Raw genomic sequence first — 287275 nt, forward strand, 5'->3', positions numbered from 1 at the left:
CGTTTCAAGAATTAAACCATTCATGGCCTGCGTAATTTCATTGTGGATAAAATTAGAATTAACGACATAACATAATCATATATTCGCAAATTGTGATCATGCAAAAGAGTTGATTTGAATTATACTTCATGCTTCGTCCTCGAGATTGGTACCTAGGATAAAGTAAGAATATTCACACATGTAGTAACGCCTAGTTTCTACCACTCTGATGCACTTAGTTGAGAGGGTGGAATGTTGTTTACATTTCCACATTTTTATAATTTGTTTGAGGGTATTTCTCTCTCCATGCCGCTGGCTCGATCGTCGCGTCGGGCGGTCGTCATTCGCTTTCTAGTGCTCGACCACTCGTGATACTACGTAATACTTACTTAACAAAAGTAATAAAAACGTTAAAGTTTTACGCGTTTAGTATTCTAGTGTATACCAAGTGACATTAATAGTGTATTTTGTGATTCCGCATAAAAAATGCCGAAAAGAAAAAGTACTAAATCCCCCGATTTGGATTGTATTTACAAAAAAATTAAACTACTAGAAAAACAAGTTCGTGAACATCGTAGTACCAGTAAACGGCGACATCGGGTCATCGAGTCTTCATCATCATCATCGTCGAGGGAATCTTCACCTGAACGAGTTCAAGAAATACAAGGTAACGACGTAATAAGTAAAATTGCATTAAACGGACAGGGAAGCCTGCGAGGCTATCTCGCCACGTTTTTTAATATCGGTTCGAGTTTTATTCTGTGTGAGTTCTACCTTACCGATAAAATACAAGGAATTTACTTGTAATTTTGCAATACCCACTTATTACATCAACCGGGTTGTGGTTAATTCTTTGCGAATTCTACTTCACCGAACAGAGCTATAAAGTCGGCTTGCGTCTTATTCTCTGGGAATATTATCTTGCCGCCTACGCTCCAAGTCACCACAAATACCTAACTACTCCCTACTCCTTTCAGGAGAGCTCTCGTCGTCAGACGATCAGGCCGAGATGACTAATAATGACCTTCGGAATATCCTCGACGCCGCCTGGGTCGGCTGCAACCCCCCGGACAGGGAGGTTCCTACTGCTGCAGCGTTGCCGGACACCGCCACCGGTACCGCCGGCGCCGCCTTGAGCTGCGAGCAGCCGCCCGCCGCGGCACACGAGGAAACCACCTCGGCTACTCAAGCTGAGCCTCTTGATCTTATGGACTGTCTGGATAGCGCCACAATGGAAATCCTAGGCGAAGATCCCACAGCCAAAATTGAATATGGTCCTTCAATCCACAAAGAAATCGCAAATCGATTAGAACATTTCGCCGTCTCAGGTATAGACAGAGAGCTTCGTAAAGAATTGAATAAGAAGTACCTGACCCCGGACAATTGTGTCCGGACGGGAGCACCCATGCTTAACGACGAAATTCGAGCTGCCTTGCCGGAGAGTGTCATCAAAAGAGACAAAATACTCCAAGCTAAGCAACAACAACTTGCAACGATAATATCGTGTTTATCTAGCACCATCACTGAACAAATAAATCAAAAAGAAAAAAATCACGACCTTCTTCAGAAATTGATGGATATGGGACGTCTTCTATGCGATGTGCAACACGCAGAGTCAATAGCTAGACGAAACTTCGCCATATATTCCGTTAAAAAGGAAATGAAGGACCACTTGGCACATACCAGCATAGACAAATATTTGTTCGGCGAAAATCTTTCAGAAGCATTAAAAGCTGCAAAAGCAGTCAATAAATCCGGTTCAGACCTTAAAATTCCAACTAAAACTCCCAAGAAAAACCAACCTCAAGCGTCAAAGCCGCAGACGTCAAAAAACTGGAAACAGCCGGCGCAAAGTCGCCGGCAGCAAACGCAGCAGAGGAGCCGAGAGACGACCTCTCAGCGCGGGCAGCACACCGCCTCGTCGAAGAGATCGCCGCCTCCGTCGAAGACGACCCGCCGCCGGTAGACACGGTAAGATACGCCGGTCAACTAGCTCTATTTTCTAAACAATGGGCTCGTATTACAAACGACCGAACAATCATTGATTGGATAAATGGATACAAAATAAGGTTTTCAAAACCAGTTGTCCAAAACCATGTACCTGATCCACCTACGTATAATAAATCTGAAATACAACATTTCGAGATCGCCATACGCGATTTACTTAATATTGGCGCTATTTCTGAATGTGAAGCGCACGAAGACCAGTTTTTATCTGGTATATTTTTGCGGCCTAAACCCAATGGCAAGTTTCGGTTCATATTGAACTTAAAAAATCTGAACAAATTTATTGAAACAGATCACTTCAAGCTTGAAGATCTCCGCACAGCGATCAAACTATTAACTAGAGATTGCTTCATGTGTACAATGGATTTAAAAGACGCCTACTTTTTAGTTAAAATACATGAAGATTCGAAAAAATACTTAAGGTTCCGTTGGGCTGGGAAGATTTTTGAATTTAATGTCTTGCCATTCGGTTTAAACACCGCGCCGTATGTCTTCACTAAAATTATGAAGCCAGTGTCCAAATTATTGCGACTTTGCGGCTATTTGTCCACAATTTATCTTGATGACTTATTTTTACTAGGCCAGTCCTATGATGAATGTCTTGACAACATAACCACTTCAGAGAAGTTATTATTAGCACTGGGTTTTAAAATAAATCTTGAGAAAAGCATTTTAACCCCTGCCACGACATGTAAGTTTCTAGGCTACATAATTAATTCTCATTCCATGACTATCAGCTTACCAGCGGACAAGCAGATGAACATAACAAAGGAGGTTGAGGAGTTTACACGTATCAGACGTTGCAAGATTAGGCGCTTTGCTCGCCTGCTCGGACTACTGATTTCAGCGTGTCCAGCAGTAGAGTACGGGCTGCTATACACAAAGGAACTGGAACGGTGCAAGTTCCTCAATCTCAAAGCCGATGACGACTATGAGAGGTTGATGAATATTCCTAGTTCGCTGCTGCCAGACCTTCAATGGTGGCTGCGAGCATTGGCGAGACCGTCACACAGAATTAGAGACGACTCTTATGCTCTAGAAATCTATTCTGACGCCTCAACGACGGGATGGGGCGCAGCCTGTAACGGACAGACGGCTAGTGGCCAGTGGTCGCAGGCCGAACGACAGCAGCACATCAATGTCTTAGAACTCTTGGCTGCTTTCTTCGCGATAAAAGTTTTTGCCAAAACTTACTCCAATTGCCAAATATTACTACGGATTGACAATTCGACCGCCATCGCATACATCAATCGAATGGGTGGGATTCAGTTTCCACACCTCACCAATATCAGTAGAAGTATTTGGCAATGGTGCGAGTTTAGAAAAATATTCATATTCGCTTGCTATATAAAATCAAGCGACAATCAAATTGCAGATGCCGAGTCTAGACGGAATCACCCTGACATCGAATGGGAGCTCTCGGACTCCGCATACAACACCATTGTTGAAAGGTTCGGTGAACCCAATATTGACCTATTTGCCAGCAGGTTAAATAAGAAATGTAATACATACGTGTCGTGGCATAGGGATCCCGATGCATACACAGTCAATGCATTCACCATAACGTGGACAAGTTATTTTTTCTATGCCTTTCCTCCCTTCGCTATTATTTTGAAAACTCTTAGAAAAATAATACTGGACAAAGCGACAGGTATCGTGGTTGTGCCCGCTTGGCCGACACAACCATGGTATCCTGTCTTTAGGAAACTATTAATATCAGACTGCGTAACCTTCGCCCCCAATGACCATGCGTTAATTTCTCATTCCAGCCACGAGAACATCCATCGCAACCTTACCCTGGTGGCAGGGATATTATCAGGGCAGCGCTGCTGCAACGAAAGGTTCCGCAATCTTCAATAGAAATAATGTTGGCCTCTATTTCGCGTACGTCATTTAAACAGTACGATACTTATTTTAGGAAATGGTACGATTATTGTACTCAGAATTGTATTAATGTGTACGAGGCGCCACTTCCTAAAATTATTGAGTTTTTGACAACAATTTTTCACAGCGGCGCACAGTACGGTTCGTTAAATAGCTGTAGATCAGCTTTAGCATTAATATTAGGTTGTGCAATCGCGGAAGATGACCGCGTTAAAAGATTTTTTAAAGGAGCATTTAGGCTCCGGCCACCGGCGCCAAAATATGACGTTACTTGGGACTGTAATCAAGTCCTTACAATGCTAGCCTCCTGGTACGCTAACGAAGAACTTCCGCTAGAAAAACTTTCTAGGAAGTGTTGTACCTTACTTGCCCTTGTTACAGCACATAGAGTGCAAACTTTATCCATGATTGACATAAAGAATATCGAAATCTTACCCACGCAAATTAGAATTAAAATTCCAGAATTAATAAAAACTTCCCGGATTGGAACCAAGCAACCAGTTTTGCATTTACCCTTCTTTCAGGAAAAAATTGAGATTTGCCCCGCAAACACTATAATTTCTTACTTGAATAAAACATCACCCATACGTAAATCTAGTAGACTTTTTGTAAGCTTCAAAAAGCCCCATAAAGCAGTAACAACTCAAACATTGAGTCGGTGGATTAAGACCACACTCAAAGATGCAGGAATTGACGTCTCTATCTTCACAGCTCATAGCACCCGCCACGCCTCAACGTCCCGCGCTCTACAACAAGGGGTAAGCGTTGACCAGATACGACAGACTGCTGGCTGGAGTAACAACTCCGCCACGTTCGCAAGGTTTTACAACCGGCACATTGTGAGCACGGACGATGGGGCGCTGGCGAGGGCTATTGTTAATCTATGAAACTTTTTTTTTCATAATGTCATCATTTAATAACGAATTGCATAATTATATAGGAAAATTCTTGTACTTGTAAACGTATAAGTTGCTAAGTAATTGCCGAAATAAACAATAAGTTGATTCAGATACAAAAAAGGTTTATTTTATTAAACTTATTTTCTTAACAACAAAATGTGATGTTCCCAAAACACTCTCAAGGTCTACATGTGTGAATATTCTTACTTTATCCTAGGTACCAATCTCGAGGACGAAGCATGAAGTATAATTAATGATTAAACGAACTTACCTAAGTGAAGTTCTATCACAATTATACGAATGCTTCGTCCGAAGAGATTGGTACCACCCACCCTCCCTGGATACCCAGCCGGAAGGTTTGGAAACATCAAATCTCAGGGAAATCACTCCAAACGAATGACGACCGCCCGACGCGACGATCGAGCCAGCGGCATGGAGAGAGAAATACCCTCAAACAAATTATAAAAATGTGGAAATGTAAACAACATTCCACCCTCTCAACTAAGTGCATCAGAGTGGTAGAAACTAGGCGTTACTACATGTGTGAATATTCTTACTTTATCCTAGGTACCAATCTCTTCGGACGAAGCATTCGTATAATTGTGATAGAACTTCACTTAGGTAAGTTCGTTTAATCATTAATTATAACATACCTAATTATTATTAAACTATTACAACTTTCCTTATGATAATAATGTACTTAAGAGTATTTGATAATAGCAAAGAGTATTGCTTTCTTTTTTTAATAAAAAATATCTTTCACAGAACAAATTAAAGAGCAGGCGAACATTGTGTCTTATAAGGAAGTCAAAGAAACGGCCTTTGATAGTCAAGAACGGGGAATGCTACAACGACAAGACTGTGGATCTCAAATCATGATGATTATGATTCAAACCTCACTATAATAAAGATATCGAAAAAACATTAACATTGATAATGCGTCTCAACTCCACTAATGTCCTTTATAATGTATCGTCACATTAATTGATAGCCAATTGATTTACATTCGCGCAATTGATGCAACATGCGGCCATCATTGTATGCACGTGTTAATATAGGACGGTGTAATTGCTGTCAACACTTTCGAGGATTGATCGTCTATTAGGGGGTCTGATCAATTTCCCATATGGGCCAAAAATTCCTTAACGACATTGTTCTAAAACTCTTAGACGGCTTATCTTGGTTTGGTTTTGAGTTATGTATTTGTCTTATCTGTGCCCAGAAAATAGGTAATACTTACTATTAAATTAACTATAGAATCATCATCATCATTTTCAATATGTTAAAGATAGGCTTCTTTTAATTGTTTTCTCAATACTTGTTTGATTCTTTCATTGGATCGAACAAGTATTTGGAACTCCTTACCTGCTTCCATCAGAGTCTTTAACTCTCTTCAGAGCTTCAAAAACCAGTTGCGAGCTCATTTTAAATCCTTATGTGGATATTCTTAGGATATTACTATTATGTATGATGTATTTTATTTATTTCAATACCTGTCTTGTATGTGTGTGTATAGTCTATTATTTATTATTATAGTTTTCTTTAGATTATGGTTAGGTATATTTTTAGTATATGGATTATATTAAATTGAGTATTTATTAATATATGTACGTATAGTATAGAATATTTATTATATTAACTTTAGTTTTACTTTTAGGTATTTATTTATTTATTTTTTGTTGCACCATCCCGCATCCAAGTTGTAAATGTTTGTCTCCTTTTGTTGGTTGCCTGGAAGAAATTGCTCTAGAGCAATAAGGCCGCCCAAATTGTACTGTATTCATGTGTTATGTCTGATTGTTGAAATTTTAGTTCTGTGCAATAAAGTATATTTGATTTGATTTGATTTGAACACAGAATCTTCTGAGCGAGATTTTCTATTGGTTAGAATCGCCCCGTAAACGGTTTCTATGTGAACGAACATGAAACAACTTGAAAATCATAAACATTTCTGTCTCTGGGACTCTAGTCAGTAATATTATATCTCTCTGTACGTTAATCTTTCTTTTTTTATCGTGACTTTTCCGAATAAATGAGGAATACTGAGGGCACTCACCCAGTACAAATTAAGTGTACTTACTTACTTACTTTAAAATTGACTCATTCATATCATCCTTCATACTACTGTTAGAACGTTTAGATTCCGTTGAAGTCCCTGTATGAAAATTAGAATTTAATGCATTTAGAAACAATGTTTCTGCCCGCTATATCTTATTACTTGATACCAATACCTACCTGTGTGTTGACGCCCACCGCTAAGCCACCTCTTTGGTAGTTAAGGGAGAATGTCTTCTTCAAGGTAACTTAATACTAGGCTCATTCTGTCTTTATGTTACGGCCCCTGTTCGGTGTAGGTTGCTTATTGTCTATTTGGGACTTGTTTTCGTTTCGGCTTTCCTTCGTGGTGGCAACTTTGTGTAGCAAAGTTTTGCATTATTCGGTTTGGAAGTAATGGATTTTGACAAAGAAGGTTTTCTGGAAAATGAGATCGAGCTTTAGAATAACTAGGAATGTACTGTTGGGAATAATGTTAAGAATAGCGATGTATTATTATTTGATCGATACGTAGGTATAGATGCCTTACATAACGTGAAGAATTCTGTAAGTATTTTTTTACATTTTACGAAAGCCATCTTGTGATATTTGTATGCTGGACTAGAGGCTAATAAATTTGGTAAACTTTCATCTTCCCTAGAATTTCGTCAAAAACCTGATTGAGAGAGATTGTATCCTTTCTTATATGACGGACTGTTATGTGAACCGGTCACCAGTTTCGTTACCATACGGGTCTTCTGACGACGTCATATCGAAAATAGCTGCCAGTTGTCGTCTCTATATTTACAGTTTAAATCGAAAAAGTCTGCATGGGACGAGCGTGTTAACCATTACATCACCGGGCCCTGAACCTGTCCATGCGATTTTTTTTCGATCAATACTGTCATTACATGTACCTATGCCGTTGACGATCACTTCACAACTCACCACTTTTATGAAAAGTTTATTCGTTACTTTTAAAGTCTGATTATTTGTTGCTCTACTCTAATATGTGATAAATTCTTCCGATTTCGTATATTTACTTGTCGCCAAACCACCAAACCTAAAGATTCGTTTATTTATTATCCTTATTGTTTGATAAGGCATTTAAATCACATTTCATAATCATCAGTTTGTATGTGACGACCATCCTGATAATCCGATCGATGAGAAAGCCAGGACTGGTACCATAAACCATCGGTAATGTGTCGTAGAAATACATAACATCCATCGCTGACGTATTCGAGAAAAAAAAAACAACCAGCTTCCTCGGATCCAAAATTGAATCGAACTCGTTTCCAACAACATGAAATCCGATGCGATATCCATTACCACTTCCAAGTACTTGATCACGGAATAGGAAATTGAATTAGCTACAAAAAGAAGTATTGGTAATGTAAATTGACATGCAAATACTTAACTTGTTCAGTCAACAAATAAAAGGCATGAGAAAGGAAAGTTAAAAGCGCAAAGCGTGTCATGTAAAAAAGGTTTCTGATATACATAAAGAAGGAATTTATCAAGACGTTTAGTTTTGAGTATAGATCATGAAGTCTTCTTCTTCTTTCGTGTGGGTCGCGAGATGATCCACCTCATCAACACTAGTGTTAGGGTTATTATTGAGCCGCCATTGGCCCCTGACATGATTGATGTAATGACCACATACTTACTTAAGTAAATAGTAACTGAGACCAACAGGTTAACGTGCGTTCTGGAGGATGTAAAACAATGAAATGATTGGTGACTACTCTGTTGCAAGTTAAGTCAAACTTAAGATAAAACCCACTACAGGATAAATAATTTCTCTCTAACAAAATAACTTGATCGAATAAATCCATCGACTGTAATTATGAGCGACCGCTGGTAACCTGTCAATACAAGGTGTTAGTGACATCGTAACGAATACCGAAGGGGATTCTCAATTAACAGGAAGTGAAGTTTTCCGTCGCAAAATTCATGTTTTTTTTTCGTTTTCGTTTAATTATTTTCAATTATTTACCTTTGCAATGGAAAACTCCACTTGATATTAAGTAAAAATTATGAGCTGAATCATCCACCTAAGTATTCGTAACGATACGATGTCACTTACACCCCATACACGATCGAGCTAAACGAATCCATAATGGGGATATACCTCCCCTCGATCAATCGGAAGAAGTATGGAGCATACTCCACCACACTTGTTAACGCCGGTACGTTAACGTTAAGCTAAGCTGATAGAAGTTTAGTATAGAGCTAAGGGGTAGCTAGCTAAGGGGTGGTGACTCCGAAGAGAGCTAAATAAAACCGAACCCGTCGAGTGCTGATCGTACACTGATTTATTGTTTCCACCAATTGAACCCACTGCAACGTATAACGTATGACAAAGTGCACGCTATGCTAAATTAAATTAAGTACAATGAATTCTAATTTGTAAAGTAATAAAAAATATGAATGTGCGTGCGTTAGCTCGTACAACACTACTCCACTACGGGTCTGAGAACCTTTACGACTTCAATATCAAACATGGCTGCAAATTATCTTCTGGTGAATTTATTTCTGACTCTCTGTAGAAATTCTCGTCGCTTGAGCGTCTCCCCTTAGACCACAATAATGCGATTTGTAAGGTTTTAAAAGCAGCACTTTACAATCGCAACGGTACAGAACATTTATCGCATTGACTTAGCTGCGTTGCCTTGAATGTAGCTTAGCTTTGTTGTTTCCGAGGATTAGTGAGCAAATTACTGGCTTTACCAAGTATTTATTGCACGTTAAATATGGAAGTTTATTTGGCAATTCTTGCCTCGGAGAGAGATATTTCTATTCATACGTTGTTGTTACTGTTGGAAAGGCCTGGAAAGCCTCCCGTTACCTCTTTAGCAAAGGTATCTATGCCTTTGTGAAGATTATTGTCCTCTTTTGCATGATGACTTAACTTTGCGGCTGATCTGCCTCTCTATATATGAAATATTTCGCTTCTACCGTTAGTTTTTCTTATATACATACGTACGTTACACATGCTTGCATGCGCTGGGAGAAAAAACATAGAACACGGTCAGCTGCTTGTTTTTTCGGGCATGTCGTAAAATCAGTCGGACTTCGGGTGTCGGAAAAAGTAAGATGATTCCGTGCTTCGGAGGGCACGTTAAGCCGTTGGTCCCGGCTATTAGCCGTAAAGACACCTCCACCAACCCGCAGTGGAGCAGCGTGGTAGAGTATGCTCCATTCCCCCTCCGGTTAATTGAGGGGCCTGGCCTGTGCCCAGCAGTGGGACGTATATAAGCAGTTTATTATTATTATTTATTATTTATTTATTTATAAAGGTACATACAACATTACAGTGTAATCCAATGCGCTGTATGACGAGAAAAAAAGACAATATAAAAACTAATATAACACAAAATAAACAATGAATGAAAAAAAAAACAAAAAGAAAAATAAGACTATGAACATGAAAAACAATAAAAAATAAAAAATTACAATTTCAAAATTAAAAGGTAAACTATCACACAAAAAAAAAAAAATAATATACTTATGTAACCAATATAATAATATGTGTATGTATGTATGTATATGTGTATGTGTGTGTATGTATGTATGTATGTGTGTATGTGTATGTATGTATGTATGTGTGTAATAGTATATATGTGTATGTGTGTATGTATGTGTGTGTTGGACGTATATAGGCAGTTTATGTTTATGTTATGTCGTAAAATCTGACAGAAGAATTGTATCCTTTCTAACATGACAGACAATTGTTTGAGCGATAGGCTGATCCCTTGTCATCATACGGTTCATCATATCCATCTTATGCGTTCGCATCAAGAGTGGCCGCAAGTTTTCTTTGATTACTTGTTGCTCTACCTACCCGATTAGGGATTGCGGGTGTGAGGTTATGTATGTACATATACTCTACTACTACAAAATTTCATTTACTATTAATTTCAACCGCGCAAGTAATCAAAACGGGTCTTCACTCCTAGAACAAGACACCTTTTAAACTTTTTTCCTTAAAACCTGTCAACAAGCTTTTTGCATCATTTTATACTTCCATTGACTTTTAAACAGGCATTTTATATGCAATCAATAAAATACAGTCTCTCGGTATGGGCCGAGTTTAATCGATCTTTCTTGTAAATCTTATTTTACATGTATATCGCGTAATGGATTTGTCAAGATACAGATTTATCTTCGCAATTTGCATGTGTGACCGTAAATAACATGACTTTATCATTCTTGTGTCTAGTTTTCATCGTCTACATGTTTCTTGTTTATATCTAGTTGATTGGTTTCTTCATTTAAATGTAAGAGCCTTTTAATTTTACTTTAAAATCCATTAACATTTGTATATTGGTCAGTAGCGTCTTGAACTTGAATTTATTGAAAACATCCTATACCTATCTACCTAATACCATGGTATACCTATCTAAATAAATAAAAAAAAAAAAAAAAAAAAAACAACATCTTAGAATGGAAGCTACAAGGAAAGAGAGGATTCGAAGGGGAAGACCAAGAAGAGCTTAAATGGAACAGATTAAAGAGAAGGTGAATGTCGTATCTTATAAGGAAGTGAAAGAATTGGCCTTTGATAGACAGGAATGGAGAATGCTACACCTACAAGGACGTGGCTCTTAAATGATTGATTCTTCTTCTATCGTGTGGGTTGTGAGGTGGATGACGAACCTCATCAACCCTGGTGTTAGGGTTATTATTGAGCCGCCAAAGGCTCTTGACGTGACTCGAGTAACGACTACGTACTTCCATCAGTAAATAGTAACCGGGACCAACGGCTTACCGTGCCTTCCGAAGCACGGATCATCTTACTTCTGGTTAATCAGGTGATCAGCCTGCAATGTCCTAACCAAACTAGGGATCACGAAGTGATTTGTCCCCCCAGGATTCGAACCCAGGACCTCCGGGTCGGGGGCAGAACGCTCAACCACTGGACCACGGAGGCCGTTATTATTGATTGTTTTTTTTATTTATTTTCATTATATCCTTAATCTAAATAATACATGGTTTGAATGATGCCGTTAAACCACAGAGGTTTGTCTCGGCACCCATTCGTCGCATTAAAACAGAAAAAAAAATGATGACGAGTAGCTGCTTACGATTTAATCCGTTGCTCCTTCTGCTGCTGTTGTTTCTTCGTTTATGAATCGTGATACTAAAACATAGAACGTATTCTGCTGCTTATCATCTCGGGCATGTCGTATAAATGTCGGTCTTTACGACATGTTTCCGTCGTGAGGAATTGATTCGCTTTTAACTTGATGAATCATTTTAATATATTATGAACGATGGGCTGACCATCTATCACATACTGTTCGTTATATCCATGTTAAAACTTCGCATCAACAGTGGCTGCCAGTTGCATCTTTTGAATACTTGGGACTCTGTTCAACGTAATTAAAGGTGCTGTGCGTAGATATATGTGATATTATTTCCGATTTCTCGAGCAAAATTATCACTTAGTCCTTAATACAAATTTATAACGCTCTTAAATCACATTTCATGTCCATTAGTTGAGACAGCAATATTTCATAATTGTAATATTATAATGTATTATTATTTACATGACCCGAACTACGTAATAAAGTAATCATAACATTTAGAACAAGCACTATAAGATATCGATAATCGATATACCGCAGATAAGACTATGAATTTTATCATGAACCTAAAATTACATTCAACCACATTCCGCTCTGATCGAATGGCACACTATAAAATGTTTAATCAATTCGCAAATAACACTGGTTGAAGTAAGCACCTCTGCAGACGGAAATATTGGAGATATAGATAAGTTTAATTGCATTAGTGGTACAGATTCCATGAAGCGATAAACTATGACATTATACTGTTTACCAGCTGAGTGGCAGCTTGGTTGAGAATTGGCTCAATTCTAAAACCAAATGCCTCGTGTATCAATTTTAATTTTGACAATAATTGACAACATTGAAGTCGTAATCCCGAAAGTCTTTTTAAAATCCAAATCTTTTTGCTTAACTATTGTGTCTGGAAATCTCGGTCGCAAGAGGTAATTACACCTTTAAAACCTGAACTCTTCGCCAGCTATTCTTATGTCTATCTTTTGGGGTAAACGAAGATCATGGAATTCCAGTTACTGCACTTCTGATTCACCACATTCGCTTATTCCACTTTCATCAAAATCTTCATGCATTCTCGCCGGTTTAGAGAACTGATAACGAGTAACTAGTATTAATCCTTATTCTATGCTAATAGCACACCCCGGAAATCATCATCAGCTTAAGAGCCACGCTCTTGTCGGTGTAGCATTTTCCATTTTAGTCTATCAAAGGCCAATTCCTTGACTTCCCTATAAGACACGACGTTAACCTTTTCTTTAATTTGTTCCATGTAAGCTCTTCTTGTTTTCCCCTTCCTCTCTTTCCTTCTATGATGTTTTTAATAAATTCGTCGTGTCTTATTAGGTGTCCAATCATCTTGCCTCTTCTGTCCTCAATAATTCTCAGTATTTGTCTTTTTTCCCTTACTCTTACTACACCTCGGACACTTCATACAAAACACGTCGTTTTACACATACACTACACATTGACGTATTATGACATACACGCGTATCTGTGTGTGTGACATCTGATGCCCTTTACGATTGGAGACTAAAGTAAGATCGGAGGGGTTGCTGGTGAGGAGCGGAAAGTTGCCGATCTATATCATAGAATAAGAAATAATACGGCAACTCTCTGCTCCCCACCAGCATCAGAGCTAGGTTTATCTCACCCCTTCGAACATAGTTTTGTCTTGAATTGTATGGCGTCAGACGTCATACACCCAGGTGCGCGTGGTCGATAATGTTAATGGTGTCTGTGTAAAACGAGGTTTTTTGTATGGAGTGTCCGGGGTGTGTCTACGTTTTATTATTCCTTACTCTATGTTAATAATATTTTTCACAGGTACTTAAATAAATCTGTAATAATCACTCACCTCACTTGCGTTAAGACCTAAAGTAGCAACATTATTAATTCCCGGAATGTAACCAAGTGCAGAAACTACTAGTAAATCGTTGGCTAACTTTAAATTATCTTTTGAAACTTATAGCCTTTGCTTTGTATTAAATTTATCGAAAGAGCAATGGTTTGGTATGAGACACACGAGTGTAGCGGTTTTAAGGGTATTTATTGTGTAGGATGTTCCAAAAAATATCAGATTACTCCTAACATTATCCAAAAAATCATCTTTTCCTGTATATTGGGGGAAGCCCGTGCTTTAGTTTAAGCCTTCCGTTGTCAGTACAACATTTAATTATTTTTTTGACGTGACTTATTGTACAGTTATTATATTCTATTCTAATGGCATTACTACTTGGCCGGACAAATGAAGAGCACTGATGGCTCTTATCTGATACAATATTTAAGAGAACTAGGCCTGAGAGTGTTCAGTGGGGTGCTAACCTCGGCTGAGAGGATTATATTTGAAAAGATTAATCGTCACTAGTGGTCTAATAGCAATAAGCGCTGAATGAGGGAAATCGTTTGCCACTCTGATGGGGTCGGTAGCGGTGTCCTGAAGTGTGCTTAGATGCCGAATCTTTTCTTGCATAACATTACATATATTAATATATATATATAATATAATATAGCCTTGACCCATAAGCCATGTTAGGGGCCCTTGGCGACTCAATAACCCTGACACCAGGGTTGATAAGGTAATACATCTCACAACCCACAGGATAGAAGAAAAGAAGATATAATAATATTCTTCTTCTTTTTCTAATCCTTTTATGCCCTGTTGGGATGTAGGGCTCGAATAACAGATTTTCACTCCTCGTGATATTTGTTTTATATATATAAACTAAAGAGGAAATGTATAAATATTAAATTGATCAAATTCGCTGGATGAGGGTAGGCCTATGCCAAGCTATACCTAAATCCGACTGATAAAAAACAAAAGTTATTTGACCCATGAGACATGGTTTGGCGCGACTCTCACAAGTCGTCCTTTCTTACAGTTGCAATTAATGGTAACCTAACCTTACCTACCTAGATAAAATAAATGTATTATTACAGCTATGAGTTGTACCAATCCCCAATTGTTCCGCATTTGCCTCGCCTAGTTTCGCCTCGATTGAAAATTCCGCTTATGCCCCACATTTTATTCCTCTTTCGCCTCGAAAGTCATTTTTGTAAGTAAATTATTATTTTTTTCCTGTTTTGCCTCATTTTATGTACCTGTTTCGTCTCGCTTTTTTGTTTAAGCATTTTACTTCGACATTAGTACAGACAACCAAAAAAAATGTATCACGAATATTTGAAAAAAAGAAACTTAGTAGTACTATTGTAGTAATCGATCTGTGATTCTGATTGTTATTTAATAATAAACACTTTTCTAAATATTGAAATAGTTTTATTTGTCTATAATTACTAAAAATAATTTTCTCTAATTCAAGAAAACAATTGTATACTTGTAAATAATACTCAACGCAATACATAAAAAGAATCACATCCAATTTAGTTTTGCTAACTGTACATTAAGTGATGTAGGAATGTGGGACGAAACAGGAAACAAATTAAAAAAGGGGCAAATGTGGAAGTTTTTAGAATGTGGGTCGAAAAAGCGGGGCAAATGCGGAACGAGAGCCAATCCCACCTCAAGCGGCGAGGCGATAATTTTATACAGCAAAGTGACATTACCTAGCCACTGTATTGCTTGTTGTAGGTTTTTATAAACACTGATAACTAGTGGAATAATAATGTGTAGTCTGGTTTTTGCTTTTAATATAAATGGTAGTTAATACAGCTTAGCCAATAATATCGATTAAAGTGTTTCAAGTCAAATACGAGTAAGAGTTTTAGACATTAATGCATGTACTAACAAAGACTAATCTTCTTCTATCGTGTGGGTTGTGAGGTGGAGTACCAACCTCATCAACCCCGGTGTCAGGGTTACTATTGAGCCGCCAAAGGCCCCTGAAATGGCTCATGTAATGACTACTTACTTACATCAGTAAGAAGTAACCGGGGCCAACGGCTTACCGTGGCTTCCGAACCACGGATCATCTTACTTTCGGACAATCAGATAATCAGCCTGTAATGTCCTAACCAAACTAGTGATCATAAAGTGATTTTTGTGATGTCCCCACCGGACCCAGGACCTCTGGATCGTGAGCCCAAAGCTCAACCACTAGACCACAGAGATCGTTACGTAGGTTAATAAAAATAATTCATAATCATAACCCATTGGCAATAAAGCCTTCTTTGAAAGTATCTCAGTCGGCAAACAGATTACAGATAAATAGTTGTGTATGACAAAACAGGATACTGGGCCCAGCTTTATCACTAGGTGGGGTAAGACGATCGTGGCGCTATGTAGACAGACGAGTTTATTAATTAATATTTATACTAAACAGCCTCTGTGGTTTAGTGGTTAGAGCGTTAGGCTCACGATCTGGTGGTCCGGAAATGTGAGACTGTCCTTTGTTTGGTATGGACTTTGCAAGCTTAAATCACATGATTGTCCGATAATTGAGATGATTTTGTAAATCGGAGGGTACGTTAAGCCGTTGTTCCTGGCTATTAGCCGTAATAAAAACTCCTCCACCAACCCGCAGTGGAGCAGCGTGGCGGAGCATGTTCCATACCCCCTCCGGTTGATTGACGGGAGGCCTGTGCCCAGCAGAGGAACGTATATAGGCTGTTTATATTAAACTTCGTCATCTATCTACTCAGCCTGTATCCACCTAGTGCTGGGTATAGGCCTTCTATCTTTCACGTCATCCTTTTCGGTTCCGTGCAAGTCTCATCCATTACTTTCCGGCGTACCTCATAATTTCTCCCGACTATTGGACTGGTGGTCTGCCTCGATATCGCGTACCATGGCTTGGGCAACATTCAGTAACACCTTTAGTTCGTCTGTTGTCTTCCCGTCTTGCCAAGTGTCCTGCCCATGTCCACTTAAGCCTAGCGATTCGTACACCTGCATGTTTGACTTTAGTGCGTTGCCGAATTTCGACGTTTGGTATATGATCTACCAGGTGGATGCTTAACATGGCCCTTTATGCATCTCTAATTTCACCAATTCTTCGTTTTTTTTTTTCAGAAAAGTTACTTTTTAATGTCCGAATTATTAGGTACCCAAAGAATTTCTGAAAACTAATACTTCTCACAAAACGGTTGCCTAAACTCACATTTAACTGAAAACCCCAATAAATCTAAATTAACTACCACAAAAACATAATTACCATTACAATCGACGCGTTTTATCGTTTTAATTACGTTCGCGTGAATAGCCCCCTTGTAATTCGCTGTAATATAACTAGTAAGAGCGTAATCTTTGTAATCGTCTGTAATCGTCGTAATTAACGCAACTAAATCACCGACTATCTTGCATGGGTAATTTGTTGTTGGCGCCTTTTGAAATGATATGAGAATATTAATAGGAACGCAGATTATAGTATTAGGAGGTATTTTTACACCGCTTTTAGTCTAGTATTATTTTGCCAGTAATCAGAATCATTTATCCAACGTAATCATCATGGGTATCATGGGTCAATTTTACATTATTTGAATACGTTCTTCATTTCGCAAGATATTATGGCTAAGGAGAAGAAACGGGAAAAGGCTTTATAGTTATGAACTGTTTTTTTTTCGCTTCCTCTCCATGATGTAGGTAGAATAATTATAATGTTGATTCGAAGTCGAGAACTATTAGTTCTTTGGCTTTTAGGAAGGACTAGATGAACAAACCGCGCTAGATTCTGAATGTATTAAATAGAGTCAGATCAAGAGTACTCCAAACCGGATATATTCGATAAGCATTTCGTTTGGTTTGGTTTAGTTTGGTTATACACGGCGATACGGCTCACCATCATGTTGGTCTAACAGAAAATCTTGAGATGGACGTCTCTCTGACTGTCCTTATAATATTATCGTCGTAAGTTTAAATGATGTTATTATGAATAAATGTATCGTCCTGTCGACGAATAGTCCAATAGCAAATCGGTCGTAGGAGAACGGTTGCGGAATCTATATTATGGTATGTTATTTAGCTATTCAATAGAATCACTCTTCGGCGCAACTCTAGTTCTGACCAATAATGCTAAGGAAAAGACTATCTATAAAGACTAAACGATGACAAGGCCACTATTTCTCCCATAAACGTCCCATTCACAGCTCAGCAGTAAATCCCGCATGGTATATTTCGTAGCTATTCAATATTCAACTGGTAACGAGGTACAGGTAAGAGGCGGGACTCGGTATTCAATTTACTTGGAGACGCTGTGCGCGACTCTGCTCCTAAGAGTCGACCCTTTTCTAATTTATAGGTTATCTTTTGTTTGGAGGGTGCTTTGGAGTACAGGTCAGCGGACTGCGGATCGATGGGATGTGGGTTACTGTGAAATATTTAGGGTTAAGCAAATTAAAGATCTACCCGAATTTACTGGTCCAGATAGTAATGCTTGAGAAGTGTATGGGTCTGCAAAGAATCCAGATGGGCGGCCTTATTGCTCTAAAGCAATTTCTTCCAGGCAACCACTACCAGGGATCAGCCATAGAAAGAACTTGGATGCGGGACGGTGCAACAACGGTTAATATAATAACACATATACAGGTTTTATCAAATATACTTGACATAATAATTACATACTGAATATAGGTAATAAAATGCATATTATTAACCTAATAACACCTAACCGAACTATTAAGAAAAAAAGCTATACACACACACACAATAGAGTTAGGGAAATATAGCAGAATACATCATAATATATATGGCACTGACGATCACCTTAATAAGGTTATGTCAACCCCATGAAAGGGTATTTGACTGGGTCGAAGATAAAATATAAAATGGTAATTTAGAAATAGAAGCCAATCAAAGATTTATCAAAAGTCAATAACGGTTTACATTTCGTCCTATTTTCGAATTTTATTAATAAATTAACTAATTATGAGTACGACGTTTTACCACTTTTATTGATGACGTAACAGGACAGTAAATCCATACAAACAGAGAAAACTTATCATAATCAGAACACACGTCAATTTTAGGCAGGAATTTTGGCCAAGGATATTGGCCAATAATCCGACTCCGAGAATTAAGTTGATAGCACACTTCAAACGGTTTGCATAACAGCGAGATGCCTGTATAATTCGCCCGAGTTATTAATTCATTTTAAAATTAACAGTTGTCAATCACCCGTGCCTTTCCTTTTTGGTGGATAAGAAAATGATGGGTATAACTTAAAATAAAATTAGGAGGTGTCTCCAGGAATCGGAGCCAATATCACTGATGCTGTCGTTTTCAAAATCGTTTGCAATTTGACTAAACCCAGGCTCAACATGAAAGATCTAATATGAATACGACCCACAGCTACGCACTGTAACCGCCTACCAATATAAAGACAACATAAAGTGTAATATTAATGATAAGCTTCGCCCTTTCTATGTCTTGTGAGTGATGATGATAGGTACTTATGTATTGAATGTAATGATGGTATGTGTTTAAGTGGATAATACTAAAAAAGAACACAGAGAAAAAAAGAGAGAACCGTAGTAGCCTAGTAGGTAGATCGCTTGCCTCTCACTTTAAGGTCGCAGGTTTGAATCCAGCACAGCCCTAAACCAATGATTGTCGAATTTGTTATCGAATTCATGTTTGGATCATAAACGATCATGATGTTATCGTATCAGGTTTGAAGGTCAGACAGGCAGACACTTCTGTAAAAAACCGGACTTGTCAAATCTTCAGGTTAGGTAAGCGGACCCTGTGAAAAACGGGATAATGCTAATTAGATGATGACTAAAAGAGAACGCAGGTTATGAACATTGAATATGCTATCAAATGTGCATCATACCTCACAAAATCAAATAAAAATGAAATCAAAAATATACTTTACTACAGAATAACGGAAACATACAAACATACATAACACATGAATAAAGTACAATTGGCTTAACCAATTTCTTTCAGGCACCCCCAAGCCACGAGTGATTATAATTAAAATATAACTGAAAATTCTGACAACGCGTCTGATGATATAGTACTTATTAAACTTAAAAATACTATACATTATTTTCCAGCGAAGTAAAAAATTTAATACACAAACATAAACTCACGCCTAGTTCTCACCGAGGTAAGCAGAGACTATGTAATTCCATTTGCTTCGATCGTGACACACGTCTCTTGCTTCCTCTACATTCATCACACGTTTCAAAGAAAAATAAAGCAAATAAAAAAAAAATCAATAATTCAAAAATATTTATTTTTCAATATTGGCTTACAAAGTTAGCGCTTTTTGAACGTCAAAAAATTAAATTACATATTATGTAACTAGCTGTAAAACTACTACCACATCGAAGACTACTACCACATAAAAGAAAAGAATAATGCATTCCGGTGATAATTTCCAATAAGTCACTGCAAAAAAGGAACGCATAATTTATTTTATAAATAGCTGTTTATTGCCAACAGTTACAGTCAACGTATTTATTACATTTGTAGTCCTAAATGTCAAACGAAGTCAGCCGACAATATTTAAAAATCTAATTTCCAAAAAAATAAATAGTTGGAAGGAAAATGTACACGTTTTAAAACTCAAACCGTTTAAGAATTCTGGAAACTTGGAACTCCGACCCCACAATGGACAGGGGAAGGAAAACCAAACGCCAACCAAAGGCTACTTGGATGGGTGTGAATTTTTTATGGTATAGGGTGCTCCCCCCTTAGGAAAACACCACCTCGTGGGGAAAAGACTAATAAACGGCCATGGTAGTTGCCAGTGATGATGACGAAACTGGAATTGGATGCGGCATCGGAAGTGAACATAAATGATATTTAATAGACAACAAAAATTAAAACTTACTATCGAAGTTTTTAACATGTTTACCTTTAATAATGACAAGAAAACTATTCAAAATCATGTAATAACATTAACGTAACAACCTAAAAAAGCATTTGACACAGATTGTTCAGTTAATCAATCAATAATTCTTTATTGGACAAAAACATAAGTAAAGGCCATGTACAAACGAATAAAATAAGCACAATAGGCGGCCTTATTGCTAAACAGAAATTTCTGCCAGCAACCATAGTTGAACGATGTTTTAGATAAATTAGAATTAAAAAAAAACATTGTTTAATACCAACACTACTAAAGATATCACATCATTTTGAGTGTTCTACTGTTTCGCTATGAAATTCTTGCACTCTTTACCTTATCCAATGTTCCAGTTGCCTTCTGCCTTCCCGGGGGTTACACTAGGACCATCTGGTGGTTCTCAGGGGCCAGTGGGTAAACTTGGGAGCTGCATTTCTACTAGACCGGTAAGCCAGAAAACACCCGCAGGCCTCCAATTGTATGCCACGATGTTTTCATTATGGATGGAAATTTTGCCCGTAGCACCTTCTATGGGGATTTCGGATACTTAAGTTTCATTGGGGAAAGTTTCATATTTGTTTGATATGTGTATTGTTGGTTTTGAGACCTATCTGGCATATTTATGGCTTACATTTTATGTAGCCATGTCATGTCCGTTAGAATTTTTAATAATCTGCCTGAGTCTTTAAAATCACTCCAATTTAACAATTTTAAACGCGCACTGTCCTCGTGGCTAACGGAAAAGTGTTTCTACTCAGTGCAAGAATATCTAAGTAAGAAAAATAATTGAGAGTTTGCTACCCGCATCGTGTTTGCACTTTGTTTTATTGTTTTATTATTTGAACTTTGACTTAACATTGTTGAATGAAAAATAATTTTGTTATACTTCTATTTTTATTGTATTACTTTTCTATAATTTTATTGACTTTTATTAATTTGAATTTGGTGAATGTGAATTAATTAAATGACATTTATTTAAATCTGTACAACAGCTAATTTCATAATAGGAGCTTTGTATTGACATTTTTATATTTTATAAATTTTGCATGATTTATGTAATCTAAATGCACGGTAAACTATATTTTTTTGTAACATCTGTCACACTGCATTTATGGCAAATAAAGAATCTTATCTTATCTTATCTTAATTTTTTGAAACGTGAAAATCATGTTAAATACTTATTTTCTTCGTAAGTAATAATTATGAAGCGTATAATTAATTCGTTGAATTATTTAGCGTTTTACAATTGATTCTACCAGAAAGATATAAAACAAAAACAGATTCAATCTCATTGTTTCATTGTTGTCCCTAATATTATTACCACAAAAAAAAAAAAACAAAATCGTTGTTTTAAATTCTCAGAAATCGGGCCAATTATAATTATACTTACTTACACGATTTTAATGTAAGGTATATTACAAAAGTCCAAACATATTGAAAGTCATCACCGATACATTAGTGTCATTGAAACCCACCATAAATTAAACACATTACACATTGCCCTTACTTGTTTTATTTCAATCAACATGATATCTGGCAAAAAATCTGCAGTTTTACCACTTTACATCGACCTATGCATCTTAAGCTTATCATTGTAAGAAATCCGCGTCTGCAGTTCAATTTATAATGGTCTCAATAATATCTTGTATGGATTGTGGTTGATCATCAATCATGGGTCTTGGCACATCAATAGCAAGAGCAAATACTCCGTGTAACTCGTTCTAAGTTACAAATCGATTTTAATCCCAGATAGATTTATAGGTCGTATAATTTATCGTTTAACGGCTAAGGATTGGCGGGCAATTTTAAACTGAGTGTTTGCTCTATTTGTGATTCGATCTAGAGTCGTTTCATGCATTTGATCTAGTATTATGTTGTCTCTACATTCTAACGGTAACATATTTCTGTTGCAACCGTCCAGGCAAGATTCCAGTTATTTATATCGTTCAAATCTTTTATTGAATCAACCAAAATTACGAGAATTATATTTTTGATGTAGCTTGACTCTGTAACATCCACAGTCCTCATGTTTTAATTTTAAAGACAACGACGGATATAAATACTAGCACTGTCACTTCTGTAACAGAAAGTTCATCTTAACCTTTTAACAATGAAATGTTAGCATTAAAATTATACCTGTCTCACACCAAAGGACACTGATTTATAATATACTTTACTGCAATATCAAAATCTAGGCCAATCTCAACATGATAATCCCAAATAATTTCGTCTTTATAACATTACCTACACCCAATATCCATCAGTGTTTCTGCTGACATCATTGTCTTAGCAGATAAGGTCCCCGTTCAATCTTCTTTAGCAGCCTTTAATTTCGTAAGTAGACCAGCGTCATCGCCGTAATGGGCTACATCAAAACCGATACACTTATTGATATCTGCATCCCTTTCTGTCGCATCGGCAACTTCCTTAAGTGCAAAAGAGAGAGGTGCAAACACGTGCGGTGTTCCCAGATTAAAATTGATTGTACGGACGTTGCCTTTATCTGAAGGCGATTGATTCCACATCAATCTTTATTCGCGGTATTAACAACTGTTTTCGTATTTCGGTACGTTAAATGCGCGTCACGTTTTTAAGGCTTTTTATTTTTGTTAGCCTTTATGGGCCTTTAAGAAAGCCATTTGGAGTTTGATGAAACCAGTGAAAGCTGTAAGGGGACGAAATATTAAAGGAGTCTTAGACGTAAAGAAAACTTTTTATTGAAGCAATCAGGGCTTTGAAAACATTTCTATTTGAAGCCAGTTAGTAGAATAGTACGTTACAGAACAGGATATTTTTAATGGTTTTAAGACACTGTTAGTTTTTCTGATAAGGAAAATCTTTTTGAGTTAGTTTGGTCGTTTAAACATCTACATTATATTTGAAGCCAGTTAGTAGACTATTGTCATACAGACCAGGATCTTTTAAATAAAGCCTTATGACACAGCGTTTCAGATGCGGTTTGGTCGTTTAGTGCTGTAAATATTTACATTTGGACAAAGTGGTGGTCTAAAAGAAATCGCTTTAAGCGATAAGGCCGCGATTTTTCATATACCTAGTTAGTTAGTAGTTAGTAGGTCTCTTTTATCCCTATTTTGTTTAAGTTTTGGTGCAATAAAGTACGTTTGATTTGGAATGTGACAATATTATTTGCAGTGTGTATTTCCTTAACAAATACATAACTCATACAAAATACATACACACGTTTTGTAACAGAATAGTAACTAGGCGTTCTAAAACTGCAGCCAGCCAGTGCTTAACACAATCTCCTGTCTCCGAGTAAGTTGAAGTAACGGAATTCCTAAACTTCAACATGTGACTTGAAGACGAGCTCAATTTACATTTGAACACCGGGACTTGTAAGACTGGTATTCTTTACATTATGCGATGTGATAACTACACCTAACCTCCCCGCACTGTAGCAGCGTGGTGGAGTATCCTTCATACCCCTTTTACTTGATTCAAGGAAGGCCTGTGCCTGTTTATGTATTTTAGTGCCTTTTGGAAAAACCTCATTGTCATGTGAACCGTCATTTCATTCAATTAATTTCACTCCGGTTAAAAACTGGGACCACAATTTTGTACCTGAATTGAAACTAGTGTCTCTATTGCGACGTTTTGACAACAAACATCACATGCGAACGTGTTGTCACAACCAACCCGCACTGGAGCAGCGTATGCTCGATACCCCCTTCGGTTGATCGAGGGTGGCCTGTGTCCAACAGTAGTATAATATAAAAATATAACAAAATTGCATCGATTCACCGCTATATGAACGAAGACCCACGCCTAACCGAACTTTCAGTTAGACCAACGTGATAGTTGGTGACCCGTATCGCCGTCTCTTTGATTTGTAGTATGTTTATTATTTAGAAATTATCGTTGTTCAATAACGACATTGAATCGGATACTGTGAAAGTGCTCGAAAGCCACTCTTGACTTCAGAACAGATAAAGTATCTTCAACATCTTTATTACCCCAAGACGTTTCAAATCACGGTAGAACTATGTAATGCCCAATTTGTCTTCAGCAGTACTAAAGTGGTTGTAAACCTTGACAATGTAGGTTTAAGAGTGTAATAAATTGAAGAAGACTTTGTAGCTCATCTGAGAGAGAATTTGTATAGATACGACATTAAAGAAAGTTACAAGTGTTTTCAAGTAATTGCTAGCGATGTTGGTTTATTGAATCGAATATGACAAGTCTGGAATGGAATAACAATCAAGTACGTAAACTTTGTAATCTAGAACTATTAATTCCAAAATTGTTAACCGTCGTAGGGGGACTCTAGAACGTTCGATTTCATAAGTTACTAGTAGTAATTGCCTACCAGTATTTCACAATTAAAAATTTCGGAAAAATCTTTCTCGAACCGGTCTTGAACCCGCAGTTCTGGTCAAGCCGGGATGAGCGTGTTAACCATTATACCTTAGCCAGTAATGATATCGTTCGAAAATTTCGCGGGTAATTTTGTTGGTTTAATCACGGGTAATTACTAGAGGTATTAACACAAAAATCACTTCCACAATTTTCCTAACAGTGGTTGTGTAACTGCCTTCCACGTCTATGACTTATCTCTTCACATCACTGATCTCAAAGTTCAGGTACGAACTATAAATGGTTACTTACAATTTTATAGATTCATAAAATTGAAAATTAAAGGTTTTGTAACGGCGATGCAGTTAGTCTAACCTGTATTTTTATTAGTCAAGAATTTATACCTGCTTTACATTGTTGTAATCTATGAAAACAATCAAAGTTATGTAAGTAATCTTTATAAAACTTTCTAACATCATCTCCCTAGCATTATCCCGTTTTTCACAGGGTCCGCTTACCTAACCTGAAGCTTTGACAGGTCCGGTTTGTTTTACAGAAGCAACTACCTGTCTGACCTTCCAACTCGCGAAGAGAAAACCAGCGCGCAATACAGGTTAGGTCACACACCTCCGAAAATGCATTTCATAGGAATGTTTCCTCACGATGTTTTCCATGACCGCTGAGCACGTGATAATCATTTATGATCCAAACATGAATTGGAAAATTCATTGGTTTAGGCCTGTGCTGGATTCGAATCTGCGACCTCAAAGTAAAGCAAGAATGCTTGCCTGAGCTGAGCTGGGCTACCACGGCTCAGCACGGCGTTTTATAGAACCTTCTAACAATAATTAAAAATAAACAAAGTCTTATTAAAAATAAGTATATACATACACACATAAACTCATGCCTATTTTCCACCGGAGTAAGCACTAAACCTAAAAAAGCCAAAAAAAGTAAAAATACGCATCTTTATTTCAGAGCCGTCGCTAAGTTGCTAAGTAATATTTACGAACACGACTAATTATTGACAAATAATAATTCAATTACACGAAACAAGACAAGAAACCGACACAATTATGGACACCACACCACAAAACGATAGAACATAAAACGCCAGAATTACTTGCAATAATAAAACCGTAAAATAGTCTCTAAATGTGTGGCGTTACTTTCGTTTTATTCTCATTTAATTGCAAGCTTGGTCACCTGCTGTGTATAGAATTACAAGTCGTAATAATAATTTTATATAGTCGGCTGTTAATTTAATGAAATTAAACTTTATTTATTGCCATTGCCTTGTGTTTGTATGCAAAATAAGCACTGCTGTTGGTTTTAACACAGCAGGGTTGGTTTAAACGATTAACAGTGATAAAAATATTATTGACATGATATAATTATCAATCCCATACATTTTTATATCACTGTGACCATCGATTACGGCCTCCGTGGTCCAGTGGTTGAGCGTTGTGCTCACGATCCGGAGGTCCCGGGTTCGAATCCTGGTGGGGACAAATCACAACAATCACTTTATTATCCCTAATTTGTTTAGGATATTACAGGCTGATCACTTGATTGTCCAAAAAGTACGATGATTCATGCTTCAGAAGGCACGTTAAGCCGTTGGTCCCGGTTATTACTTACTGATGTAATGTAATGTAATATTTTATGATACGCCACGCGGACGAAGTCGCGGGCAAAAGCTAGTTGTATTAAAATTACTTAACTAGGGACCATAAAGTGATATTTCTTCATTTGCATACTACCATCGGTATTTGAACCTCCGGATCGTAAGCCCAACGCTCAACTACTGGGTCACGGAGGCCATGCATGCTGAATCATTATTTTAGGTGAAGAGCTCGTCACCTGTCACCAATCTTAGGACCAACTTAGGACTTCGTATTTTTTTTTATGTATTTTTTTACCTTAGATGGGTTTGCGCTTGGCCCCAGACTTTGAAGAAGGCATTGACGAGGCCTAAGATGGAGCGAGCTCTGTGCCTGTTCACTCTGGCCTTGAAAGCACCCGGGTGATATGCATTCGGAAATACAGCAGACGGCAGAGAATTCTACTCAAAGCGGTTACCAGTTTATTCTGATTCCTGTGCGCGATGCAAATTTTGATTGCTGTGCCGCGGGGGCGGATATAAGTAGTATAACAAAATACAGTTACACTAACCAAAAGACCCTAAAAATTCTTCCGTTGCCATTTCCAAAGTTTTACTTTAAATAAATACTTAATTAGCAATAAAACCAACGCACAGAATTTCAGTCGAATTTCATTAAATTTTACTGTGTCGTATTCTAAACTTATAGCATCAATAATTTAGCTTAATCAGGTGGCTTGATAACTATAATATTGTCTTGCTATAAAGCTTTTTATTATATGTATAACATTCATCGCATTTTAATGAACAAAATAATTTCGATCTTATCTGTTCTGTTACAGTGATGATATCATATAAAATGAAAATTCTGACAGCGCGTACGATGCGGAAGAATTAAAGTCTATTTTCGGATTTAGGAACCTATAACAAGGGGGTTAAAAGGCCACATTGAAGCAATTGATCTACAAAAAGCAATATTGCTATTTGATATTTGTTGACGGCCTCGATTCCTGCAGACACTTCCCAAGTTTACCTTATATTATACCTGTCATTTTCTTATCCGCCAAAAAGGAAAGGGCGGATGATTGACAGTTGTTAATTTTAGGAAGAATGAGTAAATAACCCGGGTAAATTAAATAGGTATTTCGCTGCTATGCATACCGTTTGACGCATCTGTCAACTTAATTCTGTCGGATTATTGGCCAATGTAAATTTTGTATACGGTTGTTTTATATTTGTGCTTAAAATTGACATGCGTTCCATAAATTGTATGCTTGCCGATTACCCGTCCCTTTCCTTTTCGGCAGATAAGAAAATGACAGGTATAATTTAAAATAAAATGAGATGTAGTTTACAGGAATTAGCACCAATTTTATATGCGCAAATGTCAAATTGCAATATTGCTTTTTAGATCCATTGCGTCAACGCGGTCTTTTTAACGCCCAGGTGTAGATTGGTTATGGTCCTAATATGGATTTAAGTAATAACAATTGGTGATTGGCTTACCAGTTATATAACTCCTATTTAGTATATTGATTAATGGAGAACATTTGCAGTCACACTTGAGATTGTTAAGACGAAGTATCCCGCGGCCGTGGTGCCAGTTTCGCAGATTCTACATAGAATTATTATGATTTCTTAATTACTTCCACTGTAACGGCCTCCGTCGTTCAATGGTTAAGCGTTAGGCTCATGATCCGGAGGTCCCAGGTTCGAACCCCAGTGGAGAAATATCACAAAAATTACTTTGTGATCTCTAGTGTGGTTAGGACGTTACGGGCTGATCACCTGATTGTCCGAAAGTAAGATGATCCGTGCTTTGGAAGGCACGTTAAGCCGTTAGTCCCGGTTACTACTTACTGATGAAAGTAAGTAGTGATTACATGAGTCACGTCAGGGGCCTTTGGCGACTCTATAGTAACCCTGACACCAGGGTTGATGAGGTTGGTAATCCACCGCTCAACCCACTCAAGAGAAGAAGAAGTTCCACTGTAATCCGTAGACTACTTTCGTGGCGCGGATTATATTTTTAGCCTGGCAAGAATTATCTTTTGGAATAAGGCTACACGAATGGAACGCTATTCTAAATTCCCAAGTAGCAGTAAAACTTTAAACACACAATTTCAGTCAGATTTCGTAAAACCGAGTTATGGTGCATTCAAAACTTATGGCAACAATAATTTACCTTAATCAGGTGCTTCAATGACTATAACTTTGTGCCTCTATAAAGCTGTTCACTCATTAACGACTTCGGAAAGTCGTCAACGTGTCATCTTGTGTCGTAAACATTAAACTGTTTTAATTTGTCGATTTATTTGTTGCCGTCGTTAAGTTTAGGACTGATTAAACTGATATAGAGTGGTCACGTGATTAAAGATGGGAGTTGAGATTCAGTAAAATGTGACTTAAAAGTGCATTTTCTTTTTGAAGATGTGACTTTTGTTGTCAAAACCTTGCAATACAGACGCTAGTTTAAATTCAAGTACAAAATTGTGGTCCCAATTTTTACCTGGACTTGTTCTCTTCATATCGTGTGGGTTATGAAGTGGTACTCCACTTCGCCGGCCAACCTCATAAACCCTGATGTCAGGGTTATTATTGAGCCGCCAAAGGCCCCTGACATGTCTTATGTAACGACTGCATACTTACATCAGTAAGTAGTAACCGGGACCAACAGCTTAACGTGCCTTCCGAAGCACGGATCATCTTACTGTCGGACAATCAGGTGATCTGCCTGTAATGTCCTGACCAAACTAGGGATCATGAAGTGATTTTTGTAATATGTCCCCACCGGGATTCGAACCCGGGGCCTCCGTATCGCCGCTGGTCACTGGACCACAGAGGCCGTTTACCCGGTCTGAAATTAACTGAATAAAATGAAGGTTATGGTGAAGAAAATTTCAAAAAGGCACTCAAGGCGATGATATATTATATTACTTTGTCAAGTAAAAAAGTAAAAACATGGAACCAATACATGACAATGTAAGCTCATCAATGACATCACCCAACTAAATCACTGTCGCCATACAATACGTCTCTGGACGCTTGATTGACATTCTTAATTAACAAATACTTATTTTACTCCATTTTATTTACAGACAGTACTTAAAATTCTTTTAAGAGATGTCACAAACTCGACAACCGATTTATCGATAGTCCCTAACTGGTTCACGCCTACCTATCGCACGAGATCAATGTTGTCGATAGTATCAACTAACGATAAATAGTAAACAGATAGTATCGATCATTCCGATTGATAGTGTGATTGCGTGTTTACACGTCAATTATCGATAAATCACCAAGTGTGATTTATTATAAGTAATGTTTCTTTCGGACTGTATTTCAGTTGCTATGAACGCGATAGTTTTGTGACAATATCTCTCATGGTTTACTTCTACTTCGTCTATCATATAGGTCGTAAGGTCGACGATCACAGTGGCTTTATGTGCCTGGTACTTAGTATTAAAATTAAATTACAGAAGAATTACAGAGGTCGGTTAGTTACCAGTATTTTGCTGAATATAGTCGATTATGTCAGAGGACTTAATCCTGTATTCGAGTTTTACAACAAACACAGTATGAATGGAACCATTATTATCGATACAATCGACAATGAGCAGCACTATTGTCCAACGTTCGATCCTCACTCAGCAACGTTTTGGCAATTTAAGCCCAATTTTGAACACGACATGTGTTATAAATTACCAAAGGTTCTTGGAAATTCGAAGCCAGTATTTTATAAAATCGGTAAAGCAATTTTGGAATTAATGGGTGTACAAAATATAATAATTATGTAAGTGAACTTTTTCTATTTATAAGTGGGTTGTGCGGTAGATTACCAACCTCAGCAACCTTGGCGTCAAACATGGCTCATGTATCGACAACTTACTAACATCAGTACTAACAAGTACTTACAGAAAAATCAATCACGACGAAATTGCCCTGATTTTATCACTAACATTACAAATCGTCGACTGCTTCTTTGTGAGAATCATTCAAATCAATCTTAGCGCACTATTGTTCAATATCATCACTTCAACATTTTTCTTCAAAAAAAGTTACACTGAACTAAAGCAACAAATAACGCCACCAAACGAAGTATGCTAATAGACGTATGGCCAGGAAGGTCAGACCTTGTATATTCAAATAGGCCAAGTAACCCATATCTCACAAGTTACCTTCCACTTGTATTATTTTAATTCCCTCATACATATTTAGAACTTTCGTAACGTGACTCACGAATGATGGTATGAAGTATCTTTTACAATTATTTTTATTTAGTTGTGGTACTGTGATTGTTGATAGTGCGAGGTTCTTTACACGGGACGATTTTTATTTTATCATCAATTATATTTGGAGACTCTCGAGTCCTTTACATTTGACCTCCGATGTCGACCCTGCTGACATGGTCTATGATTTCCCTCATTCGACGCTTGTCGCTTTCGACCCACTAGGGCCGATTAATTATGTCAATATAGACTCAATAATCGCGCGCAATTGGCCTGTTGTCTTAAGTTTTGTATCGAATGAGAGTTCTCAGCGCTCCCCATTTTTCCATCTAAGTAATTAATACCATATGTGGCAAATATACAATATGTTACGTCAAAAAAAGTTTTATCCATTCTCATCAAAGTCTTGCTTATAGTTTTCGTAATTATTTTTCATTCCATGCCTCAGTAGTGGTGACAAAATTAGCAAATAAGTGTGATATTTCGTAGGAAAAAACGCTCAAGGCACAGGTGATCTGGAACAAACGCAGATGTTAGATAAATGTTGTGACAATATCCAGGATAGAGTAAGGTGGAGGAAGAACAGCAGGAAAGTGAACTCCGGTCACAGATTACTGTCTAGAAGAAAAAGAAATCCTCATCTCCGTAGCAGCATTATTCCGTTTGCCCAGGGTCCGCTTACCTAACCTGTAGATTTGACAGGTTCGGTTTTTACAGAAGCGATTGCCTATCTAACCTCCTAACCTGCGAAGAGAAAACCTGGCCAATACAGGTTAGATCAAATACCTACAAAACGCTTTCCTCAACAAATTATAAAAATATTGGTTTAAGCCTGTGCTCGCAGTGGAGCAGCGTGGTAGAGTATGCTCCATACCCCCTCCGGTTGATTGAGGGGAGGCCTGTGCCCAGCAGTGGGACATATATAGGCTGTTTACTTTATGTATGTTATGTTAAGCCTGTGCTGGGATTCAAACTTGCGATCTCATAGTGAGAGTCAAGCGTTCTTTCAACTGGGCCATCACAGCTTTAAAGAAGAAGAATACTGCCACGAATAATAATTTCGCTGCTCCCTATCCTGGGCATGTCGTAAACTCATAAATCGTCGTATACTAAAACGCAAGCAGTATAAAATCAATTTTATAAATTGGAAAATTGCATCGGTCGCGTCGCGTGACTCTCAAACAGTCTCACTTAATGTCCTATTCATTTAAAATAATGCCGTGCATAATATTCTTATTCCAACCCACGACTTAAGAATGTAAGCCCTAATATTACTTTATCATTTTAAACTCCTTTATTGGTCAATATATTAGATTTTACTCCAGCAAAGAGAGACATTTTAATCCTTTCATTTGTAAATTTAATAAAGTTGTTACCTACATTATTGTGCATGTAAAATATTTTATTATTAAACTAGTGGTTGGTAATAAAGTACTTATAGAGTAAGTCGGATAAAGTAAAATTAAATATGAAAGGAACTTAAAAGAGAATGTATTCTAAACTTGAAATTTTGAAAATGATTCGAATGCCGGGTCTTGTTCAAAAACACTGAATTAGATTTTATTAGTTTGAATTCATGTTTGGAACATAGATAACTGACATCACGTGGTTTTCTGGATTTGTACCCGGTTAATGGAACAGTAACAGCCTCCGTGGTCTAGTGGTTAGAGCGTTAGGCTCACGATCTGGAGGTCCGGGTTCGATTTCCGATGGGGACATTGTCGAAATCACTTTGTGAGACTGTCCTTTGTTTGGTAAGGACTTTTCAGGCTTGAATCACCTGATTGTCCGAAAAAGCAAGATGATTCCGTGCTTCGGAGGGCTCGTTAAGCCATTGGTCCCGGCTATTAGACGTAAAAACACCTCCACCAGCCCGCAGTGGAGCAGCGTGGTGGAGTATGCTCCATACCCCCTCCGGTTGACTGAGGGGAGGCCTGTCCCCAGCAGTGGGACGTATATAGGCTGTTTATGTAATGGTACATTAGCAATAAGCTCGCTATTACATGGGACTTGAATATAACTGGCGAAGAGATTTTCAGGCTTGTTGCTCATGTTATAAAGGCTATGATACTTCATGAAGTAAAACCAAGTTATAAATTAAATACAGATAGCTCACGTGCGTAATACCTGTTGGGGTTGCCAAGTAGACTTCCTACTGCTAGACTGGATCAATCCAGAGAAAAATCCGGTAGCCTAAAGCTGCTATGCAAGAAAGGCAATTAGGGACGCCTTATAATTTTACACTGTAACACCCAAAGTTAAATGAAGTGGAACTAACCTTTTTATTTTTTTCAAAACCCTCAAAGAGCCACATCAAAGAAACCGATGACTTATGAATTGCAATTTAAATTTTTGCCTTTCTTTTTTTAAAACCACACCCCGATGTTACGTCTATTGTGCTTGTATGTCGGCAGGGCTTGTGTTTTTGCTGTCATTTTGAATAAATTATCAACCAACTTAAGTTATGTTAGGCCCACCCAGATAAAGTAGTGCCATTAGCAATTTCTTTTCCGTGTCTTAGATAAGTATTCAAAAGTGTTTGTTGGGTATTATTTGTGAAAAATTGAGATTGATTTCTGAGAAACTATGGAGCAACAGGATAGCATGGTATGGGCATGAAAAGAAAAAGTTTTTTTTTACGTGACTTATTGTAGATTTGCCGCAGATGGCATTAACTACTTGGCCGGACAAATGAGGAGCGCTGAAGGCTCTCACCCGGTACAACGTTTAAAAGAACAGGCCTGAGGGTGCCCAGTTGGGCGCGAACCTCGGCTCAGGGCGTCGTCTGAGAGGAAAAATATTTGAAGGAATTAATCGACTCTAGTGGGCCGATAGCGATAAGCGCTGATTGAGGGAAGTGGTCGGCGGGGTCGGTATCGGGGTCCTGAAGTGTTTGGTGTCGCGAGCTGATTGGCTGCCTCTATGGCTAGAGTAATCGGTTCTAAAATTCATAAATAAACTAAATAGAAAAAAAGAAAATGTTTCATGTTAGTTTTAAGTCTGTCTTTATTTATTAATCAGAATTTCATAATTTATCTTAAACCTAGTACACGACCAAATTGCATTTTACTTGACTTGTGTTGACTTGTGACCACATCAATAAAAAGGCATTTTTAGACCATCCGAAGACAAATCTGCAGGTTAATGAAATATTCCTGTTTTAAAATTAAAATTTCCTAAAAATGTTTATTTAATTAATTATCCTTACACAAACACCGAAGATTCGCAATTCGCAGTTCGCAATCCTAATCTTTAACAACTAACCAAACACAAAGTTTAGGACAAGCACCAAACAATTATGGGACCCAAGTCTTAACTCATTAATACATTAAACACACATTAAGATGTGATTCTGGGATGTTTTGGGACAAAAGGTAGTATTTGCGAACCCCACCGTCCTACGTAAACAGGGGATAAATTTGATTCTATGGGGCCGTATCGTCCCCTTGGATAACTGTACCTACATTGTTATAGACTAGTAGAGTGAACGGATTATTGGACTTAGCATAACAATATCAGGAAAATTCTAATCGTAATTTACATCAATTGGACTGGGAGGAATGAAATAAATAAGTCATGCAATTATGATTAACGTAACATAAATAGCCTATATACGTCCTACTGCTGGGCCTCCCCTCAATCAACCGGAGGGGGTATGGAGCATACTCCACCACGCTGCTTCAATGCGGGTTGGTGGAGGTGATTTTACAGCTAATACCCGGGACCAACGGCTTACCCTCCGAAGCACGGAATCATCTTACTTTTTCGGACAATCAGGACAATTCAGTTCAATTAAAAATTGAATTTTTTATTCAATTTTTTTCGGGACAATTATGATTATGGAATGAAAAAGTGCTGGAGAGTTGAAGAAAAAATAATCATAATAGAGACTTTAGAGAATCGGAGAGAAGATTCAAACCTGTAATAGGCTATAAATTGCCATTATGCAGGTCATCATATAACAGTGACCTGAGGCTTTCCCGAAAAAGATTACCGAAAGGGGACAATATTGTCCTATTAATAATGCAGACCAATTTTCTCCCCTCTTTCCTAGCTCCGTGAAAGTTCTACATTCACATACATAGGCTGTGTCACAGGGGATTTGCAAAACGCAAGCATTTATGAAAATGCAAAGTGTGTATTATAATATTTTATACTTGCTAACCACACATCTTTATGTAGACGACGTTTTTTATATGTGTTTTGCTCGTTATATTCGTTTAAGAATTGCAAATGTTCTTCGGATGCAATGTAAAATGTTCTTGCAACGATCGTTTTTGTTAAAAGTTATTGAATATGTTTAGTTAAATTGGCTTCTAGCTATGCAAATTTAAGTACTTTGTAACCAGATATTACATCAACTCGTATTTTTAGTATTGGGTGCTACCTACTTTCTAGTAGTAGGTAAATGCCATCAACAAAAAGCACGTTGAAGCTACGTTCTTTTTTTATCATCTGGGTTATGTGTGGAGTGAATGACCAACCGGAGCAACCCTGGTATCAGGATTATTATTGAGCCACCCTAGGTTCCTGACATGGCTCATGTAACGATTTACATCAGTAAGTAGTAACCAGGATCAACGGGTCCACGTGCCTTCCGAACCATGAATAATCTTACTTTCGTACAATCGGATGATCAGCCTGTAATGTCCTAACAAAATTAAGGATTGCTACTTAGCAATAAGGCCGCCTATTGTACTCATTATATTTCTCTTTTGTTTTGTATTTTGTTTTTTTCCTATTTGTGCAATAAAGTGTTTACTTTATTGAGGTTATGTTATGTTATGATTCAAAAGTATTTTTTGTGATATGTCCCGACTGGGTTTCGGACCAAGGACGTCGTTATACACTTCACTTATCAGTACTTATCACCAATAAGAAAAATAAAGGTAGTGAACAAACTCCAACCCGAATTAGGACAGCTACTTATTCAAACAAGCATCACACTAAACCCCGTTAAAGCCACGTTTACTTCAAATTCAAACAAGCTCATTGTATTCGAAAAGCGAACACGTTTTGAACACACTCGAAATTCAAATAATAATCAAGAAGCGCACGCGCCGACGAGATCAAACGGACCGGCGTTATGCATCGACGGCGATATGGTGGCAATGACATAGAGAATGACGAAGAAATGATACGCACTACATGTGGATTGGAAACGACTTCCTGCCTTTTGCGGTTACCGCTTCGAGATGAGAAAGTAACTTTAATTTGTTTTATTTCAGGTAATGATGATAGTTTAAGGAGTTGTCTTCGGAGTGGAACTAAAGGCCTTCTATGGTATGTTCTCTCTAAGGTGAGTCTCTATAATAATACCTAATTCGGAAGGTAATTTTGGAAGTCTTGTCAAAAAGTAATAGATTTTAGAACGTTAGTTAATGCAGCGTCTAATGGTATTCACGATTTGGTCGAACAATGAAATCGTCGAACGCTGAGAACAAATTTTCAGATTCAAGGATAGCTACATGTAGTAGAAATGAAATGACGATAGATGAATAGTTACCTCTTGACTTTTATGCGTTTTTATAAAGTGTGAATGAATTGTTTGAATAAGGACATGTATGCCAAAACTGAGAGAGATGGATGGAAAGGAAATACATGTTGTGCCGACAGCACATGGAGTAGGATAAGGGCAGTAGGATGATGACGTAACCGTGCCTATTATCTATATGCTTTGCTATTTATTTGACCAACCGTTCCAGGATAAACCACCTGTCTTCATGTCCACATCTCCACCAGTGTCACCTATCACGTCTATTGTCTCCTTAATCTATGCGAATGGCCACCGTAGTCGTGACAATCGTGACGGAAACGCCGTCTGCGATTCAAACGCGTTGCTTTGTGGAAACGACACCCAGTAATATCTGAGACGTATTAAATCAAACACAGAGACGCGGGTCGTGTAGGTAATGATTGTGTCGCCTCTGGTGTTAGCATTAATTTGTAATTCTTTGACAGTTTTGGGAAGTAGATTCTTTTTTCAAATAGATTGTCAGTTGATGGGCTTAAGAAAATTAATTTTATTTGCTTATGGACTGGCTAGTTTAGAAGCTTCTTATTTTCCCAGCCAGTCGTAAAAATTGTGTCCTTTTGGAAGATTTTCGTTCACCTGTCGCCTGTCTCTTTAAGACGTATCATCATCATCATAGGTATCAGTCTTCTAACAGACTTCGTATAAGTGGCTTCTAATCGTCTTGTAATTCCGTGCGGGTCTGCCTACCATTAAAAATAACATTTTATGTAGGTACAGTCATGAGCAATATAATGTACCCACTTTAGGACTCTGTCGCACTGACATATTTGACATTTTGTGAGACTTACAGTTCAATTTGTCAAAAAAGTTAATGTGACATGGTACCAAAGTGTATACATAATATTAATGCTCGTGACCGTACCTATGGATGTATATTAAAATATCTTCATTCATTATCATCTGCGTATAAAATCTCGATCTCGATCTCTCGATCTGGAGGTCCCGGGTTGGAATCTCGGTGGAGACATATCTCAAATATCACGTTATGATCCCTAGTTTGGTTACGACATTTCTGGCTGATCACTTCCCAAGAAAAAGAAAAGTGAAAGTAACAAGATCTAAGCTTTAGAGGATATGTTAGGCAGTCCTGGTCCCTATTTACTTAAGTAGGAAATATGCAGTCGTTACTCACGTATGAGCTGTGTCAGGGGCCTTTGGCCTTTGGCGGCTCAATAACAACCCTGACACCACGGTTGATGAAGTTAGTAATCGACCTCATAACCTACACGACAGAAGAAAAGGACTTTGGCGGCTAAATAGTAACCTTAACACCATGACATCGGTCCTCACAACCCTTACGAAAAAAAAGGTTATTATAAAGTTAGTGATTATTTAGAAGATATGAATGCATGGGATTAACTGTCTTAGTACTGATATTAGGCAGCTAAATTACTCAATTGTATACCAATATTTTATGTTTATTTTAATTTTGTTAAAGATCGTCTAGGGCCTCGTGCCGAGGTTTTTCTTGCAGCTTCTTTTCCCCGGCTATACAGGTTGTGAGAAGCTGCAGTAGTTTTGGGCGGATGAAGCGTTCGTTATGTAAAAATTGACGATTCAAAGTGTAACTATGTTACCTACTGAATTTAGATATTTTTGAATTTGAATTTGAAGAATCTCCGTGTCAATGGCTCTTGTCAACAGTAGTTAACATTTTAAACGTTTTGCCTTTCAAACTCCTTACTTCTCCAATTATTAACCGTCGCTCTACATATCCCATCGTTGGATTAGTTAATTTTTCCCACCAAAGTAGAAACATCACGCCCCTTGTAAATTGGGCAACTTCATTTGTCTAATTGTCAAGTCTAATAGTCGATGACAATGGTAATCGTTTGAAATAGTACGCCTTCATGCGGGCTAATTCAGTGTTGCTACACTTATTATAGCATTATTTTTACCCGACTGCGGCGAAACAAAAAGGAGGGGGGTGTTTGCACGCTATGTTTGTATGATGTGTGTATGCACGTATCTTCCAACCTAACCTCTAAATCACCTGTCTAAATTTAACAAATGAGGTGTCACTAGAAGCCTGATGATTGTCCGGTAGTTATAAGGTGTATGAACGTCACGCAAAATTTAATGTGGCTTGAATTGTTAGTCATATTATGTTTCTTCCTAATGACCTGAGATTCTGTCCATCCTAATAGGGCTGAATTGTAGCTGTCTGTACATATATTTTATCTTTAAATTTAATCACCATTCCCTTTCCTTTTTGGCGGATAAGAAAAGGTACTTATAACTTAAATGAATATTAGGAAGTGTCTGCAGGAATCAGTGTCATCGAATTGGTGCGGAACGGAAAGTTACTTTTTTTAGTCACATTTATAAATTGCGAAATTATATCAAATCAATCTTACCATTTCAAAAAATTAAATTTTATATTTCATTGTTGTCATAAACAGCCTATATACGTCCCACTGCTGGGTACAGGCCTCCCCTCAATCAACCGGAGGGGGTATGGAGCATACTCCACCACGCAGCTCCACTGCGGGTTGGTGAAGGTGTTTTTACGGCTTAACGTGCCCTCCGAAGCACGGAATCATCTTATTTTTTCAGACAATCAGATGATTCAAGCCTGAACAGTCCTTACCAAACAAAGGACAGTCTCACAAAGTGATTTCGACCATGTCCCCATCGGGAATCGAACCCGGACCTCCAGATCGTGAGCCTGACGCTCTAACCACTAGACCACGGAGGCTGTTTCATTCTTATATTTTTGTTTAAAAAAATGATTGTCATTCTAGGTTCATTCGCAACTTTAGTTATAATTTTATCCCTGGCAACACAGCAAGAACTGTCATAATCGAAACAAGTTCATCTTATTATAACAGAACGCTGGGTGGTTATCTATCATTACCACAATACAGCTACTCAATTACTGTCACATTGTCATTTTAACATGTTTTTTTTATCTGTGCTCTTTATTTATTGGACAAAGGAGTGATTGATTGATCCTTTAATGTTAAAGCTATGAGGTATTGTTACGGTTATCGAATTTATCTTTTATATATTGGCGTGTAATCGAATTGTATGTTAAGGGTTAAATTGTTTTGTTTTCATTCCACAAAATGGTACATAACATAAGCATACGACTAGGGTAGTCAGAGGTACATCCATTGTAAGATGAACTAAGTACCAACACCCCACCTAGGTTTCTGTTAGACCATCTGTTTGCCGCAGATGGCATTAACTACTTGGCCGGACAATTGGGGAGCGCTGAAGGCTCTCACCCGGTATAACGTTTAAGACAACAGGCCTGAGAGTGCCCAGTTGGGCGCGAACCTCGGCTCAGGGCGTCGTCTGAGAGAGAAAATATTTGAAAGAATTAATCGACCCTAGTGGGTCGATAGCGATAAACGCTAATTGAGGGGAATACAAAAATCTCACTATTAATAACAACAATGCAATACAAAAACTGTTTATTGCGTAAGCACATAAAGAAACACAGATAGTTCAAAAGAAGTACAAGGCGGCCATATTGCTAAACAGCAGTTTCTAATATTAGTATGGATTTTCTCAAAAGACAATAGATCTTATAGTTCGATTTCAATGAAACCGGACCGACTTTCCAACGCTCGATCGAACTCGTTTTACAAAATAAATCTTGATCGGAATCAATAACCATTGACAGTCCAATTACAATTCGACAGTACAAGATGTAAAGTAACGCCGCAATGCAACTCAAAAGTCTGTTTAATTGTAACATTCTGATTTATTATGCGTTGGGAATCGGTTATCTTGTGTCGGCTTTAAAGCGATTTGTTTTGGTCAAGGTACAATATATCGTCTGTTTTTAGTGAAAAATATAATATAAGCGCCATTTTGAAAAATCGCATTCGAATGTGATTTCTGTAAACAAAACCTCTACTTATAAATGTTTACTGCCTCTGTGGTCCAGTGGTTGAACGTTTTACTTACGATCCGGAGGTCCCGGGTTGGCTTCCCGGTGGGGACATATCACAAAAAATAATTTGTAATCCCTAGGGATTTTGGTTAGGACATTACAGGCTAATAACCAGATTATCTGAAAGTAAGATGATCCGTGCTTCGAAAGGCACGTTAAGACTTTGGTCCCGGCTACTACTTACTGATGTAAGTAAGTAGTGGTTATATGAGCCGTGTCATGCCTTTGGCGGCTCAATAGTAACCCTGACACCAGGGTTGATAGGGCTGGTGCTCCTCACAATTATATATCTTCCGATTACTCCACCCTTTCTTATTCAGCGGATAAGAAAATGACAGGTGTAACTTAAAATTAAATAAGATGGTGTAGGTATACAGGAATCAGCATATTTACCAGGTGTAAAATATGGTAGCACATAAGAATTGTTTAACTTTGAACACTTGATGGAGCTTGTTGAAATTGCTACTTACGTTAATACAAGTGGCGTTTAAATCCTTAACGTCACCCAAACCCACATTATATTTCCTATTATTTTTTTACAAGTGAGAACATTATACTTTACATTCGATTACACGGTTTGCGGTGAATAACTCGCGCGCACAAAAAGTGCTATAATAGCATTTTTTATCTGTGGCTCTGGCCAGACAACTACTTTTACTCGTAACTTTTTCTGCTCATTTACAAAAGGTTTCCCTGTTGTGTGTTGTGAAGGGCTTGGTTTTTGTCAATCGTTTTGTAAGCAGAGAAAATGGAACAGACATGAAATATTTACTTACTTAAAAGTACCGTTTTCAATATCAAGTAACGCTTTCTATTACATCTGCAAAAAACATTTGATTGAATGTCGTGAATGAGAGACTTTCCAAGCCAAGTTCCAAAAAAAAAGTTTAGATGGCGCTGTACAGTCATGAGCAATAAGAAACCAATATAGGATGCTGTCGCACTAACATAATTGACATTTAGTGAGACTTACAGTTCAATTTGTCAAAAAAGTTAATGTGACATGGTACCAAGTCTATACATATTAATGCTCGTGACCGTACCTGACAATTACCTATTTTGTCATTGGTCGCGTACGGTCACGAGTACTAATATGTGTACATGAAACCATTTTATATTAACTTTTTTGACAAATTAGACCGTAAGTCTCATTAAATGTCAAATATGATAGTGCGACAGGGTTCTAAAGTAAGTACATGATATTGCTTATGACGTACATAATTATTCAAAACTATTATTTAATTTCAGAGGCATACTTATATAAAAATAATTGGTGTTTGATATTTGTATCAGGTGGGTTAAAATGGACACATCGAAACAATTTATCTAAGAAAGTAATAAAAGTAAGTGCGCAATGCAAACAAATGTCAAATAGCAATATTGCTTTCTTAGATGAAATCCTTCGATGTGGCAATTTTAAGCCCCCAGATTTGAACTCAGAATTCAATAATTATGTTGCCACCTATATTGCTTCTCTTTATTTTGACCAGAATAATAATGGGTGGAAGATGTGTTGTGCCTGGGTGTAATAACAAGATTCGTCATTTATGTCCAAAAGCAAAGATAAAATATGCATATTTCTGTTATCCATGACATTATAAGGTTTATCGAAGGTAATATTGTACAGCGCCAATCTATGTGCAATCTATCTTCTACTTTTTTTTTGAGGAACTTGGCCTGGGATGTTCCCCGTTGATGCAATGGATATCCAGTCACTCTGTGGATCTTAACAGTAATTTCACGCCATTTCAAGTGTATTATTGTGTGATACTCTGTCGCAAGGCCACCACCTCCAATTATTTTGAAGAAGATATAGTTTAATGTACGTAATAAGTGAAATGCATTTCGGAGGAATGTGAGCTAACCTACATTGGGATGGTTTTCCTAATGCGAATTTGCAGGTTTTCCTTTAGATTTACATTCTCTAAGAAGATATTTGACGCAGATGGCATTAACTACTTGGCCGGACAAATGGGGAGCGCTGAAGGCTCTCACCTGATAAGACATTTAAGACAAGAGGGTGCCCAGTTGGACGCGAACCTCGGCTTAGGGCGTCGTCTGAGAGGAAAAATATTTGAAAGAATTAATCGAACCTAGTGGGTTGGTAGCGATAAGCGCTGATTTAGGAAATCGTCGACCACGCCGGCGGGGTCGGTATCGGGGTTCATTTTAACCAACCCAAGGAATAAAATGAAAAATAAAAAACTTAACGATAAATATATTTTTTTTTATACGAAATTTCAAATGTAGAACAACAATACAAAGGTGTTTTGTTGTTCTACAAGATACAAGGGTATCTTTCCAGAATTTTCCAACGATTATAATGAAGAATTCTGGGAATAATTAAGCGACCAAAACACTCAGGCATGCTTCGATTTTCCACCCTTTCGTCTTTCACTTTTAACTTTTCCATTTGCCAGGTTTTCCCACCTTTTCTATCTATTACCGTGCCCAGCAAGCGTGAGAGGGATAGATTATGCGCTCCGCCCTGCTTTTGCTACATAAATGGCATGCTGAAGTTCCAGTCTCTTTCAAGAGCGACGGAGCATTAAATAACTGCTTTAAGGACTCCTATTCACTGCACGACTCACTGTAAAGCGTTCTGTTAAAACTGTGCGTTTTTGTCGAGCTCGATTAGTCGTGAATAAGTTTAAGTAGAGAGATAACGTATTTATGGGAGACATTGAAAAGAAGTAGAAGTAAATTATCTACGTATAACAGACGCAATAGATGGTTAGTACGATTTTTCCGAAATGTAACAACTAAATTCTGTTTTTTTATTCAATTTCCAAGTAAATTTTACTTTCCTATCTCTTTATCTATCTTTTTTATTTTTTATTTTTTTTTACTTTTTTTTTTTCATTACTTTTATTCTACCGACGAGAGCGCAGCTCTTAAATAAAGAGAGAGAAGTAAATTTTAGGCCATACAAAAACTTTAAGGAAGAATCTGTTCGACAGCACAGAATTTTGATATTTTTAAGGTTTATAAGGATAGCTTATTTAGGTAATGTAAGAACTCGAGTTATAAAACTTCCATTAGACAATATACTTCATCATCATTATTTCCTTAGGATTACCCCGTTTTTCACAGGGTCCGCTTACCTAACCTGAAGCTTTGACAGGTCCGGTTTTTTACAAAAGCGACTGCCTGTCTGACCTTCCAACCCGCGATGGGAAAATCAGCCAATACAGGTTAGGTACAGGTAAAAAGCAAAGTAAAGTTAATATCCTTATCAAATCAAAACTGTACAAAGTCAGGTCTTAATTTTTTATACCGGGGTTGTGAACCCTCAGCACTTTCCATTTGTCCGACCAAGTAGGTATTTTTGTACTTCGTTATTGTTTATTATTAGGTATTTATTTTTTCTATGGACGTTATTATGGTCTGAAAATAAATTATTTGAATTTGAATTTGAATTAGACCACGTCAAAAAAAAACAAAAACCAAGCAAATCCTAAAACCAAAAAGCAAATTAAAAAAGTCATAGTTGTTTATTTGGCTACTTTCATTAGGTACAGTTTAGTGAGAAGGATCTTTAAACACAATTCATCAACGTTTACGATTGACCAGTCCAATGTACTTGCTATCGTAGTGACGGCATCTGTGGTCCAGTGGTTACGATTTATGCTCACGATCTAGAGGTCCCGGGTTCGAATCCCGGTGGGGATAAATCACAAAAATCACTTTGTGATCTCTAGTTCGGTTAGGACATTACTCCAAAAAGTAAGATGATCCGTGCTTCGGAACGCACGTTAAGCCGTTGGTCGCGGTTACTACTTACTGATGTAAGTATGTAGCCGTTAGAAGAGTCATGTCAGGAATCTTTGGCGGCTCAATAGTAACCCTGACACCAGGGTTGATGCGGTTGGTAATCCACTATATAACCAATATATAACCCACACGATAGAAGAAAATATTATATTTTAAAAAAAGTGTAACAATATCATCCGTCACAACTCACAAGCAACACCACAGGGCAACATTGATTGTATCTTCAAAGAACCCAGAGGTTGTATTTTTCACCCCTTTCTTATGCCTAATAAAATACAAAAAGCGCATGCGTGGAGGGCAAAAACAATGCGGGTATGGATGGACAGCTTGGTTTCAATTATGGCCACTATATACATAACTACACGCTTGTAATCCGTGATGGGGTGCGCAGAGATACAAGTAATCGGAAGACAACTTGCGGCCTCGTTAAGACCTGAGACATGATAAATAGTATAGTTCGTCTTCTCTTGTGTAGGTTGTGAGACCGACAACCTATCGCATCAACCCAGCAGGGCTAAAATGCGCAACGTAATAAAATTGTCGATCGATTCCATAAATTTTGTCGAAATCAATAAGTTTGTTTTTTTTCGTGATTGTACGTGTGATTTTGTACGTATTTTGATACAACGACATGACTTGGGTTCAGTTATTAGCACCAATCGACAAAACGACATAATTATATCGTCAGAATCTATACAATGACCGCGACAAAATTTTATCACGTTGCGCTCTTTAGCCCTGCTGGGTTGATGCGCTAGGTTGTTCATCTCACAACCTATACAAGAGAAGAAGAACTATACAATTTATCATGTCTCAGGTCTTAACGAGGCCGCAAGTTAAATTCCGATTACCTGTATCTCTGTCCATCCCATTAGATACCATTGACTGGTGTCAGGGTTACTACTGAGTCGCCATAGGCCCCTGACATGGCTCAGGTAATTAGCAACCGCTTCCTCGGTTACAGTGCCTTCCGAAAAACGGATCATCTAACTTTCGGACGATCAGGTGATCAACCTGCAATGTCCTAATCAAACTAGAGATCACATTTTTTTTGTGATTATTTCCCCACCGGGATTCGAACCCGGGACCTCCGAATCGTAAGCCCAACGCTCAACTACTGGACTACGGATGCCGTTGATAAGCAGCTGAATTCGTTCTATGTATTTATTCACTCGTACTAATGCATAGAAACACCAAATCAAATACACTTTACTATAGAACTTAATTTTAACAATCAGTCAAGACATTTACGTGTATAGGTAGGTACCTACCTAAACATTCAAAATGTAACTATGTTACTCACTAAATAAATATATTTTTGTGTTTTAAGTAGTGTTCCCTAACTTGACCAACCTCTTCGACCGTTATTGTATTTGCAAAAAAACAAAATAGAATTAACTCGGACTCTATATAGACCCATATTTACAACCAATATCAAACTTACACTCGCCAACCAAACGCAGTTGCTTATAACCTGTTGTCGGTAATACTCGCTCCTTTAACTCCCGGTTTACATACGTTTTCGTATTTCGTAATACATTTTTTATCAGTGTTTGGTGTTAAATATTGCGTCTTTTGTGGCTGTTTCGATTGGATTTTTTGTGACTTAGGCTGAGGTTTCTGTTGTGGTGAGTTGTTTGATTTCTTGTTTGTTCGAATGGCGCTTATTATTATTGTGGGTATTACATAAAAGTTTGTAACTATTATTCTTAGGATATTGTTGTGAGTTTTAATACAGGTACTTAAGGTGTGATATGCAAAAATAAAATGTACCAAACTACAATCGGTTGGTAAACAAACATTATTATTGAAACGTGTTCTCTTTAGTAAACATTGTTTTTAAAATCTCATCATCACCAACGTAAGTCTCGTTCCGTCGTCACGTCACTATAAAGAAAGAAAGAAACGTTTATTATTTAGGACACCACAGACACGGATTACATATATACATTACAATGACATCACATCAAAAGACAGAAGAGGCGAGGCGGCAATTCGCGCCAGCCGCGTCGATTCGCGGCGCCTTGAGAGAATCGCCTTAAATACCTATACTTTTAAGGTGAATGATAAGGAGCTAAACACATTTCATAAGGTGCATATTATGTTATCCATAAAATTAAAAAGTTAAATGAAGGAAAATCCGTACAGCGCCATCTATATTTTTTTGGGGAACGTAAAATACCTCATATTACTATCCTTATAATACTTTCTTCACTGGTCACCTGGAAGAAATTACTGCCTATTGCACTCCTTCTTGTGTCATCATCACTAATTTAAAAGCCACGCTCTTGTCGGTGTAATATTCTCCATGCTACTTTTTAGGGAAAAATAGGACAGTGGTTTCCCTCTTGCCTTCCACCCCACAGTAGTGTGTCTGCCGCGAGTGTGACGGCGCCCAGATTAGTCCCTTCTTACTATTTGAAAGCCGTACTAGGACTCCTGTCCTCCGCCTCTAAATACTACTACTGACAGTTACTGCTGCCCTCTGTGAGATTCCAGGTTACAGTCCCTGTGACTCGCCTCTTCCATCCTGCATTGCCGTACCGATGGCTCCCATCCCCGCCTCTGCAACCTTGAAGTCGTCACCCGTATCCCTGGGCAAGGGTTCTACGTTATACTCCGTAGGTCCCTATCTGAACTTACCCACCATATCACTCCGGCCTACTGAAGTAAGAGGCGCCCACCCCCGGCAAGGACGCGCCGATCAGGAATGACCCCAGTGGAGGGCAGTGAAAATGACTCTGTCCCCCTGTGGTCGGGGTAATGGTCATGTATGAAACCAAAACCAAAGTAATTTTTGTGTACCTACCTATGTTTAAATTGATTTGCAATAGACACAATCTGTCTGTCGGTTTTAACGAAATTTCTGGGAAGACAAGCAGATGGACCTTCTTCTATAGATAGATAGATAGATAAAATACTTTATTGAGCACAATGGACACAAAATACAGAGATAAGGACAACATATATAAAAAAGCCCAACAGGCGGCCTTATTGCTCATACAGCAATTTCTTTCAAGCAACCTATGGGTACAGGAAAATTTATTCTCCGTTGCGTTGCGTTACGTTCTTCTTCTGTGGTAGTCGTTTGCTACCAGCCCAGAGATAAATTTCGTATGGAATTTCCACTCAACCATTTTCCACAATTCTGGATTATGAAATTAAATCCACTCTGAAATTCATTCGAGGATTACATTCTGCATTAGTCGGAGATCCAGTTGTACTAATTGCTGAAATTCTAACTTCAGCTGTGGTATCTAATAAACGGTGGAAGTTAATTATGGCTCATTGTGTAACTTGCTTTAGATGCAGCTTTGATTTTGACAAGAGGGAAATTTCGTTTTATTATTATATGCAGAATTTACATAACGTATCTTAGCATCACGCTTGCATCTCCAATGGGGTAGGCAGAGGCGCAGTACACGTAGTAGAGGTATATAGAGGTGTACCTATAGACCTACTCGCCAGCAATTTTAAGTCCGATGTAATAGGGAGCAAGTCTCTTGCAATTATCCGCGCACAAATTCTGGAAATCACGTGATAACAATTATCTATGTTCCAAAAATGAATTCAAACTCATAAATTCGAATTAGCGATTCGGAATTCGAAACCGTCACGCGTTCTACAAACTTTAGATGTAGATTTTTTGGTAGAAAAAGGAAGATAGAAACTTGCATGTTCTTTATGTACATACTCTATAGTATGATTTACCGTTAGGTATTATTAGGTTAATATGTATCATTTATTATTGAGTAGGTATGTATTAGGTATTATCTATAGTGTAGTAGTGTGTAGTGTATTTGTAGGTATAAATATTAACTGTGGCCTTTATACTTGTTGTTATTGGACCGTCCCGCAACCAAATTTTTTTTATAGCTGATTCGTAATTGTCGCTTGAAAGAAATTGCTTCAGAGCACTAAGGCCGCCGCCCATTTGTACTGTTGGTAAATGTATATTTGATTTGATTTGATATAATTTACATAATAAATACTTATACTCACGCTAGCCCTCGCGTCATACGTCGTTTTTTCTACATAGATAAACATTTTGTTGTATTCCGCGGCATCTGCCTACCCCAATGGTAGAAGTTCTTCTACACATCATATAAATCTATCTCAGCCTCCGTGGTATAGTGACTGAGCGCTGGACTCTCGATTCGGAGGTCCCGGTGAGGACATAATCAAAAATCACTTTGTGCCCAGTTTGGTTAGGACATTGCAGGCTGATCCGAACCGATCGCCCAAAAAGTAGATGATCCGTCTTTTGTAGGACACGTCAAGCAGTCGGTCTAATTACGGCCTTCGGCGGCTCAATAGTAACTCTTACACCAGGGTTGATGAGATTGTCACCATCTCGCAACCCACACGCGAGAAGAGAAGATAATATCTCCCTCTAGATTTCATGTGTTTACAAAGGACATGTAAATAGTTTTCTTACCTCAACTTCTGCAAACAAAGTTAGCCCAACCACAACAGCAGGCAATAGGCGTGATGCATACGTGGTGTAACAAATTAGCACCAGATCGCCCTACTGCCCACAATGGTTCATTGTTCTAACTGCGTTAATTACTGAGCCTAGCGTCGGTATGGGATATTTATGTACGGTACATTCTTGGCAGGAAGTCTAAGGACTCTAGGCTGAACGTATATAGCTCAGGATGTAAATTTGCACGAACAAAGTGCTAGGGAATCTTTACATAATTACATAAAATCACCCCTTCATTCCACCAATCCGCATTGGAGCAGCGTGGTGGAGTATGCTCCATACCCGCTCCGGTTGATTGAGGGGAGGCCTGTGCCCAGCAGTGGGACGTATATAGGCTGTTTATGTACCCCTTCATTCATGAGGTGGTCAGAGCCAGAAGTAATCAAAGTCAACATGCAACCACTGTTGATACAAAGTCCTAAGATGGATATGATGGACCGGTCGACGATTTCCCTCATTCAGTGTTTATCGCTATCGACCCACTAGCGCCGATTAAATCTTTCAAATATAATCCTCGCAGACGACGGAGCAGCGGGTCGCGCCCAGCTGGGCTTTTTTTGACGTGACTGACGTGACGTGGCCACAGATGGCATTAACTACTTGGCCGGAGCCCAACTGGGCACCCTGAGGCCCGTTGTCTTAAATTCTGTACCAGGTGAGAGTCCTCAGCGCTCCCCATTTGTTCGGACAAGTATTTAATGCATCTTGATATTTTTTTTCTAAGATTGAAATGATGCACTGAATGATAGATTCAGGTGGTCAACCCATTGTCTCGTCAAATTGCCCAATTTAAAACAAAATGAAAGCGAAATACAGCGTTCAGTTCAAAAAATAAAAACCTGTTCCTAAAAGGGAAATAGATGATCCCAAAATGATTAATTCAAACCTCTGCTAAACAATAAAACATAGTCACAGTTTTTGTCTAGTCACAAATCTGCCTTTAGGCAAAACTATTATAAATCTAGACTAGACCATCCCATGAATCATCAAGATATAAGATTATATTAATACTACACTTAATAAAAAACCGATCAGATAAACTTATAACAATCGACAGAATGTACTTTTAATAACTCTATAATCGATATTGACGATTTAAAAAGGCCTCTGGCTGTCTACGAAGACAGACCAATGCTTAGGAGAAAAAAAGAAACAAAAGAACAGCCATTAGCATGCATGCCGCATTGTTAGGAGGATGCCAATTCACGTAACGATTTACATAAAGCCTTTGATTTACAACTTTACTCTTCATTGAGGATTTCTTGATGATTCAGATGTTCAATTTATCATCATTGTTTGCCTTTGTCTGATACATAAATGATTATTATATTTTTATTCGTTTATTAATTTGATAAAGACATTAGGGTAAATGACTACATCAAAGATAAATTATAAAATGGGTATTCAAAAATAGAAGCTAGTCTAAGATACCCAAAATTCAACCTAATGTTTCATTATTACTTATTTACGAATTTTAAATATGAATCATTTTAACAGTACGTCGTTTGCCCACGTTTATTGATGACGTCACCATTTTGTGTTTCACATACAAACGCCATATAAATAAAGCGTTTTGACGTTTCAATAAAAGTATCCCATTCGACTTGGTATTCATCTAGCCTATTCACACCCACACCAGATTATTAGAGTACTAAGATGGATATTATACACTGATGGATATTTTCTCGTCGCCTTATTCACGTAAGCTCCTTTTTGAAAATCACATTATGGTGTGAGTTTCTTCAATAAAACTAGTTTCTCTCAATTAATTTCAATCCGGGTAAATATTGAGACTACAAACTATTTCCAGGATTAAAACTAGTTTTATTTCGAAGTTTTATGAACAAAAATTACATTTGAATGTTTTTTTCAAAAAGGCGCGTGGTTTTCACTGTTATATAAAGAGACAATTTTTTGATAGCTGATAGTAAAGACATAATCCAAACAAGCCCAGAAACATAAAAATGGAGAAGATTGATTTAAAACAGAAACAAATATATTCTAGAAACACAAAGAGGATTCAAGAAGCAATGTACAGGATACCACCAAAAAACGCCGAAGCACCAATATCTGAATTAGCAGCTGCCATCGAACCCGATCAAGAAGCAATGCTCTAACGATTCTAAATGAACCGAAGGAATGAACGCGATAATTACAATTAACGTCTAAAGGCTAACTGTCGTGAAACTGGAACAAAACGTGACTGTAGGAATTTACTGGCCGATGTTACAATTAGAGTTCAGTTTAAAACAAAAGGTTCGATTGGAAGAGCTTCATAGATATTAGCGATAGACTTCTAGACAGTTCTTTAATAAAAAATGTGAAAGCCGTTGCACAAATACCTAAGCAGCTTAGGTTTAGCGTCTTAAGTTAGCAGTGTTGAGAGTTCCAATCAAGAACTTTAGAACGTGGGGTTTGAAATTCAAAATTTTGTAACAGAATACTTACAAAGAAAAATGTTTTTACTTCATTATCCTAGATAACAAAGGATCGGGAACTTTATAAGCGTTGCCTAAACGCTTCGCGTGTAACATGTATTTGTTACCTTTGCTAGAAATAAATTAAATCTTTATTGAAAAGTGCTAAGATATAAAATGCCTTTAAAGTATCAAAATTATATTTAAAACAAATCAACTGTATCGCTCTCAACTTTATACACGGCGATACTGGAAGTCCATAACTCATAGCAAAACTAATCGACAAAACGGATTATAACAAACCAAAACATAAGATTGAAGACGCAAATACATCAAGGAGTAGTAATTTCCTTCTTGTCACACATCCAAGCATAAACATTGAAATAGAAAATATAATTAATGATGGCATTCATACAATAAATGAATAGAGCATTGAATATAGCACAATTTATATCGAACGCTTTTACTCTGCCGCTTTCTATGAAGTTTATTAGGAAATTGTATTATGCTGGAGCTAATTTATAAGAGAAATGTACTAGTGTCGGCAAGGAATGTAGGATGATGGTGGAGTCGAAATAGTCGAATAGACCCGATGTGTACATTTTTTGTATTTTTTTTTAGTATTTTGTAGTCGAATAGACCTGATGTGTATATTTCTTGTGCAAAACCTTCATAATTCCAATCCAATCTATTAAAAAGACGAAACACTTGTATACAATTTAAAATATTTTAACAAAAGCAAAGTTTGTACTTTGCAATATCACATTGCAAAATATGATATCCGTTCACAAACTTCGATACCTGACAATCTTCGTTTCTTGAAAAACAACGATGTTTATCTAAAATCATAACATAAGCAGCTCACGACTAAAGCTCCATCGGGCAGTCAGAGATACATCCATTGCCAGATGAACTAAGTATCCACACATTAGCGAACTTTCTGTAAGACCGACGTGATAGGTTGTGAACCATATCACCGTATCTTTAAAAATCGTTTGTAAGATACCTAATTATAAAACTAGGTTCTTAATTCCTAAAAGTTTCAGGGAATCTTTTCCTATTTCATCGTTAACTTACTTCTCTTTCTTTATTTTTCCCTTGTGTTTTGAGTAATTTTATTTCTTTAGGCATAAGATGAGAGTTGTTTTCTTTAGTTCTTTTTATTTCCATCAGTAATTTGAACTCCCATTTGCATAGATTATTACAGTTGTCGAGGTTCCAACAAAGGCTGTCACTTTTATATTTCTTTGTCAACAATCTGATTCACCCGGATGCATGAATCAACACAAATGAAGACACAAAGTCCCTTCATTGGCATACTTTATATTCTTGAATCATGAGACTTCATGTATTAACTAGTATAGTAAATGTTACTATAAAAGCTGCCATATCAGTGATATCACGGCCAACACAATCAGAGGGCACTGACCTTAACGACGTGCGTTTAATAACTATGCACAGCACAAACTAAGCAGCGATGTATTAACCATTGAAAGCAACCATGACCAACTAACATAGACCCTTGAACACCTATAAGGATCCTTATAATAAAGCCAAGTCTTTAAAACTAAAGGAGAACGAGAAGGGTCTTAGTTGACTGGATATCTGTAATGGCCATAGACGACCATTCGATTTATAACATTTCTTAGAAAGTAAACAGACTTCCAGAGTTGCCTGCATTCTTTTGGGTTTTGAAACGATGTATCATGATACATCGCGGTGGCTTGGCACCATTGATATTATTATAGTGCGCGTCTCTTACAAATTGAATATGAATAATCTACATAAAAAAAACACATGTACTTAAATATAAACTTACGATGACCAAATTGGAGATGTCCTTAGAAAAGGTTTAATACGATCTACTCTGAACCGGCGTGCGTGTATGAAGCGATTGACCAATGTGGGGGAAGCAAAAGAAGTGTGTCAGGATCGAAGCAAATGGAATTCTATAGTCTCTGCTTACCCCGGTGGGAAATAGGCGTGAGTTTATGTATGTATGTAAATATAAACTTCTTTGGCCTTTTATTATATTTCTAATGAGATTTTACTCTTTTTGCCTTTAGCACAATATACGCAAAAGCTTTTATGCTGGGCTGAAAGCGATTTAAAAATAACACGGTTAGTTGCTTACTTTCCCGGGCATCATAAAATCACACAGAACTATTGTGTCGTAACATGATGGGAACTGTTCTAGATGATAGGCTGACCCTTGTTACCATAAGGTAACGACCTCTGTGGTCCAGTGGTTGAGCGTTAGACTCGCGATCCGGAGGTCCCGGGTTCGAATCCCGGTGGGGAAATATCACAAAAAATACTTTGTGATCCCTAGTTTGGTAACATTACAGGCTGATCACCTGATTGTTCGAAAGTGAGATGATCCGTGTTCCGGAAGGCACTTTAAGCCGTTGGTCCCGGTTACTTCTTACTGGTGTAAGTTAGTAGTCGTTATATGAGCCATGTCAGGGGCCTTTGGCGGTTCAATAGTAAGTAACCTTGACACCAGGGTTGATGGGTTGGTAATCCACCCACAAGAGAGAAGAAGATTTTCATGTTAGGACCTTGTATCAACAGTGGCTGCATACATACATACATAAACTCACGCCTATTTCCCACCGGGGTAAGCAGAGACTATAGAATTCCAAAGCAAATTGCCCTTTATTACTTTTCGCTTCACCCGCAAGGGTTTACCAACATGAGTTTATGTACGGTCACGAGTATTAATATGTATACACTTTGGTACCATCTCACATTAACTTTTTTGACAAATTGAACTGTAAGTGTCACTAAATGTCAAATATGTTAGTGCGACAGGGTTCTAAAGTGGGTACAAGATATTACTCATGACTGTACAGTGCAAGTAGCTTTAAGTCGAACTCGTTCCTTATAAAGGCATTATCAAGCTGTTTCACAAGCCACGCTCCACGATTATGATTTGATTCGCCATAAAGTATTTACCGCTTTTCATTTTATATTTTAAGTACGCCTATTTATGTAAAATATACAAACTGGTTGTTGAGCGTAATAGGAAATTTATCGTTATAATAATATTTATTGCTATAGTAATTCTTACCTCGTTTTCTTGGTATAATAATAATTTTAATAAAGTGAACTGTTTAGGTTATTTGGTTGTGCCTATTTTGCGGAAGATGTAGATCATGCCATAATTATATTCATACCATAATTGGAACAATCTCATTAAGGTACCGCCACAGTCGCGCCTCCAACCACTGAAAGGGTCCTCTTCTATCGTGTGGGTTGTGAGGTGGATTACCAACCCCATCAACCTTGGTTTCAGGGTTACTATTGAACCGCTAAAGGCCACTGACATGGCTCATGTAACGACTACTAACTTGCACGAGTAAGCAGAAACCGCGACACTCAATCATCACGCAACCGTATGTGTGACAGCGAGGGTTGCCAATTACAATACCTAATTTAACCGTTATTACTTACTTAGGTAGGTAGGACTACGTATGAAAGAAGCTTTTATAATGATCAGTTAATATTTATTTATTTATTTACCACACACATCACAAACAAGAAATTTTGAACAAGAAGATTCAAGTCTAAACTATGTTCGAGGAGGTGAGGTAAACCTAGCTCAGATGTTGGCGGGGAACGGAGAGTTGCCGTACTGTACGTAGTATTATTCCTTATTGTATGCCACGAGCCCATGTTGGAAACGAAAAACAACTCTAAAAGCATTTTGTTTTAGGTACGGAAGTCTAGATTAGCATCCACTTTGATTTTATCGAAATCACTCTGGTTTATTTCTACACACTGCCCGGCCCACCGGTAATAACTTTTACGCTTGAACTATGTGTAAAATATAGCTTACAAGCACACTAATAGCATCGAAATATCGCCTATAATCCTGAGTAAATGTTTGCAGGTTTTGCTAATAGCAAGTAGTAAGTGTAAAATGTAATCATAACCAGTTTTATAAGTAGTTGTTGATGTTGGTGACTAAATGTTAACAGCTTAGGCTTTCACGCTGCTGTAATACGATACTTAAGTATGCTCCATACCCCCTCCAGTTGAGCCTGGGAATTAAAAAGGGTCACATCAAAGCAATTCACCCAAAAAAGCCATATTGCTTTCAAATTGCAATATCACTTTTTTGATGACAGCTTCAATGTGGCCTTTTTAATTCCTTGTGCTCATCTGTGGGACGTATAAAGGCTACTTATGTTCATTATTATATTAATCAATTAAAGAGCCACGCTCTTCCCGGTGTAGCATTCTCTATTTATGACTTTCAAAGGCCAATTCTTTGACTTCTTTATAAGATACGACGTTCGCCTTCTCGTTGATTTGTTCCATGTAAGCTTTTTTGTTCTCACCTTTCTCTCTTATCTTCGATCTTTCTTAGCATGATGTTTTGATTCCTCGTAATTTATCAAATGTTAAGAATTATGTAGGACAGAAGTCTTTCATCTGCTGCTGCTGCTATCTCAATAATTCTGATTAGACACAAGGAATTTAAATATGTATTTCAATTATAAATAATTTCTTCGCTTTCGACTCGATTATTGCAAATACTGCAATCGTTATGCGTGTCCATGCACCGGACAAAGACATCAACTGTATCTTGACACGCCATTTGACCCTTGATATCAGTTCCGAAGTGTTATACAAGATGTTACTATAATTATGTGTTATCTGAAGGTGCTTTTATATCATCCTACCGTACCGTTTCGAAAAATCAATTTTAGCCCTGTTCTATGTTTAAAGTCTCATGTAATAGAAAGCGAACGTACTGCCAGGCACAAACCCTGGAAACCAAGAGATGTATATTATATATATCCAAACATGAATTGAAACCTATAAAATCAGATTCAGTGGTTTACTTAGAGGGAAAAGCATGGTGTACCTATAAAATTTGCTTAAGGTCGTTATTCAAAGTTACTGTGAGAATACTGCACTATAATCCCAGGGCACTACTTCACTAGGACCCCATAATTGCGCCACCCGCGAGTGATTCGGCTGTCAGCAACCAAATAGTTGTGTAACTGAGCTGATACCAGGTGAGGTACCTTTTATACAACTGCATATTTTTTTTGGTGGTTAACTGTGGTGGTGTTACCATGGTGTCCTAGTGATGTAATTATCGCATCACCACGTGTTGTTGTCACTTACAGTGTAAAATATTTCTTCAGAGAAATGACTCTTACCTACTTTCTGTTCATACTTATAAATACCTCGCTATCCATACAATATTTTTATTGTCCTCAATAAAATAATAACGTCTTCATTATTCTTATAACACTGTAACTTCTTTCATTTAACATATCTCACTTACTTCTTGATATACGGAATTGCAAGTGGTTGTTCACTAAACATGATAGGTATTCTCTTACCTTGAAGTACGATAACTTCAATGTGTAGTGTCTGTGTAAAACGAGGTGTTTTGTATGAAGTGTCCAGAGTGTGGTAATAGTTCAGAATGATGACATAAAAGCGGAATAGCCAACAGCAATCATATCTCACTCTATTATCGTCTGACCTTCCTTATCTTTTGAATCAATGTCGTGTATACTAGGTTCTACTAAGCGTTTCACTATCTCCTACAAACGTTGCACAACATTGCCATTTATTTCACCTACAACTACATACATAACGTTATATTTGACATGATTAATTCCTGCTCCGTTTGTGTCATTGCTAATTTAATTGTTAATATAAATCACTATAGTTACGATTATTGCTTTCCGATTTATCTAAACTATGTTATTGTTTCTTAATGACTACAATTCTTGGTTGGATGTTACTTATCGATCACTATTTACAAGGAAAGGAAATTGTAGTAATTGTTGTAGACCTTTGACACTTTATTGTAGACAAAGGTATTATGTATTGTACTTCAGTATTGGCTAGGTACTGGTAAATGTGGAAATTTCCGCACGTCAATTTAAATTTACTAACACAGTTAGCGCTACCATCTTCTTCTTCTATCGTGTGGGTTGTGAGGTGGAGTACCAACCTCATCAACCCCGGTGTCAAGGTTACTATTGAGCCGCCAAAGGCCCCTGACATGACATGACATGAGCTCGACCATTATAGACGGCGATACAACTCACCACCTATCACGCTAATGAACGTTGGTCTAACAGAAAGCTCGGTGAGATGTGGGTTAGTTCATCTTATGATGGATGTGCCACTGAGGAACAATCGTACCCCTAATCGACCAGACATGATAGGAAGCGTATTTCACCATATATGCTCCACTACGTGTTGGTGGATTGATGAACACCCAAACCCGAGCCAAATCAGAAGTCTTCGTATTAGACCGAGAATTGAAATCAGAACCATCGGTCAAGATGTATGTTATCATTTTAGGATGGTTAACATAAACATAAACTGCCTATATACGTCCCACTGCTGGGCACAGGCCTCCCCTCAATCAACCGGAGGGGGTATGGAGCATACTCCACCACGCTGCTCCACTGCGGGTTGGTGGAGGTGTTTTTACGGCTGCTGTGGCTGGTGTTTTTTGCTTTTAGGATGGTTATTCTATCATAATTGCATTGCAGATCTATGATAGGTTGATAAATTCACATTAAATTTAAAAAAATACTCTGCATATTCAAAGGAATAATTTGTCCTACACTTATTTAAATCAAATTGAAAGAAAAAAATAGTCAAAATAAAATTTAAGGTCTTACCCCAAACGAGAATACAAAACTTCTTCACCAATTAAAACTTGTTCCCAATAACAAAACTCTCGAAACGTTTGACGTGGAATTGTTGAGCCATTAAACTGTTAAATTGTCAAGTGACAGAAACTTTGGTAACTAAGCAACTTGCAGGCTGAAACTTAGCGATATGAACTTTGATAAGTTGATCGTTTAGCTGGTCGGAATATCGATTTGCTTGCTTTGAGAAACCCTCAAACGTTCTTTGGATATTTGATGTTGTTTACAGACTTGAAGTTTACGACGAACTAGATATAAAATCATAATTGCATACATTCTTGTTAGGTTCTAATTAGTTCTATGTTCTATTATCTTGTTATTAAATTTTTAGGTTAGTAGATACTTTATATTATTATTGACTGTACTTTTTATTGATCATTAAAATCATTGTTAACAGAAAATTTACTGATGATTAACAGAATAAAAAAAACATTAAAAATATAGCACCACGCCTAATTAGCCTGTTAGTAAAGCAGACGTGTACCCACTTCTCGCCAGCTATGTTTAACTCCCATAAATAAGGAGGCTAGCCTATTGCCACTGTTCGAGCACAAATTCTGGAAATCATGTGATAACAATTATCTATGATCAAACATGAACTCATTAAGTCGAATTCAGTGGTTTAAAGCCAACCACGGGATTTGACGTGCCACATTTTTAGTCTCTTCTTATTATATATTTTTTTGAATTTTATTTCAATAAACTAGGTCCTTTGGTTTTATTAAGTATATTTCGATGATTCATATTTGATGTACAACTCCACAGTATCTACACCAAAATCATATCGACCGCATTTCCGATTAAAACCAGACTTCGCTATAAATACATCTTGCATAAAACAGATGCTCCCTTTACGATTGGTAACACAAGAGGAATTTCCGACAATATCAGCCAAATGGATAAACCATCACCAGATTACAAACTAAGCAAACATTTTGACACAAACAAAACTTTATTCGCAAACACGAACACCGAAACCCGAAACGTAAATGACCAAAAACAATCCAGACACGCAACACGACGCTAATACCACTTAAACCAAACGCCGTAAATGCAAACCAAACACCTCATTATTCGAACTAGAACAAAGGAGTGAGAAATCCTTACTTTTAGACAATGCTAGTTTGTTAGTTAAGGCGCCAAGGGGGCACGTTAATCTGACAAGTAACGAAGCACAATGCCTGCGGCCTCCAGCGGGCTTATTAACGGCCTCTGTCACTCTGCCGGGTAACTTTCAATTAGAAGGCCAGGAATTAGCGGCAGGGATGGCTGCGACCGAGTCGCTAAGAAACATCAGAGGATTTTGTAGTTTAAGATGTTGCATTGAATTGTCCTTTTAGACTGTTTTGTATTTGTCACTTTTTGTTCGAAAGTTACGATCTGTATGTTTTATTAATATTTCATTTCATTTGTATGTTTTTTAGACTATTGACCGGACTACTTGGTCGGATAAGTAAGAAGCCTTAAGTTAGACGTTTGTTTTAATGCCTGATTGCACAAACAAAGCTTATTGATACAAACAATAAATGCGTATTTTTAAATCTAATTGGTATAAAGCATAAGGCTGCTGGCAACCCTAAGAACTTTATCGAAACTACAAGATCAGACATCTTGGTATTTACTAACTTACAAAGTTTAATGAAAAAATAATGGTAAAGAGCCAGTCTATATCAAAATAAAAAAGTAAAAGCTAAAGTTAGTTAAACCTTGTAGTCTTGGAAACTCTACGGCGTGATAATTTGCGAGATTTAAAGCAGAGTTCTAATTTAAAATGTATCCTAAAGTCCAGAAGTGTATGACGGAATTTACGGAAAACAGCTAGGTAGGCACAAGCCAATCAGCCAATCTAAACATACCAGAGCTTAGACCAAGAGGACGACCAAAAACAAGATGGGCGGATGTGGTTAAAAAGGACATGTGTATGTGCAATGTCTCCGAAAACGACACGTCTGATAGAGCGAAGTGGAAGAGAAGTACGAAGAAGGCAGACCCCACCATCAGATGGGAATAATAAATGCCAAGGAGAGAGAGAGAGCTAGGTAGGCACAAGCTACATAAAATCTCATATATACAAAGTACCGCAACTGCGGAAACCAAATTGTAATAACAACAAACTGATCTGTTAAACAAATTTACAGTACCTATTCTAACAAAAACGTTACTTCCAAGATATCGAACGTACAATCGAATATCACACGAAGATCGTCGATCGATAACAAATCGATTCTAGTAACAGTATTCGAATATTTATTCAAATCACATCCTTGTCGAGTGTAGCGATCGGGACGCTTTAAATCGATTTTTTTCAACTGTTCAAATATTGGTCTTAGGCAAAGAAACTTATTTGATCTTCACTCGATCGGTCGGAAGTGAAGTTCTTAGAAAGGTACTAGTGACGAAAAACAAATACAAGAACTAAGGAATTTTGTCTACTTACGAAAATGTATTTGAACAGTAAAAAACACGGTTCAATTAAATAATTGTTTTATTTTGTATTACTCATCTTTCGGGATCTTAACATACTTAATAAAAAGTAGAGCTCGATTTTAGTGAAAGTCAGGACCGCCTGTGTAGTATCACATATTGTGAAAATAATTCGTACAATCTTTCTGCATTTTTTTTTATTAAGATATGTGATACTACATAGGCGATCCTTACGTTCACTCCATATTATGTGCTACGGAAAAGAACGGCCTCTGTGGTCCAGTGGTTGAGCATTGGGCTCACGATCCGGAGGTCCAGGGTTCAAATCCCGATGGGGACATATCACAAAAATCACTTTGTAATCCCTAGTTTGGTTAGGACATTACAGGCTGATCACCTGATTGTCCGATAGTAAGATGATTTGGAAGGCGCAATAAGCCGATGGTCCCGGTTACTACTTTCTGATGTAAGTGAGTAATCGTTACATGAGCCATGTCAGGGGCCTTTGGCGGCTCAATAATAACCCTGACACCAGGTTTGCTGAGGTTGGTAATCCACCTCACAGCCCACACGATAGAAGAAGAAGCTACGGAAACATTCATTCTTATTAAAAAAAATCACATCGTCTTATCCAACTTTAACACAATAAGAAACACCACATTCACAACTTTAACACATCTTGGTCATCTTCATTATAACTAACCGAGTGACACTGAAGTGCAACGCATCACAACGTAACAATGATGATTTCTAACAACCTCAAAATAAATCAAATACCACATAAGACTATTAAAAAACAAACAAATCCTCCATCCATCCGCATTCACCAGAAACCACAAATATAATAACATAAAATATTCTCGACACGTCCACTGCAGCGACGCCCGCCAATCACAAGAACACATCAAAGTCCATATCATTGTAACCTCGATACAAATTTTAATATCACAAAGCATCGGATATTTCATCATATAGCTGTGATAAACAAATTCGGGATTGTTTACGTTCGAAATACGATCAAAGCGCAGGTGGCAGGTTTTCCTGTGTATCTTTTTTAACTTCCGAGCTTCATACGACTTTGAGGAAAATAAATAATGTAACGGATTTTGGCGAATCAGGGAGATATTCTTTTCATTGTCTTGTTTTTGTTGGGATCAGATAGTGTCCTGTGGGTCAACAACTTGCTTTCAGACGGGGAGAGCCGGTTCTAACCCGACTACCGGACTTGCACCAATGAGTTATTAATTTATCTTAAGTGCAGTTTTCATTAACACAGTTCGACCACTATATACGGCGATACGGCTCACCACCTATCACGTTGGTCTAACAGAAACCTCGGTGAGGCGTGGGTACTTAGTTCATCTTGTGATGGATGTGCCTGTGACTACCTTAATAGAGATATAGTCGTGAGCTTATGTTGTTATATTATGTTAGATAGTGTCACATTATCATTATTAACACTTTCAAGGACAGAACGTCTACGGACGTTCCGATCCCAAGGTGAAGACCCCATGGGTCATTGATGGTGCATAATAGGTAAAATGTCACCTTGGGATCGGAACGTCATTAGACGTTCTGACCTTGAAAGTGTTAACTCGACTTTTATATCTAGTGATGAAATTATTACCAGACGTTATTATTACAACTATGATAATTATATTTCTATTATTACAGTAGGTATAAAATTTTGTCTACCTTACACCTTCACGGAAGGCAAGAGGGAAACCACTGCCCTATTTGTCCCTAAAAAAGTAGCATGGAGAATGCTCTTAAATAAGTGATGTGACACCTTCACATCATATCGTAGACAAATCTGATATAAATGCCAATTTCACCAACTTTAGATTATAAATATTCAATTTCAAACTCTGCTCTTAGTACTCGTGTTGTTTTATGTCTTACGCAAGACGTATCATTTACAATATTAAATTTAAATTGAGGAACCGAGGCTGGTGCCGGTTAAAACGTACCTCATAATGAATTTAGATGACCTAAGTCAGACGAAGTCTTTGTCTGCTCCAGTACTGAATTACTTATTATTTCATTTCCTCAATCTGTTGGATAATCCTTCAAGACAGGGTGTTCCTCTGAATATTCTCAAGTCATACATTTTAAGTTTCTGATTTAGAATTCATTTCCAAAGGCACTTTGGAGATCTTTGGGTGAATTGAATAGGTACTTACTTTATTGTTTGAGTTCAGTTCTGAGTAAACTATCAAACGTTCATCATTAGCTTTGACTAAGTGAAGTGAGCCTTATCGTCGATGACCGGTTTCGCTTTATTGATTACCTACTTCTATATAGTTTATAGAATCAAAACTTAACAAAAAATATCATATTATGAAAGAGTGAAACTAGTGTGTCAGAAACGTAGTAAGTGAAATTCTGTTGTTTATGCGTACCCTTATTAGACAAATGCATAATTTGTTCTGGCTTTGTGGGTTTCACAAGTACCTATATGTACAGAAATGAATTAGAAATGTTTTATTGCGACCATGTGTTCGTACAAAATGTGGTGTTATAAAAATACAAAAATAAGTATTTTAGTATCAACATGGACCCGGTAAGGGCACTGCAACTGGTGGAGAAAAAATATTATGCTGGTTCATTCAGAACTTTCACACGTTTTCACATCTGATAGCCAGTTGATTTTTTAATTTCTTAAAACATGATTGTTTCTTAATCGTATAACAACTATCGTAGCGGGCTGCTATACAGTATCATAACTATTCTGTTTGATAAGTATTGCCTCCTTCACAAAAACTTGCTATTCCATTAACCTTCATACTTCTGTGACCCCAATCCTCCAATATCGTTTTGTTTATTTATTATTTAAATTAATGAAACACTCGCCTCCAATCATGTTGTAGAAGCTAGTGAGACAGCCAAAATTGAAGTAACGTTATAAAGGAGAAGCTATTAACGTCTAAAGTTTTTTTACTAATAGATATTGTTTGTCTAACTTACGGTTGTAAGGGTACGTAACGGTTATGGTTATCGGTTATTACTTTTCTGTTACGACGTCATTAAAGGAAGTGATTATCACAAATCAATTCTTCTTCAAACAGGTTCCCATCAAAAAGAGTACCTTCGATGTTGTTAATAGAGCAATCACGAGTGTCTTCCTGTAAATCAATTTTATAGTTATTTTATATAATAGTTTTTAGTGATGTATTGACGAAATAATTATGTTCATCAGTCATTGTCTCGAGAAAATTGTAAGTCCAACAGTAGGTGGTCTTGTATTTACTTTTAAACTTAAAATGTAAATAATTTTCCTAATAGTTTCATTGAGCTAATTTTTAAATTATTGTTTTTTATTTAAAATGTACAATGGCCCCGATTCCTGCAGACATCTAATTTTATTTTAAGTTATACTTGTCATTTTCTTATCCACCGAAAAGGTAAGGGACGGATGATTGATAACTGTTAATTTTAAAATGAATAAATAACCCGGGCGAATAAAATGGGGACTTCACTGATATGCAGGCCGTTTGACGTGTGCTGTCAACTTAATTCTGTCGGGTTATTAGCCAATATAAAATTGTGGTAGGATTTTTTTTAATTTCTGTATAAAATTGACGTGTATTTTATAAATGTCATGCCTGTCGATTATCCGTCCCGTTAATTTTCGGCGGATAAGAAAATGACAGGTGTTACTTAAAATTAGATAAGTGTGTACTGGAGTCAGCCCAAATACATCTTTTAGTTTAGTTAGTTATCATCTTTTATTAAAACTTATCTGTGTTTCTTGCATTAACAAAATTTCGACTAGACCAATTCTAACATACGATATGAAAAAGTAGTCAACTTCCCCTTAAAACCGACGAACACAAGACAAATGATAACTGACATGACGGAATTAACTCGACGAGTTTATTTAGAGTTCAAGCAATTGTTAATTTCCTCCAATGAGCTAATGGGCCAAATCCTCTTTGTGAGTTTTGTAATTGGTTGATTGGGCCTCCTGGTGAAAGCTAAATTGTTTGGTCAGCGGACGAGATCTATCTGTCGGTACAACAGCACTATTTAGATCATAAGTATATTCATAATATACGCTACGAAGTACAAAAATAGGTATGTATTTATTTATGGCATATTATTTTCGCGGCGACTAAAAACTTAAAGGGCGACTAATTGTTTTGTTACAAATAATTACTTGGCAGCGATTAAATATTATTGCGACAATTATATTAGATGAGCTTCGAAATGCAAGGATTTATAAAAACTCAATAATGGCTGCTACTTTAAGGTAGCAAAAATATTTAACAGGGCCAATGAAATTATAGGTGAGGTATTATAAATAATGACTTGGCGACTAATATTAAGACAGGAGAATTAAAAATATTTTATTGGCAAATATAGGCTTCCATATAAAAATACACTTTCGGGCTGCGATTTGCAAGCACCTAAAAAAATAAAACGGGTACTGTAATTAAGTATTAGGATTCTAATATTTTTGTTTGGGAATCAAAATTTAATGAAAACGGCGCCAAGCGCGCACGCTTAGCAGAGTGCGGGCCGCGGTGCGGGGGGTGGTGTAGGGCGTTATTAGCCAATGGCAAGCGGCGGGCGGTTATCACGGGATGATACGATTGCCTGTTATTGTTTACTTGTAATATTTTCACAATTTTTACTATTAGCCGAAGTCTCTTTTGAAGTTTTTTCATTCCCTATATGATCTATTTGACATATTTTGGTTAGTTGTGACCATCGAGGCCCGAAGGGCCGAGAGGCGGCGGTGAAGATTTGTTTCGTAACGACAGCAGTCACGGGTGCGAGCGAAGCGAGCACGGAAATTCGCGGCACCCCGACACTGTAGATATAGGTTACGAAGGCTGTATGGCAGGGGGCGAGCAAAGCGAGCCCCTGCCATATAGCCGAGTGGGTTAGGTTACTTGTGACCATCGAGGCCCGAAGGGCCGAGAGGCGGCGGTGAAGACCTTTTAAGGTCACAGATTTTGAAGGTTTATTAACAGTAGTGTAATGAATGTTCGGCATCATGATATTTGGGACAAAATGTATTTCGGCCAACCCTAACTTCGGAAAATAGTTTTTCCCACAAATGAAACGTCGGAGTAACGAAAAGAACGAATTGTTATTAAGTCAAACGAAACTTAGGCAAACGTGATTTCAGCGAAGTGAAAAAAACCGAAACGAAAATAGTCGAAAAGTTTTCTGTTTAATTAAATTCGGCAGAAAAAACCATCAAACTTAAGATACAAGTATTATCAAGTATTATTATAAACCAATAATATTTTTTGCATGCCAATATTTGCTTTATTTAGAGCTCATAAAATGTCGCTCAAAGTATATTTTTTATAACCTTGTTCATATTTTTTTCTCACCTAGGTTAACTATATTTACAACCCCAATGTATAATTTAAGAGAGCCTATTTTCTATTTTTTAGTCGCCGTCAAGGCGTTAACTTAACAATAAATTCAGTTGCCATAACAATAAATCGATGCCAGTTTAAATTAAAACAAAGCTTATAACTGATTTTTTAGCCGCCACTTTCTACTAAAAATTACTCTTCACCGTTGCTGCCAACCTATTATTTTTGCTACCTGCTTTCATTATTTTTACATCCCTAAATCCAATTAATTTGTCGCCTCGTTAAATACATGCCTTTATTTATTTCCAGAGCTATAGATTTATTTCAACAAGCGATCGATTAGATCGCATCGGAATTACTCGCTGCATTTTTTTAAACTCAGACACTGTTATTTTATTTGACAGTACTTGTATTTACTTAGTGATATTTAATTCTGTCAATATCTTTATCATTGGACACGCTATCGAACAGTATATCAACAGTGATCATATTAAATTTAATTCCATAAAAATGCTATTGTTATTATACGTAGCACTTTCTTACATAATGTACGCTACTATCGCGGTGCCCTTACAGGATATCTCATTTTCGTGCACATTTTTTTAAGAACTGTAGTTGTATATCAATGACTGTAATACTTACCATGTAATAGCCCAACCGTGGTAACCCAGTTGAAATAACGTTTGACTCTCACTGTAAGGTCGCAGGCCTAAACCTAAGATCTTCGAAATCGTTTCTCGAATTCATGTTAACGTTTGGAAGGAAAACATCGTGAGGAAACCCACATACTCGAGAAATGAGTTTCGGAGGTATGTGACCTAATTGGTACCTAGTTTTGCGAACTGCATCTTCGTATAACATCACCAATATATTTCAATAAATATTAATTGGGGTAGGCAGCACCGTGTGGATAATTTCCACCCTCAGCATACAAAGATCAAGCCTTCACATTTGTTTTGTTTCACATATCCAACCTTTTAAATACCCTCATATTTCCGTCCTTTGACGTTGAGCCAGCTAAATAACAACAAAAGGTTATACGTTTCCCAGTAATAATTTTCCTATAGAAATCATTAAACCATTGAGCACAGAATAAGACCGCCCACGTAGCTTTTGCATAGATTTGTAATTACTATAGGTACACTACGGCAAATGAATTATATGCTCACTGAGCAAGGAAATCAGGCAATGAATCAAGCGTGTTAAAATCAGACTTAGCTTGTTATATTAGATTTACGATGGAGAAGAAATTGTGACTGAAATTGATACTAACGCGGTATGGGCTGACATTTTGAATCTAATGAGAGGTAAACCAGATAAATTCAAAAGAAAAACCAAATAAAAATAAACAGAATTTAAAAAAGTTTATCATTCTTGAGAGTCCCATCTTTAATTTCATTTGCAAAAAATACAACATATATGTTTATTTTTTTAAAAGTTTATTTTATTTATTATTTACCCTCGCTAATACTATCTTTATTTTAAAAACATAACACGTTTCATTTGAATTTGAATCAAAGCGTAAAACGTATTACAACAGACTGATATCTTTTCAAACAGAATCTCTTTTGTTATGACGTTTAATTTCTCATGTTTAGTATACTGCCTCGATCTGTGATTTGAAACTGTTTTGTAAAAGGATACCTTAATCTGTTACCAAGGTTGTATTGGGTAAGTAAATGTTGATTGCAAGCGTAACGAAGAAGATTTAAATTAAAGAGATAGAGTTACTTTATACAATAGTCAAATTTACTGCTTGGTACAGTCCTCTCGTTGATCGGAAGAGGTAAAGAGTATCCCTCTGCATTGATCTAGTACAGGTAATTAAAGATTAAATCAATGACAGCTCAGGAAATTTTAATTTGTAATGAAAGAGAGAGTAAGAAAGAGGTGAGTTTGGAAGTGACGTATAAAGATAAATAGAGAAGGAAAACATTCTACGCTGACCTCTAAATATAGATAAGCGCAAAAATATTCAATAATAATAAAATACATAATATTGAGATGGTGCCATTCAAACAAGAGATTCCTAGAAAGTCTAATCAACTAGAATAACGCAATAGAGAAAACTGCTTCTACCAGAATTTCCTATAATGTGAGACCCCACTTCGATCATCAAAGTATAAAAATACCACGGCAGTCAATACAGGGCTATGAATACTAATTTTACTATCTAAATCTTGACGATCAACGTACTTAAGAAACAAGACCCTCCATATAGTCTCTGGGAATAGTTTTTGCAAGTGCCGCTTCATAAGCATAATTTACCACTAATTCTCGCACAGGAAAATAAAGTGGGGACTTATTTCCATGCAAATCGGTAGCTGGATAATTCTCCCGAGTAGTAGGCAATGTCAAAACCCTTCAAGCCCCGGGCTCATATGCCGCAATTGCGCCGCCGAAGATACAGAAAATGTTCTGGAAGGATTAGTCGAAACAGATGATTTGGAAATGCAACAGTGTTATTTGTCGGTCGGCTCTGTTAAATAAAATGAATACTTTTTCAATCATTATTATGAATGTTTTATTAATCTTTATAAATATTTTGAGAAAATAAATCAACTGCATAATTGTGAAGACCAATTATATTTTTTTAAAAGATCGGTGAGGTGTGGTTGCTTATTTCATCTTGTCGTCTTTCTTGCTACCTCTGACTGCCCCAATCGGGATATAGTCGTGAGTTTATTTAACGTTGATGTTGTTTTTATTAACAAACTAGATTTTTCTGAATAAACTTATAAATATAGCTTTAAAAATGCTGCCTTTATTGTGAACGTCACTTTCCAATTCTTGCTCAAACTACAAAACACTAGCCGACTTCAACAATATAATATAGCATCATACCGGTTACTCCGAAAGGGTAGACAGAAATGTATAGTATATACACCCACTTCTCACCAGCTATATTTAAGTACCATGTAATAGGAGAAACTCAAAACACAGGGATAAACATGAGCTGCTGCAAAAATAATAGTGGCAAAAGCGCTGTCACATCCAGTCTAAACCTAGTTCTTCGCTTCTCACATATTCAGCGACCGGCATGATCGTAAGGTCACATGTATTATGCATTCAACTCGACCTGCGGATCTGAATCAATCCGGAATGTTTGGTATAATGCGATCGGGGCAAAACAAAAAGTATACATAATGAGCCCGGGATAAACCCTGCTTGTTTCCTTTTTAATGCCGTTTAGATCTTTGGGATCAGTTACACCTTGTTGTTTAGTTAGTAGTTTTATTATATTTTGAACGTTTACTTCTGCTGCTAGTCGATTTTGCCTTCCATATACATCCCGCTTGGGGACGGTACTGAAAAGTACCGGCGTCCGAAGGACGTAATATACGATACCAACGACTTGATTACTCTAGCCATAGGTGGCCAATCAGCTCGCGACAACAAACACTTCTGAACCTCGATACCAACTCCGCCGGCGTGGTCAACAATTTCCCTCATTCAGCGCTTATCTACTTCCTACCATTCTAGCTTGTATTATGGAATCTTAGTCGATCAGTTAATTTTCTTCCTTACGTTCCTTATTATCTTACCCATTCCTTATACAAACTCGTAAGCCTCTCAACAGCATATTATTTATTCCATTATAAACAAGCCAGTATTAAAAGTTCAACGTCAGAGACATAAGGTTTCAACAACTTATGAGTCAGTCAACAAACTGCTAGTCACTACTGTTTATCCTCACTGTAATAGGATTTGCATTAAGCAATGTACAAGAGACAATTCCTTATGAAGCCAGTATTTCCATATTCATACTTCTATTGTCGACCAGTTTGGAAAATAATGATGTTGCATCAATGGTAAAGTTGAAATCCTTATGAATAAGGGTTTTGATATTCATAATTTCAACTGATGTTAATTCGGTTAAATATAAGACATTTAAAGCTAAGTTAGATTTTTTTACTTACCAGGTTTACTTTTTCAAATAGGCTGGGACAGTGTTAAAAGGGCTGACGAACTGTCACAACATTTATATCTAACATAATTATGAATTTCGCATTAGAACTTGGTATCAAAAGTAGGTATTTAATATTAAACGGCGTACCGAAAAAATCCAACTAAATCTATTAAAATATCGACTCATTTTGCGAAAATGCGAAATTTCAATCATTGTCACTTTGGAATAAGATCTACTGTTCATGACGGATTACGTATATGACTTTATGTACATACGTAATATTGCAGATTCTAATTTAACACTTTGTTAAAGTGTACAATGAATAAAAGACCTAATCATAGAGCACTAAACCACTACAATGTTCCACCCTTTACCTATTAACATTCCGCCAAACCGCACTTAGCGCTTCGCTTCATCATTCATCATGCTGACAGCAACGGTGTAGAATTCCTGTCTAAATTCCCAGTTGGAACTTGCAACCTCTCAAACAAACTTGTAGTGGTTTTTGCTAGCAGTAAGCACCTTAATCACATCGTCAATTTGATAAGTTGTAATTTTAAAATTGCCGTCTAACGCGTTACCTATTTCTGATAAACAACATCTTTATTATTCACATGTAAAATATGTTTAAATATATTATACAGGTGTTAATGACATCGTAACGAATACTAAGGGGAATGATTCAGCTCATGATTGTAAGTTAATGTCAAGTCGAAATTTCCCACGAAAAACTCATGATGTTTTTTGCAATTCTATACTTTTGCAATGTGAAACTCCTCATTTTCCTCAGTGTTCGTTACGATGTCACCAACACCCATACGTACGCGTATGGCTACCTGTTCTTACTTGTACGGGTGTATGGGATATCAACTCAGAACCATGGTCTGAACCATTCCTCAAGGCTTTCGTAACGATGTCACTAACACCCTTCAATAGTGTGTTTCAATAGATTGCCTATGTCATTATAAGCAAGTATCTACTAAGGTACATAAACAGACTCACTCCCTCACTCCCTAATGGAGTAAGGAGTACTACAAGTAATCAGCAGAAAACTTGCAGCCGCTTTGCTGCAAAGTCATTTATTAAAAATTATTTATAATGTACTCATAAGTCCATCATTATTATTAGGAACAAAGGTTCTGACATGATAATACCCTGAAATACAAGCAGCTGGACGCGTTCTATACTTTTATTCGCCCCCCATCCAGCGTAGAAGTTACTACTTGCTAAAAGCTTTTGCTCTAACCAGACGCAATAAATTATTCCAGAAAATTATGTTAACAACTCGCGAAGCTACGAGTAACCTACAGAAACACAATACTACCTAAACCTATCCATTTCAGCAGTATAATTTCCTAGCAAATTACCAGCCCCACAAAATATCCGATCTATGACTACGGAACCAGGACTGGCTTCCAACTTATCAGCCTCGACAAAGCAATAAAACTAGGCAAATAATTCGCGATAGCATTTACATTTTGCCAACACGCGATCCGACCATCGCGGGAAGTCGTTGCAACGATTCTTCGCGTACGGAAGTCCATTAATGTTTTTCCTCGCTTACATGCAACACTTATCTTAGATGAAACAGCAATGAACATTGTTCAGGGCGTTTCGATCGCTAGGCTGTTGGCGTGGTAGTGTGCTATGGGATAGTAAGCATCTGCATTAGGTGTTATCAGAGCCTTATCTCACTCTTATACGGTCTGTGGAGTACATTCGCTAATCGTTGCATCGGTTCTACCCCTTAGTACTGCAGATAGGACGATAAAGTTTACTTTCGTCCTGTAGAGCAAGTTATATGTGTATCAAACAACAATGTTGTATGATCTTTAACATCTATCTTTTATTTATGCTTTTATAATGTGTGTCTTTTTCATAAAGTTGTTATGAAAATAGTCGCTTTAAAGATTCACTCACTTAGTGCAAAGTAAACACTGTAGTACCAGTATTGTTTTGAAAATATTATTATATTTTTTATTTATTTAAAGTCTCTTTCATTCATATTACATTAAATATGATTTTAATATGAATTAAAATTATTAAAAGCGAGTAACATTAATTTAGTAAATAATTAGGCCTACAGATAAAGCAAACCTTAAGCTAACGTATTAAGTCTACTCGGAACTAATATTTATTATATACACAAGCAGATAAACATGAAAACCAATCATATGATCCAACCTCACTAATAAACGAAAAAATAATTGAACGTTTGGATGTAAACGATAAAACACGCCCTGCAGATAGCAACAGCGATAATAGCATAAGGGTTTTATGCCCGGATTTGAAGGGAGACCAATCCAGATTAAGAACAATTTGCCATGAACTGCCAAAATAAGATACAGTCTCTGAGGGGACTGGTTTAATAGGGTCCTATCGATTTTGGATTGTTGTGTTCATCAAGTGGACATTTATGGAGTCTTAAATAGAAAAAGCTTTTGTGCACGTAGAAGTAGTAGATGGTTGTGTTGCGTTCCACCATGAAGTTTTATAGGTATCTAACCTTTTCACAATCACGAATCGTATATGATATTGAAGTATTAACATGAGTAGGTAACAAGGAACTGTATGGTGATAGGTTAGATGTCATAATCCCTTAATTGACTTTTATGATATGTTTGGGATGGTAAGTAGCATAATGTATAATTCCCTATTCTGCAGCAGAGCAATGACCCAAAACAAATACATATAATCAAATGCTTTGTCCAATCCGGAAATCTTTGTCTATTCCCAAAATTTAAGTAGGTCTTTATAATATTTGTCCATTTCAAATATACGTACTCAACTGTTTTCTTTGTATGTTGTTAAAACCATGAAACTTAATGCTTGATAAAATATTTGAGGTTTCTTTATTGTTAGTATTCTTCTTGTTTATGTAAGGTAAAGATGTTTGTCGCGATTTCCTCTGTTTACTTGTTTCGAAATATTTATGTCTTCACACTTTAACAGCAATTTGTTAAAATGGTATTGAGTTAAAAAAGGTTCGAAGTCTAAATTAAAATTTTTGTTATGTGTTGCGCTTTACATACAAGTATGAATTCTCTTTTACGGATGCGATGGCGCCACTTTTTTATGAATGAAGGACTAAGAAAACTAAACCAATTTAAAGTAATACTCTTAAGTGGAACTTAATATAAAATATAATAATACGGCAGCCATTGACGAAAGGATCAATAAAGTATATTCTATAAAAAAAAAATAAGCACAGGAAACGAATTCATACAGCCTAGATTTTTTGGTGTAGAACCGAAAGTGGTGAGTCAGGATCGTAGTAGGTAAGTAAAATTCCGTGTTCTATACCTACCCCAGCAGGAAATAGGCTTGATTTTATATATGTTGTCTTAATCAAACTTTTGTAGTTATCTGACACTGTTAGTTAAATTTCGTACTGCAATTATGACTTTGTTGCACCAGATGATGATTGTGGTTTACACCCGTTGTTGTTGCACTGCCCCGCTTCCAAGCTTTTATATTGCTGATTCCTGGTAGTCTTCTTCTATCTTCTATCGTGTGGGTTGTGAGGTGGATTCCCAACCTCAGCAACCCTGGTGTCAGGGTTATTATTGAGCCGCCAAAGGCTCGCGACATAGCTTATGTGACGGTTACTCACTTATATCAGTAAGTAGTAACCAATCCAACACGGATCGGACCAACGGCAGCACGGATCATCTTACTTTCAGACAATCAACATGTAAAGCTTGGTGATTCCTGGTAATGGTTGCCTGGAAGAAATTGCTTCAGAACAATAAGACCGCCTATTTGTACTGTTGCTAAATGTTTGTAAGTTTTGTTTGTGTGCAAAAAAGTATACCTATCTGATTTGATTTGATGAGCAAATTACACAAACTCAGTATTAACATTATGGTGAGATTCATTTATTAGACAATACATTCCATTCAACTTTCATTCGTTATCGTTACCGGTTAGTCCATTCAATGCGTATTAAACAATAGTGAGTACTTATAAATAATCAGTGCTATTCTGTTTTTATTTTATGCACGGGACTAAGAGCATTGTTATGGCGATTTTCGATGCTGGCGATTGGTACAATTTAAAAGAAAATGCTAATTGACCTAATATGTTCACTGTAACTGAAGCTTTTTAAATATGAGAGTAGGCAGACATAACTGAAGACAACTTATAGATACTTTTGTTATTATAATCGTAAGTCCAGATGCCTTTTAAAATCCGTATCTTTTAGTTTATTGTTTAACTCTTAGGTTTAGACCTTTATAGACGGCGATATGGCTCACCGCCTATCACGTTGGTCTAACAGAAAGCTCGGTGAACTGTCCAATTAGGATAATATAGTCGTGAGCTGAGCTTATGTTATATTTAGTTTTGATTCTATAATTACCAAGAATATCTTTTTCATTTTTTAAACTCCGTCTCCAAATTTCTCATAAACTGTACCACTCCCGGTGTATTCTTTGTTATAGCGATCTTCATTGTTAGCGACTCAATGAACGTAGTTTTTTTGAATCGATTCGTTTCAAAGTGTTGAATGTTTTCAATGATTTATTTCTGAATACAACACCGTTTCGAGTGCGTGATTTTGTTGACTACCGCTTTAAAAAGGCTCAGTTTTGTCAAAATGTTTCCCATATTGATTGATGGTTATGTTTTATGGGAACCTTTTATCAGTGTTAACAATAGTGACATTTTTGCCATGATCATCATCATTGATTTCTTTTTTTTACAAATAAAAAATATGAATTATAATGTAAGATGTTTTTCTCATTGAATAAACTTGATTAATTGTTTACGCTATTCATCTTAGAAACATGATCATGTGCTATGACACTCGTTTGAATCTAAGCAACGGTAAAGTGGTTGAAGCAGATTTCTTTTTAATGTCACTCTAGTCTTCTTCTTCTCCTATCGAGTAGGTTGTAAGGTAGATTACCAACCAACCCTGGTATCTGGTATATTATCGAGTTGCCAAAACCCCCTGACCTTGCTCATATAACGACTATGTCGTTTTATCAGTGAGTAATAACCGGGACCGACGGCTTAATGTGCCTTCCAAAGCAGGGATTATGTTACTTTTCGGACAGACGGATCGGGTGATCATCAGGCTGATGCCTGTAATATTCTTAGGAAACCAGGACTTACAATGTGATTTTTGTGGTATTCGAAACCCGGGACCTCCGCATTGTGAGCCCCACGCTCAACCACTGGACTACGGAGGCCGTTGACACTATAGTAAAATACATGCTACTAAATAAGCTTCACTGAGTCATAAGTATGTATAGTTAAAAAATATTCTAAAATACCAAATTAACCCCTCATTCATTTACTTGAAAGGGTTTAACATGAGTACTTATCGTGTGATCATATGGGGGTAACAATTTTATATAGGAGTAGTAACACCATCAAATTTGATTGTCAAGAAAATAATTTTGATATAGAATTAAGTTTTAAATATCTAGGAAGTCATTTGAAAATGGTTATAAAGAATAATGAAATAGGATTTCAATTACTAATTTGAAATACTGTTAAAATGGTCACATCATTCACTGAAGACAAGAAGCTAGAAACAAATTTGAAGTAGGTACTGATTTTAATTATTGAAAAATAATTCCTAATTATGTTTTTCTGTCTTTTCAGATCACTCACAACACAAATATCTGCTACAAACAACAGAATTTAAGGTAACCAAACACGAAGAGAACCCCAGGAATATCCCTTTTGTATTCCAAATTTGAATTCACTCTACTCTAAACCCATTATCACACTACTAATCGATTCGAACCCCGATGCTTGAACAGGATCGAACCATTCAACCATTTTATTTTATTGTACTAACCTCTGCTTTGACCCCACTTTCAACCAAAGACTATCACGCATACACATTGCTCTGTGTATCGCCGTTAAATTCTGAGCAATAAGATACTATTTTATATATTCCGTCAGTAAAAGCTAAAGTGGTACCACAACAATGATATTCATAGTTAAAAAGGGCTATTTTGGCAAGTGATTATAGTAAATGTTAATTTAGAAATATATATAGTCATCATTATGAATTGCGTTTGGAAATTTATAGGTTTAGTTCCCATGAATTATGGTTTACGGTTAAAATATTGAAGGGAATTGGTTCCGATTACGTAACGCATCCGTTTGGTTACAATAAAAGCAATTGTGATGTAAATTAATTGGGCTTGTTGATTTTTGTAACATTTGTACAATATTGTTTTCTTTTGATTGAAGAGCCGATAAGTAGGTAGCCGACAGTAAAAAGCCGATGAATATTAAACAATCGAATAAATTGGTCATGTTCCCACAAAGAGAGAGAGAGAAGATAGGTTTTCTCAAAATATTGTGACGTTCTCAGTGTCATTTTTAGAAATATAGGTACAAATAAGAATCGTTTTAGAACTTCAATGATTATTGAAAAGAAACGCATAACTCATCGACCAATAATTCACCACAGACCCTAAACACATCGAACCAAAATCAGCAATTAAACGCACTCATCAAAAAAATATAATGAACACGAAGGATCCCATTAAACATTGGACCCCCGCTAGGAGGTTTCAACGCGAAACTAGCGCTATTATTTTTATTTGAATAAAGCGACGTCATCGGCAGAGAGGAGAAAAAAAATAAAAATCCACCAATAATAAAATTATCGGGGAACCGCCGGGCTATTAAATGCAGACCGTCCGTGAAATATACGGACGGCCCCTAGCGCCAGTGTCGGAGATTCAGAGGCTGGTATAGTTGCGGGAGACGCGAGATCCTAGTCAATTGCTACTGAGAATTCAGAAGTTTTACAAAATATTGTTTCATGTTTCACATTTCCACCTGTAATGTTGAACGTCTAACAGAAAGCTCTGTGAGGCATGGGTACTAACTTAGTTCATTTTGCGATTGATGCACCTTTGACTACCAATTGGGTTATAGTCGTGAGCTTAAGTTATAATTCTTTATCTATCAGTTTTTTTTCTATCGAATGAATTTCGTCAATATCTGATACGTCAGCAATGTGAAATATGTAGGCATTTAGACATGCTTCTTTAAGTGGTATCGCTTTCTTGCCCTTTTTCTAAGGGACCAATTTATTTTCTAGGTTATTGTATCGCCATTGTTTTGTATTTACCAAATTAAAGTGAATAACAAACATTAACACAATAAACAAGTTTGTCAAATTCATGTGCGCTATTCTATGAAACCAGTATTTTGACTATGTTTTTTGTGTAATAATTTCTTTGTGATCATTAAATCCAACATTAATAATTATATACCATACCATCATTCAATGTAAAAAACGTTAGTAAAATCGCTTCTTCTGTACCAAAGCTCACACCCGTGTCGATAGAAAGCGAGATATTTATGCTTACTTTATGCAGGAATATTCTCAGCTATGGAATTTACTGGGCTTAATTCATTTAGCGGCTCAGAAACTAGTCGGGCTTCTACTGCCGTTCCTATGTGAAATTTTAGTCCGTATAAAATTTAATGTTTATGCGGAAAATGGTTTTGGAATACGAAATCTGGATCAGAGTTTTATGTACGGAGAGCGAATGTGATATCTGGCTTTGTTGGTTCGTTGGCCTTATAGGGTTTTGTTGGAACGTGTCTGGAAAATGTTTTGTGTTTTAATATCTGTATTATTTAATTTTGCAGAAATGGCCGAACGAATTTTCTTTGTGTTCTTGTTTTAATTGATTCATTGTAAATCAGATCTTTAAATTATTTTTTTTTGTATTTTCAAACTCTACCATACTTTGTTATACACTTTATTCTTAGTTCAACGAAGTTATTACTAATCCACAGAGCATTTTATTTAAACAATTAACGAAATATAATATTCATTGTGACCACAAAGTAATGTAGTTAAGTCCCATTGGGAATATCAGTTGCAGATAAAGGAGTGCATTGATATAATATTAAGTTGGTAGTAATACAGACACATTCAGGCACTGTTAGGGGCTGCTTATAGTGCTTATGTTAGGACACTGATGGCATCATTTCTTACTCTTTCAATGTTCCCTTACTTTGTTAGATCGAAAACCTTAGAACTTGGAACTAACCCTCTGACATCGCCATTCATAACTGTATCACTCACAAACACTTCCAATAATTCATCGTTAGTACACGCAGTAGCGAGTCGTTCTCCGGAAGCAAATGACTCAGTTGGATCGACTTTAAATCTGACTAGCTTAGAGTTGCTCATCCATCGATTTATCGCCTATCGACATTTTCAACTCAATAAGTGTTTAAGATATTATTTCTATCGATTGTAAAAACTAGTGATACCATCAATGATACAAAAGCATTGATAGCATTGATAGTATCTATGAAGAATGAACTATTGGATTTTGCAATAATATCAATAATATCAGTTGTAAAATTATCGACAGCACTAGCAATCGATTAACACATTCCGGCCAAGTAGTTAATATGCGGCAAAACACAATAAGTATTACAATAATTACATCAGCACATTTATCAATAGTATCAATTACTTATGGACCGTAATCAATACAATCGATATTATTACTGAAAAATGGCGATATTATCGGTAGACTAGTGACAATATTGGTAATGCCATAACTAGAAACAGAATATCGATGGTCAGTAAACAATCTAGTGCAACACTAGACTTGCTGGAAGACTGGTTGGTAGACTGGTGGACCATCAGTTTGTCATGTTACGATTAGATAAATAAAATAGATGACTTCTGGATGCACTACAACTTTTGCATTGGACGCGATAGGTTCTAATAATATGATTTTGTTTATTGATTTAATTTTATTTCTTGAATTTAATCTTTCTCCTGTATCATCATCTCCATAGCGTTATCTCGTTTTAACAGGGTGCGGACCCTTTCTAATCTGAAGATTTCACAGATCCGGATTTTTACAGAAAAAAAATCTTCCTTAAGTATATGGAACAAAAACATTACAATTGTGAACAAATAGGCTACGTATTTCTAGACCAAAATGTAAATAGAAACTAGGACAGGTAGACGGAAAATCGATGGTTAAGTTACTAAAAGCGCAGGTCACAGTAGATCCAATACTAGGTCAGACGAAACTGCCGACTGTCTGTAAATGGCGGGCTTTAGTTCTATAGAAATAAACCTACTGAGAATCACAATTTTGAATACTGATAATGATGATTGTCTGTTATTTACAAAAAAATAATGACTACCGAGCTATGTATTAAGCAACTAGTAAAAGTATTTTTTTAAATATTTTATTAAAGTTTATGACTTTATAAAGTTAGTTTTTGTTTGAAGGACGTACATTAACCAAATTGGAGACATCCTTAGGACAGGTTCAGTAAGATTTACTCTGAACCGGTGTGCGTGTATGAAACGATTGATGAATGTGGAGGAAGCAAGAGAAGTATGTCAGAATCGAAACAAATGGAATTCCATAGTCTCTGTTTACCCCGGCGGAAATAGGCGTGAGTTTTATATAATGTTTAACTTTATTGTTAACTAAATACTGTTAAGTACTTAATTACTTCTCGCACTGTTAATATTTATTTTTGTTACACAAAACTTAGCAGTAATCAGGTACAACAGACACGCTATTGTACGGCTGATGATGAAGTGTTCTAAATTGGAATAGTCGGTTATTGGCTCAACGTTTACCATCTAGTACATACATACATATAAATACAGACAGAAAGTCACGCCTATTTCCACCGGAGTAAGCAGTGTCTATGGAATTCTATTTTCTTCAATCCTGACACACTTCTCTTGCTTATCATCTAGTATGTATATTATTAAGCTGGATATTATCTGAAAATAGATCAAATACAAACCAATATATCAACACATCATCATAATCATTATCATCATCATCATTATATATCATCCTTACCAATATTGTAACGAAAATCAACACCTTTTCAAAACGAATCACACGTATGATACCGCGTTTTACAAAAAAAAGTCGATACAAACCACTCGGTCAGTCCCCTGCGGAACACTATAGCCGTTCCCTCTACGCCCTGCATGATTCACAACACCAAGTAACCCACGGCATCAAATTACGTACAATTTTTACCAACACCCCCACCCTGTTCAATCGCCAAATGAAAAGTCGTCGTCAATTAATTAGACGCATAGCGGTCGACCGTGAGAAACGCCGGGGTTAGGTTGCAAGAGATAAGTTATTAGCGAATATTGCAGTGAGATCAAAATTAAAAAAAATATCTGTTGAAATCCTTCCATATAAACAGTGAAAGAACTCTGGTGCCACGGTTACTATTGAGTAACCAAAGGCTCCTAACATGGCTCATGTAACTAACTAGGTACTACTCATGTTACTTTTGGACAATTGGGTGATCAGCCTGCATTGTTCTAACCAAAGCAAGGATCACGAAGTGAGTTTTGTGACATTTCAGCTGGTTATTATCCCGAACATATGCCAAAAGGCGAATAAAACTTTATCCGTTCTATGCAATTTGATAGTTTAAAGTCAGTTTTAAGTCAATAGTATATAGTCAGAGGTACAACCATCGTAAGATGAATTAAGTACCCATGCCTCACCAAGTGTGGTGGTGAGCCGTGTCGCCATCTATAATAGTCGAGCCAACTGTGTTAGTGAAATGAGATTTTACTTAATACGTGGGGAATATAAATTTAGATATAGATAATAAGTTAGGACTTATCACAACCTTTGTTCAGGAAGTGTGGCTGATTGTGGTCTTCTAGAGACACGGGTGTGACTTTTTGTTAGTTTACAGACCATACCCCACTGCACATTGATGAAAAAAAGCTTGTTTTCTATGGGACATACATCACCATGGTGACATCAAGTGTACCTAATGAGATAAGACCCGAAATTATTTCCGATCGGAAATCAAACCCTCTCTGACGAAGGGGCAAACTTTCGCCAAATATTCTTAATATATCCGATATTTTTACAACACACAATTAGTCTCAATTAACTCTTTTTATTCTCCCGCAGATATTCTTATACTACCTCTGGGTTGGCTAGAAGAGCTCTCTCTCTTAGGGATAAGTCCTCCCTTGTAAACGTCCATTTCATGTTTGTGCTGTAACTAGTTGTTAAGTGCAATAAAGTATATTAGGCCCAGAAGATCCTTTAGAATTCATATTAAATACTTACTCGCTTAGCTTTTAATTTAAACTACACCCTAAAGTCGCCCTTACCAACTTTATAATGAGTTCATTAAAGCCGAAGTTCACTCTTTCTAAAGATAATGCTGATTGGAAAATTTTTGATTCGGCTTTGTGAAGTTCGGTTTTAAATCGGAGTTTCAAGGATTTTGCTGTCGTTAGATTCGGAGTAATTGTTATATCACGTTTTTCTATTCATTTCTTTTTTATTTAAGATACACCATGACGTCACGGTGTGCTTTCGTGTTTTTTTTTTATTTTATTGTTATATTGTAATAGTCATTATTCGGGGATTTTTTATTCGGGGGTTTCAGAAATAACAAGTTCGATAGATGAAATGAATGAAGATACTTCAATTACGTATGAAGGTACAGTGATTACGAATACACAGATACCACAAATCTCACACCCAAAATACTTCTAAGATCGCTTAGCTGTCAATGTGAATATGTGAAAAGTATTAGAAGATTACTGTGACTGTATCTTTGAAAAAGCTGTAAGTGAAGCAAGAGAAGTCAAAGTAATATTTACTATCATAATTGACGAGGAATGTAAAGCAGATAATGTAAGACCTCCTAATGACCAAGCTTTATTCATTATAAATAATGACGTACATAGAATAACTAAAAAAAGAACTTACCCAAAGTTCAACTTCTGGAAACGTGAGCCTAACGTTACCAACAATATATTGCAAAGAGCATTACATTCTCTCAGAGAGCATCACCCAAAAGCAGAAATTGAAAATTTAATGGACAGTCGATTCTAATTTATCAATGTTACCTATACGGGTAGTCTATTACAGGGATCTGTATTATTCAACGGTTCAGAGTACACAGGTGTCACAGATTACCAACACGATAGCCTGGTGGCGTGTTTACAAACCCTGGTACGGCACAGAGCTTAGTTTTAGTTTTATTGTTGCGTCGCGGCTCTGAATAAAGGTACACTGGGAGCATTTTCTCCGTGAAAACAAGATATTTTCTAAAACAAGACATGTGATTCTGCTTGGAGTAGGATTCTGATAATAGATGCCTGCGAAAGAAATATTTGAGAGATGGATTGTTCATAACACATTTTTTTTTGTTAGGTAATCCCAATCTGTTGTAAAGGGCGTATCGTAACTTACCGTTACGTGAGTTTGTGATGAAACGCCAATAAAAAATAACAAGAATAATTTATTTTCTTGCAGTGGTTTAATACAACCTCCTTGGGCCAGTGGTTGAGCGTTGGGCTCACGATCCGGAGGTCCCGGGTTCGAATCCCGGTGGGGACATATCACAAAAATCACTTTGTGGTCCCTAGTTTGGTTAGGACATTGCTGGCTAATCACCAGATTGTCCAAAAGTAAGATGATCCGTGCTTCGGAACGTTAAGCCGTTGGTCCTGGTTACTACTTACTGACTGTAAGTAAGTAGTCGTTACATGAGCCATGTCAGGGGCCTTTGGCGGCTTAATAGTAACGCTGACACCAGGGTTGATGAGGTTGGTACTCCACCTCACAACCCACACGATAGAAGAAGTGGTTTAATACTATCAAACTTGCAAAATTAATTTTCTAATTCATATGCCACTCATGTATTTCTTACAAGTTTACGAATTGACACAAAAATCCCATGAAAAGGTCTTCTTTTATTCAGTAGCGTACGGTCATGTATACACTTTGGTACCATGTCACATTAACTTTTTTGATTAAATTGAACTGTTAGTCTCACTAAATGTCAAATATGTTAGTGCGACAGAGTCCTAAAGTGGGTACATTATATTGCTTATGCCTGTACACTAGAGTTTGTATTTACGCAGCTAGTTTGATTAATGATAAACTGCTGTGGGGTTTCAGAGATTATGTAGATAACAAACTAACGTATTCATTTCACGAACAACACTGTTTTCAATAGCAACCCTAATATTTAGCAACTTTAAGCTGTTTTTAGATAAAACTTCTATCGTACCTTAGGTTGTTTAGCTAACGAAAGAGCGTAAAACCGAAGGTCATTCTAAAAGTTTTACAAATTCGTAACATAAAAGGTGTGGATTATCAACTAATGTAAACTACTTTTGATCGAAAGGGAGATTATAATATTGCTGTAAAACAGGAAAATAAATTGTTCAATGTGGTTGATTACATGGGTATTCATCACGATTGATCAATCTACTATTAATGTCGTGTTCACAGTTAATTTATAAAACAATAATGGCTGGTGTTGATTGGGCTTTTATTATATGCAGCTCTGCATCAAATAACTATAGTGTTTAAAGAGTCACATAACCCTTAACGGCCTCCGTGGTCGTGGTTTGAGCTTTGGGCTCACGATCCGGAGGTCCTGGGTTGAAATCCCGGTGGGGACACGTCACGAAAATCACTTTGTGATCCCTAGTTTGGTTATAGGACATTACAGGCTGATCACCTGATTGTCCGAAAGAAAGATGATCCGTGCTTCGGAAGACACGTTACGCCAAAGTAAGTTAAGTAAAAGGCACGTTAAGTTAAGTAAGTTAGTAGTCGTTACATGAGCCATGTCAGGGGCCTTTAGCGGCTCAATACTAACCTTGACACCAGGGTTGATAGGGACAACCCACACGATAGAAGATAATCCTTATCATGAGGATTTACCCAATCTATTTCATTTTCTTCTATAAGCAGTTAAAGACATAATTATGCGGCAAATCTACAATAAGTCACATGACAAAAAAAGATGAGATAAATATATAAAAAACCCATTCTTCTAAAATAGCTTATGCAATTATTTAATTTTAATGGAAGAAGCTGACCTCCAAGGCGATTTGTCGATGACATTGGATGCCAAGGGCGTAAGACCGCTGAAAGTGGACGCCTACATCCAAAGCTGGATAGATGACGGGGCACAATGATGATGATTAATTAATTTCGTGTTTACTTTTTTGAGCTTTTGCCCGCGGCTTCGCTCGCGTTAATTTTTGGTAACATGGTCCCCTTTCCTGACTTAGAACACAGAAGAGAACTCGAAAATGACATATAGACAAACGTCTGTTCCATACTAATATTCTAAAAGTATTACTAATATTATGTTATGTTGTGTAATTATTAAATAACATTCTTTCACATTTATAATATTAGTATGGATAAAATAATAGGTGTTCCTACTATTCCTATGACGTCAATAAGAAGCGACTTGGTGACTATTTCCAGTAGATTCCAGTAGAAAATATGAATTTATCATATTTTACACATCAGTTATATTAATAGTACTAATTGGTGATTCCGTTTGCTTGGGCGGTTAGATCAGACGGTCCAGTCGTTCTGGCCTAAATTCACTATGACCTGATCCTGTTTCTGAATGTTGATTGATACGAACTTGATAGCCCAATCTTGTCATGGTTGGCAATAAATTAGAATATAATATTAGATTTTCCCAAGATACAGGCTCTGCCTAGTTTGGGAACCTTTGTTCATCTGGATATATTTTTAATATAAGTACCCATCCTACTTTATGTGCCTCATTGTCATTGTTTTCTGGTAATAAAAACATTTTTCTTTTTTTTAGATAGGTTCTTCTTCTATCGTGTGGGTTGTGAGGTGGATGACCTACCCCATCAACCTACTCTCTCTCTCTCTCTCTCTCTCTTACTGATACAAGTACGTAGTCGTTACTGGAGTCACGTCAGGAGCCTCTGGCGGCTCAATAATAACCCTGAAACCAGGGTCGATAGGTACCCTCATTTTGTGTTTATACATAGCTAGTTATGTTTTTCTTTTGTTTGACCTACAAGGACGTACATTGACCAAATTGGAGATGTTCATAGAAAAAGTTCAGTACGATCTACTCCGAACCGGCGTGCGTGTATGAAACGATTGAGGAACGTGGAGGAAGCAAGAGAAGTGTGTCAGGATCGAAGCAAATGAAATTCCACAGTTGTCCACCCAATAACTTCTATCAGATTGTAAATAATTCACACTAAGGCATTATCATTGCAAATTACAGTACTATAAAAAAACTTAAATATGAAACAAATAAAAAATTCCACATTTAAAATATGAAAATAAATTCGCAGATAAAAATAATACTAAAAGTATCGTTAGCACTTCAAAAGATGCTCAAAATCGCCTGTCACAGACATACTACTTATGGAATATCCAAAAGAAAACTTGAAAACGTGCAAATCGTCACGACGGCATGCTTGTTACGCGTGTCTCCCGCCACGTGCCAGTGTCACGCGTCAGACGTGACGATTTTGACAGATATTATTTTAGGGTTCATCAGTTGCAACGATCAAAGAATAAATCAAATTATTGATTTATTTAACAGCCTCCGTGGTCTAGTGGTAAGAGCGTTAGGCTCACGATCTGGAGGTCCGGGTTCGGTTCCCGATGGGGACATTGTCGAAATCACTTTGTGAGACTGTCCTTTGTTTGGTAAAGACTTTTCAGGCTTGAATCACTTGATTGTCCGAAAAAGTAAGATGATTCCGTGCTTCGGAGGGCACGTTAAGCCGTTGGTCCCGGCTATTAGCCGTAAAAACACCTCCACCAACCCGCATTAGAGCAGCGTGGTGGAGTATGCTCCATACCCGGTTGATTGAGGGGAGGCCTGTGCCCAGTATTGGGACGTATATAGGCCGTTTACGTATGTTATGTTATGTATTTATTTAATGTTCGGAAAAACATCAGCCATAATAATTAACATAGTAGCATCTTATGGTAAATACGGGAAGCCAATTATAATTCTTCGCGGATAGAAAGTAAGTAGTAGCGGATAGTAAGTAGGTAATTTACCAAATGTAAAATTTAATAACTTTTCACAAACATCTTCTTACTAATAGTATAAATGTGAAAGTTTGTGTTTGTGTTTGGATGTTTTTTACTCTTTGTGTATATAGCTTATACATCAGAATAACACAGGCTTTTTAACAATTAAAAATAAATCAGAAATTCTCACCGCGGAAACCGAAATCCACGCGGACGAAGTCGCGGGCTGCCGCTGGTTTTAATCATACACAGACTAAAGTAAGAAAAGAACAACAACAACATTTTGATATTATAATTTATGAGACTGGTACCTAAACTAGATACAAGAGCATCTGTGGATATCATAATTAGCAGAAGAAGGCAAAGTTAATAAATTGGAAATCAGAAGTTAAGAACTAATTTCAAATGAAAACAAAATGCTAATTTATTAATATCATTTATTTTTTCTCTGAACCTGTGTGAAACGACTGATGAATGTGGACGAAGCAAGAGAAGTGTGTCAGGATCGAAGCAAATGGAACTCCATATTCTCTGTTTACGCCAGTGGGGAATAGGCGTCAGTTTATATAGTATGGAGAACTAATTTATTTTGTCATAATAATTATTGTAAGTAAGTAATATTACCCTTATTTTACGAAAAGGTCTAATTTTAGTTTGAAAGTGATTAAAAAGCTAGGTACACAGAACTTTTGTAAATATTCCAGAAAATAATGTTTTAATATTTTATTATGTACGGAATTCTACATACAATATTTTACTTTTTTCCTAACCTCTTTTACGACAAGGGTGGCAATGTCAATTATTTGCGTTGCAATCATTTTTCTGACAGTCCATCATTTTGTATCTCTAGTGATAGGTACTTTTAGGATATTGTTATACTTAGGGGTGAGACATTTTATCTTTCAAAGGATAGAAGTTCTAACAAAGTGTAACTGGTAGCTAATATTTCAAACTAGTATAATATATGTATGTAGTATATATGAAGTATAATATATGTATGTAAATAACTTCAACATCAACAACTTTTTTGAAAAAGAAAGCATCAGAGTGTCAGTGGAAAAAGTATGCAAGCGGTCATAAAATAATGAAAAACAATTATATTTTTTTAATTAACAGAACACTGAAGAAATCTACTGAGACAACAGTACCATTAAAAATATATTATACTTACCAAATTAAAATTTCCCTTTAACGTATGCCACACTGAATATCTTTTTTTTTAATAATACTGTCAGCTAAAATAAAAGGAATTACAACGAAGGCGGCTGCTAGTTAGTGAGACGTCGCACTGGAGATCGCGTGTCATGCGTCATATCATTGTACGTCACTAGTGACGTCATTGACGTTGGATGTAACAGGTATAAAGATTGATCATAACTTAGTAACAATAACAACAGTAACAAATTGACAATAACAATAAGTGTAACATTTGTGTCGATAACGACACTATCATGATAGTTTCCAACTGGTCAAATCAGTTACTTTTTACTAAACGTCAAAACACGAAATGACTATGGAATTTGTATGAGAAAGCAACCTGTGATGTCATAGAAAAACGTGACAAAACTGTCGCACTTTTTATTACAATTTTCTTTATTAAAATTCATAAAAAAATTAAATAGAAATGAGAAAACGTTTATTGTCACATTTAGATCTGTCTTTATTTAGTAATCAGAATTTTATAAATTGTCTTTGACCTATGAAACTACTCAATTGCAAAGCAATACGGCTGTCATAGACATATACGGCTGTAAGCGCTGCGCCTCCATGTTGCGCCGCACGCGCGACAGCCCCAACACCATACTGCGCGCGCTGGCGGACCGGTGGGACTCACGGTTGCTGGCCCGATGGATACGACTGCACGCAGTCAAACAAATATAGTCTGCCGCCATCGGTGGTCCAACCGGCCTCGATTACTTATTTGTTACTAATACTAGATTTAAGTTTGTAATGTTAGTAACAAATATGGATGTTTTTTTTTATAAGTCCGAAATAAACTTTTTTTTTATAGACTAGTAAAAGTGCGGCAAAAGAGACGCTCCAATACTGGTTACCTGTATAGCGCACTCTAGACCAAAACTCCCTATGGATATATCAGGTCATACAATTAAATTATGACGTTTCTTCTTTTTTTTTGACGTGATTTTATTGTAGATTTGCCGCAGAAGGCATTAACTACTTGGCCGGACAAATAGGGAGCGCTGAAGGCTTTCACACGATACAACGTTAAAGACAACAGGCCTGAGGGTGGCCAGTTGGGCGCGAACCGCGGCTCAGGGCGTCGTCTGAGAGGAAAAGTATTTGAAAGAATTAATCGACCCCAGTGGGTCGATAGCGATAAGCGCTGATTGAGGGAAAACGTCGACCACGCCGGCGGGGTCGGTATCGGGGTCTTGAAGTGTTTGGTGTCGCGAGCTGATTGGCCGCCTCTATGGCTAGAGTAATCGTTTCGTCAGGATCTCACATTGCGTATGATATTCCATATTGAAAATTTAGACTTAAATATTAGAGTTTTGACCTAGAGTGCGCTAAACATAGGTACGGATAGTTTCTTTTCCCTCACAATAACATAAACATGACCATAATCCGTAAATAAAAATAGAGTAATCAAAAGACAACTTTAGATAAAAATGATCAGTCTGTTACAAAGGATACATTTATTTTAAAATTAACAGTTGTTAATTGTCCATCCCTTTCCTTTCCGGTGGATTAGAAACTAACAGTACTTATAACTGAAAATAATATTAGGAGGATTCTGCAGGAATTAGCACCAGTGTGTATAATAAAATCTAGTTTAAATACTAGAACCTCCCCATCACTAGCCGTGTCACGTCCTCGCTTGAGACGTAGCAATTTACGCGACACACGGAACAGGGGATTTTTGCTGTTCCCGACGTTTCGCTTCGGTTATTGAAACGTTTTGGGTAATGGAGTCTGGAGAACCCTGTTAACCCTTCTGGTTTGAAATGTTATGAAATTACGTTGGACTTTTGCCTAAGCTATACGTAAAGGTTTGTTTGTATCGGTTATATTTTTTTGTTGGTCTTTTTTCTACTCGAGGCTTTGTGTCTACAATACTTGAACTCTATCTGTGCCAAGTAATGTTTTAGACATTAAAAGACATGTGTTATTGAATTAAGAATTACTTTAAGAGCACAAGCAACCCCTAATGGATCAGCGTGGTTCTGATTCTACCTGATATCAACTCAGAATCATGGTCTCAATCATCCCTCAAAGTTTTCGTTACAATGTCACTAACGCCCTGTATAATCATTATTTCCTTGTACCTTTTCCTTTTTGATCTTGACAAACTTCAAAACATTTTAATTTTACAATTTTTTACCAACAATAACAACATGCAACACCATCGATCCCCATCCTTCGTCAAGTTAAAATTCCCCGTCGCCCAACATAACACGGCCAAATTGCATTCTCTCGCAAACGATACAACCCAATTATCGCGCGTGACAGCTTATTTCAGCCGCATCGTACCTCTAACGTTGGTTAGAGCTACACTTTTAATTGGGATATTTGGCAGTATTCCATTTCATTTAGCCGTTCTCACTGTTGATAGAACACGTTAGTGACGGTGCTGTTTGAAATTCAATTTTGGGAAATTGGAGCTTATTTTAGAACTTTCACGAGAAAGTTCCTTGACACATATCAAATATTTGTAGCGTCTATTTTCCTTGCATCTGTATTTAGTGGACAAATAAATGAATAAATCATAAAGATTAGCGATGGGGAGCTAATAAGACCACATTCAAACAATTAAAAGCAATGTTTCTTTTTTTTAATTTCGCACTTTTACTTTTACTCGTAAATTTAATATCAAATAGCTTTTTAGATAAATTGCATCGATGTGGCTTTTGACTTTTGACCTCAACATTACATAATCAGCCTAAACATAAGTATATATATCCCACTGCTGACTTTTCCTCAATGAACCGGAGGGCATTTGGAATATACTCCACCATACCACTCCAATAGCAGAGGACATATCCAGTTATTTAGGTTCAAAAGAAACCCATACTGCCGTCACTTGTGAAAAGACAAATCTCGTTGATGAAGATGACAAACAAAAACAAAACTACTCCCCTAAACAATCCCATTTATTTACTTACCAAAGAAGAAGAGCATAGAAACGCCAAAATTCGCTCACGAGTATCAGGTTTCAATTAAGACTTCCATGAATATTTAAGCAAGAGCTATAATTTTTAAAAAGCAAACATAGAAAAGCCCTCGCATAAATCTAGATACAGTCCAGCAGACACCCAAAACAAACAGTACACACTTTAAAACAAGGGACACAAACTGATTTGCATATGGGAAACAGTCACATATGCGACTGTGTTTGCAAAAATTCACTTTGCGATCGATATTCTAGTACTGACCGTTGCTAGCTTAGCTGTATAGACCCGTTTGAGTTTCAAGTTTATTTACACTTGTTGCTCGTCTGTGCTGTGATATAACGAGTGTGTCTAGTTCAGTCATATTCGCCTTTTCAACAATTTCTTTGAATTTCACAAGTTTCGCAAAATATGACATGGGTATGTTTAGAACCATTATTATCATTGAAACATTCAAACATTCATTGTCATCAATCAGTGTAAGTAGGTACAAACAGTTCGTCTATTCTAACTTGAGTCCATTTTAAAACTGAAAGTGGCTATAGTATCGTCTCAGGGTTATGTGATTCTACCTATTCTCTCTAGCTATTACAGGTAAGTAGGAAAGATGTTACTTTCGTTACAGTCCTCTAGGGTTTAAAACCTAAATTTTCAATATCAACCGGATCTATACGTATAATTAGAACAAAGTATATCAAACCCCAATTCGTTATACCAAAGTCAAAATCGTCAGGGGAATGGCTAAAGGCAACACTTCATATTTGTTATTACGAGCACCGCGCAGGAGGGTACCATTCATATTCAAATCACTTTCAAATCTACAACTATTATTATCCCGGACGCATTGTGTTGCTCCTCAGGGACCTATATCATTATTCCGAAGCGTCCTTCAAATCATTCCCCATGTAAAAGTATTGTTGTGTTCCAATCCTCTGGACGCCGCGTGGGCCAAATTATTGTCACGAGGGTGATTCGAAAACACTTTATATCACTTTACTACCTATTTACCGCGCCTTACCATTCACACCAGAATTTATATCAAACCTTTGTAAGGTTTGTATTGTTACAAACGTTATGACACAAAATTATGCGTCGGACTTTAGATCCTCGTAAGAATTTCAAGGCATGATTTACTGACGGTATATTTAAATTACATATAGGTGCAACAGTTAATAAATTTCACTCAAATTATAGAGTCAACAAACATCCATTTGTAATAAAAGACAAAGTTATAGATCTAAGAATTTCATCGGCTCCTTTTAAGAGTAATTTATGTGACGATAAAGTTTATTTTTTATGTTCCATTAATGCTGGATTCGATTCCAGTATCGGATTGTCTAATGTGAGTGGCGCCAAAATTCTGGCGGGCGGACGTCCTCGTCATAAAATTTCGGTCCCAAACAAACATTAACTTTTAGCGCCCCAACCCCTGGCTTTGTTTTTTAAATAAGCATGTTCAGATCAAGTTCGGTAGTTTTAAAAATATTGACTTTAAATGTCGACGAAACGAAAATTAGAACTATCGGTTACAAACCAGTTCAAATTGTTTTTTATATTCCTAATAATAGTTACTTACAAGGTCATGTAATTAGCAGAAGAGAAAGTAGCACTTATTGTTCTAACGAATGTCGTTATTAACATCAGCGCAAGGGAATTCATTTTGTATGCAAATCATGACGTTAGAAGAGATCGCTTACATCACGAAGATGGCTCATACAAACAGTTACAGAGCAAAGAGGCTATGGAGCCACATTATAAACTCATATCACTCGCGTTTCCGCTGATGGTGTTAGAATGATAAAATCCGGATATGACAATACCAAGCCATTGTTTCAAGCCAACAATGATGGACAAAAAATAAGAGGTCGAAGACGAATAAATCTAAATGACATTTGAGGCACTGAGAAACTGGTCTAAAAGGTTCTTTCTTTTTTATTTTCTGAACTCGGGAATGTCGCTGGCGTAGTTGATCTTGGAGAAGAAATAGTCCTTATAAGGACTATAAAATTTAAATTTATGATAAATTCGCTCGTCAGAAGGGCGTCGAAGGTTGATTTCATTTTATAAAAAATATTCTTGAAACTTTTTAACTGTTTAACTTAATAGATTATTATGACGTCACAAAGCATTTCTACCTAAGATATTGAACCGATACGCATATGTAAAGGATGCTGATAAAGTTAATAAAATATGTCGGTATTAAATTTCACAATATAAGTACGCTTACGAAAACCTACCAACTCAAATATCTTGACATAAAGTTGACTTTAATTCTTAACTTTATTGAATATGAAGTGTCTAAAATATTAAAATGTTCGTTGGTAAAGTTAGCAGAAACTAAATTTATGTAGATTTATCAATTTTATCATGTCGCACATATCTTCACATACTTATATAGGTATATTATTATTTTTCAACTAGGTAATTTCCATAGCAGCAAATCTTGCTTGTGAAGGAAGTAAGTATATTATTTAGTAAAATTAAGTATACTATATCACATAAGCTAACGACTATCCTATTTGGAAGATGAAATAAGTACTGACACCTCACCGAACTGTCTGTTAGACCAACGTGATATGGTTAGCCGTATCGAATATAATGGTCGAGCCAATTGTGTGTGTAAAGTAAATTACTTCTCTATTAGTACCTACAAGTAAGATATGGCTGCCAGTTTGCCATTTGTCCACCCCATTAGGGGTGCTTCTCACAATTATCCGTTTTTCTTACCAATACTCCACAGCAGTCAATCCAAAATCCTTTATTTACAATGAAGATTTGATTGATTTGATTTATTTTTTGATGATGAGTTTTTCTGAATTGAAATTGAAGGATCAACAGAGAATATAACAAGCTACCTAACTGTTAAACCCTATAGGGATAGTCTGAGGTACATCCATCGGAGGATAAACTAGTTACCCACTCCTCACCGAGCTTTCACATCCTCTGTGGTCCAGTGGTGAGTCCAACTCACGATCCAGATGCCCCGGGTTCGAATCCCGGTGGGGACATATCACAAAAATCACTTTGTGATCCCTAGTTTGATTAAGACATTACAGCCTGATCACCTGATTGTACGAAAGTAAGATGATCCGTGCTTCGGAAGGCACGTTAAACCTTTGGTCCCGGTTACTATTTACTGATGTAAGTGTGTAAATGTTACATGAGCCATGTCAGGGGCCTTTAGCGGCTCAATAGTAACCCTGACACCAAGGTTGATGAGGTTGATAATCCACCTCACAACCCACACAATAGAAGATAACACTTATCATGCGGATTTACCTAATCTATTTTATTTTCTTCTATAAGTAGTTAATAATCTACAATAAGTCACATGGAAAAAAAGACAAGACAAGAATGTAAAAAAAATACCTATTCTAAAATATAAGCTATTTTCATTCCATTATTTAATTTTAATGGCTAGACCGCTGGAAGTGGACGCCTACATCCAATTCAACACTCCAGGGTTGATAAGGCTGGTATTCCACCTCACAACCCACACGTTTAGAAGAAGACCGAGCTTTCTGTCAAATACACACACTGTTTCACAGAGCACACATAAGCATACGGTACATATTATAGGTAGTCCAAGTATTGCGCATGCGCAGCCGTCACCTGCCATTGCTATCAGCTTTAGCGCTGTTTTCAATTAAATCCACGAAGCCCATGACTTTAACACTCGAAACGTGTCTTATCATTGCAATGGTGACATTATCAGCTAAAAGCCATCGGCCGAATGCGTCCAATTAGAACGAAACGTGGAAGCTCGAAGTCAGGTTTGCTGCGCTCGGCTTTGAGTGGTTGAGAGATTTAAGGCTTAAACAAACATAATACTGGTAGGATTTGGCCCAGATTCCTGCAGACACCTCCTAATTTTATTTTAAGTCATACCTGTCATTTTCTTATCCGCCAAAAAAGAAAAGGACGGTTGATTGAAAACTGTTTATTTTTAAAAATAATCGTGTGAATGAATAAATAGTCCGGGCTAATAAAATAGGTATCACGCTGATATGCAACTCATTTGACGTGTTCTGTTAACTTAATTCCGTAGGGTTATTGGCCAATATAAAATTTTGGGAGTTTTTTAAAACGGAAAAAGAAAATGACAAGATGTACCACATCACACCACACATAAACAGCCTATATACGTCCCACTGCTGGGCACAGGCCTCCCCTCAATCAACCGGAGGGGGTATGGAGCATACTCCACCACGCTGCTCCAATGCGGGTTGATGGAGGTGTTTTTACGGCTAATAGCCGGGACCAACGGCTTAACGTGCCCTCCGAAGCACGGAATCATCTTACTTTTTCGGTCAATCAGGTGATTCAAGCCTGAAAAGTCCTTACCAAACAAAGGACAGTCTCACAAAGTGATTTCGACAATGTCCCCATCGGGAATCGAACCCGGACCTCCAGATCGTGAGCCTTACGCTCTAACCACTAGACTACGGAGGCTGAAGATGTACCTATAATTATGTTAAATATAAAGTCATTTCACTGACATGGTAACATTCATAATTTGTGTCAAAGATATATTATGGAATTCTGAATATTTTTATTAAATAAAGCCAGATTTAAACTGACGAAAAACATATTTTTCTTTTTCATTAATAATAAATCCGTCATTTTATCAAATTTTCTATGACGTCACAGGTTGCTTTTTCATACAAATTCCATACTTAGTAATTCCGTGTTTTGACGTTTAGTAAAAAGTAGCCGATTTGACTATATAGTTGGAAACTACGCTATTAGTGCGGGACGAAGAGTTATTATTATAATTATAATTCGTAGTAATTCTTTATATTATGATTACTTATCCTGCTCAGCGGTAAGGAAAACATCGTGAGAAACCTAAACCCGAGAAATGCATTTTCGGAGGTATGTGACCTCACCTGGGCTGGTTTTCCCTTCGCGTGTTGGAAGGTCAGACAGGCAGTCGCTTCTGTAAAAAACCGGACCTGTCAAATCTTCAGGTTGTGATGTTGATGAGTATTATTCTTTACGTATATATTCTTAGAAGCGTAGTTATCACTCCAAAAATTAAACTCGTTTGTGTCCAACATCATGAATTGACAATATTAATAAAGATGTTTTCATTTATTACCTTCAACATAGCCTCATCAAGGCCCCTATCCTTGTTTTCTCCGCGTATCTGACCTTTGATCCCTGGTGTTTCATTACTGACGTAGACTGATGTATCAATACATCATCTGGGTACCTGAGATGCAGTCAGTTAAGGCCGTTGCATACTGGCTACGATCAAACTGGAATAAATTGGACAGTTACGGAATGATAGATATAGTCGTGTATAAAAATAAATAAATAATAAAATGTTTAATGAATAAAAAAAAATAAGCCAGACGATTCAGTCGGGATTGTTTTTTGTTTGTTGCAATATTGCTTTTTTAGACGAATCGTTTCGATGTAGGCTTTTTAACCCCCTTGAGCCTCAGCTCACCTCAGTGCGTGGCCCAACTAAGCATCTTCAGACCTGTTGTCCTAAATTTTGTACCGGGTGAGAGCTCTCAGCGCTCCCCATTTATCCCCAGTGATGAATGCCATTGGTCAAAAACAATAAGTCAATACGTCTAAAATAAGTCGCGCTCAAAACCAAAACCCGTTGTATCTATACCCTTAAACTAACTAGAACCTTCCGGAGGTAATTGCCTTATAAAGCGTCATATGTTGCACTATATTTATGAACCTGACAATTTACTTGCTTGATTAAGGTCGGCTAACAACCTTTAGTAAACGATAGAGGACTTCCCTAGGGAAATTTTTACCTCAGCACATAGCAGTCAGAAATGTCGGACTGTTTAGAAACATTATGGCTTTAGTTCATAACGGCCCCCGTGGTCCAATGGTTGAGCGTTGTGCTTACGATCCGGAGGTCCCGGGTTCGAATCCCGGTGGGGACAAATCACAAAATCACTTTGTGATCCCTTGTTTGGTTAGTATATTACAGGCTGATCACCTGATTGTCCAAAAGTAAGATGATCCGTGCTTCGGAAGGCACGTTAAGCCGTTGGTCCCGGTTACTACTGCTCGATTGATGTAAGTAGGTAGGTAGTCGTTACATGAGTCATGTCAGGGGCCTAAGGCGGCTCAATAATAATCTTGACACCAGGGTTGATGGGGTTGGTAATCCACCTCACAACCCACACGATAGAAGAAGATGGCTTTAGTTTGAGGGGACGGGTGCAGGATACACGTAGATCCCCTTCTCAATAATAGAACAACTCCACTTGGACGAATAGTTTATTAGAGTCAATAAGACACACAGTATCACGGATCACAATACTTTATCCTTATCAAATTAGTCAGTACAATATAACAGCGTGCGTGTGCGTTACAACACTCGAGCGAGAGTCGTCTCTTGACAGCTCACTGACAGCAGTGACAGCTATCTGTCAGTTAAGGGGTGCGTTCATGAACTGAACGCCGCCACACCACCCCCCCACGAAGAAAGGAAGTTAAAGGTCAAAAGCTAGAGGTACCTAATTACGGTAGATTCGGAAATATGTGAATTGGCTTTCAGCGGTTGTAAAGGGAAAGAGCGACTTCCCAGGCTACGTTCTCCAAAAACATTATATAGATGGCGCTGTACAGATTTGCCTTCGTTTAACTTTCTAATTTCATGGATAACAGACGTATACATCTTTTATCTTTGTTCTGGGTATAAATGATGACCCTTGTCATTACAAAAAAAAATATATAAAATATTTTTTTTTTATTACACCCAAGCTCAGTTCATCTTCCATTCATTATTATTCTGATCAAAATAAAGAGAAGCTATACAGGGTGTAACGGAACGGGGGTATCAACCCGAAGTGTGCCTACTCTGTCACTATCTACAAATCACATGCGAGAGTATTGGCCGCCTAAATTCATATTTGCATTAGTTATGAGCAATTAAATTCCAGGTCTTCATGTAATAAATTCAAATTTGCACAACACTACGTAGCAATCAGCTGTTCAAGGTATTTAACTTTTGAGTGAACAGCTACCACCTCTTTTATTTATGCCTGCCCTAGTAAAGGGTAAACGTGCCAGTGATGGCCATATTAATCAATATTTTTTAAATTGTTTTGTTTCATCCTTGTGAGGCCAAGATTTCCAGACACAATAGTTAAAAAAACAATGGGCTTTGGTCCCGGTTACTGCTAACAAGTAATAAGTAGTCGTTACATGAGCCATGTCAGGGGCATTTGGCGGCTCAATAATAACCCTCGCACTAGGATTGACGAGGTTTGTTATCCACCTCACAACCAATAGGATAGAACAAGATGTGAACATACATAAATCACGGCTTTATCCCTAATGGACCAGACAGAGTTACAAGTAATTACACATATCTAATATCACACTTACTGCGCTACTGAGGTGGGCAGAGTCACTTTGTTGTACAAGTTTTGTCCAAAAATGTAGTCGATTACCTACATTAATAGTTGATAAAGAAATGTACTTTACAATGCATCTCGTCTCCTTGTGTAGTATGCTTTATTTTATGATTACGTAATATCAGGCTCCCTTAACACCGTCATCCAGGTCAAATGGGCATCACGCTAGCGGCGAATGCGTTCATGGCTAGCTAGGTACGGGACAGTTTCATTAGAATACTTTCAGAGTTTTGCAGGCCCTAAACAACTACTACTACTCATACACAGTTACCACCAATCACTGACTAAGGTGTGCAAGTACTAACACCTCACTTTACAATGGATCAAAGGACACAGCGATTCAAGAGGTAACGACGCGGCGGACGAGTTAGCCAGAAGGGGAACGGGAGGTAACAGCCATCGGTCCGGAACCGATATTGCCGATCTCATTCGGACAGGTCCGCTCGCTGCTACGAACGAGAGCAGCCAACAAACACCTTTTTGTGACGTGACTTATCGAAGATTTGCGGCAAATGACATTAACTACTTGGCCGGACAAATGGGGAGCGCTGAAGGCTCTCACCCGGTACAACGTTTAAGACAACAGGCCTGTGGGTGCCCAGTTGGGCGCGAACCTCGGCTCAGGGCTCGTCTGAGAGGAAAAATATTTGAAAGAATTAAACGACCCTAGTAAGTCGATAGCGATAAGCGCTGATTGAGGGAAGTCGTCGACCACGCCGGCGGTGTCGGTATCGGGGTCCTGAAATGTTTGTTGTCGCGAGCTGATTGGCTGATTCTATGGCTAGAGTAATCGGGTCGTCGGGATCGTATTACATACTTCGGACGCCGATGCTATTCAGTACCGTTCCTAAGCGGGATGTATTCGGAAGCCGCAACTACCAGGGGATTTGGTTGGTGCGGAGCAGAATCGAAAAAACTAATTTGAGCCATTGGGCAATGGTTGGCAGACTTAGGTCAATGTGCAGATTTTCATTGCGAAGGAACCACGAACGATTTTGTATTTCCTGTAGACAGTGGATTTGAGAGAGACTCGCGTGAGCGAAAACTACCCCTGCATAGGTCATGATCGGACGGATGCAAGTCGTGTAGATTCCTAAGGGATAATTTACTACGCTTGTTAAGGAGACAATGAACACGGCCCATTACAAACGTGGCGCGATCGCGCACACGTTTGATATGGGCCTTGAAAGTAAGACGTCTATCTAAGACTACGCCGAGATATTTGACTTGCTCCTCCCAAGGGATCGGCTTGCCAGACATCTTGATGACTTAAGTTGACAGCGTGACCGTGACGTATTATAATAGCCCTTTGAAAAGTACACCGCTGCACTTTTCTCCGGGTTTACCTTGATTCTCCATTTGCGAAACTACTTGCCCAAGGCATTGGCGCGTTGGAGAATTCCGGTCATCATAACTCGACCACGGCACGAAGAATAGATGGCTGTATCATCCGCAAATAAAGCTAGTTCGGTATTAGGGTATTTGGGAATGAACAAAAACACCAGACTATGAACCACCGTAAATAAATGCAGGCAGGCTAAGATGGCACTACCCAACATCAATAGTTGTCTCTCCAAAAGAATTCTAAATGTGAAGAGGTCTCCACTAATACAGGTAACAGCTGCAGGTAGCAGGTGTAGCTGTGTGGTCACGGTGATATCAACAAACATCTGTTTACACTAGGTGTCACCGACAAGCCCCTGTGCAGAACCTGCATGGACGAGACAGCGGCCCATGTGCTACTGGAGTGTGAAGGAGCCGCCAACTACCGGGTCCGGCACCTTGGCCAGACGAGGCGCCTCCCTGAGGCGGCCGGCAACGTCAGAGGCTTGTTAGAATTCCTTGGGGATTTACAACATAGTAAAAGCAAAATAAATTTCTCAAGTACCGTTGTGACTGCCTACCCCTTAGTGATACGGGCGTGATATTATGTTAGTATGTTCTGATTACTTATGGCTCTGCCCACCCCATTAGGGATACGAGCAGCTGCAAGTGATTGTGTATCTTATTAACGAGACATTAATGTTACGTTTACAACATAGTAAAGACAAAATTAATTTCTCAAGTAAAGTACCTACCTAACATAACTTTACTTTTACTATGACATGGTAAAAGTAATCTTAAAATAAGTACTTTCGTACAATACAATAATACTTTATTGCGTACAAGGAATTAAAAACACATAACAGTATTTTTTTAAATCTTTTTCTATCGTGTGGGTTGTGAGGTGGATTACCAACCTCATCAACCCTGGTGTCAGGGTAACTATTGAGCCGCCAGAGGCCCCTGACATGACTCATGTAATGACTACTTTCTTACATGAGTAAGTGTCACCGGGACCAACCGTGCCTTCCGAAGCACGGAATTGCAAATTGCATTGGGACAGTTAATGGGATTTATACCCTGTACCAGGATGCCAGGGCTCGCGAATAGAAAAAGGCACGCTAGTGTTTCAAACTATCCATATCTAATCTATATCTAATCTATAGTTCAGTATCGATTATCGATCATAATCATTTTCAACTACGATTTTGATTGGTAGAAATAAAAAAATAACTTTTCAAAAAATCTAAATCCATGGACTTTTGAGTTATTGAAATTCAGTTTAGACAATCAGCCCACTCAAAATAACCATACTATCGGAGTGTTGCAATACTACTGACTGAGGGCAAAATTATCGATAGTTTGTTATTAATCCGCAACGATACTATCGATTGTATTGCACTTAGGTAATAAAATCGAAAATGTTCCCACTTTCCGAGTTATCAATAGTCTTGCTATCGATCGACTCTCGGTCGGGATAGATTATCGATAGTCATTTTTTGATCGGCAAGCCCTAGTGCACCCGAAATTCAAAATGGCGGTGCTGTTAAGGGAAAGTTATCATTAACCATGATAAAAAATATTATTTTTTTTTGTATTTTTTTTCCTTCCTAAATTGTAGTCGTGTATTGTCCAACAGTGAACAATAACATCACGCCTTTTTCCCATTGGAGTAGGCAGAGACTGCGGAATTTCACTTACCACTACACGCTCGTATCGCTACATGCCCGTACCAAACATACATACATAATATCACGCCTTTATGTCTTATGGGGCAGACAGAGCCACAAGTAATCATAACATAGGTACATAAATAATTATCATGCTCGTACCGCTAATGGGATGTTCTTGTGACTCTGCCCACCCCATTAGGGATACGGGCAGAGTGATAGTATGTCTTATTATTGACAGATTAATTTCGCCTTCTGCTATTGCGCGGGATATTTGCGAAGAAACGTGGCAATTCTGTGTTAGTGCCAGAGTGTGAGCGCGGGTGATCCTTATTTAGATAAAGGACTTTTTTACTTTTCTAGGTTCAAAGTAAAATACGTACCTACTTTCATAAAATACAATACATTCATTCATTCAAACAATACCATAAAAATATTTTATTGCGCACAAAGAAATAACATACCCTTAAGTACCAGGATACTAGCATTCGAAAGAGATAGAAACATCGACGGTAAAAAGCAATCCTGCTGTAAACCACACCTTGGCCAAAATTTTTTTATTTTTGATTCGGAATCAGAAAAAAATTCTGCGTCGAATGGTCCTATTCCCATGGCTCTACGACCTCTAGAAATTTCTGTACAGCGTTGGGATTTTGCTTATTTTTCCAAAAAGACAACTGAATATTTGCTGTAAATAGCATTAAAAACAGCATTTTTCTGTGATATGTCTTTTACACCAATTTTGCTTTTGCAAATAATTTGATCTTTGTAGTTACAGCACTATTTAATAATGAACAGTGCGGGTTACTGCATAATTGCATAACACATTTAAGTAACGTACTGTGTTTACTATATTTATTAGACAATAATCTGTTGATCGGCGTTGTTAACTACATTTTAAACAAGTATGATATTACAGACAATGACAACTTACGCCAATTTAAAAACATCGATATTTACTGGTCATGCGCATTTACCGCCATTATAATACGCGCTCGCGCGTATATGACCGCGGGTTACCGCGTTGCTCAGTTACTCCGCGACAGTCGGGAAGGAATGACATATTTGCTGTAACTATGTTACGCTACCAATATGGAGTCATTTTTTTAATTATTTATTATTACGAGTGGGTCACGGGATTGTCCATTTGGAGTTGGTCTAATCCTTATTTCTGCCACTAGCGAGGTCTAGCCCACCGGGTGGTTACCCGTTGGGGGAGGCCCGGTGAGCGCACGTCAGCTTGTGGCGATGGTCGAGTCCGGTGTTGGAGCCGTCCGGCTGCTTCGTCATATTGCTCGGTCTGAAGAAGGTTTGGGGCGACGACTGTTAACTACCACTTGGAAACTTCACTCACCCTCGAAGGTGACCACAATACTAACTATTCAGCGAAGAGTAGTAGATGTGGACAGCCTCGTTCCAGTCGTTGGCAGTTCAATGGAGATGGTCAATACCGCCACTGAACTGGATTAGTAGTGAGGTCAAGCCTCTCACTATAATGGGCACCGGGTCTATCTTGCTTCGGATGGCGTCCAGGGTATCGTAGAGTAGCTGGATAGTCTGCTCCAGCATCTCCAGCTTATTCATTGTAGAAAGTAATGTCTCCGCTTGGCCTTCTTCTCCTATGGAGGGACGGCGACTGCTGTTGTTGTTGCGGTTGGTGTTGGTCATGGTGGTTCGGAATCCACAGCGGCAGACAGGGCAGATTTTGCCTTCTTACGTGAGTGCTTCGACCTGTGCGGTTTATGCCCATCTGGACGGTTGCCGCTGCCATGTGCGAATTCTGGGCTGTCAGTTCGCTGGGATGTTTCGCGACGGTAGCTGCTGCTGTGGGTTTCGAGGCTCTTGCACTCGTTGATGGCGTAGTGCCCTCCATTCATGTTGCCAGCTCGCGCACCTTTACCGGGCAGGATGAGCTGTTAGCCGGGTGAAGTCCGCTGCAGTTACAACAGATAGCCGGTTCCTCACGGGGAGGCATGCAGTCTTTCGCCGCATGGCTCTTACCGCATCGCACGCAGGCTATGGGACGATGACAGTTGTGGCTGCTGTGCCGGAATTATTGGCAGTGGTGGCACTGTGGCGCTTGGGTCTTCTTTATGCTTTGACTTTTATACTGGGCATGCATAGGAGTTCGGAGGTTTCGTAGATCTTTTGGAACCCCAGTGTTTGCCGGATCTCCACGAAGAAGATGCAACCAGGCTTGCCTGTGCGGGCCTGGATGGGGCGGATATACTCCTGTTCGTAGCCTCGGTTCTTCAGCTCCTCCTCGAGTTTTGCGATGTCAGTATCCACCGGTAATTCGCGGGTCGCCAGTTTCAGCGAATGTTCCATCAGGGAAGTGTACGTGAACCAAAAGAGTCCAGTGCCTTTCTCCAGGTTGGTGACGTAACGCTGGTAAAGCCTGAACTCCTCATCGGTTTTCGCCAGGAAGCGTACTCTTTTGCCGTATGGACGCGCGTTGGGAACATGGCCTAACTTATCCCACACCTGTCGGAAGTGGTGCGTCCAATTGGGCAGATGATCCACCACTGTGGGTGGAACCTTCATGCGTGGGCGGATCAGTGGTTGCAAACTCATCGGAGCGAGAGCGGGCGCAGGCGTGGGCGTCATGCGCAGGGATGGACATGGAGGCGCATGTGGGGGTGAGCCAGGGGTAGTGTAAACCGCCGCGTATGAGCGCGGTGGTGTTGTCTCCATGTCCAAAGAGGGCATGGAGAAACCGGAGATCGGTATAGGTTTTGGTGCGTTGACTACCGTTCTGGCGGTGTTGTTATCCTCTTATTCCCGACATGTTCTGCTCTAGAGAGTTGGGGTAGGGGCAGTGGAAAGGGGGATGGCCGAAGATCTCCGCCAGCGAAGTATGCGTCGTATTTGGTGTGCGGCGAGTTGCGGCTCGAGACAGCGGCTAGCAACATAGGGATGCGCGAGCGAACAAATGTGCGCGTTCGTTCCTTTGTCACGCTTGCCATTGGGGGAGCCTGCTTCGATCTTAACGGCCTAGGCGTGGCAGGACTATACCGGTACGAAGCCTCGCGGGCCGTCCGACAGACCCCTAGCTACCACTCCCTTCCCGGTGAGACTCGCTGGTTTAGGAGCGGTAATGGTGGTATCGTTTGTCACCGCGCAAGAGGGTACTTTAAAATACACCTCCTACTTCACGCCTCAGGTCGCAGAATGGGTAGCCGCAGAAAAAGGTTGGCTTCCGAGTACCTTCAAAGCTTTAAGTACAGCAGCTAATCTGCCTAACTGGGCACCCTCAGGCCTGTTGTCTTATATTTTGTACCGGGTACGAGCCCTCAGCGCCCCCCATTTCTCTAGCCAAGTAAATAATGCCATTTGCGGCAAATCTACAGAAGTATTTTCTTTAATAGATACCTAAGTAGGAGTAGTGTATAATGTTTTTGATACAATTTACCTGTTAAATAGTATAGCACGCTACAGGTAGTATTTCCCGTGCTTTAAGCGGTCGGAGTACACTATAGTTGCTTAGGTGTATGCAAGATGTTAATTTTTAATTTCATAATTTAGCTATTTATTAGTGGGTTTATGTTCTTTAACATTTTAAAATGACTTCATATAAATGTAATTCCATACTTACATCATTTTAATTTTATTATCATTTCACAACTTCTGTTAGTTAAGACAATTAAGTGCACCAGCTAACACAGACTTATGACATTTACATCAAAATTGCTATATAGGAATAGTTGTTATAAGTGAATTACAGCAATTTTGCGTATAAATAAAGTACTTGATTTTGAGTGGCCCATACATTTACCTGCTTCATTTACAGCAACTTTGTGTAACAGAAAAAAAAGTGTGATTGCTGTAACCCACACAAACATAGGCTTAAATTAACTTCTAGTAAGTTTTAGGTATTTGAACTGATAGATAATCAAAAAATACATTTTGGTTCTAAAAATCACATTTATAGGCGTAATAGTTTAGGAGATATGATTTTTTTTCAAATTTTTCAAAAGTTTTTGGGCTCTGGTGAACATTTTGCATTTTGTGGGTTACAGCAGGATTGCTTTTTACCGTCGACATGCACACGAAAGTAAACTGTCAAATTATTTGTCAGTGCTTGTTTACTATCTGTGGAGTGAAGTTCGAAATTTGGATTTGTTGTGATAACTGTGATCAGTGATAGTTCGAGGTGTCTTTGAGTAATGTAGGTTATTATGAAATGATGATGTGTGTGGGTGCCGGCGATGGCAACTTAAGTGAAGCACGGAACTTGTATCAGCGATTCATAGAAGGTAGACCAGCTGATGAAGCCAGGCAACTGCCTTCACTGCATTGCTTCAGGAAAATGGTCAATCGCCTACTGCATTTAACGGGCTCTTTCCACGCGTCATCCGAGACTGGCCGCTCGGCGACCCGTGATTCGGAGTTTGAAGAAGCCGTACTAGCCGTGCAGCCAACCCAAGGACTACCACGCGAACCTTACCACATGCAACGTACGCCCGAGCTAATTCCTGCTGATTATTTACCTCGTGTGGCATTCTGAGAATGGTACCGAGTTCAAGTGGAAAGCTCACCAGACTTTGCTTCGAAAGTGTTGTGGACAGATGAAGCGGCAGGTCTGTGCATCGAACGGGGATGACGGCATTTCGAACCTTTCTTGTAAAACGTAAGTCTAATTATTAATTACCTACCTACTTACCCACACTTTCACACTTTTTTTTCCTATTTACTATTAAATTAAATACCTTACCTAAACAAGTAGGTAATTTTAACTTATTTTACACGTCATAAAATAATGTGAGAATAGTTGTCAAAGCAAAATGACTCCAATTATTAGATGCTTTAGTGTCATTCTTGTTTGTTACAGTCGCCGACGTGCCGCCGACTCGGATTGTTCCAATCGGCCGCCGACTCCTTTTGACGTTGCCGCCAAAGCCGCCGCCCGCTCGAATTTCGTACCTATCGCGGCCGTGCGAGCGCTACGAGTACCAGGCGACCAGGACGCGCTAGGAGATTTGTGTAGTGCCAATATTTGAGTGGATTAAGAACAGTGACCTCAATAGTGCTGTGCCGCGTTTTTTACATGCTGGAAATATGAAAATATTTTTTTAAGTGAAATTGAAAAAAATATCAAAAGTGTTTTTTTTTAATTGAAATTTTGCAGATAAGATCTACATAAGGTATAGTTTTGTCCCCTTTCGGCTTGATACCCCCCTTCCGTTACACCCTGTATAGGTAGGAACATATCAAGCAACAAATATTTTTATACAGGGTACTTTGAGTGATGATTCAGACCATGATTCCGAGTCGATATCAAGTGGAATTTTTCGTCGCAAAAGTAAGTATAAGTAGAACTTAAAATAATTTAAACTAACACCCAAATTTTCATGACTTTTCCCACAGGAAATTCCACTTGATCGATATTAAGTCGATTCTGAGTCGATACTAAGAATTATGGTCTGAATCATCCCCTTCAGTATTCGTTACGGTGTCAATAACACCCATACGTACTCGTATGGCTATCTGTATGTGTAAGTATTTGTGATTCAGCTCATTATTCTATTTTAATATCAAGTGGAATTTTCCATCGCAAGAGTATAAAATGAAAATAATTTTAAAAAGTTGTGAATTTGGCGACGGAAAATTCCACTTGATATTAACTCAGAATCATGGTCTGAATCATCCCCCTTAGTATTCGTTACGATGTCACCAACATCCTGTATAATTTTGCTTACGCCCATGATGTCTTACGATGTGCAGTGCAGACACGAATCAGGAACCCAGGTGACAGCTCTCAGCGTTCCCCATTTGTCCGGCCAAGTACCTAGTTAATGCCATCAGAGACTGGCACCTACAATGTTTCCTTTTGGCAACTATTTCCTTGTTTCGGTGCAATTTATACCATTTGTAATTGTAACAAGTAACTACAAAAGTAATCTAATGTTATGCTAAATATTGATGGTGAACAAAGTAACACCGGTGTGGATGCACCTTAAAGACGTGTAAGTTAGACCAATCTTGCTTACACAAGGCACACCCCGGGCACTTCATACAAACAACCTCGTTTTACACAGACACTACACATTGATAATTATTATCATACACGCGCATCTGTGTGTGTGACGTCTGACACCATACGATTCAAGTCTAAACTATGTTCGAGGGGGGATGAGGTAAACCTAGCTCAGACGCTGGTGGGGAGCGGAGAGTTGCCGTTCTATACGTAGTATTACTTATTTCTTTTTTATACTCGAGGTCTTTTTATTGGTTTCGTATAGATCGATGTGTCGCCTTGTATAATTTATACAAAATTATTCGATTGATTATATAAATAAAAATACAGGTAATTTATTATGCTATTTAATTGCAGATAACATTTATTATTAGCTACATGCATGTCTTTTAAATTGCATCTTATTTCTCACACATGATCAGCATTTTGCTGGCGACAGAGATAACTGCAGCTGTTTCTGTCTATAGGTGTGTTGTCCATAATATATGTAAGATGCTGAAGTGTTATTCTCTTGACCATTATTACAATATAAGTACAGTTTAAATTATAGAATTTTTAAATAATACGTAAGTATTACAATTTTAATTCCAAATCGGGAACAATGATATTCTTTTCCTTATTTAAGGTGCATGACAGACGGCGATTGTTGTGAGTAATTATATGATCTATACGAAATAAAACAAAAACCTTTTTTAAATAATCTGTTGGAAAACAGGGGCAACAATCATCAAAAGTAATATTCCTTTGAGCATTTAATATTTCTTTGGCCAAACATCCCTTTAATACCTTCTCATCGAAAACATTTACTACGCATTTATCTAATTCTCTTACAAAATTAATGAAAGACTCCGGTGGAATTGACATTTCGCAAGAACTATTATCTCTTATTTCTCCATCTTCGTCTTTATTATTATTTTCTAAATATTTTACATATGCATTAATACCGTCGCATTTATGAATATTATGACAAGCTCCCAACAAGCAATTACAGACCTGATTTAAAGGATTTTCTATCGGGATATCGAATTTGCAGTCGGTTTGGTTTACAACTATCATATCATTTACACATTGAAGAGATTCTTCATCATCGGCCACGTGTGAAGGGACTAAATCAAGCCAATTACGAAGCAAATTGTCCATGTCTTCTTTACAACGAGCATTTTTGGAGTATTTTAACATATTTTGCATTAATACTTTTCGGAAGGCCTTACTGAACTGCACAGGCGTTGGAACTCGGCTGGAGCCGCTTTGCCGTCGAACCGAATCCAAAAAGTCCCCCAGAACATCTTGGTGAAGTCTTTGAGTTAATATAAATTCTTTCCCCTGTGAATTTAAATCTTCCCATAAACTCATAATACTCGCCAGACTAACCATAAATCCTTTACGAATTCTCTCAAATGTATTAACGTCTTTCAAATTATCTGTTTTATGGATTCTGGCGTCATTTAAAAACTTATAGAACTGATTCAGTGTCTGAATTTGGTACGGTAGACCTGCAAATGATCTTGAGGAAATATTTGTATCGCCCTCTACAGATGAGTTTAATATATCGAAAGAGTTATTTATCAATTCAATCAACGTCACTGTGCCAATGCATTTCTGTTTTAGTTCTCCCAATTCTATGGCACAGTTCATACCGGCCGCAACGGTTTTACTGAAAACTTGTGCCGCATATTTGACCATCTTTTTCTCGTGCATGTTTGGATTAATGTGAGATTCAGTTAATTTAGGCGCTAATTGATAATCTCGTTTGGTATCTAGGGCATAAAATTTTTCAATGTGATTCCAGGATGCTATAGCTTTAGTACCGTCGTCCCTTTGATATTCGATGTTATATTTCAACAACATGTTTCGTAACGATTTTAACAAGTGTAAAACATCAAAAATGTAGTATATTTTATGTCCATTAACAAAAAAATAAGGCATTTGAACTGTAACGTTCCTAGAAGATGCTTGATGGAAGAAATTTGACTCTTGGTTTGTGTTGAAGGCAATCACTTTGTAACCAATACGCATAATTTCTGATATCACATAGTTTAACCATTCGTTAAGCTCAGCAGTATTCTTGGATTGAGCTAAAAATAAATAGACAAGAGGCTGTTCCCAGTTCCGAAAAACACCTCGAATCATAATCACGAATGCTTGAGTTGCAGGTTCTGTCGTTTGAAACCCATTTATCTCGTGTAAACCAACAACTTTGTCTAAATTAACCTGGTAAAATAATTCCGATTTTAACGGAATTGAATCTACACAAATAACACAATATTTGTCAGATTCTTTTAAATGTTCAAGTTTTGACTCTAAGCAATTAATCACATTTAGAAAGAAGTTGCTGCCAGTGTTTAAGTTGATTCCATATAGAACTCGCTCACTGGGAAGAGATACAATTTTGCTTAGCACCCTGTACGCCGTAGGTCCAGAAAAAAAAGCACGTAAAGCGAATAGTTTAAATTCTTTGGAATATCTTTTACCTCGACTATGTGGTTGAAGCTTTTTCTGCAATTCAATTATAATATGTAATTGTGGTGTTATATAAATATCTTTCGGACCATAGTCTAAAGTTTTTCGCTTCTTGAATTCGGCTTTATATTCCGACGTTACTTTCCTTTTGCAAGAAGTACTAGGAGGTCGAGGTTTTGTTTTCATAGATATAGTTCCTGTAGAATTCAGCTCCAACTCGTCAGTCTGTGTCGATTTGGACACAAAAAAAAATTCTTCTGTTGATAAATTAAGTGTCGGTATAGCATTACATTTCAGTTTGGAATTAATGCGACAGGACCTTTCAAAATGTAAATCGCATACGACGTTTGAATTGTAAAGGTGTTCTTCAGATTTCATCGCTAAATCCAGTCTATTACATGCCGTTACCCACTTTCTGCATCTAAAAAAAAATACATTTAATTTATTTATTATTAACACATACAACATAACACACACAACACAACAACATCAACACAACAACATTCATTTTTTTTTCATTTAGACCATTTTATTTAGAGATGTGGTTTTACAATAAATTATGTTAATAAAACATTTCCACAAATAAGTAATCTAAGATAAGTCGCTTTTTGGTTCTGTTCTAATTTTGAATGGAAAACAAACTTTGATACATAAAAACTAACAGTAGATATAAATGTAGATACCGTATTAAAATATAAAATAAAATAGGAATTAGCAACGACAGATTTGGTTCCAATTATCACGTCTGCGGAATAGAACCAACGTATAAAAAGTTACTACATACATCATAACATCCTTTATAAATTTATGTTTATGAATTTAGACCGCTAATATTTTATGTCGTAAATATTGCTAGTTAGTAAAACGCTCATACATTTCTTTCTTTCTTCATACAAATAAATGAATTAATAAAGACTAGAAAATAAACACCTATTTATACAACAAATCTCAGACTAAAAATATTTTTAACCGACTTCAAAAAGGAAGGAGGTTATCAATTTGACCCATATGTATGTAATATTCAAAGAATTGTACAATATTCGTGTATGTCAGTCTATGTGAGCTTCTTAACACGTGTGTCAAATGTCACAGGTATATGTATGTATGTTAAATTACAGATCGTATTGCAATAATTCCTTTTTTATGGGATTAAGTATTGTCTAACTTAGGGAAGAGTGCAAGTTTCATCAAAATCAGTAAAGTGCAAGTAATGGTCGAAAAACAGTTAAAAATAAAGTCATTTTAACCCCCGACGCAAAAACGACGGGGTGTTATAAGTTTGACGTGTCTGTGTGTGTGTGTAAATGTGTACGTGTCTGTCTGTGGCATCGTAGCTCCCAAACGGATAATCCGATTTTAATGCGGTTTTTTTGTTTGAAAGGTATATCAGTCGAGAGTGTTGTTAGCTATGTTTGGTGGAAATCGGTTTAGGTCTTCAAGGTCATCAGGTCATTTGTTAGGTGTGATAGGAATGTTACACGCTCAGTTTGCTTGCCAGCATATGTGGGAACTGACATTTGAAACACTAATGTCTTCTGGAACCACTGAGATGGTCTGCTGTTAGCGTACTTTTTTTCTGGTCGGGGGTTTTTAAAATTTTTAATTTTTGATAATAAGTAGAAGAGACGGAGCTGTAACGTGAAGTGTAAAAACACGCACAATCTTATTCTGATATTATTAGAAATCTTGTGTTTCGACTATAGTATAGAGGACATTCAATAGTACAAGTATCATTAGTAATGGTATGAGCGTAAATTAAAGAAAATTGAAAAACGGTCAACGGTGTGTCGAACATAATACAGTAACTATATTGAACGCATTATAAAACCTGATATATTCCAATGTTTTGTTAACGTAGGTACCTGGTTACTGGCGTTATAATATTTTTAGTGTTACCTACTTGAAAACTATAAAAGTAGAAAATAAAAGTATTAAAAATATGACAAATAAATAGTAAGAAATCTATCTATCTATCGTGTGGGTTGTGAGATGGAGTACCAACCTCATCCACCCGTGTCAGGGTTATTATTGAGCCGCCAAAGGCCCCTGACATGGCTCATGTAACGACTACATAATTACATCAGTAAGTAGTAACCGGGATCAACGGCTTAACGTGCCTTCCGAAGCCCGGATCATCTTACTTTCGGATAATCTGATGATCAGCCAGTAATTTCCTAACCGAACCAGGGCCACAAAGTCATTTTTGTGATATGTCCCCACCGGGAATCGAACCCGGGACCTCCGGATCGTGAGGCCAACGCTCAAACACTGGACCACGGAGATCGTTTAGTAATAAATAATATTTTATTAAATAGGAAGACAGTCGAAATGCATGTTCCATCCATTTTCATAAGTACCTAACCACAGTGGAGCATTTGCAGGGTTTGCCAATAACGAAGGTTGCTGGTTGCGCCGACTTCAGAATTTATATTAAAAAAATATTTAACAAAATATTATTTCTTTTAATAATAAAACAATTTGTCGCATAATCAGAAACATACGTTACTTCGTCACGTCCAACTAGGCGTTTACGTGTTCTGGTGTTCTTTTTTTTCTTTTATTTATTCTGCAAAGTATTTCTGTTGCGGGAGTTCAGCGACCTTAGTTTTTTGCTTGTATACAAACCTCCCTCCCCCCTCCCGACCCTAACGATATAAATATAGGTATAATAAAGAGCCGCTGCTATTATTAAATACAAGATTATCTCCATTAAGCATGTTAGTGTTAACATCATACTGATACGTCGCTGTAACAAGGTCACTTCGTTCGCGCTGTGAGACTCCAAGCATAAGCGAGGTGGTAGTAAGGTGATACAAGGCAGTGAACGATACGTTACTATGAGTATGGATCAGACAGACGCAACATTACTTTGTGCATTTCCAAATCTACGTAGGGACCTACCCTTAAGTACTTCTTCTTCTGTCATGTGGGTTGTGAGGTGGATTACCAACCCCATCAACCCTGGTGTCAGGGTTACTATTCAGCCGCTAAAGGCCCCTGACATGGCTCATGTAACGACTACTAACTTACATCAGTAAGTAGTAACCAGGACCAACGGCTTAACGTGCCTTCCGAAGCACGTATCATCTTACTTTTGGACAATCAGGTCATCAGCCTGTATTGTAAGATTCCCATTGACATTCAGAATTTGCCTTTCAACTGCTTTAAGACAGTAGTTAAACAAAAACTTTACAAAAAAGGTTATTATAAAGTTAGTGATTATTTAGAAGATATGAATGCATGGGATTAACTGTCTGAGAACTGATATTAGGCAGCTAAATTACTCAATTGTATATCAATATTTTATGTTTATTTTTTTTTTTTTTTAAAAGAACGTCTAGGGCCCTGTGCCGAGGTTTTTCTTGCAGCTTCTTTTCCCCGGCTATACAGGTTGTGAGAAGCTGCAGTAGTTTTAGGCGGATGAGACGTTCGTTATGTAAAAATTGACGATTCAAAGTGTAACTATGTTACCTACTGAATAAAGATATTTTTGAATTTGAATTTGAATTTGAATTTGTGATGTCCTAACCAAAGTAGAAGGATGAGGGATTTGAACCCGGGTCCTCCGGGTCGTCAGCTCAACGCTCAAACTACTGGACTACAGAGGCTACCTTTAGGTACTAAAAGTAAGACGATCCCAGCTTCGGAAGGCACGTTAAGGCGTCGATTCCGGTTATCACTTACTGATGTAAGTAGGTACGTAGTTGTTACATAAGCCATGTCAGGCGCCTTTGGCGGCTCAGTAGCACCCCTGAAACCAGGGTTGATTAGGTTGGTAATCCACCTCACAACCCACATGATAGAAGACAAAGTATTATTATTATTTCAACAAGTCCAGCTCTAAAAGTCTATCTATTGAATAAATAAATATTCTGCATTGATGATAGGTGCTACCTTTGCGTAAAGTGAAAGTAAATAATTACAAATTGTACCTAATGTGAGCTCGGTGGCGCAGCGGTAAACGCGCTTGGTCTGCGATTGTTAAAGTTAAGCAACTTTCGCAAAGGCCGGTCATAGGATGACTGACCACAAAAAAAAAGTTTTCATCTCGAGCTCCTCCGTGCTTCGGAAGTCACGTTAAGCCTTTGGTCCCGGCTGCATTAGCAGTCGTTAATAACCATCAATCCGCACTGAGCCCACGTGATGGTTTAAGGCCCGATCTCCCTATCCATCCATAAGGAAGGCCCGTGCCCCAGCATTGGGGACGTTAATGGGCTGATGATGGTGATGTTCCTAATGTCATTAAGGACTTACCTCGCTTTATCCCTAGGAAATCTGTGAAACCTCCTAGTCTTGTCGTGTTTAGTCGACAAACAGCCGTAAACCGCACAAAAATTCACCATTGTCGTTGGTCAGTTATGTTTTTTGCTGAAAACTAAGAACGTACACAGCCCTTGAGTGTGAGATCGCAAACTGGCGCAAACTCGATAGCCCCTCAGAACCGGCGGAGGTACGGCGCCGCGGCAGCGGGGGGGAGAGAGCGATGCGACGTTGCCAGCTGGCATTTCAATACAAAACAACCGTTCAGCGCGGGATAGTGTTTATTGCGAGATGTCAGTAACTATGTAGGTAGGTACCTAGTCTTAGTGTTAGAGGGGTATTACATCTATCCACCAATCATTCGGCAATCATGACTTCATTCAAACAAAATTCGACCTTATTATTACTGCACTGTGGTCGTTGTTTGTACGGAATAGGTACCGTGGTTTTACCACGGTGTTGTGGTAGTATCCATTTTGCAAAATAGAACTCACTATCGATATCGATTGTACTGTAATACTAGTAGGTACAACACTAAACTGTTGTACCTATTCCGTCAGTCATACCTATATTATCTACAATAAGGTCACTTTTTCGATAAGGTAATTCAAAAAATGGGAAAAGGTGACAAGGCAAACCACAAATACCTACCTATACTTATATAACTTATAAAGTACACAAAACTAGGTGCATAAACAATTTAGTAGGTAAAATAGTAAGTAGGTAGCTATAAGACATGAAAAATAAATAACCAAATAATAATAGATGGTACCTACCTAGTATGTAAATAAATGTAATAGTTATAGGTATCTAAAAAAAATCGTTGCTATAATAATCTAGGTAGTAGGTATTATCAAAGATCAATAATTTCGATATGATGACCGATAGTATGACCGATTTACAAGAACCGAAACGAAACATAACACTATCGATTATACACATAAACACACCCCGGACACTTCATACAAACAACCTCGTTTTACACAGACACTACATATTGACATTATCAATACGCGCAACTGTGTGTGTGACGTCCAAGGGCTGTCAATTCGGTACGTAAGGGAATAAAAAGTTACGCTAATTCTAGAACTATTTCGAGATTTAACTAAACTATTATTCATTATTTATATTTATTTATTTTGTTTTTTTATTTATTTATTATTTATATGATTTAGCCTTAGCTTTATTTCTCTATTTTTAGCCCTCAATTCAGCCAGAAGGTGTTTATAACAGAATTAATCGTGTATTTATTTGACCTTCACAATATGACCTCTAAAGGTAGTCTGTTTACGCAAATTGTCGTTGCCAAATGCCGTTTATAATAAATAAAACATAATATAATAAAATATGTGACCATCACTAGGGTAAGGTGTTCAGTGTGCGGTTAAGAAGCTTAACGAAATAACTTCATTAATAATGAGGTACACTAACCATAATCATGTCGAGGGTTGAAAGGCAAATGGGTTTAAGCGACATTTTGTGAACTTTACAGGAGAGCCATTTAAAGTTTTATTTTTTCGAAAAAAATTCATATAAAAAAAACTACTGAATCAAAAGTATTCAAAATGCTAAGAATTATTTTAAATTAAACGTTGCACAATTCTGTATTTATTTGGTTCGAAAAACACATCAGTTATAGATTTTAGAAGTCGCTTAATACAAAATGGCTCAATTGAACTAAATTACAGTTGAAGGAAAAACGGTTGATATCCACTAGAGCCAAATATTGGTTAAAAGCAAAATGCTTTAAGAGACCTCTCACTTATTAGTTTGACTAAAGCTAAATGAGTTAAACGACTTCTTAAAAAAAGAAGACTAGAGGCAAATCAGCTTAACCTCCATAAAAGGTTATATGACAGGGAAGGAAAATATCTTAAGTGACCATCCGCTACTAATTTCAATTGTATGAAATCCAAATATTAGTAAGATCGGAAATAAAGTCGGTCCTTAAGCCGTTTTTCCTGGGAGAGATTTTAGTCGGGCAAGGCATTTACAGATATTTGTACCTTACAATATTAGGAAAAATCACGGCGGATATAATGAGTAAATCGATTTAATTAAGAAACAGGATCTAGAATATAACCATAAAGATTGTTACACATGCTTAATTCGACTTTTTAAGTATATGGTAAACCGCGTATGATGGCGGATGACAGATGACTGTCATCAACTGAATGCGGGCAATAAAAGAAACAAATAGCTTTGAAAAAGACTTAATATGCTTATACTCTGTGCTGAGTTTAATCTCACTATCACAACCTGTTTCCGATTTACTGTATGAAAAATTTAAGATTCCGATTTACTGTATGAAAAATTTTATATGAAAAATTTAAGACCACGTGGCTGGATGCAAGTTTCAAGCACTGGCTCCTACTAGATGGTACGCGGTACTAGGACAGACTGCAGTGAAGTACTGATTGCTCTCATATTAAGAGGCAGCCAGGGGTGGGTAGATCAGCGACTTGTTTGATCAAAATTTCTGTTACATTTGCGCCTAAAACCTCCACTTCGAGCTGGCCATAAGATACCGTCGAAGTTGACAAACAATAACAGAACTCGATCATGCTTTTAAAGCCGAGATACGTCGGACATCGCAGCAGACACATCTGTCGATGAGATAATAATAGTTGATAATAATAATAAATAGATGGTGTTCTTTTGCCGAGCATTTTTATAGCTGTGCTCTGCTCTACCGAAGTTATTGGTTGGTAAACCAGACCGCAAAACTAAGATTGGTGCGATGGTTCTAACGTGAAAATCAGCTCGTAGGGAACTACAGGCGGGCTTTTCTGTCACCATATGTCTCAAAAACAAATGCCAGGTGGAATAAAAATTCAGCTCTATGCTGATTCCTATCAATCCAGTTCCGGTAGATTTTCGACAGCTTCAAGACTGTTTTCGGCCACAAACTTTGAAGAGAGTTTCAATCTACAACAAGGAAAAGACCCAACGCCTCACTGATCAGAAAGACTTATTAGCAGCGCTTTGGACACATTTTAACGATGTCTTAAATCCCAATAGTAATCCCAATAGTGACTTGTTTGTTACAACATATCGGTCCAGTTTGTTACAACAAGGTCGGGGGTTTCGCTTAAGATCTAGCGGCACCCCCGACATTTGAAGAACTTCTTACCGCGCTAAGAAGGATGACGAATACCAACACATCAAAAATAGCATCTGAACTGTATAATATGCCTACACATTAATAACTGGTTATACAAACTCATCCTGAAGATATGGGAGTCAGCTGCTGGAATGATTTTAGCCTTCTTCCTCTTTGCGAGTCGATGGCGATCGATATTAAATTTTAGCCTTAACGTTATTCTATCCCGTGATGCAGAAATGGTACTTCCGGAAACCCAATGATGATTTTGTCCGGACAAAGATATGGGGGTACGGTTTTGTTATTAAACAGATTCAGGCCAAAAGGCTTGAACAACATCGGCCTTTGTTATGTGCTGAGTGAGGCTTCACGCGGCTTGTGGATTGCTCTAAAGAAAACAGATTGTCCTGAAAAGTTATGACTTATCCTGATACGACAATATCATGACGACATGATGACGACAGTTTGATTTCAGAACAGAACTTTCAGAACTTTTCAGAGCTATTCGTCGTTACCTACGGCGCGAAACAAGGCTATGTCATAACACATGGAGCCATGGTTCGTAGTCTATTTTCTTTATATATCGCTTCTGTATCACGCATAAGTGGGATAGTCTGTGGAATTGTTATTTATAGCTTAATTGAAATTAAGGCTAAAATGAATAAGATCATTTTTGATCTCTCACGTCTCACATCTATGCGTCAGTTAACCAAACTGGCCGAGGAATGGCCGATTCAATTAAGTCATACACCAGAATATTTATAGTTTTGTGCAAAACCCTTTTAAAATAACCATCCAGAGGATGCTTCGGGGATGTAGCTTCTTCCAATGTTGCTTTAAATGGCGCTGAGCTGGAGGAAGTTTCAAAATTAAAATATTTGGGTTCTCAAATATGAAATGACTCCAAAGTCATCGAAGTTGCCAGCCCGGATAATAGGTGCGGTTGCAGCCTTTGGAAAACGTAAAATATTAGTGTACAAAGTCTCAGCGGCGTACTTGATACGTAACACTTTAAATGTCTAAGGTCCATCCTTCGCATAAAGCGGCAAGATGGTTTTCCAATAACAGAAGTATTACGTCGTTCTGGCATATTCGGAATAGAAGCTCTCATCATAAAACATCACCTACGATGGTGCGGTCACGTCATGCGAATGGATGACAGAAAGGTTTTCTATTTCGAGGTGTCTAGAAGGAACTGTAAACAAGGTGGACAATACCTGCGGTACAAAGACGTACTCAAGCGCAAACATGTGGCTTTCAACATGCCAACTGATAGTTGGGATGAGTGTGTCTGAACCTGGAATAGCGCGTGATATAGTCCTCGAAAATCTTAGTCCCAGACGCCAAATACGGAAAACTCAACGGAAACCTTCCTACAATTACACGGTAAACTCGGCTGGCCAGCTTGATTGTATGCCATGTTACCAGATCTTCAATTCGAAGTTCGGTTCCGCTAGCCACGTCAAAGTCTACCACAACAACGACTTGGGATAGACACAAATAGAAGTCACCATCAACGAATACGGCTTGGGTGACATGATGACACGCACACTCCCGGTCTTCCCAATCGTAATTTTTAGCTGTGTGAACCGCCCAACCAGGACCTGCCCATACTTATTTTGATATGTTGAAGTGATGCGGGCACAAGGTTTCATACAAAATTGCGATGACTGAAATGTTAACATTATAACTTTTTTGTTTTGGAAAAACGTTTTAAGTCCTTTCAAAAGAAAATGATAGTTGTTTTATACGACAAAAAATTTAAAAAAATGTAGCATAAATAGCTGAAGTCAAATTCTATGAATATTTTCGGTAAAGGCAAAACAGTTCAAGTGCCAATTTTACTTTTAAACTGTCGAAGGCAAAACGGTTGAAGCGACAATATTTATAAAATCTGGATTAAAGCAAAAAGATTTAAGCGCCAAATCTATTTTCGTTTCGTCTAAGGACAAATGATTTAACCGACTTATCTATAACAAAACACTGTCAGGGAAAACGCTTTAACAGACTTCAAATCATGAAAATGAAAAGACATAACAGCTTATGTGACCGACTCATATCCCGGAATACGACTGATTTGCCACCCGCCCAGAATTTTGTGCATTTTTTTGTCGGTTGAAACACGGGTTTTTAAAAATGTACCCAAAGTGCTAATTGGTTGAAGCGCCAAAAAGTAGCTTCGATTGATCTGAAACCAGGATCAGTCGACGCGGAAAAAATCGCTGATTCCGAATATATATATAAGTCAATTTCGCCCAAAATGTCGCTTAAACCCATTTGGCTTTCAACCCTCGATGTTTATTAGAAGCATAAACTACTTAATTATCAGAATCAGAATCATTTATTCAACGTAATTATCATGGATAAACTTGTTGAAGGTCAATGTAACATTTTTGAATTTACGTCATTTCGCAAGGTGTTATGGCTGAGGAGAAGAAATGTCAAGAAACTGCAACAGCAACACATCTTTTAAATCAATGAGGGTACATTACAAGTTATTTAATAACTAGAGGAACACATTCAATACCAGACATTTTTATCATTTAGGTAATCATTAATCTTATAATAAGCTTTTTTACATAAAGTAAGCTTCACGTGAGCTTTAAATTTATTCTCTGACAAATTTAAAATATTATCTGGTATTTTATTGTAAAAACGTATACATAACCCCAAAAAAAATGATATTAGAAATGAAAACTTAACAAAATGTTATTTATTTGGGCCTGAGTATACTTAGGGGCTGCCCACAGTTTGGGCCCATTACCCTATCAAAATGTCAACATTATTATTTTAATACAAACTAAGTAAAGGGAAAGATATAAACGTCATTCGGCCTACTTCAGGAGATATTTTTAAAAAATTGAGAAATATTACAACTGCATAAAAAGCAAAAATATTCTAATAATTTTTTCTTTAATAGCATAACGTTTCTATTAAAAATATAAAAAAAATACCTTACATACCCAATTGCAGTACCTACCTAATTTAACCGTCATTACCTATAATATTATTCTATGGTCTACTTACGAAAAATGTTTTTAATAATAATCTGTTAACAATTATTTATTTATTTACATACTAATTAATTGCATTCACATTAGGTAGGTACCTAGGTATTTTTACAATAATTACTTAGCCTAGGTTCACTTTTATTGCAAATTAATAGGTAGGTAGCATGTTTTGATGAACAATCATACATACATACATAAACTCACGCCCGTAATCCCTAATGGGGTGGGCAGAGCCACAAGTAATCAAAGACAACTTGCAGCCACTGTTGATACGAAGTCCAAAGATGGACAATCACCATGAAAAATAAATATTTATAGGCGTCACGCTGGCGAGTCAGACGAAAGAATAACGATTTCCAATTTCAAAATTCGAACATTTATAAACTACCTATACTGATAAAAAATAAAAACAATGGTCCGCGAAGTCTTCACGATTCAAGTCTAAACTACCTAGGTATGTTCCGAGTTCCGAGGGAGATCGAGGTAAACCTAGCTCAGACGTTGGTGGGGGGCGGAGATTTGCCGTTCTATACGTCGTATTATTTCTTATTCTATAACTACCTATAATAGTAAAATTAATACCTATGAATGGCGGCAGAAAACTCTCGCTCGAACGAGTGAGTGCTCTCGTCAAGTCTCGCCGAGACTTCGTGTCGCTAATCTTATCCGTGTGGTTTCAGGCAAACTACCATTATTTGCGCTCTCACACTCGCCTCGGCACGCAACGGAACGGAGTATCTCGCCGAGTGTGCAGCCGCAGCCGCCCCGCCGCTGCCCGCCATGGCCCAGTATTTTACTGTGAATGAACATACCACCGCTATGACTTTGTACAAGCGGCGTGCGGCGGTCAATTCAAAATTCGAACGTTAGGGGTTTAGCTAATTAGTCAGTCAAAAAATATGTCCGACACATTTGTAATGTTTTTATACCCCAAGGTACGCATGATCTATAATGGGGTGTGCAGGCAGACTATCAGAAAACACACTCAAGCCAGTTATGGATCTAACATGGATATTCAATCATTAATCATATTAGTATTTATATGATAGGTGCTCAACCCATAATCTTCCATATTCATTTAGGCCAATAAATAAAAGATGCTATAGATTTATTGTTATAATAATAATTTATTGAAAAAACGTAACAGTTTTTAACTGTATAAATGCCATTCAAATTACATACCTCATCCATGTTTATAACACTATTATTTCAACATGACTACACACTTTTTAAAGTGTTTTTAAATATAACCAATACAATATGTGCATAGGTGAACACTACAAATTGGGAACACGTATGTATCTATCTTCAAATGAGTTAGATTTTAGAAGGCGGTTGTTGTACGTAAGGACATTATATATGCGAAACCGAACAAAAAGCTTTTTTAAGTATTCAATTGGGAAACAGGGGCAACAATCATCAAAAGTAATATTACTTTGTTTCTCTAATATTTCTCTACCCAGACATCCCATTAATTCTTTCTCATTGAAGACATTTAATAAGCAATGATCTAATTTTCTAACAAAAACAGATAAAGAATTCGGTGGAATTAACATTTCACAGACACTATTGTCTTGATCATCAACATATTCTTCGAGCTTAATTTATTTTGATAATTTTACATATGCATTAATACCCTCGCATTTATGGATTTCGTGACAAGCTTCTAACAAGTAACCACAGACATAATGAAAAGCAATCTCTTCCGGAACATCGAAATTATAATCGGTTCGGTTGACACAAATCATAGTATCATCGTCGCGTTTAAAGATTTCTCCATGATTGGCTATATGTACATCTATATCATCTATGTTACAAAGCAGATAATCTATGTCTTCTTTACAATGTGCATTTTTCGTGTGTTTTAATAAATTTTCCATAAATATTTTTTGGAAGGCCCTACTGAATTGCACAGGCGTTACCGCTCGACGATTGCCGCTTTGTCGTCGAACTGAATCAAAAAACTTCCCCAGAGCCTCCAAGTTTAGTCGTCGTGTGAACAAATATTTGTTCTCAGATTTGAAATCTTCCCACAAACTGTTAATACTTTTCACACTGATCATAAATCCTTTACGAATTCTCTCAAAAATGTTAACGTCTTCCAGATATTCGGAATTGTCAATTTTGACATGACAAGTATTTAATAAATTTAAAAACTGATCCAATGTCTTCATTTGGTACGGCAAACCTGCAAATGATCTTAATAAGAACTGATTCACAGTTTCAACTTGGTACGGCAATCGACCTGAATGTTTTGCATCGCTCTCTTTTGACGAGTTGAATATGTCAAAAGTGTTATTTATCAATTCAATAAACTTAACTGTGCCAATACTGTCATTGTTGGTAGCATTCATACCTGCCGCGACAGTTTTGCTAAACACTTGTGCCGCATATTTCACCATCTTTTTCTCGTCATTGTTTGGGTTGATGTGAGATTCTGTTAATTTAGGCGCTAAACGAAATGATCTTTCCTTATCTTGATCATAAAATGTTTGAATGTCACTCCAGGAAGCAACAGCATTAGTATCGTTATTAGTTTGATATTCGATGTCACATTTCAATAAGCAATTTCTTAGCGAATTAATTAGGTATGGAACATCAAATATGTAGTATATTCTGTGGTTATCTATAAAAAAGTATGGGTTATCTGGCGTTATGTACCTGGAACTTGCTATATTGAAAAATGTTGTGTCTTGGTTTGAGACAAACGCAACCACTTTGAAACCAATACGGATAATTTCTGAAATCACACTGTTCAACCATGTGTTTAACTCGTCATAATTCTTGGTCGGAGCTAGAAAAAAATAGATAAGTGGCTGTTCCCAGTTTTGAAAAATTCCTCGAGCCATAATTACGAATGCATGGGTTGCAGGTTCTGTAGTTTGCATTCCATCCATCTCGTGTAAACCAACAACTTTGTCTGAGTTGATTTGATAAAATAGGTGCGATTTTAACGGAATTTCTTCGGCGCAGATAACGCAATATTTTCCAGTTTCAGTTAAATGTTTTAGTTTTGCCTCTAAGCAAGTTATAACATTTGTAAAGAAATTGCAGCCAGTATTCATATTTATTCCACGAAGTGCCCGCTCACTAGGAAGGCGTATAATTTTACTTAGCACCCTGTATGCCGTAGGTCCAGCAAAAAATGCACGTAAAGCGAATAATTTAAATTCTTTGGTGTATCTGTTACCACGGCTATATACATGTAATTTTCTCTGCACGTCAATAACATTATGTAATTTTAGCATCATATGAGACTCTTCCTGTGATTTAGTAATTGTTGCGACATTATCAGGGTCACCGTCTACATTCTTCCGCTTTTTGAAATCATCTTTATCATCTAGCATTAGCTTTCTTTTATCAGGAGTACTTGAAGATGGTTCTACTTTAGTAGCATTTTCATTTTTTATAGTTTTGGTTTCGATAGTATTTAATGTTCCTATACTTGTAACATCGCGAAGTAATGACAGTTCCTCTGTAAAAGCATTTTCAAGTTCTTCTGTTTTTATAGTAATAGTATGGGAAGAATTTGATGAACAAGTTGCATCAGAAGGTAATGACTTTCTAGTAAAATTATTTTCATGATTTTCTGTTTCTACAAAAGTTATAGTTTCGGTAGCATTTGGTGCATTTAAATTGGTATCATCACAAGTTAACGACATTTCCTCTGCAGTAAAATCAATGTCAAGTACTTCTTTTTTTATAAAAGTTACAGTTTGCGTAGCATTTGATGTATTAAAATTGGTATCATCACTGTTTGATACCAATTCTTTTTTTATAATTCCACGTTCAAGTACTTCTGATTTGAAAGTCATAGTTTCGGTGTCATTTGATGAGTTTAAATCGGTAGCAGCATCACAAGTTTCGTCAGTCTCATAATCCTCCAATTCATCGGTCTGTATGGATTTATCTACAAATACAATTTCATCCTCTGTCAATTTAAGCGTAGGTAAAGCATTATATCTTAATCTAATACCAATTCGATAACACTCTTCGAAATGCAAATCACATATACCGAATGATTTATTAATTCTTTCTTCGCCATTCATCAATAAATCCAGTCTATTACATGCTATTAACCATTTTCTGCATCTGAAAAAGGATAAATTTATGTATTTAATTATGCGAAATCAATATACGTTTTACAAACATAACAAAATGTTAGTGACATCGTAACGAAAAAATATAGAACGTCTACTCGATTTTATTTAAAACGATTCTAGGTGGTTTTCTTGTCGCAAATGTTTAATTAGATTGTTGAGTTTTCTCTGCGCCGCAGTGACTAGAACTACCTATCTACGCACTACGTAACGAGGTAGATATTTTAGTGAAGATTTCTTCCTCTTTTTAATTTAGATGCTTAGTAGTTTAACATTTAAAAATTGTAGAATTTGTTGAAATAGATGACCTACTGCCACGGCATTACACGTGAGAAACCAGTTACGAAAATGTAACTTAACAAAAATAATACTCTAACCTTACCTTAATTGTTATTCCTTCAGATTAAGTAGATCCTCGAACACGTCACGTAGGTATGCGATATCGCACCTCTTCCGCAGTAGGTATCACACGCACTCACAAACACAATACCTGCTCTTTAAAATCGAGCTTCTCCGTAACACATCTACATTCTTCCATACTCTTACGCGTTGCCATTGACCCGTGCACAGCTGGTGATGGCGAAAACATTCAATGGTTTTTAATAATTCGTCATTTTATTCATTTTTTTTATTTTAAATTTAGATTCTATGCAGCCTAAACATATGATGGGACGGGATAATAATTTAAAACAATACCCATATTTTCATGAATTTTGCGACAGAAAATTATATATGATATCAAATCAAAATCATGGTCTGAATCATCTCCCAGAGTTTTCGTTACGATGTCACTAAACACCCTGTACAATTCGTTTAATGTGGTTGCTAAGTCCGACACACACTTGACCGTTTTCTGATTTTACGCTCAATCCATTAGTAATGATACTTACTTATACTAGTAAATTACCTCTTAACCTCTATTAGTATAGTTGAAACCCATGATTCCTAATATCAGAATTACATCCTAATTTTTAACTGATTTTGGACCATTACTTGAAAATGTCCGAATTTATTTTGATGAAACTTACTTCTTTAACGATAATTAATCCCGTAAAAAAATAATTATTGCAATACGATTAGTAGTCTGAGAAATCCGTGGGCAAACATGCATACACCTATGAAGTTTGGTACACGTGTTTAGAAGCCCACATAGACTAACATTTACGTATATTAATTCAAGTCAACAATTCCAACAATATTACATAGTACATACGATTTAATTTCATAACCTCATTTTTTTTCAAATCGGTTAAAAATATGTACTTATAAGAAGTGTTCTAAAAGTATAAAAAAAATTAAAATAGCAATTTAAAAATAAATTGATTTCAATATCTGTCAAATAAAAGTAAGAAATAATTATTATGTTAAATGCAATTTTAGAATCTAAATTCGGAAGTCGCTGTGCGCGTCGCGCCACCTTTATTACATTACCCTGAAAATGCTCCACCGTGGCTACAGTACTTATGACAACAGGTGGAACATGCAATTAGACCGTCTTTCAATTCGCTCAACTTCAGAATTTAGGTACTAACTTTGTATTCGACAAAATAATTATTTGTTACTTTATAGTTAACAGAGTCGGTTTAATATTTTAAATTACTTTTTAGTTTTTTTAATTTAAACCTGAGTAGGTAACACTAAAAATATTATTACGCCAGTAACCAGGTGCTTACATTATCAAAACACTGGAATAATTATAACATGTCTTATAATTCGTTTAATGTAGGTGTTAAGTCCGACGCACACTTGACGGTAATCCATTTTTTTTTAATTTACACTCAAGCCATTAGTAATTATACTTTTTTATAGAAGTAAATGACCTCTAAGCCTCTATTAGTATACATAGTTGAAACCCATGATTTCTAATAATATCAGTATTACATCTTAATTTTTAACTGTTTTTTGACCATAATGTGATAATTTCTAAACCTATTTTCATTAAACTTACATCCTTCCCTATGTTGGACAATGAATAATCGCATAAAAAATGAAGTTTCTGAGAAATGCGTGGATAAACATAACCTAACATAACCTATAAATTTGACACAAATGTTTAGAAACCCACGTAGACTAACATTTACACGAATATTAAGCGATTCCAACAATATTACATACATATACGGATCAAACTGATAACTTCCTTCTTTTTTGAAGTCGGTTAATTTATAAGGTAAAAGTTACAAAAATGCTCAAAAAAATGTTATCACTAAAAAAAAAAGATAACACAAAAGATATTCTGAAGCGGTATCTCAACTCTTCGTACCCCTTGTGAAATCATTACGTATTAAACAATTATTGTTATGAATGTAGGTATTTATTTCACGGCATTCGCCGCTCTTACAAGGTTAGTATGTTCGCGCTCTGAGCGACGACGCCCGGTGTTCGAAGGTCTCGCGATGACGCGGACACCGCAACGAGAGCGAGTGAGACAGTTGCGGTGTGCAGTTTAAGTCTTTTGTTGTATAAATTACCCGAACTAGTATTGCTATTTAAACAATTCACGTATAATTTACTAAAAAACTTATATGACTCAATGTTCCGCTAGATATTATCACGACAAAGAGAAAGCACACGTCATAATGACATAGGTTCCGTCCTACCTAATAGGTAGGTGTGTTAGAAAAGAACTCACCTCGCTTTATCCTTAGGGAATCTGTAAAACCTCCTTTCCTTTTCGTGTCTAGTCGACATGCAGCCGTAGACAGAACAAGTATTCACCATATTTTACTAATATTTTGATTCGAATCTAGAGTTAACAACCATTCGTCCGCGCGCGCCTCTAGCGTCTGTGTTCGTGTTGCTTTCTCGTTCTCGGTAACAGCAGCGGGTCGTAGCGGGGTACGGCGGGACGTCGGAGGGAGCGTGAGCTGGCGGGGGGCGAGGAAGGCCATTCTATAGTATACTGTGCGAAGTCTGTGCGCGATTTTATTGTTATTCCCTGCATATAAGGTCGCGAATTGGTGAAACGGTGGCGCGGCGCGACAGCTAAGAGCGCTGTTACATCTTTCAAACATGCGCCAACAGAATTAGTGCCGGAAAAAAAACCTTATAATTACGGTACTGTGACTGTGATAGTTATTTGTAGCGTCATAATAGGTAAATACTGTTTGCCAATAAATTGTCAAAAGATTGCGGCAGACCACCGACCGACTAACCCTCAAAATTGCATTAGGTACCTAGGTACCTCCCTGAATCATCTGTCCTTTTCTGCGACACGCTAACCAGATCTCTGTATAGGTAGGTACCATTCTCTGTCTCCAGTGCCGACAGTTAGAAAAATCGACCTTATTTTATGTCTGTCTAATAAAAAGTAAGACACAGGTACCTAATGAGTTTGTTCAAATATAATGTACCTAGTTAGGTAGGACCATTTTTTTTAGTTAAAACTCTAAAAGGTAACACCGAAGATTTTAACCATAGACTTATAAAATAGACTAACATAACATTAGTAGGTACATAGGTCGGTACGAGTAGGTTAAATTGATAATGCTCTTAAATCCAGTAGGTACCTACACCCCATTTACTGTTTTATGTTAAGTTGTAGGTAGGTACCTACCTGTAATTTTCTTATCCGCCGAAAAGGAAAGGGACGAATACCTAATCGATAGGCATACAATTTATGTAACACACATCAATTTTAGGCAAAATTTTAAAAAAGTCAAAAAGAAATTTAAGAACCATAATATATTATTTGCTTTCTCTGTCTAGAAATCCGGTTGCAGTCTTACGAGGTTACATTGGCTAATAGGTAACCCGACAGAATTAAGTTGACAACACAAGTCAAACGGGTTCCATACCACGGAGATGTATATTTCATTCGCCCGGATTATTCATTAATCATCCGACCCTTTCCTTTTCGACGGATAAGAAAATGACAGGTATAACTTACTAAGTATAACTTAAAATAAAATTAGGAGCCATTGGCCCCGATTCCTGTAGACATCTCCTAATTTTAAGTTACACCCGTCATTGTCTTATCCGTTGAAAAGAAAAGGGACGGATGATTGACTACTGTTAAAATAAAATAGGCATCTCGCTAATAAGCAACCCATTTAACGTTTGCTGTCAACTTAAGTCTGTCGCGAAATTTTGGCAGGGCTTTTTAAATTTCTGCCTAAAATTGTCGTATGTTTCATAAATATACCTACCCGTCGATAACCCGTCCCTTTGTTTTTCAACGGATAAGAAAATGACAGGTACCTACTATAATAATAATAATAATATAATAATATATCGTTTATTTCAGATTTAAAAATCCATACATTAAAAAAGATACCACAAACAATTAAAATAGTAAAAATCAAATTCAAATTACAAAATAAACAATTTAAAATTAAAAATCAATAAATAAAAACGAAGTGGTTCTATGCGGTATGGCGGCCTATCCACACCTTAAGAAAAGGCGAGTCCCACCGGTCCACCAACGCCCTCAGGATGCCGTTAGGGCTGTCGCGCGTCCTCGCTAGAAAGGAAGCGCATCGCTTTCTAATAATGGCTGCAAAGCCGTCAATATGCGCTTCCTCGAACATTCCCGGCGCACTACAACGCCGCGGCAGCCCCATCAGGACCCTGAACGCGTTGTTGACTATAAGTAACAATAAAATTAGGAGCCATTGGCCCCAATGCCTGGAGACATCTCCTAATTTTAAGTTTAAAATTTAAAAAGTGTAATTTTAAATTACATGCATTTTCTTATCCGTCGAAAAGGAAAGGGACGGATGATAGACAACTTTTTTTTGACGTGACTTTTTGTAGATTTGCCGCAGATGGCATTAACTACTTGTCCGGACAAATGGGGAGCGCTGAAGGCTCTCACCCGGTACAACGTTTAAGAGAGGAAGAGTATTTGAAAGGATTAATAGACCCTAGTGGGTCGATAGCGATAAGCGCTGAATGAGAGAAATGGTCGACCACGCCAGCGGGGTCAGTATCGGGTTTCTGTGTTTAGTGTCGCGAGTTGATTGGCCTCTATGCTAGAGTAATCGGATCGTCGGGATCGTCGTAATGATAGACAACTGTTAATTAAAAAAAACATGAAAAAAAAAATAATAATAATGAATAAAAAAATAAAATAAAAGTAATGATAAGGAATGAATGTTTTAAAATGAATGAATAAATTAAAAAATAAAATTAGATTGTGTGTACGGTCACGAGCATTAATATGTATTTTGGTACCATGTCACATTAACTTTTTTGACAAATTGAACTGTAAGTCTCACTAAATGTCAAATATGTTAGTGCGACAGAGTCCTAAAGTGGGTACATTATATTGCTCATGACTGTACAGGACGTACACCAATCTCTTTATTTTATATAGTCGGTTAAAAAGGATAAAGCGCCTGCCGACGTTTGCTTGTCCGTAGATGGAATGGTGAACTAATTTCTAACACACAAACAAGATGCCTTGAACAATGATGCAAGAAAAGAAAACAACGGTGATGCTCGTGAGATAGTATGAACACAATAAAAAAACACCCAAGTGAGAGTCGGAATCTGGCACTGAGGGTTCCGTACCTTGAGATATTTTTATTTATTACGGTAACTGATAGATAGGTTAGTACTTAGCGAGAATTTAACATCTAGTTAGCAGGCTTATACTTTTTGTTGTTTTACTATAACTCACAAAAAGTTTACTTGTTTTTAAACTTTAAAAAAAGAAAATCAGTTAGGCATTACGTTTATAATTTGTTATTTATTTATTTTGATTTCCGTAAGTAAAGCCAGCATTATGGCTAAATTAATCATTCTTTACACGTAATTATGTTTTCTTAAAGGTACCTATATTTTTAGCTATTCAGAGGCGGAGGACAGAAGTCGTAGTACGGCGCCATCGCGCCCACTCGCGCCAGACAGAGTACTGAGGAAACCACTGCCCTATTTTTCACTAAAAAAAATGCTACACCAACAAGAGCGTGCCTTTTAAACTAATGAGGATGATATTTTTTTATGTTCCATACTCAAAATAATAATTATAGTTTAAAAGATAAAGCACATTTAGGGGCGGTCGGATAGATATACAAAATAGCGTAAACTTCGTTATAGGGATCCTAGATACGGATCTCTAAAAACTTGTCGGCACCCAAAGAGATGTAGTGATAACGAAATTATAAGTGCTACGCGGTTGTAAGCCAGTATAGCATCGGAGATAACCTATGGTTTATCTCGGTAAAACAGTTGGTGACAAGAATTTATTATGTTAAAGGATAAAGTAGGTAGGTATGTATTAAAAGACACCTTACGGTGTGTAAGGGTTTTGACAACAGCCTCCGTGGTCCAGTGGTTGAGAGTTGTGCTCACGATCCGGAAGTCTCGGGTTCGAATGCCGGTGGGGACAAATCACAAAAATCACTTTGTGATCCCTAGTTTGGTTAGGACATTACAGGCTGATCACCTGATTGTCCAAAAAGTAAAAAAAATCCGCGCTTCGAAAGGCATGTTAAGCCGTTGGTCCCGGTTATTACTTACTGATGTAAGTACGTAGTCGTTACATGAGTCATGTCAGGGGCCTAGGCGGCTCAGTAATAACCCTGACACCAAGGTTGATGGGGTTGGTAATTCACTTCACAATCCACACGATAGAAGAAGAAGAAGGGTTTTGACTTTGCCGTTGAAAAACTATTGTCTCCATCATATCGAAATAGCTTGTGATTAGTTTTATCATCTCCGTAGCGTTTTCACAGGGTACGCTTACCTAACTTGAAGATTTGACAGATCCGGTTTTTTACAGTTTAAGTCAGATGCCCATACCTCCGAAACGCATTTAGAATAGAATAGAATATAAATAGTTTATTATAAAAGGGCGCCACACAAAAAAGACAACAACATCATATCAAATTTCCACTAAACAATTACAAAAAAGCAAGACGGATGTTTGTCGAAATGACCATAAGGTGGTGGTGGACGTCCTGAGATAAAAGGGCCTCACTCAGCACAAGTCGCGGCGTAAACCACGACGCTGGTATTATGTTGACCCTGTTGGGTGACGCACGAACATCGTGTTCCATAAACATAATAGTGTTAACATTTCTCGGGTATGTGGGTTTCCTCACGATGTTTTCCTTCACAGCTATGCAAGTGATAATCATTTACAATTCAAACATGAATTCGACACACAATATCAAAAATCATAGGTTTAGGCCCGTGCTGGTATCGAACCTGTGACACTGCGATGTCAGTCACGCGTTCTTCGAACAGAGCTATCATGGACTTTTTACTTAAACTAGGTTATTTAACGACCTCCGTGGTCCAGTCGTTGAGCGTTGGGCTCACGACCCGGAGGTCCCGGGTTCGAATCCCGGTGGGGACATACCACAAAAATTACTTTGTGATCCCTAGTGTGGGTAGAACATTACAGGCTGATCACCTGATTGTCTGAAAGTAAGATAATCTGTGCTTCGGAAGGCACGTTAAGCCGTTGGTCCCGGTCACTACTTACTGATATAAGTACGTAGTCGTTACATGAGCCTTGTCAAGGGCCTTTGGCGGCTCAATAATAATCCTGACACCATTGGGTTGATAAGGTTGGTAATCCACCTCACAACCCACACGATAGAAGAAGAAGACTACTATAGTGGTTTTAGCGGACAATAAGCTATGTGGAGATATTACAATATTACCTTTGTCGATGAGCAGAATGAATTACGTTTATTTGTGGATCATTATAACTATAACTATTAAGCTACATTTTGTATAATGCTATAGATGATTCCTTTAAATGTTTTCTGTATTTTTATTTTTATTTTTTCTGTTTGAATGCGACGAATGGGTGCCGAGACAAACCTCTGTGGTTTAACGGCATCATTCAAACCATGTATTTAGGTTAACGATATAATGAAAAATAAATTAAATAAATAAAATAACTTACAGTCTTTTGACGTCATTTTATTGTCCGATCTATATATTATTATGAAGTACGAGAGCCCACAGCACAATAATAGCTTTCCAGCCTGTCATTATTTTATTGCTCCAAGTTTATGGCTTATTAGAATATTGATTGTTTAATAGCTTCCTTAGTATCTTATGTACCTACTACTATTTTATGTGTAAGTACCTTTATAATTCTAGTTTTATGACCTTAATAAATCGATGAATGAGGCACAGGAAACATTAAAAAGGTGAAATAATTATAAGAATGTTTAATGGTCAGTGAGTTAGTAACAGTCTCCGTGGTCTAGTGGTTAGAGCGTTGTGCTCAAGATCATGAGGTCCGGGTTCGATTCTCGATGGGAACTTTATCGAAATCACTTTGTGAGACTGTTCTTTCTTTGGTAAAGGAATTGCAGGCTTGAATCACCTGATTTTCCGGAAAAGTAAGATGAATCCGTGCTTTGAATGTTAAGCTGTAGGTCCCAGCTAACCAACCCGCAGTGGAGCTGCGTGGTGGAGTATGCTCCATGCCCCCTCCGGTTGATTGAGGGGAAGCCTGTGCCCAGCGTTGGGACGTATACCTATATAGGCTGCTTATGTTTTTTTATGTTAGGGTGAGTCAGTGAAATGTCACTTCTTTGATAGTTATAATAATTAATAAGTAGAAGTATTTAATTGTAGTAGACTTTATGAATTTGAATTCATGCTTGAATCCTAGATAATAGGCTAGTTTCCAACTAGTCCATTCAGTTACTTTTTACTAAACGTCAAAACACGAAATTACTATGTGATTTGTATGAGAATGTATTTATTTTTATACGTACTTAAAAGTATTCCCATGCTGCACTATCCCGCTATATTACATAATATTCAATATCTCCTATACTTAAAGGTTGCCTGGAAGAGATTTCTACTTACAATAAGGCCGCCTATTGTACTCATTCTATTTCTCTTTTGTTTTGTATTTTGTTTTTTCCTGTTTGTGCAATAAAGTATTTGTTATGTTATGTTATGAAAACGCGCACTATGACGTCATAGAAAAACGTGATAAATTGTCGGACTTATTATTCTCGATTAAAATTCATAAATAAGTTAAATAGAAGAAAGAAAATGATTGTCTTTAATTTTAAATCTGTCTTTATTTAGTAATCAGAACGTCACAATTTATTTTGAACCTAGTACACGACTCAATTTAATTGAAATCATCTTAAAACAAAGAAAGAATCGCGTATAAGAACACGCCAGAATAATAATCTTTCAAAAACAGCCCTTTGGCTCAGACAGGAATTCTAAATTTAAAAGTATAATTTAACGAAATACATTTTTGTTTCTTCTCTCTGTCCGATTTTGGTGCGTCGGGGTCCACACTCGAATTCTAATTTATCCCCTAATGAAACCTCGTTTTGGGACCACTTTTTCTGTTTGTCTGAGTTGCTAACTTAATTTTTAAATCCTCCTAGTTTAAAACTGCAGTGGTAAAATTTTTGCACTTTTCACACACATGTAATTTCGTTAAAATTAGTGCTCTGCAGTTTGTTTTGAAAACATGGAAATTCTGGAAGTTTCGTTTTGATAACCAACGTATAGTTACTCTAAATTCTTCTAGCAGGTACAGTCATGAGCAATATAATGTACCCACTTTAGGACTCTGTCTCACTAACATATTTGACATTTAGTGAGACTTACAGTTCAATTTGTCAAAAAAGTTAATGTGACATGGTACCAAATTGTATACATACCTATTAATGATCGTGACCGTACAAAATGACTATTAATTTAAAGTCAGAGCTCTTACGTCAAGTCAACTCATCGAGTTTTTGGATACCATACCAGACGATATATTTAACCACAGTCTACTTACCCCGGTGGGAAATAGGCGTGAGTTTATGTATGTATGTTCTATTCTATTTCTATTAAGTGTCGTGCTTTTTTATTTATTACAACAATTTTATTTCTTCCTTTTTGTCAATTTGAGAGAATGAGCATAATATATATCAGAATTAAAATGTTACTAATTTTGACAACCAGTTAATATACTTAATATCTCAACTACTGACAAAATTTCAAAATTACAATTCCATCAGAAATCGAACCAGTGATGCTAAAACGTGCTAAGCTGGCAACACTGAACCGTCTGCCATCAAATTCCAGTCTACAGGTACTGATATAAACCCAGGAGACGATAAAAATGTACCCGGTTGCATTATAAATATTCATCCCTTTTCCATTGGAGGGGCAACTGCTAGAAATATGGGGTTTGTCAAAGAGAGAAGTAATCATAATTTTTATATGGCGGAATCTGAGTATGTGGAATAGGGGTGAGATGTTAATGTACTTAGTATAAATCACAGTTACAAAAATAAATTGATTTGAAAAGATGATGTTATGGAAGATGATGCGAATAAGGGTATAATTATATAAAAAATGTTTTGTAATATATTTGAAAACTTAAATATTGAATAAAACGGTAGGTAGTTATCACTTAATAATAGTTAGTAAAATCCTAAATTTTATAATTTATTTATAATGTATACCTATAGTTTCTTCTAATGATGAGAATAATTAATCTCTTCTTCTATTGTATGAGTTGTGAGGTGAATTACCAACCTCATCAACCCTGGTGTCAGGGTTATTATAGAGCCGCCAAAGGCCCCTGACATGGCTCATGTAACGACTACTTACTCACATCAGTAAGTAGCAACCGGGACCAACGCTTAACGTGCCTTCCGAAGCACGGATTACTTTTTGGACAATCAGGTGATAAGCCTGAAATGTCCTAACCAAACTAATGACCACAAAATGATTTTGTTATATGTCCTTACCGGGATTCGAACCCGGGACTTCCGGATCGTGAGCCTAACGCTTAACCACTGGACCACAGAGGCCGTTAGAGAAGAATTAATAACACTGTATGTCAGTGTTACGAAAAATCACAGTTAGTTTAAAGATTTTTTTGATGTGACTTATTGTAGATTTGCCGCAGATGGCATTAACTAGGTACCTGGCCGGACAAATGGGGAGTGCTGAAGGCTCTCACCCGGTACAACGTTTAAGGCAACAGGCCTGGGAGTGCCCAGTTGGGCGCGAACCTCGGCTCAGGGCGTCGTCTGAGAGAAAAAATATTTGAAAGAATTAATTGACCCTAGTGGGTCGATAGCGATAAGCGCTGAATGAGGAAAGTTTAAAGGGAATAATAGTAAGTACTGTATCAGATATTCCCTTTAAGCTAACAGCAGCCCGGCGCTATAGTCCGGCAATCTCGTGCGCGACCCTCCTGCGGGGCGACAGACGGTGGCGGGGACGGGGTAGCTAAGATGTCAGCGGGTAGCAGGTGGTGTAGCGGGGAAGGGAAACGCGTGCATCTGCGCGTCAAGTACGGCAGTCTCGGCCGCGCAGCCGAAGCGGCAACACGTGCTTGATAATCTGTACTACTTTGAGGGCGACGCACACGAGATTAATATCTGAGGATGAGTGAGGCGATCTCAAGACAACTTAAGGAGGTTGTACATAAATAATTAATGAGCAAAACACGGAGAAATCAAAGAGAAGTGACGAAGAATATCAAACGGAGAGTGAAAATGAAAGCGATATGGAAATTGATTTATAATAAAACAATCTATTAATATTTTAGTTTTCCTAATAATTGGTCGTCAAGCATAATAATAAAAATAAAATAAAATAGTTCTATCTTTTTATTCACTACTACATATATTACGTCACAAGTAAGTACAACTTATCGCAAGATTTATTCTGGCACACTTCTCTACGTGTGCAGCCGTGTTCTAGAATGTCAAGATGATGACGCGCTACCCCGTCCCCGCCACCGTCTGTCGCTCCGCAGGAGGGTCGCGCACGAGATTGCCGGACTATAGTATGAAATGTGTCTGTCACTCACATTTACATGCGGGCCCCGTGAATGTATGGAATGAGATCGCTGTGAGGAATCGCGTGCAAAATTATATTTCGGAGCCTTGTTCCCAAATTGATGCAATATTTTAAGAGCATCTAATTTTCTGTAAAATGTGGAGCGAAAGGGGTTGTTTGCGTTCAAGAATGCTCGAGGAAAAAAAATATGGTTGTTATAAAGCATGTGATGTTTTATTTCGTTAGAACAGTTGCTGTTAAAATACAGGTATTTTGTGAGTAAATTATGGTCAATACAGCCATCGACGTTTATGAACAAAATACAGGCTTAATAACGATATCTTACAAAAATGGTATTTCTTAAAGCCGTAGGAAGAAAAAGTAAAAATACTCTTTGTTACTCGTATTTTTTTTATGTTACTTTATTAATCGAGAATATAACCTGTGATAATGATCCGTCCATTTGAACAGAAACGATAATAAACCACATTCTTTATAATAAACGAAAGAAGCCTAATAATTTTATTGTTGACCTATGTTTAACTTAAAGATACAATCTAAATCGAAAAGCTATTGTCAAACATAAAAACAGAACAAATCACGGAAATATTTCATCCCGTCGGTGATGAAAGCTAAATCTATTAACTAAATGAAGATGAAATAAACCTCAAAGTGATAGAATCGAAAAACGGTTGAACAAAAAACAATACCCCGCTAAGTTTCTCATAGATACACCATAAGGTTCAATCAATCAATGTCCCTAAAAATAAAAAGGTGGGCACCAAACACAACCCACGTTAACTTGGGGGATTGAAAAAAGTTTGGCTTGTATATTTTTTGTGACCCAAACCATGGTGAAATTGTTTCGACGCTCTAAAATACCGGCTCGAAAGTTTTTATTTTTAGATCAAATGTTAAAATACGAAAACAAACTTTGTCTATTTTGGAAGAGTTAACTTGTGATGGGGGCTGACAGTCCGACAACAATAATATAAATAATAATGAAAATAAATGCTAAATAGTGTTGTTTACAGAGGACTCGCTCTGAATTTCAAAACATTGGACTAAAAGACTCTGCCAGAAAAATTTACGGAAGCTTTATGACCTAGTAAGGTCAAACGACTGTAAAAAATAACCTATAAGACAATATAAATCTTTAAACCATTAATAAAGTTTTTCTTTTGCATTTTCGCGGATATCCTAAATCCATACATTTAACTTTTGAATCATATAATTATTATCTAAAATCTGTTACAGAGAGCACAAAAATGCTTAATTAAGTAAAGTACCTGTTTTTGAAGATTACTCAACTAGGACAAATTATCTCCGAAAATACACAATTTTAATTTATATTACTAGAAACATAATCTCCTTGTCCATCTAGTTTTCCGAAAAAGTATCAAAAAAGTTTTAAACGTTGCTAGGAGATGTTTATCTTCACATTGTATTAATTTCAAATGGCTTTCGAAGTTTAAAAAGTCTCTAGATTTAAATTTCAATGGTGGTTAATGACCATAAAATGTAAGTGCCCATGCTTAGAATCATGAGAAAAGTGCTAATTAAGACTTCTCTCAGGAAATTGAAGATTCTATTGAAGGTAATTTTGTAAAGGAAAGTATGTGGGATAACGATTCCGATGTCATAATTTTTAGAACGCGTTTCGTGGCTATGAAACAATGAATTGTTTTGAGAAAGCGTGAAATTGTAATTGAATCTTATTAGAACAGTTACATAGTTTTTGTGAGAAATGAATATTTTAAACTGCCTGATATAGGTAACATATTAATTACATACAGAGATAGATCTTACCAAACTTTTAATTACTCTCACAACTGTTACCAGATTAGTTGTTAGAATCTACAAATTGCAAGTATGAGGTATACGAGACCTTAAATGCACTTGAAATAAAGTAACAGTATACAAAATACAAAACAGTGATAATAGTAGGTAGAGTGTTAGTTAAGAAGTATTATAATACACTTACGTAAATACATTCATAAACTTACGGCTTTGATCCCCAATGAAGTGGACAGAGCGATTTTGCGGCAACATTTCTTACAAAATCCTAAAGATGTTACAACCGTAAAGGTGATAGATGATCTACATAAATCAGCATGGTCCGTCATATTGAAGCGGGACACAATATAAATCCTATTAAAATTCACAACTTTCTTGCTATATAAACCAAAAACTCAACAAAAACAGTCTCTAACTCACTCAGAGTCTAAAACTCAATAGGTAGTAAAAACACAACATAAGCTCGGCCATATCTCAATTAGCGTAGTGAGAGGTAAATCCATCGCAAGATGAACTATGCAGCTACACTTCTGTTAGACTACTAACAGAAAGTTCGGTGAGGTTACATTCGTACGTGATAGTTGGCGAGCCGTTTCGTCATCTATAATGGTCGATGGTGTTAATGAAAACTGTACAAGATATGCCTATTTTTTTTAAAAATAGATCACGAATTGAAACTCAATGTAGGTACCTATCTAAAAAACTCAATAAAAAGAGTAGGCAGTAAAGAAAACGTACAATATTTCCAACCTAGTAGTATATCAGGAGCACTGGGAATTGCGCTATTTATTTATTCAGTCTTGCCCTCGGGCGAACCCGTTTGTTCATTGCTATCTTGATTTTGTTACGTTGCCGTTTCTTTTTGTATTTTTACTTCAGCTTTATTATTGGCGTCATGTTCCATATCATCGACATCATCAAGTCTAACAAGTGAGTAGGTAAATTTTGTTGGATATTTACATTTCGCAAACATTAGACGCGGACTTAAAGCAACTATGATAAGGTTTGATATGATTTCCCATCTTAGCAATTCATCCTTAAAAGCAATATTGCATTTTGACATTTGCGCATGTAAAAGTGCGCAATGCAAACAACAATCAAATAGCAATATTGCTTTTTTAGACGAATTGCTTTGATATGGCCTTGAATTTTTTATTCCCAGCATACCTCGTTTATCTTTTCATGTATGTTGCTAACTTAATACAAACATTATACATAGGTATAGGAAGTGGAATTCTCTGCCGTCTTCTGTATTTCCGAATGTATAAAACCCGGGTGCTTTCAAGGCCAGAGTGAACAGGCACCTTCTGAGCGAGCTCGCTCCATCTTAGGCCTCGTCAATGCCTTCGGGCAAGTCTGGGGCCAAGAGCAAACCCATCAAAGGTAAAAAAAAATCACAAGATCTCGTTAATTTCTCGTTGGAGGAGCCTTATTATTACATTTTCCTTTATATTCAAAAATAATTTAAATAGAAAATAATAACAAATATTTTTGTAAGTAGATTAAAAAATAAATAAAAATAATAAAGTGCAATGAAGTGTATTTGTATTGCATTGTATTGTATTGTAAAATATGTCCTATGTCTGTAATGTTTGTATTTGTTTTGAACTATGTTATGTTGTATACTAATACATTATACCTACATACATACGTACATAAACTTACGCCTCTTTCTCATCGGGGCAAGCAGATCCAGTCACACTTCTTTTGCTTCTTCCACATTTATCAATTGTTTCATAGGAGTACACGCACGCCGGTTTAGAGTAGATCGTACTGAACATTTGCTACATTCTCCATCATCAGTGTTTACTAATAGTACATACTAAGCGAAGCTATTGCAAAACATGTCAAAGGTTTTGTAGCTGTATCCACTTTTGTTATACTAAATGTTGAAACATAATGAAACAAGTTACTATGCCACTTGAATTGTTTTTTGGATTGCGAAATGCATACTTGCATACATGAACTGACGCACGTAATTCTAAATGGGGTGGGCAGAGCCACAAGAAATTCAAAGATAACTTGCAGCCACTGTTAATACCAAGTGCTAAGATAGGTTATTAAGAACCTTATAGTGACAATTAAATAGTGATTGAGACGGGAATGTTAGGTTGGTTTGGACACGTAGGGCGGATGAAGGATAATAGAATTACGAAAGCGGTATATAAAGCGAAAGTTGATGTTAGGGCAGAGGAAGACCTAGAAGGACTTACATTGACCAAATTGGAGATGTCTTTAGAAAAAGTACGATCTACTCTGAACCAGCGTGCGTGTACGAAGCGATTTATGAATATGGAGGAAGCAAGAGAAGTGTGGCAGGATCGAAGCCAATGAAATTGTATAGTCTCTACCTACCCCAACGGGAAATATACGATAATTTAGCGACGGAAAATTCCACTTGATATTAACTCAGAATCATGGTCTGAATCATACCTCTCAGTATTCGTTACAATGTCACTAACACCCTCTATATTTTTACTACAAAAAAAAGAATTGTGTTTGACCACAATCTTACCTGCTAGAAAGTTAAGATGCGGTTTAAGGTGATACAAGCTTACATAGTAAATAAAATGTAACACTAGCTTTGCTTAGTATTATGTAAAATATTCCAATAGGTCATCCCTTAACCGTTCTTATAAGGTTAATGTTATTTTGTACAGCAAACTCAAAGTTACTTCAAATTATACTCATGATTACCGTCTAAGATATTGCAGAAACAATTTATGACGGGCAACGAAGGGAAAAACAACACTCATACCGTGAAAAATAGGGACATAACGGACCCCTACGTGACACAACTTGGACGTCACCTCCCTTAGGGGGCTCTCGGGAATCTCGAGCTCTCTGGAAATGGGGCACTCAGTCAAGATACGCCCCGGTGAGCTAAGGCTCCGAAACGACTCCGGGTCATGAGTCTCGAAAGATTACCATAATCTGGACCCGACTGAACCGGCGTAGGACCAACCACGGACAGTCGAATCACCTACATAAATGGAGCTTAAAGGAGACGCCATCCTGTGAACGCGGTTATCCGGATCAAACCCTGTCTCACATAGTGAACGAGTGCCCTCTACACTAGTCTTCTTCTTCTATCGTGTGGGTTGTGAGGTGAATTACCAACCTCATCTACCCTGGTGTCAGGATTATTATTGAGCCACCAAAGGTCCCTGACATGGCTCACGTAACGATTACTCACGTACATCAGTAAGTAGCAGGAAGAAGTGTCGGATGCGACAGAGACTTGGTTGAGGGACCTTGAAGTGGATGTAATGACCTAAGCAGCAATAGTGATAACTATAACCTTACGTTTTAAAAATAGATGTTTAAGCGTTTATTTTACGTATTAAAGATCTTGAAAGATTACAAAGAAAGTTGATTTGATACAAGGCAGTCATTGGCTGCAAGTTGTCTTTGATCACTTGCACCTTTGTTTATCAGATTAGGATAGCGTGAGTTTATGTGGTGGACAGAACATACATACATAAGTATGTTTGTGTTATTTTAAAAGGAAACGAAAAGAGGAGACAAAACAGCGTCGTTCCAATCCATTTTCCGCGCTAACTTTTCATTCTTATCCTCTTTTAGCAAAAATGAATGTGTTCCCGTCAAATAAAACATCAGTCATAATCCCCCGGGCAGGGGGCGGTTAAGCCGAAAATATTATGATTTATTAAACTGAGGAAACAAACCGTGCGGTGTTTTACGCGAGAAGGGATGTTTTAGCGATGTACATTCACTTCAACAACTCGTAGTTTGACCGTTTTCACACCACGGACACTTCATACAATACACCTCGTCTGACGCCCATACGATTGAAGACTAAAATAGGTACCTAAGACTGACGAGGTAAACCTAGCTCAGCTGTTAGGGAGCGGGGAGTTGCTGTTCTGTACGTAGTATTATTCCTCATTCTATGGTGTTCTTCTTCTATAGTGTGGGTTGTGAGGTGAATTACCGACCTCACCAACCCTGGTGTCAAGGTTACTATTGAGCCGCCAACGGCCCCTGACATGACTCGTATAACGACTACGTACTTACATCATGGTGTTTTGGAAAATAAAATAAAAAAAAGATAAAAAAACAGAACCGTTTATTTAAATTACCACAAATTCTCGGCTGTAAATCGGCAATGATTTCTCAAATTACGACGTAAGTAAACATGCCGGCTTTAAAAAATAAAAACTCTTAACACAAGTGTGCGAAATTAAACCTTTCGAGTGTAAGATAATAATCCTGGGACAAAAAAAAATTGACCTTAAATAAGAGAGAAGAAGAATTTATCTGGTATTAAATACATATGTTCCTCTAGTTATTAAATAACTTGTAATGTATGCATACTTGTAATGGCCCGATCTCCCTATCCATCCATAGGGAAGGCCCGTGCCCCAGCAGTGGGGACGTTAATGGGCTGATGATGATGATGATGTATGCATACATTGATTTTAACGATGTGTTGATGTTGCAGTTTCTTGTCATTTCTTCTCCTCAGCGATAACACCTTGCGAAATGACGTTAAATGCATTAGTCAGTAATTCACTTCATTTTCAATAATAAAATTTACGTCCTTGGAATGTTGGAGATACTAATTTAATGGTGACACTTACGTTATCAATGGGCTAACAATGGCGACTTATTTATTTATTTATTTATTTATTTCAAATCGGGAAACAAACAGCTTAAATAACAATTTAAAAATGCAAATAGTTTGTACATTAGCCAATGAAGTCTCCACTTATAACTAATACATGCATCACTGAGAAGTAGACAGAAGCTAAGCAAGCAATACAAAAATAGAAAGAAAAGTTGATGCTACATTTGTTCCAACGTTTTGAGGGCAGATACAAATTGATTGTGCTTAAGATGAAATATGTCAATGCTATTGTATTTATCATTATATTTGCTACAAGTTCTAACTATAAAACGGTGCTTTAGGTAATTCGTTCTGCAAAAAGGAATAGCAAAAGTGTCAGAATTGGGACGAAGTCTAACGCTGCGACACTTAAACAAAATTTTGTTAACAAAATAAGGAGAATCAATTGCATTTTTTAATATTTTGTATAGAAACACTTGATCACGATGTTCTCTTCGACTTTCCAAAGAGAGGATAGTGCTTAAATCAAGGTTTTTAAATCTCTTGACATAGGATTGAGCATACCAGCTGGGTCTGCATGACAACCGCGCCGCGTGCGGCGTGAATTATATTGAGCGCTTCGTCCAATAAACGATACTGAATGCTATCTACGTAGATGGACATCAAACGGCTATTGGTCGAAGTTCGCGATATAATTCGCGCCGCGCGCGGCGCGGTTGTCGTGCACATCCTACTGGTCTTCTTATACCATGAGTAGAGCGACATATCTCCCCTCTCTTTCGTGCTAAGCTGTATACATCAGTCTATGAGTAAGTAGGTACTGGAAATTGGAAAGCCTACATGTTCAGAGAAGACAACCAGTTGGGCAGAATGGTAAGCGATATCATCATCATCGCGTCCAAGCCGTGACCGGCGACGGCGACTCCTAAATGTCTATCCCAGGTCGTTCGAAAACCAAATAAACATGCAGGATCTGCGCGTGAGTGTATTATAGTGAACAAGTAGTTGCGCTGGTACAAGTCCACTCTCTCCTCCTCAGCCTCCCGGTGCCGATGGACCGGACAGCCGGAACGACCGGCAGGAGGCAGAGGCCGCAGGAGATTGGTCGCACGCCACTAAAAGGATCCAGACGTGCGCCCTTTGAGGCATTTCCCCTTTGCCTTGCCCTACCGCTGTAGAAGCCGCATTGGATGAACGAGTTGTACGATTTACATACATCCCGTGATCAGTAGTGGGGTAGGCAGAAACAGTAGTCAGAAGACAACTTCGCATGAACGACATAACATAAGCATAAGCTTCGGACTATATCCCAATTAGGGTAGTCGGAGGTACATCCTTCGCACAATGAACTAAGTACCCTCACTTCACCGAGCTTTCTGTTAGAGCAAAGTGATAGGTATTGTTCTGGTACCACTCCACCAAAAATCCAAGTAATACATTGTTTTGGATCTACCTACTCCACTCCAATCTCATCAGTCATCCCGTGATCATGGCACTTGCAACAGTGTCAAAATATCGGGAGTCTCATATCCCCATTTAAACGCGGTAAGAACCCGTTATTATGTGTTTTAATTAATCCAAGTAATATTATACATTATAGGTTTTATTATTATTATTATACATTATGTAGACCAGCATAGAGTGCAGTAAAAGTGTATCTACGTAAATACATACCTACTTATACTGTTTATAATGTAGGTACCACTGGAATGTAAACGAAAATGCTATTAAAATTGTGAATCTATGTCGTTGCATTTGTACCTATCTTCGGCAAAGATAAAGTAGGAATGAGGCTTTTAAATGTAAGTATATGCAACATTGTAAGTATCTATACACAGATACTATCGACGTCTGAACTGCAAGTCAACTGCTTTCAAGTCAATTGCAGTTGGTTTACAGACGGTTTGCAGTTTCGCATTTTTTTGTTTCATTAATTGTGTTTGGAGGTCGTTTGCTATTATTTCATGACATTTAAGTATTTATTTTTATATTATTTTCTCGTTTTTATTTTATTTATTTATAATTATGAAATTATGGATTTGTATTTGTCATAATAAGCTTGAATTGGGTTGGGAAGTGGGAAAACGCAGTGGAGCTACTAGTGATTTACGGTCACGAGTAGTAGAGACTTTTATGTATACACTTTGAAACCATGTCACATTAACTTTTTTTGACAACTTAAACCGTAAGTCTCATTAAATGTCAAATAGGATAGTGCGACAGGGTTCTAAAGTGGGTATGTATGATATTGCTCATGACTGTACATACCCCTTCCCCCTGTTGTGTGTTTTATTACTGCAACTTCATTGCAAAAAGTATTAAAAAATATATATTTTCACTCGCCCGATTTACAATCGTTAATTCACCTCGTTAACTGTCCACAAAGTAAAATATAGTAGGCACTTTTTACTGACTTTTATTTTTTTGTCTCTTTGCGGCAAAACGTTAATAGGCATTTAAATTTAATCCGCTATAAAACGTTGAATAATCTGTGGCCGTACGTGGCCCTTTGCCGTCCTACCGCCTGCCTAGTGATGATTTTACGATCCGGTAAGATACTCGTTTTAGTGATGTACCCTGTTATAAGTTACTAAGTATTAAAAAGCATAGCTGATAATTTATAGTTATTATTTGTGTAGCTGTTGAGTTAATTTTGACGAATAAAGCCTTCAAAACATTCGGAGAGGGTACGGAACATAAAGCCGGGTTTCCACTGACGCGGACATGGGCGGAGAAGAGCGGAGATGTGCGGATTTGACCAATCACAGCGTTCGAGAGAGCGAAAAACGAAGACGCTCTGTCACTCTCTCTCTCACGGTGAATGGTCGATTCCTGCACATCTCCGCACAGCTCCGCGTCAATAGAAACACAGCCTAAACCACCACGCTTGCCTCTGCGGAGGACTTCAGGTTTCGTCGCCAGCCTCTTGCAAATGTATGAAGGACCGTATGACACAACCTGGCCACTATAAAAAAATCAATTTTACCGTATAACGTCTAACCGCGTAAGAGTGAGCGGGACAGACAGTCCGCGCGCTCTCCCCTTTACTCTTTAGCAGCTTACGGCCATTTAGACTAAAGTAAGAGCTAAACTTCCAAAGAGACAGAACTGTAACTCTCCGCCCCGTAGAAGAGTTACAGTTCTGTCCATAGTATTATTCTTCACTCTGAGTATGGTAACAAGTGACCACCAATGTAATGGTTCGAAAATTCACAATGCCTCTGTCTTTCGCCACTTGCACGTTATTACGTAACTATTAAAAGTAACAGCTACCATTCCCAACCCTATACGCAGTGGGCAGAAGCGGCGTAACCCATAATTAAGAGTTGATTACTGCGCATAGTTTGATTCCTCTATTTTATGATAATGGGTCGAGTGTTACCCGCTTGTCTGGCTAAGTACTGTGATTAGCATTCGGTACTATGCGCGTGGAATTGAATTTTATACGCCAATTGGAACGAGGCTTCGACATTGGAAAGGTCTTTGGATTGTTTTGATAGACAAACTCGCCTTTATTGACGGTTGATCAAATTCTAATTCAAAAATAGTAGTTACACTTTGAGTCGTCAATGTTTCATCCGCCTAACACTACTGCAGTTTCTCACAACCTGTATAGCCGAGGAAAAGAAGCTGCAAGAAAAGGGTCCTAGACATTATAAAAAATAATTGTAGGTAGGTACAATTAATTAATTGACTTCCTAATATCGCTTATATAGTAAGAACCGAGGTAAACTTTATTGCACAAATGCATAACACAATACTTACAAATAACATAGTTACCTAAATAACACAAAATTTGTAAATCATAAAATCCCAAAACAGAAACGGTATAGAAGGTCAAAATGGATATGGGCAAGCCTGGGCAAACGAAACAGTTCTAAAAGCGGACGATCAGGCGAAACAATGGGGAATAATGTAGTGTGGAAGCCAAGGGGCGGGGCTTGAGGATGCAAATTGCAGCGGAGCCCCGGGCCGTAGACAAATGACTTCGTGTGCCGACCGCACCGGTAGCACACGACCCTGGCAGGCCCCAGGGTCTGAATACAAGAATCTCCCGAGAAAGGTTTCACTGTTTCTTTACTGTACCTATCCAATTCGTTTTATTGGGTTATTGGAACATGACTGCAAGGTTGTTTTTATACATTTTATGACTATTTAGCGATGGGCTCACGATCCGGAGGTCCCGGGTCCGAGTCCCAGTGGGGACATATCACAAAAATCACTTTGTGATCCCTAGTTTGGTTAGGACATTGCAGGCTGATCACCTGATTGTCCAAAAAGTAAGTTGATCCGTGCTTCGGAAGGCACGTTAATCCGTTGGTCCCGGTTACTACTTACTGATGTAATTAAGTAGTCGTTACATGAGCCATGTCAGGTGCCTTTGGCACAAATCAATAATAACCCTGATACCAGGGTTGATAAGGCTGTTAATTTACCTCACAACCCACACGATAGAAGAAGGTGACAATATAGAAGATAGAAATGCATGAAAATGTCCGCCTGGCAACCAGTATAAGGCAGCCAAAATACTATAAAAACTGTACTGAAATTGGGATGGGAGCAAGCTAACAAAATCCGCAAAAGATTGCAGAATCTGTTAGCTTGCATTTGAATCTACTTCATTTCGCAAGCTGTTATGGCTGAGGAGAAGAAATGATAAGAAACTGCAACAGCAGCACATCTTTTAAATCAAAGGTAGGTATACATTATATCATCATCATCAGCCCATTAACGTCCCCACTGCTGGGGCACGGGCCTTCCCTATGGATGGATAGGGAGATCGGGCCTTAAACCATCACGCGGGCCCAGTGCGGATTGATGGTTATTAACGACTGCTAGTGCAGCCGGGACCAACGTCTTAACGTGCCTTCCGAAGCAGGGAGGAGCTCGAGATGATTTTTTTTTGTGGTCACCCATCCTATGACCGGCCTTACATATACATTATATATTATTTAATTTCTCGAGGACCACATTTAATACCAGGCGTTTTTATCATTTAAATAATCATTATTGTTATAATAAGATTTTTTACCCCAACAGGGGATAAAAGAATTAGAAGAAGAGAAGAATATGTATTTCTGAGGACTGTTGACTCTGACTACTCCAGTAAATATTGCAAGCGTGATGTTTTGTATAAAACCCTCTTTCACACAATATAAATCAGCGAAGTTTAAAATTTTACCGAGCAAGCTTATATGAAGCACAAAGAAGCGCTTGCATTTTTTATGACACAATTAAATGGAAGTTTAAAATCAGGCTCATAATAGGGTTAGCTGCGGTTTTGTGGGTATTTTGACGAAAAACAGGGTATTTCGCTTGCATAAGATTACTTATTTATAACGTTTCGTGTATGTTTTTGTAAGCTGCTTTTTGTATAGGTATATTTAAGTTTAAAATTGTCTACATAAAGCTGAAAACGCATTCTTTCGAACCGCACGCCTGTCAGATTTTTCAAGTTTTGTACAGAATCGTAATCACTTTTACAGGATAGAAGATAAGGTCGATCAAAAATCTACCATAAGCACACGTCACATAACCTATTCGAAAAGACAAAACAGATCATTGAAGACGTGGAAGAAACTCCATCACGTCCAAATCTGAAGACAATTTTATAATCACTTTTGTTACGAAGTCCTCTCCTTCTATCGTGTGGGTTGTGAGGTGGATGACCACTCTCATCGATATTATTGAGCTGCCATAGGCCCCTGATATAACTCATGTAGCGGCTACTTACATCAGTAACCGGTACCAAAAGCTTATTTTTTTTTTTAAATAAGTGTCCCATCATGTTGCATCTTCTGTCCTCAATGACTCACAATATTCGTCTCCATTCCCTTTACTCATTTATTTGTATTAAATATTATTATGAAATATTAATAGAAATGCAAATTATACAAAGTGAAGAGACATTAATGAGAAAAAGTTATTAGAGGTTGAAACCATTATAATAATTGTGAGAAAGAAAATTATTATAAACGAATAATTAAAACACGAACGTACTGAGCTCAAAAGCAAATAAATTGTGTACACCGCAAGACATTATATCTTGAGGTCAGAGTTCTGCCTATTATATTGCTATATAAAATGTACGTCTCACTGAAAACATAACGTCGTTTTTATCTTCAACATAACAACAGTTCCTTTTAATTAATTTCCATCCTTGTAAAAATTGAGACCAAAAATTTTTAACTGGATCAAAAGTAGCGTATCTTTTGCGAGGTGTTGTCTACAAAACTTTCATCGGAATGTGATTTTTCAAAAAGATGATTACAAGGTTTTCACTATACGGCGACGAAAACAATTGTGCCTGTTTTCAAAATAAATAAGTTTAAAACTATAGAATATCTTAGTATATTAAAAATCTGTCAAATACTTATTTATGCACATGTTCACCGCTTGTTTAATCTTCATTGTTGAGGCGGTAATAGGATGAATGTTTCTGATTAATTCGACATAATTTGTCGTATACTTATTTCATATTTTCTTCATGTAAACTGTTACTATTATCTCCAGTATATTACTTATTAGCTAAAAAATACTTTATACATACTACTAACTCCTATTGCAGCAACTGTATTACTCATGCATTCAACGTCTGCTATACGATCTCTTTTTTATAATTCAAACTGCTGTATCGAGTCTCGGGTATTTTATTAGGTACAATAAAACCTGTACCGTCGCTCGTGCCATTTTTATTCCCACTACATCTCGGGGGAAACCTCTTATTTTGTCGGGATTCAGTGTCTATTTGTTTGAAAGTAAAGAGCTAATGTTGTGTAGTGTAGTAGAAAGGAATAGTCTTATGAACACGATATTTCTCGTTCATTCTTTTACTTTAACTCTGATGGTGTCACCAAATGATTAAGACGTTCTGGGGGGTTAAAACGGCCACATCGGAGCATTTCATTTTAAAAAGCAATATTGCTATGTGACATTTGCGCATATAAAAGTAAGTGTGCAAAGCAAACAAATGTCAAATAGCAAAGTTGCTTTTTAGATGAATTGATTCGATGTGGCCTTTTTAACTCCCCCGGTATCAAACAGATGCGAATTTAAAAAAAAATCTCATTTTTTTCTCTATTAATTTAGTTTTTCTCATTAATTTAGTAATAAACATTGTTATTCCTAACAAATAAAATCATGAGTGCTATTATTTTATTATGCAATAACAAATAAATCTTAATGGGCATTGCTTTTAAGGTTGGTAAAATTGGGACTATGGGATGGGAGATTATCGCTATTCTTTTTTCCGGTTACACTGTGACCGTTTCTGTTTAGTCTGTGCCTGGTATAAACGCTGGGACCTGTTTCGCCGATGACTTGTAAGCGATCTAAAGAAATAAAAAAGCGTAATAAATTACCTTGGATCTTTACTCGTGTAATAGCGCTAGATTTCAATCTGTAATGTTATTCATTTCTTACTTTTCTTAGTGCTTTTATAAATGATTGGGTAGCTAGATCGCTCGATCGTGAAGAGGTAGTGTAGTAGAGATTACATCATTTGGTCGTCGTGTATCTTGTGATCGATTAAAAATAAAAGATGCGATAGAAATATGCAATATAAAACTGATGCTTTGGCACTTAGAATTTGATTATTCATTATCGTTGTGGTATTAGCGTTGAAAAACTGGACCTGTCAAATGTTCAGGTTAGGTAAGCGATGATGATGAGATGATGATGGTCGCTGATGATTTGGATTTTTTCACTACGGGACGTAATGTTTTGCGAGTCGTTAATATATAATATAACATTCAACAAGTTTATATTTGATAAACACGTTGAAAGAAAACTTAGGTACAACTCAAAACTAAAAACAAAATATCATGTAAAAAGAAGGAGTTGTGTTGCTAAGTTTGGTGTATTTGATATAAGTGCGATGTTCTCCATAACACTTACATAACATAACACCATATCATCCATTGTACTTTCATACGGAGGTACAGGCGTTTTAGAAATCCCAAGAAAAACACCAACCACTTCTCCGACACGCGACAAAAACGAAAAAGACAAGGAAAATATACGCGTAACGAACAATCTCTCTTCAACAATAGCACGAGGTGAGAAAGGCAAAGTAAAAACTCTAAGCTTAATGGAATATTTAGACGTCGATATTGACAAAGTCACGTAGAATATTAGAGGCCCTTTCGTAGTCTCGTTTTTGGAACAGGGGTCCGAAAATAAAGATGAAAGGATTGGAGCGTTTAAATCTGTTTTTCATAAGTCAACAGAAGACCAAAATAAACAGTTGATTATGTTTTCTGGTGCCTACTCTGACATTTAGCTATGTCAACAATTTACTGTAAGTATTAAAAAAGCCTTGCTTCGTTGCTGAGTAAAAGTAAAAAAGATAAAAGATACGTTTCTGCTAAAAAAGCTGTTGTCGTGATATAATATTTACAACATGATAATCTGAATTATGTTTGTAGATAAGCATTTTTTTTTTATGTGACTTATTGTAGATTTGCCGCAGATGGCATTAACTACTTGGCCAGACAAATGGGGAGCGCTGAAGGCTCTCACCCGGTAAAAGGTTTAATACAACAGCCTGAGGGTGCCCAGTTGGGCGCGAACCTCGGCTCAGCGCGTCATCTGAGAGGAAAAATATTTGAAAGAATTAATCGACCCTAATGGGTCGATAGCGATAAGCGCTGAATTAGGGAAAGCGTCGACCACGCCGGCGGGGTCGGTATCGGGCGACACGTAATCATTAGTATTAAGCGCAGGAATGGAACTGTGTGCCGTCGTCTGTTTTTCCAGCTATCTGTAAGGCTAGAGCGAATAGGCATTTTCTAGGTAAGCGTGGTTTACCCTAGACTACATCGTCACTGACCATTAGGTGAGATTGTGGTGAAACGCGAGCCTATATTATTAAAAAAGATTCCTTCATAATTTTTATGTCACTTTGCCAACCCGCAACTGAAAAGCGCCAGCAATTATATTAGACCAAGATTTTGACATTTTGTAACTGACTCTTAATGCTAATACTAACATAGAAAAAATCATAATTTATAACCACGACGGAATTATTTTTTTCTGAAAAACAAAACTTGAATCGAGTATAAGTGATAATAGCAACATATTTTTGCCACAAACCACATACGTCCTAGGTATGAGCCCTCAGTGCTTTCCGTTTGTCTCTCTCCGCAAATTACAATTAGACGAGTCAAAAAAAAAACACGCACGTCAAGGCGCCAGCCACAACAGTTATAAAATTAACGACATCGCAACTTGGAAACGATCTTAACTATATACCTTCAGGGCAGGCCATCGCTCACACAACTCAAACACAAAATTATCGTCAGCTTGCTTCGATAACTATTAAGTATTTTGTTTGTTTTCTAGTCCTTGTTCATTTTGAGTCTTGGGTTCTAATCTTGCTTGTATTAAACAGAACGACCTGGGGGGTTAAAAGGGCCACATCGAAGCAATTCATCTAAGAAAGCAATATTGCAATTTGACATTTGAGCATTCAAAGTAAGTGCCCAATGCAAACAAATGTCAAATAGCAATATTGCTTTCTTAGATGAATTGCTTCGATGTGGCTATTTTAACCCCCCAGTTCACTACAATTGATGAATATATTTTAAAATCGTCTCAATGCACGTTTAAAATGTGCTTATTTTATTCGTTTCTACATTCATGTCATATACTTATGTCTTTGTGCAATATAGAATTATTTATTGATTGAATTAGATCTGTCAAAGTATGTAAGCTAGTGTTGTGACGTTTATGAGCATAGTGATGTATTAGTCTATCAGGTCGATCGATTCTTTTATATCTAATATTTGCGATTTTCGTCAATAACTTTTTTAGTTTTTTTTTTTTAATCCGTGATAGCCCTGTTCGTACCCGGGTTCAAACCCAGTTCGGGCTCCAAACCACTGAATTCGACTTTAAGAGTTCGAATTCATGTTTGGATCATAGATAAGGTGATGTTAAGTTTGCAAGATTTGTGCCCGGTTAATGGGAATAGTGGACAATGGTGGAGAGCGGTATTAATAGTATACACCTCTGCTTACCCCTTTAAGGATACAGGCTTGATGCTATGTTATATTATGTGTACATTCAAAAACAGAAGTTTCGGAAAATTGGAAATCTTTTATCAAGTCAAAGATCGTTTGGAACATATTGCTATAATTAAAGCACATAATAACGGGTTCTTACCGCGTTTAAATGGGGATATGAGACTCCCGATATTTCGACACTGTTGCAAGTGCCATGATCACGGGATGACGTTATTATGTGCTTTAATTATGATAATAACCGCGTAAACTTAAAACAACATATTGCTATGTCGACAGTTAAAAGCTGCGCGTCAGTAAGATGATCCGTGCTTCGGAAGGCACGTTAAGCCGTTGGTCCCGGTTACTACTTACTGATGTAAGTATGTAGTCGTTACATGAGCTATGTCAAGGGCCTTTGGCGGCTCAGTAATAACCCTGACATTAGGGTTGATGAGGTTGGTATTCCACCTCAAAACCCACACGATATGAAGAGAAGAGTAACCTACCTAAACCAGAAATGGCAGAAGGACTTTAATATTACTATCAATAAACTTATTTCAATTATCAACAGGGTTAATAATGCCGATAAAATTATTGAATCATCTTTATACTTAGTTGCAGTGCCTCAACTTTGTTATTTTAGGTCAAACTGTATGAGACATATTTCTTCCACATTAGTTTAAGATTTTTGCTTATAAATGCATGCGCAATAAGTGTAAATTTTCAGTACGAGTATGAGCCATCTTAGAACTTTGTATCTAAAATGGCCGCTTGATGACTTTCACCAACCCCTTAAGGATCTCGGGCGTGAGTGTATGTACATTCATGAGCAATATAATGTACCTATAATGTACTTTAGGACTCTGTCGCACTAACATATTTGACATTTAGTGAGACTTACAGTTCAATTTGTCAAAAAAGTTAATGTGATCATCTTCAAATTACTTTGTATGACTGTCTCTGGTTCAACCAGGACGTTACAGGCTGAAAACACGTGATAGAAAAATAACTTCGGTACTTCGCAGGGAATGTTAATAAATCATACTCGACTGCTATACCGTTACACGAGCCATGTCAGGGGCCTTTGGCGGATTAAAAACACCGTGACACCAGAGTTGATGTCGCTGGTCATTGATCTCAAAACCCACACGAGAGGGGTACGGTCGAAATTTAGATAACTCCCACGATCAATTCCTCAAGTGTGAAGTAAATTGGCTATAAAAGGAAGTATTCAGGATAGGGCTGTCAACTGTCTAAATCATAAAAAATATTCAACTTGATGTTTTTAAATCTTGAAAACTGAATATACATAAATGTGAAATATCGAAATATCACACATACAGAGTATTAGTGACACCGCATCGAATACAGAGGGGGATGATTCAGTTCATTATTCTGAGTTAATATCAAGTGGAATTGTCCGTCGCAAAATTCATGATAAATTATTTTCAATTACATACTTTTGCCATGGAAAATTCCACTTTACCCACAGAAAGTACCATCAAGTTAAAAAGGACCCAATTCCTCTGTGGTCTGTGTCGGTTTTTTTAAGCGTAGGAAAAATGTATTTAAAAATAATACTTAAATAGATGACATCTTCAACCCTACCCGACGCCTAGAAGTCGGAACTTCGATAAGAATGAGAAAGTGCATCGCTTCACAGACAGACTTTGAATACAAATATAGCCTTACCAAGTACTTCTAGCTATTGGATTCGACCGATTCAAGTATTCGACCGTACTAGCCAGCAGTCGGATTTCAAATCGTTTACACACATACACACTACACACACACACACACACACACACACACACACACACTACACTTAACTTACTTTTGTTCGTCACTTATTTTACTTAACTTACTTACGTCACTAAAAGTAACTTTAGGTGCAGTGATACAGCCAAGTTCTTTATGTTATATTTTAATAGCTAATTGGTTGCTATTATTACTTTACAATGGTAACAGAAATACACATTGTTTTCAAATACCTACTTAAGTTTATTAGTGCCGCTGCTGGGCACAGGCCTCCCCTCAACCAACGGCGGGGCGCACTGCGGGTTCGCGGAGGAGTTTTTACGGCTAATAACCGGGACCAACGGGTTAACGTGCTCTCCGAAGCACGGAATCATCTTATTTTTTCAGACAATCATGGGATTCAAGCCTGAAAAGTCCAAAAACAACAATAAAATTATAGCATCTATTAGGTTTTTTTTTTTAATATTAAAGGCTCTCGTTTGACCACTATCTCACCTGATGGTAAGTGACGATGTAGTCTAGGGTAGAACACCTTCCAATCCGCGAAGGAAAAACCAGCCCAATACAGGTTAGGTTACATACCTCCGAAATTACATTTCTCGGGAACGCACTCAAATCTTTTAATTGAAAAGAAATGACAAGAAACTGCAACTGCAACACATTTTTTTAAATCAATGTTGGTACATTACAAGTTATTTAATAACTATGGGAACATATTTAATACCATTTGACTGGGTTGTCCTCGTGCCTATTATGTACGGTCACGAATACTAATATGTATTGTATACACTTTGAAACATGTCCAATTAACGTTTTTAACAATTTAAACCGTAAGTATCATCATCATCATCACCAGCCCATTAAAGTCCCCACTGCTGGGGCACGGGCCTTCCCTATGGATGGATAGGGAGATCGGGCCTTAAACCACCACGCGGGCCCAGTGCGGATTGGTAGTTACTAACGACTGCTAATGCAGCCGGGACCAACGGCTTAACGGCTTAACGTGCCTTCCGAAGCACGGAGGAGCTCGAGATGAAAACTTTTTTTTTGTGGTCACCCATCCTATGACCGGCCTTTGCGAAAGTTGCTTAACTTCAACAATCGCAGACCGAGCGCGTTTACCGCTACGCCACCGAGCTCCTCAGTATCAAGTATCATTAAATATCAAATATGATAGTGCGACAGGGTTCTAAAGTGGGTACATGATATTGCTTATGACTGTACAAGTACTATTACCCCAAAGCTCAAAATACCAACATTAAAGTCAACTCTTCATTACTCACTATTCTTAATCCACTACTAAACAGTCGGTGGTCTAAGGAGTTTGTATAGCAGACAAGGTCTGAATACAAAGTACGGAGGGTAGGGAGCAATCCACTGCGGTCAGACCCTTCTACTGTTGAATGACTTAATTAGCAAAACAAGGGAAGCAATCAGCGTGGACTTTTAATTATTTTTCGGCTCGGTATACTTCAAATTCTAACCTTTTTTTTTAAAATAACAATATTTTGAATTGTTACGATTGTTTTAAAATTTATAACGGTTCATTCTTTCTTTCTTTTTTGGGAAGTCAGGATTTTGGTTATTTTGAAAACGGAATTTCATAATTATCTATTTTAACTATTAGAGTTGGATGTTCATAATATTCGGTTAGATTTCACTATTCATCAAAAATGCTGAAATCTAAACAGAAGGACCTAGTATGTTTTTTTTTAAGATACTTACTTACCTATCTAAAAAGTATTTTATTTACATTAACCATTTATAAGTAATTCTATAGAATATTCTTCTGTATTTCTGCACCAAAAATGTACTGTAATTTTTACATACTTTAGGTAACGAACATAAGTCGTTAACACAAAGTTCATTTTATATTATACCTATTTGTTTTAAGATTTACTTATATACGCAAAAGGCCACTTCTCAACCACGACAACATTTTCTCTCATAAACATATTTCAATTTTAACTACTTTATTTAAACTTTATTGAAACCTTAAAAGCTAGGTGATTTATACAGTAAATTTTGCTTATCTGAAACGGTGGAAAGAATCAGTAAGGCAGATTTCTTGCCTTATAAGAAGATTGCAAACTATACACGGCTGGACACATATGGCATGCATTTGGGACGAGTGTATTTAAGGGCAGTAGCTATTTCGGCTTCCAAAAAAAGTTTACATTATTAACTAACTACTAACTTACTTTATGGTGAAGTTCGTATGCTTGAGTTGGTACCAACCTCCCAGAAGAAAGGGTTTTAAGGAGGTTGAAATGCTGGATATTAAATTATAAGACTTACATTAAAATATGTCAAATATGATAGTGCGACAGGGTTCTTAAATGGGTACATGATATTGCTCATGACTGTACTGCGGGGCGGAAGGAAAGAGGGGGGCCACTGCCCTATATTTATAGGGCTTTCCCACTTTCTTTGCTACTTTTTTAGGGAAATCCCTAAAAAAGTAGCATGGAGAATGCTACACTGACAAGAGCGTAGCTCTTAAATTAGAAAGTGAGAGGAAAATTAAGAAAAAGATCGATATTGTTTAAAACACTGCACCTCCGAAACAAGAACAAAACGGCAGACGAAATAAAGGTCCCTACACGTAGCAAGTCACTCAGGATAATGAGTAATGGACGACATTCATTTCTCAACGACGCCCCGGAGTTTACCCGCCATCTGTCATCGACGTCGCTCCGTCTCAGACACTCTTGAAATCTCTCTTACTTCCACTGACCTCTTTACATTACGCTGGATAGGCTGATGGAGGTGATAATGACGTCGAATTTGACTGACACAATTTTCGGTTATTATGTCAGTTTTGCAGTTCTATAAGTCATTGTAAGTGAAGGACTGTTTTTAGTGCCACATAACTTAAGCTCACGTCTATATCCCAATTGGGGTAGTCAGAGGTACATCCACCGCATTGATACCTCACCGAACGAGTTTTTTTTTCAGTGCATCATATTATATGTATATAAAATTATGTTGAGTATGTCCTCAAAAATCCACAATTATATTTTTATGCCTACCTTGTACTCGCAATTCTCGCAAATTTGGCTTTGTACGACAACTGTTAACTGTAGCAAAAGTTCTTAGAACTATAATTACATAGTAACAGTATGGGTAAATTACTTAATACGTAGCTAGCATGCAATTCCCTTGAAAACATAGTTAATTCACAGTCGCTTGGGGTAACAGTTGCCAAGAACTGTCGCTAGTGGCGCTTCGACTGTGCTTCAGATAGTGCGGGTAACCAGTCCAGAGTATTGTATAGAGGTCAATGTCTCTCTTATAGCGATGGGTCGTTATCGGTTTTTGAGATAACGTAACGTAAGCGTTATGTGATTTCCAATAACTAGTTTCTTAACTAGTGATTTTTATAACTAGTTATTTTCACAACGTTCTGAAGCAAACGTGATAATTGTAACGTAAAATCGTTTGGTTAGGTAGCAGTATAACTTAATTCTTCTTCACGCACACGTATTGTAAAACCAGTGATTTTGCGTGAGTAGTGAAAGTAGCCAAACATCGACGCTATGCCTTAAACATAAGAGTGAATTCGATTTAACTTTATGGCGTTGTGATTAAAAGAGTTATTGAAGACTGATGCCTATTTCGATCGTTTAAATGGCGTTATGAATATCACTAGTTTTTGTTGTAGTGGAAAACGAGTGATCACTGTTCGAGCTCGTAACTGCATATATAACCAGTTATGGTTAATAACGCCCATCGCTACTCTCTTACATTCTACAAGCAAGTGTGAAAGGTTTTAACCCTTTATAGGCTCTTGTGACATTCCTGTAACAAACCTCATCCGTCCCTCTAATATGTACGCTAAATAATATAAGTTCATTTAAATCAGTGTTACTGTATTGTAACAGACCACACCGAACATTTAGTATCAAACAAAAATCATAGATGGCGTAATTTATTCACTTTATCGAGTTTGAATTTCGTACGTCGGTAAAAGTGACAAGTGTAACCGCGCTGAAAGTTTGAAATTCATAAAAAAATATTAAACGTGTGTAAAATTGTTTTGTTTTCGCCGAATTCTACGGGTAAGTGTATAATTTGTTTCATATACTGTTATCAGAGCATATTTTTGTTTTTTGTGTGAAAAACGGAACTTTGTATGTTTGTGACATTTCTGTTACATTGAGTGGCGACAGAGGTTTTGGGGAACTGGAGTGTGTGGGTGTTCGTAAAGGATTGTCTCGTGTTGTTTCGGAATGGAGTCGCATTCACTGCGGGATAATGACATGTTTGACATATTGCACCAGTATGGTAGCGGGGCCGGATTGGAGGACGATGATGGTGGCGTGGTTGATCTAAATTTTCAGCTGTTGTTGGGGGATTTGGATGTTTTTTCTGATTGTGGAGGGGGTATTGGAGTTGATGTGGATGCGATTGTTGAGGAATCGGAGCACGGCGGGCTGATTGCTGGCCCCTCGTCGGCTGATCCTGGGCGGCAGGGAGGCCAGTCAAGGGGAGCCTCGACTGATCAAGGGCGACAGGAGCGGCACTGCCGATGGAAGGGAGGGAGCCTGGTTCTGGGCGACCGGCGGGTGGGATTTGCGGAAAATACTACTTTACCAGCTACACCAATTAATTGGTGTATCAAGCTCGAGTAAATTAGCTGGTAAAGTGGTATTTACCGTGAGGAGGACGGATTGGAGGACGATGATGGTGGCGTGATTGATCCAAATTTTCAGCCGTTGTTGGGGGATTTGGATATTTTTTCTGATTGTGAAGCGGGTATTGGAGTTGATGTGGATGCGATTGTTGAGGAATCGGAGCACGGCGGGCTGATTGCTGGCCCCTCGTCGGCTGATCCTGGGCGGCAGGGAGGCCAGTCAAGGGGAGCCTCGACTGATCAAGGGCGACAGGGGCGGCACTGCCGATGGAAGGGAGGGAGCCTGGTTCTGGGCGACCGGCGGGTGGGATTTGCGGGAAATACTACTTTACCAGCTACACCAATTAATTGGTGTATCAAGCTCGAGTAAATTAGCTGGTAAAGTGGTATTTCCCGTGAGTCTCACCTGCTGGTCGTTCGGAACTGGGTTCTTTTTTGTCCATTGGCGGTGCCGCTTTTGGTCGCTTTTGATTGGTCGAGGCTTTTTTTGATTGGCTTCTTTGCCGTTCGGGATCGGCAGCGGGGGCCGGCGGTCGGCTCGTTGTGTTCCGATTCTTCAGTGGTTGCGTCTGTATCGGCTCCAATATTTTCTTCACGGTCGGAGAAAGCATCAGAACCTTCTGGTAACGGCTGAGGGTCTGGATCGGTCACGCTGTCATCATCGTCCTCCAATCCGTCTTCGCTGTGATATGTCAAGTGTGTCATTATCCCGCGGTGAATGTGACTCCATTCTGAAGTAGCATGAGATGGTCTTTTATGAATGCTCACATGCTTTGGTTCCTCAAGGCTTCACTCAATGTAACAGAAATGTAACATACCTTAAAATGTCAAATAAATACGTAAAAATAAATATTTTCAAATTTCTGAAAAATACGTGTTTTTTTATTTGTTGAAACCTATCATATTCCTAAGAATCTTTAAATTATATGATCATGGGCTATAAAGGGTTAAGACAAACGACGTGTTCGACAGCTCTCGTGTTATCTCTTGTAAAAGATTGCTCTGAACTCTTTATTTTAAGAGTGTATTATGCTTTGTTTGAGTCTGTTGAAGTCTTTTGAATTGTGTAGTCAAGTAGCTTGTAGCTATTAACAGAATATAAACTTGCTGGTACATTTTACCTTGTACTTACAGTAACAATAGGTTACTAATGAGGAAGTGCTAGTAAGAGTAAGGGAAAAGAGGCAAATATTAAGAGTTATTGAGGACAGAAGACGCTTGGAAGATAACTGGACACTTAATAAGACACGACGAATTTATAAAAAACATCATAGAAGGGAAGATAGAAGGAAAAAGAGGAAGGGGAAGACCAAGAAGAGCTTACGTGAAATAGATTAAAGAGAAGGCGAACGTTGAGTGTTATAAGGACGTGAAAGAATTACCCTTCGATTGACAAGAATGGAGAAAGCTACACCTACAAGATCGTGGCTCTTATGATGAACAATAAGAATAAGTATTACAATGGCCCTGATTCCTGCAGACACCGCCAAATTTTATTTTAAGTTATATCCGTCATTTTTATATCCGTCGAAAAGGAAAGGGACGGATGATTCACAGCTCTTAATTTTAGGAAGAATGAGTAAATGAATGAATAACCCGGGCGAATCAAAAGGTACGTCGTTGGTATGCAATCCGTTTGACGTGCTGTCTACTTAACTGTGTCGGGTTATTGACGGATGTAAAATTTTTAGACGGTTGGTTTAAATTTGTGCTTAAAATTGACGTGTGTTCCATAAATTTTATGCTTGTCGATTACCCGTCCCTTTCCTTTTCGGCGGATAAGAAAATGACAGATATAACTTAAAATAAAATTAGATGGTATTTACAGGAATTAGCACCATTACTTATGTTCTTTACTTCTTATCATTTCACCCTATATTCTATGCCGAGTGAATATAAAGCATATTATGTAATAATCGTTTTTTTTTCCGGGTATGTCGTTACCAACGATTCGTATCAATGTTGACATGATAAACTGCATGTTTTCTTCCGATTGCTTATGGCTCTGCCCACACCGATACTGATTACGGGCAAGAGTTTATGTTGACTAAAATATCTACATCCTATCTGACGCAATGAGGGACTTTCCAGGCTACGAAAAAAAAAAATATTAGATGGCGCTATTTCATGGATACAGACATACATACACACATACATAAACAGCCTATATACGTCCCACTGCTGAGTACAGGCCTCCCCTCAATCAACCGGAGGGGGTATAGAGCATACTCCACCACGCTGCTCCAACGCGGGTTGGTGCCGGTGTTTTTACGGCTAATAGCCGGGACCAACGGCTTAACGTGCTCTCCGAAGCACGGAATCTTCTTACTTTTTCGGACAATCAGGTGATTCAAGCCCGAAAAGTCCTTACCAAACAGAGGACAGTCTCACAAAGTGATTTCGACAATGTCCCCGTCGGGAATCGAACCCGTACCTCCAGATCGTGAGCCTAACGCTCTAACCACTAGACCACCGAGGCTGTTAACAAACATACGCATATTTTATATTTGTTTGACTATAAATGATTAGGACCCTTACTATTACACCTAAACACAACACATCTTCCATCTGATCAAAATAAAGAGAAGCAATATAGGTAGCAACATAATATCTATGCATATCTGATCCATATAATTATCAAGGTACAATTATCATTATATATGCCTCTGCCATTACCTACATTATATTTATGAATACTTATGTACAGTCACGAGTATTAATATGTATACACTTTGCAACCATGTCACATTAACTTTTCTGACAAATTAAACCATAAACCTCATTAAATGTCAAATATGATAGTGCGACAGGGTTCTAAAGTGGGTACATGATATTTCTCATGACCGTACCAGAGCAATGAGAAAATTGGTAGTTATAACGTTAAATCTCTACAGCGCCATCTACATTTTTTGGGGAACGTAGCCTGAAAAGTCTCTGTTTTACAATTGATTATAAGCTGTGGACTGTTAACAACTAAGTAATAATAGGGGCGGCAGCCGAGGCGGCAGCCGTCCTAAAGCATGCAAAGTACTCCTTGCTACAGGGGGGCTACATTTTTGTGCCATTTGCGGTGGAGACGTGTGGTTGCTGGAGGGAGGAGGCGAAGCAATTCGTTAAGGACGTGGGCCGTCGCCTTAGAGAGCAGGGCTTTGACCCCCGCTCCGGGTCTTACTTGGCTCAGAGATTGTCCGTGGCAATCCAGCGCGGTAACGCTGCTAGTGTCATGGGCACTTTTGGGCCAGGTTTGACACGGAGTGGGTTCTAGGTTAAGTAATTTTAAGTTGGATTATTTGACTTTTTGTAATTTGAAACTATTCCGTTGTTTGAATTTTATTTCTTTATATATAAATAGTAATAATTATTGAAGGAATATTTATGTTACAAGATTTAATATTTGCAATTAACGCATACAGCATATTCTATATTATGTATGATCTTAGGCTATTTTTTCAAAAAGAGATCTGTGGGCATTTTGTAAAGCAGTTTAGGTACTCACGGTATCACGAAATATAATGAAAACTATAATAATCGTAATAAATTCTTAACGGCTGACCTTACCAGCTTATTATAGAAAAGTGTGTTAACTACTGTTACTGACTCTATTTTTAAGTAGTGCAACTTTTGCAACCGCTAACAAACTTGCAAAGCACATAGCAAGAATAAAGAAAATTGTGTCGCTTATTGGTTCTCTATTTGCCTCACAGTGTGGTATCACTTTGTTATATTTGTAGTTTGCAGCTTTCAAACTTTCGAAGTAAAGATAAGTAAATCTATCTCACGAATTTCAATGTAATTTCTTTTAACAAAACCTTTTTCGAGAATACTTCAAATTAACAATATGAATTATTTGTACTCTAGTTAACGGTACGCCTCCCAAACATCTGTAAAGGCTCATGGTTTCACGGTTAAAGGAATCCCCATCGGTAATGTTACTCGTATTACTTCAAAAGTGAGAGAAATCAAAGCTCGATAAACGATAAGGTAATAACAGGAGCCGATCCTATCTTTTGTGCTCCATTGTTGGGCGCAGAACACAATGCAGTTGTAAATTTTTGGGTTCTTAACTCCACAATGTTCCCGTCATTAATCTATGAGAGTCCGTTGTAACTTGAACCGGGGTTGGGTATTGTACTACCTGCTAGCTCCACGGCCCTTTGTGCAGCCCCTGACATGTGCGGGACAAAAACCGCCTTGCGCAATATTGTCTGTCCCAAGACGTCTCGGATGATGTGAAAATAATACGGAAGAATATAAAATGCAATATTCCACGGGCGAGCGACTCGTATTTCCAATTTCACGTCGTCTCGCAAGATTCTAATCTAAGAATCCTCTTTTCTCAACATACGAATGTATTTTTATTTTTATTACCAATCAATCCGACAGTCTGTCTGCGAGTTTATTGGGGGCTATTTTTAAAAATGTCACCCGCAACCTTAGCTTAACTTTTTCTAACACATCGTTCGGCTAAGCCACGACATGCATTAACACTTAGAAACTGTGACGTGCACTTTTTCAGAATCACCAGATGTGACTGCTATGACTTCGTCATTAAAATCTTCTATTGCTCCAAAAAGATCAAAAGTTATCTCTTCGGTTGGAGAGGTTCCCCCCTCGTCTCTGGTTCCCTTCCCCGCTTCCCTATTTCCCCTCTTGTTTGTAGCGGTCGGCAGTCATACCGCGGCGTTGGTGAGGTTCGGACGTACCCGTACAAAGCTCTCGCCTTACCGCGTACGTAAACCGCGAATTTGTGGAAAACGGTTTTCGTCGGTGTCATTTACATACGTGGAGTGAAACTTGTTTTCAATTTGTACACGAGTGATGTGACGCTGTTTTTTGGATTAACTGAACGCGTTGTGGATTGGTTCCGTAATTTTTAGTGCAACTTTTCAAATTTGGATTTGTGTTTATTAATGTTGTAAGTAAAGTTGTCGACATTTTTTGCTATCATTTATAATGTGTTTTCTGTCGCTACAAATGCTCATTAAATTTATCGTGATTTATAAGAGAAGTGTATTTAATTGAGTTCTCGATCTCGATCGAAACGATCGGCGTTCTCGGTTGACACATTCATTAAATTACTTTCCTGCAGTTACATCACTTTCTTTTTTATCGTAAAACAAAAGCTTCTTATCAACTCGGTAACTGTTTACAACCGTATGACCTGCATACTCTGATATTGGAGATTTATGAGTGTTCCAAGATAGAGAAGTTGGTCGCTGTATCGGGAACTTGGAAATTCATTTTTAAATCTTGGTGCTGAATCTTTTATACCTTTTACGAAGCAACGGGTTCGGCATTGTGATGGGAGAGACTTAGATCTGATAAAGTGGTAATGCTTCTCAAAAATAGGCTAATGTCAGTCCCCATTACTGTGTTTTGTCACGTGGTGAAGATAGTTTTGGAGATTAGAGAAGAAAAGGCTTTTTACGAACGTTGTTACGTGTTTGTGTTGTTTGTTTGTAGATTCATTTTGGTCGAACTAATAAGCTGCCGGTTTCATTGTTGCTTTTCTTATTTTGTTCTATATCGTTACCATCTTTAACTTCATTTGTAGGTATTTAGATTTCCGTGTTCTTTAATAAAAACATTATCAATGCCGTTGCTTTAAATAATTGTTAAACTAGCATAGTAATTAAACATTCAGTTCTGTAATACCTATCAAGTACAAGATCTCTCATGTTTTATATCAGTCTGAAAAGCACAAAAAAGCGGTCACTGACATTTGAAAAACAAATTGTTAGTTTAAAACCACCTAGCTTTACAGACACCGACAATGGCCATTTTAACACATTTTTTGCCTTACGTTGTAATAAATTACGCCCAACAATTTAATACGAGACGAGTCTTCTTATTACACGAGATTAAAAAACTCAAACATGACGATGCTACATTTGAATAAAACGTCTAATATCGTCGATATTCAAAGGATTAACGATGAAATATACGAGCAAGATAAATCTATTGTCATGACATATATGACCTTTCATGTACTCTGTATCATCTTTGTAAAACCTTCAACAGTTATCGGTTTAGATCACATGAATGTTAAAAGAACGAAAGACACAATAGCCCTTCTAACTTGACCTTAAAATTACTAATTGAATGTAAGTATGCAACACGATTGGAATTACCAATTGGATGAATGAATTCAATAGGATTTTTTGGATAATTGGCACGTAAGTACGTGGTGTGAATAATTGAATAATATTTCTTCGTTTTTAATAAGGCTCCTCTAGCAAAGGTGTTGTAATAATCTATTCACATTTTTAACAATTTCATAGCAAAATAAAAAACTTAAGAATTACAAATCTTTACTTTATAAAAGGTGACAAGAATTATTTTGATTAATACGGATAGTTTTAGGCTATCCAATAAAATACTAGTTTTAGTTCAAAATAATGATAGAATATCGTACCTACCTGCGTACTAGATCCTAAATGAAGAAAAATGGCAGGTATATGGCTACATGTTCTATTATTTATCGCTCTCAATCTCAATTAAGACCAATTTGTTTCAACAATTTTACTTCCGGATTAAATGCTAAATCTCCAATTACCAACACCTTAAGCGTAATTGAGCTACACCTAATTACAGAAGGTATCAAATAAACGGCCAATGTGACTGGATAATTCATTAATCGAGCATAAAGATGAGCTTTGTTTACTAAAGTCAACGGTAGCAGCTTATCTGAAGTAAAACAATGTGCGAGGAACTGGCTTGCTTACTCGGAACTTGGCAACTTGACTCGACGGTTCAGTTGCTAGATCTTACTGATAGAGAAACTAAGCCTTAGAATTGTCAGTTCGCTATAGCTTTAGAGATTTTGTTTGATATCTAGGAACTGCCTGGTCATCTAAGTTAACATAATACTACATTAACAGCTTTGCACACATTCTTTTGATTAACATAAACCTCTCATCGTTTGGAAATATTACAGAACATAATCTACGCTGTTTCAATGTGAGTTGGTAAAAACAATTAGTGCCATATCTCATAAGGACTATGGTAGTACCACCACAGTCGCGTCACTAACAAAATGTATGCAGTTGACACCTGGGGTATTGCACAACCAACAAAACTCCAGATAAAGTATTGTTTACAACATTTTGGTGACACGATCGTGGTCTCGTAATGAAATAGGCACTTAAATTTTGGTCAAATAATAAAAATCATTTCTTAAATTCACTAAAGTGGACATGCGATGCGGAGTTGCATCTTCTGATTTGGTGGTCAAGCTGCCATTAGGTACTTACTAAGATACAATACGATACATCTTGATCTTCTAAATTATTTATTTCAAACCTGACGTTTGTAAGACCTGTAATACCATTTCGGAATGTTAATCGGCCTATTAAATGAATTGGCCATGTCCGATCGATTGATCAAAAGTTTATAGCCATTTTATCCTCGTAAACGATTTTCTGCTCAAAGCAATAATTGAATTAAAAATATAGCCTTGAACACGCACTACTTTTAACGTCTACTTCAATAATAATAACGTGTTCTTTATTACTTTGTTTCGTTCAAAGAACCTTTCAACCGTTCGTAGGAGAGAAAACACCATAGTTGCGCTTTGTACGTTGCGGTTGGAAATTATTCAGAATTCGGTTGGCAACAAATTGTTTACGCAACTAGGTAAGGTACTCTTTATACAACTACATACACTTTGTTGGTGATCTAGTATTATAGTTCATGTAAGATAGGGCCGTAAGATTTCAAATTTGAACTTAAATGCACAAATTTCATTTTTACCACATGCAAAGTAAGGCAGGATTTTGTAACAAAACACCAATTTTAACGTAATTCTATACTTTAGAAAACGAAAATCTCAAGAGACTGTTCCGTGTTGCTGCCACACTTGCCGGTATGATGCTAGGACAGCAATCAAGCGAGTACACATAATGCTATCTTCAATCCCGAAACGTAAAACAAAAAATTACAAAATATCACTGCAAAGGCAGAATTACAATTTCTGTGTATATAAATGGGAATTTACAAGTAAACTATTCTATGCAAAACGCACCACTCTCATCTTTGCCATAAATTGCAAATACAATTACGACGGTAACTAATATCATTGTAAGCGACTGTACACCTTTGACCTAACCTGACCTCACAATGGAACATCAATCAGCTTTTTCTTTTCCAAACAAGGTATTGAAAGTATTTACACATTGTATTTAGTTCCGAGCTTACATATATGGGGATAGAGCATAGTTTTCAAGCCGTCTGAAAACCTCTAACTTCGCGTAACAACAAATTTAATGACACATGAATAAACCGGATCTCATTTTTATGAATCTTGCAAAATTGATGAACTACTATATGAAGGATCACCCAGATATTAATCTATTTAAAAACATCATCATCTCCCTAGCGTTATTCCGTTTTTAAAGGGTCTGCTTGCCAAACCTGAAGATATGACAGGTTCGGTTTTTTACAAAAGCGACTTGTTGAGTTGAAAGGCCAGACAGGCATATTTGAGCTTCCAACTCACAAAAGGAAAACCCAATACAAGTTCGGCAAACGCATTTCTCGGGAATCTATGTAGAATATTATTACTAAATTGCTCCGAATGAGAATCGAACACACGACACGACACGTCCGATAGAGCGAAGTGGAAGATAAATACGAAGAAAGCAGACCCCATTGTCAGATGGGAATAATAAATGCTAAGGAGTGTTAGAGAGAGAGAGAGAACTCCAAACGGGAATCGAACCCGGGACCTTCAGTTTGGCGGTCAAAGTATCTAACCATACACCAGGGTTGTATTGCTGGCACCTTATATAGATAAAAATATTAAGCTGCTAAACAATGAAACTTCCAGTTCACTAGCTGTAATACTGCAGAGTCCTTCCAATATAATTATAGCATTTTCAAAAGCGCAACTAAGCAACTAAATTCTTCAACAACAAAGTCAGTTGTTGAACCAAGCTTAACGGTCCATCAGGGCATTCATCCGTTTGTATACTCAACTCTCAAGCTAATCAGTGAACGAAAGTTAAACAAAATTAAACAATTTTCCTCGAGTTTACAGTTAATTACGATCGTCGATTTTGTGTTTGATTAATTTATTGTTCGATTTGTGGTTTTGCTGATTATCTTCCTCTATTGTTTGGACTATCAATAACCCGTCGTCAGCTAGTATTTCGTTTAGTTTGTTTACTGGAGATGCTGTTTCGGGAAAATCAATGTTTTCGGATTCAACGATTGTACTGTTTAACTCTGTATTGGTTTCTATATGTTGTACAGGCAAAGTATTGAATCGCTTTACTACTTACTTTGAACTTGTCTGTGTATTCGTAAGTAAGACCTGTAATCTCCTCGAGTTAATATTAAAAAAAAAACTTTTAATTTAAACTGCGGTTTCGAATTTTTGTACAAAGAAAAAGTAAAGTCCTAAATATTATCACTCGTTAAATCGTCGTGTTATAGGGAAGTGAAAACCATGTAAGCATCTTTTTGCTTACAAATCCTCCTAGTAGACACGCTGGTTTCAAACCAGGTAAAAAAGTGGTGTACATTTTTACCCGGAATGAAATGAATTGAACGGAATGGAAATTTTGTTGAAGAAAACTACATCACATTGTGATATTTCAAAATGGAGCTTACGAGCTTTTCTCTACATACCAACATAAACATAATTTTCCATACAAATACAATTCCAAGTCCATTACAAAAGCCTTCTAACAGTTCCAACATAAATAAAATTTACCATATCGACGACCAATAAATTTCTTAGAAATATCGATAGCTTTAGTATCAGAATCATCTCCTCTTTAAGTGGCTTATCGTAATGAAATTGTCGCCATTACGTCTGTCCTTGGGTTTGATAGGCTTGGCAATTTCGGTAATAATAATGCAGTAATTTATTTGATATTTGTTTTACTGGACTATTATAACCTAGGTTTTCCTTTTATAAAAATATAATTGTTTGAAAAGCTCATAACAATTTTTATCAAAGTATGTTTCATTAGTGGCAGTTATATGAAATAGTTGAACCGTCCGAACCGAAATCGAAACCTCCACCAACCCGCATTGGAGCCGCGTGGTGGAGTATTCTCCATACCCGCTCCGTTTGATTAAGGGGAGGCCTGTGCCCAGCAGTGGGACGTATATAGGCTGTTTATGTGTGTAAATATAAATAATTTTGTTCCTTGTTATGTTGTCTATTTTCATTGTTATTTCATTGATACTTACCCATATTGCTAGGCTAGACACACATACTTTATCAAAATTGTCTGGCAATAAGTTCCTTTGCTTAAGTCTAGTCTCGTGCTGGAACTATTTCCTGCAATCTTCTCATCAAATAAATCATGACAGGGTCATGTAAATTTCAATTGGTTATCCAAAAGCTTGCATGGGACGATCTATTTATTCGTTAACAACTTAGCGTTATTATTTTTAAACTGTTGATTGACCGTGCGACCAATTCGTAACAATGAATCATTTTAATGGAATCTTAAAAGGCATATTAGTTATCATATTTCTATGAGATCTGTCTCTGACATAACTTATCTCAGTTATTATCACAATCTACTTGTACTTATATTGGCTTTGGCAGCTACTGTATGTTATCTTAATTGCTTTAATGTTACTTAAAAGGAGGTTATTAATGTACAAAATTCTTCCGGAGATTGAATATCTAGGTGAATTATTTGTAAGCAATAATTGGTTTCATAAATGTTTTTTTGTACGTATTAATCAAATTGAAAATAGATCACAGCAAATATTGTACTTATTTTATATCACTACCATTCATAAATGTAAACGTATTATAAAATAAAATAATTCCCAAAATTAAATATATTTTGCTAACTTTTATCAGTTTACTATTAAACCAAAAACTAAGTGTCTTTATAAAATATTATTTCAATATTATTAACAATATTGGAAAGATATTGGAGAAATATGGTAACAATAATATCTTCTGTAGGTACATCGAATTCAACATAAGTACCCTCTGATACTTCCCTGTCGTCCTCCTATCGTTATATTAACGTAAATTTACATTCCCTATCTATTTCTTTATCACTCTTGCATATAATCTTCAGTAAGTATACAGATATTCATCATTGTCCCCTAAACTAGTTTTATCTTCAAATTTTTTTACCACATTTCTCAAACTTCACATTATGGGTCCATTTATTTTTTCCCCAAATGGGCCTAAAAGGGCCAAATTAGTTACGGTGTGCTGACAAAGAAAAATGCCGCGACTAAACATGCCTTAGCTGAGCTCAAACCAGAATTATGACAGGAAAGCGTGCACTCGTTAACATATTCAACGAATTTGTTTTTGATGAGTGTAATAAGTAAATAACGTTTTGAAACAATTGTGTTCTCATTCTAGTTTTCTATTAATTAGAAAACATTTTTGTTATAAATGAAGTGCTACTTTTACTAGATCATTTAAATTGCAATACTTTTAAGGTCGGATAAAATGATTATCATTCTCTTATAAAGTAAAATTACAAACAAGTGTAATATTTAATACCATTTTGTATTTATTCATTTGTAAACATGAAGTATTAATAATGCCGACTGGATTTTATGTAACCTGAAAACTTACGAATTACGATAAACAACTCAAACGTAAAAAGATCGAAAATCTTCTGTCCCAGTGGGCAATCAGTAGAGTAAATCCACAGATGCGAAGTATGTTTAGATAAAACAGTCTTGAATAATCGACTTACGTTATACAAACCATTATGTCTGTTTAGTCATTTGTAAACTCAATGCTTCCTTGTCGTCAGAGCGTACTTACAGTAACAACCTTAGTAGATATTGCTTTTAAGATATTGACTTAAAAGCCTCTTAGTAAGGCACCGTTTCTAGGTTTCTCGTGCCTATCTTTGCTTTCTACGTTCAAAGCATTCACTGGCAGCATCCGTAATGATCACTTCACGATTCTCTAACACGTTGTCATTGTTAAAACGATTCAAAGCATATTTCCCATTAACTAACGGCTTCTGTAAAGGCAGTCACTATGTGCGAAATATTATACGAGTTTCTATTTCATAATAAGGAGTTTGTGAAGTTTCCATATTCGTTATGGGAACTTTGAAAACTTAAGGGTGTTTGTCTATTGCATATGAATTTATTTAAAATTCATTTAGAGGTACTTTTCAATTACAGGTAGCATAGTATATACCTATCTATAACTACTGTACAGTTCATATTACTATTATAATTATCATATACATTGTTTGAGGTTATTATTGTCAGTAAAACACATGATTTCGCGTTAAAAAATATCGGGTGTCTCATTCTCCCGATAACTCTGAAAGATAATGGTATGAAGATCATTAAAGCACACAATACCAGGTATTATGCTTTGACAATCATCATAGTTCACCATACGATCCGTTGTCTTCAGTTATATATTGTAGATCTGCACTTCAATAGCGATTAGAGACAGCTTTATGTATGCATATTGTTCCATTTAACCCTTTACTTCAACCGAAAAGTCCCAAGTCTCTCCATGGCACCTGCAAGTCAAGAACAAATATTGATCAGCTTTCACGTACTCAAACATTGGTATTGTTTTAGGTGATGGTCGAGCGGGTGTGAAGATGACGAGGGGGGGGATCGCGCTCCTCGTGCTATGGGTGGTCGCTGTCGCCGCGGACGGTAAACATGGTGAGTCTTTTTTTATTCAGAATCTTGCTAGAGGGCTTTTTGGGTGTTAAAAGTCAAGGTACTTTTGGAAATTGGTAGGACAACTTTACTAAGTTGTCCGTATTCCTATCGCGATAAGTACACCCACAAACATTTAATAAGAAATTCGTGATCCACTCCTGATGCATCCATAGGTGCTTACATAAGGTGACGCTTATTTCCAGTTGGGGAAACGAAATGACAGTCGTAATATTCGCTCCAATATAGATTTTGAACCGTACTTATCATTCAACTAAATATTTAACATGTTACCAGTCGACTAAATAGTATAAAATATAAAGTAAGATATAAGTAATCCATCGTAACATTTCGACTTGTAAGAAGATGCCGTACCCGTATTAATTGTACTTGTTTCGAAAGTACAATTAGTTTATACGAAAATTACAGTTGTTAGTTTTGAATTGCATTAATTTTAGTTGTAAAGTTAGATCTTAAGCGCTTAAGTTACTATTCTAGTCTTGTTCAGATTAAAGATCTTTATCCTAAAGTTTATTCCATTACAATAATGTTATGACTATTTATACTCGCACATTCATCGGAAATCGAAGTCAGGACGCTTGACGTAAAAGGCTAACTTATAATCAACTACGCTATGCGTCACTCATATCCTCCGGATATAGACTGACTATACTTAAATCAAGCGACATCCCACTTCAAAGTTTTGCAAAAACTTCAATGCTTTTATCTGTCACATCCAAAAAAAAGCATTAAGAGGGTGCGTAAAAATTACCAAAAAATCTTTGAAGAACCTTGCACCTAATCTTGAATCAGATAACTGGAGCATAAAAAATTCTGTCGACGCCTTCAAAGTTGGTTTGGAAACCTATTGGGAGGAAAAAAGCAGAGTAGACGATAAAAAGGGCAATACAAGCGATCGTAAGAAACTAGCAAAAAAAACTAGCCCGTCACGTTTTGAGTGCTTCCGAACACGATTGCTGCATTAAGCGGTACAATATAAGAAAGAAGTACATTCGGTTGATATTTTAAAAGACACAGCTGTAAAATAATATCTTTGTTGCGTCCCAATTCCTTCCATAGCAAATTTAATAACATTTTCCGCAGTACATTTCTTTGTCCAAAGAACAATCCCTTCTTATTCGTCTTCATTAGTGTCACGGCATATCCTTGGTATATTGTTACTAGACCCGACCACGAAATGTATTGCTTAGTACAAATGAGTCACCGTCAAAGTTGTTCAAACCAATATCTTATAGCACCACTACTTTAGGTAAATCGTCACTTTCTATCAAGAATGACAGAACGCAAACACAAGCTAGTGCGAGTGCATAAACTCTAGGCATTTCATGGAAGAAAGTGTCACAGAATATTTATGCAGAAATCTGAGTCTAACGTGGGATATAGGCCAATTTCGCCAACCAAATGTAAATACAAATTCACTGGCGCAAAAAGTGTTTTAAGATCTAGCCTTAAAAGGTTAAATGCTAATGGATCGTCTCGTTTGACTATCAATCAATCTCATGTCGAATACTTTCCTTCGTTTCCTTCGAAGAAGTTTGCAAATTTGAGATGCCTATCTCGAGACATAAATTCACAGCCACTGATTTCCATAGGAATTTATGTATATGCGAAATTTAAGTTGAACAATATTCTTAATTTCACAGATCTTAAAAAAATTCGAACCATATCAAAATTGGAAAGTATGGATAGGATATGTCGATAGTATTTTATCGTTAACAACATTATTCAAAAACTAGCTATAATAGGATTACCACCGAAAATTACCTAACGACGCTTTTACCATGAAGGGCAAACTTCGTATGAAAGCAAAACATCAAACGACAGTGAACAGCGCACGCAAACTACCAACTTTCGCTCGATATTGAAATCCCATTAACGTTGAAATAGGAAACGCGCTCTCAAGCACACCTCACAGCTGCCTCCATGAATGAAACGGAAAATAATGGCGAAAGACTCCCAGGAGACGCCATTATAACTCGACTAACAAAGGGATTATCTTGTTTGGGAACCTCTTGACTGGCTCTCGACGTCTCTTTGTATGTATCGTGTTACATTCCTGCAAAGGTAGCCATTCAAGCAGTTTTTGTGGGTGTGGTCCGTTTTGTGTTTTTGCTACAGGGGTGAGAATTTGTCGGTGCGTTTGTTCGCTTTTAAAGATTTACTTGCACCTTGCTAATGCAGTGCATAAATAGAAAACGGTCTTACGGTTTTTACACTACTTTGTTATTGTTTGTTGCTGTTTCTAGTATTTTTTAATGTACTCGTTATGCTGCTACATTATGTTAATCAGAAACATTTGTAAATCTATCCGAACGTACCATGTACATGTTTCTATTTTTGAAGGTTAATTAAGTGTCCATGTTTTCGTTTTAATAAAACCAGTCCCACTTTTGTTCTCCTTTCTATGTATCTATCTATTGTAAACTTAATAATAACCTTTACGATAATGTCCCTCGAAAGAACAGGGTTCATCTTCATTTATCTTGCCACTTTTTACAACCCCACTTAACCCAGCACATGTCGCTTCAACGTTCAACATAAACTGTCACTGAACATCATCCGACCCCACGTGTCTTTCATTTGATTTACTACACGTTTCATCTGAACCTCCGCCCACTTGCCCATTAACTAGATCGAGTGCATCTTTTTATGTCTCCCTTAGCACTAAGTGCATTTACGAGTTGCACGATCCACGAAGAACGCAGCAGCGGATGCGAATGCACCGCTCTTGAATGTTTTATTACTGCTTCTTCGAACAGATTTATCAGAAGTGCGAGCACTTGATTTATTTACGTAGTATGTTTCATAAATTGTATTCAAAATTTAAATGATTTGGGTTGGACTGAGATTTGGCTTCAGACGACAATATAAGGTAATTAATTAAAATATCTGTTGTGACAAAAAGTGCCTAATTAAATTTTTCTTTCTTCATTTGTAACTGAACTAAACATGTAAACTAATAAGAAGTTTCTTCTCAAGAAAATCTCATGAATATAACTAACTTTCTGTTTTTTTTTTAAATTAGCAGTCCAATTTTCAGAAGCACCTACTAGCCACTTAAGGCAACTTAAAAAACATGTCATAAAGAGGTCATTGACACGATTATTGCTATTAAAATTAATCTAGCGCTTCTTAAAATATCGTTGCTACTAAATTAATGGCTCTCTTCAATCCTTCTTAAGATTCGACCACCCTTGTAGTTGTTGGTACTTATCTCAAAAGTAGTGTTTCTGAATGAAGCTGTTGGATTTATTTATATTAATATGAAACACTTATAAACGTTTATCTCTTACAAAAACAGACGGGTGGAACGTCCGATATAATGCCATTAGAGGTTCTGTTTATTGGTTCCGTGTTTGGTACCACTTAGAGTCAGTTGTACAGATTCTGTTTTGTTTTATAATTAACATTGGTTAAGAGTTTGGCTGGTTGTCACCTCAGGCATATCGTTTCATTTAGTTATCTGATTGTGTCCTCTCTAACGTGAAAGACTTTCTTCTCGGGCGATGAGTTAGGGTTGTCATCATGTTCTATTTTGAGGACTTCAATATCAACTGTCACATGTCTGATGACTCGAATCCATAGTATTTGAGTTATATTTATATACTTGTGTTCTTCTTCTTCTATCGTGTGGGTTGTTAGGTGGATTACCAACCCCATCAACCCTTGTGTCAGAGTTACTATTGAGCTGCCAAAAGCCCCTTACATGACTCATGTAACGACTACTAACTTACATCAGTAAGTAGTAACCGGGACCTGCCTTCCGAAGCACGGATCATCTTTCTTTCGGACAATCAGGTGATCAGCCTGTAATGTCCTACAACAAAACTAGGGATCACAAAGTGATTTTCGTGATGTGTCCCCACCGGGATTTGAACCCAGGACCTCCGGATCGTGAGGTTACTGGACCACAGAGGCCGTTGTATGCTCGTTTATATGCTATATTAAAACACTGGTAAATGTACAAGTCTTCCAATTAATAATCCGTGCGGTAAAACGCTCGCGGCTAATTATATCTCCGAATTAATTCCTCTCGGAATGGATGAATTCAAAAGAGCCATGTGCCCAGCAGTGGTACGTGTGTAAACTCTTTATTTTTATGTATATTTTACTCTTTATCAGTCTTCAACCAAACCCAACATTAAGAGCTGAATACATTTCAGTGCAATCGACCCTTTTAGTGTTACTACTCGCATGTGTAATGTTCCTGAGATAAAAACGTGTGAGCTGGCCGCGTAATCAATTTTTAAGAGCCCCTCTTAATACTACGCTTATCTTGCTCTTACGATTTCGGTTCCAGTTAATATTTCAAGAGTAATGAACCCTTTTATTAATTGCTTTTAGGATACTCGTATCTTGTGTAAGTAATATTGGTTTATTAAAGAATTTTAAAACTAAAATAATAAAAAAGAAACTTTTGTATGAACATCTAAAATCTCCGGATGGATTCATAATGTTGGTTGTTACCTTCTTTTCTGGATTATGGATAAAGAAAAAGTATAAAATTCAGTAGTTGAGTGCTGGGCGATTCGGGGTTCTAAGTTCAAATCATATAAACATGATGGAGATAAACAAACGGGGCATAATCCCAAATACTTTGTGATCCCTAGTTTGGCGTGTCAATAATAACCCTGACACTGATATCAAAGTTGCTAAGATTCTTTATAAACCACATAACCCGCGCGATAGAAGAATAAAGGAATAAGTAGTATCTATCTCTAAAAAGCTCTCAGTCTCACGGGACTCGAACTTGCTTACCTTGTAATTAAAGGCAATGCATCAATAACCGATGTAGCACGAACAACGCTATCAATCACTTAACCAAAAGTTACTTTGTCTTACTTTATCAGAGTCCTTGAGATTTCTTATTAAGTGAGTATCAAGTTAGTAGGAGATAGAACATAATAAACTTCTTTCTCCAGACAAACAGGATTCAATGTATATATCGATTAAAGGAATCCTTTCTTCGGTAAATTATGTATCTTAAGCTTACTTCAGCATTAGTAAGCTTCCAGCAGACACCTCCTAATTTTATATCAAGTTAAACTGTCATTTTCTTATGCAAGAAAAAAGGATGCGACGGTTGATTAACACCTTCATTTTTAAAAAGTAAAACCCGGTTTAATGAAATAGGCATCTCGTTGATGTGCAACCCATTTGACGTGCTCTATCAGTCGAATTCTGTGTGCCTTTAGTTTTAATATACCGTAGTCAACGTTTGAAGTCGACGCTTTCTATTACCATCCATCTTCTTCATTACTACACCGATAGCGTGTACCATCTAGAGCAGCACACATGTCAATACAAAACCAACGGCATCAAACTATTGCTCAAAAATTTACGAAATCAATCACTTCACGGGGTCAATGCCCTTGTCTTGTTAACACGTCTTACAGCCATTCCATCAACACCGCATCATTAGCTGCATTCTATGCATTAGTGGTGTTGGTTAGAAGTTTAAGAACCAAATTCACGTGTGGAATAAATCACAAATGAATGTAAAAGGAAAATTCTAAGGGCTGTTACAGATGGACTAATGCGGGCCTTCTACACAATTGGAATTTGGGGGGTAAACAGCAAAATGCTGCTCAGCTCGCTTGCAATCGGCGAGCAGTTTTATTGACAGCACATTGAATGCAGGCTACCTGCGCATTTAAAACGTAATTTATTTGCACTTTTAATGCAGTTATGCTAACGCCTAAAAACTGCATTCAGACTGCAATTTGCTACTGTCTGGTATACCGAATTAAAATAACTTGAATAAGGGAACATAATAAATATATAAATAATCGAAAGAAAAATATTCAAAAATGATATTTTTTGACAGTTGTCCGTTAACATTATTTCTACTGTCTGTTTTCTGTTCTATTGTGTAAAAATAAATTAATAAGCAGTTCAAATCCAGTTCGTCTATCATTGCCCTTAGCATTGTTGGTGTAGAACATAATAGAACCGAATTCACGGCTGAAAGAAATCAGAAATGAATGTAAATGGGTTCTGTCTTATCGCCACAAGAAATATGCTTGAGCTGATGAATGTTCAGATTCCAAGCCGACTACTAACGAGGGCTAAAAACAAACTGAAACTCATCCGATTGCCGTCATCCCGTCGTTAAAACCAGTGATGCGATCACTCGGATATTTAGGAAAAAAAACTTATTCAATTTTTTTTATGAGAGAAGTTAATATTCGTTAAATTTTGCTACAGGACAGAGATAGAAAAGACTGGGCACGTCGTTTATGGTTTATATCTTTTTACAAATAAAACATACGTGCGTTGAGATTATAAACATTACATAAGCATTATTTCTAGAAACAAAAACATTATGGGAAGATAAAGTGAAAAAATAAAATAAAGAATCTATTTTAATCTTAAATAAATAATCTAAACATACTATCAATTCAAACAATTCATTAAGATTGGAATGTTCTTTAAAATAAATGTCCCAAATATGTTAACAATGACGGACCATTTTTCTCGACAATCAGATATAAGATTTGGATAAGGAATAATTGTAACATCACTAGCTAAAGCTTAAAAGAAGCCGCTTGAAAAAAATATAGTTGCAGTATTGTAGGTTCAATAAACTAAACTTATCTCCAAATAGATATAAGGCATAAGATGGAGTAAGAGTAATCACCCTTTTGGAGATTTATTGGAAATAAATGATATATATGAGGATCGCTTGTATAACGACAATATAGAGTTTAAGAAAGAAGATGTTTATTCGTTAAAAGACGCATATAAAACTGTGATATCAGTCATCAAGAGGTTGGTAATCAACCCACACGAGAGAAGAAGTCATCAACCCTACACGAAAGAAAAAAAAAACTTTTGTACTTTATATCAATCAGTTGATGGTCTATACTAAAAGTCCAACTGAATACATATAAGATATTGTACACAAGACTTTCGAGTGTTTGAGTGTTTTTAATTATACATTATTTTGATACAAATCTGCTAACGACGATGTAGAATTATTGACAGTTAATATACTTAATTAACTTTTAGCTAAGTCTGTGCTTTTGGTTACGTTCTTTCAAAAACACACGGATATTCTAGTCAAAATAAAGCTACCAAACTCCTAGTATATCTATAACTCCCGCTGTCATTTTGTAAGGTATTCGAATAATTAAAGTTAGACCCGATGTTATTCCCGATAGAGACGTAGTTTATTGATGGAAGATAGTCTATCAATGTCCGGTATCCAGAACGTTCATCCGATACGCTAGAAATTGGACACAATGGTACTGCGGTGCTTTTGTTGAAACATTTTTGGAGATTTTGGAAATGTTGATTAATTTGGAATTCTTGTTCATTTTGAACATAGTCGTCGAATACTTAAGGTTTTAGTTTACAAAGTCGGAATGCCGGATTTGAAATATTATTTCATAATGTAATACCGAAATAGATTAGAACAATGTTAACAAATAATCTCAACATAACTTCAAACAAATCGTTTATGAATCTTTTTTATAAGTACTTAAATAGGTTAAAATTGAAGGAATGTCGGATTTAAACAACATATGCAAAATATGAATAAATAAGTTTAACGTAAGTATAATAAATTCACTATCAACAAATAATATTGACAGCGACTCATAATTTGAAATCAACAAAGAGAGAGAGGTTGGTACTCCACCTCACAACCCACACGATAGAAGAGAGAGAATAAAGAATCTCCGACTTGAAAACTCTGACCTATCAACATAAACGTAAACCAAAATAAACCATCAAGTGCAACTAGAACCGCTAGTTAGTCAAGTAGCCACAGAGTTACAAATTGCAATACGCTCGTCCGCTACTACGTAGAAGCGAAAATTTACAAAAATCATGCTAGCTGAATTCGTGTTTGACTGATATTATGTGGTCGTCATTGTATTCTTGAGAGGCAGTTTGGATTAAAAATAAGTTTTGAATTTGTACGCATGGATGGACTGATGTAAAATATTTATTTAGGAATTGTTCTAATTTGTGATACAAAATCTTAAACATCCTTATGTTAACCCACACCACACACCTTGATATGCTGTTTGATATAAGGAGACGTACATATAAATTTCTGTAATACATTGCATATTAAGTACAGCTTTTTTTTCTTAAATACAGATATCTCAAGTTGCAGAGCTATAAGTTTTCAAAATCCAACTTGCAATCAGCCACTTTTGGTATGGGAGTTGCAATATCAAAATGTAGGCACAAAAACACAGCCAAGGAATGGAATAAGCCGGCGTCGGTGTTTCCTGCATCTTGTAACCTGGGGTCCTTTAAGCCATGGGTGAATAGGCATCTTTTGGGTAAGCTCGCTCCACCGTCGACCTCTTCTTTACCTCGTGAAAGAATGGGGTCAAGAGCAAACCCATCTTAATTAAAAAAAAGGTAACGAGCCTCCCACCTATACGTATAGACATTCAAATTAAAATTATTTATTACTCCAATGTGTATTAATTCATTCCGTGCTCTGTGTAAGTAGCGAATCAACTCGTCGTGACTTCATGCAACGTAACTGTACATTTTCTAAATGGAGTTTCGTCATAGCGATAACACTTAGCACTTAGCGCGTGAACCGATATAAAGGACGACCCCAATTACGAAATACCAAATGAAAGCTGAGAGACAGTAAGAGATAATATCCATCAAACGTTAATTAAAATTTGGGATAAAAGCTGCGCGTTGTCAAGTAGTTGGTTTGCTCGTGCGCATTGATTTGAGACCGTGCTCATTACTTGTAATCAATTTTCAGTCAGGTGAAGAGATAGGAAAGTATAATTTATTGATGCTATAACTATGTAACTTTGTGATAGAGGTAGAAAATATTTCATGTTACATTGTTTTACCTCTTTTTTTATATGGCAAAATAATTGATGATAAGAATCAAGTAAGTCAATCTAAACCTTGGAAACTTAAATTAAATGGCATATTACCACAAAAAATAAGATAGACAAATTTTATATAGGAAAAGAAATCCACTTGTCATAAGAGACATTTAAATATCACTAACATGACATCAATTTCTTTGCCGGAGTAAAAAAAAATATTCCTGACGACATAACTTGAGTCAACTAGCCTACTAAACAAAAACACGATCGAAAAGAAAAAAGAGACATTGGATAATTCAATTAAAATTACAAAGAAAACAACTTTTCAAACGACAAGCTTAACAACCCGGACTACCCGAATAAACCTGTTATTAATCAAAGCCACTAAAAACCAATTAAAGTTGACGCTTGGGTTACACAATCGAACGGGATCGGGATAAACAGGTTCTAATCAAATGCTTCGTAGCACCACCATCAGAATGTGTAATTGACCTACGTCACTGACATCCACCGACGGACAAATGGAAAGCTACATCAGAAATATAAATACCTTAAAAATTAAAAAAATACCTGTGTCATGTACAGACAAAAATAGAACCATCTCTTTTAAGAGTTTTACAAATTGACAGCTGTCATATAAATTAAAAAGTCGATCACAACTAAACCCTCTTGGTTGTTTAAATAAACTAAAAAGTTACAACGTCTTCATAGCAACTAGCAATATTGCTAAAATTACAAATTTAAATAAAGACCACGGTTGCTACAAAAATTAAAGAATTGATTTGCCAAATAACTACCACTTTTAATAGACTCTACTTACCTTAGATGTCCAATGCTTCAACGGTCGATAGGCTGTTAGGAATGGATCGCTTTATCGTTCCATAATGAAGTCAAGAATGCAGTCTTTTAATTTGTAAACATGAGAGTCAATGTTGGACTAAGGTTAAATAGCAACAAATAGTTTGCTTAGAACATAAATTTATTTGCGTTATTTGACCCAATTGTAGAGATTTCCGTTTCGTTTAGTTTTCAAAAGTAATTGGATTGATGTGAATCACATACTTAGGTGTTGTTATAAATATTTCTATTAACATCACACGCGACGCGACCATCGACTACAGGGACTGCGAGAGATTTTTGTTAGCCGCTTACTATGTCCAAAAAGTCAAGAAAGAGAAGTCGATTAACATCATAAATTCTGAATTTGAACAGCAAATGATTTCATCAAAAATGTTTTCAAGCATTCGTCAAAGTAATTTCCCGGAAATATTTGTACCACTACCTGAGAACGACTAAAATTGGATTTTTAATGATTTTTAATAAGACTTCTAAGCACCAACGAGAGGGAAAACAGCAAACAAAATCCTATTAAGGAAAAATAGATCCCCGAAGAAACATGCCCTACCAAACTCGGAAATAGAAATAAGGAGCGGAAGTGAAACTAATTATGTTATTCTCAGTTCTCCGTTGCGGTTTATTTTCGTATTTGCTGGTTCAAATAATAGTAGAGGTATTACTGTCAACACTGTCTACAGTGTAACTTATACTGATGTGTTGATAGCAATTTCTTAGCGAAATTCTGGTAAGGGAACTTAAAATTTCAAACACGAATCTGTTTGGATTGTAGAGCGTGGAATTAAGGTAGATTTCGGTTCGGTTGGTGGGGTACTCGTAAAGTAGGGTGAGCGGTATCCAAATATCTATGTTTTGCGTGTAAATAGGCACGAGTGAGGCGTCAAGCCAGGTGCGTGGAGAAATCGATGTGTAGGGTACATGTTATTATGAGAGTTGCCGTTTATTTAGACTGACGTCGAGTATATTTTAACGGTTCACAATTAGAAGGAGTTTAAGAGATCAGTGAGGCGATTTGTCTTATAGCAGCACGTGTTGTGGCATGTTTAATTTTATTACCTTAGGTAGATACTTAAATGACGGGGATATTAAATGATGCACAGGATTTGAAAGGAATTTAAACAAAAGTAGTTAAGTTGTTAGAATCCTAAACTTTTAACATTGCAATTAACATTTATATAGGGACGCAAATAAAATACAGCTGAGATCATTAATACATAAACTAAGCATCTGTTTGTAATGGAATTTCAAATAGAGTCGGTTTGCAAAACACAAGCTTTATTACGTTCATATGAATTTATTAGCAAACAAGATTTCAAATGCAAATGTATTGAAAGTACACGTATAAGTAATTTTTCATTTTCCTGTCCTTATCCCTTTTATTTGAGGTTGGCGCAAAGGGGTTATGGCTTTTTTACAGCCGACTGCTTCCTGGAATCGAACTCTCTTTTAGGCTTTGATAGGAATAGAACGATAATGCATATAGGTACATATACAAAGGGACTCCCTTATCCAAATAGGTATGGGCACAGCCGCAAGGCAACCCGCAGCCACTCTTGATATTTGTTCCAAGATTAATGTTACGTTTGATATTAGTGTCAAAATATCAGCCGATTGCCTAAATACATAATTCAAATCAAATCTGTTCGTCATTATCGAAAGGACATCTGCGGTCACACTTGAGTTGCAATCTTAACATGGATAGAGTTGATAGCGATGTCTATCAAGAATTATACAGTAAATCTAGCTATACTAATTTTCTTATCTCTTGTTTTAGAACCATCCAGCACACCGGAGCCAGACCGAAGTACTATGGCCTCCACGCCGCCCATTCCTCTCCGACCAGAATACGCACACCCCGCAGGAGTAGAAGCTTTCGACCCTTACAACTCAGAGAAGAACAACCCACCTCCTCACAAAGACTATTTAGAAGAAGATTACGATCACGAACATAAAGAGGATGACCATGAACATAATCGAGAAGATGCTGAACTACCTTCTCTAAGCGGCGATCATTTACTCGAAAGTTCGACTGATGACCTGCCAATGTTCCTATTGGAACCTCAACATGCGTATGTAGTTCGGAATAAACCGGCTGTTTTGAGATGTCGAGCAGCAAGTGCTTTGCAAGTGTACTTTATGTGCAATGGCGTTCGGTCGGTTGCGAGTACACAGTTCGAATTTGTTGATCCTCAGTCCGGAGTGAGGATTGTCGAGGCCGAATGTAACGTGACAAGGGATCAGTTGGAGGAATACTTTGGGGAAGATCGTTTCTCGTGCACATGTTACGCTTGGAGTAGTAGGGGCAATATCAACAGTCAACCAGCTGTTGTAGAATTAGCATGTGAGTATTACTTTCACTATGTAAATGTAGTAAACTTAGAACTAAGTCTTATGCAAAATGGAAATCACTTTAGTTGAGAAATGGGGGAAAACTGAAGATTAAGTACAGCGACATTACTTATCTACGACTAGTTATGACCCAAATGATATATTATCAGTGCAAATACTATAGGAGTATAGAAATAACGAGTTTAATATCGTAATTAGTAGATACATAATATTCGTGCACTAATTACCCTGCGAATAACCGCAGTGACAATGTATTTATAATACAAAGTGGTATTTTCATTATGAATTTCATAGCTCCTAACACTTTATGACGCGCGGTAAGCGCCGTTAAATAAAATTCCTTATCTAGCATGAAACATTGCACTTCAAAGTTCTTATAAACACACACGCAAAGTTTATGACGTACCTAACCTCATATAACCTCTATTGGGGTTGAGTCTTACGCGTTGTCAAAGTTTCAGCCACTTGGTATTTGAAAATGGCTTATGTTGAATTATATAGGAGTAGATTAGGCGCGAGTCTTTTTATAACGATTAAGTTCTGTTATTAAAAACTAGAACCTCCGCGTTCTTTTGGGGGTCGATTCCTATCAAATTTCACTACATAGTATATTGTTCCTTCAACGCTATAACCAGTTCATTGCAGTAATAAATTCATCACATTGGAAGGATTAGATACCTCAAGTTGCTTCTACAACGCGTCTGGGTTGGCAGATATCATAGAACATTCTATCATTCCATTTGTCTCCTAATTATGAATGAAACATCTATTTCATAAAAATGTATTTTATGTCTTTGTATCCAATATTGCACTCTCCAGCCATAATGGATCTAATTAGGTCGTGGCCGCAAAGATCCAATTCTCTAGATCAATCTGCACTACAATAACCACCGTCACCATCTAGCTATTAATGAAACTTATACGATATTAATGAAACTTTACACTTCACTGTTTACTTCGTATCTTACTGATTTATTATCTTTTGGAAGCCAATATAACTTGAAATTTGAAACTGTAAAATAACCACTTGATCAGAAGAAATTGTTACAATAATTCACAGATCTATCGGAACAGATAAATTTTATTTGTGACAACTAGTAGTGTAACTAAAACCGTGAGATATCATTTTTACAGTAAACAAAAAATATTCACCAATAAATCGGTTTAACAGCACATCGTTTCCAATAAACACGTCAATGACTTCAATTTTGTAACCGGTTCGAAAACCGATATTTCCGTTGAAGCGTGGTGCAACATTTCATCAAAAGTCATAATTTCTGAGAGTTTCCGGGCACAAAATAGACTGCCCTATATTGGGTTGGACCAAGTTCGGAACGATACGTCAACTGCTTTTGCTTCCTTCGCTACTATGCTGCATTTCCATTGCATTTAGTAAAATATTACTAATATCCTTGAGGGTTAAAGCAGTTACAGATAAAAAAATGTAGTTAAAAATATAAAAATCTACACCAATGATTTTAAAATAATCCAAATTGGGTGTAAATTTTTGCAATAAGTAAGAGTAGTAAAATGTTATGGTTGTAATATAAGTTGTAAATTATGGTATAAGTACTTGGTATAAGTAAGTTTAGGGCTATACCTAACAAAATCTCAACAACTATTACAAGCAGAAAGTGAAACAGTTTTTAATTTACTTGACAGGCGACTAAATTAGGTAGGTGATTATAAAACAAGTCTGGTGATTCAGCTAGTTTGAAAGCAGACGTCAGTCAATTACTTGTTCTGTTTGGTAATTATAATTTGTAAAGAAATTATAGATAATGATTGTTTTCAAAATAATAAGGTACTTATTATTAGCGGCACGCTATTATGAGCGTTTTGACACTTGTCCCGCTCATTAAGTTTCATATTAATTGAACAAATACGTATTACATTTAACTGTATTGACGGAGAAAATTTCTGTACTTTATGTCAAAGTGGCTATCATAGCGTGCCGCTAGTTTAAGTATTTATTTAGTTTTATACCGTTTTAGGCTTGATAAGTTTTAACTTCAATGAATATAGAAGGTACAAAATTCTCCGTCTCAAAACTACTCTGCTACTTTTTTCGTTGATTTATTTTTTCATCATGTAGGTGTACCTACCAGTTTATTTCTTAAATCCTTCTTTTCGATTTTCAATTTTACCTTATATTAAATCTTCTTATCTTCAGTTTTCCAATTTAATTCGTCAAAGCTCATTCTAATCTGGTCGAACAAGACACCGTTTTCCTCGAAACAAACTTCTTTCGTTTCCACGGGGAAAAGTATAATAAAAAATATAGCAAATTAAATTTCACAAGTCCTTGGAAGCGTGAATTTCATTTTGAATATCTGTTCGGGAAACTCCTGTGTTAATTTTTTAATGGTTTATTCATTGAGTCAAGTCAAATAGAAGAGATTTGATTCTTTTCTTTTACGTTTTATTGCCGTGTGTATTTATTTTCCGAGTTTAATATTGTGTGGAAGGTGGAAGGAAATGATTGTCTTGGTGTATATTACAGTTGACGATACGAAGTGTAACTATGTTACCAATGGAATAAAGATATATATTTTAGTTTCTTCCGAAGCGAAACTATAATCGACACAGTGTAATTGTTATGTTTATTCTTACGTCTAAGAAAGCAATATTGATATTTGATATTTGCGCATATTTTAGTTCACAAAGTGAACAAATGTCCAATAGCAATATTGCTTTCTTGGACGTAAGAGCCAAACTGGGCACCCTCAGGCCTGTTGTCTTAAACGTTGTACCGGGTGAGAAACTTCAGCGCTCCCTATTTGTCCGGCCAAATAGTTAATGCCATCTGCAGCAAATCTACAATAAGTCACATCAAAAAAAATAGACGTAAGAATAAACATAAAAATTCCACGGTGTAGATTATAGTTTCGCTTCGTAAGAAAGTCAAATTATTTACAATTGTTAACATAGTTACACTTCGAATCGTCAACTGTATACATCAAGACAATCATTTTATGTTTTAATGTGGCATTTTAGCCCCCAAGCTGGTTAGAGACAAAAAATCTAATATAAGTCTATTCCACCAGTACAGGACAGGACCGATACTGGGACCTGCTTTGTGTTGCTGATCATGTTTAGTATTCTTCCCTTAATTCGAAGCGTGCGTGTAGAGAAACGGAACTCAATGTCCTGTTGCACAATACTTACATTCGGATACCTGAGTGATGTAAGTTCACAAAGATAACAAACAAAGATTCAACCTGAGCCTAACATCTGTGTGACCATGTATACCCAATTGAGAGTTGTACTGGGAACCTTTCGTAAATCAACAACAGATGCTAACAAAGCTTGAAGGTGGTTCCATACTAGATTTGTTTAATATTGTCTGATGTTATTGTGTGCGTTATTTACAGCCTCCGTGATCCATTGATTGAGTGTTGGGCTCCCGATCCGGAGGTCCCGGGTTCGAACCTCCTAACTTTATTTTAAGTTACGCCTGTAATTTTCTTATCCAACAAAAAGGAAAGGGGCGGCTAATCCACAGGCATAAATTTTATGAAACTTAAATAACACGTCAATTTTAGGCAGACATTTAAAAAATACTTCCAAAATTTTAACAGCACACGCTAAACGGATTGCATATGAGAGAATTCGCGCGGGTTATTCCTCTATTTTAAAATTAACAGTTGTCAATCATTCGTCCCTTTCCTCTTCGGCGGATAAGAAAGTGACTGGAATAACTTAAAATAAAATTAGGAGGTGTCTGCAGGAATTGGAGCCATTATCTGTCTTATTACAAAACGAAAACTAAAGTTATTACCAGATTTAAAATGTAGTCTGTGCTGCGAACGCTATCCACGGATTATAACATAACATAATTCCTGTATCCTCAAAGGTAAGTCTCAATAAATGACAAATATTATCATACCTATTTGAATGAGAATTCACTATCGTGCGACAGGGTTCTAAAGTGGGTACATGAAATTGCTCATGACTGTACGCATGATGAACATAGATCTACGTATGTAATAAGTACGCATAACACAAAACTAGGACCGACAAGATAATTCCTACTTTCTCCGGCTGATGCAGCGTCAAAGAAAAACCAATTTTCATAACATTCGTGTTTATTTGAATACGAAAACAATTTCATTTCAATATTTCCTCCGATAAAAATAAAGAAGCGGGCTTGTGACAGGAATATTACAATCAAAAGCCGTCTTAGATATTCAATTTGTCTACCAATTTCGTCGCACAAGAATCAATTTACTAACGTTTCCGACAGGGTTGGCGTTAGGCCGTAAGGTCGACACTTGACCCGTGGAGCGCTATCCGAGGTGCGTCTTATTTAAGACATGTCAGTTGTTTTCAAGATGGGCCACAAAGATTATGTGCTGTATGAAAACGTTAACATAGTTAGATGGAATTGCTTTTGGTATGTTAATTTTGTAGCTAAGCTAGGGTCAAAAGCGAAGGCTATACTAACGATAGTAAAAGGAGCATTTTATTTGAGTTTTTAGTTCGTTGTAATTTAAAAATAAGTTTAAGTATATTTACTGGAATTAGCTTTTAAGTATTTGTCAAAAAAAAAATGAAAATCTTACTAAAAAAATACGTAATGACGAAAATCACATCACTAATTTAAGAGCCACGCTCTTGTTAGTGTAACATTTTCCATGCTATTTTTAGGGAAAAATAGGGCAGTGGTTTCCCTCTTGCCTTCCGCCCCGCAGTACTCTGACGCGAGTGGGATGGCGCCCAGAGTAGTCTATTTCAAAGCCGTACTAGGACTCCTGTCCTCCGCCTCTGAATAGTACTATAGTACAGTCCCTGTGACTCGCCTCTTCCGTCCTGCATTGCCGCATTGAATAACAAAAATATATGAGAAAAACCATAATACCTTTTATTGTAAGAAGTGTGTTATAGCTTATCTAAGCATTATGACGGGGCATCACTATAATTGATATTTGTCAATTTTGTCATAAAACAAAAACAGAAGGTCATCATATACATATTAAACGGCAGTAGATAGATTTTATATATGAATATTCATAATACAACACCAGATACTTTCAAATCCGACCCTGTCCAAACCACGAAACAAATTTTATAATACACCCAATTCCGAAGATGAATGCTGTATCAAATTCTTGAATAACGAAGATGTATGGCGCCATTCATAATAATAAATATTATTGTTCATAAAATCCATTATGGCAGCCGCGATTAAATTCAAAGCTTGAAGGTAAATCTTCTGTGCATATTAAATAAACGTCGAGTCGAACGTTTGTCGAATTTATTATGCGTTGTGTAACGTAAATATGAATGCTACTTGTGATTTTCGATTGACCCAACACTATACAGGGTGTTAGTTACATTGTAACGAATACTGAGAGGGATGATTCAGCTCATTATTCTGAGTTAATATCAAGTGGAATTTTCCACCGCAAAAGTATAGAATTAAAAATAATTAAAAAAACTAAAAAACATCATGAATTTTGCGACGGAAAATTCCACTTGTTATTAACTCAGAATCATTGTCGATTCATACCCCTTAGTATTCGTTACGATGTCACTAACACCCTGTATAATATACATCGATCGGCCGAACAGTCGATTTCAACAGCGAACTTAATGGAGAACAATAAAATTGAATTTATGATTAACGTAAACTAAAAGCCTGAAATAAAGAACGAATCAATCAAAAATGTACTCAAAGTAAGTAGTAAAACAAACTTTGATAATGGAGTTAAACGTTAAGTAATTCATTATTAATTTAAGAGCCAGGCTCTTGTCGGTGTAGAAATTTCCATGCTACTTTTTTAGGGAAAAATAGGGCAGTGGTATCCTCTTGCCTTCCGCCCCGCAGTACTCTGTCTGACGTGAGTGTGATGGTGCCCAAAGTGGTAAAACACCAAAAATATAAATGTACGTACCTAAGGAGAATTAAAACCATACTTATTATTATTATCCCTAGACCACTTAATCTTTCCTTTATGTCTTTTCACAAGCCGCGGTCCTGTGTGTGCTACGTCCAGTCTCTCCGATAACAGAACATGTTTATAATAATATAAATATATGAATAATTTGTAATTTAATTGCTATCTATGATTTAAATGTAAATAATGCTACTGCAGAAAAAAGCTAGTAATCCGAAAGACAGAAATGATAAACGAAAAAAAAAATAAGTAAGAACCAAAAGTGAACTTAATGGTAGACAAGGATCAAGTGTTGCTATATTAAGAAACAAAACTGTTTAGTGATCCATTAAAACATCGCGAGTGGATGTAAATACGAACAGTCGTCAAGACGTCACATACAGACTCAGTAATAGTAAATCTTGCTGGACTTACCCTGACACTTTTACGGTACTAACAGCATTTCGTAAGGTCTCTATTCATGTCTATGTTTAATGAGTAAATAAATTAATGGGTTTTGTATGCACACTAATAAACTCACTCGCGATCAGGGTAGGTACCAAGAGTGATAAGTCGTTTGAAGATAAATGCATAGGTACGTTTCTATCTTTTTTGTATTTATTTGCGAACAAATATATATGTTCATTCCTCAGTTATATTTCTTGTGTCTAAATCCACGCTCACTTCAACCAAAATGTATACAGAATTATCATTTTTTGTTTCTGCGCCGCGCTAATATATCACATAAAACAATTTATTTCATTCCAACAAAAGCCTTACCACAATCTATTCATATGCTACGCTTCCCTTCACGCAACCTACGTAAATAGAACATGTATTTGAGCATATAGCTTATAGTTATGTAAAACCACGCGCGAGTTCCGTATAATCATTAATAGCAACGTGTATTCCAAGCTCTTAGGGAACAATTAAAACTGTCAGGAACGAAATTTAAAGCGTCTGTGTTACACCGTACTGTACAATTAGGACTGAGTGTGGATGTCTCTGTTTCGGAGTATATTTAGACGTTTATGAGTTTTGGCTGAGCCGGCAGCTTTCACTTACCCATGTTTATATTCGTCTTGTTTAGGTTGGGTCTAAAATTTCTTGCTTTACTACTGTAACACCAGCTCTTTTGCTAAGATGTAATTACTTATTATGACTTGTGGCGCCTAACCCGGTGAGTAAATTGCTAGATGTGTTTATATATCGGTAGACAGCATCAATCCGTTTATTGATGACGAATTTGTTTCTCGAACTTTATCGGATCTGATTTCATCAAATCGTTTGACGTTGATAGAAATTGATTGATCAGATAGCATATGTTTGAGAGTTTAATAACATTAACAACTTTGGTGCAGATACAGACATCGTTATATCACATCACGTTTTAACTAAAATATATTAAGAGAAGTGAGTAAATTAACACAAAAGTGTTTGAAAACGTTCAGTATGTTCGAAAAACTAAACATATAGATTTGAGAGCTTCTTGCCATTCATGAATATAACGGACTGCCCATTTCTGTAAGGAAGAAAATTAAAACTTATAATTGACAATAAAACAGTAACAAAACTGGCAATAACAGGAAATTTACACCGGTACTACACACAGTACTTGTAAGAGCTATGAAATAAACGGCTCATACGCAAAGCGGCATGTTAACATACAGAGCTAATGATGCGCCCAGGCTGTGCTAGCAAATAGTCCTACAATGCAGATCAAGCGAGCAATAAAACATAGCACAAGACACAGGACGTGTGCAAGTAATGGAGCGTGCAGCAAATTTATAGCTGCACTCAGTTTAAACCACTCAGCGCTGAAGCGCTATTTTGCCAGAACATTACGGTGGAAAAAGCGGGGTGATTTGTTAGTTTTCGCGCTATTCAGTTTTTGTAGGCTGGTGAAATGTGTTAGGGAAAATGGTAGCATAGGTGGCTACTGTTAGAAGTTTCCAAGGATTAGCGCCGTTTTTGTACAATAAGCTGAATCTTGAGGCGTGAAAGAGTAGCCTGGGTTGAAGTGATATCTAAGTAATGTTTGTTGAATATATTAATTTCTCAAAACAAACGCAAACCAAACACTGAATCTGCAACTGTTAACATATTTTTGTTAAGCAATCGTGAATGAGAAACTATAAACATAAGTTTAAAAAAATTGAAAATAAAGTACTCGATAGTGAGTTATAAACGAATAACAAAATAGCAACTGGAAAAGAAAATACGAATCCAAAACGACAACAACTTCATAGCACTAAAGAAAATAAAACTAACAATGAAAAATACAAGAAAATTCAAGCTTTAGAAACTATTTTCGCATTCACTGACGGCATTGCAAGCAAACAAAGGTTGGGAAAGAATGAAAGCAACGTTGCAGGTTTAAAACTACTGATGGGTATAAATGATAAGTGTTAGGCAGTCGGTAGCGGCGCAGGGCAATAAATTACCGACTACGTTTCATTTCCTCTACGAAATTCGTACCTACGGCGCTGTGGACGCGTAACATGTGCTGGATGAGTTGGGTTCGAATTATAATGGCGAAGTCTGATTTATAATGGACGGGTTTTCGTAGACTCATAATTGTGCCAAAAAAAAACACTTAATAATGTTTTATTTTTGTTCCGGCCTTTAGAAACTACTTAAGAATCGAAAGAAGAACAAAAAAAGAAGTCATTAGTTTGTTCGTTTTGACTTTACCCACCTTGTTTTAATGTCACCGAAAACTACTTAGTCGAATTTTAGATTTTTTAATGTATTTGAAGGCTCTTCTAGCAAGCTACCTGAACTCATACGAAACACGGCTGAACGTTGTACGGATTTGCTAGCAGTTAACATTGAATTATTTCGCCGACGCCTCCCGCTCCATCCCTGTTCCACTACATTTGAGTTCACTCCAAAGTTTGTCATAGTTTTCCCACTGCATTCCTGCTTGTTTCAGTTATATTTTTGCGGTGAAATTATTCATAGCATAATTTATGTTTTATCAACTAAAAAAACGACAAAGAAAAGGAATACAAGAAGAAAAGATAGAAATTAAGATTTATACGTTTGTGTCTGCATATAGCTCACGTTTGTAATTTGTATCTCAATTGGGGTAGTCAGAGGTACCTCGGATAGGCTTGTATCCAGAAATCAGCACATTGTAATTAAAAGTCAACTTAGATACTTGTTTCCTTAATGTTTGTTGAAATATTCATACCTACATCAATGCCTCATCACCTGCTTAGCGTAATCCCATTTTGCACAGTGTCTGCTTACCTAACCTGAACATTTTACAAGTTCGGTTTTTACAGAAGCGACTGCCTGTCTTACCTTCTAATCAGCGAAGGCAAAACCAGCCCAATTTATTTTAAGATTAGGTCACACACCTCCGAAACGCATTTCGGGAATCTAGGTTTCTTCACGATGTTGTTCTTCACCGCTAAGTACGTGATAATCATTATAATCCAAATATGGATTCGAATGATTCGAATCCCGTGCTGGGATTCGACCCTGCAACCTCACAGTGAGAATCTAGCGTTCTTGCAACTAGGCTGTCACGGCTCACCTGTATACCTAGGTATATCAATGCCTGATTATCCTTTGTTGAACTACGCTTAATAGTCCAGATATTCTTACCATTCTACTATAGTATACCTATAATGTAGACAAATATCAGCAGTAGTACTATAAAAGCCTCTTTCCCCTACGTCTGTCTAAAGTTGCGAGTAATTTAAAATAATATCTGTTTCTTCCTCGGTATATTTCCAGCCGGTTTTAATATCAGTAAGAAATAAAGCTGCTTATTCAAGAAAGACTACTTGAAACAGAATGCTCTTGCTATTGTTGAGGATTTTGATGTTCTTTTAAAAACTAGGACTGAAATACTTAATGCTTTTATGCAGGAGTGGCAGCGAATAAAAATCATATGACGCGTTCAGGTGTTTATATGCGCTTTTTGTTCTGGTACGACTTATTCAGCTTACAAGACGAATATTTCGGAACATCGACCACAATCGACGTCCATTGTTAGATCATGTTCTATACAGATGATATTCGAATGAAGCTCCTGTATTTCAGAGGCTACCTTCGCCGTTGACACAGGCTTAGTCTAAAGCTTTTACATTACGTAGATTCCGGACGTTCAATCATAGGCAGTGCATCGTCGTTGCTACATTGTACTAGCTACTACTTATAACTACTAGTACTAGTACTTGGTAGCTTTTGTATTTAGTAACTGTTTGATAGCAAAGTATTTGTAGGCAGTGCTACATTAGTTTCTTACATAATAAAATCAAAGCATTTTTGATTGATGTTGTTAATTTCAACGTAAACATCATAATATATTGCAAGTTCTTATAAAATATAAAATTTTGTTTTTTGTCACGAAGCGATTTTTTGTATGATTCCATCTTATTATGTACAATACATAAAGCTTATTTCATGACACCTACACCCGTACCAGAATATGCTGCTAAAAGTCACACGAATTTTAGCTCTGTCTATAAAAGTTGTTGACAAACTAATCAGTATTGTTTGGTCAATAGTTTAATTAACAACAATTATGCTGTGGGTGGAAGCTGTTCAAATTACACAATCGACGACCATCTCGTTATCTTTTTTATTAAGAATGACATGAGAAGACACAGTCTGAGTGGTATAAGAATATACGCGTTAGCGACTAAAATATTAAATTTTTAAGCAGGTATTTTGTTTAGCAAGTTTTATTAACCAAATCAGAAATTAGATCTATTTATTCATCGTAATTATCACGTTGTTGGTCTAAACTTGTTGAAGGTCAATAAATCGATCTCCAAACTATAAGTACAAAATGCACACAAAAAGAAACATGCGAAAGAATACAGAATAACGCCTTTCTTGAAATCAAAATAAAACCAAACCGTCTTAATCTGAATAGATTTGCTTATATATACCACGACGTCACTAAAGTGATCATGATATCGATCAACTACTTGCATAATCGTTTATCGTAAAATAGTAGCACCCTATTAAATTTTCTGCAGTTTCTAAAGCTTGGTGAATCTTTACCGCTAACCGCTAATATTTTGTATCCAACCCGAAAAGTTGCACAATAATAAAGCTGGTTTCATCCTTAAAACAACAATTATCGAATTACTCCTATTCTGTCGGTTTGGCAGCATTGTTGAAACTATACAATGTTATTTTATAAATTGTTATTGACACTGTATGATGGTACATTTTGTATGAATTGTGTAATATTCTATTCAACAAATTGTTCTATTATAGAAATAGCAACGTAAAATATGATGGACAGGATGAATTCATTGACACTGACGCTTAATAATATATTTCGGTGAATGTTTTCTATTCCAAATTGTAAATAAATATCTATTATTGCAAAAACCGCCAAAATATTTACCAATACCATAACAATTTTATAGCGTTGTATCATCCTTTAAATAGTTTAATATCGATATTGAGTCCCTTGTGAAATTATGTTCTGATTTAACCAAATCCTTCGAAACCCATCATAAACTTTTAAATTCTTCTCCAACAGACCTCAAGAAGCAGTTCACGGTGACGCCATCACCAACATCGGTGGAAGCCGGATCCGCTGCTTCTCTTCGATGCTCACCTCCAGCCGCTGCACCCTCTCCACGAGTCACGTGGCTGAAACATGGAGCGCCATTGCAGCAAGACCACAATGTGCTCATATCTGCTGAAGGGAATCTGCTTATATCACGAGCTACTTTGCAAGTAAGTTCACAGTAATTATTGTTATTAAAAAAATCAATGTTCTTTATAAGTTTCGTAGTTTCGGTGTTCTTAAAGCTAGACATCATTATAGATTTTCTCGTTTAATTATCTAAATATATGTATAAATGTTATATGGTTAATACTATTAGGTTTAATTAAACATAACAATTTAAAAACGGTGACATTTCATCCGATAGTAAAACATTTTGTGGACGAAGAGGAAGAAGAAGAAAATAAATCTCATGTAATTGTAGAAATTAACAAATATATTTATAGTGCATCTTACACACAAGAGTGATCATTTTAATGTGGAGGAGTTAAGAATTTCAAAAACCATAGTAGTTTGCTGTAACACCAACAAAAATATAGGTGTTCACCTATATTGTGATGGCACATTTTAAATGGCATATTGGAAGACGTCATTTCATATACATTTCTTAGTGAATTTAAACACATCTTACATTAAAAGTAGCTTTAAAATGGCAGACCGAAATAATTCTGTAACTACAAACGCCAAGAGGAACTTTAGAAGAGCTAAAGGAACTGAAATTAAAGTTTCATACTACGACGCTACTCATTAATTAGTTTTAACAAGTAATTAGTTACTCCCAGCGAGTCATAATTCGTAGCTAAGAATATCTTGACTCTTGGTTCCACATTCAATTCCCATTTGGGTAGAAATTTCAACTTCAGTAGAATATCTGCTTCGATAATTTTAATTAACCTCATCAAAGTCAGCTTGACATTTTGATATTAAAATGGTTTATTAGGTATTAGCTTCTGAACCCTAGAGGATGTGCCTATTTAGATTAAGTCACAGATTTAAATGTGAGGCACTATTTTTGGCACATCTAGTGTTACGCATCACTTAGTAAGAATCTAAGCTTTGACGTTAGTTTAGTCCACAACTAAAACAATATAATGAATGATGGATAATAGTATATCAAAAGCGATGTCTTTGTTTAATCTATCATCTAAATAACCCAGCTTCCAAAGCTAGGTGAGTAATTTCCTGTTATTTCGAGTTCTTTTCTTCCTTTTCTTACAGCAGCAACTTTATTTATTCGTGTAGAATTTGCATCAGTGGTTACAACATATTAAGGGCGTTTATTTCTTATAGACAGATCTTACAGACAATAATCTTTAGCATCGTTTCACTCATTAAGTCCCAAGAAACTAATTTCAGCTTCTCATGCCTCATTCTCTTCATTACAACTTCCAAATTTCACAACCGTGTTTTACGACCCATAAATTTCAGCTACATTGTAAGTTTATAAGATTGTAAAACCACACTTAGTCGAAACCGCAATTCCAAACAATGGTATGAAGGAATTATTAAAAACACGTGCCTATATAGGTCAAAGTTTTTGCCACCCATCGAGTTGCCTTAATCGGTTTGATGATCTACGAAGCTTGTTTCTAAACATTTCGTCTTTAGCATTATAGTTTAGCTCATTTTCTTTTTTAAACTTAAGTAGAAAGGTATCATGAAATTTAATAACCTTACAGAAAATTCCACCCATTTGTACTGTTGCTAAATTATTTGTTGTGTGCAATAAAGGATGTTTGATTTGACTTGGAAAATCGCAAATCTTGATCAGTTACAAACTCTCATGTATTCCTTCCTATAGAAATACAAATACCTTGTGTATTTACAAAAATATGGATCAATTTAGTTTCAAGTGTTTAAAATTGCATTTAGAAGTGGTTTATTTTTTATATTAGAACAAGCGCTCGGAAAAATCTTTTTATTAAAATATTGAAGATTAAAACAGCTTTTGTAATACTAATCTCATTATAAAATATTATTTTACTTCCTGGCCTCAAATACAAGTAATCTTTAAGTTCAATTAGACGGTATCATAACATTATAAGTACTGACCATGGTTTTAATTTGATGAGGTTATCTTATTGTTTTTTTTTGTCCTTCGGTAACTCGTGATAACATTATCCATGAACATACGGTAACATTAATTGTTCCATCACGTTTTCTAGATTAGCTTTTCCGTAATATTTTTCTTCACCTGTTTTTCTATTTTTATTATGAAGTTCTTTTGCTTACGTACTCTCTCTTTCTTTCTTTCTTCTTTGATCTTTTATTGCAGCTTGGAAATGAAAATTCATAGTTTTCTCCTCATCTTTGAGCATGCACATACTATTGTTTGTTTTACATTTTCCACTATTCCCAATTGTACGACTATTACGCCCATAAACTTACATAATACCACGCTGACCTAAAACTACCTCAACAGTTTATCCACTTACCATAATTAACGGTGGGGCTATAAATAACCGACAGTTACACCATTTTAATTAACAAAGGATTATCAAATGTCCTTTAACGACCGGTTCAAATTCCGCATCACATTACACACACTTATGCCAAGACTTCCTGGTGACTAATACACACGTGATGGTGGTTGGTGGTACCATGTTGTATCGGAACACTCCCGAACATTTGCAAGCATCATAATCGTAAATGTAAGGCAAGGAACCGATGTACTATTTGATGTAGTGAAGGAAAATGACTTGGCTAGAGATGAAGTAAAAATCTGTTGAGTTGGCTTTATACTGGGTGTTAGTGACAGCGTAACAACTACTGAGAGGGAAGGTTCAGACCATGATTCTGAGATGATCAAGTGGATTTTCCTATAGAAAAAGTCATGATTTTTTTGTGATTTTTAAAAATTTTCAGTACCATACTTTTGCGACGGAAAAATGTACTTGATATCAACTCAGAATCATGGTCTGAATTAAAAGTCTCAAAGTTTTTGGTACGATATCACTAACACTCTGTATAATGGCTTGAGAAGATAAGCGTGTCATAGATTCAAAAAACATAAAGGAAATCGACTTTGTTTCGTTGACATATAAACATATAACAAATAAGCTTATTGCCTGATCTGCGTACAACTCTTAAGTACAACCCTTTCCTTCTTGATGGAAAGGGGGTATGGAACATACTCCACTACGTGGCTCATTACCATATAACATGTCATAAAATCATCATAATAAAAGTTAGCAATAATAATTCAGGCCAAATGTTTCGTGGAACTATAAAATTTGTTATGCTACATCACTACCTAACTTCAAGAACGTCTACTTTGAAATAGCTTCAGTGTCATAATGGTACGAATTGTATACGAAATACGAATCTTTTTTTTTAGTACCTACCTGTGTCCACCTAGTTACCAGTTCATTATTTAAAGCATTTTGTTTTGCATTTATTCTTCCTTCGGTGCAATTTTCAATTTTGTATCATCTGTTCCATTTTTGTGACGTGACTTACTAGTAGATTTGTCGCAAATGGCATTTACTACTTAGCCGGGGTTTTGTATCATCAACCATTCTGTCATAGTACATACACAATAATTACAAATCAGTTCAGCTCTTCTTGTCATCGATTTCTTTTACCCAACCAAAGGGCGATAGAAACTCAGAAGAAACTCTGATGATGATCTAATAAAGAAGAAAAGAAGAGACAGAACTTTATTCCCTAATTTCTCCCGTAAGCTAGTCTACCCCTAGGCTAAGTTCATCTGTGGAATCGAACGAACGATTACGATTGCCGCTCGCGCAACGCCCGATTCTGTGCTCTATAAAAGTTAATGTGGCTGGCAGTGAGATAAGCGGCAGCACTCTAGAATGGGAAATATAAAATCGAGAATATCGCTCGGTATCGAATTCGAATGGTAACTACATTTTGAAAACGGTGAATTCGAATGTAAAGGTAAAGTTGAAAATAATATGCGTGTGTACCCAGAATAATCTAAAAGATAAATATACTTACTTAACAATATTATATTCTTAAAGCTTATTAAAAAAATACAATTTAAAGAGGAAGTATCAGAACAAAAAGATGAACACCTTTCTTTATTTAAATAACAATATTAGAGTTCTTGTCAGGAACTTTACTATTTGAAATTGATTGATGCAGATGGTAAAATGACAATTCTGTTATAATTTTAACATTTACCTTCCATCTAAAATCGAAAACAGAAACATTTACTCCTGACACACCTGCCAATCACTCAGAGTATTACCGACTTACAATATAACCTATTATATTAAGTAAAATGTAAGTGAAGGAATCCATTACGACATTAATTTAACAAAAGCTTTCTCGTGTCCGCGATACAAAGCCCAGACAACGCCAACAAAGCGTCAATGCATGTCCCTTTAGCAGTGTGGCGAATCGAGAGTCGCATTCGCAGATTGGAGGTTACACACTAGCCGATATATAAGAAATAATTTCTTGGTATTCAATCGTATCTGGAGTGGAGTTAACGACCTCCGTGGTCCAGTGGTTGAGCGATGGGCTCACAATCCGGAGGTCCCGGGTTCGAATCCCGGTGGGGACATACCACAAAAATTACTTTCTAATCGCTATTTTGGTTAGGACATTACAGGCTGATCAACTAATTGTCCGAAAGTGAGATCGGAAGGCACGTTAAGGCATTGGTCCTGGTTACTAATTACTGATGTAAATATGTAGTCATTACATGAGCCATGTCTGAGGTCTTTGGCGGCTCAATAATAACCCTGACACCAGGGTTGATGGGGTTGGTAATCCACCTCACAACCCACACGATAGAAGAAGAAGTGAGATTACTGTTCTTAAATTTCAATTTTGATTTATTAATCATAAACCTTTCAATGTTCCGTTGTGCCGTTGCTCTTTGCAAAGGTCTGTGTCTTGTTGGCTAGTGTGAAACCCAATTGCAATCACAAATTTGTTTAAACCCGCGCGACACAAAGTGCGACTAATTAAGCGAGCGCGACAGACATTTATTAATTGCAACACAAGTCCCCGTCGAGATGTTTGTTCGTCGTTTTTCCCGGTGTACTCTTTCAAAGGAACGGTTGTTGATAAAAGCGTAAGACTGGGTTAATACAACTCTATATTTTATGGGAAGTTGGATTTGTCAAGTTTAATTAATGTTGCCTTTTTCTGAATCTCTTTTCAATGGACGCGACGTTTGAGTTATGATTCTGCATAAATACTGACTTCATTTTAGAATTCGTTCGTATTTATATCAATTAAGACTGCTTTGAAAGATCAACCAGGTTCTGTATTCTTTCATGTTGTATCGTCTAGTTACAATTTACGCTTGTCCAAAATTGACGTTGAAGCTCTTTCATTTCCACACATAAATCAGAACGCGTAACTTTGTGCCAAACGGAAAATTCGAAATTCGAAACACTGCTCCTGTGCACTTCAAACAGCCAACGAAACTGACTGGCCACCAAATAAAGATCCAAAACTACATCAATCACACATCACCCGACATCCATACTGCATGTACAGCGACACAATCGCAAATAACTCATTCCATCTCCGGTTTCCGCTACACAGCGCTCACTAATTAGGCAGTGCGAGCAGACATGTATTAATTGCTGCCTTTACGTTCGTCCTGTATGGCAGATATAAATAATATTCAGTGGATTGGATCGGTGACTTGTTTCCCATTACATTTTTTGGTTTCACACTGTCATGTTTGTGATCTTTGGCATTTCATCTCACGAAAAGAAAAAGTATTCACTGTTATTGGTTGCAGTGTTAAGCTTTTAACTTATAATGTAACATGTTGCAAATCATCTCAAGCACTTTATCATATCGTTGATCATATCGTTATTACATAAGTAATGAACATACTATTATCGATAAGCTATGAATCGATTACCTATAATCGGATAGTAACACAAGTACCACACGTAATATATTTTATTTTTGACAATAGTACGTCACTAATGCATGTTTCCCGCGTAGAAATACAAAAAATAGCTAATTTCTTTCATGAAAACATGTATCTATGTTGCGTTCATTAGCTGATTCATCCTTTGTATGTATGAGATCATAAAATTTGATATTTTATCTCTGTCTGCTGTGTGAAAATATAAAATCTCGTCGCGTTCGTTTATATTCTTCATTTTGCTTACTCAGATTTATATGTGTTTCTTCTTCATGTTGTTTTCGTTTGCAATTTTTTTTTGTTATTTTTTATTCACTTGGCATTGGGTCTTCATTATACATGTTATAGAAATAGGTCACTATTGTCCTTTCAAATAATAGTGAGATTATGATTATCTATTTAGGGAGGATAACCTATCAGTGTACGGTTCACCATTTGGACTGGATATCAATAGCAGCTGCCGGTTGTTCCACTAGTTGGCCCACCACATAAGGGATACGAGCATTTTATATGCATATATGAATGTATATGTCATTACTATACGGGATAATGCTAAGGAGATGATGATATGTCAATACTATCTTACTGCTGGTTTCTGCTCTATTCTCGTCGATCTGCATATAGTATTGTACAGTCACGAATAATATCATGTACCCACTTTAGAACCCTGTCGTACTATCATATTTGACATTTAATGATACTTACGGTTTAATTTGTCAAATAAGCTAATGTGACATGGTATCAAAGTGTATACATATTAGTATACATATTAGTATACATATTAGTACTCGTAACCGTACATATAGCGTAACATAACATAATAAGCTAGACTATATCCCAATTATAATGTCGCCTTTATCTAAATCTCTTCAATGAACGCAACGTTTGAATTATGATTTTGCATTTTTAAAAGATTGACTATATTTTTGTATTCGTTCGTATTTATATCAATTAAGACAGCTTTGAAATATCAACCAGAGATCGACTATATCCCAATTAGGGTTGTCAGACGAACATGTATGAAAGGATGAACTAAGTACCCACTCTTCACCGGCGGCGCTCCCTGATTTTAGAAGCATGCGATATACCGCAAGACCATAGTGGTTTCAATGATGACTCGTACATATTGTACCTGTTGTGTATACCTATCATATAATTGAATCTATTAATATTTTTTTTCTTTGTCCATAGGATATGGCGAACTACAGTTGCGTGGCAGAGAACATCGCTGGGAAAAGAATCTCCGAGCCGGCCCTGTTGACTGTCTACGGCAAGTTTTTTCTCATAATTATCATGATATGTTATGTCTGCACACCTTCCTTTTATAATATTGCTTGTAGCTTCTTACTTGACTTTATGGGCTATGATATTTTATAGGCAATGAAAATAAAATCTAAATAGTAGAAAAACAAGATGGCCGCCTTACGAAGTGTTGTTTTGTGACACCAAAAATCCAAAATGTCTTTAACATCGAGCGCACCGGGAATTATATAATAATAATAATAATAATAAAATTCTTTATTACTCAAACAAGGTACAATTTGAACATTTTAACAGCGAGCCCTGCACTAGGGATCACCCTGTATCGCAGTGGCTCAATGATATATATATATATATGAACTAGATGATTGCCCGGTATCGCTAAGACTGGCTTTATACGTCCCACTGCTGGGCACAGGCCTCCCCTCAATCAGCCGAAGGGGGTATGGAGCATCCTCCTTCACGCTGCTTCACTGTGGGTTGGTAGACGTGTTTTTACGGCTAATAGCCGGGGCCAACGGGTTAACGTACCCTCCGAAGCGGAATCATACAAATATACTTTATTAAATAAAAAGAAATAATTACAAAAATACTGTTAACTAGGTACATGACAAATGGCGGCCTTATCGCTTACTTTTCGCCAATCATCTTACTTTTTCGGACAATCAGCCAGATGATGAAGTAAAAAGTATTTGTTACTTTTAAAGCACGTTTATGTGAGAGTGAGAGGGGAAGACGTAGTTAAATGTACCATAATCAAATTGAAGAGGTTTTAAGGAAAGGTCAGGTCAAGAGTACTTTATTTATGTCGAGAAGTTGGCAAACAGTTCAATACTGATTTAAAAAAAATGCTTGAGTTTTCTCTTTTAATGATTTTTAGATACGCCGATCACAGACGGGCGTGAGTGTAGCGTAATTTTTAGATATGATAATAGATAAAATAGTATAAGTAAGTATAACTATAGACCTGAAAAATAGTGCATACTTAAACTGACAGCACAATCATCAGGATTCTTCTAATTCCATATAAAACTGTCAATTTTGACAGCTCGTTTTTGCGCGATTCAGTAGGATACGTTAGTATGGAAACTTATAAGTTGGAGCTAATCAGTTACTTTTTACTAAACGTCAAAAGACGAAATTACTATGGAATTTGTATGAAAAAGCACACTGTGACGTCATAGAAAAACGTGATAAAATGTCGTACTCATTATTACGTTTTTATTTATTACAATTTATAAATAATTGGTAAATAAGTTAAATAGATAAAAAATGTTTGTCGTTAGTTTTAGATCTGTCTTTATTTAGTAATCCCAAAAAGACCCAATTTTTATCAGCTGTCTGTAGTATAAGCACTTTTATCTTTGGAAAAGTCGGGTAACCATATTAGTTAAAGTATACGTTTAAAGACCGAAACCGCAATAAAACAGGATGACCCCATAAAGAGAAAGGAGTGAAGTTATAGTTCCATTTTTCACATTGCCTAGTATAAGATAATTATATAGTCACTCTACCGGTTAAACCGGGGTGTTTTAACGTAGATACGTTTTGTACACGTATAGTGCAGTAATTGCAAAAGGTGATATCAAGTTGTTGTACATAAATACATACATAGCTTCGATCCAGACACACTTCTCTTGCTTCCTCCACATTTATCAATCGCTTCATACACCCACGCTGGTTCAAAGTAGATGGTACTAACCTTTTCTATCTTTTCTAAGGCCATCTCCAATTATTATTTCAAGTTTTTATAAAGTTTTGAAATTAATATTTTACCTGTAAAGTTTCTACTTCATCCATTGATACGATATTCTGAATATCGATCATATAGAAGATAAAGGTGTTCACATTTTTTAAATTAATTTGGACAAGCCTTATAAACCTCAATATCGTAAGCCGTCTTAGTCTAAGTTTTCCATCTCTAACGTTACGTCTTCACACATTATCCACGCAACTATAACTTCACAAATTATTGCTGTTAAACGACGATTTAATACGCCTAACAAGCTTTCACGTTTCATTATTTCATGTACAATTTATCGGACCGCCAATCCTTTGCTGTTTAACGCTCATTTCGCCCTCAGTTGTACGTAATAAGTATCTTTACGAGATCAAAGGGCATGCGCCGTTGGTTGTCTTGCAATTATGCGTGTGCGCATGGGAGAATCATTATGGCGCCCACGCGGGCTATGGCGCCTGCGACTCGCTAACTGATTGCAATCACCACCTCTGACTTAACACGTCCGAAATTCTCGTTATGTAGATTATTTTCAGTGATTTAGTGAAGAACGTGATGATAAGAAACGTGCTGGGCAGCTGATGATTCGTATCAGAAGTTGATGCATTATTATTTTTTAATAATATAGGCTAACGTTTGACCGCAATCTCACCTGAGTGACGATGTGTTCTAGGGTGTATCACGCTTACCTAGCAATAGTATATCTTTAGCCTTGAAAACTCCCAGATTACAAAGAGTTGAAAAAACAGACGAAAACAAACAGTTCCAGTCCTTTGGTGTTCGCATCAAAAAGAAAGAGGCAAAAAGTTTAGTGCGGATTGGTGGTATATCCACAACATGTGGATGAAATGCCTGCCGACATTTAGTTGTCCGTAGATGGAATGTAGTGGGTGGAATTAACTCGTGAAGTTCCTGCGCATACTCACCGAAGTATATCCTATAAAATAAAATTTTTAACAAAAAAAAACCGACTTCAAACGCAAAACTAAAAAGCAATAAATAAATTTACTTCGCACAAAGTAATTAGTACGTATTTTCAATTAGTTAATTATTTTATAATTCTGAAGCCGGTGCCAAGGAAATGCTACAACGAAGTACCGATTCATATATTTTTCAATACTGATTGTTTTGTAATTTTTTGTTTGACATTGTTTTGTAATTGCTTTGATATAGGTATTAAACAATATTGTGTGTACATAGTAATTTGATATTGTAGTAGGGTTGTTGTAGCATTTACTTGGCACCGACTTCAGAATTATAAAATAATTAACTAATTGAAAATACGTACTAATTACTTTGTGCGAAGTAAATTTATTTATTGCTTTTTAGTTTTGCGTTTGAAGTCGGTTTTTTTTTGTTAAAAATTTTATTTTATTTTACGATTTTAAGTGATGGTTAGACCGAGCAAGGATGCAGACAGACAGATTTTCTGATTTATATTCATATATAATAATATAATATATTATTAGTAGTGATCACAATTATTATTGATGAACATGTTTACACACACACACACTCACACACGCGCTAACGCACACGAGCACACGCGCACGTACACACGCACACACACAGAAACACGCACACACACACACACACACACACACACACACACACACACGCGCGCACACACACACACACATGTGTATGTGTACATACACACATGTGGTTGTCAGTGGAAGCTGCTATCATACACACTCACGCATACATATAGATACAGTAGATTTCGCGTGGTTCGCTCGCACACACACACACACACACACACACGCGCGCACACACACGCACACACACACACATGTGTATGTGTATATACACACATGTGGTTGTCAGTGGAAGCTGCTATCATACACACTCACGCATACATATAGATACAGTAGATTTCGCGTGGTTCGCTCGCTGCTAAAGCAGCTCGCGTGTCCTGTTTATTCGAAACTGTCCCTCTTCGTATGGCGGCCATCTTGTTTTTCCGCCACTTTGTTCTTTTTCACCGGCGACAGAATTTGACCAAGATTAAAATGGGTGTCGTGGAAACAAACAAAATCCAGGTGCAATAGGTTTGCCAGGCCGTAGGATGTCTCCCTGATTAGGAGCAGTTTTCAAAGATGACGTTCCGATCACACGCCTATACATCATTTTTACCCCCAAGACATTTTCTGGAAAAACAAAATTTTGTATGGCGGCCATCTTGTTTTTTCGCCATTTTGTATTTTTTTCACCGGCCATTAAATTCGACCAAGATTTAAATAGGTTTCGTGAAAGAAAAATTGGTTCAGGTGTGATAGTTTCGCCAGGCCGTAGGGTGTCACCCTGATGCGGAGCAGTTTTCGAAAATCGGGAAGTATTTCCATACTTAACATGACGATCCGACCACAACCCCGATATATATTTTATATCCCGAGACATTTTCTGAAAAAACAAAATTGTGTATGGCGGCCATCTTGTTTTTCCGCCATTTTGTTTTTTTTTACGCGCTATGGAATTTGACCAAGATTTAAATAAGTGCTCTGAAAGAAATATTGGTTCACGTGCGATAGTTTTGCCAGGCCGTAGAGTATCTCTCTGATGCGGAGCAGTTTTTGGTGATCAGAAAGTATTTCCGTACTCTACATGACGTTTTGAGTAAGCGCCCCATACATTATTTTTACACAAACGGGCTTCTTCCAAAATCGACAAAATTTTGTATGGCGGCCATCTTTTTTTTCCGCCATTTTGTTTTTTTGCACCGGCGATTGGATTTGATCAAGATTTAAATACGTTTCGTGAAAGAAAAATTGCTCCAGGTTGTATAGTTTTGCCAGGCCATAGGGTATCTCCCTGATGCTGACCAGTTTTCGAAGGCCGGGAAGTTTTCCCGAAGCCTAAAGATCGATCCGATCAATATGACTTTACAAACGCACTAGTCGCTCCTACGATTTTTGAAAATTCCCCTCGATTTCTCTGGTCTTCCATCATCAGATCCTGACTTCCTTGACATGGGACCCCCTTGGGTATATCTCCTTTCAAACAAAAAAAGAATTATCAAAATCGGTTCATATACGACGAAGATATGCCCGAACAAACATAAAAAAAAAAAAAAAAAAAAAAAAAAAAATATACGGTCGAATTGAGAACCTCCTCCTTTTTTGAAGTCGGTAAAAAGCCGATAGAACACCCGACTTGTAATTATTAATAATAGATCCATTTGGTCCAACCGCTGGGCAAAAGTCTCCCCAATATTTTTCTTTAAATCGCTGTCCCGTGCGACTTCTATCCAGTTCCTCCCATAACAGTCAAGATTCGAGAAAAAAAAATCGATCATAAATAAAATGTGTTTAATATCTTCAATTTTATACACATAGTAAAATAAACAGTGGTAACATCTTTATTATCAGTCATGATATTAAAGATTACCTACTCAGGTCAATCTAAATATCCCAGCCCAGAAATTTACTCTTGACTGACAAAAGCCACTCTATGCGAAGACGCTACGCTTTAGAAGACCTCGTCAGGTCTTCTGAGTTGGTCGTCACCAACTCAAGTGAAACATTATCTTGTAAAGTTGTCACAAATAAAATCACCTTTATACGTCCGTAATGTAAAACAAAACATAATACCTGTAATCGAATTTCACAACCTACCCAAAACGATAAGAATTCCCATGTATAGAACGAAATAGCTGTAAACAAAAATAGCTCTTAGAGAAATATAAACTCCCATATACACAGAACCTATTAAATAAGTAATGTCTAAGGCCCACCTGTAATCGTGTGAGGCAATAAAAAGCATTGTTAAGACACCCACAGACCTTTGGAGCGGTGGAGAAGGCGATAACTACAATATACTGCCCAATTTGCACCTAACAGCGACAATTTCTATGGGACGACACAAAGGGCTCCAATATCACTAATAGGCGTAATTGTAGACGGTATATTGAACTCTTAGTTGTACCAATTAGAACCTCAACTCGTAAGGCAGTTAACAACAAATGTTTAGATACAGATAGGTACGATGACGGTAATAGAGGAAGGGTTGTCGCAATTCTCATAGTTATTCACAGGGATGCTCGAAAACGAAATTCGTTGCTCATAAAAATCTTTTTACTTATAGTAATTACTATCTCCTATGCGTGTTTATGGCTTCTCAGTTTGTAATGAAAGGAAAACTTAAACTGTTGAGTACTTGTACAATTTCCTGTAGCGCAGTTGAAGAATCTGTAACATGTACTGACATAGGCTTATAACCACCAGCAACATGAAAGCAAAAATTTTATTCATCAAAAACTTCAGTGTCTTAAATCACTTGAAATATGTTATTTTTGACAGCTTTCTCACTTTATTAGTTTTATGTGTGGTTTTCATTAGCATTTCTATTCATTATTATTATTTGTGTCGTTTTATTAATTCGTTAAATTTGCAAATCAATTTTCGACATCGCGCAATACGACAGCATCAGCTACATTCTTTGACTTACGTGTGTTAAAATATTCATTAAAATTTAAAAGCTGCTATGATTAATGTCTTATAATCTTCATTAATTTTGAAAAGCCTTTTATTAATATTAACAGTCATTTAATAGGTTAATAACAAACCCCGGTTGTAATAGGGCAATCAATTTTTATTGAGAAGAAATGCCTAAATTACCAACCGCGGGTGGTCGACATTTGTTCGGTTTTAACTGTTTTTGGGGGTCCGAGAGAAATTGGGTGTGGGTAATAAAATTTGCTTCTTATTTTTATATGTCAAGGTCACAGAGCAAATACACAAAATGAAACTTTATTAACTCTACCGCATTCAGTTATTTGACAAATTGAAGCAAAACTTTGCAAAATGTCGTAAACGTTACCGCGACAGGGTTCTAAATTAAACATATTTTTGTACATGACCGTAGTATGGTTTTATTGCCGTCTATACTTTCATTGGTTTGATGGATATAATGCCACTTAGCTAATTCCATCTACTTTGGCAATTAATTACGCAATTTCACAAATATATGTATTATCAACTACAGTTAAGTAATTTGATAATACCGAATAATCTCTTCAATTCACAAACTTGTAGTAAATATTATTAAAGATTATTTATATGAATTGGTAATCCATTTAGTAAGTAATAGTTTGAATCTTTTTGTTCTATAAAAGAAGAGACCTAGTATCTGATTATCACGACATTAAACCACGGATTCATTTTTTGCAACTAATTCTGTTGCATCGGCTCTATGTTCATTATTGATTACTGATTTTTATTTATATTGAATTTTAAGTAAGTTATAATCCTATAAGTTAACAACTTTTATAGCAATATAAATCGAAACCACACGGCAAAACACAATTTTATTGAATTCGTTATGATATTTGATTGGTCAAATTTGATGTATACTAATAATAATAACGTGTTCTCTTACGCCAATCATTAGGTATTCTACTAAACATCTCAAATAGGCTCAAACTATGTATGAAAAGATCAGCTGCAGCAAATATTTGATAGATTTTTAACATATGCGTCTTACGAACCAAACCACGCCCTGCAACCCAAGTTCAAAATGTCAGACCGTTCAAAATATGAAAAAAGAAGTTAATTAACTCCAACGGCACCCACAAGTTTTTGTGTCTCCACAACTGAGAACTGACACCGAAATACTTTTTAATAATAATGTAGAAACCTTGGAACTTGCACACAAGTCTCTTGGTAAAAAATATTCGTTTGTATCTACAACATTAATATTTGAAGTTTTTACTGTTGCTTGTGAGATATGTAACATAACATAAACATCATATATACGTCCCACTGTCCCACTGCTGGGCACATGGAGCATAATCCACCACGCTGCTCCACCTCTACCAACCCGTAGAGGTGTTTTTACAGCTAATAGCCGGGACCAGCGGCTATATGTAATATGTCCGAAGATGGAATGAAGTGGGTAAAATATAGTACAGACAATGTATTACACCAACCGAATCAGTTTCTTTTACTTTAAATAACACCTTAATATCATTAAAGCTCAACAAAATACGCCTTAAAACCCTAATATACATTCGTGGCATGGAATATTTGGTGTTTATAATATGTACTACATTACTGCCTACCACAAACAAAAAATCCTCAATTCAAAATATAATATCAATCACTGTTGCAACATAACGTAAATATTAATAATAATACTAACAGGTTCCATCGTACAAATTGATACCAGACTAATTAGCCATCATATTTCAATGCAATACACATGTTAATAATGGATGAAACACTGTCATGTTACATCTACCCTATACAATTAGGACAGCATTTGGTTCTCGTGAATTCTGACACAATTTATGTTCGTAGAATAATGAGCGTCGATTACGCATAATTTAGTAAAACGGTGCCGTTATGCTTAGATGTTAGACCCTTTATTACAGCTCATGATCAGCATAGTAGCGTAGACAACCCGTGCTTTAGAAACATCTGGCTTGATGATATTAGTAGGGATAATGACACAAGTTACATTTACATCAATAATGTTCTCAATGTCTAAATAAGTACAACGCAAATCGTTTTTAAAACTATTGCTAGTAACTGTTTGATAAGCTCTAGAACAGCCTCGGTGGTCTAGTGGTTAGAGCGTTAGGCTCACAATCTGGAGGTCCGGGTTCGATTCCCGATGGGGACATTGTCGAAATCACTTTGTGAGACTGTCCTTTGTTTGGTAAGCACTTTTCAGGCTTGAATCACCTGAATGTCCGAAAAAGTAAGATGATTCCGTGCTTCGGAGAGCACGTTAAGCCGTTGGTCCCGGCTATTAGTCGTACAAACACCTCCACGTACCCGCATTGGGGCAGCGTGGTGGAGTATGCTCCATACCCCCTCCGGTTGATTGAGGGGAGGCCTGTGCCCAGCAGTGGGACGTATATAGGCTGTTTATGTATGTGTATGTTATGTAAGCTCTAGAATATATTCGACACACAGAGATACATCCAATGTCAGATGAACTAAGCACCCACACCTCACCGAGCTGTCTGTTAGACCAACGTAGTGAGCCGATTATGGTCGAGTCAACAGTGTTACTGAAAAGTGAAACTGCACTTTAGATAATTTAATAACTCATTGGTGCAAAGTCCGGTGTCGGGGTTCGAACCGGAGCTGCGTGTTTGAATAGCAAGCCGATGTACCACAGGACCACAGTGACTACCAGGTACGCTACTGATACGTACACAAACACCTACATAATGAAACAATTTTAAAAATTAACACGGTTTAACGCATTCCCAGAACTTATTACCTATAGTTATCTGATGGAAAGATCACAGCATGCTAGTTAGTGCACGCGACTTTGCGTGTGAGTCTGACTACGGTCTGACCTAACAATCTAGGTAGAATTTACTTTTGCTCCGTTCCTGTTAGCATGCGTGTTGGCAAACGTAATGGTATTATCGGAAGTATGGATGGGGGGTATTGTGTCTAGAATTATAGGGGGGTGCAGGCAATTGGAAAGTACACATTTGCTTTGAACATTATCATGAATAAAGCTTGTATGCCAGATTGGTGTTCTGAGCTCGCTTCGTTGACTATAAAAGCTCTTCTAATCTCCGGTATTTGGAATAAGCAAGATAGACAGACTTATGTAAGTAATTAGTCTATTTTTAACTATGCCTTTTGTTAGTCCAATTTTGTCACAGAAGCTCGTATTTTATTGAAGTAGTATAACAATCGATCCAGTTTTTCCCACTGGTCAGATTAATGGTCAGACTAATCTGACCAACGGGAAGTTTTGTTCCCGTTCGTTAGATCTGCTCTGGGTACCTTTGTATATAAAAATGTTAATATTAAATATACCTTTCAGGGTCTCACCATCAACTTGACCAATGGGAAATCAATCATCATGTACCTATTACTATACTACCCATGACTTTAAGGAATCACACTCCTGTAACAAATTTGTACATTTGCCTCCTTGCGCTAATCTAATTTGAAAAAAGATCTTTGTGGTTCAATGGCTAAACACCTTGATCATTATAGCAATTTATACGCTGTTTATGAAATGTATTTTCAGCACAAGTACTTTCAAGTGTCTATAATGTGGTTATTGTTTTTAAATATTTGAATTATGGTGTCTATAATAGTTATGTCTAGTTCGCTCCCTTATAGTTAGGAACGACTTTTTCAATATTCTGCTTTGAGATAGAAGTCAAGCGAACGTATTTCTTTTTTTAAATAATATAAATGAAAAATTTCTTGAACTCATTTTGGTAACCATCTCTATTTCAATGTAAATTACGAGACCGAAATTTTATGTTAACGAGAAATTAATGAAGCAAAAGACAAGATAAGGAAATTATTCTTTGCCCATTCAGATCCTTCTTTGAAATAATGAATGGATTTAACGTCTGTAGAAAAATCAACAGTAATGATGTATCTATGCATGTACTTCTAAATGTGTACCTTTATGTAAGAATATCATTACTATGAACATTTTCATATTAGATTGTATAATATGATTAGATTAAAACATTTTTTTACCCAGAACATTTGGGACAGTGTTTATAAGCTCTACTTACATTACTCTTCCTAGGTGGTAATTGTACTCATAGAAATCTTTATTGTTGCTTTCCACTTCCTATACATTCAACTTTAACACGGACGTCCGTTCTTATACGATAAACCAAGAATTTAAAATTTATAATTTTCCATAATTCCTGTTGATCATACTTTCTTTCAAAAAAGGAAATTATTCCACGATACATAATATACTACATTTGAGTAAAATTTGATAATCACAATTAATGATCTCTTGAATAAGAAATACCGTCTTTCTGTGAATGTATTATGTCCTTCACTTAAATGTCATAAAACACATGCTTCTATAGATTTTTATTTCAGGGCCTGTATCAAAATCATAATCATTATACGTCATAGACCTTTATCTATCTATGACGTCACTTTATAGTTTACAATAATCGCAATCTTTGCTTCTAAGAACTAGTCCAACAAGCCATTCGACCACGTGCTAACAGTATTTCATCTTACCACGCTGCTGTCATATTTTTCACTACAAATGGGACGCAGGTGGCTTCTGAATCTAGTTTTGTATGGAACTGGCGTGATGGCGGAATCAGTAGTCTTACGGCGTGATGTGGAATAATGTTTGCAATTTTGAAGTTTCAAAGAAATCTCATAAATCATTTCTGTTGCGGGTAAAATATTACCGTACAGACATAATATATACTCGCGTTTGCAAACACAGTAATGTGAAGAAACCTTCCAACCACTTTTTCATATTTTTTTTTTTTGGTAAAAATGCCCAAAATTTATAAGCTAAGCCATTTGGTGACAAGGGCAGCCCAATGCCCTTACCATCTTCAACGCTCTTATTGTCCATCATATTAGAAAAGACACAATCTGTGTCGGTTTTTACGACAAGACATGTTTTTACGAAAGTGTTAACTTCTTAAAGGTACAAACAATCATAAATGTCATAATCATATTTAAAGCACCTTTAACAGAATTACATTTACATTAAAATTATCTATTGAACTGGCTACTGATACGTGTCAGTAATCATAACCATAGTCAGAGGCCATCAGACTTGTTAACTCTGGCAAATGGATTGTCTAGTAGAACAAATACCTCCTCTCTACCAACCAGCAATGACCAGGGTGATAGAGTATACTCCATAATCGCTTGATTAATGGTAGGCCTGTGGCCAATAGAGGGACGTATATGTATAGTGTTTTTGTTTTTCTCTCTCTCTCTCTCTTTAAGAGCTGCGCTCTTATCGGTGAAGTAATCGGTTGTTTTTGTTTTTATGTGATGTAAATAACTAAATTGACAATTTTATCCAACAGTTAACGGCGGTTGGAGCTCTTGGGGTCCGTGGACGCACTGCCGATGTAACGGCCGCATCACCGGCGGACAACGTCGCACGCGCACATGTACTGAACCACATCCTCTCAACGGAGGTGCGCAATGTCAGGGACAGGCTGTGCAGAGGACGTCTGAGTGTATTCCTTGTCAAAGTGGTGAGTTCGTGTACTTGGTTTACTTTTCTTTAGTATTAGTATTTTCTTTTGTGGGAGTGAAACTGATGTCATTGAGACAACAGATAATCTGACATGACTCTTGTAATGACTATGTAGCTATGTAAATAGTAGCCGGATCATGGCTCCTGATATACGGAGTTATAGAGATGACGACAAATCCCTCGTCAAATTTGTTCGACATTTGTTGGTAGATGTCATTCATCTGTGCTCATAATTTGTTGTTGTAGTTCTATTGGAGCAAAAGACACTCACAAGTGCTTTTCGGGACCATTCTTATTGTTTGAGTGGCTTCTGTGACTTATTTTTTTTAGTAAAATATAAACTAGTTAAGTTTCTTAGGATAACATTAATTAACGAATATCCGCTTTTGGACTGCCTTCAAGATCATGTTAATGTGACAGTTCTTATATAAGAACAAGAACTTGAGCATAAGATTGAGGGCAGTCTCAGCTGAGATTAGTTTACTAATTAAGAAATGTTTTCGAACTTTTTTATGAATCTTATAAATGTCTTTACGTCATTTTGGTGGCATAACTTTTGAAAGATCTATAATTAGCAGTAGGCCAGACTTTCAATTACTATTTTACTTGACTTCCCATGGATTATGTACCGCTGAAATTTTACTTTAAACCGCTTTTTATTTATATTTATGGCAACGGTGTTTAGACAATCGATCAACGACAAAGCAATGATTCCATATTACATTACGATAAACCTCTGGCGCCTCTAAATCAAATCAATCCCTTTCATCTTCATACAATTGCACTCCGTTTACGAATCATCATCATTCCTTTGATGGAAGTTAGTTGTCTCCCAAAATAGAATCCCGATCATTAGTAAGTTTTGAAAGTTGGTTGCATAACAATTTGGACGTCTAACGAGGCCCCGATACAAATAACTGGTTCATATTTTATTATAATAGACTACTTTTCTTAATGTTCACAACATTTTTGTAATTTATTGGATCACTAAATGAGATGGTTTTGTTTCTAACGCTTACCCTGAAGATGGATATATGGATCTGCAAGATTTTGACAATACGCAACAATTGTTGGTTGGTGAGTATAATTGACAAACATATTTACTGTGTTGATCTTATTAAAGTGCAATGTTTTGTTGAGATACATGAAGAAAAAAATTGAATAGTATTATACCTTTGTCCATGGTTTCCCAAGATACAGGCTCCGCCTAGTTTGGGAACCTCTGTTCATTTTGTAAAACTTATATTGTACCCTAACTCAAACATTATGCCTTCTATCTTATGATTATGATTTACATTTTTTTTTTATTAGTACTTTCACAATACCACGACCAATTACTAACTGGTAATAATAGATCTTCACTTGAATGTGAGCGGTTCTGACTAATAGGATTCACACTTTCTATGCAATAAGTCTTGATAGCCTGGTTTACTCAGTTTTCCACAGGGTCCGCTTACCTAACCTAAAGATTTGTCAGGTCCGGTTTTTCACAGAAGTGACTGTCTATCTGACCTTCCATCCCGCGACGGAAAAACCAGCCCAATACATTCATGTGGGTTTCCTCCCGATGTTTTCCTTTACCGCTGAGCACATGATAATCATTTATGATCTAAACATGAATTCTAAAACATATTCGACAATCATTGATTTAGGCCTGTGCTGGATTCCAACCTGCGACTTCAAAGTAAGAGTCAAGCGTTCTACCAACTGGGTTACCACGGCTCTCAATCATAATAAGGGCCAACACATTTAAACAAAAGTTCTTAAAAAATATAGTTAAATAAGGGTCGTTCACATTGAAAAATATAAAGCTGTAATTGAAGAACAAAAACATAAACATATAAAAACAAAAAGCGACAAAAGCAATGAGCATAAAGCCCACGTGCCGAATCCAAACTGTAGTCTTCATACAAACTTAACCATAATCTTTGTTCATCAAAACCTCGCTCTTTAATTTCATGTACTCGTAAATTACTTACATCAAAGCGTTTCATGATAACATTAAAACTATATGAAGTGTTTTGACGAGTGACATACGGATACTTAGATTAGCAAGTAAAGAGAACAAAAACAAACATATTCAAATATTCACAAATATTCAAGGATTCCTTTCTCGTTTGTTACCTCATGTTCAGTCATGAGCAATATAATGTACCCACTTTAGGACTCTGTCGCACTAACATATTTGACATTTGGTGAGACTTACAGTTCAATTTGTCAAAAAAGTTAATGTGACATGGTACCAAAGTGTATATAATATTAATGCTCGTGACCGTTCATTGTGGTCCACAGCCTTCGTGGTGGTAACGGCCTCCGTGGTCCATAGGTTTAGCATTGGGCTCACGATCCGGAGGTCCCGGGTTCGAATCCCGGTGGGGACATATCACAAAAATCACTTTGTGATCCCTAGTTTGGTTAGGACATTACAGGCTGGTCTCCTGATTTTCGAAACGCACGTTGTGTTGAATAGTTACGAGTTATCAGGGGGGTTAAAAAGTCCACATCAAAGCAATTCATCTAAAAAAGCAATATTGCTATTTGACATTAAAAGTTTGCATTGCGCACTTACTTTTATATGCGTAAATGTCAAATTGCAATATTGGTTTTTTAAATGAATTGCTTCTATGTAGCATTTTAACCCCCAGTTCATTGTCGGACCTCAATAAGCTTCTTCTACCTTGTTAAATGCTTTAAAAAATGTATCTATCTACTTCTCAGAAATAATTGCGAACTAAAAACTTATTCTTGAAAAAAGTAGTCAACATTTTTTTGGATTGAGCCGTTTAATCAAAGTGCTGAATAGAAACTAATATCGAACAAAAAATTGAACCATTAATCGTTTTAGAATAGTTAGTTACAAAAAACGGAAAATTCAGAGTGATTCTCAGACATACACCGATAAAAATATAAGTTTAAAAACTACAATCCGCCTACGGAAAGTTGCGTTTTAAAAATTACGAAACAAGAAATTATTTCTTTGAAATTCGTCTAAATAGTGATATTTAGAATATAAATTGGCTGTCCCTTTCCAGACATTCCAGTGTAAAGACCCCAAAAGTGTCTATTAAATTAGTCCCCTGAAGTTTCTGACCGTGAGTCTCAAATAAAATAAACTAGGACCCACCGTGTAGACAATAAAACGCAATCAAGAGCGGCTGTTTTAACGCGAACCGTCGCATTATTGTTCCGCTAATTGGGAACACATGTCCGTACGTGCTATATCATGCTTCATTTGTTATTTATCGTCGTATTTTGAGTTTTAGTTTTAAGAAGACTTCGTACTCAGCAGTGCACTAATTAGGTTGATGGTAGAGTGGAGCGGTAGAGCTATTTCTACTCGTGTACCGATGACCAATATTAGTAGCATCACATCTTCTTTCTGAAACTGTAGTACCTTTTTGTTGCAAATATTTTAATTATTATTTGTATGTCGTTTCCATATCTCGGGCCTATGGAGTCCCGGACTTTTAAAGGAAGGCGTGCGTGGGTCCGAAGCCAACACGTAGAGACCCCTTAGGCTACGTTCACACGGAGTCATTTTTCACGTATATCGTATACGAGATTTTATCGAATATCGTAGTGACAGCTAAATTTGTATAGCAATTTTTAAAATCGTTCACACGGCGTCTATACGAGAAAATCGCGTATTCGAGACATATTTTTTACCGTATACCGTAGGGTCTTACCACCGGGAATGCGAGATTATCGAAACGATTTTAACGAATGTCTGCTCCAATGTTGATAGTAAATTGTCAAAGCTGGCTATTGACATTCGAAAATAATTAAAAAACACACGCTCATCATTTCTGAGCTCTTGAAAAAACGATGCAAATCTTCTTTCTCGGTGTAATCCCGTTTTTAATAAAGGATGGACCCAGTATTTTCTAGGGCGCCGAAACCTCCTCCTCAAATACCAATATAAAAGAATTGGAACACGGGGATCCATGTCGGTGTGCACTCAACGACTGGCGGCAGGTTGCATCGAATACGCCGCGCGCCGCGGCGGCTGTCACGTGTACGGGATGACCGTATACGAGAAAAAACCGTGGGCCTCGCACCGTGTGAACAGCCGTCCCGTATACGGTACTCCCGTAAGCGAGAAAATATCGAATCGAATAGTCGCCGTGTGAACGTAGCCTTAAGACAATTTAATCTAAATGTAGTGTGACACCAACCGGCGATTATCCCTGTATGCACTATGGGAGTGCACCCAAAGACAATCCTCGGTTCGTGTAGGACTATTGCAGATTATGGGAACAAAGGGAACTGGGATATTGAGTTGGGGATTAGTGGACCAGATATTGGGGCCATGGGGGACTATGGCGCCTATTATTAACGTATCATCCATCATCTTCCTAGGGTTATTCTATTCTTCACCGATTCTGAGGTCCGCTCACCTACCCTGAAGATATGTTTTTTTTACAAAAGCTGTCTGACATTTCAACCAGACAGGAAAACCAGCCTAATTACAGATTAGGATTAGAGCACATTTTTTGAGTATTGTGGACGACTACACACACATCCAAACAAACATGAATTCGAAAACTGCTTGCTGCGGCCTCGCAATGACAGTCAAGGGTGTCTAGGGTGTTGTATCATTACATTAAAAAAAAGCGTTCTCCTTGTAAGCGTTAAGTAACCGACGTCAAACATTAATTTACTTTTTACTTTCAACCCTCATAAAACTGTAAATTACTTCTTCATAAACTTATACATAGACCCGAATTAGTAAGTTGCCACACGGGCATTATCGATCCGTTGCGTTGTCGCAACGCATTGACTCGTGCGGCATAGAACACACGGCGTCACCACTCAGGCGTCGCAACTGAACAACAACGTATCGTGTGGTCATATTCACTGTGGTCCTGTAGTACACCGGCTTGCTTCTCAACCGGGGTGCACCAGTTAGAACTCCAGTAACTTACCGGACTTACATCAACCCTGGTGTCAGGGTTGAGCCGCCAAAGGCCCCTGACATGACTCATGTAACGACTACTTACTTACATCAGTAAGTAACCGGGACCAACGGCTTAGCGTGCCTTCAGAAGCACGGATCATCTTACTTTCGGACAACCAGGTGATCAGCCTGTAATGTCCTAACCAAACTAGCGATCACAAAGTAATTTTTGTGATATTTCCCCACCAGGATTGGAACCCGGGACCTCGGGATCGTGAGCCTAACGCTCTACCACTGGACCACGGAGGCCGGTAATTCTCCTCATACTAACGAACTAATTGAAACAAATGTTCTAATCCCACGATTACCATTGTTCCGGCTTCACGGTATTACGACTAATCAATCACACGCCGACAAAAAAATATATATTCTGTGACTAAGTTTATTATTGTACGGAGAGAAATTGTTTAGATGATGAAAATATTGTTAAGGCGACAATCGTAAATGAAGTGAAATATTCCAAAGCTCCGAATTAAAACACTTTTTCAAACGAACGATCAATATAACGGAGAGACTGTAATTTTGTAACTACTTATATAATTTTGTACCTAATTACTTATTTATTAGATTTGCCAACAGACTAATGTAATATTTAGTTATACAGTGGTGCTAATTCCTGCAGGCGTAATTTTCTTATCCGCTGAAAAAGTAAGGGACGGATAATCGACAGGCATAAAATTTATGGAACACACGTAAATTTTAAGCAGAAATCAGAAACCAGCGAGATGTCTATTATTCGCCCGGGTTATTCATTTGTTTTAAAATTAACTTGTTGACAATCATCCGTCCCTTTCCTTTTTGGGCGGATAAGAAAATGACGGGTATAACTTAAAATAAAATTAGGAGGTGTCTGCAGGAATCGGAGACTATATCTTATAATATTTTTATAATAAGGCACATCGTGTCGCCTCTTTTATATTGCCGAGCCCTTGCAGGGCGCCACATGTACCTTCTTACTATGTTCCACCTTAATTTATGTTTGTGACATGCAATAAATGAATATAAATATGAATATGAATATGAGGCTTTTAGGGGAAAGCCATACTCAAAAAATATATATATATTTATTTTTCAAAATTGGCTTACAAAGTTAGCGCTTTTTGAACGTCAAAAATTAAATTACATATTATGCAACCAGCTGTAAATCTACTACCACATCAGAATCTATAACGCCGAGGGAAAGACGTGGCCAGAAAACCTCCCAGCACAGGGCCCTAGTCCTACTGTTTCATGTTTTCCTTTCTTTTTTTTTAAATCCAGCTTGTATTATACTCTCTCCTGTGGAGAGTGGTAGTCTTTTTATGAAGAATATATTTATGAACTAGCTTTTGCCCGCGACTTCGTCCGCGTGGCGTGTTATATAAGAGAGAGATCTTTGTGTGTGTGGGAGTGCATATCAAATTTCAAGCATCTAACTTATGCAGTTTAGATTTTTTCATACAATTTTTTTTCCCAATAACTCCCATTTTTCAAAATACAGCCAAAAATAAACTTTATATTTACTAAGGTATGCATGCATGCTAGATTGAATCAATTGAATGAATTGATTTTTTTTAATTGATTGTTCATTGAGTTTTAATTTTAATACACACTTCCTCTCTTCCCTTCAACGTTTCTGTGCCCCACAGGGTCCATGTTTTAGTTCCTATGCCTATGTAACACCCCATTGTACTACATGGAATGCAATAAATAATTTAATTGAATTGAATTGAAAACATCTATCTTACGCGGTTTCGATTTTTTCATACAAATGTTTTTTTCCCGCTAACTCCCGTTTCCGTGGGAATTTTGCAATATCCTGTTGCAACTAAGCTTTAAGTTAACTAAGGTACCTGCATGCCAAATTTCAAGCGTCTAACTTAAGCGGTTTAGATTTTTCATACAAAAGGATTTTCCCGCTAATTTCCTTTCCCGTGGGAATTCCGGGAATTCCTTTCTTAGTGCACCTCTACGGTACCTAAGCTATGTCTCTTCCAAATTTCAAATGCCTACGTTTAGCCGTTCAGGCTATGCGTTGATATGTCAGTCACTGAGTCAGTCAGTTTCTCCTTTTATTTAGATTTGATTTTTTCATACAAATGTTTTTTCCCGCTAACTACCGTTCCCGTGGGAATTTTGTAATATCCTGTTGCAACTAAGCTTTAAGTTTACTAAAGTACCTGCATGCCAAATTTCAAACGTCTAACTTGAGTGGTTTAGATTTTTCATACAAAAGGATTTTACCGCTAATTCCCGTTCCCGTGGGAATTTCGGGAATTCCTTTCTTAGTACACCTCTACGGTATCTAAGGTATCTGCATGCCAAATTTCAAACGTCTAACTTGAGTGGTTTAGATTTTTCATACAAAAGGATTTTCCCGTTAATTCCCGTTCCCGTGAGAATTTTGGGAATTCCTTTCTTAGTGCACCTCTACGGTATCTAAGGTACCTGCATGCCAAATTTCAAACGTCTAACTTGAGTGGTTTAGATTTTTCATACAAAAGGATTATCCTTCACTACTCTGCTCCTATTGATTGTAGCGTGATGAAAAGTATACTATAACCTGTCCAGGAGTGTGAAGAATAATTGTACCAAGTTTCATTAAAATCCGTCCAGTAGTTTTTGTTTCTATAAGGAACATACAGACAGACAGACAGACAGACAGACAGACAAAAATTTTACTGATTGCATTTTTGGCATCAGTATCGATCACTTATCACCCCCTGATAGTTATTTTGAAAAAATATTTAATGTACAGAATTGACCTCTCTACAGATTTATTATAAGTATAGATAAAAAAAATGATTCCAAGGTTTCCAGTTGAGCCTTTATCAAGCTGTACAGGTATTATTGGAATATATATATTGTAATCAATATCAATTTTATATACATATTCTCATATGTATTACTTATTTAAACGATTTAACGTCCTAGTAAGTATATACTGCCATTATACAGGGTGTTAGTGTCTTCCTAACAAATACTGAGGCGGATGATTCTGAGTTGATATCAAGCGGAATTTCCTGTCGGAAAATTAACTTCCATACTTTTACGACGGAAAGTTCCACTTGATATCAACTCAGAATTATTGTTTGAATCATCCCTCAAAGTTTTCGTTACGATGTCACTAACACCGTGTATAGTAAACTATTTTTGACGGGTCGATAGGTGATTATCTAAATATTAAATAAAGTAAAACTGTGCTTCTATGCTGTTCTGGGAGCAAATAAAAAACATAGAACACGTTGCTTGTCTTCCCCGGGCATGTCGTAAAATCCGACATAGGGATTGTGTCCTCTAAATGACGGGCTAATGTTATGGGCGATAGGCTGATCCCTTATCACCATAAGGTTCATCATAATCCATCTTAGGACTTCGTATCAACAGTGGCCGCAAGATGTCTTTGATTACTTGTGGCTCTGCCCACCCCATTAGGGATTACGGGCGTGAGTTTATGTATGTATGTATGTATGTAAATAAAGTAAAAAACAATGACCTTATTAGCACCTACCTTACCTTACCTTATGATTATTATTTATAGTCTATATATAAAGTGCGTGAATCTTCAAAAGAAACTATAATAATATTATACTTGCTATGGCTTTATGCGCGTCTCATTATCTTGTTCATATTTTACGTTTATCATAATAATAAATATTCATCACGTCAAACAATCTTTCTGCAGAGCTTTTAAAACCCAAAAGGTCACAGCACTCACATTGTTTCGTCTTTATTCACATGTGATCATATATTTTGTTAAATTCCCAAATAAACGGTTGTAATACAGCTTAAAGAGGAGGAAACATTATGGTAATATAATTTAGCCAGTTTATCTTGAGAAGTATCTTCGGAACGACTCCCGTTCAAAGCGAGAATATCTTCAAAAAATTCTGGTCCATCGTGACAGAAGACGCAATTATGGACAATTTATTTAGGCACTTTAAAAGTGGGTGTTTGGGAGTTGGGTATTAACGGTTCCGTATGTATGTGGCTTTTAGTAGCTGTTAAGACAAGCTTCGGAAATGTAATAAAGGTTGTAAGTTTAAAAATATTTAAAAATTGCCGATGGAAATAAAGGACAGAAAGTATATTTAAAAACAAAACACGGACCAAAGACATAGCCTGAACCTTTGCTAATACTTATTTAAAAATGTAACATAAGGACGGATCGTCGTGGAGATCCTTGGGGGAGGCCTATGCCCAGCAGTGGGCGTCGTACGGCTGATAATGATGAAGCTCACGACTTTATCCCAATGGGGTACTCAGAGGTACATCCATCGCATAATGAAATAAGTACCCACCTTCAAGGGCTATTATTTATACCCACAAATAAAGATAAAAGATGCATATTATGTTTGTCGTCCTTGAAATTAGAAGGTTAAACGAAGGACAATCTGTACAGCGGCATCTAAATTGTTTTAAGGAACGATGCCTGGAAAGTCCATCAGTCCAATTATAAAATCTAACCATTCTAAAACTTGTCCAAAAAATATTACAAAACTCAGCCCACCACAGGAGACTTCAAGTTTAGTCACGGAACCCAAAAAAAATGTTTGAAAATGTGAAAGTCCTTGTTCCTCTAACGAACCGCGAGTGATTTATGCGTATGCACATTAATTAATAAGAAACGCTACACACTGGTGCAGTTAATGTATAGGACACCCACACATGGGGCGTGTGTGGCCCAAGTCATGAGAAAGCAGAAGACTTTTACACAGTCATATCGAATGCACAAATGTGCACTACTTATTACTTTCTGAATCATCATCACCAGCCCATTAACGTCCCCACTGCTGGGGCACGGGCCTTTCCTATGGATAGATAGGGAGATCGGGCCTTAAACCACCACACGGGCCCAGTGCGGATTGGTGGTTATTAACGACTGCTAATGCAGCCGGGACCAACGGCTTAACGTGCCTTCCGAAGCACGGAGGAGCTCGAGATGAAAACTTTTTTTTTGTGGTCACCCATCCTATGGCCGGCCTTTGCGAAAGTTGCTTAACTTCAACAATCGCAGACCGAGCGCGTTTACCGCTGCGCCGCCGAGCTCCTCATTTTCTGAATAGTGTCACTTTAATATTATTTGACATTTAGTAAAACTTCTTTCATGTAAATACAATGTGATAATGTTCAATATTTTTTATTTGCATACTATGATGGTGTACAAGTATGAAAGTTACATATGAGTTTCACATCACAGACCCTATCGTTTTGTTTTTGTTGTGCCTGAAAGGGTCTGTAAGAAAATAAAAAGGAGAATAAGGTAATAGGATAATACGCAAGTGAAACAAGCAAGCAAACCACCTGCCTCATAATGTTTGTATTAACTTAAACAGGAAGAAGTAATTAGAAAAACTATGGACGTAGATAATTGTCTGCCAATTAGTATGATTAAGAGATTGTAATATGAAATAAGATAACTGATTGATGTAGGGGCGGTTAATAAGGATGTGGTTATTAAAACAGAATACCGATAGGTAAAAATAAAATAGAAAGTTTTAATTAAAGTGACCATGGATGTAACGAGGATGCAATGTTTTAATTTGAATAACACGTTTGTATGTTTGTTGTTTTGGATACTTTGTTATTGAATGTCACATATCATCGTCATAATATTCGTCTTATGCGTCTGTTTCAGACGATATATGACATTATTGTCGCGCAGTGATGCACATTTTTCATGACAGGGCATGGTATGTCACACAATAAGTAAATATATCTAATAGAAAGCTCCATCTCCAACATGTCGTAAATGGTATCCTCTCTAACATAATGGTCTACCCAACTTCCTAAATATGTCACATCTTCGTCCGCGTTGTCAGATACATCAATATTAAGAGCCATACCTCAACGAGAAGCCAAGGCTACGTCGCAGTCAACGTCGCCAAGTAAATTGAAATAGCTTCGTTGCCAAAGCGTCGTTCAGACAGTTTGAAATGTTTGGCAATCGTTGCCAGTTATGGCCCTAAGATTTTAATAGTAAGTGTGGCAGCAAGTTGAGTGCTGATAACTTTGGTTTTGCTCATATATGTGTTTTATGTCTGTTTAGTCGATATGACATCACATCGACTCCTAAATAAGGACTTAGTTGCTTTTGTAAGAATTATCTTCTCCGCTGTCGTCTGTTTTTTGTTCCACACTCGACGCAGTATGAACACACCGACGCTCTATTATTTCTTTTGTAAAAAACTTGTGATTTATTCCCCACTCGCATGTAAGGGCAGTTACGGGTATCTTGCGTTTATTTTAATTTCAATTTATAGGGCGACACAGCATAAGTTAAGGCCCAGTCGGTGTTATTAGAAATGCGATTAATAATGCTGAATTATGAGATAATTGGTGGTTGGATTGGCTAAGTGGCGGATTAAAAGGATTTATTATGGTATTCGCCTTAAGTGCCTGTCGTGTTTTGTGAATATTGAATTCTGATATAGAGATAAATATTCATTTTATGCTTTTGACGTGTGATTGCGAAGGTACGAAATTACTCATGGGCGTATAAATTTGTACAAATAAGTATTGCAAACAGAAACAGTTTCTCGATTTGAATATTTGTAATCATATTGTAATATTTCAAAAATATTTTTGTTTTTTCTAAAGTTCTTATAATCGTATCCGATAACAGCGACCTAATTTATATCTGTTATGAGCTCGTTGAATTTAAATAATTTCAAATCTGTTATATCTTTGAATTCAGTCGCTAGTTTACTTTTACGATGTTACTTCACAAAAATACTGACAAGCACAGTTGTAAAAACATTTATCTTGCAAGCAAAAACAGAATTCTTCACATATCTTAAGAGTCAAAGTTCCACATAACCCTTGCGAATGGTTGTACGTAATTTAGCAATTTGCAGACTGTATGCGAAATTGTTGGAAAACCCATTGTGAATGAACACTGATGTTGTGGGAACTGTTGAAGTATTATTGTATTTAAATACCGTTGTCCCAAGCCTCTTAAGATGACTCTCATCCCATCATTCAAGGTTATTAACATTGAGAATATATTTAATAATATTCACCACTTAAAAAGTAAATATAACCTTATCAGCAACCATATAAAGTTTCTCATGATACCAGTTATAACCATTACGTAACAGTTTATAATGTATGATCTCATACATCTGGTAAATCGAATCAGCTGACACCGGTTTTCAGTCAAAAGAACAAAATTTTACAATATACTTAGGTAACTTGGACAGCTGATTTATTGGTAATACAAAATACCAACTTAATAATAAGTATATTTAGACAGAGAGAGAGAGCCTTTTAAAGGAATCACAAATTCACAAAGTCAGTTATCTTCATCATTATCTTTTTCATCATTAAAACACATAATAATGGGTTCTTACCGCGTTTAAAAGAAGGATATGAGACTCCCTATTTTAAACGCGGTAAGAACCCGTTATTATGTGTTTTAATTATGATAATAACCGCGTAAACTTAAAACAATCTTCTTCATCTTCATCATTAGCATCATCATCATGATCAACACATTAAAATGTTCCTATCTTCCAGCTCTCCCGGGCCGTTGGGGCACCTGGTCGGAGTGGACGGTGTGTGGAGCAGACTGCAGGCAGAGTAGAAGACGATCCTGTTCCGGCGACACGTCATGTCTCGGTGCGCACACGCAGCACGCCGACTGCGTAGGAGACTACTGCGGCGTGAGGGGAGGTACGGATATTCAATGTTTCACATTAACTAATTCAATTACTATGTAGGTATTTTTTTTGTCGTGACTTATTGTGGGATTGCCTGGGTTGACATTAACTACTTTATCGGACAAATAAGGAGCGTTGGGGTTGGTGGTGGTGGATATTTTAAGTAAAAAAAAAGATTTAAAACTATCTACAACTTTATCCGCATATTGTCACATTTTTTTAAAGTAAATATTTTCTACTTTCCAAATGCTTAGGTTAGGTTAGTAGCAATTAGTTGAAATGAAACCGATTTCGATGTCGCTGTTGCCGTTAGCAGTAGTATTAACAAAACTCACAGAATTCTCGACATTTCAGTCGCCGAAAATTCAGTATTTTTCTTCTAACTTACATTGTAACACTCCACTTTCGCACGAAACGTGAGCCCTTGAATCAGATCCAATAAACCTCACGGAACATGTTTATTCTCAATAAACTCCCAGACACCGAACGATATTGCCCCAAACATTTCCTATAAATACAGAGCATGGAATCGACATAGTTCAGAGACACTCTCGTCTAAAACAATTAATTTCTTCATTAAACACCGTGTTAGAAACTTAAAAGGCTTTGCCTACTACAAGAATTCAATAAATGTCACACAAAATCTTTAGGAGCATAATTGTGTCACATTATTTTTACACAACATAATATTATCAGAATCTAAGTCACTTCGAACTATAAATCGGACAACATGAGAAGTGATTATTTCGACATCCTCCTATAAATGTGACCAATTGTAATTAGTTTCAATGCTCTGTGCCGAAACCTAACGCATTTCGACAACTCCGAAGGCCGGTGTAGGCTTGAAAGGCCCTATTCAGAACTACTGAGACATATTCGATTCGATAAATCTTTCGCTGTCCTCTCGAAATTGAATACAACTGAATAGTAGCCTGATTAGTGTGGTCTAGTCGGAAAATCTTAGACCGTCGTAACAAACAGCGCGGCCGCATTAGACCCGAATCTTGGAGGCTTTAGTTAGTTGCTTTGAATAGAGGAAGTTGTAAATTCAAGTAGATAAGTAATTGAGAGAGATTTACATCAAAATTTGTCATTCGGCAATACATTATTTACGAGTATAACATTACACAAACTAAGTAAGTAGTCGTTACATGAGCCATGTCAGGGGCCTTTCGCGGCTCAATAGTAACCCTGACATCAGGGTTGATGAGGTTGGTACTCCACCTCACAACGCATACGATAGAAAAAGATTACACAAACTCACGACTATGTTTCTAATTAGGATAGTCAGAGGTACATTAATCGCATGATAAAGTAAATACTCGCTAAGCTTTCCGTTAGATCCACGTGATAGGTGGCCAGCCGTATTGATGTCTACAGTGGTCAAGTCATTTGTGTTAATAAAAACTGTACTTAAAATAAATAAACAACTTATTGCTTGTTGGTTGGTTGATTGCGAGTGTGGAGTATCACCACAACCTATGGCTCACCTTTTGTGCTGTCCTAAGTGCCCTAACACCTGCACTATTAAAGACCTGTACGAAGCCACTGACAATGCCGTAAGCGTGGCCAATTATTGGTCAGCAAAAAATTAGTTTCGATCGCCATCGACTCGCAAAGAAGAAGACTTATTGGTGTAAGTCCTGCACCGGGGATCGATCCTGCACTCGCTGTTTGAGAAGAAATCTGGTGACACACAGAACCAATTCAACCACAGTGACTCAAATTCATCAATTCAAATACATATGACTGTAGATTTCGATCCAACCAAAATTTTTAACAAAAAAAAAACCGACTTCAAACGCAAAACTAAAAAGCAATAAATAAATTTACTTCGCACAAAGTAATTAGTACGTATTTTCAATTAGTTAATTATTTTATAAATCTGAAGCCGGTGCCAAGGAAATGCTACAACGAAGTACCGATTCATATATTTTTCAATACTGATTGTTTTGTAATTTTTTGTTTGACATTGTTTTGTAATTGCTTTGATATAGGTATTAAACAATATTGTGTGTACATAGTAATTTGATATTGTAGTAGGGTTGTTGTAGCATTTACTTGGCACCGACTTCAGAATTATAAAATAATTAACTAATTGAAAATACGTACTAATTACTTTGTGCGAAGTAAATTTATTTATTGCTTTTTAGTTTTGCGTTTGAAGTCGGTTTTTTTTTTGTTAAAAATTTTATTTTATTTTATGATTTTAAGTGATGGTTAGACCGAGCAAGGATGCAGACAGACAGATTTTCTGATTTATATTCATATATAATAATATAATATATTATTAGTAGTGATCACAATTATTATTGATGAACATGTTTACACACACACACTCACACACGCGCTAACGCACACGAGCACACGCGCACGTACACACGCACACACACAGACACACGCACACACACACACACACACACACACACACACACACACACACACACACACACACACACACACACACACACACACACGCGCGCACACACACACGCACACACACACACACATGTGTATGTGTACATACACACATGTGGTTGTCAGTGGAAGCTGCTATCATACACACTCACGCATACATATAGATACAGTAGATTTCGCGTGGTTCGCTCGCTGCTAAAGCAGCTCGCGTGTCCTGTTTATTCGAAACTGTCCCTCTTCGTATGGCGGCCATCTTGTTTTTCCGCCACTTTGTTCTTTTTCACCGGCGACAGAATTTGACCAAGATTAAAATGGGTGTCGTGGAAACAAACAAAATCCAGGTGCAATAGGTTTGCCAGGCCGTAGGATGTCTCCCTGATTGGGAGCAGTTTTCAAAGATGACGTTCCGATCACACGCCTATACATCATTTTTACCCCCAAGACATTTTCTGGAAAAACAAAATTTTGTATGGCGGCCATCTTGTTTTTTCGCCATTTTGTATTTTCTTCACCGGCCATTAAATTCGACCAAGATTTAAATAGGTTTCGTGAAAGAAAAATTGGTTCAGGTGTGATAGTTTCGCCAGGCCGTAGGGTGTCACCCTGATGCGGAGCAGTTTTCGAAAATCGGGAAGTATTTCCATACTTAACATGACGATCCGACCACAACCCCGATATATATTTTATATCCCGAGACATTTTCTGAAAAAACAAAATTGTGTATGGCGGCCATCTTGTTTTTCCGCCATTTTGTTTTTTTTTTACGCGCTATGGAATTTGACCAAGATTTAAATAAGTGCTCTGAAAGAAATATTGGTTCACGTGCGATAGTTTTGCCAGGCCGTAGAGTATCTCTCTGATGCGGAGCAGTTTTTGGTGATCAGAAAGTATTTCCGTACTCTACATGACGTTTTGAGTAAGCGCCCCATACATTATTTTTACCCAAACGGGCTTCTTCCAAAATCGACAAAATTTTGTATGGCGGCCATCTTTTTTTTCCGCCATTTTGTTTTTTTGCACCGGCGATTGGATTTGATCAAGATTTAAATACGTTTCGTGAAAGAAAAATTGCTCCAGGTTGTATAGTTTTGCCAGGCCATAGGGTATCTCCCTGATGCTGACCAGTTTTCGAAGGCCGGGAAGTTTTCCCGAAGCCTAAAGATCGATCCGATCAATATGACTTTACAAACGCACTAGTCGCTCCTACGATTTTTGAAAATTCCCCTCGATTTCTCTGGTCTTCCATCATCAGATCCTGACTTCCTTGACATGGGACCCCCTTGGGTATATCTCCTTTCAAACAAAAAAAGAATTATCAAAATCGGTTCATATACGACGAAGATATGCCCGAACAAACATAAAAAAAAAAAAAAAAAAAAAAAAAAAAAAAAAAATATACGGTCGAATTGAGAACCTCCTCCTTTTTTGAAGTCGGTAAAAAGTGATTATAATTTTGAAGTAGTTTACCTATATAACTAAGCTCCGTAAAACCGAATTCTTAGTACACCATGCGGTGACTGTACTGCTGACTACCCCATTCGGAATAATTTATAGTCGTTAGTTTATGTTTATATTCAGTTTATTGTTGAAAACCTGAGTAACATTCAATTAACACAAGAAAACCGTGCACACATTTATATTTCCCGCAAAAGAATAAGTGAAATTCTCCTATTATAAACTATTTTGATTAGCATTTGTTCCTTTAAGTGTTTATGTTACTGCATGGTTGTAACTCTTCATTAAAACCTGGCCATTTTTAATTAATACGTCAGCCATAATCACGAACACACAAGCTTCTCAAATTAAGCATGCAAATATTGCTGCTGTTTACCCACAAGTTATGTACATTAATGTAAAACATCCTTAAACACGCAAGCGCGCTAAAACTTTACACTCAACGCAAACAAACTAAAAGCACGCCATAGGTTACAAATTTATGAAACTCATCCTCCAGGGACACGTTAATTAAGTCAATTCTATGAAAGGCCCACCGACTCCAACCAGATGCCATACGGCTAAAAATACACTTCCTTTTCCTTCGCTCATAACTATGAAATGCTGGTCGCCTATAACAGGCTATCGGGCGTAACTATGACCTACCAACTTAACCAGACCTCCCACGCGCATATCTTCTTAAAAGATCCAATAAAAATCCAAGTACCTTAAAGGATTTTCACAGGTCAATGTAAAGCGGATACGTTAAAAAGTCTCGAGAGATACTAAAATCGGGTGCCGTGACCATCTGCGTCGTATCATATCGTCTATATTTAGAAGGGAGCCTAAAATTTTATGGTGGTCTCACAAAATGTTGACTCGGCATTCCTATCTACGGCAAAGTCCTCTCATTGTCCATTCTCCTTTCTGAGTTTTAATTGCATTTCATTTAGTTTAATATTCATGGAGTGCAGTGAAGTGGTCGCGTTTTTATGACGGTGAGTCGCGTTTTAAAACGACCGGTGCACTGAGTAGCTTTTGAAAATTGTGCATTTGTTTTAATTTAAATAGGTTCATTTTAGGATGTTGTATGCAAAATTAGTGGACAAATGTGTTAAGATTTTTCAAATAAAGACGACGCCAAAAAGACGGTAAGTAAAAGAAATATAAAAATAAACGAATAAATCTAAATATAAAGCTTCAGTTTAAAAAACTTTGCCAAAGCCAATTTTAATCGTACTCTCTATCCTAAGGCAAAGGCACCCTTATCCAATATAGCAAATGGAAAATTATCAGTGCAGCATTTTGTTTATAATAGCAATAAATCAAACGTTGGCCCTGTTGACTTGGATTCAATTTCCTTTACTGTTTATCATATGTTTTGATAAATAACCCCGAGGCTTGTATATTTATTTACCTTCCACACAAACGCCTTCGGTTTTCACATTAAATAAATCTGCAATCTCTGACATATTTGCGTAGAAATTGGTTCTGTTTATCTTTTCTTCCAGATTGATTGTTATAAATTGCTGTTCATTTTTCTTCAACTTTTTGGGTTTGAGTGGTTTTCGATTGAGCAAACATGACTGATATTATGTTATCGCCTTTTATGTCTATGTTCACTTAGAGGAAATAGGTTCGAATAGTTTTGATAATATTGATGTTGGCATTCTTCACGGAATTGTGGGTTATTTTCCTATAAAACAAATTGGCATGGACGCGATATATTATTTGTTAATAGAGGTACAACTGGATATAATGCTTAATAGTTTCAAAATATGTTTACATAATATTTACCGTATATAATTTCCTCATAGTATTTAATCTTAATCGTGTTTAGCTATATATGATCCCACTGCTGGACAAAGGCTTCCTCTCCCACTATCAATTGTGGCGATTGAAACAAGGAGTTTAAAGATTATTCAAATTTCTTTCCTTCAACGTAAAAGCAAGAGATTTCGCAAATCGAAACCTCCCAAATTTCCCGCGTGACAAGTTGCAAACTTTTCAAATGCCACTGAGATGAGTAAACCTTAAAACATACATATCTCTAGAGATACAAACAAGATCATTTATAATGAAGTAAAACTCGAGACGTTAATCATAATCACAGACCAAAAGCGTCATGCACAAACATTCGGACAACCAGACCCTTGCAACTAAATTCAACATCCAAACAAACTTTGTTGTATCTCTTAATTTAATACCATTAAGCATATTAATATAATTGAGTCCGTTTACTCCACCTTATCTATTCAAGTAATTCGAGTTAGAATGAGGACTATCAGTGAATTGCCCACATGAAAGGTTGAAAGAGCGTAGGGCCATTCATTCGCACGCCGCCGCTTCATTAGCCTAATTGCCACATACAAAGGGGGAAATGGCGAAATTTTATAGCGGTTTTTCATCTTTTGTTGCCTAAACATCCGTACGGAGTGTGAATTCACCGTTTATTGTACCCCAAATGAGTTTTATTAACACTGCTTTCTTTGGCCCGTTTCTTTGTAACTAGTGCTAACAAAGAACTAGTTTCTGTATCGGTTTTGTACTTTTATATTCACTAAATGACCATTGTATTCATAACGATACTTATCACTACTTTGTTTTCAGTATTTATGTTGCTAAAAATATTAATGCTTTCGACAATAGTATCAGGTTTTTATTGACAGTCTTACTCGGGTTTCTGCGCCTCGGGCATAAACGAATACTTTTCATAAAGTGAAAGCCTCATCACATTAATATTGTGATTCACGCATAAACAAACAAATAAACAAATCGATTTATATGCCAAGCAATCATTGCTGGAGGTGGGCCCGTAAATGATTTGTAGTGATCTCGGCGAGCGAACGCAGCGGGCGGCTGCAAACTGCATCCACACATCCCGAAACAAAACAATGAACAATAGACCTTACATACAACATGCCCAAGGAGCGGATTCCACCAAATATACATCGAAGAGAATTTAATTCCGCAAGCCCCCTACCACGTTATGGGCAAAGCGACAAGGGTTTGTAAATTTCGATTGGATTTCCTATCTCCAATCTCTGCATTGGACACGAATATACGACTGGCACTGACAAATGTTTACACAGCGTACAAATTTCGACATTAATCGGATAAGCGTTTAAACTGAAATTAATTTTCTAAATGTGGTTTCGGTATGAAGTAGCGGATGTTATATGATTTATTGGAATTCAAACATCGGCATAAAGTGAGACCTGAGGTTGTTTATGTGGGAGATTTATTGATACTGCGCCGTTTACTGCAGCGTTGCGCCATTGCGTACAAAGCTGCGTACGCATTTACGAGCATGTGTTTAGGTGTCGTGCCTATACCATATTTCTAATCTTCCTCGTCGATAACATCGTGAGGGCCATATTCAAGTTTAATAATCATTCTACGCAGTTTATTACGTGCTTTTCATCTTGAATCTATAAACCCGAGTCTTAAATATTTTTTTTTTAAACTGTTTCATTCATGAATTCAATATCTCCTGCAGGATAAACATAGAACAACATTTCTCCTGTGTTACTAATGGAGAAAATTCAGAAATCAAAAAAGTAATACCTGATAATAATAAAGGGATCTCTACGTGTTGGCTTCGACCCCATACACGCCTTCCAGTGCGGGACTCCATAGTTTTGAGATTTTTTTATCAGAAAAATATTACTTACAACTGTTTACATACAATAATTTACTTCAAGTGTATCAATATTTATCGTAAATATTATATTTATTTCTCTCCGTTGAGTACTCGGCACAATTTGAAGGTATGGCCCAGTACGCCCCAGTTATAGGTCAAACGTGGCATGTATAACAATTACCTTCTCCTATCGGCATTGAATCTAAATTAGCAGTAATTCAAACCATATTTCCATTATGTTCATTTTAACCAATATTGATCTGTTCTAATGTATATTAATCGCTTATATTGATTTCACAATTTCCTATAGGTAAAATAGGTACTTTAATATTTTAAATAAACCCACCTGGTTTAAAAAAGACAGCTTGCATCCTCTTTTAATATTAGTTATATGCCCGGAATTGATAAGCAAAGTAAACTAGGGTAAATATATCCAAGTTTTTATTCATCATTAATCATGGTAATAATGGTATTATAATGTATTTTCCAAAGACTTAATATGTGTCTTTAATATGAAGGATATCTAATAATAATAATAATAATAAGTTTATTTCCAAAAAATAATTGTTACAATGAAAATTACAATGGTTGTACTTAAAATACAAGTATTTGATTCGCTGTCCCCTAAACTAGGTAAAAACCTGTATCTTAGGGGTCAGTGAGTCTGGCAAAGCGTTGGAGTAATGTACAGACCAGAGTTATGTTAATCCATATGCGCAGTGGAAAACAGTAAATAATAATAATAAAAAAGAAATGAAAATCTTAGATCTTAGAATAAGGAAGACAAAGCAAGAAGCTACTTAACAGCTAGTATACGTACACAAATACGTACAGAGTAATAAATGACGCAACCTACTGCCGCGCCGCAGTGTTATCTCTTAATTCAACTTTGAATTTCTTGCTTCTTCTTTACATTTTTTTTTTTTTTGATAGTCGTATTGCCATGACTGTGGCATTACTGTATATCCGCCTGAGCTTCCACTATTTCAAATTATTCAAATGTAAATATTAAATGAATTCTACGCTTATTACAAACTGCTTCAGTCGTCATATAAATTACTTTTTATTTGAATATTAAATATTTTAAACGAGATAATTTACCAAATTTTTTGAATTATGCAAATTGAGCGCCACACGAAATCGACTGAGAATTTGAAAATTTAATTTCATCGACCTTTGAAGTTTTAAACTTAATTATTTTAGGTACTTAGCGTTCTTTGGGTATGCCGCTTCTGCAGTTGAGTGTAATAAAATCTTCATAAATATCCATCTAAAATTCGATATTAGTAATTGAATGTGGTCATTATTGTTCGTTTTGAACTTTCGTATTGATATTTTCAATTAGTATAACGGTTTGAGTGGAACCATTAGCAAAATGTTTGAGAGCTTTTAAATTAACTGCGAATTTGGCCCTCATATCGTCAGGGGCAGGTGCAAAGAGATCCTTATCAAACTCGACCCCATGTTCGCAAGTTTGTTCCCTCTGGCCTGCACACATTGCGCCCTGACAGTTTGAAATTATTCACAATGAGTAATAATTATTTTTATTAATATGCATAAAACTGTCAAGAGTTATAATTTTAACGACATTCAACCATGTTTTGGCTGGTAATTTTAATCTGTGTTTCAAAGTGTTTTTGTTACGATTTGATTTCGTTTTATTTACATTTTGCATATTAAGGACATCAGATAAATAATAAATGCAAAATTTTTAAAGATATCAAAGCTACGTGTCTGTAAATTTTTTTTTTTTTAAGTATGAAAAGTTCCCTCCCATTCCCATTCTATAGAATCCTACTAATATTAATTGTGATCTTAACGTTTAAAATCTACTCAAATTTGTTTCAAGACTTCATCTATTTATATGTATCTTGCATTTAAACAACTTTCGACAGTCGATTACCATCAACAATCAACAAGTTTTAACAATTTCAACCCACCCGTCACCAGCAGATCCAACTGCTAATGTTTTTCATTACACGTAGTTATCCAGTTATCGAACGAACCAACGTGACCGCTTCATTGTGGTCGATACAGTTTTGTTTTTGGTTTTACGACTGACAACCTTTCGTTTTATAGGCTTTGCTACGTTTGTGCAGTTTTGGTATCGTTCGATTCGGTAAATGGTTTAGTTACGGGTACTGCAAGGCATCAGTATACATCAGTGTTATATCAAATAGCCACCAATCAATCAATAACACTTTATTGCACAACGACATATACAAGGACATATACATACGAATAAAAATAGGCACAATAGGCGGCCCTATTGCTAAACAGCAATTTCTGCCAGGCAACCTTAGGGTGAAAGAAGTATATGCATTGGAGCACGGGATGGTGCAATAAATATAATGATACTAATATAACTCAAAAAATATCGTAAATAATAATATATAATAATGATATTATAATAAAATTGAGTAGATTTTAATGAACTGAAATAAGATATTTTTGAATAAGAAAAATAAAATATCTATCCACAAAAAAATACTGTAATGAAATGACACAACAATAATTAGGGCGTTAACACAAAAGAATAAACGTTTATTTTATGGTAAAACAACTGCAGTCCAATTGGTATCTTTCATTAAATGCAAATGATTTTCGGAGAAACTGAGGAGAAAGAGAGATGATGTTGAATATACAGTACTACCTTATGACGTAACACAAAACAAAACCTCTCCAACTTTGACAAAATGAAATGCACATGTCGTTTCCAACCCACGTACAGTTAAAAGTACTCATTCATCTCCAAAAAACATCGTCGAAAAAAGGGCGTGCTTAATTCGGGTCCTTTTCACGGCACCAAATTACACAAAAAATAATCGTTAAAATGCGCCTCCGGCCAATCGTAAAGTGGGAGACGCGATGACATAAATAATATCGAGGCGCGCTGCCAGAAAGTCGTACAAGCTTCTTTTTACCACTAACATATCAACACAGAAATACATCCGTTCAAAGCAACTTTGAGCCCTAAAATCATACACATAAAGAAACGTCCCTCTTCACAGAAGAACAAAACATTTATAGTCAAAAACTCGTAAAGTGTCGCACACAGGTGGAGTTAATATTTTTGATGGCTAATTTTATAGTTTTCGACAACCTTCCCGAGGATTTGTGCCGAGAATCTCCCGTCGAGGCAAACTTTAGGAATTCTCGTCGAAAAAATTTTCTTTGACAGGCACAGCGATATTTTCTCACGTTATAAAACTTTGCGGGTGGAAGCCTCAAGTTACTTTGTAATTTACTGCTTTGTTTAAATGTTGCCAGCGTTGGGACGTTGAAATGCTCACGGTTTCAGAATAAAATGCTTTGTGAAGACGTCAGTTTTAATAGTCTGAGAATGACATTACATTTTGTTGGAAAATATCTCTGACGTGTATTATTTCATCTGTCTTGTAGCGCAGAATTCGTTAAAACTTCGGCTTAGTTTTAATGGCTTCAACTTGTTTCATGAAAATCTTATGTCTTACATTTTTATCTTCATGTACTTATTCCATCATACTTTTAATTACTAATTGTAAATCATTTTAATTTGACAAACTTTATCTCTCAAGATTTAAAAATAGGCAATTGGTAACTAACTACCTATCGATTGATAATGATAAACTGACGAATAAAGCCATCATTGCATTTCATCGTGAATGAGACGTCGTCACTAACTTGTCTCTTTCCTTCAACAGTGGTAGCACATAGTGACATCCCTCTCTACATCGGCATAGCAGTGGCAGTAGTAGTCTTCCTCTCTGGTGCTGTGGTCGTCTACAAACTCTTGCAGAGGAAGACTCGAGATCATTCTCTCTACACTATGACGAGAACTGGTACGTTTAATTATTCTTTTCTTTTTATTATTTTAGTCTAGTTTGCGGTATCGCATATATTATTAATAAGTGAACGTCTCTTCGTCCTGAATTCTTTATCCAGATCGAATTTCGAACTGTGAAATGAAATTGAAAATATTTTTTGGCATGTGCTTTTGTTTCATCATTCGTGGTTCCTAATTTAAAACTCGGGGGTTAAAATGGCCACATCGAAGCAATTCATCTAAGAAAGCGATATTGCAATTTGACATTTGCACATATTATTATACAAAAAAAAATAATTCGTTTTACAGTTTGAAATTCTAGTATTCATTTTTTACAAGTTTTAGAAATACGCGGGTTCAAAGCTAAAACATGTGTCAGTTAACTTAACACATCTCAAATTATTGATACAATTGGTCTATAATCGTACACAGTTTGTCTCTCTCAACTCCCGAACGCTTAACGTCTGACCCAAATATGACCATCTTTCTCTCCTTCGTCTTTCCCTTCTCAAATACATCAAGATCGGCTGCCGATACCCCTAAGCTCTCCTCTTCATATGGCGGGGTTTTGAATGTAATATGAGCCTATAACATTATCGGGTTGTCTGAAACGGGTCGTGACCTCATGACCCCGACGATAAAGAGAAGCCATTTTTTTACCTCAACGCGACACGTCACAAGCTTCGCTAAGCTGCTTTGTTTCATCCACGTTTTTGTAATACTTTGTTAACTCCATATTGGAATTGTTTGTGTTTCATTTTGCCTTCGCTTATCAGATTATGTTTTATGTGCTCGCATTTCCTTCCTATTATAACAATTTTTTTTTATATGGTAACGACCATGGTTGAGATCTCTTTCTCTTGTAAAGCATATCCAATGTAAGGCACAGAGCTTTCCTAATCATTAAGAGAGAGTGCGGAGAATATTTTACCACACTGCCGCACACCTAGGCCTCATTAAGTTCTAGTTCTAGTTTAGCCTATAGCACCCACTGCTGGACCAAAGCCGATTTAACGATTTCCGGCCAATCTATGCAATAGACATGAAGATCGGTCTCGTTTTTCGGGATCTCTTAATTCATAAAAGTTTAATTCCTGCATTGACTCGAACCTAAGAACTGTGTGGTGGTTAAGTGCCTTCATTACATTACAGATTATATCAGCACCTACAAAAAAGCTATAACTATTAAGATATCGTTCGTCTCAATATCATATATCTATAGTTGAGAAAAGTCCCGACTTTATTACTTACTTTTTATGACCACGCCTGTACGTGGTCAGGATGACTAGGGGAGAGGTGATAAAGTAACGACTACAGAATTTTTAAAAATACGTAAATAAGCCTTTATGTACATCTTCACGTCTTACCACTTAGTATGTGAAATTCTAAGAAAGATTATATTATGTGTTTATGGTGAGTCGAATGGTAAAAAGTAGTAAGCCCTTAATAATGAAAAAGTACGACAAACGAATGAATGAAATGGATGAGAATGTACCCAATATTTAAAAATGGACACAATGTCGCAGTATTTTTTTACGAGAAACCCAATAAGTAACATTCATTTTGACAATATTGCCGATGTAACAACTCAACTTTTACCCTCAAGCAGATTTCCAACCGGAAATGTACCCGACAGTAGAGAAGCAGTCGCTCTCCCTGGCTCCGGACCTGATGCAGCACCGACCTCCGAGATACGAACATCCTCAGCCGGATACCAGGGCTGAACATCATTACGACGTCCCGCATTTGACTAATAGGTTTGTATAACTCTTCTCTCGACAAGAATGGCGATAGCTACACCGACGAAAGCGTGGCTCTTTTTCATGATAATGCTGTAACTCGGAATGTAAACAGGTTAATTACCTACACTTTGCAACTGGATAATCCTGGGAAGCAATAAAATTTCAAGTAGGTAAATAAGGATAGAACTAAAATAAATAAATATTTCTGTATGGATTTCATACCGAAAATCAAAAACTCAACCTTAAGAAAAGTTTAGAAAAGTGAAGCAGTAGAATAATCTATAAAGTCATTTTAAATTGATGAAATATTTAGTATTCTGTTGAAAACGTCATCATTATCTTAGATTAGCAAATATAACATAACAAGGCACAAAACTTACAGATTTTCTAACACCAAAGAAAATTTTATTAATAAAGAGAAGTACTTAAATTAAACATTCATTTGTAATCTTAGGCCGAATTGTAAAATATTTTTTTATTCAACAGTTACGCATCACCGGTAGATCATCAGATCACTCCTTGTGCATCGAGCAAAGGCCAAAGTGATGACTACGACAGTAAGCCTTACAGCGAGTCTGAACACTCCGTGTCCAGTTGTTTTACCAGCTGTAAGTATACAAACTTATATTATATTTCCGTTAAAAATAATCTAAGTAACTACAGGCTACAGACAGAACATAGAGAGCAAATAAGAATGTAGATAGTGCTACTTAAAAATCATAATGTCCTCCTGTTGAACATGCTATCCCTCATCGACAGTTCAGGTTACGGAGCCGCATCCAGACCAGACAAAATTAAGAAAGTACCGTTTCCTAAATTAGCGCGATCAATACCTATTCGAGTCTGGAAACTATATACGTGATGGTTTAGATGTCAAGCCAATACACAGAAGTCAATAATAATAAATACTTAAGAACCATTACTTGGTTTCAAGGAATGTTTGTTTAGCCGGGATTGTAACACGAAACCTTTATCGCAATAAGCGCTTGTACTATCGACAAGGTACGCCTAGCAAAGGTCGTCATGATACAATGTAACTCATTGAACACGTTGTATTGTTTCAACGTCTAACCTCAATATGAACTTGTTTGATTTAAAGGACTGTTACAAATGTCAGCATTTCTCATGGATATGATTGCGTTAGTTGAAATTCTTTTGTCTAAAGCTATAACAAGGCTTTTTTGCCAATCCCTGCTTTCATTCAGTCTCGATAATTGCTGCAATAGTCGATTGATTGATTTATTTGGTTGGTGGGATTGATTAATAACCACGCGTTCTCATGTTAGATACGCATCGATATGACAGAGCGTTTTATGAAACAATTTGACCTCTAAAGTGATTGATAGTGTTACACATAATATCGCAAACATCAAGGTGTTAACCTAAAGAAGTATCCCATTCGACTGAGAAAACTTTTAAAGTGAATCAACACTACATCTTCTCTTTTGAATAATGTATCACAATCTTTCTACAATCTACCATTCCAACTTCGCCGAAGTTCGTAACTCCAATTTTCTTTGCAGCCGGCTCCATGTACGATGCGGCGAACGAATCAGTGACGTTGCAACTAGCGGAACTCGTATCCAACTCGCCCACTTCCCAGTCTCTGTCAGTGTCTAATACTGGCGCGAGATTGGCTTTGCCCGCCGCTGGAGTAGCCCTAAATGTTCCCGAAGCATCCCTGAGTAGGGGTCGGCGCGAACAAATCTACGTCGCTGTCGTGAAAGATGACAGATACCGACCCAGACTCGGTAAAGGTAAGTTCTACAAATTATACAGTATTATGACTACTTTAAGTAAGTAAGCTGTTGAGGAAATAACAAGCCTGATTAAAACGAAACTCGTTCGTAATTAGATACTGATTCCAAACAACGCAAGATTTATAGATTAGAAACCTGGTGCCCATGTACTTCATTATAGAAAACCAATAAAAATAAACCGTTTCGCAACATTCAACGCTAATTTATTTGCTCTATAATTATGCTATCAAATCCGTCCGTGATTATAAGAAAAAACATCGGTTACGCCCCTGGCGAGACCGGCCTAATAACAGACAACGCATTTTGTGCCGTAAACTATTTTATTAAGAATAATTCTTGCCCCGCAGGTATCACGCAACTGAGTCCAGTAGTTAAGTGTGGACCACCGCGTCTTCAGCTGAACAAGTCAGTAATCCTACAAATTCCTCATTGTGCTAGTCTCAAACATGGCTTTTGGAACCTTTCACTGTACGCCATAGATCATAACAATGCTAAACCTGACAACAATCAGCCGCAGTGGAAGAAAATAGTTGGTCTTGGACAAGAGACCATCAACACTCCAGTCTTCACGCAACTTGACAACGATAAAATATACCTAGTAACAGACATGCTGTCAACATTTGTACTGGTCGGAGAAAGTTTCAATGGGAAAGCTGTCAAGGCTCTTCAATTAGCAGTATATGCCCCAGCTATGCCGAATGAAAATTCCCCAGAATATAGTATCAGACTATATATCTTTGAAGACACACCATGTGCTGCTTATTATTGTCAAGAACAGGAGAAGAAACTCGGTGGAGTTTTGCTTGATCGTCCAAAAACATTACTGTTTCAAGATGGAGGATCCAATCTTTGCATGAATCTAGAACATGTCAGTCCTGGCTGGAAGGCTAAGCCTGGAATTGGTTACCAAGAAATTCCATTCAATCACGTATGGAGCTCACACTACAATGCTCTCCATTGTAGTTTTGTATTGGAACGAACTCACGATTGCGACAACATTGATTTCACAATATCAGCTTGTCAGAGGACCAATCCTTCTTACAAACAGACATTCCGAATATCTCTCGAAGACGTAAGAAGCCGATCGCCACGCGGTCGATCTCCAAGAGCCGAGTCGCAGCGTAGTTTCAATATCACAGAGAATCTTCTAGAAGCTCGCATGTGCCGCAGTGAGGACGGAAGCGATGGAAGTTCCAAAAGAAATGTGACGGTGAGCGAGTCAGGAATCAGCGAGTGTACAGGGGAGGGGCCATTTAAACTAAGCGCGCGAGTGAAGAGGCAATTATGCAATGTGTTGGATCCGCCGAACGCTCGAGGGAATGATTGGCGAGCACTGGCGTCGAGACTGGGAGTGGATAGATACACCACGTGGTTCGCCACTAAGAGCTCGCCTACTGAAGCTATTTTAGAGTTGTGGGAGTGTCGGGAGCGCGGTCCCGGGGCCATTGCGGCTCTTGCAGCCGCATTACGGCAGATGGACCGCCACGACGCCGCGGACTTGTTACAAGGGCGACCGTCGTGGTTATGAATCTACAAGCATTCGCATCTTGACTTTAATTAACGAACTGTACCCGCGAAGTTTTACCGTTTTATCACGTGCGAGGAATGTGAAAGCAAAGGCCTATCAGAGGAACGTTTTGTTGGTAACTAATATGTAGTCTAAATGTTATATTTAGAGAAAGTATAGTTTCGTAGGCCTACGGCCTAAGTTTGTAAAATCGTGGTAGTATATTTTGTATAGAATATTATTATCTCTGCTGTAGATAAGCGATGGAAGAAATAAATTATATTATAGTAGCAATAATAGTGCCTACAATGTCTTTTAAAGAAACACTGCCAACCTCAATAGGTGGTCACGGTTGATAATTTTGTTAATTTTTATAAGTGTTTGAGTGTTCATTATATCGAAATCGCTTAAGTTCATGTTTATTTGCTTATGTATTTTTTCAATGTCTTGCTTTTTAGAGTTTCGACTTTCGACCCTTGTGCCAAATGTTGGATGCCACAGCACTTATTGGCAATAATTTTGAAAATGTTATACGCATTTAATCTGAGCTTACTGTTATGGAATTAAAGTAGCTTAGCAGTTCATTTTGTACTATTTGTATGAGACTTAAGGCTATTGCATTTATCTACTTAAGTTGTTACTAGTTGGTTGGATGCGCCGTTTTATACTGTAATGTATGTAAAAGCGGGACACACGACGCGTAATGACATTGGATTTTTGTTGTTCTACAATCTCAATGTATTTCGTTTTGATTACAAATCGCAGCGAAATATTCTGTGGTTAATAATGTAGACTTGACACAACGAAGCAGCAGCGCATCGTGTAGCCTCCCCAAGTAGCACCGGTCTGGAGGCTTAAAACTAAATTATCTATTGATAGTCTATTCGTGGTTTATTTCTAGACAAGGGCTTTCTACAGATGGCTTTTATAAAGTATTAGTATTCTTATAGAGTATCTTCACTAATATTTGATTATTTTTAGATAATTTGCTCTATAGAGCACTTATTTTAAGTACATTTCTAGGTATGACGATTATCTTAAGACAATATTATCTATAAGTAATGAATAAAGCCTAGACGAACCTATTTTCAAGATATTTTATAGATAAGATGGTATATTTTAAGATATAACTTTCTACAAATATTCAATTTTAGCTAGTGGTACTCTTATCTTTGTTTTAGAGAGACACTAAAGTCTAAATAAACTACTTTTATAGATATGTTATAGTTATTCTAAAAATTTGCTAGTGAAACAGTGTTTCCAGTGTTTATTTGCCTAACAATAGCATAACTAAGTGCAATTTTACTAGATCGATTGGCTTTATGCAACGGAGACAGTAAAAATTTAAAGATCACGATCTCATTTTTTGGGGTTCCCAGCTGGTTCTGACGTGAGCGTTCAGCCGATATATTGCATCATACTCAAGATATAGTTCAAGAGGCGAGAGATTAAATGCTTTGGACCGACTTAGAGGTCTTAGAGGACCTTGGATGTGTTAATTTCTTAGATCGTAATGACATAACTTTTTATATTATTCATGGATGTGTACAAATTGACGCCGAGTATAAAGGTGATCTTTGTGGTGGTGCCTTTGAGATGGAGGGGGCTGGTGAAGCGATTTGCCACTTGTACCTGTAAGAGGGGTATTAATCTACCCACCAATTTAAATTTAAAACTTATTTGTCAATCATGACTTTTATTCAAACAAAAATCGACTTTATTATTACTTCACTGTGATTGTTATTGGTAGTTGTAGGGTCGTATGCTGATTGACGGATTGCCATGGACAAACCACCAAACCACCACCATAGACAAAAGAAATGCACAAAAATGAAGTTTAGAAAAAGCGACCTTATTATTACTGCACTGCGGTCACAAATCATTTTAGGGTCGTGTGCTGATTGACGGAATACCACACGGCCCCCAACTACCTGCGGTCGGCCACCGGCAAGACCGTGCCTCGAATCCCACTACCCTCCAGAGGGAGCTTCCCGGCCTGACGTCGCTTAAGGATCCAAATCGGTTCTAAGCAACACAACAACAGCGCTCAGACGGAACGCAGCAAGTGGCTTGGCGCCTGGCTCCGGCGGGAGGGTGGTAGCTAACCAGGTGGCGGGGTCTACCACCAGCTAAAAGAGGTGTTATGTTTCGAATTACCCTTAGTCAACTCTTACGACACCCACGGGAAGAGGGGGGCGGCGACAATCGTATTCTTTCTCCGTCGCCGCACGGATAAAAATTCTATTTTGCAATAGCGAGTTCTATTTTGCAGAATGAATAATATCAGGAGAAAATAACCTGTGTCATCGTCATTATATACCATTAAAAAAAAAGAAATATGCTAGATTTGAAAAAACTAAAACTCTAGGAATCTCTAATATTGCAAGTAAGTCCAATAATAAAATTCACCTAAGAGGTAGAAAAACGTACAGAACGTCTATTATTAAATTTCTTTATACTTATTTAAATAAAAAAAAATTAAAATACATACATACATAAACTCACGCCCGTATTCCCTGAAGGGGTAGGCAGAACTACAAATCAAGAAACTATTTGCAGCCACTTATAATACAAAATCCTAAGGTGGATAATGATGAACACAAAAAATTGAAAAATGTTACAAATGGTAGGTTTATTTATAAAAGAGAATTCAATATCGTTTTGACGCTAATATCACAGGGTTACGCAACGCACGAAGTGTCTCCACGGGAGTTAAAAACAAAGTAACTATGTTTATATACAAGAAGTTATCGTCTGAGCATTTTTGGATAGATGTAATACCACTCATACATTTTATCGCCTTCTTTAAACCATACTAGACTGAATTTAACGAAAGATCTAAATGACTTGAGATTATATTTCGCATTGTTTACAAATAAAAATATTTTACTTTCCCTCGTCAATTAATGCAATCGATTGCTTCTGCACAATTCCATCCATAATTGTTCACAACGTAAAAAATACAGTTCTCTGATGAATGTCTAGAAATGCTCCGAGAAGATAAAACAGTATACAAAAATGACAGTTTATAGGCAATCTTAAATCACTCATAAACCTGTTTTTTCTTCGACTAGTAAGTTTAGTATGTAACAAGTACAAATAGTCTTGTCATTATCTAGAGCCATACTACAGATAATTCTTTAGAATGTTTGTTCTAAAGGAATCAATTTTCTAGACAATTTTAACTAGACGCCATTTTTATTGCTTGATACGTTTTTACATTATTATAACGAACTATTTATTCGTGTTTTTATGAATAAATTATGTCTAATAAATCATTCTACACGTTTTAAAATACTATATTATGAATGAAATAAATGGTTAAAGCATTTAAATCTAATTTAAAAAATATTATTTTTCCAAAATATTTTTTTATTTGGTAAATTATTAATTAAATATTACATTTAAAGCGGGCGCTCTTATTTTAAGAGAGTTTTACACAAATTCCACGAGAAACTTTCATCCGCATTAGGTTTTTCATGTCTAGGTGACAGTATCAGCCCGTATAAGCGGTAAATAAATAGGAATTTAGAAATTTGTAACGCCATGTTGTAATATTAACTTTTACTCTTGTGAGATCTGCGCCATTATGAATCGTTGTCTATTTCAAATAAAAATTATCTTAAAGCTGTTAATGTTAAGAAAATTTGGTCTTAAAACTTCACATGCAAAGATTTCTGTTTAGCTCTTAACATTATCTATAGACTATCTACTAGTGCACATTGTGGTCTATAAACAGTTTAGAAAGACTCTAGAAGTACGCCTTTAGACTTTGAAAATTTTCAACTCTTAACTCTATCTATTCGTGCGTTCTTAACTCCTTCTTATGAATAGCTACAAGGTTGTGCCCACTTGGCTAGAGGCTATCTATAAGCGTTCTTGAAGATAACTTGAGGGATATTTTACTCTAGAGGTAGACAATCAAATCGCATTCTATTAGATATCTAATATCCCCTTTTTAGACTCGCCAATGCTACTTGGGTCTGTATAAAATGTGTTCCTTAGGTCATTTTAAAATACTACATAATCAATACACAATTATAAAAAACACAACTAATCTAAGAGGAGTTTACACATTCAACCGACTTGTAGCAACATTTAAAACACATTTATATCAAAGTGTTTGTCCCAATTTTTCTTAGATTGCATTTCTTTACATCTCTGTATATACGTAATGTAATAGAATGTAAATATTTGTACCGCAATACACTGAGTAGTTGAAAATAACCATCATTTTGTAAATGAGGATGCATCGCCACCGTAGACTATATATTTTTGTTAACGTGATGACTATTAAAATAAATGGATCTGTGATAATTAAAATAATATGAAATAAATTATGTTTAACTGTGCAAATTGTTTTTTTTTTTTAATTATTTCCTTCAATATATTACTTACCTTTTGACTAGACATTGTGTGAAGAAAAAAATATTTAGATAGGTACTTGAAAATTTAGAGCACCACATGAAACTTTAACATCAAAATCCTAAATTAATTATTTAACATTATAATAATTATGTTTTAAATAAAAGTCATTTTTTCAATTTCTAAATACTGTCAGTTCTTCCAAAGTTCGTAATTTTTTTGCGTCATATATAATCGTTTTTCAATTTTACATTATATTTCTTCATTTCTGACTGGAAAATATACATAATAGTACATAATACACACAAAATATACATAATTGATTTTATACGAAAGAAGTCTTTGAAAACATCACTGACAAACTGTACTTTCGTTTTGCAATCCATTTATTGGGTTCCATTTTGACTCGACTATCAAAAATCCGGCGCTCCAACTTATTTACCCCCGCGTGAAAGTAAGTATATTCCGCCGACGTACTTAAAAAGACGAACGTCAACTTCCAAAGTAAAAATAAACTACGAAGAACAATAAATTTCATGCATTCCCAAACTCGCTCACTGACAAAGACAAAGTCAAACAAGCAAGAAACGTAGCCTTCACATGATGGACAGGCGAGAAGTCAGGAATCTATGATTTGGTTAACAAAGGTGATGTAACTACACATGTAAATTAAGTTTTGTAAAATGTTGTAAACCTGGAAAGTAGTAATTTTCTACTTCGAAAAAGTTCACATTGAAGCAATTCATCAACATTTGTTGTCATTGCGAACTTATTTTTATATACGCAAATGTCTTTTTAGATGAATTGCTTCGCTGTGACCTTTTTAACCCCTTAGATCGTTCTACCCAGTTTCTATCTTGACAAGTAGGATCCTATTATTTGGTTGGCCAAAAATGTCAATGGATTCACAGAAGTTGTCAATTTCAACCAATCACAAGGCAGGATTTCTAAATGTTAATATAGAAACTGAGTTACAAGATTACACCACTGTTTTTTTTAAGTGAGTAAGAAGGTAGAACTAATAATTAAATATTTCTAAATACATTCGCTGCATCAGGTACAAAATGTTAATAAGTACTAATAATTACTGAATCTGTATTCATAAATATCAAACCGTCTAAAGAACAAAAATAAAAATATATCTAGGTTAAATATTCGACATAATCTCCATAATAATCATTGCAATTTCAATCATCGAACAATATCTGTCAATTTACTTAAGGAGGGTAGTATGAGAGAAACTAATATTGGCAACACCAAAAAAGTCAAAATGTTACACAAGTTACCATACGACGGTAAGTTACAATAACGTTTTTTAACTAACAAAAACAGTCTGTGATAAACGTGTTGTTGAGTATTGAGTTACAAAAGTGCGATTAGAAGGTAACTTACGAATTCTATTAACACTAATTCATACTGGTAAGTTACGGTCAACATAAATATTTCTTACAAATGCTCACACTGCAAACTAAGAAGTCAATATACTCAGCCATCACACAACAGACAAGCAAGAAGTTAAAATAAATGATGTTTTGGATAACAAAGCCGAAGTAGCCGCAGATGTAAATAAGGCTGCGTTTTGTTGTGGGATTCTAAGCGCAGGTGTGCTCGCGCCTTTATGGCAGTCGTTTCACACGTCATGAACTATGACCAATTTGGTGGGTAAGGTCGCTGTGATAGCGATTTTAAAAACGCTATAGGCGGAAATAACGCTAATTGGAGAAGTTGTTTGAGCTGTATGTGATTTAAGTATAATTTGATAATAAATAAGCTTTGATAGGCAAAATATTATTCGATGATGATAAAGTTCATTATCTCAATCAAAGCAAATGAAATAGTTAAAGCCTGGAAACAGTTAATTTCTACGCTAGTCTGCAATATATTATGTTATATACTAACTTAAGTTGTGTCTGGTCAAAAGATGACCTCCGACAATGACGATGAACCTAATGCTGTAGGCATAATTGCCTACCGATATTAGACACTAGATACTTACCGAGCTTACCGACATTAGATACTTACCCTATTTGTTTTCTTTTGAATGGTGATAATATTATATAGCGACATATGCTCACAACAGCACTTCATCCACTACTAAAATCTCAACTGCAAAGAACTTCTTATCGAGTGGATTGTTAGGTGGATTACCAACCTCAACAACGCTGGTGTCAAGGTTATTATTGAGCCGCCAAAGGCCCCTGACATGGCTCATATAACGACTACACTTACGTCTGTAAGTAGTAACCGGTACCAATGGCTTAACGTGCCTTCCGGAGCACGGATCATCTTACTTTCGGACAATCAGGTGATCAGCCTGTAATGTCCTAACCAAACTAGGGATCACAAAGTGATTTTTGTGATATGTCCCTACAGGAAATCGAACCCGGGGCTTCCGGATCGTAAGCCAAACGCTCAACCATTGGACCAAGGAGGCCGTTCAAAGAACTCATAATCAACAACCGTTTGCACTAACACCCGACCTTACTAGTATTTTTCGGGCATACATTTAAATACATTATAACACCATTTCGGAAGGGCCGAGGCAGGTGCAGTAATAAAATAAGAATTAACCGTATGGCTACTGTCAGTTTTTATCGGTTACCTAATGTGAGAAAAAAATGCTTTTTTATTTCTATTATAAATGGCGGTTCAAAAGGTGAGATGCCAGTTAAATAGTTTTTACAGAAACACCTTTACATCAAAGTACATTTTAAACATCCTTGTTAACAGGAATTTCAAAAATGCCAGCCGATATAATTACATTCTAACATCGTTATATGAGGCAGCTACTGATGTGGTTACTGTAATACCAGGAGGACCCCGATACCGACCCCGCCGGCGTGGTCAACGATTTCCCTCATTCAGCGCTTATCGCTATCGACCCACTAGGGTCGATTAATCCTTTCAATATTCTTCCTCTCAGACGACGCCCTGAGCCGAGGACGCTCAGGCCTGTTGTCTTAAACGTTGTACCGGGTGAGAGCCTTCAGCGCTCCCCATTTGTCCGGCCAAGTAGTTAATGCCATCTGCGGCAAATCTACAACAAGTCACGTCAAAAAAAATAATGTAATACCAGGACTGATGAGAATGAAAGATATTCAGGCGGTTATACAAATATGTGTAAACTAGATGACAGAGAGAATGAATCGCATAAAAATACTATACAATGTGTATGTACTGGGATGATGTGACCTCTCCTAGGTTTGTACCTTTATTTTAAAAGGAAGTTAGTTTTTGAATGTTTTTAATTAATGACTAGCTGGATACAGTAGTGTCTATTGCTTCCCAATGTGTACGGTCACGAGCATGAATATGTATGCACTTTGGTACCATGTCACATTAACTTTTTTGACAAATTGAACTGTAAGTCTCACTAAATGTCAAATATTTTAGTGCGACAGAGTCCTAAAGTGGGTACATTATATTGCTCATCACTGTACAATGTGTTAGTGACATCGGTAAATACTAAGGGAACTTATTAAGACCATGATTCTAAGTTAATATCAAGTGCAATTTTCCGTCGCAAAATTCATGAACATTTAGTGTTTATTTAAAACAATTTTCAGGTCCATACTCTTGATATATACATACAACCCCATATGATATATGTTGCTGCTTTTGGCCACAGCAAGAAGTATTCAATCTAGGAGACCCTAATATACGCTCTTATATGGCTGACTTATCCGACTTTAGTAGTTTTCTGTATAGATTTTCTCATTTTCCTGAACCGTTGGTGCATCATATCACATAGAATGTATCAACATCATCATCATTAATTTAAGAGCCACGCTCTTGTCGGTGTAGCATTTTTCATTCCAGTCTACCAAAGGCCAATTCCTTGACTTCCCTATGAGACACGATCTTAACCTTTTCTTTCATTTTATTTTTTTTAGAATGTATACTACTGACATTACAAATGCTAGGTAACCGTATCGATTGTACCCATATCACTGTTATACCTAATTATTCATACGAACAGCAGGTAGCCATACAACCCTTGAATCTATCAACCCGCATTGGGACATAATAAGGTATATACTATGCACCCTCTTTCTAGTTGAAAAAGGCTACATACATCTAAAAGTTCATAGCCCTTGTCAACAATGTTAGTAGGTACTTCTTTCCAAACATATTATTCTTCGGGACATCCATCACCATCACATTGTGATTCATCATCTTCATCTCTCTAGCCTATCCCGTCTACTTACCTAACCTGCAGATTTGACACGTCCGGTTTTACACAAGCAATTGCCTAACCACCATATATATTGTGATTGCTCCTTCTATATGGTATGTAATTGTGTGTAAGTAAAATTTTATGTTATCATACTGTTATTTTCACTGTGTGTGGCGTCTTTTAACGATAAATATGGGTCATAATAAAATTGCACCATTAATACATTTTTGTGTACTTTTTCTTTGATCTTAACTTCACTGTTCGAGTCTTCTTGTACATCTCTAATGAAATTTTTACTACTGTTTGTATTTACATTTTTATATTTTTCTTCAAATGCACAACTTTTTCATTTAATGATATTATGTAGAATCCTATGTGAGTTCTATTCACTATAAAGGTAGGTAAGCACTAAAATATTCATTGAACAATACATCGAGACACGCGACATTCGATACCAAATTAATTTATCGCAGCAAAAAGGGCCCGTGAAAGGAAATAGTTGGGCCCTCGAATGACCTTCCGTCGTCACTTGATGAATTGACGCCCTTCCAGCCCTTTGTCGTTGGAGGTAACTACCTCGTTCGTACTGATAAAGTGGGGTAACTTCAGGTTTAATCAATTTGCGTTTGATACAAGTTCCTGAAGGAGTTTTTTAACTTAGGTAACTCTTTTATTATTTTTTTTGTAGCTAAAGGCTATAACATAGCAACAAAGAAAGTCCATTCACACAAAATTAGATTTATTACTTACTGATGTAAGTACGTAGTCGTTACATGAGTCATGTCAGGGGCCTACGGCAGCTTAGTAATAACCCTGACGCCAGGGTTGATGGGGTTGGTAATCCACCTCACAATCCACACGATAGAAGAAGACAAGAATAGCTATCGAAAGTCAATCTAAAGGGTTACATCGCTTTACCTGAGTGCCGCTTTATAAGGTGCCCTTTTCGATTGATTAGTCGACATTTCAGACCCTCCAGTGGCAGGGTGTCTAAGAAGCCCCTCAAATAGTTGAGGGGAGCAACTTTGTGGTTCCGTGAAATTTGCCATAGTTGGCAGCTTGTGTGTACTTAAAGTTGAATGTAAATTAATTACGGCAGTATTATGAATCTGAGGTACTTACAGACCAGGTGGAGGGTTTATAGAGAGTAACTTCAGACTAGGGATAAATTGCGCTTCTCTTATGTCGTAAACCGATTTAGAACTATAAACATTAAATAAGTAGATAGTAAATCTGAAGCAGAGAACATTTTACACACTTAGCCAATGTTGTTCAGAATCCATTGATTCTGAAGGTATAATTATTATTACATAGAAACGGAAAGGCCGCGTGAGAGCTCTCGGCGCTCACCATTTGTCCAGCCAAGTAGCTTGTGCCATATGCGGCAAATTTATAATAAATAAGTCAAATAAAAAATTTAGAAAGTATTAGGGTGAGTAAAAAATCTGATAGATAAGCATTATTTTTATTTTCTAAAAGTAAGTCACTTTCTTGCACTCATCATATTAACTAAAGAACGTCACTATTTTTAGTGTTCTCAATGTGATAAAATAAATTTGGTCTACCACATTCGGCATCATTATCTCGATAACTCACTTAATTAGGTGAAAAATTTATTTAAAGAGAAAATGTCGATAAATCTCCAAAATCTATGAGTCGCCTAACTCAAACTTAGTTCAATTCATCAAAACACACACACCTGCACCTCATCATCACACATTTCGCATCTCTCACATTTTACGAAATAAACTTTTCTCTCCAACCAACCACATCCAATAACCAATCACATCTTATTTCATCATCATCACTAATTTAACAGCCACGCTCTTATCAGTGTAGTATTCGTCATGCTAATTAGGGCAAAAAATAGCATGGAAAAATAGGGCAAAAGGGCTCTGTCTGACGCGAGTGAGATGGCCCCCAGAGTAGTATATTTCAAACCCGTACAGGAAAGGAGTCCTACGACTTCTCATTTCTCTCGCTCTCATTCCCGAAAACCCTCAACGCTAATCTTCCTCCAACCCGCAGAATACCCGAATTACTCAGCGTTCAACAAGTCAATGTTAAAAAATACCAAGCCCAATAGAGTAGAGGTCTGCTTGGGGTCAAATGGGAACGGGACCGATATTATCGGATGTCGCTTTTGGCTCGGTGGTCGCTCGTGACTTACCTTACACGTCGATTAACCGTTTTCATTTACGAGTGAGAGCGATTCTAAAGGATGAGTCATCGTATCGGAAAGATGTAAATATTAGCGTAAAATTTATTTATTCTCTTTTTAAGGAAACAAACAGCTTGGACAATAGATACTTAAAGATAGATAACAGTTTCTACTGATGTATTTAACATCATTATCTCTCTAGCGTTATCCCGTTTTTCACAGGGTCCGCTTACCTAGCGACTGACTGTCTGACCTTCTAACCCGCCAAGGGAAAACCAGCCCGATACGGGTTAGAACACATAGCTCTGAAACCCATTTCTCGGATATTTGATGTTTTCCTTCACTGCAGAGCACGTGATAATCATTTATAATCTAAACATGAATTCGAAAATCATAGGTTTAGGCCCGTGCTGGATTCGAACCGGCGATCTTACTGTGAGAGTTATTTTTACTGAACCAAAATCTTCTCACTTGCACTGCACGCTAAAATAGCTCGGACAAAGAGTGGGCGAGGAAGAAACGACGAGAATGGCCCAGCAATTGTTTAATTCAACTAGTCCCTTCTGTTCATCCTGGGTTAATGAGCCTGCAGATATGTGGCATGATTGGAATGAGAACCGTACTGAAGAGAAACCATCAATTTGTTAAGAATTTGATGAAAAGTTTGTGAGAGTGTTTCTGTAAGGCGTCTAGTGTGTGTACTGAAGCGTTGGCACCCAGTTAGTAGGTCCGGATGTACCTTTGTCTAATGTTAATATAAAATATAATTATGTTACAGTTTAAATTTGGAATTCGATAGCTGCTGCCGCGGCACGCTCGCTTCGCTCGGTCCGTACGCTGTGTTGTTATCAGCATACTTACCCAACCTATTTTACAGTTTTAACTAGTAAATTCTAGTTTTAGCAAAGGCCCTTAGCAGAACCTACTTTTAACTAAGGAAAACGTGTTTCAACCAAAAACAGGTCTATAACACATACGACATACTTACGCGCGTGATTCCAAATGGGTGGAACCACAAGTAACCATTATATAACTTGCAGCCACTTTTGATTTAAAGTCCTGAGATGGATATGATGAAACGTGTGTTTGTTTCATTGTTTCTGTGTTACTAAAAGAGAAGTAAAAGCCGTATTATTCCTAATAACAGAATAAGTAAGGGGCAAGTAATTAAACTTGAAAGAAATGAAACACTAGTAGAAACAATTTTCAAGCTACGACAAAATTAAATGAAAGTACTAACCGGAACAAAATACCGAAACTTTTAAACTTCCCATGAGTCTTGTACTCAAAAAAATAATAACAACCAATATTATCGAATCACAAATTCTTAAAAAAAGAACTTTCTTCGAATCCAACTCATTATAATCAGACCTTCATACGTAACGTCTAATCAAAAATTTGAAACGGCTCACGATCTTAGAAAGAATGCTTCGTTCCATGTTCAAGATGAGAGACTTTCGTCTATCGAACAAGATTATACATAGATAAGGATGATTTTTACCACACGCAGTGTAATCAGACAGCCAGTAATTAATCAAGCAACGGCCATATAATCTGATAAGAGTGACCACCAACGGTGCTTGCGGTGCGATGAGATAAAACATGAGAAAGAAACTGGTGTTTCGGACTTGGATGTTTGTGGAAATGTTTGAGTGAACGTTGGAGAAAATGATTGACCGTCTAAAAGTGTTACTTACTAAACAAATAAATCAAATTATGGAAAGATTTTGAAAAGTTAAGCTAGTGATACTAACAGTGATAATAGTGAAAAATAAATAGTAGGTACGTAAATAAGTTTAAAAACTGAACGCAAGGAGAACACTAGTTGAAGCTCGAAGGAAATTGTTTAAATGTTTAGACCAACCTTTTTGAAATATCGGGCCAACATTTGGTCAAACACTGGACCAACACAGAAAATGGGTTAGATTTCGACATTATTTCACAGATAAAATTCATGTTGTGAGCGCAACAAGTGTACAAGGTGATAATTTGCATAGTAATGGTACAACAAACAATGTACTAAAACAATTAGGCACTAAAACTGTTGAATAGATTTTAGATTAGGCAATGCGTACACAAGACCCGGTACATTTTCAATGACACTTACAGAATACTAAAGTTAATTGAAGATATTTTACATTATTGACCAGTAGTATGTATGTAGTTATATACGAGGCATGTCAGGAGACTTTGGTGGTTCAATAGTCACCCTAATACCAGGTTGATGATTTATTTATTTATTTATTTTTGAAGAAGACTTACGGCCATATATATTTTCTAAAATAATAACCAGACAATAACACAATAACTGAAGACTAATTACAAGTCTCCACGTTATAGAAATAGAAGTCATGTGGGTCATTTACCATACAACTTACACGAAAGAAGGAGAAGAATATCAAGTGGTATATAGATGTAAATTGTCTTCTAGTAAGCTAAAACTGTCCATCACGATATTTTAAAAAAGAAAAGAAGAGCCGAAGATTTTTTTTTTGTGTAAGGAGACAAAGATGGATAGCTGAGTAATATATTACAGGGGCCATTACTGACCAGCACAGAATCCGACTATCAGATGACATCAATTAGTTAGGGAGGAGTATCGGCGCCGAAATGTCGTCTAAGAAATGTGAAATACATTGAAAAACTATTTTCGGATAAAAAGGTATTTGAATTTATCATAACAATAACCATTTATAGACAACAATGACCAAAAACTACAATATAATACAAATTAAAAAAGAAAAAGAAATATAATATTTCAGATTAAGAGGAGGCCTTTGGCTAGTGTAGTGGAACATTGAATTTTTATTTTATTCGGGGAGCTTACAGCATTATTTACACATTCAACATCTTAATAATTGCTATTGAATAGAGGCTATAAATACACCATAGTATTAAAACAGTTCATGTGAAGTGATAGATAACTACATATTAAAATTCCACTTGATATCAACTCAGAATTATGATCTGAATCATCCGTCAAAGTTTTTGTTACGATCTCACTAATACCCTGTATAACAATATTATAAATTTACTTCTTAAAAAACAAAATAATATACAATGTGTCAAATAATAATAAAAAAACAGAAAATACCTACTTAACTAAACATATAACATTATAAATTAAATATATCCGACATTATACCTTCGCCTACGGACTTATTAGAGCAACTGTCAGGGACAGTTGCTTATACGTAGGTAACTCGAACAGGCATTCTTGCATCTTGAAACTTACAAGTATACATAGCATCGATTCCCCCTATAGGGGTGATATCCTTATCTCCAAATCAATCCTGGATTTCTTCAAACCGTCTCCACAAGATGTTGGACAAATCACAGACTACCCAGACGTGGCGCCAGTATTCCCCCAACATAATTGATGTCATTTGACACCGGCTACGAGCTGGTGGCCTGATAAACAGGGGATTTAGGAATTATGGGATCAGGTCGTTTAAGATGGCTGAGATAACACATGTAAACCTTGACGTTGTGGTAGGTAGTAGTATATATACCTGTTTTAATGTATTTTTTGTACTGAAACAAGTAATGGTAATATTCTATTAGTTATTATTGTATACAATACAATACAAATACACTTTATTGCACCAAAATAAAAATAAATAATTACAAAAAGATTCATGAATGACTCATGTATGTATCTGCTAGAGTGTGAGAAAAAACGGAGATTGGGTTCAGCTGCTTGTTATCTCAGACATGTTGTCACATTACATCATCATTACTAATTTAAGAGCCACACTCTTGTCGGTGTAGCATTCTCTGCACTCATCATAAGTAAAAAACAGCACTATTTTTGACCTACCAGATTAGAAATCATTATCTGGAGATAATATCAAAAAATCTACCAAAACATATGAATAGCTTAACTAAAACTTAGTTCAATTCATTTTGACGAATTCATTCATTCATGAATTCATTTTGACACAAACACACATTTTGCGAAATAAACTTTTCTCCAACCAACCACAACCTATTACCAATCACATCTTACGTACCACATTTCATCACATTACTAATTTAAGAGCCACGCTCTTGTCGGTGTAGCATTATCCATGCTTTTTTAGGGAAACATAGGGCAGTGGCTTCCCTCTTGCCTTCCTCCCGCAGTACTCTGGCTGACTCGAGTGGAATGGCGCCCAGAGTAGTCTATTTCAAAGCCGTAATAGGACCCCTCTCCTCCGCCTCTGTATAGTACTGACAGTTACTGGTGCCCTCCGACAGGATCCAAATTACAGTCCCTTTGACTAGCGCCTTCGGTTCTACATAGTCGAACCGATGACTCCCATTTCCGCCTCTGAAACCGTTCTGAGGTCTTTACCGGTATCCCTTGGCAAGGGTTCTATGTTATACCTCGTAGGTCTGGGTCCCTACCAAACTCAGTCACCACCTCACTCCGTCGTACTGAAATAAGAATCGCCCACTAGTGAATGGCAGAGAAGATGTCTTTGTCCCCCCTGGGGCCGAGTTAATGGTCTTATATGAAACCAAAAGACAAGACATGTTGTATTGAAAAAATATAAATAATAAACGTTTATTTTTCTTTCTTTCACTTTATTGTATTGTACTGTATTTAATTTAGTACAGTAAATAAACTTAGATGGTGTGTACTGGAATCAGGTATTGACACAATAATAAATATTTTCCCGAAAATAGTTATTATTATGCAAGTCTCAAGAATAACATCACAAAACCGAATTATCTTACCATCTCATCAACCCAAACAAAGCTGCAGGCGCCAGATATTTTTGACATTAATCGAAACTCATCAGTTGGCAACACCGAACGTTTCCTCAAGATGACGACAGCCAAACGAGATAAGGCAGCTTTTAGCCCAAGTTTCTTTATCAACGCGGACAATTTGGAACAAAGGGTGGAGAAAATATCTATAAGAAAGTTGTCGATGAATCTTGTACCACGTCTAATAAAGGTAAAATATGCAAATGCTTCAAAATTTTCTTTGCAATAGTGCTTAAATCATTTGCAAATAATTTATTGTGCGGACACTAACTAAGGTTCCCGGCAAAAACACCTTTAGTTTCCGGCTAAAAACTTCATCTACCCCAAGCCATTAAAAAATAGTTTAGTAAACGCACCGCCATCGCGCGCGTATTATCGCAATGTAGTGTATAAAGTTATAAATTTCAGTTCAACCTTATAATCTCGTATAAGATCCATCGAAAAATGCATCATTATCGTTCCAGAGTACCCTGAAACCAGAAGAATACAGATATGGAGGAAATTCTGTAAGTACTTTTTTACTAAGTATTTATCTATACTTATTTTAAAATTCATTTACTAAGTAGGTGCCTACCTAGGTATCGGCATTATTACTTAGTTAAGACGTTGATCGACAGCGTAGTTAATATTGTTTAAACAATTGGTATAATAATAAAAGTAACCCTTTGGTTTATCTATGAGTACCCTCAAAAGTTGAATTAAAATTAAAATTATTTATTTAACATAATTATAAAGGATAAACTTGTTGAAGGTTTATTTAACATTTTTAAATCGGCGTTATTTCGCAAATCGTTACGACTGAGGAAAAGGCAAGAAACTGCACCTGTAACACATCTTTTAAATAATTGCAATTTTATGAGTTATGTAATAACTAAAGGAACTCATTTAATCGTTTAGGTAAGAATTAATCCTATAATAAACCTTGTTTATATAAAGCATGCTTAACATGAGCTTTAAACTTAATATCTGTGAAATTCAAAATATTTTCTGGTTTTTATTGTAAAAACGATGAACCCCAAATAAGATGAATTTAATTAACCTAATAAACAACAACAACATAAAACAACACATAACAACAACAAAATTGAACGTTGAATATTTACAACATTGGATAACAATTTTATTTTTAATCCTTATAATTATTATTTTTATTTCCTATGAGAAAAGCTTTGGTTACTCTGATATTACATTTGGTTGGTTGGGTTGCAGCCACATTACGAGTGGTTGAAAGCCACTTTATTGTACATAATTATATTGTTGATCGTCGGACGGCGCCTGATGACCGCGTTCGGTCTACATTTCTCATAAAAAAATCTGTTCCTGTTTTTGCATTGCTTGCGAAAAAAAAATTAATAGTAATAGTAAATGGTTGATTTCTCCACTTAAAACACTAAAGAAAAACATTCTTAATACGCTAACATGGTGATACAATACAATACAATTGAAAATCTTGAAACAATTAACTACAATTGAAAATCTAATTTTGAATTTGGAATTTTCTTACACCATTGTAATTAACACCTTTAAAAATATCGATATCGACTAACCGAGCAACACTATTTTAAAGTTTTATTATGACGAGGGTTGGTCCTGATGATTTGTGACCCTGATATTATTGGGAATGATTTTAAATCTTTTTGTTGGATCGAATCGGAATTTTACGTTCGGATATGTCAGTTGAAGGCTTTACAGCGTAATCTCGGATTTAATCTGGACAACTTTTATGGCATTCTCAGGTCAATTAGGACATAAAGAGAAACCAGACAGATTAATTTGTCATTTTGTTTATTTTGCTGTCAATCGCTATTTGCTGTCGTGATATGAACTACTTTTTTATTTTATCTATAGAGATATCATCTATAACACTCACTCACTTTTTTCTCACTCTCAAAGACCATAATTTTCATAAACATCTGTAGATATCCCGATTTCACATAATAATTTAAATCTTCTCGTATTCATACTGCCATTACTGGCAATGAAAACAAATAAAATATTTTTTATTACAGTTTTTCTGTTTTATACGATTTTCATGACTCAATTACGATCCTACGCGAGTTTTGAAACAATAAAATTTAATATATCATCTGTGACCACTCCCTTTATACTCTCTGGTATCATTTGAAAGCTTTCAATTTTATTTATGATAGTAATAATGTCTTCGATTTCCATAAATTATGTTTTAATTACAAGTTAGATGCTTTTATTATCTGTTCATTTTATGAGTTAGAATATATTGGGACTCAGCGTCGCTTCACTGGGTTAGAATTAAGATACCTATTCTTAATTGGCTTCATTAAAATTTAATTAATTTGTTAATTTAATATGTACGATATGTTAATATGAAACAGTTTACTATCTTTTTCACGAAGTAGAATTTTCTAATGGAAATTTAATCGTCAAAACCCACTTTGTACAAAGTAGCACAAAATTCAAAAATATCTCTATTCCGTACGTAACATAGTTACACTTTGAATCATCTTTTTTACTTAACGAACGTCTCATCCGCCTAAAACTACGGCACTTTTCACAACCTGTATAGTCGGGGAAAAGAAGCTGCAAGAAAAGCCTCGGTAAGGGCCCTAGACGTTCTTATTTTTTACAAAAAATACTTACACAACATTGTGCACTTCAAAAAGAATACCTACAATTAAAATTACTCTTCTAAATTGCTCCAATAATAATATACTATGATCAGCATGGGATTTTTCATACGAGTAAACTAGAAAAATATATCGTAACGTTCAGTAACAAATATTACTTGAGTTTGCACCTGTATTGTAGGTACAATTTGGTGCCAATAAAAAAGCACCTGTTGAAATTAACTATTTTGAAGAGGCAAATCAAAAGGATCCTTTTCGTGATAAGCGTTTAGGTAGTTAGGCATTAAATTTCTTTACACGAATATTTAAAAAACAACGTAACTTTTTTATTTTATTTTTTGATAGTGTAAAACTAAGGTATTTGCATTTATTAATCATATCATAATCATAATTGTCATATTTGCCATTGAGAAGGGTACATTACATTGTTGGTCGTCATTAAAATTAGTTCCAAATATTTAAGATGTACACATATTAATCTTTTAAAAATAAAATTCTAAATAACAAACATAGCATGTCAACATTATTGTAAATACAGTGCAGTATTATTACTATTAAATATACAGATTCTAAAATGTAAATTAATATGAAGTATAACATGTCAAAATTATAGATACAATGCATCATTGTCATTATCATAAACCATTATACTTAATTAACCCATAATCCGTCTTCTTTATGGTCCAAAAACTCTTGAAGATCTCCACAAATAAACCTGTGTAGGTTGCTTCCTACGTTAGGTTCCTAAGGTACTTAAGGTAAGTCGTCCTCATTATTTTGAGAGCCACGCTCTTGTCGGTGTAGCATTCTCCATTCTTGACTATCAAAGACCAATTCTTTCGCTTCCTTGTAAAACACGACGTTCATACCTTCTCTTTAATCTCTTCTTGGTCTTCTTATTCTCTCTTTCCTTGTAGCTTTCCTTCTATGATGTTTTTAATAAATTCCTCGTGTCTTATTAAGTATCCAATTATCTCGGCACTTCTGTCCTGAATAACTTTAAGGTAGGTAGTAAAAGCAAAATCCTCTATTTCACTTAACCTTATCTTTTCTTACAGCGTTTTAAGTATAAAATTGATACCAAACTACTTTAAACCTCACTATAATATTGTCTAGTAAATTGTAAACAGACAGATAACACAGGTTTTTATTAGATAAACTTATGTCTTCATCCACTAGTAAAGATAAAAGTCCATTAACGCTTGTCGTTTTGTCCGTGTGTTTGTAACTAATAGAGTTTAATTGCTTGTATTAAAGATCTTTTTTTTTGTTTTCTTTGTTATTTGTTCTTTGTTACCTTAAGTTATGGAAGGCGATTCAACATAAAACAAGTTTATTGCTTATCGCGTCGCCATCGACCAACTAGGGCCGATTAATTCTTTCAAATATTATCCTCTCACGACGCCATGGGCCAAGGTTCGCGCCCAACTGGGCACCCACAGGCCAGTTCTCTTAATTTTATGCCGGGTGAGACCCCTCAGCGCTCCCCTTTTGTCCGGCCAAGTAGTCAATGCCATTTGCGGCAAATCTACAATGTGACTTTACAAAAAAGGTGACTAGAAATAGATTTAAATGCCTAATATAATATTCAGTTGATGAGCGTTGGGCTCACGATCCGGAGGTCCCGGGTTCGACTCTCGCCCACGTGATATCTATGAACCGAACATGAATTGAAACTCATAAAGTTGAATTCAGTGGTTTAGATCCCGACCCGGGATTCGAACCTGTAATACTACGATACAAACATAATCCCTTTTATTCCCTATTCCAGTCGGTATAGTTACAATTCAACATCAGACCGTAGCCAAGTTGCAAATGATGACGGAAATTGACAGCATAATCGAATAAAATGTAAGTATGTGTTTCTCTTTTGTTTTCTATTTCCTGTTTGTGCAATAAAATATTTGTTATGTTATTTTATATTTGGGATTGACTTGTCACCAATCAATCCTATACATTTCTTTTTTCGAGTCTTATGATATTATGACGATTGTCGTAATAGTTTGCAACTTGGCTAAGGCCCCTAGCTACATTATTTTATAATAGCAACCTGAGCTATAAACTCGAGAATAGGCCATTGTGAATCAATATTTATCAACTACGACTAATATTAAATATTACAGATTATGCTTTATGAAAATATTACGAAACTTATTTCTTCTCGTAAAGAATCATAAATTTATAGTTTTACTACACATTTTGGCGATTTTATCGCGATAATATCGATAAAAATCTTTCACTTTTGATCTCCCGCAGGTTTCTTTTGTAATAAACGTAAATTAAACTTTTGTAATAATGACCCAAATTTGTACCAATAAAAAGAATGATAAAATTATATCTCGTACAGATTTGCAAAAGATAAATACAATTTAGACTCATTTAAGAGTAATATAGCTCCAGAAAATCGAGTTTACGCCTTCATTATTTCAATTTCGAAATGGACATTTTATTTTAAATTATTTTTACATAACATATATATCTCAATTGGGGTAGTCAGAGGTACATCCATCGCAAGATAAACTTAAGTACCAACACCTCACCGAGCTTTCTGTTAGACCAACGTGATAGGTGGTGAGCCGTATCGGCGTCTACGTATAATGGCCAAGCCGCACCTGGTGTGTTTTAGGAAAACTACACTTAATTAAGTAACGTGCACTCAATGACTTAATTAACCATTTATTAAGTTCACTTAGTTAATTTATTATTGTATTTAATAACTTATTTTGATTTTGAAAATATTGCTAAAGATAACATCGATCCACAGTGAGTGACAGTGGCTGCAAGTTGTCTTTGATTACTTGTGGCTCTGCCCACCCCATTAGGGATTACGGGCGTGAGTTTATGTATGTATGTATGTGTATAACATCGATCCTTGATGATCAAGAAGACAAGCAATATTTGGTTAATGTTAATGACTATTAAAAAGATAGGAATTGTTATAAATAACTAATAAGTAAGTAATACTATTCTTTGACTTCAAGAGAAGATGTCGTTTTTTCCAGTCCAGCAAAAAGATATGACGCATTATAAGGCTTGAAATATTTTCATGTTGCTGCCATTACCCGTACAAAGGAAACAATAAAATAAAATATCCGAAACTGTATTGACTTTTTAAGGCAATTTTATAAAATCTTTATCTTAAAAACAACTTTTGGTAATTGGCTTATTATGTACTTTTTTACATTTTATTTCTTAGTATTTACTCTGTGGCAGCGTTATGACCGTTTAAAATTTCTTGTATCGTAATCCGAATATGTTCGGCTCTTTATAATAAAAAACTCTTATTCGAATTGCATATAGGTGTAGCAAAAAGTGTTTATTCAGTTCTGCAGGATTATTATTTATTCTTTTCTGTCACTTATCGCTCGCTCTGAACTGAAGAATCGACGGATGATCAACTGATGAAATCCTGAAGCAGTGAATGAAACAGCGGACATTCGTTCTAAGCTGCATATATTCAAAGACTGATTTTACCCACCACCAGAAATAATTATAAAACATTTGTCGCATATCGTACCTGACCTGGGTTATATTTCGTTTTTATTCTCTTTTCCCGGGAATCTACACCAAAGACTTATTTTCCGAACAAAAGGGACCCCAAAACAAACCTTAAAGAGGCCATTGGACGGACTGTACGGGTGCAACCGCACATTGTCGATATATTCAACTGCATTAACACATTCAACTTCGCACAGTCGTGGCTGTACTGTGCGACTTGACAGTTGACCTCATGAAGCGCGTGTGCGCGATATCAACACGACAGAAATGATTACCAAATTATTTGTATTAACACACTTGGCTCGGCCGTACTATAGACAGCGATACATAGACAGCAATAGCTAGCCACCTATCACGTTAATCCAACAGAAAGCTCTGTGCGGTGTGGGTACTCAGTTCATCTAGAGATGGATGTACCTCTGACTACCTCAATCGGGTTATAGTCGTGAGCTTCTGTTATGTTATTTTGTATGAACGCGTGCGGCGTTATAGCTATCAATTCAACAGTTTTAAACACGAAAAAATGTCTAAAGTCTGTCAAAACATCAAATAAAATTTTATCAGCGCCATCACCTCATTATACAACCTTATCTTTTATCTCCGCTTAAAGGTTCCGCCACACCGCAGCTGTTATCATGCAATCGCCCTAAAAACGCAATCTGCAATAAAGCCCGGTTTACATTACGACATTAGTGCATTCATACATAAACATACACTCATAGTCCTTAACATAACATAACATAACAAACACTTTATTGCACAAACAGAAAAAACAAAAGAGAAATAGAATGAGTACAATAGGCGACCTTATTGCTAAGTAGCAATCTCTTCCAGGCAACCTTTAAGTATAGGAGATATTGAATATTATGTAATATAGCGGGATAGTGCAGCATGGGAATACTTGTACGTATAAAAATAAATACACTTATGCAAAAAAAAAAGTATTTGAATGTAAATTGGTTATGTTAGTTGGTTTGGACACGTAGAGCGGATGAAGGATAATAGAATTACGAAAGCAGTAATAATGCGAAGCTTGGTGGTAGGGCTGGCAGAGGAAGACCTAGAAGGACTTACATTGACCAAATTGGAGATGTCGTTAGAAAAGGTTTTGTACGGTCTGCTCTAAACCGTGATTGATGACTGTGGAGGAAGCAAGAGAAGTGTGTCAGGATCGAAGCAAATGGAATTCCATAGTCTCTGCTTATCCCAGTGAGAAATAGGCGTGAGTATATGTGTTTATGTATGTTGAATGTTAATTTATGTATGGGTAGAGCCGCAAGTAGGTAAACAAAAAAAAGATTTCAGCCACTTAATAAATAAATTAAAAAAATGTTTAAGTAGGTACCTCAACCCCAACGGGAAATAGGCGTGATGTTTTATATGTATGTATGTTTATTTTGAGACACGTATCCTGAAAAGTCCCTCCTTCCATGTGTTGATTTACCGCAGATGGCACTAACTACATGGCTGGACAAATGGGGAGCGCTGAAGGCTCTCACTCGGTACAACATTTAAGACAGCAGGCCTGAGGGTGCCCAGTTGAGCGCGAACCTCGGCTCAGGGCGTCGTTTGAGAGGAAAAATATTTTAAAAGAATTAATCGACCCTAGTGGGTCGATAGCGATAAGCACTGAATGAGGGAATCAGTATCAAGTTCTGAAGTGTTTGGTATCGCGAGCTGATTGGCCGCCTCTATGGCTAGAGTAATCGGGTCATCGGGATCGTATATTACGTCCTTCGGACCGTCTCTGTGCGGGATGTATTCAGGGACGGTATACATTCCTCCTTCCGTCTGTCGATTTGCACGACGTGCCCGAGAAGACAAGCAGCAGAACACGTTCTATGATTTTCATTTGATCCTCAGCATATAAGGCATATGGAAGTATGTGCGAAAGAATTCCTTCATGCGATAATGTAAACTTGGCTTAACACTCTCGCATAACGCATTCATTAACTGTTAAAGCTCCATTTTGTCTGCACTAAAGACCTTAACACACTCATTCGATAAATACACATTTTTATTCAGTTACCACCTACGCTTAATTAAATATTTAAATCGACGCAGTCCTTTAGTTTTAAAAGGGAATCATTGTATTTTGAAATAGAGAAAAGTATTTCGTTACAAGCAAGATCTGGGGGTCTAAACAGGCCACATTGAAGCAATGAACCTAAAGCAATATCATCGACGTATAACACGTAACACGTAAACGCCTTATAAAAGGTTTTTTTTTTTTCAATTAATTACAATCCTACTCTGAACCGACGTGCGTGTATAACGATTGAAGAATGTCGAGGAAGCAAAAGAAGTGTGTTAGGATCGAAGCAAATAGAATTCCATAGTCTCTGCTTACCCGGGTGGAAAATAGGCGTCAGTAATCAGAAATCAGAAATCAGAATCATTTATTCAACGTAATTATCATGGATAAACTTGTTGAAGGTCAATGTAACATTTTGAATTTACGTCATTTCGCAAGGTGTTATGGCTGAGGAGAAGAAATGACAAGAAACTGCAACAGCAACACATCTTTTAAAAACCAATGAGGATATACATTACAAGTTATTTAATAACTAGAGGAACACATTCAATATGTATGTATGTGTACAGGGTTATTTTTAAAACATCAACAACCTCGCAGGTCTAGACTAGACTAGCTGACATCATAAATAACAACATTTTGTTGTACGAGTTTTATCATAACTCAATACATTAGTTAAAAATGTTTTTCCAAATTTTTATTGTAAATCAAATCAAATGAAATATACTTTATTGCACACAACATACAAAACAAATTTACACAAATGGATGATAGATACAGTACAATCTGGCGGCCTTATTGCTAAGCAGCAATTTCTTCCAAGCAAGCAGTGGAAAGGAAACATTTATTACAATTTGGTGCGGCACATCTTGTTGTACTGTCGTGACATTTGTAAGTCTATGTTCCATTCAATTTTTGATGTATGGCATCTGTCATTTTTGAAAATTCTGCCAGTCTCGAGGTTGGAGAATACATAAGGAGAACACATGTGGATTCGAAGTTTGCGATACAACGCGCAGAGTTAAGAACATTCAGACGTGAAATTAAGAAAGAACTTGTATATAAATAAATTGATATTTGTAGAACAAATATTTTTGTTTATGATGTCAGCTATCTAGTCCTGTGAAGTTGTTGATGTTTTAAAAAAACCCTGTATATGTAAAAAAATGATAATAAAAAAACCCCGTCACACTAATAACAAAACACGAACCGATTGTACATATATACTTTGGCAGAGGGGACCGCGTGCGCTTGGCAACCGTCTACAAAGTCTCTGAGGGGAGGTATTAGCTATATATCAGGTCGGTTATCAAAAATATACCCGTCTTAGTTTAAATCCCTATGATCAAACCAAATCATTCGATACCCATGTATCTATCTACTGGATCTTCCGAAAGGCAAAACTATTAAAAAGAAATCCTCTTATGGTCTCAGCTGTACCAATCTTCATGGTACAATCAACTCTCGAGTGCCCTCAAAATGTGAATGGGGATTACAACATCTGTTACTAGTAAGTTACTTTTTTTTTTAGAAAATAGGGTTGTTACCCTGTACTATATTATAATCTTTCTTCTCTCGTGTGGGTTGTGGTTGTGACACCAATTCAATTATCGACTAACCTAGGGTTACTATTGAGCCGCCAAGTCTGCGTTTCCATTGACGCGGAGCTGGGCGGAGAGGAGCGGAGATGTGCAGGAATCGACCAATCTCCGTGAGGTAGAGAGAGACAGAACGTCTTCGTTTTTCGCTCTGTCGAACACTGTGATTGGTCAAATCCGAACGTCTCCGCTCTTCTCCGCCCATCTCCGCGTCAGTGGAAACTCGGCCTAAAGGCCCCTGCATGATACGACACGTGCGATTAGGAATAGTGAGCCAGATAGTGTGTGTCCTGCGTAGTGGTTATGAGACAACTTTCTAACGCTGTTTCTAGATTTTTTTGTTGTAAGTCACATTGTAACAAAAAAACGTGTTTATAATTGTCGTCAACGATTCACATGTTTCATTTTGGTAGTTTTGTCGATTGGTGCTAATAATGTGAACCCAAATAAAACCCAAATGTCGTTCTGTCAAAATACGAACTAAATCACGTGCCACGCATGTTAGGGAAAAAAACAACCTTATTGATTTCGACTTTATTGAATTGATCGATAATTTTATCACGTTGCGCATGTTAGTACTGCCAGCGTGGCTCATGAAGCGACTGCACACTTGCTATTCCACATTATTATTATTATATCATATTCTTGTAGGTACTATATACCTAATAATTTAGTACAGGTTTTAAAGAAACCAAAAACCAAACCAAACCAAATTGGATATGTCCTTAGAAAACGTTCAGTACGATCTACTGTAAACCGGCGTGCGTGTATGAAACGATTGATGAAAGTGGAGGAAGCAAGAGAAGTGTGTCAGGATCGAAGCAAATGGAATTCCATGGTCTATTTCTATGTTAATAAATATTGTACTCCTGAAAAGGTTAACTATAGAGAATGTTATACTATTAGCATAAGGCCTGCTATTTGTTTACCTATAGTTATACAATAAATCTGGGGGCACGGCAGTGCCCCCGCCAAGACGAGCAAAGCGAAGCGCAAGGGCAGGCACTATACCTACCATTTCTCGAAACGTTTCGCCGATTTTTTTATCCCTCATAACTTAATATGTGGTTTGGCCGTTTCGTTACCATCACATTAACTTAAGGTGAAAAACCTATTTCACTATCGCCACCATAGGTAACAAATTTATTGACTATTCATTGCCATTCTGTTATAACGCGCTTCTTATAGTAACGAAACGGCCAAGCCCCATATTTTGCCTAACGTGTAGAGTTTGTGCACTTATAGTTTGTGTAGTTAGGACGTGTAGAGTTAGAAACTTGGCGCTACATGAGATCTGATGACTTTTTGACATTGTGATCAATATGATCTCGTCGTGGCAACATTTTTACATGAAAATGATTTTGTTGGGAAATGAAAATAATTAAAAAAAAAACTAGAAAATATCATGAATTTTACGACGGAAAATTCCACTTGATATTAACTCAGAATCATGGTCTGAATCCCCCTTAGTATTCGTTACGGTGTCACTAACACCCTGTATTAGTCATTTGAAAAAAAATTGCAGACTAATATATTTTCATTAAAAAAAGGTTGAACCCTAAAAAAATGACCTTATACAGATAAAATAAGGGCGGTGAGTGAAGGTTGATTTTACGCCATGTGTTGGTATGAAGAGTATAAATATTAGGAGCAAATAATTGAATAGTAGCCTTTTGAAAAGATATGAAGTGATTATGAATTTTAATAACGTAATTTCGGATTGAAAGGAAAGTAATTTCGGCTGTGCTATATTAACAAAAGCCTAACAGCTTTAGGGCTTAACCTTTATGGTAAAGAAGCTATTCTAGTTTTTTTTATTTGAATGACGAAATATAAACAATCTTATTACCGTTTCGCGCTCGGTAAAATGTCTTGAGCGTGTTGTGTTTATCAGACTACTTATATTGTAAAATTTTTATGTATCTTTGGAAAATGTGGAGGAAGCAAGTAATGTGTCAGGATCGAAACAAATAGAATTCCATAGTATCTGCTTACCCCGGCGGGAAATACACGAGAGTTTATGATATACAGAGTGTTAGTGACATCGTAACGAACACTGAGGGGGATTCAGAGCATGATTCTGAGTTGCTATCAAGTGGATTTTCCTGACGGAAAATTAATGAATTTTTTTGTGTTTTTTTACCATGGAAAATTCCACTTGATATCAGCTCAGAATCATAGTCTGAATCATCGCTCAAAGTTTTCGTTACGATGTCATTAACCTGTATGTGTATAATCCTGCATATAGCCTAAACTAGGCCGTCCCGCCCAGTTATCTAATCTGCAAGGTAATTAGACAATGATTTAGTCTGTTACCAATAGGTATTACAAGTAATTATCTATGCATTAGCTCACACAGTTAATATTACACCTGTGGTCGCATACTACTTATATTACCTAAGTACTTCATAGAATAAAAACCACATCAAAGCTTCTTCTTCTGCTTTTGTCCTCGCCAATTCCCGTCATGAGGGGCGGCTTTCCCAATCATTCGGCGCCAAGTATGTCGCTGACAAATATCGTATATCTTCCTGTCGACGAATAGTCCAATGGCGAATCGGTCGTAGGAGATCGGTTGCAGAATCTGGAATTCGAAAAAAAAAATCATCAAAAAAAAATTTTTTTTTTTTGGTAAAAATCTTAACTTCTTATCTTTGTTTATTTTTATGAAAATCCACACTGTGACGTCACAGGAAAACGCGATAAAATATCGAACTTATTATTGTTTTTCTTGTTTAAATTTCAAAAATAAGTGAAATTTAAAAAAAGATAATTTATATTGAACCTAGTGGACGACCCAATTCATTCCATCTGCGGCAAATCTACAATAAGTCACATTAAAAAAAAATAAGACTTTATAAAATAAAGGTTTTATGGAGTCTCATAATTCCATTTTGTTAAAAGGTTAAGAACCCCTGACCTAAGCTACCGCAATATTACTTTTCCATTAAATTTGTTTGAGTGCATACCACCTAATACCAGATAATAGGTATAATCTCCGTATAATAATAACATTAATAGAACTATTAAGTCGAATAACTGTCGACAAATATATCACAAAGTCTGTAAGGAATGCTTCTTTGAGAATATCGACTTATTGTGACCGGCTAGTGATTAGTACGTTGTGCGGGTACCGTATTTATTTAAATATAATGGTATTTATCATTATTACTAAAACATTAGTTAAGTATTTGTTGTATTCAAAATTAAGTATTTGTTTGGCCAATGGGGTGATAACCTGCGACTTTATTGCACAATAACATAAACTCAGGACATGTACAGACGAATAAAATTATCACAATAAATAGGCGCCAAATAACTAGCATTAAAAAGGCCACATCGAGCAATTCATCTAAAAAAGCAATATTGCAATTTGATTTGTACATATAAAAGTAAGTGCGCAATGCACAGAAATGTCAAATAGCAATATTGCTTCTTTATATGAATTGCTATAATGTGGCCTTTTAACCCCCTGGTACCTTCACCGAGCTTTCTGTTAGACCATCGTGATAGGTAGCTACTATTGCCACCTTAATAGCAATATTGCTTTTCACTAATATATTGGCTCGACCATTATAGACGGCCATGCGGCTCACCACCTATCACGTTGGTCTTACAGAAAGCTCGATGAGGTGTGGGCACTTAGTACATCTTGTGATGGATGTACAATCAAAGAGCAAAAGTGCAGTCACTGAACCCAGCGAATTATTTGTAAACATGGGTTATCATAATTATAAAATTTATGTTTTTGTAAGTATTTTTGGTCTATTACAGAAACGACATGTAACCAGGAGGTCTTTAAATGCAACCAGTTAATTTATTACTTTGCAAGAAACTGATTGGACTTTTCCACCGTACCTCTGACTACCCCAATTGGGATATAGTAGTGAGTTTGTGTTGTGTTTAAGTAGGTATATTCTGTACTTATCTTGTTTTGACAGCAATATGCGAACGTTCAGCGCCTGCATTGGGGAAAATGCAATTAATTTTAGCACAATAGGGGAGTAGGAGTACGACTTGCGGAGGGGGCAGAATAGTTGGAGATGTCTTATTTTGTTACCGATAAGGGAAGAAATTGGGCACTTACATATCAGGACTTTTTTACTGATTATAGTAAGCAGTAGTAAAGTAAGGTTACGTTTATCAATGACTAGATAAAATAATTATGTACAAAATAAAATTACATTCAAGTAAACGAAAAGGTTTTAAACCACTGCGATCGATAAGGGGCACTAACACCTTTTACAATTAAAGCTTAAAGGGTCTAATCCCGGCCCCTGAGGATTCTCTTAACGTCCACACTAACACCTGCACTGACCCTTACTTTTGACCTTTTGTCCAATGTCTGGTTTGAGAGTCAGCTACGTTTAATAGTTAAAATTCGAGAATTATTACTAAGTTGTTGTTAAAAGTTGTAAAAGGATCTTTAGATTAGGAGGGGCGCGGCAGGGAGGGGGATCCAGCCAGGTTGAAATAAAGATTCTATCACGAATTGGTGACGCATAGAACCCATTAGAAGAAGACAATACTGACACAATTATTCTGATAGATAAATACACAAGCTGTTGCATTTGAAATCTTCTCACAGTTATTATTATTTCAATACATAACATACACAGCCTATATACGTCCCACTGCTGGGCACAGGCCTCCTCTAAATCAACTGGAGGGGGTACGGAGCATACTCCACCACGCTGCTCCAATGCGGGTCGGTGGATGTGTTTCTACGGCTAATAGCCGGGACCAACGGCTTAACGTGCCCTCCGAAGCACGGAATCATCTTACTTTTTCGGACAATCAGGTGATCCTAGCCTGAAAAGTCCTTACCAAACAAAGGACAGTCTCACAAAGTGATTTCGACTATGTCCCCATCGGGAATCGAACCCGGACCTCCAGATCGTGAACCTAACGCTCTAACCACTAGACCACGGAGGCTGTGTGATTGTTTCAATACCAAGCAAATATTGACCCAGCAGAAATTATGTGGCATCACGACCGAAGCCTCATACATACACCACGTTTTATTATTAGATAAAATCAACAACATGTTGGCACATCCTCTCTATTGTCTCAGTACAGAAAAAAAAAACCTGATCAAAAGTTAAGAATGTAATTAGCATATTTTATAGTGACGCGCTATTTATACGCAGACGAATTCGCGAATACCTCGAAATGATTTTACGAAGACGTAGATAATTTTTTAACGTGACTTATTGTAGATTTGCCGCAGATGGCATTAACTACTTGGCCGGACAAATGGGGAGCGCTGAGGGCTCTCACCCGGTACAAAATTTAAGACAACAGGCCTGAGGGTGCCCAGTTGGGCGCGAGCCTCGGCGCAGGGCATTGTCTGAGAGTATAGCGATAAGCGCTGAATGAGGGAAATCGTCAACCACACCGGTCGGTATCAGGGTTTTGAAATATTTTGTGTATTCGCTAGCTGATTGGCCGACTCTACGGCTAGAGTAATCGGGTCGTCGGGATCGTTATATTACATCCTTCGCGAAGACGTAGAAAATAAGCGTAAGTAAGTATATAGGGTTTCTGATTTCTCCTAGATTTCTCGAACTCTTTTCGTTCTTGAGACACAGTATATTTTTCTCGTCTAGAACCAAGGTGAATTTCTCGAGGCTCTTCTCGGGTAGAAACCCTAACAGGCATTTATTTTATACTCAGCTGAAGTAGGAGTTAATAATTTCCCCTTATTCAGTGCTTGTCGCTACCGATCCACTAGGGTTGATTAGTTAATTCTTTCAAATGGTAATCCTCTACAAGGTGGACCGACGATCTGGTGAAGGTCGCGGGAAGCCGCTGGATGCGGGCAGCGCAGGACCGATCGTCGTGGAGATCCTTGGGGGAGGCCTATGCCCAGCAGTGGGCGTCGTACGGCTGATAATGATGATGATGAGTAATCCTCTCAGATGACGCCCTGAACCGAGCTTCGCGCTGTGGGTGTGGATAACGAGGTATCCCTGATAACCCTTTTCGAAGAACGAGTGACTTACACGGTCCGTCCGCGTAGTTCGTGTGCCACTAGGCACGAGTTTGAATCCCGGCTCGGGGTCTAAACCACGGAATTCGACTTTATTGAGTTTGAATTCATCTTTGGATCACTGCTAATCGATCGCCGCGCTGCGTCGTTTCCAGGATTTGCGTCTGGCTCATGGCAATAGGCTCGCTCCCTATTTATTACATGGGAGTTAAACGTAGCTGGCGAAGTACGAGTGTATACTATACTATAACCTACACCTCTGCCTAGCCCTTTGGGGATGCAGGCGTGATTCTATATACATACATAAATAAACTCACGCCTATTTCCCACCGGGGTAAGCAAAGACTATAGAATTCCATTTGCTTCATTCCTGACACATTTCTCTTGCTCTTGTGATTCTATAATTATTATGCTATAAATTATATGTAGTTTTTAATTAAATAACAAGTCCGTTTCGTAAAATAAACAGTCACATCACTAGTTTTAAATGCGAATCAATTTGTGTAACCATCGGTTCTCGATGGCGATGCCGCATTGATTTCGACTCATCAATAATTCATTCCTGCGATGTTCGAATGTAACTAATCAATACGATCGCTTACAACTTGACGAGGTTAGGTATTTATAAATTTTTCAACGAATCAATTCCATGAATTCTACACAGGGTGCGTGACATTGTAACGAAAATTCTGAGGGATGATTCAGACCATGATTCTGAGTTAATATCAAGTGAAGATAATTTATGAAAAAACACAATAATGAATTTTCCGATAGGAAACTCCAGTTGATATTGTCTGAATCATTTCCCTCAATATTCGTTACGGTGTCATTAACACCCTGCGTACTCTTATGGCTACCTGTACTTACTTATTTGCAAGAGTGTAAGTGACATCGTACCGAATACTCAGGGGGATGATTCAGCTCATTATTATGAGTTAACATTAAGTGGAATTTTTCATCGAATAGAATTAAAAATAATTAAAAAAAAGTACTTAATGAATTTTGCGACCGAAATTCCACTTGATATTAACTCAGAATCATGAGCTGAATCATCCCCCTCCGTATTCTTTCATCATCATCATCATCATTATCATTGGCCTTATACATCTGTTTCAGACGATTTATGACGTCATTGCCTCGAAGAAATACACTTTCTTTCATGGCTGTGCAAGCCAATCCTAGAGCGGCAAACTCTACCGCACACTCTGCAGGAGAAGTCTCCAACTGGTGGATTGTTGTCGGTTTGATGGCGTTTCATTCTCCTGCTCGCCAGTTTGTCACACCAGGTGTAATCATGAGTGTCGCGTCCATCGAGCACACGCTTCTTCCACAGGTCTCGATCATCGGCGAGCTCCTCCCATGCCTCGTGGTAAATTTCAAATGAGCTCATGTCTCTTTTGACGCAATCTTTAAATCTATCCGTATTCTTTATGATGTCACTAACACCCTGTATTTACCGACGAAAACTTGGATCAATTTGAAAGTTCCGTGTATTATAGTATTAACTTGTAACTACTTATGTTTCTACCTGGAGATAGACCAAAGCTGGAAGCGCAACAGGATTCCTCCGAATATAATCAAAACTTGAATTCAAAATCATAAAGTAGAATTTAATAATTTAGAGCCCGATTCTCGAACTCGATTCAAAGTCATGACTACGATGATGTAAATCACGCGTCTTGTAAAACACTTTTTTTAACGTGACTTATTGTAGATTTGCCGTAGGTGGCATTAACTACTTGGCCGAACAAATGGGGAGCGCTGAAGGATCTTACCCGGTACAACGTTTAAGACAACAGGCCAGTTGGGCGCGAACCTCGGTTCTGAGCGTCGTCTGAGAGGAAAAGTATTTGAAAGAGTTAATCGATAGCGATAAACGCTGATTGAGGGAAGTCGTCGACCACGCCGGCGGGGTCGGTATCGGGGTCCTGAAGATATAAAACTCACAAAATATTCACTTACATATTAATAATGTACCTAAACCTTAGAGCATTAAATTCGAAATGAATTACAAACTCGTAGTAATAAATGCATGTTTAAACATACACTTAATGCGTGCGAAGGTGTGTTTTAATTTTAGAGAATAACACAGCACTGTGTTTGTCAAATTAAGGCGTGTGTACACGACATTAAAAAAGTAAGCTGAAAATCCATTTAATAAAGTGGACATAAGTGTGAATGCTTTACATAATCACAATGCACTGTTTATTTTGGCTTCATAACAATATTCCGGGAAAAAGAAAATGTACAAGAGTATGTCAGTTTACTTTTTTGTTCGTTTACATTTTTCACGTCTTCTTCTATCGTGTGGGTTGTGAGGTGGAAAACTAACCTCATCAACCCTGGTGTCAGGGTTACTATTGAGCCGCCAAAGGCATGACATGACTCATGTAACGACTACTTACTTACATCAATAAGTAGTAACCGGGACCAACGGTTTAACATACCTTCCCAAGAACGGTTCATCATACTTTCGGACAATCTGATGATCAGCCAGTAATGTCCTAACCAAACTAGGGACCATAAAGTAATTTTTGTGATATGTCCCCACCGGGAGTCGAACCAGGGACCTCCGGATCGTGAGCCCAACACTGAACCGCTGGACCACGGAGATCGTTAGGTCGTAGGTCGTATTTTTCACGTGATATAGGTGCATGTACACTGCTCAGCTGTGAAGAAAAACATTGTGAGGAAACCAAACAAGTATGTGACCTAACCTGTATTGGGCTGGTTTTCCCCTCGAGAGTTGGAAGGTCAGACAGGCAGTCGCTTCTGTAAAAAACCGGAACGGTCAAATCTTCAGGTTAGGTTAGGTTAGCGGACGCGGAAGAATGATGATGTGTAAGTGTGGATTTGCCGCATAAAGCATTATCTTCTTGCCCGGACAAATAGGGAGCGCTAAGAGATCTATATATCTATACAAGGTGTTAGTCACATCGTAACGAATACTGAGAAGGATGATTCAAACCATGATTCTGAGTTAATATCAAGTGGAATTCCCTGTCGGGAAATTCATGAATTTTTTTGTGTTTTTTAAAATTATTTTCTGTTCCATACTTTTGCGACGGCAAATTCCACTTGATATCAACTCAGAATCATGGTCTGAATCATCCCTCAAAGTTTTCGTTACGATGTCACTAACACCTTGTATGTATTCAGTTACAAAGATTCATACTTATACGACAACTTCGCAAGCGGAAACCGGATAAGTAGGTACATAACTTTGTAACATACACTACATTAAAGTTACACACGCGTAACATATATAATATATTACATATTGAATTGCTGTGTCGAAATGAAGCAGGTATATACACAACCTAACCCCAAGTCACACAGCACACGTTTGATCAAGTTATGCATTATTAATGAACGCCGACAGTAATTACAGAGCACACGGATTTATCGCATCGCTAACATGTTATATTATTAGGTACGACTGGCTAAGTATAAATATAGTTTTATTTTATCATTCCTGGAAATTTGGCTTTAGTTTGATATGTCGATTGAGAGATTTTAAGGAAAAAGACGTCAAAGATTTTCGTATAAGGTGGCAAATCGGCCACTTAATTCGTAGTCTACTCGCCTGAATGGTTTCATCGGAATGGGCCAGTTTACTCCGAACGAAGAATGAAGGTGTAATTTGATTCTAAAATGTTTTTCGAATTTATTCACACACAAAAGGACATGTTTTACACACTGGTCCATTCTCATGAAACCACTCAGGCGAGTACACTACAAAAGTATATAAACAAAAATATTTTTTTTTGACGTGACTTATTGTAGATTTGCCGCAGATAGCATTACTTGGCCGGACAAATGGGAAGCGCTGAAGGCTCTCACCCGGTACAACGTTTAAGACAACAGGCCTGAGGATGGGCACCCTCAGGCCTGTTGTCTTAAACTGTTGTTGTCTTAAAAGTTGGGCGCGAACCTCGGCTCAGGGCGTCGTCTGAGAGGAAAAATATTTGAAAAAATTAATCGATCCTAGTGAGTCGATAGCGATAAGCGCTGATTGAGGGAGAAACAAAAACCAAATATACAAGTAAACTCACCCACCGCCTATCATAAAAAATCTACTAAATCGAAAATCGAATCTTAATTATTTAATAGATTATTTGCCAGAAAACAGTACAATAGAATGTTGTTACAATAATATCACCAGTGTTTTCAGCTTGCACGTAAGCATGAAAAAGTAAGAATTAATAAAATTAAAAGTGGTAAAACAGAATTTAAAAATTAATTTACACTGTAAAAGCAATGTTGCAATAACCATTTTGTAAAATGTATTTTTAAAATAGCTCTTGTTATTACTTTACGACATAATAAAGAAGATTGATTTTATTTCCACACGAACAAAAAACAAACCCTAATATTGTAATGGATGACCTTGTTTCGATGTGAAATAAGTAAAACCTCATTTATATTCTAACCGCCGAAAGTCAAACCAATGAAAACCAATGCTTTTCTACCAATGAAATCGAAACGTGAACAGAAATCGACATTGGAATGTTTGAAAATATAACGATTGGTAATAATGGCATATTCTGTACGTGTACTTAATAAAAGGGTATTTCGGTGTTTTACCTTTTTTTACCAGAACTTATGATATGATACAGCCAGTACACTCCATACAAAAATCTTATTGTGTGCCGCCTTATGCGTGTGAGCGAGACAGAGAGTCCGTGCGCGCTCCCGGAATCATTTGTGATTAGTTGGCCCATCTAGACTTAAAAAATACTTACAATAATAATTAAGAACCTATGATCCAAACATGAGATTCACTCATAAAGTTGAATTCAGTGGTTTAGAGCCCAAACCGAGATTTGAAATGATCAATTCTAAGATCTGGCCACGACATATTTACATAATTTAAATACATTGTATTATAGAATACTTACACATTCCAATAAATGTATCCAATATCGATAAAAAAGCGAAAATCCCCTTTTTAAATTAACGCCTTTAAGCCGTGGAGTACTGATAAGAGTTGTGTTTGTGTCCCCAAAAAGCGCCATTTTTGATAAAAGTTCAATTTATTGGATCACGAGGCTTTTATTTTTATTGCATTTACAGAATACTTTGTTAAACTGTATAGAAATAAAGCTGTTTGGATGGTATAAGTAAATAACATACATATAACACAACATAAACTGCCTGTATACGTCCCACTGCTGGGCACAGGCCTCCCCTCAATCAACCGGAGGGGGTATGGAGCATACTCCACCACGCTGCTCCACTGCGGGTTGGTGGAGGTGTTTTTACGGCTAATAGCCGGGACCAACGGCTTAACGTGCCCTCCGAAGCACGGAATCATCTTACTTTTTCGGACAATCAGGTGATTCAAGCCTGAAAAGTCCTTACCAAACAAAAGACAGTCTCACAAAGTGATTTCGACAATGTCCTCATCGGGAATCGAACCCGGACCTCCAGATCGTGAGCCCAACGCTCTAACCACTAGACCACGGAGGCTGTTATACACATCAACGCAAATATGTAGAGTTCTCTTCATTCAAACAAAATGTAATATGCACTTAACACAGTAGGGTATTCGACTGGGTCAAAGATAAATTATGAAATACTAAACTAGAAATAGAAGCTAGTCTACGATGATCAAAAATAAATATCATTTTACTTTTCGACTTATTACCGAATTTTATTTCTGAATTAAGTAACAATGAGTACGACGTTTGACCGCTTTTATTTGACAGTATTTCCATACAAAGTCAGAAGAAAGCTTTCGTTTTGACGTTTCGTAAAAAGTACCTCATTTGACTAGGTTGTCAAATTATCTATTATGGCAATCGATGTAGCCTTTTTAATCCCCTTTAAGTCTACCACAGCATTTATGTCAAATTGTAACCACCAAATTATTAAAGATGGGCTTTTTGGCGGGAACGGAAACGGGACGGTTGCTTTCTTCATTGAATATTCTAAATAATCAATACAAAGTGGTGTTTTTGGTTAATGGTTGCATTAAATTAGTCGAAAAACATTCGCGTTAGTGCTACTATATCGGAATATTCAATAAACAAAGTGTACCTATCTATTTTCGCTTCGTGCCAACAAGACGCTTCATAACTCGAAAATTTTTGCGGACTTTTGAGTTAATTCTTTTGGGATTCAGAATAGGAGTCTGCTCCGAGGGTGGGGGTTTAGGTTTCATCATTCATCGTCATCAAGTTTCATCATTTCATTGATCATCAACAAGAAAAAAATTACATAAGAGTAATACATAAATACATACCTATCTAAATAAATAAATAAGACATGGCTGTATGAGCATAGTTCCCCTTGCCTTGCCCTTCCGGGAAAACCAAAACAAAAAAAAAAACAAATTAAAGATGTGAATGAATTAATATAATTCCAATTCCACCTTAAACCAGAACCATATTCCCAACCCATACCGTAGCAGTGATAATGAAATCAATTAATGACATATTCATTTTAATTCAATTTTCTCTTTATCGAAACCTCCCGGGTTTTAATTAAAATTAAAATATCACGTGCCATCGACGCAATAAAAATTTCGGTGGCAAAAAATTCGTTAAAAACTAATTAATATGCGTTTCCAATATTGAATAAGGCTGGCTAAATATTCTGCGATCCTGGTAGGACTCTATAATAAGTAGGTACGTAGGTACTTCTTTATACAACTGTTGCGTACTGTTGCGTGTGTTGTTGTAACTGTTGTGTTGTTGTTCGTGGCACGACATATGTTGTATGTGGAAGTTTGTAATGGCCTTCCAATTTATATACTTTAGTTTTATTAATACTATTAAGACGCTGTAAATTTCCCAAATAAATAAAATAAAAGACAGTGGCGCCATCAACAAATAAAAGAAAATGACGTCACCAGCGGGCTTAGCACCGTAAGCACGGGACTCTTTCTCGCCGCGACAGAGATCATCTGTCTGTTTCCGTTCAGTACTGCGAGAGAGTGACGGGTGACGTATGTCGAGGCGAGAAAGAGTCGCGCGCTTCCGGTGCTAAGCCCGCTGGTGTAATTTGAATGGAAGACATAAAAATGATTTATGTCTATGATGGTTGCCACAATACAAAGTTATCAACTTACAGAACAAAAAGACACAAAACAGAATGATGGTATCACCTGGCGAACATGTTGGTAAACGATTCATTACGCACACACTCCATCATGATATGATATGCTTTAAGCGATAAGGCCGCCATTTACTATGTACAGTCATGAGCAATATAATGTACCCACTTTAGGACTCTGTCGCACTAACATATTTGACATTTAGTGAGACTTACAGTTCAATTTGTCAAAAAAGTTAATGTGACGTGGTACCAAAGTGGATACATAATGCTCGTGACCGTACCTAGTTAAGAGTCTTTTGTAATTATTTATTTTTATTTTGGTGCAATAAAGTATATTTATATTGTATTGATCACCAAACATGACAAGTCGTGCTAACATGCGTAACGTCATAAAATGTTGTCAGGGTAATTTTATCGATTCTGACGATATAATTATGTCGTTTTTTCGATTGGTGCTAACATGCGAACCCAAATAAGTCAAGTCGTTCTGTCAAAATACGAACAAAATCACGTGGCACGCATGTTAGGGAAAAAAACTTATCGATTTCGAAAATAAATATTGAATCGATCGATAATTTTATCACGTTGCGCATGTTATCTGTGCAGATCGAGAATTTATTCGCATATTTTCATCAAAATGAACTAATTTCAGACATGATATCATAGCGACGCCTTACAATGAAAAAATCACGTAAGCACCTTTTTTAAAATCACATTTAGATCTGATAATCTCGCAATTTCAATCCGCAGTTTTAATACAGATAAAATTTTTATCAGGAATAAAATTAATTGTAAGAAATCGAGGTTTTGTTGAAGAATCACTTTAGAGAGTGATTTGGCGAAAGACAAAACGGCAAAAAGGCGCTTGGTTACGTGGTTTTCAACATAATTTACCACATAATGCAATTTGCGAATCAAAAATAAGTCACACAAAAGAAAACGAAGGTATTGCAGATGTGGCTTGTGTATCTATTGTCTAAAACTACAAACATTTTTAGGACTGCCTGTTCTTCAATCGCTATGCAGAATATTAATGACACTGTAACAAATACTGAGGGGGATGATGACTATGATTCTGAGATAATATCAAGTGAAATTCCTGTCGAAAAATTCATGAAAACTTTAGTGTTTTCTTTTAATTATTTTCAGTTCCATACTATTGCGACGGAAAATTCCACTCATCAGAATCATGGTCAGAATCATCCCTAAAAGTTTTCGTTACGATGTCACTAACGTATAGTCTATCTTCCTAAATAGGCCCGTCCTAAATAGGCCACACAGCGCAGCAGCTGCGGCAATAAAATGTTATCGCAATAACCCAACCACAACGTAAACCGGAGAACATGCGTTTAATAGTTCCAACGCGTTGGAACAACGGATGTGGCGTGGCCAAACTAGGACGATTCGCTACGGGTGCTTGTAACTAATTTGCGTATGAAAAGTTTGTAAAGTTGTTGTGTGTGAGACTTATTTTTTTTAAATAATATGACTTTTTTTTAAGTAAGTGACGATGTGGTCTAGTGGATCACGCTTAGGTACCTAGCAAAATATCGCTTTATAGCGAAAGTCACGTAAGTGCCTCAGACTAATCATAGTCGATGAGATTCTTGTTAGTAAAACGTTGCAACAGACAATCTAGTTTCAATCCAAGTAAGTAAACATTCATTCACATCAGTAATTTTCTCCTATAGTACTTACTGAAGAGGTTTTCCGTCATCAAATGTTTAATATTCATATTTTATGATTACGAAGACGTAAAAAATAAGAGTAGGTATATAGGGTTTCTGACTTCTCGAACTTTTCTTTCTCGAGACACGGTATATTTTTCTCGTCTCGAACCAAGGTGAATTTCTTGAGGCTTTTCTCCAGTAGAAACTCTAAGTAGGTATTTTATACTTCTCAGTTGAACTAGGAGATAATTTATTGCCCCTTATTCAGCGCTTATCGCTATCGACTCGATAGGATCGGTTAATTCTTTCAAATGTAATCCTCTCAGACGCCTAAGGCCTGTTGTCTTAAATTTTGTACCGGATGAGCGCCCTCAACGCTCCCCTTTTGTCCGGCCAAGTAGTTATTGCCATCTGCGGCAAGTCTACAGAAAGTCACATTAAAAAAAATCTGAAGAGGACAGTGGCTTCGAAGTGTTACATTTTTACAAAAAGAAAATAATATCGAAGAAATTCAAACTCGGACGGGACTTGAACCCGCGGCTCTTGTCAAGCCGGGACGAGCGTGTTAACTATTACACCATCATAATTATTTTCTTTGTGAGTTTCCCTGCGTACAAGTGAGTGTAATAAAAAACAATATTCATTATATTTTTATTTTAGTAGTTTGGTTAGGACATTACAGGTTGTACACCTGACTGTCCGAAAGTAAAATGATCCGTGATTTCGAAAGCACGTTACCCCGTTGGCCCCGGTTACTACTTACTGATTGTAAGTGAGTAATCGTTACATGATCGTTAGGGGCCTTTGACGGCTCAATAATAACCCTGGTGGGTTGATGAGGTTGGTAATTCACCTCACAACACACACGATAGAATAAGGAGTTAGTAATGTCAGTCGTTATAGGCGTTCACGTTCCTAATTTTATTCCCTTTTTGACCTTTTTATGACATTTCCATTTTATGCGCATAAAATGGGTCATTCAGTCGGTCACCGGGACGGTATCCCCCTCCGAAGGTACCCCCTAATCCGCTGAATCCCAATTAATTCCCTAAGTGACGTAGGCTAATCCAACGTGACGTCCTTAATGTGAACTTAATTAAGTTTTATAAATGAACTTCGCAGGATATTAGATTTGAATACTCGAGATATTTGAAGGAAATTGATTTTTTTTTTTTTTCAATAATTGTATTCTAGGCGATAGAAATCCAATTGAAGACTAAAGTAAAACCGAGTAGGGGTGAGGTAAACCTAGCTCAATCGCTGGTGGGGAGCAAAGGGTTACCGTTCTATCTTCTTCTTCGTCGGTCCCTCACTGCTGAGGATCGCGACCACACAGGTTATGGTTTTAACTCATATCCATGCGGTTTTCTTGGGGAAAATAGTGCTGTAGTCTTCCGTTGCTTTACCGTTCTATACGTAGTATTAAACAAAATCAAATATACTTCACGAAACAATTTTAAAGCAAACTCAAGACAGATTGCAGCACAATTGTCAGCCTTCTCGTTCCTTGTTCAATGCGGATAGAGTCATCTGATTCTTATTGTGAAGTCACAGGTTCAAATCCGGCACTGGCCTATACAATGATTATCGAAATTATTTTCGAATACATCTTTGGATCATAAGTGATTATCACGTGCAAAACCCACACACCTGAGAAATGCGTTTCGGAGGTATGTGACTTACCCTGTATGGGGCTGGTTTTCTTTTCGGGTTATGAAGGTGAGACAAGCAGTCGCTACAGTAAAAAAAAAACTTAGCATTGCTTCCCCCACACTTTTACTTATTTTAAATTAGCCGCAAGTATCATTAACTGCAAGTATTGCCATTGACTGGACAGACAGACTCGGTCATTATACGGACTTTTCTATAAATGATGTGAAAATTAATTAATAATTCAAAGTGTTTTTAATCAATATAAAACGTTGTTGAATAATATTGACAGAACGAATTCAATATTGAGAAAGTTGGTAAAAGCAACTCAGTAGCTGTCCTAAGACAATATTTTCTCATAATTGCAACGTTGAAATCAATTATTAATTTGAAAGTTTATTCTATTAATAGTTTCGACTGAAATTAAACATTCATACTAAAATTAATAATGCAAAAGTAACTTTGTTTTATTTTCACGCAATTACCGCAGAACCGATTTAGATGAAATTCAGTATGAATTAGAAGCCCAAATAGAGTAATATATTATACGATTTTTGTGCAATTCCAACTATATTACAAACATACGTTATATACGCTATATTATATATATAACCCGTTAATATCAATAACCTCCTTTTTTGAAATCGGTTAAATAGTTTGAGACATACTCAATACTCAAAATTACGCGTACTTTCACTGTTTTACAGCAAATAAACATAAAATATACGAATTTATCCCAAAAATATTAACACGTCTGCTGTCCTCGTTTTTCGTTTAAAGACTGCATTACAACGGATTATACATAAGGGTATGCTAAGAGTGTTTTAAGCTATTAATTATATTTCAAACAACCCTTGCAAAGGGGTGAAAGTTTGTATGGAGAATATTTATATTTAAAACTGTTGGATTCCAAAATCACATAATACACTACCCGTTATATTGAACAGAATACCTAAAAGTAGGAGTATTAAAATTCTCACCGTTTATATGAGATATTTGCAAATATAAATAAACCGTACGCAAATATTCCAAAAATCGTAACACGTTAGCTATCTTCGTTTTTCGGTTGAAGACTCTGCATGACAACGGAACAGACATTGTCGAAAGCCCGGAACACTTTGACTGCGACATCCATTGTTGTGAGTTCCGTGGATGTTACGGATTTTGTGCGCTCCAAGAATTTCAGTTACAATGTTACGAAAATCGTCAAAAGCGAGGTAAGGGATTCTGTAAAATCTGGCAAAATTCGAACACAACTCACTTCTATTTTCTACTTCGCGGAGTCCTGTGCCCTGCAGTGCGACGTACCTATATAGGCTGTTTATTTTATTTATTCGTAGGTTTTTATATTATGTATGTTGTAAAGGTTGTATTTGGTTACATAATATATCAATTTATTAGACTGCTTGATTAGTCTGCAGTCATAACAAAGTTTTTTTTTTGATAAATAAGTATAAGTTTGTCCACAATCTTACCTCGTTGCAAATCTATAAAAAAAAACTTAAATCGACGTCCTTGATTCGCATCCCGGCTCTAAGCAACTGAATTCGACTTTATGAGTTTTAATCGTAAATAATTGATATCACATGTTTTCCAATATTTAACCTCTCATATGCCAAGATACCAGACACAATAGATTTTATATTGTATCTGGTCGAGATCCGCGTTCCGGCGTTCGAAAGATTAAGCTCGGTTTATGAAAATAGGCTCATTTCCTAATACAGGCGAGTAGTTAGTGTATCATATATCTCTGCCTACCTCTTTGGGGATACGGGCGTGATGCTGTTATGTTATCTAGACATAAACTTGTCATTACAAGATAGGATCGATGTTTGCATAAACTGAGTATGACATCGGCTCAAGTCGAGAGATATTATATAGAGATATCTTATCTGATCTGGCATGCCAGCTAAGTGCAGATACTATGCCATCAACTGGCATTATATTATATATATGTCGTGGCCAGGTCTTTGAATTGATCACTTCATGATGTGCTCGATCATTTCATGAAATTGTCATATCACACGTCGAATAGGTACACAAATTTGAACCTAAGAAATTAATCGACTATTCGCATTTTTATTACACCACATAGCATAGACACCGCCTACATTAACGATATGGTCAAACGTTGATTTAAATATGATATGGTCAACTTAAGTTGACTATTTCATGAAATATGACCATTTCATTACCTACTATTTTAGTACCTTACGAAGCACAGATAAGCAAATCCAAAAAAGCTCATATTCTTAAGAAGGCCTTACAAAATCTAAACCCAGTACCAATATACAAGCAAGCATTATCTGTGTATGATATCGGGTATGCGCGAACCTTATATTTCTCGGCTTATTATTTACTGCGCTACTGTCACTGTGGATATATACAATCAGTATAGCTAGTTCATTTTTATGCCTTAATAATATTACTAAAGAATCGAAGCCTCTGAAATGTGGCGTTGGATGAGGATGGAAATAATAAGTTAGACAGAAAGGGTTACTAATGAAGAAGTGATTGTAAGAGTAAAGTAAAAGAAACAAATATTGAGAGTTACTGAGGAGGAGAAATTTAAGACGAAAATAAAGAAGGGAACATAGAAGGAAAGAGGAAAAGGAAGCACAAGAGGTGCGGACAAATTAAAGAGAAGGCAATTGTTGTGTCTTGAAAGTAAAAGAATTGGCCGTTGATAGACACGAATGGAGAATTATACACCGACAAGAGCGTCGCTCTTAAATTAATGATGACTTTGGTACTTAGTGATTTATTTTTATTTCGGTTAGTACTGCATGTGACAAATCTCACCAAGAAGCGTCTCCGATCTACAATATTTTAGATATAAACGTTTAAGCGGACTTCGTAAAATGAACTAAGTATCAACATATCATCGAGAGAGAGATAGTTTTTCAGTTTCTTTTTTGTATACGCTATATTTACCCACCTATTTTTCCATCCTTACGTCAATTCATTACAAATTCAGACTTGAATCACTGACATTTTAAAGACAAACATGCAGAGCTTAACGACCTTACCTGTTAAACTACTTGTATACAATATAAATTGTGCTACTGGTTCGCAGCGTGAATATATTGAGACAGTTCGCCGATACAGCTGAGTCAGCCATGGCTTTATTTAGACAAGGATAGTGTGTTCGATAGCTGGGTCGGTCAGAATGGAAATTCAGTCGGCAACACGACAGACGTTGTTTCTGTAAGGTGAGACTAAGTGTAATTAGTCTCGGACACAACTCATACGAAAGCGAATATGACAAACTATCCCCTATTATGAGGAGCTTGGTGGCGCAGCGGTAAACGCGCTCGGTCTGCGATTGTTGAAGTTAAGCAACTTTCGCAAAGGCCGGTCATAGGATGGGTGACCAAAAAAAAAAGTTTTTATCTCGAGCTCCTCCGTGCTTCGGAAGGCACGTTAAGCCGTTGGTCCCGGCTGCATTGGCAGTCGTTAATAACCATCAATCCGCACTGGGCCCGCGTGGTGGTTTAAGGTCCGATCTCCCTATCCATCCATAGGGAAGGCCCGTGCCCCAGCAGTGGGGACGTTAATGGGCTGGTGATGATGATGATCCCCTATTATCTACATACATACTAGCTACCTATATTGCTTCTCTGTATTTTGATCAGAATAATAATGGGTGGAAGATGTAATTTTGCCTGAGTGTAATAAAAAGGGTTTTCATGTATACCCAAAAACAAAACGATAAAAAAGATAAAATATGCATATGTCTGACGACGCCCTGAGCCGAGGTTCGCGCCCAACTGGGCACCCTCAGGCCTGTTGTCTTAAACGTTGTACCGGGTGAGAGCCTTCAGCGCTCCCCATTTGTCCGGCCAAGTAGTTAATGCCATCTGCGGCAAATCTACAATAAGTCACGTCAAAAAAAAAAAAAGCATATGTCTGTTATCCATAAAATTAGAAGGTTAAACGAGGGAAAATCTTTATAGCGCCATCTGTATCGTTTTTGAGGAACGAAGCCTAGAAAGTCCATTGAAACCCCATTGTTTACTTATTGTGTCTGGAAATCTCGTCTTACGAGGTTATGGATTATCCTGAATCCATTTTCATGAGGAAATGTTTCCCGTATGGCAACAGACACGCCGCCCAGATCTGCGCCACTCATTTCCGGTCCGGCGTCACTTCCGCGGACGGCCGTTCCTTTGATATTTCCGGAATTACTCGGGCCCAATTCGCAACCAGTTCTCGGCGTCCGGATTTTATTAAATTATTTACAGCATTCCAATTGTTCAGGTTAACCGTCCGAATTTCTGTTGATGAGTACGTGTTACATTTCGTCAGGGAGGATTTATTTTTTATTTAAATATTTGTAGGGATAGTAACATGTTTACATTTAAAAGTTATACTCCAAAAATGAAAATATTTGTAAGCCATCGTCTCCCGTTTTTCACTGGATCCGTTTACCTAACCTGAAAATTTGACAGGTCCGGTTTTTTACAAAAACGACTGCCCAATACAGGTTAGGCCGTATATATCAAAAATGTGGGTTTCCTCACGATGTTTTCCTTCCAAATATGAATTCGAAAACTAGTTCAGGCCTATGCTGGGATTCGAACATGCGACCTCAAGTTGCGAGTCAAGCGTTCTACTAACTGGGCTACCACGGCTACTTGTAAGCCAATTACAATTATCTTTGGCTTTAAGTTTGGGGGAGGCAGTTAGAGGATTTTTTCTATACATTCATGTCATTGTTCCAAGCTAAAATACCTCTAAAATAATAAGCGGCAAAAAATTATAGTAACGCATCATTAAGATATTTGTTAATATGGCAATACTGAGGAGCTCGGTGACGCA

The 287275-nt window shown here is 36.9% G+C and overlaps 1 protein-coding gene and 1 long non-coding RNA gene across 4 annotated transcripts; one reads left to right on the top strand and one right to left on the bottom strand.

Annotated features, from left to right (window-relative positions):
• The first annotated feature begins 45465 nt into the window (after positions 1-45465).
• Positions 45466-241414, top strand: LOC126367196 (netrin receptor UNC5B-like). 3 transcript variants are annotated; one of them, XM_050010616.1, is made up of 13 exons: positions 45466-45628; positions 74885-74928; positions 169598-169687; positions 181154-181720; positions 193123-193322; positions 200207-200285; positions 211807-211980; positions 224437-224592; positions 235758-235895; positions 237486-237636; positions 238108-238229; positions 239145-239378; positions 239729-241414. In XM_050010616.1, exons 3-13 carry the CDS (start codon positions 169621-169623, stop codon positions 240907-240909), a joined length of 3069 nt encoding a protein of 1022 aa, XP_049866573.1. In that variant the 5' UTR covers positions 45466-45628; positions 74885-74928; positions 169598-169620; the 3' UTR covers positions 240910-241414. The 3 variants fall into 3 exon arrangements, with proteins under 3 accessions (XP_049866573.1, XP_049866572.1, XP_049866575.1); XM_050010615.1 differs by lacking the exons at positions 45466-45628; positions 74885-74928 and adding an exon at positions 161733-161963; XM_050010618.1 differs by lacking the exons at positions 45466-45628; positions 74885-74928 and adding an exon at positions 161733-161963 and having other exon boundaries at positions 237489-237636.
• Positions 60351-95242, bottom strand: LOC126367228 (uncharacterized). The gene is made up of 2 exons (XR_007566459.1): positions 95203-95242; positions 60351-60422 (listed from the first exon to the last, which is right to left on the bottom strand). It is a non-coding gene; the product is annotated as an uncharacterized LOC126367228 (long non-coding RNA).
• Positions 241415-287275: the final 45861 nt, after the last annotated feature.

Source organism: Pectinophora gossypiella, chromosome 5, assembly GCF_024362695.1.
Source record: "Pectinophora gossypiella chromosome 5, ilPecGoss1.1, whole genome shotgun sequence".
NCBI classification, from domain to species: domain Eukaryota; kingdom Metazoa; phylum Arthropoda; class Insecta; order Lepidoptera; family Gelechiidae; genus Pectinophora; species Pectinophora gossypiella.

What these genes read in the sequence shown, in the direction of transcription:
- LOC126367196 (XM_050010616.1), top strand. Translation starts at nt 169,621, where the DNA reads ATGACGAGGGGGGGGATCGCGCTCCTCGTGCTATGGGTGGTCGCTGTC. An exon ending in GTGTATTCCTTGTCAAAGTG is followed by an intron (nt 211,981 to 224,436) that starts GTGAGTTCGTGT and finishes CCTATCTTCCAG; the next exon opens with CTCTCCCGGGCCGTTGGGGC. An exon ending in CTACACTATGACGAGAACTG is followed by an intron (nt 235,896 to 237,485) that starts GTACGTTTAATT and finishes TTTACCCTCAAG; the next exon opens with CAGATTTCCAACCGGAAATG.